This window comes from Falco rusticolus, chromosome 13, assembly GCF_015220075.1.
Source record: "Falco rusticolus isolate bFalRus1 chromosome 13, bFalRus1.pri, whole genome shotgun sequence".
NCBI lineage: Eukaryota > Metazoa > Chordata > Aves > Falconiformes > Falconidae > Falco > Falco rusticolus.
The window spans coordinates 15,781,838-16,051,317 of NC_051199.1; the positions used below are offsets into that span (position 1 = coordinate 15,781,838).

The 269,480-nt window shown below is 48.0% G+C and overlaps 8 protein-coding genes and 1 long non-coding RNA gene across 24 annotated transcripts; 6 read left to right on the plus strand and 3 right to left on the minus strand.

Moving 5' to 3' along the window:
• Nucleotides 1–544: 544 nt before the first annotated feature.
• BDH1 (3-hydroxybutyrate dehydrogenase 1) lies at nucleotides 545–17,893 on the minus strand. The gene is made up of 7 exons (XM_037406933.1): nucleotides 17,789–17,893; nucleotides 16,504–16,635; nucleotides 12,775–12,847; nucleotides 10,954–11,064; nucleotides 5,495–5,636; nucleotides 3,783–3,935; nucleotides 545–2,389 (listed from the first exon to the last, which is right to left on the minus strand). The coding sequence occupies exons 2-7, from the start codon at nucleotides 16,584–16,586 to the stop codon at nucleotides 1,920–1,922; spliced, it is 1,032 nt and encodes a 343-aa protein (XP_037262830.1). The 5' UTR covers nucleotides 16,587–16,635; nucleotides 17,789–17,893; the 3' UTR covers nucleotides 545–1,919.
• A 34-nt stretch (nucleotides 17,894–17,927) lies between these two features.
• Nucleotides 17,928–36,233, plus strand: LOC119156834 (D-beta-hydroxybutyrate dehydrogenase, mitochondrial-like). Of its 3 annotated transcripts, XM_037407211.1 has the most exons (6): nucleotides 17,928–18,047; nucleotides 21,832–21,942; nucleotides 28,324–28,465; nucleotides 32,110–32,262; nucleotides 33,955–34,481; nucleotides 36,066–36,233. In XM_037407211.1, the coding sequence occupies exons 1-5, from the start codon at nucleotides 17,928–17,930 to the stop codon at nucleotides 34,434–34,436; spliced, it is 1,008 nt and encodes a 335-aa protein (XP_037263108.1). In that variant the 3' UTR covers nucleotides 34,437–34,481; nucleotides 36,066–36,233. The 3 variants fall into 3 exon arrangements, with proteins under 3 accessions (XP_037263108.1, XP_037263107.1, XP_037263109.1); XM_037407210.1 differs by having other exon boundaries at nucleotides 33,955–36,233; XM_037407212.1 differs by lacking the exons at nucleotides 17,928–18,047; nucleotides 21,832–21,942 and adding an exon at nucleotides 26,841–27,038 and having other exon boundaries at nucleotides 33,955–36,233.
• An 11,813-nt stretch (nucleotides 36,234–48,046) lies between these two features.
• Nucleotides 48,047–53,531, plus strand: APOD (apolipoprotein D). Its single transcript, XM_037406102.1, has 5 exons — nucleotides 48,047–48,419; nucleotides 49,332–49,485; nucleotides 49,776–49,897; nucleotides 51,714–51,802; nucleotides 53,192–53,531. The coding sequence occupies exons 2-5, from the start codon at nucleotides 49,363–49,365 to the stop codon at nucleotides 53,425–53,427; spliced, it is 570 nt and encodes a 189-aa protein (XP_037261999.1). The 5' UTR covers nucleotides 48,047–48,419; nucleotides 49,332–49,362; the 3' UTR covers nucleotides 53,428–53,531.
• A 1,919-nt stretch (nucleotides 53,532–55,450) lies between these two features.
• On the plus strand, nucleotides 55,451–68,418 carry PPP1R2 (protein phosphatase 1 regulatory inhibitor subunit 2). Of its 6 annotated transcripts, none has more exons than XR_005107220.1 (8): nucleotides 55,451–55,631; nucleotides 60,166–60,273; nucleotides 60,775–60,855; nucleotides 61,159–61,262; nucleotides 62,506–62,685; nucleotides 63,897–64,105; nucleotides 65,623–65,673; nucleotides 66,642–68,418. XR_005107220.1 is itself a non-coding variant. In XM_037406559.1 (7 exons), exons 1-6 carry the CDS (start codon nucleotides 55,483–55,485, stop codon nucleotides 65,625–65,627), a joined length of 627 nt encoding a protein of 208 aa, XP_037262456.1. In that variant the 5' UTR covers nucleotides 55,452–55,482; the 3' UTR covers nucleotides 65,628–65,673; nucleotides 66,642–68,418. The 6 variants fall into 6 exon arrangements, 3 of the variants coding, with proteins under 3 accessions (XP_037262454.1, XP_037262456.1, XP_037262455.1); XR_005107221.1 differs by having other exon boundaries at nucleotides 66,952–68,418; XR_005107219.1 differs by having other exon boundaries at nucleotides 65,623–68,418.
• A 1,219-nt stretch (nucleotides 68,419–69,637) lies between these two features.
• On the minus strand, nucleotides 69,638–72,139 carry LOC119156592. The gene is made up of 2 exons (XR_005107222.1): nucleotides 71,752–72,139; nucleotides 69,638–71,483 (listed from the first exon to the last, which is right to left on the minus strand). It is a non-coding gene; the product is annotated as an uncharacterized LOC119156592 (long non-coding RNA).
• Nucleotides 72,140–72,625: 486 nt separating this feature from the next.
• ACAP2 (ArfGAP with coiled-coil, ankyrin repeat and PH domains 2) lies at nucleotides 72,626–140,869 on the plus strand. 8 transcript variants are annotated; one of them, XM_037406547.1, is made up of 26 exons: nucleotides 72,626–72,919; nucleotides 91,575–91,632; nucleotides 94,256–94,375; nucleotides 95,703–95,756; nucleotides 99,354–99,412; nucleotides 99,896–100,079; nucleotides 102,356–102,400; nucleotides 103,497–103,592; nucleotides 108,131–108,205; nucleotides 109,613–109,624; nucleotides 114,986–115,098; nucleotides 118,718–118,738; nucleotides 121,966–122,017; nucleotides 122,947–123,047; nucleotides 124,230–124,335; nucleotides 124,741–124,949; nucleotides 125,150–125,219; nucleotides 126,568–126,662; nucleotides 127,914–128,098; nucleotides 128,433–128,537; nucleotides 128,918–129,010; nucleotides 130,262–130,449; nucleotides 130,795–130,904; nucleotides 131,781–131,891; nucleotides 132,125–132,186; nucleotides 137,040–140,869. In XM_037406547.1, exons 1-26 carry the CDS (start codon nucleotides 72,867–72,869, stop codon nucleotides 137,141–137,143), a joined length of 2,481 nt encoding a protein of 826 aa, XP_037262444.1. In that variant the 5' UTR covers nucleotides 72,626–72,866; the 3' UTR covers nucleotides 137,144–140,869. The 8 variants fall into 8 exon arrangements, with proteins under 8 accessions (XP_037262444.1, XP_037262449.1, XP_037262446.1 ...); XM_037406552.1 differs by lacking the exon at nucleotides 128,433–128,537 and having other exon boundaries at nucleotides 72,627–72,919; nucleotides 127,914–128,080; XM_037406549.1 differs by lacking the exon at nucleotides 118,718–118,738 and having other exon boundaries at nucleotides 72,627–72,919.
• A 971-nt stretch (nucleotides 140,870–141,840) lies between these two features.
• Nucleotides 141,841–191,923, plus strand: XXYLT1 (xyloside xylosyltransferase 1). Of its 2 annotated transcripts, XR_005107218.1 has the most exons (5): nucleotides 141,841–142,302; nucleotides 147,863–148,010; nucleotides 163,843–163,975; nucleotides 178,103–178,637; nucleotides 191,913–191,923. XR_005107218.1 is itself a non-coding variant. In XM_037406555.1 (4 exons), exons 1-4 carry the CDS (start codon nucleotides 141,880–141,882, stop codon nucleotides 178,497–178,499), a joined length of 1,101 nt encoding a protein of 366 aa, XP_037262452.1. In that variant the 5' UTR covers nucleotides 141,841–141,879; the 3' UTR covers nucleotides 178,500–179,232. The 2 variants fall into 2 exon arrangements, 1 of the variants encoding a protein (XP_037262452.1); XM_037406555.1 differs by lacking the exon at nucleotides 191,913–191,923 and having other exon boundaries at nucleotides 178,103–179,232.
• Nucleotides 191,924–233,925: 42,002 nt separating this feature from the next.
• FAM43A (family with sequence similarity 43 member A) lies at nucleotides 233,926–235,972 on the minus strand. Its single transcript, XM_037407495.1, has one exon. The coding sequence runs from the start codon at nucleotides 235,704–235,706 to the stop codon at nucleotides 234,618–234,620; it is 1,089 nt and encodes a 362-aa protein (XP_037263392.1). The 5' UTR covers nucleotides 235,707–235,972; the 3' UTR covers nucleotides 233,926–234,617.
• Nucleotides 235,973–244,477: 8,505 nt separating this feature from the next.
• LSG1 (large 60S subunit nuclear export GTPase 1) lies at nucleotides 244,478–257,211 on the plus strand. Its single transcript, XM_037407049.1, has 14 exons — nucleotides 244,478–244,596; nucleotides 244,679–244,796; nucleotides 245,128–245,248; nucleotides 245,836–245,922; nucleotides 246,781–246,867; nucleotides 248,939–248,999; nucleotides 249,704–249,880; nucleotides 251,115–251,537; nucleotides 251,841–251,942; nucleotides 252,746–252,889; nucleotides 253,204–253,327; nucleotides 253,976–254,055; nucleotides 254,706–254,879; nucleotides 256,232–257,211. The coding sequence occupies exons 1-14, from the start codon at nucleotides 244,516–244,518 to the stop codon at nucleotides 256,409–256,411; spliced, it is 1,959 nt and encodes a 652-aa protein (XP_037262946.1). The 5' UTR covers nucleotides 244,478–244,515; the 3' UTR covers nucleotides 256,412–257,211.
• Nucleotides 257,212–269,480: the final 12,269 nt, after the last annotated feature.

The window sequence follows — 269,480 nt, forward strand, 5'->3', positions numbered from 1 at the left end:
CTCTTGTGGTTCATACTCTTTATGTTTTGTACCAGAGAGATGTCCATGTATTGGAAAACAAGGCGATACGCCCTGCACCACAAGATGCAGCTACCACTGCCAGGACTCTGAAGAAGATCACAAAAGTCTGTAAGCCAGCAAGTCTCTCCCAGGGTTTTATTTGGGGTCTGTCAGTGACCCGTTGTGTGCCTGCCCTACTGAATCACTGCCATCCCACTCCCCTCTTCAGAGCTCAGTTTCTCTTCGTGCTCCCTGGGAATAATCCATAACAATCCTTTGTAATCTGCGGGAGTCCAGTACGGATGCAGGTTTAAGAGCTGTGAATACGCAGAACCCAGTGGTTAGGCATATTTGTCACGAGAGGTACTCCTATAAAGTCCTCCACTATCCAACATGGGCATGTAAGACCCAAGACTGCAAATCAGAGTCTGAATGCATTGTGTATAAAATAGGCATGAACCTCACCAAATTAAAAAACTCACCACTAAAGAATAGGAGCTTTTCACGCTAAATATGTAAAAAATAAAGAAAGGGAGCCTCTGAATTTTGTTACCATTCACGTATACATTTATTAAGCCAAAGGAGTTTGATCACGTCACGGTATGTTACTAGAGCACATGAGATCCCTTCTTTTTAACTTCACTAACAATGGTTATTTTAATTACTTTTTATTTTTGCCTTTCAAGCTTAAAAAAAGTAACTCCTTCTGCATTCCCCATGAAAGGCTCTTTTTTTTTTTTTTTCCTTTTCTTTTCTTACAGTACAAAACAAATGTTTCTCAGACATGTAAACAACCATCACGGAAATTAAACTGCTCTTGAAGTTAACTTTATTGTTATGGACATTGTTAGATTTGTGTCATTAGATGCATTTCAGCTCAGTGAATCCTTCAATGAAAGTTACTATTGTTATCATCACCTGCACCACAATTCCGCCTAGAGACCCTGGTCAGGGTTAAGGCCCCTCTGTGCAAGATGCCGTACAAATACTTCAGTGTAACTGAGGTCCCTGGTAAAAATAACATTCACTGATGTGACTATAACCCTCTTTGCTTCCCTCTACTCAGCAGTGATCCTCACAAATTATAGGAGCTGGAGTGAAACTCTTCTCCAAACTAAGTCTGGAGTTGATGTGCAATTACTGTGGAAGAGAAATGTTACTACAGGCCAATCCTGACGCCTGCAGTCCTGTGCGTAAAGCTGCTCACACTCATGGGAATGCTCATATGAATAAGAAATTCCTGTGGGAAAGGTCTGCAGGATTGAGTCCCTGGATCATTGAACTCCTTTGCAAGAAAGCATGCAAAAAAAGCAGACTGGTTCCTTTTCTCTAAGGTTTCATCAGCATAGTTCAAAGAGACAAAGGGACAGGGTCAGTTGCTCAGTTTCAGCATCTCGAGCATTTTGAGTTCTGATCCCCAAATCAAAATAGTTTCTGCTCTGGCTTGGGCTACTGTAACCAGGCCTAGAAAAGCCTGTTGGACGCTCTGTCACGAGGAGGCAGCAGTTTGCTGCTACAGCATGGAGGGACTCTTATGGTGTGAAGGCTGCATCCTAGGCAGGAATTGTGAAGACTGTGCTCAGCCATCAGCAGAAATTATTCTGAAAACATTTCAGAGCAATTGTAGTTTAAATAATTATTATAACTGGTATTTGAGGTGAAAAAACCAAAAAGGATTACATGAAATAAATAGCAAAGAATCAACGTTCCTGCACAAACATAACGTATTCCTGCCCATGAAGCACCCCCTGCAGATTACTGCCCTTTAGGTTATGTCAGATGTTTAAATGAACCCTTTAGAGCTAAAATACAGTACTATGAATTGAGGTTAGAAAAATTTAAAAAGGACTAATGGGAAGTGTGTACGATGCTCTCTTTAAAACAAATTTCCCACCTGGGTAGCCTGGGAGTGTGAGGCCTCAATAAACATAGAGCCGATCTGAAATGGCAGCGGGCATGTGCGTCATGATCTGCATGCGCAGCCACCAGTAGTAATCCATGGGGTGGTAGCGGGTGTAGGGGGTCGTGGAGGTGAGCGCATGGGTGACACTTTCGATGACCGGCGAGGTATCTGTCGAGCCGCTGTTGCAGTACGTCTCCATCTTGCTGACCTGCTCATCAAAGTACTTCCTGCCATAGTCTTTGCGCACTATCTCAGGGAGCTCATCCCACATTTTGTCAGCTATGGCTTTGATTCGCTCGGGGCTGTACAAGTTGGTGGCAGCTATGAAGTTGCCAGGCTCCACGATGCTGACCATCACGCCCTGGGGCTGCATTTCATACCGCAGGCAGTCAGAGAAGGCTTCCACGCCAAACTTGGTGATGCAGTACGGTGACCGGGCAGGACTGCCCATCCGACCCATCATGCTGCTGATGTTCACCACACGACCTAGGCACAGGCCAGGCAAAGCACAGCTCAGCGGTGGCACCTCATCCAGAGCAGATACCTGACACGCACCACCCAACAGATTCCTGAACATGCAGCCGCCCGCCCACTGCACATCTGGAAGGGCTGCCTGGCAGATCTGCCCGCGGCTCACCTGAGCACCGCTGTCCTATGCAACGGCCTTCAGGTGGGAGAACAAGCCCATTGCTTGTGCTCCCCGGCTCATAATACCTGAAGGAACAGGCACATGGTGACACACAAAGCTCAGTGCTGCGGGAAACATGGAAGAGGCTGGACAGAGCCTGCATGGTGGGAAACAGGATTGCTCGGCAGCAATCAGGGCTGAGCCCAGACAAGAAGAAGCAGCAGCAAAGAAAGCCTCTAGCACCAAGGCTGAGCTTCTTTATTTGCAAGTCAAAGGCAGAAAATCCAGGAGCCCAATGGTGGCTTTTAGTGTCTGCCTCTTGAAAGGGAACAGATTGCTCCTGTACCACTAAGGGGCAGAGCAGTCTAAGTGCACTGCACGCTTTTCTGTGTGACAGCTGGATTATAGCTCCAGGGACAGAGCTGGGGTCTTTCTGCTCTCCAGAAGCCATACATATTGGCTGGGGAGAATGCTGGTAAGAGAGTGGGGATGCTGCAGCCTAATCACAGGTTGCAGCTCTCTGCACTTTCTATCAGTGCTCACTGCCAAGTTGCACTAGAAAGAGCAACTCTGGCCACAGAAGTGGCTACCCTTACATGGTGGAAGAAATGCTCTCTGGGCCACACACAGCACAGAACAACATTGTTATCTCTGTGGATGCCTCAACAGTAAAAACCACTCTCATTTAGTCAGGTAGTTGGCCCCAGTACAGGAAAGCTTTTGCTCCTTTATGCCAAGACCTGTGCAAGCTCGAGGTCTGCATTCCTTTGCTGTACAAACCCCACCTCCTGTAAGTTACAAACTCCCGAAGTAACACAACACACGGCTGACAACTTCCCTGGAAGAAATATGTCATAGTGCATGCTGCTGCCCACCCTGCCAGCACTGCCACAGCTGGTTTTTGTATAGAGGGAAAGATTGCTCCTGGCACTGGAATTTGTGGTGAGCTGCAGCTTCTGAACAGGTAAAAGAAGGCATGACAGATTAGATCTTCAGTGGGATGCTGCAGGAGAAGGCAGTACAGATGGGAAAGAGAAATAATAACCGGTTTTCAGGACTGCTGCCTTGCTGTGTAACCCAGAGCAGTTAGGAAATCTGTCATTTGTGTGTATGCTGTGGGTCACATCCCGTCTGCAAAGGTATGAAGGTGGCCAATGGTGAGGAGAGAAGCACAACAGACCTTTTGGCCTCTAACAGAACAAGACACAGGGACCTGCTCCAGGGAGTGCCAGTCAAGAGGAGATCACTCACCCTTTGACCTCCGGATGAGCGGGAGAAAAGCCTTGGTGGTTCGCACGGTCCCCCACAGGTTCACTTCAGCTACCTCCATGTAGGTGTCCATGCTGGTGAACTCTACTTCCCCAAATGTGGAGATCCCAGCATTGTTAACCAGCCCCCAGAGCCCTAGAAAACAAAATCAAGCAGAAAGCTTTCCCTCTGTGAGACTAATGAGAGCAGCTTGGAAAAGACCTTGCTAATACATTACTGAACCACACAACCTTTTCATTACAACTTGTAATGATGGAAGCCAGACAGAAGAGAGTCCAGAGTGAACTTCAGTCTCCTGAGCAAATATAACCGCCGTCAGGGTCTGCCTGTACTGCCCAACACTGCAACCACAAAATACCATGAATAAGGCTTCCCAGGATGTTCTGAGCCAGCAGAGAACTTCAGCCTTGTCTAAGCTGTTCTCCTTCCCATTTTCTTTTTGTCCGTTGTAATATTTTAAAAGAAGCGACATATAATCCCTAAATGCAAATAATAAGAATAGGAGAGGCACTGTAAGAAACAAAAGAGTAATTCTTTCAAAGTACAGTCCCTTGTGTCGCCACAAGAACTAGAATGTCTGCAATGCTGACAATCGGGATGTGGGCACGGGTAGACATGGCTGGGCATTCATGCCACGGCCTCTCCCTTTTATTCTGCTGCCACCAAGATGGCAACAAGCAAAGCTACCAACTCATTTGGAAATGAAAAAGATAAAAAAGGAATTTGGAATTAAATTAATTCACTTTATATAATATTCTAATTGCACAGGAAACAGACTAAAAAACATCTGGGATGGCTTCGCTCTGCTGTTTAGAAAAATTCACTCTTAATCTGTTGACTGACTTGTCCAGATCTGCATTCTCAGAAGCAGCCCAGAAAAGGCAACTTCATCCTGGCCTATGCTTGAGAATACAGGGCTAGAAAACTCAATTTATATAGAAGATCCTTACATAAAAATTATATATAAAGAAAAAGAAATAGGTTTATGCAAAATCCAAAATAAAACATTACTGATTGTTCTGCTTTTAAATAACCTTCATGTGCTGAAGTGTGGATGTTCTGAAGGGGAAAAATGTAGCTCACCAAAGGGTGGAAAAGTTTCAAGAGTGCACGAGCAACTGGGATTTTCACAGTACTGGAGCAGAATCTGCTGTCATCACCTCAGCAGCATGAGGTAGGCAGGCCAAGAAAGTCAGTTACAGCAACCCCCTGAACTCTGAAAGTTGTATGGTAATATCTGCAATGGCATTAACGACACGGCTGGCTTCGTGGGAAATCCTCTGGAAAACCTCTCCATTCCTTTGCCTTTTGAAAGCTTGGGGGAGACATTGCCATTGCTAATCCCCGATCCTCAGGGCAGGTTTTACAACATAAAGAGAGTCACTACCAACTTCAGGTCACAGGAATAAAGTGCTAATCCCAGGGCCTTGAACCACCCTGATTTCTGCTCATGTCCCTATAGCAGCTAGCAGAGAAAAAAGCAGTTTTCTTTGTAGATGCCATCTTAAGTGGGAAGCTGCCTTCTGATACTGCACAACATTTAACAGGCCATTTGCTCTGCACTGCTGCTTCTCAAAGCTTTGTGGCCTTCAATCACATGCTCAGCTTTTGAAATATGCCCTGAAAAGGCTCTCAGAGCCCAGCTGAGGGAGCTTCTGCCACCGAAGTCCTTAGAAACTTCTGCATGCACCTACCTTTCTCTGGGTCCTCCAGGCTGTTATTCACGTGCTCCACTGCTCGGTCCACTTCTTTGCTGTCACAGACATTAAGCTGGACAGTTCTCATTCGATCACTGTTCATGTTGTCCAGATCCTTGGAACCACCACCTCCCGTGTCCTGGAGGGAAGGAAAGCACTGGTTTGAATCCAGCCAAAGAACTTGTTTAGAATGTCAAATGCATAGCAACCATCAAATCAAGCAAAACAGAGTGCACAGGGCAGTCACAGAATAATCAGGACAGTCCTGCAGTTCTAAGAGGAAGAGGAACAGACAGGGCTGCTCCTGCAGAACACCATTCCTTGAGCATCTCCATCTGACTACGAGACCTGCCGCCGACTCAGCTGGTACAAACTGCTTCAGCCACCAAGAAAGCAGCCAAAGCTGGATCTGCCCCAGCGAGGCAACCCCTGCCCAGTACAAGCTCCTGAGATGAAGCTATGCCCCGCTGCCACAGTGGTGGGAATGTGCTGCCATCCTCACTTTGGCTTGCGTATGTGGCACAGCAAATAGCTTGGTGGAGGTACGGTATAGAACAGCCGGTGAGTGGCTGCACATGTATGTTGCACGTGTTTCTCAGTCACACTGCCAGCTCTGGGAGTGACGGTCCTAGAGGAGGGACTACTGCTCTCTCCCTTCAGCTTATCAATACACACAGCTCCCACTGCATTGAAACCTACCTTCTGCCTCCAAGGGACTCCTACAGAGTCCCATCATCAAGTGCCTGTCCACCTTGCCTGCTATCAATTCTGCCCAGCTTCTTTTCCAGCATCTTGCTCTCTTCTCTGCCTCGCCCCATGAGATTCTTCTCTCTCCCATTTTCTATCTCTTCTCCTTTTTTTCCACCTCAGAACAAGATTCCCCCAGTATATACACACCCACTCACATCCCATCCGGTTAACTGCAGCAAACCCCTGAGATACCTTTCACATGGGCCAGATGCTGTGAACAAGGCTGCCATGCCCAGAGCTAGTCCCATCACAGCCAGGGAGCCTGGCTATGGTGCTTCCGTGACACAGACATGGGACATTACCGTGAGTTTGGGATCACCCCTGAAGTGCTGCCATGGTTGTAAGCTACTGGACTGTGCTCGCCACTCCAGGGTACTTTTGTAGAGGACGGTGAGGTCTAGCTCTGAAAAATCACCTTTGGGGAACATTCTCTACTGTAAGAAACTTCCTCTGTCCCCTCAACATCATCCCTCACTGGAAGTCTTTTACCCCCCGTTAACAGGCTAGACACGGACCGTGTCCCACGGGATCATCTGACGGCTGCTCAGCTCTTCTCTCCCCACCACTCAACCCTCCAGGTAGCTCCACTTACTGTGTCAGCATCAGCTGGCAAAAACTGGAGTGCTCTTCACTCCTGGCAGATGAGGCTTTTTTGAACACACACACTTTTTTTCCTCTGACCTGGAACAGGCCAGTTCTTCACAGCAGGGCTGTTTCCTGACTGTTGAATGACATTAGATTGTCCTAAACACCTCAAGCCACAGGTGCTCCCCGTCAGAGACTGCCAGCAGTCAGTTGTCAACAAGATGATGTTCATCTCTGCAGTCTGAACCGAGGCTGCTCATTTGCCCCCCTGAGCAAGAATTCCCTTCAGACACCATGCTTTAGAGACCGCATGAGGGTACCCATACGTCCCCATCTTTGTGCCACTTGTCTTCCAAAAAACCCTCCTCCTGGCTCTTCTCATTCCTGGGCTTATCCACTGCACTTACAGACAGCTCACTAACTTAAGTACCTGATGCCTGCTCTGTCTTCTTTTCCACCCTTCCTTATTCCACCACAGACTGCTAATACCAGTTAGTGCCTGTCCTAAAGAGAAGGCATCTACTGCACTCTCTTCACACGGAAGCATGCTGCATACAAAATGGAGCAGTTAAAAGTCCCATGCATAGCTTAGTGGTGTTTGGTTTTATGGCGATTGAAAATAAAAGTTGTGTGCTAAGTTTCCCGCTCACTCAAAAGCGCTGTGGTGCCACAGGCAGTGTGCATGGCAAAGCACTGAATGCCAACAGGGAATCAGCAAATGCAAGCATGCAAGTCCCTTGAAAACAGCAGGTATAGCTAATGGGAAGAGGAAGAACAATAAAGCCAAGGAGCTTCCTTCCCTGACCCCAGGTCTGCAAGGTGCTAAAAAAAAAATCTCTGGGCCGCAGCAACACACCAGCCTCAGAGGCCCCATAAGCTCTACTGGGACCATCACAGCATCCACTTCTTCCTCCCTTACACGGTTGGCTCAGCAAGTCAACATCCCTCCTGGCCTCCCAGCCACGTGCAGCTAGCTGAGAGCTTGGACAGGGACCCTTGGGGCTGGGATCCTGGCCAAGTGTTGGACTCGAGGCATTCACCCGGACCTGCAGGGTCATTCCCTTGGCTCTTCAGAAAAGGCAGATGGGTGTACTTAAGTCAGGCACCTTAGGATTGTGTCATGCTCTCCTGGCACAGGACGCTGCCTGTCCCACAACCCCCAGGCCCATACGCAGCAATGGAAGGACCTTCTCAAGCTACACCCCAGGGTCCACTATCCCCACGGCAAGAGGATAAGAGGACCCAACTACTGCATACTGAAAAAGCACACCACTGCCTCATTTTCCGCTTTCCATGGTTGTCCTCTGGGGCTCATGTGCTTCAGCTTATATCTTTATCAGTGTGCCCCTGAAGTGCTACGTAACACCCTGTGGCTCTGAGCGCTCTTGTTAAGCAATCTGTACAGTATTAGCTTTGCATTGATGCCAAGCAGTCAGCCAAATTTGAGTCCAAAAACTGAAAGAAAATGCATTTCACTTAATTACGTATTTTTGGCTATTTAAATATCCAAAATAATTTTCACCAGTTAGACAGATTTGTTTTGTTCTCTACTACAAAAAAATCAAAATACAATTCATACAATTGAGGCCTACGGTAACTGACCTGCATGCTGGCTTGCTCAGATAACCTCTGCCTTCTCATCCCCCTGCCAACCACAACAGGCCTAAGCACACAAAGCAAAGCAAACAGGGGTTCCACGACACTCCTGACAGCCGTGACAAGCATCACATATGTCTGCTGGTAACGGATACTGATGGAAAAATACCTTCTTCATCTCGTGTCAGCTGGCTCCTCCAGCTATTAACCAGAGAGATAAAAATAAGACAGCTGCAGCGTGATCGTTCACCGGATCCAGTCTACTGCTGTCTTTTGGCAATGAAGCATCAACACAACTCTCACATGAATATATTTGCCAGTGAAAATGTTAGGATGAAACTGTGAAACAGCACACTGTTAGCACAGAACCATCCTTGGGCTCTCCTCAGCTGTGACTCTAAGCACCTCTCAGGTTTCCTTCAGTAAAAATACAATCAGGCGCTCAGGATCTGGCCACTCTAGGAAACTTTTCCTGATGAGGAGTCAGCACTGCACACACTTTTAATCTGCATTAAGGATGTAATGTTCCTAAGAACAGTGTATATCCTGAGGTCACAATGGCTCCCCAAGCTGGAGTATCCTTCCGATGTGCAGGTGTGCTGTGAAAAACAGTCGCATGAAAATAACACCCAAGTTTCATAGTCATTTCGTCTCTGTCAGGGCTAGGTCAAACATACCCAAGCTAAAGATGATACTTCTTATTTCTGCCTCCACTTCTACCTAGCATCTAAAAACACACCAGGCTTTTTCTGCCCCTAAAATCAGTACAGCAATAAGTACACTCTGAGCAGAATTCCGATTATGGTTTTGCTAGTGAAACCTGTGGCACAATGAAAAACCAGCTCAGTCTTCTGGACTTGTTTTAGTTCTACAAAGCAGTTCTACATAAAGTATATGGCCTGAAGACACATCAGCCAACCTGTTAACTAAGGAGCTTTGGCATTTTATGGTGGTTTTGTGATGACAACAGCTGTTACCAGTCTTGCCAGTGTCACACAGATTTGGGAACATGGGATGTGAGTTCAGCTAAAGAACCAGTATTTAATTACACAGTTATATAGCAAAGCTTTCTGCTGATTTTTTGGCAAGAAAATAAATATTGATGAAAGCCTAAAAGTCTTGGCATGTTGCTGCATGTCAGTTTATGCTAAAATTGTCAGAGGCCAAGATTTTGCACTAAGATGCATTCAGTAGAATGAGTACTGAAGACACCAAAATGGAAGGGAGGTTTCAGTGACAGTTAAAGACATGTTTACTGAAAATCAGGTCTTTCTGGCAGCTCAGAGAGAGGAAGTGAAACCCAGAAGTAACTTTGCAGCTCTGAAATTTTTTGTTCCTGTCAACACAGAGACAGGCTATTATTCTAAACAGTGGTTTTTAAGTCTGCAGCATTCTTATATTCTCTAATGTTGATCTTCAGTTACAAAAGCTGAGTAGAAACATCTGCCAAAAAAGTACTCATCTACCCTCTCTTGACACCTTCTGAAAAGCAGCAGTTTGTGTCTTGTTCTGCTGTGAAGCCTGTAGAGGGAGCCCAGGTTAACAAAAAAACCCTTGATCCAAAGCTGAAACCACAACGGACAGAGTTAGCGAAACACAAACTTCTCTCTTGAAAAAAAAAGCAGCAGAAAGAAACTAGTAATTTAAGCAAAACTTCATCATAATGGAAAAATTGATAGCAGAACGAGTATTGATAACATTAAAAAACACCTGGCAAATTCTCTTTAAATAATATATCTATTCAAGATGCATTTATGCATCTTGATGAGTGAGCTAAAAGATAAGGATCAAAATAACTGACCCATCCCAGGATATCCCAAGAAGTTTCTGTTGTTTCTGTTGGGAAATGGCCACGCAGTTAAGAAAACGCAATGCTTCATAAAGAGAGAGAAGCTAAAGCCCTCTCCTATTCTCCGTGGCCAGGCATCTCTGATTGCTGTACAGAACGCCCCTGGAGAGTGCACCAAGACTGCATCACTAAGCTATTTGTGGCCTGATTCTGCTCGTATTCACACTAGGGGAGCTCTTACCACCTTCACAGCAGTTTCAGAAGACCCTCAATACACACTGAGGCATGGCTATACTCATAAATATAGAAAAATACACTCCTACCACATGCTATAAATATCACTGGTAGCTTGCTGTATGTCACAATTAATCAAAATAAACCTTGCATAAATATGTACAGTCTAAGAGCAGGGCCAGAGGTCCAGACTCAACCTGATCCCAAAACTTGCTTATGAATAAGCACATAAAATTAGATTTGGGTTCCAGTCCATCAGATATGGAACAAACCTCAACATTATGATGCAGATAAGAACCTGCCTAGATACCATTTAGTGCCGGTTCTGGTCTAGACCAGGTTATGTTCTATAAAATTCAAGAACCCGTGTCTTTCCCTTTGGGCTACCAACCGCCTTCCCACTCCTCGGCAGAAAGGTGTGCAAAGTAAAGAAGGAAGACTGGATTTGCTACATGTCTGCACACGTGCCACAGGTGAAGAACAGAGTTTTTGTTTTCCCTACCTTTTGCAGGCAGCCAGCATAAACAACGAAGCCTTTGGCATGCAGGTGCTTGGCCAAGGCAAATCCAAACCCTGAGTCACAACCTGTTATAAGCACAGCTCTGCTGCCAATCTGCAAAACAAAACAGAACAAAATGCACTGAAATAGAGTATTTGAAATCAGTGATTTGCAGTGCACAGAACAAAACCATGTCCTTGGCCGGGAGCAGCCCGTTCCAGGGACGTTCTGTACACTCGTTGCCAGCTACTGCCACCCAGTGCCTCCTGAAGACAAGAAATGAAGGTTTCATACAGACTTCACTCCAGTGAGGCAGGAGCACTGTCCTCCCAGCACAAAGAGAAGTTCAGCACCTCAGGCAACAAGCTCCCAAGGAAAAGTGACCAATCAAACCACCATTATCCAGCAGTTCACAAAAATCCTAAAATCTGAAAATACATCAGAGAGTTCCCAAGACATTTTTTCCTTTCAGTAGGAACTGTTCCTACGTAAAGGAATGAAGGCAGTGGGTTGATTAGCATTGATAACATGCAGCTGTGGCCTCGCCTCAGAGGCAGTGGGTTGATTGACATGGATGATATGCAGCTGTAGCTCGTTCTGCTAAGTAGTTAAATAGCCCCAAGGGGGGGGGGGGGGGGGGGGTGGGCAGCGAGGCAAAGAGGAAGAGCAGGGTGGTCTGGTCTCTGGAGGAAGGTGGTCCAGCACAGACCGTAGCATCTGACCAACGGTAAAGCCTTATTGCAGCCTACTGGTGTTTGTGTTGCAACACTCCTACACGTTCAAAGCAGGCAGGAAAACATGATGAAGATCGTCTGATTGAAGAAAGGATATGGGACAACCTCACTGACTGCTTGCTCATCTTTCTCTCTAGCACATAAACCCTCCAGTAACGAGTTTTAAAAGCTAAGCAGAATTAAGTGGGCTTAATATTTGAAATTAAGACCAGTTGGTCATCAGTCTTTGTTTTTTGGTTGTCTTATTTTTCCAACTTACAACTTAAATAGAAGTATACCTACTTCCTTCTTCAGACCCCTTCTTCTAACCCAAACGCAGGCAGCAGTTAAGTGACATGTTTAAAAACTGCCTGGTGTATCAAACAGTCCGGCAGCAACAAGTACAGATGCAGCAGGGTGCTGCTGTGGGTGGGATTAGGTAATTACTTACAATTCATTCCAACTTATCTGACAAACTAGAAATTTGGTTTTTCTCCAGCATACACAGGGACTGATCAGGGTCACACTGGAAGCCCAGCAGGAATGCAAGGGCCATATCTAAATTACTCTGAGACGCTGTCCTAGGGTTACAGAGCTAGATATACATGCTCTAGTACTGTCACGGTGCTGAGTACTGTGCCACAAGACAGACAAGAGGGCAAAACATCCATCTTCCCTTTGCCTGGCACCTTTCCTGGCCAGCTAGCACCTTCAAGCAGAGGGCTGTTAAAGAGGACTACTCTCCAGATCAAGAGATGAGGACTTATGGTTTATTTACATCTCTTTACACAACCATACTCCACACAAGAGTGCTTTATTAAGATTTTGTCATGCAAATTCCCTCCACTCTAAGGTGGAAGATTTCATCTGCTGTGTGAGTTCCAAAAATAGAAAAAACCCAGTAGTCTGATTGTTTATTTCCATCCTTAGCAGCATGTACTGTGCTACGTCAATGGAAGCTCTATGCTAGGAAAGAATGTGGAGTATGTTCAAGAGGTCCAGCTCAGAGTCTTTCTGGCAAACTGGAAAGACAAATTTGGTCACCAGGCTTCATGGATTTTAAAACCCCAGCTTAGCAGAACTAGTTCCTGGAAGTCACAATCACACTCACCTGATCAACTTCACTTGCATAAGAGCGGCTGTCATATGGGGACAAGAGAGGGAAGCAAAATCTTTGCACTGGCCTGTTAAAAAAAAAAAAAAAAAAAAAAAAACAACCAGAAAAATCAGGCATGGAATAACTTATCCATATCCTGGTGCTGCAGCACACACATGAAAATTACACATCACTTAATGTAGTGTTGCCTATGTACATGATGTAGATTGTCAATTGAGATGACAGAATCCAGTCTACAGTTCTCCTAAGTCTGAGCCTATGTGTTTCCTACAGTATGAAACATTTGTTTCTCTGAAGACCTTAGTGCTATTGCCAGCTGCAGAAGCTGTCTGGATATTACCAAGAATTCTAAAATAGCTCCTGGTCTGGCACAGAGCTCCCGCCACCCACAAGTGGTGGTATACACTTGTACAGGCAGTATGGTGTTTCTATTTCCAACAGCAACAACACTCACTTAAGAGTCGCACATAGCTGGGGTATGGGAAGTTATTCTTTTGTCTGATGAAAGTATTCTGCTGTGGCATTGTCTCTGATATCCAGCCTCAGGTTGAATTTGCTTGGGTCTGTCTCAGTGCTTTTACACACAGCTCCACCTTTCCATCATCTTGGGTGACGCTTCTTACTCTGCAGTGTCTATCCACTAGATACTCATAGATTTTATATCCCCCCTTTGCAACTGTTTGAGACACTGTGTCTTTGAGCAATACCTGCCATGCACATCTGAAGCTCCTTGGCATAGTATGTCTGACTCCCAGGAAGGTAAACCTTGTGGTTTATGTAAACACTGATGTAAGTGCTTACAAAGACAGACCACAGCAAAGCAACAATGCCTTCCAGGGAGCGAGATTCTATTTAGAAAAGCTATGCTACCAGTAGCATCATGCTGTCTTAGGTCTTGTCATCATTCACAAAGACTGGGCCTAGACAACACACCAGTGCGACCTCAGGACCCTAGCCTCTGGCCTCGACAGCCACCTCTCTGGACTATATCAGCTTTTTCATTTTTGCTTTGGGCATTTTTTTTGCATTGCCCTCCCAGAGCCTTCTGGCCTTCCCCTACCCTTTGCCTCCTCTAACAACATCTATCCTTCAGCACAGCTAATCTTCCAGGCTGCTCTTCTAAGTAAATTTGCATAATCATTCACAATTATCTCCTGCTCAGACATCCCAGGCACTCCCAGGGTGACCTGTGCTACACTGAACAGCAATCTGCAGACACTCCGGCCTCTGAGTCTTGGGAAAACAAGGCTAAAAAAAGGGTCTGCTAGGGCAGAGGCTTTCAACCAGATGGGAAAGGAGCAGATTTATATTCAGCTAACAGTATCCACTCACCTTCCTGCAACAGTTTAGCTCTTTTTCTAACTTTGAGTGTCACAAGCCCAATCTGCTCCTGAAATAGCTGCTAATTTAACTGCTGCAAAAGTCAGTCCGCAGGAAAAGTCTGTGTTAACACCACTGACCTGCAACCCTGGCTTGGAACTTTTACCTCAACAATAAGCTTCTTAGTGTGCCGCACAGTGCCCAGAAATGTTCATAACATTTTTTAGCTGCAAGAACTTGGGTTTTATTTTTCAGTGTCATATCTGGTCATGTTATTTCACTGCAGAACAGATTTGCTGCACTCCATTCACAATAACCTCTACAGAATAAGTACTTGACATTCTACCTACCTTGACCTGAAGGCAAGGGCATAAAATAGATGCTGGCTGCTGATCAGCAGGAATGCCATCAGAGGAAACAGCTACGAAGCGTATGCGATGTTAGCCCCTGCCCAGTACACTAATGTACCACAAGCCACTTTTGTCATTCTGCATGACTGAATTCTAGAGACCGCAACTGAGACTTTTTAAATGCACAAATGGTCCTTGAACTGAATCTGTGCTTATAACCATGCATTTGGTTTTGTTCAGTTACACCAAAAAAGGCAGTCCTCAGCTTGAAGAACCAAGTATATAAATGCTACTTCAATGCATTCAGATACTGGTATAGTGACAACACTGTCTTTCAGATGAACAGTTGGATTTCCATTCAAGGTTTAGCAGCTTGTGGGTGCTTCAAAAAATACAACACATTCTTGCGCCGAGTACAAGATGCACAAAGCACAAACACACAAAACAAAAGAAGAAAAAAAAGAATATGTTGAATTTTTTTTTCTTAAGTTAATAAATAAATCATTTGTATACTTAAGGCCACAGCAGATTCCTGCCAGTGCAGCTCTGGTGTTCTCCTGGTTTTGGCAGGGATGGAGTTAATTTTCTTCCTAGTAGCTGGTACAGTGCTGTGGTTTTGGATTTACTGTGAGAATATGTTAATAGCAACAGCTAAAACATCAGTGCATTAAGTAGGGCTTACTTGAAGTCAAGGACTTTTCAGTTTCCCATGCTCTGCCAACAAGGAAGGTGCACAAGAAGCCAGGAGGGAGCACAGCCAGGACAGCTGACCTGAACTAGCCAGAGGGATATTCCATACCATAGAATGTCATGCTCAGCATATAAACCAGGGGGAGTTGGCTGGGAGGGGCTGATCGCTGCTCAGGGACTGGCTGGGCATCAGTCGGTGGTAAGCAAATGTATTGTGCATCACTTGGCTTTCTTGGGTTTTATTTCTCTCTTTGTTGTCTCCCTTTTCATTATGATTATGTTTTATTATTATTATTATTTCCATTATTAAACTGTTCTCATCTCAACCCACGGGGTTAACCTTTTTTCCTTTTTTCCAGCCCTCCTCCTCATCCCATCGGCAGGGCAGGGCAGGAACCAGGTGAGACAGAGGTACTTAGTGTGCATGGTACTTAGTTGCTGGTGTGTGTGGAGTAAACAGGAGATAAAAGGTCTACAGCTGTTTGCATAAGAAATCTTTAACAGCTTGGTTATCTTCAGTCTCTACAACTGCCTGTCATGGGAGCCATCCTTGATGGTGATGGACACCACTATCAACAGCAGTAGAACAACACTGGAGGTGGCAGTTCTCACTTAGCGGGCTCTAAGCCACTTTTAAACAGCTGTTCACGCACCACTGTTCGGGAACCCTGCTCTAAAGCAAAGCCAGTGAAAGCCCTCAACTGGTTCCAAGTTTGGGCTAGTAGGGTTCTCATCATATATCAATATAAAAGGTATTTTTTCAGAGCTAGGAATTTGAATTAGACAGGAAATTTTCTGTTCATGTTCAGCAAAAAAACCTAGCTTCATTACTCAGCCCACCTCCATTTCTCACTAAAACCCTCCCTCTCAACTTTCTCATTTCATGTGATTCATTGCCTCTTTAATGAAGTGATAGAAACATATGACAGTTTCTTGTACTGCAACGAAGTCTACTTGCTGATATTCAGGAATAAATCCTTGCTTGACACTGAATTAATGCTTTACTCAACCCCCTTTTGACTGGAGATAATTGTCCAAGTGTAAAAAAAAAAAAAAAAGTTGCCAACCCCTCCTTGCGCAGAGAGTCCATCTCCTCTGTGCTCAGCTCAATGACTGAGCACTGGCACAGACTGCCCAGGCAGGTTGTGGAGTCGCCATCCCTGGAGCTATTCAAAAGCTGTCTGGACAGAGTCCTGGGCAACCAGCTCTAGGAGGCTCTGCTTGAGCAGGGATGTTAGACCAGACGACCTCCAGAGGTCCCTTCCTACCTCAGCCATCTTGAGATTCTGTAAATAAACTGTCCCACTGAAATCAAATGAGCCCTCAGTGTAAGACCTCACTCCTTCTCCACCAAGTTACTTACCTGAAGCCATTCCGTGGGCCCTTGAAATTCAGGGCTTTCACAGAGAAGTTCAGGAGAGGCCGGGACAGCTTGGTAGCCAACATGCTTTCAATTAACACGCTCTACCAACAGCAAGACTGTTCTCCTTTAACTCTGCAATACAACATAGCACCTCTGTTTTAGTTGCTCAATTATTTCGTAAGTCATGCTGACTTGATGTATTTCAACAAGAAAATAAATTCCAAAGGAACTCATCTTTCCCCCTTGCAGTCCCTCACACTGGAGATAAAGAGCTCAACCTTCAACCATCCCAAAATGCTTTTAAATAAGGAAAAAGATTATAAGTAAACTGACAAGCTGGGAGGCATTTAAAGGAAATTTAAATCTCTCCTTCTTTAATGCATCTTTACCTATATTCTCTGCAACAGCTAAAAATTAAGGTACTTAGATGAAATACATTACTTGAAGTTCTGTTTTACTTTAAAATTATTTCACATAGTTCACTTGAAGTCATGGGTGATGTTATGCTACACGTTTCCAAAACAATCCCTGGGCTTTACAGCTCCTACAGGCCACGTGATTAAAAACATATTTATTTGTAATTAAGTGGCTGCCGACACCGGACTACGCACAGGGAATCACCATTAAACTCACTACGGGGTGAAAAAAGCTGAAGAACGAGAGTTAAGCTGAGAAAGTTAGCTTCGGTCGTATTTATCTTGGATAAAGGCAATCCAGCACACAAAAAACTAATGAGGCTTCAATTGCAGCCTTCTTAATAGCAGCGTAAAGCCGGTGTCTGTCCGCCAGGCTGTGTGCGCCAGGCCCGGGCGCGGCGGCGCCTGCGGGCGGGGAACAGGCCCCGGCTGAAACCGCCGGGATCACCGCACGGAGGGCGGCGGGGAGGCCCGAGCTGGCGGCCCGGGCTCCGCAGCGCTGGCCGCCGCCGGTACGCGCCAGGAATCCGGGGGGTTTCACCGACTCGGCGCGCCCGGCCGCTGCCCACGCCACGTTTTGCGGGTCACACCGCGGGGGGCGGCCCGGCCCTGCCCCAGGCGGGGGCGCGGCTGCCGCGGGCTCACGGCGCTCGGCGCGGTGAGCGGGGCGGGATGCAGGGGGAAGATGCCGGCGCCCCCCGCCGCGGCCAACCCTGCCCCATCGCGTGTCCCCCTCCCGGGCGGGCAAGGTCACCCGGCGGCCCGGCAGCCACAGCCCAGCCTGCCGCTGCCGCCGCGACCCTCCCCATCCGGCCGCCCCCCTCCCGCGGAGGCCCCGGGGCGGCGGAAGGGAGCCGCCCGCGCGTTACCTGGAGCCGCCGGGCCCGCCTGGCGCTGCCGCCGTTTGAATGAGGCTGGGCCGGTGCCCCGGCAGCCGGGGTGCGGCGGGGGGCGGGCCGGGGGCTGGGCCGGGGCGGGCGCGGGCGGCGGCGGCGATAGGCTGCGGCCATGCGGGGCGCCGCGCTGCTGCTGCTGGGCGCCGCGCTGCTGCTGGCGGGCGGCGGCCGGTGCCTGGGCCGCCGCCTCCTCCTGCTGCTGCTGCCGCGGCGGGCCCGCCGCGCCCTGCCCGTGAGTACCGCGGTGAGGGGCCGGGCTTCGGCCCCTGCTGGGGCTCGCCGGGGGGCGGCCGGCGGAGGCTGCCCCGGGGCCCAAGATGGCGCCGCGCCTCCCGGCCCGCCTGTGCCGCCGGCCGCAGGCTCAGCGGGCCGGGGCTGCGGCAGTAGCGGGCGGCGCTGCCCGGCGGGGCGGCCGGGCTGGTGGGTGCTCGCGCGGGCGCTGCCACGGAGGCCAAGTGCCGAGCCGGGCACGGCCCCGGTGTGGCAGCGGGCTGCCGGGCCCGCCGCCGCGGAACCCCGCTTTGCCTCACGGGATTCACGAGACAGTGGGTGCGTGGATTGTGTTCCAGCACTCTAAACCTGGAAATGTGCATAAGGGAGAAAAAAAAAAAAGTCCTGTGATTGGGGCAGAATTGCATAATCAATCTCTTTTATATGCTTTTAAGAAAGAACACAAAATAACACAAAATGTCCGGGGTTCTTTCACTGAATTGGAGCTAACACAGCTCTTGCTTACGCCCCAGACAGCTTTGCAGCAAGGGGGAAGAAGCTGCAAGTGAACATGATGTTGCTCCTGGGCCTCCAGCTCAGTCCAGCCCCTCTGAGACCGCAAGATAACAGCTTTGGCCTCTTTGCAACCCCCCACTTCAGTCTTTCTCCATCCACCCTGCCCCTCTGATGTTCCCCATCCCTGTCCCACCTGAGAAAATACCTTCCCGTTAGTGAATATTTTCAATTTCTTTTCCTGGGATTGAAAATCTCAACTTCCTGGCTCTAGCGAAGGGGATCAAGTGAAGTTTACTGCACATCTGCTCTCATCTGTGAATTAATCTGTTTGATAGCAAGCAGATGGTCAGGGGAGGGTATAAAATGGAGCGGGATCCAGAAAACAAGTGACACAGTAAAAGATACTGGGCAGGCAGGGCAGGTTCTGTGTTGTCCAGAGAGACAGGCAAAAAAGGTAGCTTCCCTTTCCTTAGCTTCTTTTGCAATAAATGTGTATAATTTTGATAGATCACCTGCATGAGTAAAATAAGTTCTGCTATTTGATAAAGCAATCATATCCTAGTAGAAAAAGCTAGTGAGGCTTGTGCAGCTGAGCTGGCAGCAGGTTAAAATCCAGCTGCCTCGCTGGGGCTAAGCTGTGAAGCGTGTGTTACGGTGCTGTGGGTCACACAGTGAGGATACAGGCAGCGCTGCCCTGCCGAGATGCCACAGCAGCACCTCCAGTACAAGAAGTTATTCTGCAGTCTTCGCAGGTCCCGGGTGCCCTGGCAGCACTGTACACGAGTGCCGTCTCCTGTGCAGTATTTCCTGAGAGCACTGTGTGACCGTTGGCACCTGAAGCTCCTCAGAATGCTGATTACGGGCACTGTGATGCCTGCTAGAGAGGTGATAGCTAGTCCTCGCCGCCTGTCTCAGCACTGTATCCAATGGTGAGCTGCAGACTGACCTTATCAAACTCTGGGAACGAGACCCATTAGGCCTTATCTGGGGACATTCAAACTATAAGGGTGACTGGGGTTTTCCATGTTCAGAGTTTTTTGGGGCATAGGATCTTTTTGGCTGGGCATGGGGTTGCCTTCCTGCTCTCATCCCTGGGAGCTGTCTGCCCATCAGGCATGGCACAAAGGGGAAGCTACAGATGTAAGATCTGTTACACCCCTGGGGTCTTTAAATGTTCATTAGTGCTGCTGGGGCCTCAGTCTATTATGAACCATGCTGCTGTAATCACACGTTTTGTTATAGAAATTAGGATAATGGCAAATAATTAACAAATAATCACAGGAACTTTCTTACATTGTAAGTTGTTCCTCACTTTTCTCCCTATTATAGACAGCTGAGAGGATTTGTAAACCTCCTCCTTACTGTCTACATCTTGGTGGTCTGATTTGTTGTTTCTGTTTTTTTCTTTTAACCAGAGAAAACAAAACAGCTGTTGAGAGCTAAAACTAGATGCACACATTAACGCAGCCCAGCAAATTGCTTTTTTTTTCTGGCAGCTGAGCTCTGTCCTTATCAGATCAGCAGATGAAGGAGCTAATGATGGTTGAAGGTTGGATTTTGGAATTGATTGCAGCTCCTTATTTCCTGCACAGCTTCTGCTCTTTTGGGAAGTTCTTTGTCTCCAGGATTCAGAGGCAAAGGGTCTAGGGAGGGGAGGCAGAGAAAAAAGTCAAATCCTTTCTTTTCTGTGGGCTAGCTTGCTGAATTATTGTGGGAGGTAACCTTGGCAAATTCTGTGATCTGACTTGATCATTATCCCTCTGGGAGTTGTATTGTTGTAAATTAAATTAGGATTGAGCATTGTATATTTAATTCTTGCTCATGTTTTGTCTAGCTGTAGCTACCTTCAGAGCCTTACCAGAGCTACCCTGTAGCTGGGTGCAATTTGAGTGAAGGAACTGGTGTTAATGTGGGTGATTGTAAGATAGACTTTTGATCAGTTCTCATTTCAACTTCAGATCATGATTCCCCTTTGAAAGCAATAAACTCAATACGAGTTATGGGATAGGGTGTAGCTTATTTGTATATTGCTCTCTGCTTAGGCTTATCTTGAGTTTGTGCAGTAATTCTCTGATTGCTATCACCCTGCAATTATTCCTTATTGCTACTTCACTACCATGAATGTCAGCAAAATGAGATCAGAGAACACTGGTGATTGCCCCATTTATGTCTGAAAAAGTGGCTGAATGAGCCAGTGCAATTCCTATGTAAGTAGAATAAAATACAGGTGTTCATATTCCAGCTGTTTTTAATATAGTAACAGGGTATATTGCAGACACCTCCACAGAGGTGGAAGTGATCTCACTTCCTTATTGCGTTCTCTGGATCTTTATTACCATATCATATTATTGCCTTATGGATGTGGTTTGGGTTTGGAGCAATGTGTAGCACTGCAGCTGAGTGCCTGCTAGTTGGGTGAAGCATTAGGAGTTCATTGCTTCACAGCTGTGGTGAGGAGATGGCTTTCAAACAAAGAAAAGAGGGTGAATGGGCAATGTTTTGCTACAGGCTTCTCTTCAGGATTTGTGATTCTGTTTTCAGATCTATCATAAGCCCATTGCGTCATACCAGATGGAGTGTCAAATCTTTTCTCTGAATTTATCCATCAGTCAAAATATAACAATAATGTAGGACAGAACTGTAGGATTTGATAAATTGTTCCTGTTAAGACTGCAGTGTTTCAGAAGGAAACCCTAACCTGTAGTCACATTCCCACATGCTAAAATACAGCATGGAAAGTACTGCATGGAGTGGGAGTAGGTGGGGAGCACAGTAGTCACTCTGCAGTTAAAGGAGCTGCTGTGCAGTTCAAGCAAGTGACATACTATCATTTGGATGTTTTTTATGCTGCTCTTACAATGCCTATGAGCTGGTAAATCACTAACTTCTGAAATGTTTCTGTTCTGCTTTGGTCGCTGATACTTGAAAGAAAGTTACTGTTCTACTCCAGGTATCAAGGCAACACAAATAGCTGCAGAGCAGCAACTGAATAAATTTAGTTTCACACTAGCTGGGAGCTGGTTGTGTTTCTAGGCAGGAATCTTGCCGCCTTGTTTACTTACACTGGTTGACCCAGCAGAAGCTCCGCTGGAATTGCTGGGTTTAGGCTGTGGCCAGGTTAGTGTGCAGCTAGGTACGTGGCCGCTGTGACTTGCAGCTGGAATTGTATCTCCTAAACACTGGGTGGCCCTGGCTGCAGGGCTGCAAGCTGCTCCTGTGCTATGTTGCTGGTGGTGCTTGCAGCATTGCAATATCTGATGATAACCATATTTCTGTCTTTCCCCACACAGGCTGAAGGGAAGGCGGTGCTCGTAACAGGTTGCGACAAAGGTTTTGGACATGCTTTGGCAAAACAGCTTCATGCGAAGGGATTTACTGTTTTTGCTGGATGCTTGCTCATGGTGAGTAGTAATATTGATCAAAATTCTTCTCTGATAGGAGAAAAATGCTTTTCAAGTGAAAGCATCTTCATCTGCAGCCACTGTACCCTTGTCCAAGACCTGAGAGAAATGCAGTGGGCAGGGATCGTTACATCTTCCATTGCTTCATCTGCCTGTTGCATCTTGCCATTCCTGTAATTTTGAGCTCTTTAGGGCAGGGGTTGTCTGTCAGCTGCGTGGCTGTCCAGTGGCTTGCACAGTAGGGCACTATTTACTGCTGGAAGCCTTTCAACAATATGGCAACACACTCAATAAATATGATAGTCCAAGATTGCAATGGAAGTATGGCTTTCTGTGTTCCCTGGCATCTCTGTTGCTGTTGTTTGTTCTGTAACTTTCCTTTGAGGATGCTCTTCTCAAACTCATCTCTCCAAGTAGATTCCCCTGCCTTGTTCAGGTTCTGTTTCCAAAATGTCTTCTAACTGTGCTTCTATAGCTTCTGTAGGAGCTATTCGGTTTCTGGATAGCTGAATAAACAAATTTCTCATACCTTTCTGGTGTCTGTAGGTCTCATCCTGTCACCTGTGTTTGGCAGATGGTATCACTTGTTGTAAGAGATCACTTTAGGTACACTGTATCAGAAGGGGTTGCAGACCCATCATCCCAGTCTTTTTTATAACTTGGGCAGCTTCACTTCCATCTCAGCTCGGGTTTTACACTTACTATGCTTTTTTGCTGTTATGATAGTCAAAGTTCATGTAATTTCTGACCCGAATTGTTCAAAATCAGTTCATACTCACTTCTTCTCCACTTGAAGATGGCCATTTCAGCACAGATGCTCAAGGAGTGATGACAACAGATTCTTGAGTAGTGTGGAGGGTGAGAACAAATGAAAAAGGTGGCCCTTGTTGCCTGTGTGATCTCAGCGGAGGTTACGTTCTTCCACCACACCAGAAGAGAAAGTTATTATCAGCTGACACATTGTGTAACTTGAGAACAAAAGAGTCCTGCTGGAAAATTGCCACTGTTTGGAAATTTCCATGTGGAGGCTCTGTAAATCCTTCAATAATCATGTCATACGCTGCTTTGGGATGCCTGTCTCTGTGGTGATAGCAAGTCATGCACTCACTTTGCAGAGCAGCAGGTGTAGGAAACAGAAAGGAGGGGGGAGATAGGGCGGTCTGAGAGAGCTGTTCAGAAGGCAGAATACTAGTGCAGAGCAGAGAGGGCCAGGCTTCATTTGAAGCCACATAAAAAACCTAAATGCTCCTGTTTTATTGATGGAATAAAAAATACTGCTTCTTGGTCACCTGTCCTCTGATCTGGCCTGGCAACTTCTTACTCAGCCAAAATTCTTGTGGTTCCATACCTGTTTTGTGTGGAAGTGGAAAATGCATCAGCAATCATAGTTGATCGGCCGGTGACTTTCTGCAAGTGACTGAGCACTTGACCCTGAAGGGGTAGAGAGTGGGAGCATGTGATTTTTCTTGTTCTATGTGTTAATAAATTTTCAGGAGACCTGGACTCATAGCCCCAGGGTTTCACTTGTGGCTTCCCCCTGCTTCCCTGGCAGGTTATTAGTGTTGTCATTTCTGCTGTTAGGTACATCTGAAAGACAGGGTCTGGTGGTAACACAGTTACCTGGATAGGTGTTGCAAAAATATAACAGCCACATGCTTTCTACGGTTCTTGGGAGAGCCAGCATCCTCATTTAACAGCCTTGTATTTTACATGGTTGAGGGAGATAATAGCCTAGTGATTTAAAATTTGATGAGCAGGAGCTTACTGAAAACCTAACGGTAGAATGCGCGTGGGATGAAAATGGTTCTAGATCTAGAGCTGACTACTCTAAGAAAAGGAAGCATGTAGTGACTACAGAAAAAGATGATGTTTCCTCCCTTTGGATCCATCAGTGAAGGCAGGGGAGCTGTTAGGTCAGATCACTTGTGAAGAACAAGGTATGAGTATATTAGTGATTATTGCTGGTAAGTGAAGGAGCGCACGTGTGGTGGGGCTAAGGATGCAGCTACCCTGTGGTAACTGGCATTGTGCATCTAACTGTGCATGACAAGTGCAAGGAAACTTCCCCTGTCATGAGAGAAGTGAGGGCTGCAGGGTCAAGAGCAGGTATGGGGACAGTTGTAGAGCAGATGCCAGGCTATTAGTTAACACGTAGTTAGTCTATCATCACTTACTTGTATGCTTTTATACAGGGAATTAAAGGATCCCTGATGTACTAACTGCCACAGAACACTCTTGTATTAAATATGTGGTGGTACACTGTCAGGTGTATCAAGAGCTTTTTAATGATCAGACAGTCAAAAATAAAGTTACAGAATAACAAGAATACTGGGCTAGAACTGGAGAGGATCAAGTGCAAAAGGGATTTAGTTTAGCAAGGACAAGTGAGTTCACAGAGAAGGTTTCAGTTTAATATATTAGGGATAAGATGGAAAACCACACAGAAATTGATTACAAAATAACCCAAAAAGTAGAAAGTACAGAAAAAGTTGAAATGGTCATTGTCTTATTTTCATTGATCTTACTGAAAAAATGAATAAGTTGTTTTCAGATGCCTACTGCCAGCAGTTTTCATGAGGACTGCAGGCAAGAAAAGGGAAAGAACAGGGAACGTTTACATAAATGGGTGTGTTCACATTCACCAAGCCTGACAAAATGTACTGAAAAGTATTTAAAGGATGAGCCGTTGTCATTTCTGCCCCATGGGTGATACTTTCAGGAGCACCTGGAGGACAGGGGATTTCCAGCAGGCGGGAAGAGGGCAGATACTGTACTTGTTTCCCAAAGGAGACAGACCTCTGGAAGGCAGCTCACCTTTGGTGCACTAGATGAGATTGCAACATGCCGATTTGTCAATTTTACAGGTATCTAGATCTTGGTGTGATACACGCTGTCTGTCTTAACTTCTCTGGGAACAGGCTGTGCTGTGTCATTCTGGCCAAGCAGCAGAGTGGTTAAAGGGGAAGTAATAAATGCATCCTGAGTAAGGGTTTTGACGCAGGCCCTCATGATAAGTCTCATGAGCAAACTTACTCTCTAAGCCTGTCACTGCTGTTAAATCCCAGGGAGACTTTCGTGGAAGTGCCCCCTGGAATAGGGAGTTCACTTGGAAAGAAATGGGCACGGTGCCAGGCAGGGAAGATTGCAGGCCCTTTGGGGAATAGGGTTCAGAATGATCCTGATGTATCGGGTGGAGTCTGAAATCAGTTAGGTGGAATCCAGTAACGACCAGTATGAGGTGTTCTGCTCAGGAAGTGCGGGGAGGGAGCGGGTGCGTAGGCAGCAGCAGGGTGTGGTGGAACTGACACAGATGGAGCAGGCAGACTGGATCCACGGCTGTTCAGCATTGTGCTCATGGCTTCCTGATTCCCGCTGACATCCCGCTGCGAGTGCCCAAGTGCTTGCCAGGACCTAATCCTGAATCCTACAAGCTTCACTGAGAAAAAGCCACAGCTTGGTCTGTTTCAGGACTATCCGCTAACAAGCCCCTCTGTGGTCTGCCTGCTCAGCACCAGCGTCGTTGGGATCCTCTGTCCCAGAGCAGGGGAGCAAAGAGTGAGGGGAAGAGGAGGCAGCTGAACGCTGGAGCGAGGCTCTGGCTGGGCGGAGAGGGCTTGTGTGTCTGTCTGCCTCCCCACCCAGGGGCAGCCCCGGCCAGGCAGCGGGTGGGGTGGGCAACCAGAGCCGTGCAGGGCTGCGAGGGCAGGATAACTGGGGGAAGCGAGATATCTGGCAGGAAACAGCCCAGTCCCACCAAAGGCCTCTCTGGAGAGTGCTTGGGCAACCCGCTGGGCTGGAGCAGGGCAGCTTTCAGCTCTTGAGGGAACCGGGAAGGGGAAGCTGGGAGATCCTCTAAGAGGACAAAAATCAGCTGGAAAAAAAGTGACAGCAAAGGGAGGAGAGAGAGGTTTTGCAGGAGCAGTTGAGTCACTGCTGCCAGCCCCCCCCCCTTGGCTCGTGCTGCTGTGTGGCTCCTGCTGATGAGTCCCAAGGCCATGAAAACCACCCCAGGGAGGACAGCCTGGCTGCTTCCGTGGGAGCCGCTCCAGATATTTTCCCACCTGGCAAATCTACTGTTTAAAAACCAAGGGGGAAGTGCCGTGCGGCTGTCCGAACAGGGAACGTGCTTACAGCCCCTGAAGCCCACAGAGCATAAGATGATGTTCACTTCTTTCCATGAAGGTACATGGGTGCTTCATTTGTAAAGAGGTTTTCTGGATATGAGAGTTAAGCAGTTTGTTTTACCGTTAAGTGGTGGCTGAGGTGGTGGCTGCAACTCTGAAAAGTGGTTCCAATTGATACTGTGTGTTGAAGTCAGTCTTCCAAAATCAATGTTATGTCAACAGTGAATATATTGTGGCTGGCAAGGTAACTTTGCAGATTGAGTTGTATTGGTGATACGGGAAAATTAATTTCAAGATGGTTAATACAAACCACTTATGCTGGATTTTTAAGTTGCTGGTCTATGACTTTGTTTCTAAAAACAGTGGAAATATTTCTTGTTTACTTTTTAAGGATTATGGAAGATAAAAATACATGTAGAGAAAGGTGTTTTCAGTGCTCTGAAATGACAATTGATATGTATACAGTTAAGTTTTTTGCTTCTGTAAAGATACAGTGAATCTCTCTCATTACAAGCTGAATTAGCTCCACTTTATTCACTGTTAAGTAGCTGCAAGTTGCTTTGTATAACTTGGTGAGATGCAAGAGCATCTTCCAGAAATATGGTGAGGCATCACACAACCCTTACCTGTCTCAAAGGGAATATAATATTTTGGGGACTATGTTATTAACTTCTTGTAATGCCACTTCCAGAGATTTTTTTCATGGCTAGATAAGGGGGCTGGACACGGCATGTCACCGTGTTTGGTGTGCGTTAGAAAAGCTTCAAGTCTCTATTTGCTGTTTTTCTGATACCTGGAAATAAGTCAGTTGTGAAATGATTTCAGCATCTCATTCCTACTGTTGTTGTAACGCCAGTGTAACTATATATTGATTTTTTTCAAGAGAGCTACCCTGTTTTACTCAAAGCAACGATGGGCATTTCAACTCTTTTCCTTCATTACATGTCATTGTTTACTGGACTGAAGGTGGAGGTGAGACGCTGTATACTATATTTATTAAATAGCCTGAGATAAGCATGGAAGAACTAAGTGGTTACAAGTTTTTTACGTCAGCTTGGCTGCAGAGGCAGCTGAGCAGGTGACTGTGGGAGCGTTGCTTGCCTTGTTTGCCCTTGTGCTGGGGGAGTTGGTGTCAAGTGCTAAAGGAAGAGTGGCAGCCAGGCATGGTGACTCACCAATTCATAACTTCTTCCTCCCTAATGAGGCAGAGCCTGTGGTTCAGGGAGTAGTTTGGTGAATTAAATCTTGAGCCTGCGGTGGACTGCGTGGCTAATTGTGCTTTTTTCACTTCTATTTGTTATATACCACCTGAGCAAGGCTGTAAGGCTTAGGCAGCAATCCTTTCTGGAGGTGACCAGGTAAAATTTGGAATTTGAAGTGTGTTTATGTTTGACTAAACAAAAAAACTCCCACAATAGTAACAGAATCTCTGATGATAGAGCAGCAGGGGCAGGGGGAAGAGGAAAGAAAGGAAAAGCATAGAAAGGAAAGCAGAGCCGGTCATGTGGGGGGAGTGGGGAAGACTTGTTCTTACCTCCTCAGCCAGAATCTCCTCCTTTCATGCCTTATGTCTGTAATCTTGTTGTTGTGTGGCAGATGTCCACTGTGCATGAATTTCTGTGCATCCTGTTCCGCTGTGTAGTAAGAGCAAAGTAGTATTATGACATAGTTCAGCTGTAAATGTTTCCTGCTGTATCCTGTAGCATCAGACTCTTTGCTGTTAGGCATGCCAAAGGTGTCCCTGCTGTCTTGTTTTCAAAGTGGTCTGACAATACTATTTCATTAGAAGCCAGGCAGTATTTTGGGATGACAGAAGGACAGTGCCTAATTAGCCTTTTGCTTTTAAGCCTAGAAAATCTGACTCTGATTTCTGTGCAAGTGTTTGCTATGTTACTTGCAGAGCATGGAGACTGAGGTGGTGGAGAGTCACCCACGGTTATCCCAGGCCAGCACAGTATTTCGTAGTGTTAAGGATGTGAAACCCATCATGCAAGGAGCTAACAGCAGGGGCTTTGTGGCCCTTTGGAGCAATGGGTCACGGATGCAGACGTAGGGGCTGTGCTGGAGAGAAGATGAAGATGGCTGTGACTTGCACGCTGGTTCATGTGGCTCGTGTACTTATTTGTGCACTGAGTTTACACCACTGTGTGCCATTTCAGTAGCTTCTGCTTCTTGTCCATGCGAACAAGCCTGGCCCCAAGCTGCGTAACTGCTCCTTGTCTGTCTTAGCAGGACATCTTTTTTTTCTCATGAACAGGATAAGAATGGAGATGGAGCCAGGGAGCTGAAGAACATGAAGTCAGATCGCATGAAAGTGCTACAGATGGATGTGTGCAGTGACCAGGAGGTGGCTCAGGCTGTGGATTTTGTGAAGAGGACCCTGAAGGAGCCAGAGGAAGGTACATAGGGATCTTTGTATTTCCAGCACAGCTGGCTCTTTGCTGTGCTCACAGCATCCTTCCTACAGAGCTGGCCATGCACTGGCCAGGTCATTCCCTCCCTGCGCCACCAAAAGAAGGTTAACAAGCCTGGAGGCCTGTGACAGTGTGTGGCTGGCAGTCAGGCAGTGCTGAACACATGTTGGTGAGGAGAGTTGTCTCGACGTTGACGTGGCAGCCACATGGAAAGAGCCCAAGACTGGCTGGAGGATTAGGCTGTAATTCTACATCCCGTAAAACCTGGTGAGTGGCAGTAAGTGTACAAGAGCCTGTCTCTTCCTCCTTGACTATCTGTGAAGGGCACAGGATGGCCAGAGCCTGGTCCTTCCCTGGTGCTGCTGCTGCATTCTGGCTCACACAGACCTTTCTCTAGTGACCCTGCTAGTGATGAGGTGACAGGCCCTGGCTGCTTACTGCTGTCCCCTCTGCTGTGCTGGTACAACCTGTTTGTGTAACTGAGTGCTGAGCTGGAGCACAAAACTGGCCTGCCCCCAGACTTGGATTGTTCTTCAGCCAGGTCAGTCCATGCTTTCAGTTTGCCATACAACATCCCAGAGGTGATGTGAGGCAGGATCCAAGGTGGGCTTGTCATAGACCACCTTAATCCACACGCCACCTTAAATGTAAGTCCAACGCTTTGTGTGCCTTTTTCCTTCTTGGAAGTGGTTTGGCAGTGAGATTTGAGTTCATAGTCAGAACCTGGTGTGACACCACCTAACCTCTTCCCATGTGGTGAGGTTGTGAAGCCTCTTGGCCTGCATAGGTTCCTCTGCAGCCTCTGTGCAAGCTGCAAGCTGGACAGCAGCTGTAGACACAGGCTAAGGGCGGACTGAGGTTTCACATCTGTGGCTCCAGGGCTTTTAAGGGTCCTGTGGCTGGAGGGTGGTTGCTTCTCCTGAGGCTTGGATGAAACTGCCATGGGCAGTATAAATACCTGCCATATATGGCAAGTATAAAGCTAGTAAACAATAATAGCTCTAATCTTCATGCAAATTACATGAGCACACCCTTCTTTCTAAAACAAGCATATGAAATGTAACCGAGTAACGTACAAGCTTTGATCCCACACATGTTCTCTCTGTGTGATTTTTCTTCCTACATAATCACGCAGCCCTCGTCACACACTGCACAGCTTCTCAAGCTTTTCCTGAAGAGCCCAGCAACAGCAGCGCTGCCACGGAGCCATTTCCCACTGAGTGAAAGCTTGTAAGGGAGCAGCTCTGTTGTGCCTATAAATGCAGCAGTGTTTGCAAAACCATGTGTGTAGCAGGGACAGAGAAGTCTTGCATCCTTGATCAGCAAGTTGGACTGGTTCCTCCTGCTCTTGAGAACCTTATCCTGTAGTTGTTTGCACAGTGTGCAAAGCAGCAAAGGCTTCTTTTTAGGCCCATCACTGACCGAGGTTTGGGGCTTGCCAATAAATAGCGCTCGATAGACTATTGAGACTGAGGTGCCTTGCGTGGAGGTGCTTGTTGCACAGAGTGTGGCACCAGGGGAGCTAGTGCAGAACATTCTTGTTCTTGTGCTGTACATTGATACCTCTCTTCCCTGTGCTGTGTACATAAGGCTAAACTCATTCTGATAGGAGTGCCCCTGTTTGTTTTCTATCTTACACCATTCCCACCGTATTGTTGACACTAAAGAAATAATAGTGATAAGACTCTGCTCAATAAACACACCGCTGTCCAGCAAACAGTGCTGTGACCGGGTACCTATCAGCGCTTTGTTCTGTATGAAATGTGACCTGATCCGTGAGCAATGAAATTCCAAGAATGAACAATTGTGAATGCTTTTGTGAATGTCCCTGAATCTTTGTAACCCAAGAAATGGGAAATCGTTGTACAGAAACTTAGAATCAGAAATACTCTGCAGGGGTCAGTTTGGGACTGACAGTTGAAGTCTTTTGTGGTCTTTGGTAAACCCCTGTCAAATTTGCTCTGTATAGCTTCATGTTACTGTTGAAATTACACCATCAGGTCCTCCTGCTAGTGATTACAGCCTGCTTTGCAGCAGTGCAGAGGACCCTGTTCAGGCTGATATGCTGTACTTGGCTGCCAGATGAGTGTGAATTTTCAGTTTTCTTGACCCATTAAAGCTGGCAGCTTCAGTAAGTGTAGCAGCCACAGGCAGGGGATCTTGGGCAGAGCAGGAGCAGAACTACTTGACTGCAGCATTTAGAAACTTGAATTTAAAAAAACCAGAAGTAAGAATAGGTGAGCAAGATGTTTTCTTGGCTTTTGCTGGAGGCCATGATTTCGCTGTTATCACAGATAGCCCCTGGGGCTGTTGTGGCCTGGTGGGGATTGGGAAAGGGTCCTTCTTGAGAAGGACGGAGCTGCAGGCCAGTGGACTGGAGCAATATCCATCATTGTCTGACAAAGACCGGTTTGCTGGACAAAAAGAGTGCCAGGATCACCATGTGAGTGCTGGGAGGTGCAGGAATGGTGGCAGCTGTAATAGGTAAATCCATTCTGGGACAGACCATGACAGAGTGGTTAATGCACTTTTCTTTCTGGGCAGGACGTGACCTTCTCTGATCTGTTATACCTGGCTGGTCAGCAGCCTCCAGGGAAAACAAACTTAGCTGGGAATGGGGCAGGGTTAGTAGGGCCAGTGTGAGGTAGAAAGTCAGTCTAGCAAGGGCATGTTGGTGTTTTTAAATGCACCAGGAGGATAAATTCCAGTTGTATTTATTGGGCCATGGTGTATGGCAGGACATCTAATGAGGAGCAACTCTGTTATCTTGTTCCAGCTCTTCTGTTTGTTCCTCCTGCAGTTTATGGCTGCATAGTCCTGCGCTTCAACAAATTCACCAAGTACGGACTCAGTCCTACAGATGTTTGCCACTGGGACTCCTGCAGTAGTCACTTTGAAGGGTCAAGTCCTCAGTGAGTTGCTAAGTCTTGGACATGTAAGGATGTAAAGGGCTCAGTGCAGAAGCTCTCGGTAAGTGCAGTCAATTTAATTGTCACAGGACTGCATGCACATTTTTAATTTCTAGTAATTTTAAGGGTTGCTTGTCAGTTTGCCATCTTCTGCTATAGTTAGGATTGAGGGAAACCCAGTACCTGGACTAAAATGCAGCAGCTGTTAACTGGGCCATGAAGTTGTAGATCAAACCATCCAGTCTCCAAAACAGTGAGTCAGAGTTGTGAAGGGGTTTAGAAATCCAAGATATTTGTTTCCCTTCCTTCTATTTTTTTTTTTTAATTGAGGGAAAGTCCATCCCCCTCCAAACTGTAAAAGCCATCATAAAGTCAGGGAGTGAAGACAAACCTGGGACCGACAGAAGGCATAAAAGAGGGTCAGCCAGATCCAGCCATACAAAGCCCCAGGACAGCATTTGACCTTAGAAGAGACATTCAGGGAGTCAGTGCTTGGTTGGCCCCATCACTCCCTGATGTTCCAAACAGGCCTCACTGGCTTCACTCCTGGTATACCAAGAGCGTATTTCATCTCCTTGCTGGGTTTTTCTCTACAACTTTTTTTTCTACAAAAGGTCTCAGTTCTTTGTCAGGCACTTGGGTTACTTTGAACAACAGGGAAAGCTTCTTCTCTGCAGCACTCTTCCTTGTTCTGCTTTTTAACCACGTGTTTGTTGGCAGGTCTGTGGGGTCTGGTGAACAACGCTGGTGTCTCGACCTTTAGAGAGGTGGAATTTGCAAGTTTAGACAACTACAAGAAGGTGGCAGAGATCAACCTGTGGGGCACTGTGAGAGTGACAAAGGCTTTCCTGCCCCTCATTCGTAGAGCTAAAGGTAATGCTGGGCAGCGTGGCAAGACTCAGAGAGAGCTTTTGCAGCAGAGCAAAGCGATGCAGCTAAAAATCGGGACTCAGTCTGTGCTAGAAGGAATGCCTGTGCAGTCCAAGGAGGGTGTCTAGGGCATGCAGGCAAACTAGACAGCAGTGTTCAACATGCTGTGTAATTATTTGGTAGTATAGGACACTCTTGGAGCAGTCCAGGCACCTACACAGCAGGTGCTGTCTTAAATATCTCAGGGTATCAGAGACCTTTGGCAGTGCTGGCAGATACAACACAGGACTCCAGGCCACCTTTAGAAAAACTGACTGGAGGCCAGACAAGATAATCCTGGCCCGCAGAGTCCACCAAATGCTTACGTTTGGGTAACTGAATCTTTTCCTTCATGTGATGTAATTCACAGGTGATTGCAAAGTGGTAGTGGTGGATTAAATGACAGTCAGTAACAGCCATTTTAGATATCTTACAAGACAACAGTATTAGCAAAAGTCTCTGGTTTATATTAAAAAAAAAAAAAAGATATGTATGAGCAGAACTCTGAAGAGCTGCTTTATTTAACACGTGTGGGAGAATGCTGGCACAGCTGTGTGTTCTGTGAGGACAAAAAGGGTTATGTTGAGAAGGTTGCTCAGATACTGTTTCCGGGAAGGAAGTACCACTAAATAAGCCCTGTCTCACTGCAAAAGGTAGCTTACCCATCAGGTCAGCAGGTGGTTCTCACAGCTCTTCCAAGTTGCATTTAGGTCTGGAATGAGAGAGCAGAGCCGCCCACTTGTTTCTCAGCTAAAATTTCAAGCTGCAGAAGAGTGTCATGCTCCACGGCTGTGAAAATCCTCTCTGTAAAAATAGCTGGTGAGATTTCAAGAGCCTGTTTGCATCTGAAACCATAATTGCACACATCTTGTCTTGAGGAAGGACAGAGCCACCCGCGGAGGAGTGACCGTTGCTGTTGCTGCCCCTAGGCAGTGCGTGATCTAACACAGCTGCCACAGCTCTGCAATCAGGCTGGCATGGGCTGCTGGTGGGAGTTAGGACAATTGCTCTTTGCCGCCCCATAGACAGCAGCATGTTAGGTCTCTCCATTTGTCCCAGGCAAGTAGTTCTCTAGGTACTCCTGGCTGGCCAGCTGGATGAGCAGGCTCTGCTGCTCATGCTGCAGGTTCAGAGAAACCTCTACTGGTTCTCTGCCTTCCAGCTCAGGTTTAGAGGCGTGTAGCTGTGTTGGGCAGAGTGGCTGCGGGTGAGCTGTCATACTTACAGGAAGAACCAGAACGCTTCTGTGGCATCACATTGTGTTGTGTGCTTTCCAGCTTGTAACACTGCTAGCCAGGAATGTGAACGCTTCTGTAGCAAGACGCAGGAGTGGGCACACTGATGTGAGAGCACACAGCTAGTAGCCTCGGAAGGTCTGGGTAGTTCCCTGCTTAGAAATTAGGAGGAGAATGTCTTGTATGCTTTGTAAACCCTTTTTAATACAGAGGCAGGCATGTGTATCATCCATGCAGGAGGTCAGAGCAGGTGCTAGCCTTGCTTGAGTCAGGAGAGAAGGGCTCCTTGACAAGGGATTTAGATGCCTCTTCAAGATTCAGATTTTAGAAATCAGCATCATCCAACGAAGCACCTTTTTATTGGGATATTCTGCCTGCTTCTTTGGCAGCCCATCATCTCTCCCTGCTCTTTTCTCTCTAGGCCGTGTGGTGAATATCACAAGCATGTTGGGACGGATGGCGAGTCCATCCCGCTCCTGCTATTGCGTTTCCAAGTTTGGGGTGGCAGCCTTCTCGGACTGCCTCCGGCAGGAGATGTACCGCTGGGGTGTCAGAGTCATCCTCATTGAGCCCAGTAACTTCGTGGCAGCTACAGGCATCCTGACGGCAGACAGCATCGATAAACAGGCTGAGGCACTGTGGAGCGGAGCCAGCCACACTGTGCAGGAGGACTACGGGTGGGAGTATTTCACTCATCACGTGGCCCTGATGAAGTCCTTCGTTAACAGTGGCCTGAAGGACATGTCTCTGGTCTTGAATGACATCACCGATGCACTTACTTCTCCGTGCCCAAACAACTGTTACAATCCCATGGAGACCTACTGGTGGGTGAGGCTGCAAGTCATGACTCACCTGCCCACCGCCATTGCTGACTGGCTTTACATCCCCGGAGCCACCCTGTAAATGGCTGTCCTTCAGCATCCTTCCAGCGCTCGTAGGTGTGCACAGGTTAGAGCTGGCTTAGGGCTGTTCTGCACCCGTTGCTGATGCATCTCCCCTGTAGATGCATGTGCTTTCACTTCAGGTTATGGCTTCAAGTCTAGTGTTGTGGGATGCTGAGAACAGCATGGCTTTTTTTTTTTTTTTCCCCTAATTCTTGCTCTTCGTATTCCCTGCTGTCCTGATTAAAGAGGAAAGGTGTTTTCCTTTTAATTGTGAAGGAGGCAGAGGAAGGTTAACATAATGGGTCAAATATGTGGCTAGTGTAATTAGGTCAGCAGAGTTCTCCCAGTGATAAATGTGGTTCATTAATGGGCTCCTGCTTTTCCTTACAAGGACAGGCTGCTAATAGCAGAGCAAAGTTGTTTCTATGAGGTGTCTCGAAGGGATAAACCAAAGTGGGAGACAAAAGCAGAGTTTTCCAATTGATTGAAAATGGGTCAGTCACAGCCTTCCGTTGTTTCCATGATACTGCTAGGAAGCTGTGCTGCACTGTGACTGCTCCCTCCAGGAAAACAGCAACAGTGCCTCTAAACAGCCTCATTACCTAGCTGGGGGTGTCAGATCACTGCAAAGACAGGTTCTTCCCTCCCAGCACTGTGGCCAAGAGGTGCCAGAGCCAGTAAGTGTAGACAGGCTGGGCAGGGAAAAGCCCTCCTAATAACGAGTGAGGTATGAGCTTTCCCTCTGTCAGTCCCTGTGAATGCTAGGACTTGCAGCCTCTCTCCACCCACTGTTGATAAACTTTGTGGAACAGGGTTAAATCTGATGTAGCAAACAAATTTGGCTGCTCAAACTGCTACCTTAGGTACCGGGTGCCTGAACTACTCAGCTGTGGTACCGACACTGTTCAGCCACCCCCTGCTTCCCTCAGGTCACTGCCCCATGCTAGGCTTCCTCTTGCTGGAGAGGGAGCTGCTCTTGCTTTCCCACATCAGTTTCTTGGTTTCATCCTCTCTGCACTTGAACAGTGACAGGACTCTATGTAGCCAGTGTGGCCTGATGAGCTCTGGAAGGGTGCTTTAAGTGACACGTTTCTTTTTTTTTTTTTTTTTTCCTAATATTTTGCAATGAAATTTCCATGTTGTACGTGATTTTCTCCTCAGAGAACCTCCTGATAACTGGTATGAGCTACTTTTGCGCAGTACCCCCAAGGGTATCTCCTGTTGGCCAGATACAGGATTTCAATTATTTTTCCAAGTGCTGGGGCTGCCTGGCTTCATGCCCTGTTCCCTCTGTCCCAGTGGTGACCGCTGGTGGAACAGCCTGGGTGCTGCTGGCCTGGCTGGGACCTTACCCTCTTACTCTAGGGACCAGCTTGGTTCTGTTTTGTCCTGTGTGAAATTAAGTGGCTATGAAAAGAACTTACCGTTTGCTCTTTCCTCATCTGTCTCTGCTAGCTCTGACTTGGAAACTGTGCCATAGACTTTTTATATACTGCTGGCTGTAAATGCTTGGAGTCTGCATGCAGCTGTGAATGCTGTGATGCCTGAGGAGGAAAGCAGGCTTCCCTTGGAGGTGCTGTGGAGGTAGCTTGTATTACAAGTAATAACTCGGGGAAATGCTGGCTGTGCAGTTCTTTATCTATTCCAGATCGTTGGCACGTGGAGATTGCCTGGGATCCAGGACCCAGAACGATCCCGCTGAACAGCAGCTTAAGCAGTGTTGTAATCACTTCTGCTCCCTGCACTGTGAAATGTGAGTAATGTTAAATAGCTCTGATTTGCACAGAGAGTAAAATAAACAGATTTGTAAAGCACATGTCTGTGTCTCTGGTGCTCATTTCTACATTGGTTTTCCCACCTTTTTTGAATCCGAGGTTGGGATTTAATTGGACTCGGTAATTAAGGAGGGTGGTGGTTCAGCAGGTAGTGGTACTGTGGGGGCTCTGTGAGAACTGCCTGGAGCAGAACAGGCGGCATGACCTATTTCATCAGCAGAAGGCAGCTGGAGAGGCCTCTCTGCAAACACACACCCCATCGGTGTTTGTATTTTACGTGGTGTCCCTCAAATGACAGCATTGAGAGAGTGGTGCTGCATATTATTCATCGCCTCAGTGCTCTCTGCATGTAACTCATCCAAGTGCTACAGCTGCCTGGTAATAAGGATTAGCCCTTCTCACAGACAGAAGGGAGACTTGGGAGCCAAGAAGTGTCAAAGGCCACGCAAGGACCTTGTGGCCAAGTTAGGGTTAGGATTTCACAGCCTGTGAGCCCCAGCCCCTTCCTCTGCCCCCTGAGAAGCGCTCAGGTGAGCTGTCAGTGCCTGCTCTGGTCTCTGCCTGGGTGTGGAGCTCTGGGTGGATGCTGGGGGAAAGAGGAGCAGAGCAGTGGTGCAGGAAGAGAAAGTGTCAAGTGTTTTTGGTACAGTGTAGATGATCGTGTGAACTCTGAGCCAGCCAAGCAAAGCTAAGGTGACCGAGCAGGTCCCTTTCCCATCTTGAGCTTCCAGCAGCTGTTCAGTGTCCAGTGGAAACTTGGTTCTGAACTCTGTTTTCTGAGGCAGCCAGACCCTTGTTTTGCACCATACTGTTGCATTAATGCAGGCATGATCATTGTCTTGTTGGTGAGTGACGGAGAGAAGAAATCTCAGTTCCATTTGTCTGAGCTTCAAAGCCAGAGGATGAAGGAGATGGAAGTTCCGTGAAAACCCCTGGGAATCCATGCTCGTTGCTGCTGTGGTATCCTAGGAGGAGCTGGACTGCCAAAGGTGCCTGGGGCTTTTTTTTTCCCCCAAGGGCCAGCTTCTGAGACTGTGGCACATCCTACTTTTTTGCACTTTTCTCACAATGCTTTGGAAGACAGCAATGGTCCAGCTCCTTGGTGCACCCTTTAGCCTTTGTAAAGTGCTTCTGTTTTCCCTTTTAGATCATAGTTCTTTATGATGACACTGGAAACCAAGAGGTGGTCTTCTGCTTGTCATGTTTGCTCTGGTTCAGCTGAACACAGCGAGAGGCCTCCTGGGGCCCCTTGGGACAAGCACTGTGAGTCTGAATACTCCAGATCTCTTCAGGTTCTTTCTGTCTTGACCAAAAAATCAAGTCCCAAACCAGTGGCAAGTCTCAGTGTGTCCCCCAGACCTCATGTTACCTGTGGTTCCTGGTTTAGCCCCAACATGAAACTTCCACTAGCAGCAAAAGGAGAGTTTAGAAGACAAAGTTTATTGCAAGTGAAGTGAATAAAGATCATCTCTAAAAGCCAAGAGAAACCTGAAGTCACATCTGAGTGGCAAGAGCTGCAGAGGAAGTGGTGAAGCAGCAAGTTGCTATGGAGATCCCTCATTGATAGTCCTGTGTGTGTTTATCTCTGCAGTGAGCTACACACAGGAGGGGGATGTACGCTGCTTCCTCTGGGCTTCAGAAGTCTTTACCACTGTCATGAGTGGCTGATGTCCTAGGTTTGCTGTTCTGATGCGGCTGAAGATCTCAAAGCAGTTGCAGAGCTGCCCAGGAGATGTGCTGCACAAACGTGAGCTGTGTAGTGTTCCTGGGAACTACGCGTGACACTACGCTGCGCTGATGGGCGACATGCAACATCTGGAGGAAAATTTGTAGGCGGTGGGATGTGATTTCTCTTAGGTAATGTTAACCTTCAGGATACTTCCATGTGCCACTTTGCGCCCAGGTGGTGACCCCATAGGTGCTGTCTGGTTACTGAGCACAGTGCTCAAGGGGTGCCAGAGTGTTAGCAAAGCAGCTGCTCTCCCCTGCCTGGTGGGCTCAAGCTGATGGGTATCCCTGTTCCCGGCCAGATGGTGCATGTGACTAATTTGTGGTCTGTTGGCATTGTCATGTAACCTGTTGCTTTGACACCTGGGATGGAGGTGATAGGTGTTAGGAAAAGTTTAGGATTTGAGAAGCGCTTCTTGCATGTCTGGCTTTGAACCTGCAGCTGAGGAACTGGCCCCTGCCAGATGTGTTATTGGTAAAAGGAGGCCAGCCATGGCAGCGCTTTCACACACAGCAATGGCCCTGAAAACAGGCTGGGAGATCGCCCGGGGCAGCTTTCCTCTGCCTGACAGGGCCTTACTTCTGCTTCCCCGCTGGTGCTTTCCCTGCTCCCAAAGGTCTCTGCGTGGGGACACAGCGCCTCCCAGGTGGGCTGCTTCCCCTGGGGCTCCTTGTCTTCCCTGAGAAAAAAAGTCAGGAAAAAATATCAGCACTATCACCTAGAAAAAAATTAAGCGTTCAACACGTCAAACAAAGGTTAGGAAGCTGTGCTAAAGATCTCCACCATGGCCACAACAGGTCAGGAAGGCTGCTTGAGGTCCTGCTTTGCGGAGAGGTGCTGTCAGCAGCCAGGGTAGGGCAGGGGAGCAGGGTGCCTGTGCAGGCTTGCGGCTGCTTCTGCTCAGCGGCACCCAGCTCTGCAACACTGCCACCCAGCGCAACCGGGAACAGGAGTCTCGCTTGGGATTTTAAAAACTTTAGGTCTTAGGAAACCCTGTGTGGCTTTATTTTTCTAGCTCGGAGACCTCCCCTCCCACCCCGGCCCCCGGAGTGTGATGGTGCTGTGTAAATAGCAACGGCAGCACCTGCCTTTCTGCTCGGGGTTTTGAAACATGAGTTTTCAGCTGCTTCTGCAACCACAATGCTGAGAAATGTCTTAGAAACAAACCAAAATCGATACCAGCAGGTTTCTCAGCCAGCAGCCTGCGCCCTGGGGTTTGGAGAGATGCTACAAATAGCACGAGCATTTGTAAGAGAGCCAGCTCCACCTCCGGAGCCTGGCCTGGAGCCAGATACAGTTAATTCATTCTCAGCAGTGCTGGAAGGGCCACAGGGATGCTACTGATACAGCCGTATCATCCTCTCCCCGGCAGTCTTTGAGGAAGAGAGCAGACCTGTGTCTTTACCTCAAAACGGTGATGTGACGTAATACCTGTGCCCTGACAGAAGCTTCTGGGGAGGCACAAGACAGCCGTGTGCCCAGGTCTCCTGCAGCATGCAGTGCCTTCTCTTGTGGCATCCTGGTAGAGGAGCAGGATGTAGGGAGAGGTGTGCGCGGAGCTGACGAGCTGTGCTGTGAGCACAGTCCTGCCCCAGGCGTGTGGGCGGTGGGGCTGACCGGTGGCACCAGCGTGCTGCTGCAGGAGGCAGCTCTGGGCACAGCGGCCGGCTGAGTCAGTGTTCAGGTGTGGTGGTCACCTACATGGTGCAGTGAAAATGCGGTAATTCACTTTCCTCAGGGTGGTTTAATTTGGTTCCCTGAGGGTGCTTTACCTTAGCACTTTTTGCCAACGGAGCAGTAACGGGTGGGTCTGCCCACCCCCTTGCCTGTGGATGTGTAGCATCGCTTTCCTCTGCCCTTAACAGAGAAGCTGTTTGTGCTTTGGTCCCCTAGGTATGGCCAGGGAGGCATTTTCTAGTCTCTTCTGACAAAATACACCATTATCAGGTTATCCTTCATGAAGAAACCCCCACCATCAAGCAGCTTTGAGCCCTAGGGAACTGATGTGGAGAAAGATCCTGAAGTTTTCTGGCTTTTTGGAAAAATCTGGTTTTTTAAAGAGTGAGGGTTTCTAAGATTCGATGCTACTGCTATGCCATTGCCAGCTACGCAGTTCCGTAGCCCTTGCATCATGAAATTAGCTCCGATACCATGAGTTTTATGGGTTTGCTTTGAAGAGCACATGGTGACATTTGGTCTGCCTATTACCAGTTTCTCGCTCTTGCCTTCCCCTGTGCCTGCCTGTTCCTAGCCAGCATGGCACAAGGTTGTCCACCCCCTGAGCATGGCCCCTTGTATGAAAGCTTTCTCATGCAGGACCTGGCAGATGATGTTGTGAAGAGCAGTGACGTCCCCCAGTCTTTGCCAGCTCCAGCGCACAGCCAGAGCAGCTCTGGTCACCTCTAAGTCTAGCAGATATTCCTTCACGGTGTTTGCCAAGACATTAATACAAGTAGAAATGGTAAAATGAAAGAAAGGATTTCTGCTTTGATTGTAGAGAGGGCATTCCGCAGAGTAACCAGGTAAGAGCTGGTCTGTTTTCATGATGTAACAGGAAGACTTCTGCCTAGAACTGTGATCCAGCACTTCTGGTCCTGGCACTGCCACTGCCTTGTTAAGTGTCCTGAACAAATCCTCTGCCTGCACCAAGCTCCCTTACCATTCCAGCCATCTTTGCCACAGCCCTTCCCATGCTGGAAAAGAGAAAACCAAAAAGTATACATTGTGATGCGATGCAGTACTGTTTCACTCATTTTGTTGTGTAACTGAAGCCAGAACAGGTGTTATCTCCCTTCCCACAGGCCAAATTACTTCTTGTGGCAGAATAAAAAATGTGGCATCTCCAGTCTTCTGCATGAAAGCTGCTATAAGTGACTTATAAAGTCCTCTGAACTTTTATAGCTCCAGGGAGGAAGGTGCCAGGGCTGAGGGCAGACATTAACACTTGTGCTGCTTTTAAATGGGCACCAAGGTTAACCATCACCCCACCGGCACCTTGCCCGGGGACCTTGAACTGCAGCTTGGGTGAAAGCTCTACATTGTCTCTTACTATGTAACTCCAGGGCCCCCCTGGCAGAGCAAAACTGCTCCCAGGGGTGCTGGTGGTACCTGTGACCTTGTGGGGTCAAGCGCTGTAGGAGTCGTTTTCCTGGTGGGACTGTAAGGAGGGTTCCTGTGATGGTCAGCCAGCAGGCTGCCACCACCCCAAGCCCTGGCGTTTCCTTCCCGGGGGTGTTGAAGCGTTTGGAGCACAGCCAAGCACCTTCCCTTTCCAGCTCTGATGAGATGCAACTGGTGCTCCAGGAAGCTTGACTAACAAGGGAGCTGGCAGGAGAGGGAATGCACTCTATCAAGGCCCGATGGCTCCACCATCAGCTGCAGGGAGGGATGTGGCAGTCCCTGTGTCCCACCGGAGACATCCAGTCGGTGGCTGGAGTATGACTATATGGGTTCTCTTCCTATAGAAGGCAGTGCACGAATGCTTGCACAGGTACTGACCCTGGCAGCCCTCCAGAGAAGATGGGGCTCAAGTCCTCCAGTACGGCCAAGGGGCACATTAGCAAAGTGCCTGCAGAAAATCTGCCTGGGGACTTGGGAAAGGCTTTGAGGTGGTGACAGCCACCTTTACAGAGGATGAGACAGTGCGGTGGCTTGCCTCTGGCACGAGGTGGCTTAGAGATGGTGCAGGACAGAGTCAGCGGGGGGGTGCAGTGGTCTGTCTATCATAACAAGGTACTCCAGCACTGAGTTTTCTTGGGGCCCGCACTGGGATGGGGATGGGGATGGTGCTTTTGCCAAGAACTGCTGCTGCGCCACATGCCCATGCAGGTAGCCCCTCTCCTCCCCATCTTCCTCACACGCTCTCAGCCTCCACACGAAGGCCCAGCCTCATCCCCTCCCTGCACACACTCTTCTGCCGCACACCTTTATCAGCAAGTGAGCCCCTAAGACTCTGTAATACCCAAAAGCACATCTGGACCTTCTTTTTCAACCACGGGCACTTTTCCACCCACCCCTGAGCCACGCGTAACCTGCCTGGTTCCCTCAAGCTTTGGGGACACCCGTGCCAGGTGGCCCCTGCCCACCTGCAGCACTAAGAGGAGCAGGAAGCCCCCACCTCGCTGGGGGCACGGCCGGCTCCGGCCCCTGGCTCAGGCAGCTCTCCCTCCTGCAGGCACGGGCAGGAGCCGGCTTCCAGCTCTGCCTGCGCACAGGCGCTCACAGACTCAGCCAGCCCCAGGTGGATCCATCGCATCCCAAGGAAGTTCCTACACTCCTGTAGGTGTGAGAAGCTTTTGCTCCGTTCCATGGATAACAACCGTTTTGCAAGAATGTCTGGGAATGCAAGGTTTTATGACGTCTGTTGGCATAAACATTCAAGGCAATTGGATAACGCATCCGCTGTCTCAGTCCAGTCTCTTTACACTGGAATACATGCCTGGCTAGTGTCTCTGGGGTGCAGCACAGATAAAAGAACTTTTAACACCGTCTAAACTAATCATTCCTAAAATCTCCCAACTTGGCGGAATGAAACTCACCATGAATGGTATCTCTGTGCAGCTTCATACTGTAACTACGTATTGAATCAAAGTCAGAGCACTGACCACTGCATTTATGTTGTTTATTTTCTGTGTAACATAAACTCTGGTCTAGCAAACACTTAGGCCTGTGTCTGAAGGCAAGGCATGCGCGGGCTCAGCGCCCTCAGTGCGGCTATTCATGGGCAGGGCCAAACACATATGCCAGTGTCTTCGCGCTCTGCAGCCTCTGCGGAGCGATGAACTCGCTCTTTCAGAAAGGGATTCTTAAAATTCTCCTCTGACCTGTGGTGTGAGACTGGGGGGCGGGCTCAGAGACAAGGGCTGGAAATGCTGTGCTGGCTGGTGAAGTCCATCAGGGCTAAAGTGCCACCCTCGGATCTTCCTGGTGTATATATAAAACTGCCTTTGTCCATAGGAGTGGGGGATATCTGAGGGTCTGAGGCCACCCTCAGAGTCTGTGCATGATTCCTGCACTCCTGGTAGCTGATGTGGGTTGCTGACTTGAAGCTGGCTCTGAAGTGCTCCCGCAGCAGGAGAGCCCACGTCTCTGCTGAGGGGCTCCTCGCTGGGCTGGCAGGATGGCATCATCTGCAGGAGATTTCTTAATAGTGTTTCTTAATGCAATAGAGCCTGTCCTTTCTTTCCGTGAGTGGAGCTGCAGTTACGCACACGTAAATCAATGTCAGGAGGAAGGTGTAGGTTGTATATAGGTCATAGAAAATATAATTGTGCAACTGCATTAACGCATTCCTGAGCTAAGGCGCTGAAATACGGTTTAGCTGCAGAGAATAGGGCTGTGGGTTTTAAATAGCCTTAGTCGGGCGTCTCTTGGATGGAGCTGGTGGTGCTGGGAACAGATCACCGTGCCTCCTCCGGGGGAACAGAAAGTCCCTTTGCAGAAGGCACTCTCAAAAAATGTTTAATGACATTCTTTGAAGTGGTTAAAATATGCATTAGTGTGCTGGGGGCTGCCGAGGAGGTCCAGAAAAAGGCATCACGAGTGTGTGGGGGAATGTGGGAGCTATCCCCCGCGAAATGGGGTGCCTGGCATCTGTGGGAATAACCCAGCAGCAACGTGCAACAACAACAGGTTTTTTACCCTGTTTAGCAGCGTAGAGGACCTTGGTGTGGGGCGCTTCTGGTGCTGAAAAGCCGGGATTAAGGGCACTGCCTGGACTCTGGTTTTCACGGCGAGCACAGGCAGGGGGGAGACGCCGCTGCACCAGATTTCAATCACTGCTCCGGTTCTGCAACGTAGTTCTGTTTGCAGGGATTTGCCTGCTTCTTTCTTATACCTCTTTGTCCTTGTTCTTCTTTCTCTCTGTTTTGTTTTTTTCTGCTCTCCTAAGAGTAGGGATCCCTCTGGCTCCTTTCTCCAGGAACTTGGGCCTCAGCAGCAGTGCCAAGCAGGTCAGGGAGCCTTTCTCAGAGCCCAGGCAGAACCACTGCCGGCCCTGCATGACAGGGTTTGTCCCTTAAATAGCAATATCTTTTTTAGTTTTCCAACTTCTTAAATCTCTCTCTTTTTGTTTTCTTGTGTTTTGAATACATAATTGGGTAATTCCCAAGGTGGTGAGCTACTCACTGATTGTATATACATGAATCACAACATCTTTCATGCCTTGTTGGACTGAGTTCCTGTATCCCATAGTCCAGTTCACACTTCCCAAGGTCTGTTTACTGCCTTTGGTGTCATAACTGTAATTTGAAATGTTACTCCATTTTACATAAACAGATTTCAAAGCACTTTCTGCCACTCCTAGAAACAGAGGAAAATTCCCACCTGCCTTCCATTTCTCTGTCTTGTTTCCTGCAAGTTCATTTCTGTTTTTATACACATGTCACAACTAGTCTGGCAAAGCCAAAGCCCCATTTCCTTTAGAGGAGGGAGAAAAACAACAAAAATGAACTCACAGGGGAAAAGACAGAGAAAGGGAGGGAAGACACCTCCTGAGTGGGGAACAGCTGTCATTGCAAACGACGTCGTCTCCGTGGTGGGAACCTCAGGATTCCCAGGATATCCTGGGTCCCAGTATATGGCACTCAGCACTGCAGGTCCCACAGAGAGGCTCCAGCAGCGAGGCTTCAAAGGCAGCAGAGCTGAAGACAATCTGTTCATGCATAATGGTGCAAAATGGCCATGCCCATGGCAGCTCTCCCTGTATTTGGGTTGCTCCGACACCATCTGGAGAAGAAAGAGCTTCCTCGTGGGGACAGGCAGGGAGCCCCGGGCTAGTGGCTTTCAGTGCTGGAGCTGGCGGTGTTGCACAAGCGAAGGGTATGCCCAGAGCTTCTGGCCCCTGCAGTGCCTCTGCCAGAGCCTTTTCCTCCTGTGAGAGCCACGGCAGCTTCTTGCCAGTCCTAAGTAATGTCAAGGATCTCACCACAGGGTTGGGAGGACAATATCACTCTGGCTGCTCTCCCATCCCATGGCAGGTGGAAAGCTGCAGGGGGCTTCTCTGCAGCTGCTGAACTCCCAGCTGGGGACACAGTGTGATAAGACAGCCTTTCCCTGGGGAGCCAGGTCCCCAGCAGGCCTGGCCAGCTAAAGCTTCTCTGTTACATAGGTGCCTGATTTCAGGGTGGCCTGGGGTGCGCAATGGGACAACGTCACTTCTGCACTAAGCCAGGTTGGCTGCTGGTAGAACTTCACAGGTGGTGTGGCACTGCCCTGTCCCAGCCCTCAGCTGGATGGGTTTTATCTGCAGCTCCAGCTTATTCTAACAAAGGGGTTTTCTTTGCTGGCAGCACTCAATGCCCTTGGCTCCTCTCCCTAGGGCCAGCCAAACTTTGCCTCTCAAATGGACAACCGAGTAACATGAGAAAATGCCGGCCAACATACCCCATCCATGTGTGACCCGAATGCAGTGCTGCCTTACCCCGTGCACGGAGTGCGACCAGCCTCAGCGTGTATGTGCCTGGCACAAAGGGCTGCCTCACCTGCCCACCCCTGGACATGCTGTGTAGCTCGTGCCACCTCACTCTGTGCGTGCCTTGCACCCGCTCCCACCTCCCAGTGTGCACACGCTGCCCGTACACCCATCCGCACCTCGCAGGCAGCGCTGCCCTGACCTCCAGCCCCCGCAGCACTTCACCCTCCATGAGCTGTGCATCCGCCCCATACGCCTGCCTTGCAGCTGCCTCATCACCCAGAAATGTGGGGGAGGCTTCATTCCTGCATGAAGTGTTTGGAGTGTGTCTGGTGCCCCTCTGCTTTGCTCTGGTTTCTCCCCAGCTCTCCTCCGTCCTGTCCTCCTACCCCTGCTCCAGCTTCCTGCCCTTTGATGTGTCTCCCCTCCTCTGCTCCAGGGTATGAACTGCTTACTAGGTGGAGATGACTTCTCCCCACCCCGCAATTAGGTGCAATTATAAGGTCATGCTTTTCCCCAAACCCTTGCTCTGGTGTGCACTGAAGGTGGGTGGGCTCAGGAGCAGAGCTCTGCTCCAGGCTAACAACAGGCAGGACACAGAGCAGGGCCCTGGACCGTGCGGGCGAGCAGTGCCAGTAAGTGTTGGAGGTGGGATGACAGGAGGGTCCTGGCAGTGCGGGGGATGTGGTGGCTGCTGAACATGTCCTGGCCTGGTGGCCCCTAGCAGGACGCAGCTGCAGCAGCCTGAGCCTGCTCCATTCCAACACAGGAGCAGCAGATGGCTGGGTTGCTTCCCGCTGTGGTCAGGCAGAGCCCAGAAATGTGCCCCTGGGGAAGGTGCAGCCAGTGTTTTCCTGGAGACAGGTCCCAGCAGCCAGCTGTCAGCTCTCCTCATCTGTGCTTCACAGCCTTGGCACCCATGGGAGTGCAGCCAGGGAAGGAGCAGGGCTCCATGGGGGCTCCATGGGCTGCAGCCCCTGGCCTTCTGAAGGTGCTGCCTTTGGCTGGAGGTGGGACCTCTGCATCTGCTTCCGAGGCGTAGGTTTGCTTCCACCGCTGTTGGTGCTGGCTGCGAGGGAGCTGATGGATACAGCAAAGCACACCCCACATGTCATTCTCGCTGGGGGGGTGTCAGCTCTTGGTGGCTCCTGGCTCCTCATCACCTCCTTGGCCATACCCCAGGGGAATGCACGCTCCTGCGGCAGGTTTTGTGGAGCATGGCCGGGTGAATGCCTCACTGCTCCAGGTTGACTTTGGCCGCAGGGTGCCAGGAGCCAAAACTGCAGTGCCCAGCCACCCAGGCATGTCTCTGGCAGGGCAGCCCTTGGGTGCTGGGCAGTGCCTGAAGGCCAGAGGGAGCATGAGCCCCTCCTGCTGCAGCAGGGCAAAAGGCAGGGCTTCATCAGAACTGCTCCTTCCAAGGGCAAAATGCTGCCACCGCAGTCACAGCGTCCTCGCTCCATCCCATAGGGGAGTGCTCCACATGCAGATGTAGATATGTACACAGGCACACCTCCACATGCTTGTCCTCATGCACACGTATCAAATGCTGTGCTGCCGCCAAGGCTGGCCATGCTGTGCTGCCGCCAAGGCTGGCCATGCTGCACTGCTTTCTCCTCTGGTTGCTCAGCAGGATGCAGGCAGCCAAGCTCAGGAGAAAAACTGAGCTTGCCGGCCTGCTGTGTGTGGGAATCCCACCTCCACAGTGCACTGCAGCATGGCAGCACTTGTACCGTTCGGGTCAGGGTGTCTGTCCAGGGTTTTTCTGATTTCTAACCTGTTTGTATAACAGAAATGCAGATGAACGTGAGGTTTGCAGAGGGTCTGCAGGACACCTCTGGCTTTGACCTAGGCAGCCAGAGAAAACCCGTCACGAACCACAGAACAGTGGCTGCCAAACCGCTGAGGGAGCAGTGTGCAGGCAGGGAGAGCCCCTGCGTGCTCCCCTGTCCCGTGCCACGCGCTGCTGGCAGGGCCATGAAGCAGGGACTCCCCTGAGCTATCACCCCTGGCCAATGCTTCTGGGTCTGCATTGGGTGAACCATGCTCAGCCACTGAGGTCCTGGGAGCACCTTGGCTGTGGCCAAGTTTCAGGGCACCCCTTGGCAGCACAGCCCCAGTAAGGGACAGGACTGAGCTACTTGTGGCTCTTGGTGGCATTTAGGCAGCCAGGAGCTCAAGAGTATGTGTGTGTGTGTGTGTGTGTGTATGGCACATGGAGCAGTGTGTAAAAACACACCTAGAGTGAAAGTCTCAACAGAGATTAGATTAAAAGAAAATGTAATTAAACACAGAGAGCATCCTGTCTATTACTCATCCTTCCTTGCATAACTCTTGGGACTGGCTGCCCTCACAGGTGGCTGCTCTGCTGTCAAAGTCATTTACTGGGCACCTGTTGGAAAAACCGCCAGGTCAGCACAGAACTAATTGCCCCGGCATCTTTCCTTGTAGCGAGATTTAAAAGTCTAGAGGAGAAATTGCTGAGAGTTCTTGCAGCTCCCCAGATGAGCCTGCAAAGCCTCCTGCTACTTAATTCTCCCCATGTACTCCTGTGAGTGACAGTGATGGGGACGAGGACACTGCGGTGGCCCGGAGGGTCTCCAGGGCTCAAGTGGCCCCTGGCAAAGGAGGTTGCACATCCCCTCCTGGGAGCGTGGTGATGACTGCTGCTGGGCCAAGGGGAGCAGGATGGAAGCTGCTGCTGTCCCCAACCCCTCTCAAAGGCTGCGGCACTTCTCCCCTTCCCCTGCTGTTTGCACCCAGGTCCGGGTGCTCTTGTGAGTGGCCAAACAGCAAAGAGCTCTGCAGCTGCGGATCGACACCCAGACACATGGGGTGCCTTTGTTCGCCTGGGTGAGCCGCCAAGTCACAGCCCATCTCCAGCTTCGTACCAGCTGCAGATCTAAAGCAGCTGACTGGCCTGCCAAAAAAAACAAAACACGTCGAGGACCAGGGAGTGGCTTGTGCTAGTGCTGAATAATGATGATCCCTGCACGCTTATAAAACGACGAGGCGGAGAGCTCACCACAGAGCTGTTCCTTGCAGCCCTGCTCCTCTGCAGAGCATCACTGCACCTCGTCAGCCAAGGTACGTTTCTGAATTAAGAGATTCAAAATGGGGACTGTGTTTGTGTCTGCAGCGGGGCCCATGCCGTGTGGCTGGAGACAGATAGGGCTTTTCCTTTAAGCCTGGCGAAAATGCTGCCACTGCTCCTGTGGAGGAGTTTCTGGCCAGGGAAGTAGAGCAGCCCCGTGCTGCAGGGTCTGTAGGTGCCGACCTGCCCCAAGCAGAACCTGGAGCGCATGGGCAGCATCCCGGCTCCAGGGGCTGCTTGGGGGTGAGCAACAGAGCTCCTGCCTCTGCTCCGCAGTTCAATGCGTCCTTTCCCTTCTTGCAGCATGCTTTTGGGGGTCAGTTCATGTTTTATTTGAGTTTGACCAACTTCCCCCACCCTGCAGTGCCATGTACATCCTGGCACACAGAGACGCCCCCGGAGGGAGCTGCACTGTCCCTCCCACCGCCTTGCAGTGCCAGCCAGCCCTGGCACACGTGGGGATGTCCCTCTTGCCTTGCAGGCTCCTGCATGCCCACACTGCTTGCTTCCACGTCCCAGGGCCCAGGCTCTGTCCCAGCTCTGGAGCATTTTCGTTGTGCTCCAGCATCTTATAGCTTCCCCTTCCTTCGGCTTTGGACAGATGACAATGCTCCTGTGTGTCCTTGGGCATATATCACCCCTGCATCTTGCTAGGTATCAGATGTGCGTGATGGGTACAAGTGCTCTCACCAGGCATTGCCTTGCTTCCTGTGTTGCTGCTGGGCACAGCCTGAGCACACACAGGGTTTCAGGCTGTTTTGGGCTGGGGACTTCTTTGGCACAGTGCCTTTGTGCTCTTCTCATGATCCTTTTCTCCTTGCTGTGCCCCCAGGGTGCCCTGCTGCACATGTCCTATCCTTCTTGTCATATTTCACACCCAGCTCAGCCATTTTCATTCTCCCCAGGTCCATTTCCCGCCTGCATCCCGGCACAGCCATGCTGGGCACAGCAGTGCAGCTCTCGGTCCTGCTCAGCCTCCTCGGCTTTGGGAAAGGCCAAATGTTTCACATGGGACCATGCCCAGATCCACCAGTGCAAGAAGACTTCGATATCAACAAGGTGTGAAAAACTTCTAAGAATCTCACAGCGGGTAGGGAGTTAGGCTAAGGGGGCACAGGAGGATGGCAAACTGCTGGGTGCCTGGGAGGGGTCGGCAGGTCTGGTCTCAGCACCCTGTGCCGGAGCTGCCAGTGTGGGTCTGTGGCCCCGCTGACCCCCCGCAGCCTCCTGCGCCACCGACATGGGTACTCAAACAAACTGAGCAGGCAAAACTGTGGCGGCAAATGAGCCAGGCCACTCTGCCTCAGCCCTCTTGTGCTAAAAGCGTCTCTTCGGATTTTTTCTATCAGTATTTGGGGAAATGGTACGAGATAGAGAAGCTGCCCTCAAGCTTCGAGAAAGGAAGCTGCATCCAGGCAAATTACTCGCTGAAGGAGAACGGGAAGTTCAAAGTGATCAACAAGGAGATGCTGTAAGTGTTTGTGCTCAGGCCATGTCCTCGTTGCAGCAGTGGCATTCCTGTCACCTCACTTGCCATCCGGGGGGTAATTTTTCTCTAAATTGCCTGTTTCTGGGTCCGGGGGTGCTGGGGGAGGCACCCTGTGGCCACAGTAGCTCTTCTGGGATAATGGGCTTTGCTGTGGTTACGGCAGAGGTGTGGGTCTCTGGTTTCTGCCAGCACTTCGCTGGGGGTCGTCACCAGCCCTCTCTCTCGTCTGAGGTGAGTAATGAGAAACAATTGCACATGGTTACTCCAGTGTGAAATAGCTTGGTTCTCCCCCGTGACTGGTTCAGGATCCCTGGTGATGGCTGAGAAGCTGGATGCCCTGGGTCCTGTCCCTGGGGAGTCACAGGGCTCGTTTATGGGGCGACAGCCACCACCTGATGCCCCTGCGTTCTGAGAGGTGCCGGTGCCCTGTGCTCCTCTCTGCTCTGGAGTAAAGGTACCCGATGAAAAGGGGCAGGGAGGGTGAAGCACATCGTTCATTCTTACTTAAGCAAGTATTTGTCAGCCTTTTTCTGGAGCATTTACCTTGCACCGGTAGTAACTACTGTGTAAGGGGATCGGCAATCATTGCCAGTTTAAATCAGTGAGCAAAGTGAATCCACTGATTGTTCCCTTTATTATACATGATATTTTGCAATTATCCTGAGCCCTCCTGGCCTTTCGCATGGACAGATGCATATATTAATTCATCTGTCTCTACCAGCAGCCCCGGCTGTCGTGGGCTGCTGCTGCAAGTGGCTGAATGAATGAGGGAGTGAGTGGTGAAGGCAGCGCTGTCCCCTGCGCTTCCTGGCATGGATGGGGACTTTGTTCTGGCTCACAATAACAACAACGTAGCAACACATCACTGGTGTCCGGCAGAGAGAAGCGTCCATGCCGCTCGCTGACTGCACAGCGCTGTCTCTGCAGCTCCACTGCTAGGGCAGCGCCTGGCAAACAGCTGGCCATTCACTTGTGCCTGCATTAAGCTGCAGGGGATTCATCTGACCACCGTGCCACCACGGCAGCAGCCGGGGACCCTGAAATGTCAGGAATATTTTGGGTCAGGTGTGCACTGTGCATGGCTCCAGCATTAGCCACCTGACCTCTGCTGCTGGCAGCATTAGCTTCTCCCTCCTTGGGTGTCCCTGTTCCACAGACAAGCGTGAAACTTTCCTGCCCTGCAGGCAGCATCCAGGTCTTGAGGCATCTGGGGGAAAATGCAATTATAGAACAGGCAGCCTGAGTCACAGGGCTTGCTTGCCAGTGGTCTGAACCAGCAGTGAAACAAACCCTGGCATACCAAGCAGGGGCAGGTAATTTGTGTGCAGAGGAATGTGCTGTGACCTGGAAAAAATGCAGGTGATTAAACAGACGTGAACACAGGTCTTCCACAAGCAGCAGAAGTCGAGCTGCTCCCTGGCACATCCGAGATCAGTGCTGGGATCCTCCCATTCTGTGCAGAGTGAACTTGCTCTCCCTCTTCTCGGTCACTGTCCCACGGCACTGAAGATACCCTGCTGCCAGGGGCACAGGGACAGAGGCACCCTGGGGTGCTGGAGTGGTTTAACCTGGGAGAGCATTTGCCCTGCTGTGCCTAGCCCAGGACCTGGTGTGCCCCGGGTGCTGCTGAAGCCGTCCCTAGGGGCGAGCTGTCCCTCCAGGGATGCTGTGGTTAGCTGGTACATGTTTCAGCCACCTCTTGGCAGGTGGATGCATCAGGAGGGATGATTTAGTGGAAGAAGGAAAAAAAAAAAGTTATTTCACATTCTCCTTATTTCTCACCTTGTTCTCCCCTTAGTTCCAATGGCAAAATCAATGAAGTCGAAGGAGAACTCATGCACATGGATGTAAAGGAGCCGGCCAAGCTGGGCGTCCGCTTTAACTGGTGTAAGTGTGCAGCTGGGAGGGTCGCAGCCCCCACCGTTTTCCCAGTACCCGCTGACCCCATCGTGGGAGGGCAGTGCCTGCACAGAGCACACACCACTGCCAGGTCATCAGGGGTGCAAAACTAGCAAAGCAAGAGGCAAAGCTCCCCTGGTGACTTCAGTGCAGCATGATGGGACAATGGCCAAGGGTTAGTACAGGTGTTGTGACCAGCAGGCAGGGGTTTGGTCATACTTGTACATTTACAGCAGCAGCGCCTGAAGTGGTGGAGCACTCAGCTGATCTCAAAGCAAGAAAGACCAGCAGCATCACTATCCCTCTAGGTTGTTTCACAGATGCGAACAGGGAGGGAGGAACGTGGGGGAGGTAGCCCCACAGCCGCTGCAAGGGCTAGGAATAGGCTTGTTTTTCTGAACACAGCGGTATAGCTACTAGCCCACCCTGCCTCTGCTTACAAGCACCTTTTAATAACCATTAATAATATGGGGATTTTTGCTTTTTCTTTCCTTGTCAATGTAATGCATGACAGGGCCCCGCTGAAGCACAGTGCATCTTACTCACTTTGTACAGCACTTTCCTCTGTCCACAGCCAAAAAAGAAGTAGAAAGTGAGCAGAAGTCTCCCCTTGGCTCCCTTTTTACTCTGCTCCCTCGCACCTTTTCCTTGGTTGTTTCATAACACTCACACAAATGGGTTATTTGGAGAAATGGGTGGAGCAAGAGTAGCTGCAAAGAAGATACAATTATTGTTCATGAGCACAGCCAGACTTAATTATGCACTTCTAAGGCATCACCTGCAGCCATTTCACCTGCAGTGCATGCAACCCCAACCGTCCTTGCCAAACATGGACCCCAAAGAACCGCACCTGGCACTCCTAATTGCACCAGAAATAAATCATGGGGCACTTACACCGGCCTACTGCACTCGATCCCACTTTCTGCCTGATGGTTTGATGCTGAAGTGGCTGTCCCTCATCAGATCAGATCAGATCAGATGCTTTGGTGCAGCAGCCTGATGGAGAACAGAATTTGGCCCGGGTGGCTGGTGCTGGTGGATGTGCTGAGCCATGCTGATTCCCAGCACCTGGGTTCTGGCTGGTTCCATGAGGCAGGGCACTCTGCAGCAGTGGGTGATGGGGAGCGAGATGGTGATATGTGCTCTTCAGATCGCCAGTGTCAGCTCTCAGCCATACAGCCCATCCCACCAGCGAGCACCCTCGCACAGGTAGGAGTCCTGATAGGCTTTTATAAATTATAGCTCCCTGTACTGACCACAATTACACAGTTCAGGAGCAGCAAAAGTGGGAACAGCACGAGGAGCCATGGCTCTGGTGCCACAGATCTGTGCAGAGTTGGTTGTACATCGCATACATGGTGCCCTTCTTTCTCCTAGTCATGCCTTCTGCCCCATACTGGGTCATCTCCACTGACTATGAAAACTACTCTCTGGTTTACTCCTGCACTAACATCCTCTGGCTCTTCCACATTGACTATGCCTGGATTATATCAAGAGCTCCTGAGATGCACCCAGAAACCGTGGAGCACCTGAAGAGTGTTCTGCAGTCCTACAAGATTGACACTGACAAAATGATGCCCACGGATCAAGATAACTGTCCCCCTGAGATGTAACTACTGGCACACAGCACCGGACCAGCAATGAACTTTGTTGCTTTATTACCCATTAGAATTTCTCTACATAGCAGAGAAATGTAATAATCCCTTCGCTAACACTAGTTTGCCAGTCCTGAGTTACTCCTTGCTGTCGTTCCCCCTATCGTTCTTCCCCCTTTTTAATCTCGCTCTGACTTTTGCAGAGTAACTGACTCATTCAAAACTAACGAGTGAAGAAAAGAAACCCTGAAGTGCAGACATGAAGCTCTGCTGTTGCTGTGAGTCCTCCAGTATGTCGATGGGAAAGGGTATGAGATGTGATGTGTGGGTATTAGTCCTGGGCAAAAACCTTCCATCACACCCCCCCCAGGTTTGTTTCCTTTTTTTGTCTTGATGCTTCTGGGCCTGCTAGGAGTTTACGGTGTCTGAGCTACATTGCGGGCATGGCCTTACCAGCGGCGACATCCAGACACAGTGGGTTGGTCCTGCAGCCTGGGAACTGAGAGAGGGGGTCTTGAGTGCTCTCTGGTGTGGGGCTGTAGGCGTATGTGGCTGCCAGGTCAGAAGGTCTCCTTGCTAGAAATCAGATCTGGCTCTTTGTATCTAAAGTCTAAAAATGTTTCATCATCGCTCCACCCCCAGTGTCTGTATGTGTCCTCTCTTGCCTCTAGTGAGGCTGGGCCTGCTCTCCCAAGGGTCAGCTCTGAGAGTGCCTTGAAGCAGACAGAAAGAGATGGGGATGCTCCCTTGTCCTCTCTTCTGGAGACTTTTCTCCAAACACTAAGAGATGGCAGGCTCTGCCTGACATCCAGCTTACTGCTTTTGTACGTGCCGAGAGCCTGCTGGGCACTGGACCTGCCCTGGCAGGTGCTCACCAGGCACTGCGACAACTGTGCTTGAATAGCATTGATGCAGCTCATTAAAAATGGAATCAAAATATCCGCTTCGGGCCTTTTGTACCTTCCTAGTTGCATGAGCTTTTCAAGCAGGTGTGGGGAGATCAGTGCACGGGGTCTGCCCCTCCTCTGAGGCCGTGGCACCTCCAGAGCAGGAATACGATGCAACATAAGCAACTGTGTCTGAAGTGGAACGGTTTGCTCCAGGAGCCTGGAAGTCTGTTCAGTTCTCTGGGATTGGATGTGTGGGCTTCCCCCATCCTCTGAACCATGCCAGCAAACCAATGTCGCAGCTTTGGCTGGCAGTGTACCCCCATGTCCTGCTTGCTTTTATTGACATGGAGAAACAAGGATGTGGATCTAGAACACCGTAAACCTGCAGGAATCATTCTACACTTACTGTGGTAGGAGCCTGCTCGGTGTGGGAGTGCAGCAAAGCACTTTCGTGCACTGGGAGGGCTCCAGGAGACTGAGCAGGGAGCTCTTTACCAGCCGGAGGAGGCTGTGCTGGAGGGAGGCCTGGTCAGGGGGCAGAACAACTGCCGTGTTCAGCTATTCTCCCTTTACACTTTCACACCTAATGCCACGGTTCCTGCGCCCCAACACCACAACGCTCCAGCCGCACCCTCAGGCTGTAGGGATGGTGGACGGACAGGTCAGGATGCTGACAGCTACACGGCGGCTCCCAGGTGTGTCACATATTTTTGGGCAGATATTTCATCGCTGGCTCATCAGATTCCTATTTTCTCCCTCGTGCGGCCGGCGGTGGCTGCAGCCCACCTCCCCTTGCAGCCGTGCGGGCAGCCCGTGGCGCGGTGGGCTGTGTGGGCGCTGAGCCCCAGGAGGGGACACGGGGTCCCCCGGATCGGGCCCGGCCCCGCAGCTCCGGCCGAGGGACGCCGGCCTTCCTCTGCGGCGGCAGAAGCCCGCGCTGCCGCTTCCCCGCGCCACGGGGAGGCCTGTGACGGGCCCGCACGGGCCGCTCTGCCCAACACGCCGGGCCAAGGGCCTTCGGGGCCGCCAGCCCAGCCGCCCGGGGTTGGCGGTCCGCCGGCCGCCAGGGGGCGCGGGGCGGCGGGCTGGGCGGGAGGCGGGCCCGCGCCCCTTCCGCGCCGCCGGTTCTGACGCGCGGCGGCGGCGGCGGCCGGAAGCGAGTGGGCGGGCGGGTGGCGCGGCGATGGAGGCGCCCTCGGTGCCGGCCGCCTCGGCGGCGGGGCGCGGGCCCATCAAGGGCATCCTGAAGAAGGGCGGCGGCAAGCTCTCGGCGGACGGAGCGGCTCCTGGGGCGCGGCGGGCCAGTCCGGCCCGCGACGAGGATGAGCACGGGTGAGGGCCGTGCCGAGCCCCGCGGGCGGCGGGGCCTCCCCTGCGGCCGTCGCGTTCGTCCGAGGTCCCGGGGGACGGAGGCTGCCAGGCTACGCTGGGGGTTTCCGGGCCCCGCCGTTTGTCAGGAGCAGGCGGGCGGGGGGCGGCCCGGGGGCGCGGGCCCGCGCCGCGGAGGTGTCGGCAGCAGCTCCTGGAGGGGGGCCGGTGTTGAGAAGGGGGTGCCGGGGCTGCCGGAGCGGGGAGAGCGCGGAGCTCCTGTGGCAGCCTTGCCAGGGACGCAGCGGGGCAGCCGAAGGAGCCGGTGTGGCTCGTTGCCGTTCCCGGGACGGCAGCAGAAGCGGTACGGTCCGTAAGTGCTCGCTCTTAAAGGCAAACAGAGGTTTTACAGTCGCGGCCAGGATGGTTACAGTTTGGGAAATACACGTTGCTATGGGAGATTTATTCTCGCTTTGCTCACTGGTAGCTCATTTCTCTGTAACCAGAAGCGTCTCCCTGGGGAGAGGCCCTCTCCTGGATTGAAACATAAGTAAGATGCCTTCTTGGTTGTGCAAGGTTCGTTGTGAAGGTGTCACACTGGAGGATGTGCACTGGCCTGCCCACGTGGTTTGTGTTTTTGAACGACAAGGTAGTCTTGGTTTAATTGTAACATTCAGAGTTAGTCCAGATTTGCAAGAAGCGGTCTTTAGCCAGCCAGCAGCTGTGCTGGACCGGTGAGAATTCTCACACTTCCCGTGCTGTTAGCACCTAGTAGGTGCTGCCAGACGTTGCTCTGAGACTCCACCACATTATGATAATCAGGGTTTGACCAGAGCTCTTGTGTTTGTAACATGGCTTCTGACAGTTTTCTGTGTTTGGGACCTCACTCGGTATTGCAAGGAGAGGAATAATGATAAAATAAAATGAACGTGCAGTTATTTTTTTAGTATTACAGTAATATTCCTTTTCTCTTTGCCAAGTTAAGTCACAAATATAGTCTAATGTCAACAAGGTAAGAATGAAAAGTTTTTGGTTTGCTCTGTTGCCTGTGTGAGCTGGTCCTGCTTTCTAGGGAGAAATTATTTCAACTGAAAGAACGAGATGATGGTTTTGAAGGATCTGAATGTAAGTAGCAATATGCTACACAAATGTGATTTTTTTTTTTTTTTACTATTCTTTAGTTTTAATATAATGTAGTATAAGGTGTTTACTACCACATCAGACATAAAGTAAAACTGGCTGTCCGTAGCCTCTATTTCACTTTCTGCAGTCTCTTTTGTACCATCTTCAAGAATGATCAGAAAATTAAGAGTACAAGCTGATGAGCTCTGTATATGGTGTATTGGTTATAGTATACAGTAATTTCTTGTGAAATAGTTGAGTGGGCAGGAGTCCAGCTTCTATTTCCCGTTTACCCATGTGAGTCAATAAAATCAATTAGATGAATTCTGAAATTGCCTTGCGAGTTAATGGATATTAGAAAATTTCCTGGAAAGATCCGTACAGGATATTTAAAGCTGGTTTGTGTGCAGGTATTATTTTTGATTGGCAATGCTTCATTAAATCAGTGTTATTTCTGGCTTCAGCAAAATAATTTTATACTTAAAAGAATGATAAATAGTACAGCTGTGATTATCCTTGAAGATTAAAAATTAGTGTATAAATACAGGTACCTGTTTTCTTCATGCACCTCTATCAGCAGCCTCTCTATTTCGAACATAGAAATTCACATCTGAATACCTTTAAAAATAGCTGCAAGATGAAAGAGCTTATTGTGTCAGTTGTCATCTTTTAAAGCACCATGTTCAGTAGAGCTCTCATGTATTTGCATCATTATTAACCTTGGACTGTTGTTAGTGATGGTAAAATTATTTGGAAAACGTCCTTAATGAAAATATGATACAAGAGGGAAGCTTGTGAAATTGGGACACCACTGGAACTGCATCCTGAGAGCTGAGATCATGGTTTAATGGTAGATACGTTCTTGGCATTTTTGGTATACGGTATTTTCTGCCTTAAGGCTCCTGTAAGAGCCTTTGAGCAGGCTGATGTGATATTTTATAAAGTAACTAAGCAACTGTGTGTGTGTGCACACAAGCACTTGTGTTGGAACAGGCAAGAGAAGAGTTTACCATGGCAGGAGCAAACGAAGAGTGAGAGGTGTTCCTTTACTGCTGCAGAAAGTTCTTGCCAGTCAAGGTGTGGCGTGAAAATAAATGATTACGTACATTTAAAGATGTGAGAGAATACAAATGAACACTTCTGAGATTTTTCAAATCTGATTTTTCTGGGGAAGAATAGATTTCCTATTTCTACATCTGAAGAGCTGTCAGGAAGCATTTTCCTGATGGTCCTGAGCTCTGTCGTTAATGTTATGCTGCCCTGGCATGCCTGAGCATGCTAAATTGGAGACAATCAAGGGAGGTGTGGGTTTTTAGAGCACTTAGTCACTCTCCTACGATGGTTTTTTACACAAAAGGGTTAAATTACATGTTTGTCTGCTTGCCTCTAATGATTATTTTTTTTCCTAGCTGAATTTTAAATTGTGCTTTGGGAGGTGTTCCACAGTTGAGATTCTTAGTGTTGGAATCAGAGTTTAAAGACATAAATGCAAAAAGTTCAACCACTAAAAGCTGCCTCAGTTTTGTATTTGTAAGTTACTGAATACCAAGCTGTAGGCTGTGTAATTTTGAGAGCAGTATATGCCAGAGATTCTTCTAAGGTTGCCAATATTACTATTAGGTATTGAGTTGTGAGCCCAGGCAACAAATCTTGATGCTCTCTGGGCAAGTGCGGTGAACATGAAACAGTTTCTCCCATCTATCATATTTCCTCTTCAACTAAGTTCTGTCTATAGGGGCTGCATACCATTGTGCAACTGCTATGGCTAGTAAAAATTCTCATGTGCTCACTATGTAACCATATGATCATCTTACGTTAGTCATAGATGAGCTTTAAGCAGGTGTTTAGCTGATATTTTCCGACTCCTAAATAGACAGGTTTGAATAACTGGCATTCCTAGGCTAGAGCTTTAGCTTTGTCATCATGAAGCTCATGACTCTCCACCCTGCCAGAGTAGGCAATCTGACTCACGTGTTGTCCGCTTAGGTTGCAATCCTTGTGTTTGAACAGAATGATAAAATAGATCTGAAGCCTCAAACATGAGAGTTTGGCATTGGTTACTATATGCTACTGGGATTAAGCTCACTTAATTTGTATTTTTTTTCTGGAGTGTAAATCTGTGGCATGTAGGATTCAGCATCAGCTCCTGCATCTATTCTTTTTATCCCTTTAGTGGTTTTTTTTTCCTGTTGTATTATGCAGTGCCCTCTGTAAATGTAAGATTTAGTTTGTGCTTGGACTTTAGCTTAATCAGTTTTGTTTTATGGATTACATTCTGCTCAAGAGCTGTGGTGTTACTGAAATTGAATGTGTTTTTCAAATTTGTTATTGGAACGGTCAGTGTTTAAATGAGTAGTTAAGTTAAAGTCTTCTAGCCAACTGCCCCCTGGTTGGGTCCTGTCTGCCCCCAAAAGGAAAAGAAACCAAAACCAAATACCAAACCCACAAAGCCCTGTAACATTTACTTCCTTAAATAATAACTCACAACAGGAATATGTTACTGCATAAGGTAATACTAAGTAGTGGAATTATTTTACTATTCTAAAGTTAAATTTATTGGTTTAGTCTAAGGGAAAGACCACCTTGTATGAAGCTTGCAATAACTGTTTTGGAGAAAATGGGGAACCTGGTAGTTTCTGTTGATTAAACATTTCTGTGGCTTTTAGATCAGTGGAGGGGTGACTTCTGGCTACAAGGCAGTTGCTTTCTTTGTGGCTTATGTATTTTTTCAGTCTGGGTGGGCTTTTGTTTTGGCAAATAATGTGCATGAAATGGTACATTCTCTGATTAATCAGGGCATTTCTAAATAATGTCACATCACTGGCGCCTGTCTGTTTAAAATGTGAAACTCTTGGCTTAAAACAGAACTGATTCACTGCTGTAATTATGATGCCAATTTGGGATGACAAATATTAACAACCAGCTTGTTCAGTGCTATTTATTTTACTGCAGGAAGTTTTGTTGGTTGGTATTGTTTATGTAACAGTTTTGCTAATAGTCATAGCAGCTCACTGAACAGAGGTGAAGTGGAAGTTCCTTGGTTTTGTTGAAGTGTTGTGGGTTATAATAGGAAGAAGAATGATTTTACAGTAACTTGTAACAAGAGCAGACAGTTAATGAGACAGTGATTGAACAAGACCGATATTTTTCTGAGTATATGAATAAGAATACATCTTCGTAGATCACTGAGTTTATTTATCTGTTGTGTATTGTTATGAAAATTAAGTTGCACTGCTAATTTGTCACGACTTCACTAAGGTATGTATAGAACAGTATTTGATATCCATACTTAGAAAATGCCTTTGTGTCATAACAATATTCTTTGTGCTTAGTAGGCAGTAGAGATCAAAAGAGGTTGCAAACATTCCTTCTGTGGCCAAACAGAACTAATTGTTCTTAGAATATAAGAAAACTTAACTTTGTTTTCTGATTTCAGTAAAAAATCCCAGAAGTGGGATGAGATGAACATCATAGCTACGTACCACCCAGCAGGCAAAGATTATGGCTTGATGAAAATAGATGAGCCAAGTACTCCTTATCACAGGTAGGCTTGCTAAACTGCTGTCCTAAGTGATGCCAAGTGACGTAGTAGTTTTACAGCAAAATTGACTTTGTGGGTGATATAGTATTTACTGTAGCTGATTGCCTGACAGACTGTGCAGGCCTACTGGTTATATGCAACGTGTTCAGATTTACAAAGCTTCTAAGTAAAGGCTTATAGCTATCATGGAGAACTGTCAAAAAGGACAAAGTCACTTTTTAGAAGGTTTATGTCTAGCAGGCTTTAGGCTTTGAATGGCATAAGTCTGACTTGTATTGATTTTATTTTTTTCAGTTAACATCTGTGTATTTCAGTTAACATCTGTGTACTAGAATATAAAGTTGCCGTATCAATATTTAAATTAGATTTGGGAAGTTTTTAAAGTATTAAAGGAGTCTTTTAATAGTGTTGTAAGATTTTGACTGTTCTGTTAAGCAAATCTTAAGCAGCAAATTATTGATAAAGGCTGTTGTGTGTTGTTTTTTTTTTTTTTTGCCTTCCAAGCATGGTAGGGGAAGATGATGAGGATGCAGTGAGTGATTCAGAGTCAAACGAGCCCTTAAAAGCAGATGTGTTAAGTAAAAAGTAAGTATTGTCATAGAAAATTGATTAAATGTTAAGATAATTTTCTCTTTCCTGGAGTAGTTTTTCTTTATGGAAAGGTGTTGCTGGTTTATTTAGAAATCAAGCTTTTACTGTTGCCAAATTAGGTAGTTTTCAGTGTTTGTGTGTGCATCTGGTGTTTCAGACCTCTTTCAGGTTGATAGTACACATGACTGTGGTGAAGCTAATGAACAAAGCTGGTTGTATGAGTGTTCTGAAATTTTGTGTATTTTAAATAATGCAGAAACAGCGAGTTTTTCACTTTGTATTGCATGATTTATGTAGACTGGCAGCTGCAGCTGAAGGTAAAGGACCCAAGATTATAGCAAAGCAAGAGGAAAGCAGTGAGGAGGAGGAAGAGGATGAAGAATTAACACCTGAGGAACGAGGTAGGCATAACTTGTTTGGTTTTGAGTTTTTTCTTTCTACAAATGGTTTCAGCAGATTTTCAGTAAGAAATATTTGGGAAGAACAAGTACTGTCAGAAGAATGTTGTGATCTGGAAATGGAGATAAATGTTCTTTGAAGGGTAAGTAAAAGATTGAGCAAATATGCTGTTTGTTTCTAATCAGATCTGTTTTGTTTGGGATCTACATATAAACAGGAATTTGTTGTTAATGGCTGCCCCCTTTATATACAAGCTTAAGATGCGGGAATGCCTCTTAAGAAACCTAGACTTCTCAAATAAGAAGCTCTTCTGGTTTTGGGGTGAGGGGGTCGTTTTTAATCTGAATGTATTTCAGGTAGACTTAATGATCCAATGAATATGGCTGCAATTAAGATGCTACTAATTGCTTGCAAACATATGGGTGATATTTCTATTGATTTCAAAGCAACTGATAGGTGGATCCAGCAGGAAGTATACATTTATTATGAAGCAAATTGGATCTTCAACAGATGTTTTGTGTTGGCTTGGGCTCGAACATTTTGTGGAAACCACCAAACAATGATACTTCTAAGATTTCGGGCTTGCATTAGCTAGCTATTGCTTCTCATCTTTCCTGGCCCCAACTTTGAGCATGTAACCTTACTATTCTAAGGGAAGAAAAAAAAAAAGTGTTGGGGCTGCCAATAAACAAAGTTTACTTTAATTACAATGCGTTGCTGCTAGACCTGCTAATGTTTAATATACGGAGCAAAGTTAGGCTGCAGGCCATGGGGAAAGTGGAAAATCTTTTCCTCTACATGTGGTAAATATATCTCTCATAACCGGCCTTTGGTAGCTAGCCAGATGCAAGTCAGACATCTGCAAAAATTTGTCTTCTGTCCCACCAGTGCATCTCAATTTGTCCTTAGGTTTACTTAGAAACAAGGCGTGTGAAAGTCTGGAATTTTGTATGCTGTTACTAGATGCTTCTCTTGGTTAAGATTTGCTCTTACTTGTAGACAGGTTCTTTTAAAAGAAGGGCTTCAGCTGTTCAGTCCATTAATTACTAGCCTTTTTGTCAGACTTATTTAAAAGAACACTCCACTTGAAGAAAATAATGTTAATTCAGTGATTTCTCGGTCATATAATCAGTGGACTTGCAAGGTAGGAATAAATTTGACTTGGGAAGCAGTTCATGCCTCTCTGAAGAGAGGAAATAAGTTGTTTTATAAAGGGAAGAAATAAATATTTGCGTTTGCCCACAGAGAAAAAGAAACAGTTCGAAATGAAGAGAAAAATGCACTACAATGAAGGACGAAACATCAAACTGGCAAGACAGCTTATTGCAAAAGAACTACATGGTGAAGAAGAGGATGATGATGAGGATGAAGAGATGCATGATGCTGCAGATGTAGAAACAATGAATACAGAAGCTACTGAACATGGTGAGCTACTGATTAATCAAAAAGCATGTTTGAGTACTGGTGGCCCTTTCAACTGTTGGGAAATTAGTACACTCAAGTATGAGTAATGCTCAGTGTGCACCTACTGCATGCTGTCTTGATAGGTAGCATGGTACCAAACCAACCGGTATTGCTAAATAGCATGTAGGCCTTTGTTTGTTGTGACAGCAGAAAAGCAAACACCTCTGCTTTGTACTGTTTCCCCCGCATAACTGATTCTTGGTAGTGAAGTTGCCATCATCCTTTCTAAGGGAAGAGTTGTCTTTGTGCAAAGCACTTAAAGCTGTGGCCATGCAGGAGAGCCTGAACTGATGTTGTGGTTCAGCTCCTGTTTTGCTCCCAAACCATCCTGTAGCCAGCAAAGGGGAACTAGCATGAATGCGTTCTCCCTGCTGAGAGAAATGTATCTAACTTCCCACGTAAGAACTTCTGCCTGTCTTACTGTAAAAAACTGCTGTTAGGACTTCAGTATGCACTTGTCCTTAAACAGTAATATTCATTTCTGTAGCGTGGGATAAGACCCTCAGCTCTGCTTTCAGTGCAGCTACTGGAAGAAAGCCTGGGACTTTTAGCTGGGAGCTGTTCCTGGAACCTGCTTCAGGGCTGTCTCTTGAAACTCATAAGACTATAAAGGCTGACACCTTCTCTTTCATCTTTAAGCTTCTCTATGGGTGAAAAGGGTAGACTATATAATAAGTCTTTGATTTTTGTGGTGGTCTTCTGGTGAATAATTAGAGCTGTTCACTGCCCATCTCTGTGTGTAACAGCACTTCAAACAAGTTTTTGGCAATAGAAAAAACTGACATCTGTTGCTCATGAGACTAGTGGCAATGAAGTCTGTAAGCCTCATTCATCCATTGCTTGGCAAAGCTATGAGACATACAGTCTGCAGACTTGGGAAGATGCTGCATGGGTTTAACTTGATTCACATTTGCTCTTCACAGCCATGTGAACTAGGAACTCTTCTAAAATGAGTTAAAATTCCACGCAATAAAAAGGTGATTTGCAAAGTTACATGTTTTTAAGTTCTGTGGATTGCACGTTTTAGTCCCATTATTTATTACAGGAGCACTAATACCTTTATAATGGCTCCGAAAGGGTCATTTGGTACATGTCTGAGACCCGTTAATGGACCGACTTCATAACTTAACATATGCCGTATAATGGCTATTTACTAGAACTTCACTCTCCAGGGGAAAGGAGGGCTCCAATAGGCAACCTTATGACCTTTCTCCATGGCTTGAAGCTGCCATCTGTCTGCACTTTGCTGTAAAACAGAGGCAACTCCGCTCCCCAGCTGCATTCGCCAGTGGAAAGAAGGCACACCTTTGCAGCATTTTTCAGTCTCTATTGTTGAAGTCCATTCCACCTTGCCTCATAACCAGCTTCAGAGCCACAACTGGTAATTATCAATTTTAGACTGCTCATGGCCAATGGATTACATAAATGTAACTGTTTGCCTGTTTATCAACCCATTAACTAACTGGTTCAACTCCACACTGTGGCATATAGAAATAATTTCCATTAACTTGATGTGATACTCAATTCTTCATTTCTGTTTTGTATCATTCTGCTTAAACCATAGTGTTTCGTTATCTCCTAATCTGTGTCAACTGTCATAGCTTTTGGTCTCTGTACTTAACCAATTCTTCTGAGGTTAAGTACTGGTCTCACTTCTGTAGCAGCTGGTGAATGGAATGCCCTCAGACCAATCACATGTGATTATTTGTGGCAGGGTTGGTCTAAGGATGATGGAATATGGACAAAAATTAATAAACCTGTCTTCTGCCACTGCCTGTGTTTTAAGAGATTCCTGCATTGAGATGATGCAGCAACATAGCTGTGTTAGTAATGCCAAAGTTTTACTGAAATAAAGAGATACCATCTCAAAAAAGTTATTACTTTTCTGAGAGCACAGAAGAATCTTATTCATAACTATTAATTAAATGGATGTTAGAGCTACAGAATGTTTCTCCAATAGCTGGTTTTAATACTTGCTACCTGGATTTTTTGCTAGTCTGTGCTTTTGGTCATGCTGTGGTTTTGGTCACATTAAGGAGCTGAGTATTTAAAACAGTGTTTCAGTTTGGTTGTTTCCTTCACGGAAGTGCATCAAAGTGCTATGGATTTTCTTGTACCTGAGATTTCCCTGTTAGGACTAAGCATGTGGAAAGACTATTCATCTGGATAGCTTTCGAAGAGCTCTTCAACTTCAAATCATTGTATTTTAAAGTGCTTTCTTGTAGAGCAGAGAAGGAGCGTTTTCTTTGCTTGGTGTATTGGGTGATGTAGCTGATTTTTGTGATGGCTTATTTTGGCTTCACAGTTGAACTGTCTAACAGCTCTAATACTTGCTTTGAACTGCAAAGGAAATGTCTTTTTCTGCATGTTGTATTGAGCTACTTTTTGACAATTTCTTCCATTCAACTTCAGCTCTTCTGAAGTTATGGAGATCCTCTGGTGATGTGGGTACTACTCACCTCTGTTATGTCTGAGACTGTCAATCTATGTAAGGGAGAGCTGACATGCAGTGTCATTTTATTCCAGTGGAATAATATGACTTCTATAGTACTGATGATCATTCCAGGTAAGGATGTGACATAAGAGGCATTTCTTAGTGGTCTGCTGTGACTCTAGGGCTCCACTGGGTCCTGGGTTGTTTTTCAGGCAATTTGAGACCCTCTTCTCACTTGGCATTATTTTTTGTCCATTAAGATGCCTTAAAAATTTTGTGCTTCTGTTATCCAGTGTTCTTTCTACCCTTTGATCCTGTCCATTTTGTATTTGAGTAAAATTAATAGTACTCTCTTAATCTCTACACTCCCCTTTTGAAGAAGGGGCTAAAGACTTAGGTTTTTAAGAAGGCTTCTGTCAGATACCACCAGATCCGCTAACGTAAGTTGCGCTTCTTGGTTACAGACTGAGATTTCTTGCTGATTGAAGTGAAGATGGCCAGTCCAGTCAGTAATGGTGAGAACTGTTTGTATATTTTTGCCCGTCTCTGTTGTGGGCTATCAAGCATTTTAAATGGATGAGTCATTCCTTTCTTGCCTCGAGTAGCTGTACCTTATCCCATGCATGTGGATTCTAGCAGCCAATCTTTTTGGTGGAAAAGAGAGTTAAAATTGTAGCAGACCGCACTGGGATTCAGCATTTCAGCCTCACTGGAATTTCTCTGGCTACTCCCTATTTATGACTCCACAAACAACGTAAAAAGACTTTGCCAGCGAAAGGGACCTTTGTTCCTCTTCAAAAATATTTTTCCTGTAGAAATTCTCTTTAAAATCACTGACGGAAAGATTTCTGATATAGGTGAATTCAAGCATGATTTCAGTGCAGACCTGTCTTCTGTTACACAAAGGCGTAAGATACAAGGGTGTGATCTATAGCAGTTAAATTGACAAGCAGTAAAGCTATTGTTCTTTCTCTCTGGCTCATTTAGCATTCATTGCTATGATAACCCTGCTCAGATACTGCTTATCAGTTTAGCTGTCAGCTGACTGGGTGTGCCCTCTTGGCCCTTGGTAGATACAGAATACATTGTGTTTTAACCATGGTGAGCATCACCCTAAAGATGAGTAAGGAGAAGGCTGGGAGCATACACAAATTGGTTCTGCTTGTTAGCTATACTATTTGCTTGTTAAACTGCCCTTGTTACAAAGTCTTAACTCATGCCAGAGCCTACCTGGCCTTTATTAAAGATTATAGTAATCTTGACGCGGTTTTATTTTATCTTTGCTTTATGTCACTAAACTTTCAGGTGCATGTATCCATACTATATAGTGGGCTTATTCATATGAAAAGCACTAATGACAAGGAGCTTTCTCTGATTTCTTGCTGTTAAACGTGAGTTTAAAACATGAGTGCTAAACATGTTGAAGTGTCTTGGCTGGAAATGAAATTTGACCTGAAAAGTACTATGCTTGCTTGTGTTTCAGGAACTTCATATGTTAGTTCTGCAAATTGATCTCTCTTAACTGCTCGGTTAAATCCTCCCAATTCCAGAGGTGGACAGTATTCCTGCTTGGTATGCTGAACAGTGGTGTTAGCTGTTCCTTCAAAACATGAGGGTGAATTAACTATTTTAGAAGCTTTTGCATTCTCAAACTAAAGGCTTGTACATTGCTGAGATGGGTTCGCAAGCATTGCCTTTGGAGAAGCGAAGATGGTTTCGGGAGGATATTTATGTTTTGAAAATACTTGGTGAGTGTGAAGCATTATCTGTTTTCTGTAATCTTTCTTATGCAGCACATGCTACTCGTGACCACCTGGAAGGTAGAACACACAGCATAGAAGAAATCTGTCCAGAACTGTAACTGCTTGTCAGACACAAATATAAACATCACTTTATAATTTTTGCAATTAAGGCTCTTAAATATTGAGAAGCATATCAGTTACAATGTTGTATTGCCAAGAATGTTAATTTTAGATTTGTCTGTTAGACAGAAAAAACTGTCTAATTGATTTATTCTTGTGCCTAGTATTTCATGGAGAATACCGCTTCATAATCTGTTCAACCAGAATGGCATTCCCTGTATATGTAATGCTGATTATCTTGCGTAATGTACTGTTACTCTTCACGCTTCAAAACAGACAGCATCTTTTGGGTTTCACTATTTATTTGACAGTGTTCTAGGTGTGGTATCTCCTATGGAAAGGTTTGGGATTCAAAAGCCAAATGGTACAGCATATATCAGATTGACATGCAAGATATTTATCAGATGTGTTAAGCAGTTTAAAAAGGGATTATTTAAGTCTTATAACTTTTTTTGTAAAGTGTTGACCTGTTAATCTATATTTCAGTACGTTATTACCTGTACTTTCCAAGTCTTTAGAAAAAGAGCTGTATTATTTTTTAAGAGTGGTGTATGGAATCAGTTGTTAGTTTCTGACTAGGCAGTACTAACATCTGGTGGAGGGAATGTTTTTACACTGGAAATGTGCTAACTTGAACATTGGAACTTCGCATTTAGCTGTTGTTATCTCTTCCATCGGGACTGGATGTTTTGTGGAGCTCTCTTTTGGCTTATAATGAGAATATGGAAGTTCCCTCCAACTTTTCTCTTAAAATCACATCCTCTGTCGCTCTTCTGGCTCTTGTTTCAAACTTTTGGTCCTTTGCAGTTGCATGAAGAGTGCTTGTGCTAGTAGCACCTGAGGAAAGACACCCAACCGTGAGCAAATCCACATCAGGACTCTGAAGATGAGCTGAGTTTAGGGTCTGGCTGTCCTTTATGTAAGGATAACTGCTGATGATCTCCTACTCATTCGGGGTTGGCAACCTGCATACTGAAAACCACTGGTCTAAATCTTCCTGTATCCATTGCAACTTACAGCAACTGCTTTCGTAAAATGAAGGCTGTTTGGAATAATAGAAGGGAAACTGCCTAATTCAGGTACTTGTTTACAGTGTGGTTGTGTAGCCCCTGTAAAGAGGGATTCTGAATCTCCAAATTGCTGTCAATGCCTTCCCAACTCAGTGGAATTTGACTGGTGAATGTTCCAGTATTCAGAGCAGTTCATGGGTTTTATTACAAAAATGAAGTATACACTTAAGCTTTAGCTTGGTTATGGAATACAGTGTATATCTTAATTTTGATCTGAATTTGATATGTTGCAAAAATCCATATAATTATATGGATCTATTTTAAAATGTCTTTTTGTCCACTGTATATGTGAAGTTTGAATAAAGGAATGAAAGTTATTTTACAGTTATATGCATTCTCAAGTGTGAGCTTTCATGAAATCCCAGAGAGACTGAGAGTGAATAAGGCAATAGAATGCTGTCCTTTGAAAGATTAATACAAGAATAATTAATTAGATTGGATGCATTGCTGAAGATACCTGTGAGTTGTGCTAACCAGGTGTTGTAGTGTGCCTTTTCCAACTATCTCCTTGCCTTAGTAGGTAACAGGTTTGCCAGTTGTGGGATATTTAGTCTTCTAAGGGCCTGAATCAGGATTAATAGCATCTTTTCACAAGGAAGCATTGACCTCTTGATTCAGTCCAGTGTGGTGATGCTAATTTTTCAGTATGGAGAATGCTGTTTCTTCTTGTATCAAACACAGCCACTTGTATAGAATAAACAGGGGCAAAGAATAAGCATGTGGATACTTCTGACTCGTAAGGTCACTTACTGGAGCTTTAAATTTGGCTCCCAAGGATAAGATTTCAGAACTTAGTTTGCACCCTTTATATACAGCTTCCAGTGTTCAGACTGTTGGAATGTCTGCACCAGCCTGTATTTCAAACCAAGCAGCTGATGGCCTGGTCTGCCCCAGTTAGGGCAGTGAAGTCCTACTGAGAGAGCGGCAGCACTCCACAGCCTGTGATGCTGTCAAACAGGATACTTGTACTTTGTGGTAAGTACAAGTGGTCAGAATCCATCAGAAGCAGCTCTTAGATGAGGTAATGTCCTGCCTTCCTTCCCCCAACACTTTCTATGTCCAAGACATCATTTTCATTTTGGTGCTCAGTAGGGGTACATTGTACCCTACTATGCCTACAAAGCATTTGGTTTAACAAACAAGAAAAACTTTGCTGACTTCCAGTGAAGACCTTTTATGTAATGGCTTCCAAAATCCTCAATGAAATAGGTACGTAGCTTTGAGGGAGGTACAGTATACATAAACGGATGAAGATGGGTTTTTAAATGAGCCTCAGAATATATAGTAGGTCTCTTTTATCAGTCAGATGATTTTGAGTTATCTGGGTGATTCTCCCTGCTTCCATGCCACCAAGCCCCCACTTTTGGTTAGATGCCATTTTGGAACTTGAACTGGTTTTAGTTATGGGTTTTATTAAAGGCTTTGTTTTCTTAATTTTCTTCAGCGCTAGCAAAAATTCTGTTTGTGCTTCATCTTGCTTACCTAGAGTGCAACCTGGTGTACCTGATGCTGCTTTTAACTGAAAGGCTGGTCTACTTGATTTTTTTCCAGGTTTACACCTACATGCATTTTAAAAGCTAAAATAGGCAAGCTTACTTTGCAGTTAACTACAGATACTCCATATAGCTTTTTTTACAAAGGGATGTCTGATTTCCTTCTGGAAATATCAATTATAGTTCTGTGCTGGATGGAGACAAGAAAATAAATGCCTTTTTCTCTTTTTACATTTGACGGGGACTTGGTTTGCATGCATGTTTTAATCCTGAGGTATATATGGTAAAGGCTTATTCACACAGTAAGGAGTGGTGTAAGGAGGAAACAAAAGACATACAGCCTCACTAATCCAGACATTGAGCTCCACAGCATCGCAATTGTGAAGCTTCTTGCACAGGTTTAATTCCTCGAGCTGCGTCTTGTCTAGAAAAGTATTTTTCAATATGCTTCCACTAGGAAGATCACTTGCAAATAAGAGCCTTAACTCCATCTTTAAAGCTTTTTTTCTGTCCTTAATGTTTCTCTCACACTGAGTTGTACACAGTTCATGGAAACCACAAATATTTTTTTCAACAGCTCGCTCTCTGATGTTAAACATGTATATCTTATCAGAACTATTTTTCTGTAACATATTTTTTGTGGTGTTTATTATGATACCACCTCACAAATGTAATTATTCTGTTTGAAATCAGTGTTAAGCGTCACAACACAAATAAAACCATTGTTTTCATTACATTATGGCACTAACACTAGATGTATTGGTTTGACTTCTTGGAGCTCTTCAGAAGAAACAAGCAACAACTGTAGAATTTGTAGATGTGTTCATAGATACTTTAACAAATATTGCCATTTTCTCATCACTGCAAACGAGAAAGTACTCTTTAGTGTGACATTGAAATATATCAGTTTGTACACATTTTCAGATTTTGTGGTTTCTTGGCTGCCTAAACGTGAGGGTAGATCTGGGAACCTGAATCATGAATTTAAGACAGCAGCACCAAGAAAAGGTTTTCAAGGCAATTTGCTTTGTGTGTGTAGGATTAAAGCAAGACTGGTCTGTCTTTGAGTAATCACTCAGTAGCATTAAATAATGGAGAGGGACTAACACCAACTACTCCTTAGGAAGTAAAACTTTTTTTTTTTTTTTAATACAAAGCCAGGCTGTCTTTTCAATTGCACGCTTTAGTTGAAAAGTGGATTTCCTAATATAACTGCAGCCTAAGTGATACAAAAATTTCTTAACTTCCTGCTTTTTCTAATGTGGGTGTGACAGTTGCACTGGACTCCTTAACCAAAGTAGTGATATTTTGATTAGTTTTGGTGAGGGGACAGCTCAAAAAAATATACAATCATTGCATCTGTGTAACTCATCATTTGGATTTGACATTTCATCTAGCTTTTTTTTTTTTTTTTTAAAAAAAAAAAAGCAACCCAGCCTAAAACCCTAAACCACAACTGACTGAACCATAAAGCTTCCCTTTGCTTTTGTGATAAGGACGCCTTAACTGAAGGAGGGACAGTAAAGGTACAGTAGGCATTCAACTTCTTAGAAAGGAAAGAAGTCTTATGTTCCCCTCAGTCCTTCCCTGTTGACTGTTTCTCCTTGCGAGACCATGAGGAAGTCAGGAGAGAGAAGGGGTAGGATAAATAAGAAGGGAAACGGATAAAAAAATAGAGGAAGCTTGGTGTAGGTTATGGGGCGCTGGAGGGATGGCGGGTGTGAAGACTGCAGGGGCACGGTGAGCAGGCTTACTGAGAGCAGGTATGGCAGTTCCTCAAACTCCTGGAGGAGTCGGGAGTGAATGTCAACTCATGACAGCTTCCCAGCACGGCATCCCTGTAGTGGCAGGATGGAGCCTGTGATGTGGTGTGACATTGCTTCATCTTTGCCAGGTTTAACTGGAAGAGAATAACAGTAACTTGTACTCTGTCACTGCCTTTGAGAATGAGTGTGGGTGGCTGGTGCTCCTTTACCATTTTTACGTCTGGGAACACCACGCAGCATGCAACTTGCTAAAGCTCTTTTTTTTCCTGTTACGGGATCAGAAATCTACAATGCTCTGCAGCCCTTCACTACAAAGTGGGAGAGTCAACACGGTTCTTTTCGCTCTGTTACACTGCCCTTCTGCAGTCTGAAAAGCCTGACAGCGTTCTCCAGCAAGCGTACCATGCCAAACCCAAGCGTGCTCAGCTGATTTTCTTCGCACAGCAAACCCCTGCTGTTTGCGTTTCTCCTTCGAAGACAGCTTTGACTCTCCCGCAGGTAACACAAATCTTTCCAAGATCTATGAACTGACGGTGGCTGAAGAGCATCCGGAGCTGTAACCTCTTCGCGGTGGCTCATAACCTGCCGCTGCACCTCGGCGGGCCCGGCCCCGGGCGGGAGCCTGTGACACCGCCCTCAGCGGCGGGCCCGTCTCCTGCGGCCCGGCCCGGCCCAGCCGGCCTCCTCCGGGCCTTCCCGCGCGCCTCACTCCCGAGGCAGGCGGTCCCCTGCCTAATTAATGGCTTTAATTGTAAAAAATCAAACGGTTACAAAAGGCCAGCGGGGCAGGGCCCGCCGGGCGCCTCACTAGCCCGCTCACCCCGGGGCGGCCGCCGCGTCCCGCCCTCTGGGAACGTCATCGCCCCGAGCGACGGGAGGACCAGCCTATCGCAGCGCTGGAGCCGCCCCCTCGGTGTTTATGAGCTCTGGGATTGGTCTTCCGGGTAGCCGTGGCAATGGAGCGTGCCAATTGGTGTGAGGCCAAGAGCTGTTTATCCATTGGCTCACCAGGCTGTCACTCTTTAGAGCGCCCGGCGAGAAGTAAACTCTGCGGCACCCGGCGGTTGGCTGCGTCCGCTGAGTGCCCCACTTATTGGGCGGTCTTTTTGTTGTGCCCGCCCCTCTCGCCTTGTGTGTGGCTCCTGCGACTGGATGAGCTAGCTGCTTCTCCGCCGCTCCACGCCTATTTTGGGGAAAACCCCGCCTATGCCGGCGTCTTATTGGCTGTTTCTGCTACTGCTTGTCGTCTATTGGCTGTCCATGCCGTCAGTCGCGGTTGGGCGCGGGAGGCGGGCAGAGGGGTTGCACGGCGCGGCGTTCCCGCAGCAGTCGCCCCGCCGCCGGGTCCCACCGTCCCTCCGCGCCGTCATGAGCGCCGCCCCCGCCTAGCTCCGCCCGGCGGCCGGCCTCCGGCGTCGGCTCGCCTCGCCTTGGGTTCGCCCCGCCGCCACCGCTACCACCACCACCACCAGCAGCAGCGGAGGCAGCGGCAGCGGCGCGCCCCGCGGTAGGGGAGGATGAAGGTGACCGTGGACTTCGAGGAGTGCCTGAAGGACTCGCCGCGCTTCAGGTGCCGCCTGGAAGGGGACGGGCCGCTGCGGGGGGACAGGCCGCGGGGGAGCGGGGCGGGCAGGAAGCAGGGCTGGGCGTCTGTAGGGGGACAGGCCGCGCAGCAGGGCGGGCGGCGGGTCGGGCTGGGAGCTGCGGGGGCCCTGGAGGGTGACAGGTGACGGCGAGCTGTGGGCAGCCGGCTCTGAGGAGAGTGGCGGCCGGGGCCGCTGTGGGGAGGCGGTGGTGTGGGACTGATGAGGGACAAGGTTTGGGGAGTGTAGGGTGGCAGGGCAGGGGCAGCGTGTGTGGAGAGGGTGGCAGTGAGGGGCTGTGAGGGAGGTCGGGAGGCCGCGTGTGGGGAAGGGGCTGTCGTGGGGCTCTGTGGGGGAGCGCTGAGGAGGAGAGGGAGGTGCGAAGCACAAGGAAGGGGTTTAACACACAAGCATATGTAGTAGGTGGGACTGAGTGGGCAATATGCGGTGTCTGGGGTTCATGTGGGGGTGGCGCAGCCTGCAGTGAACGCTGCCGGGGTCACCTGCCTTTAGAGCATATGTCGGTGGGTGAAAGCTGGCAGGCAGCTGGTGCAGGAAATGTTCAGCACCCAAAGCAACGCCTGCTCCGGCTCAACAGCCTGAACTTCCCACTGGGCCATCTCCGGTTCTTTAGAGGTGTACTTGCATTTTGGCTCCCAGTGCCTCCTGCCTGCGTCTGCTGCATGCAGCCATACTCAGTCTGCCCACTGTTGGGGTGCCAGTACTAAACACACTGTATAGTTTTACTTCCCATTGTCAGACGAAGGCATGTACTCTTCTGTTTTTCCCCACTCAAGTGACCATTCGTCTGTCATTACTGTAGGCTTACTTCTGCTTATGTTGGGCAACTTTCCCTATGCTTTTATCCACACTCTCTTTATATTTTTTTGCACTGTTGTATCTACTCACCATAGTTCTTTCTCTTTGTTGGATGCGTGGCTGGTCTCTGCACATAGGCCCACTTTCAGTGCCTGGTATCACCCTGCTAGCTAATGGAGAGGCTAATAGCTCCATGACTTGATGTGATGTGTCACTGCCGAGCCTGTGTTTGGAGTGCCCGTGGCTCTGTGGTTGGCACGAGCTGGGTGAGTTCTGGCTATTGAGGGAAATAGTCCTGTTCTTCCTCTGGTCTTTGGCTGTGTGTGCGCACCTTCTCTTTAGCAATTGCGTGGTTCTGGGATGTGGAGGAAATTGGAGAAGAAGGTTTGAATGGCTTACCCCTGTCAGAAGTTGAAGTTCTTGTTGTCCCCTCCTTTGCTTCTGTCTCTGCTGCCAGCTTGTCCCTGGCTGCTTCTGCCATCGGTTTTTCTGATGACTGACTTGTATTATTGGATCCTTCAATGAGCTAGCTGCCCGGGCAGAAGAGACTGGGTGGTTTTTTGCTAGGTTAGTGAGCTGAGTCAGGATTGCAAAGGGTGTGAAACCTGCTAAAGCTTATGGGGAGGAGGATGAGGAAACTTCACTGCCAGAAGCAAGGCTAGTGAAAGGCAGTGGGGAGTGAGACCTCTCCTGAGGCCGCAGGGAGCTTTTACATTGGCTTGGCTGTTCCACAGAGCTTTGCCCTCAGTTGGACGTACTTGTGGTACAACTGTGTTTAATGTGGGTCCATCCTATTTGGTGACAATGCGGTCAGAGGTTGGCTTAATTTAACCATAGAACTATACCATTAAATATAATTTTGGTTTTTTAATTACTGATACCTGCTGAAGTGGAGAATACACTTGAGAAAGCAAGGAAATTTGACTAAAATTTGTGAACAGAAGTGTGCAGCTGTCTCTTCAAATTAAGACATAGTAGTTCTTTGAACTCACTTGGTATCATTCTCCTTTTGCCCATCTTGATTCTTTTACTTTGAAGAGAAAAACTGCGGAAACCCCTTTGTCGGGGTCTTCTAGTGCATGGTGGTCTCTTTGACTATCTGAAGAAACTGCAGAGGACCTTATGATGTAATTACTTGATGCCACCAAAACATTCTTCCAACCTTTAACTGATAGGAGTGGTGAAAATCGTGAAACAAAACCCCTCTAGTATTTCTCTAGAAAGTTCCTATCTTTCGTTATTAGTCATTAGTAATTTTTTTTATAACTTTGGCCATTCTTAGGGTTCATATGAATCGCCTAAACCAAATACTAGAAACCTTCTAAATGAAGTTTACTGCAGTGGCTTTATTCAGGGAGGGTAGAGACAGTAATGTAGAGCAAGGTCATTACAAAGTCCTAGCATTCTTGCAGGGAGTAGTGTGGACATAAAAGTGCCTTCTTGTGCTGTGTTCCTTATCTTACAGCAAGCAGAGCTGCAACTTTCTTCTGACCTTGCTGAGTAGGTGGGTGTAGTCTCTGTCCTTCCCATGGGTATACCTGCTGAAGCAGTTAAATAAACCTGTTGGGAGGGATACAGTGTATAGAAATGTCGTAGTTTGCTTTCATAGAGTCGTGGAGAGAACTGGGAGGATGTGATCAGAGTTCTGAGTCACCAAATTTGTTTTCTTAGGGAGCTATTTAAATCTTTTAAAGCATGCTACTACACACAGCTTCAGACGTGGATTTCTTGCTTACCTGTTTCTTATGAAGTTCAAGTTGATCTCTTTTGCCTTTGAGGTGTAATTGGGAATATCGTAGTTATCCGAATCAAGGAAATAAAGATTTGTTTGCTTGCTGAAAATGCATATGAAGGGAGCATGTTGTATCATTGTAAACTTAGGACATACCAGATGAGTTCAGGGTTGGAAATCTGAGGTTTAGAAACTGATTTCAAAAAGGGTAATGGAAAAGGCTATGAATTCAGGCACACTTTTGCAAATTTGCAATTGTTTTTTTTAAACCTACTTTGAAAATAATCTCACTGGAATCACATGCTTTTCCTTCATGACTCCCTCTCTTGAAGTATGGACAGTCCAAAGATCTAGCAAGGAAATGCGTTTGCAGTTCTTTTGCAGTGTGTTGATGACTTCCCATGAAATGAAGAAGTTGCTTGGGGAGCGGCCTTGGAGTAGTCCTTGAGTAGTAAGAACTGAGCTGTGCTGACAAGTTCTATGAATATAATCAGGAATTCCTGGAGTGTTTTTTGATATGCAAGTAGTATTGTGAAATAATACTTCCTCCTTGTCTTTAAACAATGATAATTTCAGTTTCAGAGTTTAATGGAACAGGCTTTTCCATTGATGTGTCAATTTCTTTTTGTTCTTGTAACTAAATAATGTTTTCTTATAATGAGTGAGGTAGGCACTGTAGTAGCCATGTGAATCACTCTGAACCTAAACTTTTAGAAAGGAGAAGCAAGTTTAAGTGATGTGGAAATAAATCAGCTGTAAGTAACAGTAAACAGTCTTGATAAATGAGAAATAATAGAAAAAGTAAACTCTGTTGCTTGTGATGTGTGCAGTTGTAACAGTTCTCTAGAAAAACCTTCAGTCTGTTCCAGTGTTTAAAAATGCATCAGTGAAAAGCTGTGTATTTTTGAGATCACTTCTTTGTCCTTATCTGTCACTGTTGCTGAAGTTTAAATTTTTTTTAACTTAATTTTGTGTTCACTTCCTGATACCTCAGCTGCAGAACAGATGATGGATGAGTGAGGTAGATGAAAGAATATGAATGAAACTGTTGCCAATTACTTCCTAGTAAAAGTGTATTGTGGATAGTTTCTGGGTAGAACTGGTGGCTAGCATATATTCCCTTCAAAGGGACGTGTCTGAGGAGTCTTCTGTTGAGATTGAACTGCTTTGTGTAGGCAGGCCTGCAGTGTAAGTAAGGCTGGCTTGTTACTGAAGCTCCCTGGTGTGTGTGTTGGTTTTCTTCTGTGGTTTCGATTCTGGTCTGTCTAAATGGGGCCCGCTGAGATGCACCTCATGCTTATGTAGGAGATGCAGGCTGAATAGGTCACTCATGCCACTTTCTGGCTTTCTAGATTTATGAATATTTTTGTTTATTCTTTAGTACTGTGTGACCAAAGTTTAGCCACTAAGCATCTGTTTCCCAGGTAACAGGAAGGTTTTGTCACTTTAAAGTAATTTAAGTGACTTACATAACCTATTTGGAATAGGTCTTGCTCAGTAGTCAGGGAAAGTATCCGTATGTGCATAACCCATATACTTTGGTCTGCTCATTACTTTCTGAAGAAAATATACAAATCAGAACATAGGTAAACTTGTCCCTTCTGTGTTGACTTCCAGTGGGTACAGTGCTGCCTGCTTCATAACTTGCTGTGTTACAGTACTGTGAGTAGCAGCTAAAGCCCCTCTTACTCAGTATGGGTTTATAGTGTGGGTACTCTGAGTGTGGTTATGGTACTGTTGAAATTGTTGGGGCTGCTCATGTGGCTAGACTCAGCCACATTTAAGGTGCTGAGGTATGTGATCAAGAACTCTACATAGAAAAAATCTGTTTGTTTTTGCTTAGACTAACCTAGCTGTTGTAGGAGAAATTCCCAAAGAAATGTTTGGTCTGGGCTTTCTGCCCTTTGTGTTTGGGACTGAAAAGCAAGTTTGTAACCAACTCGGCAGGACAGGATGGAAAGTATCATAGAACAGAAAAAGAAAGATACAGTAAGTCAAAAGAGAAAACTGCCAAACATCTGCTTGTAAATTTGCATTTACCATTTTTCATACTTACGTGGTTATGTTTACGATTTCCAGTATGTGGTTGTAGAACAGCACTTCTCATAGGTGAAGTATAGTGATGTAAAAGACAATCTTAGCAGGATGCTGGTGAGTTTCATGTGTCCAACATCTGTATATTGCTGGGAGTCTGATGGAGTTAGTTTAACAGAGTGCTTCTAGATTTCTAATTCTTTGCTTTAGTGGAGATTACAGTGAATGTGTTGTTCTGCTCAGACTCTAGTCAGTGATTTATGTATTTTTTTCAAATCTGTGGCTCAGTCTTCCAAATATACATTAAGAAAATAATTTGCCTAAAGAAAGTGGGATATATTGGAAGATAGGGCCCAGTGTTAGAGCATTTTCTTCTAGGGTAATTGTACTAGAGTAAATAAGTTTCATAGAAGATCTCTCTTGATTACATTTTATCAAAATCTCTCACATGGAAATCTCTTAAAGCCTTTTGAAATTTAATAGGAAGTTGTTACTGTCCTTCCTAAAGGAGATTAGAGAAATGTGTCCTGAAATAAGGTTGTCTTGATTTGGTTAGTGTACCTAAATTATTTTATTAAAAAAATTAAGTTGGCTGTCATAATTATGAATTACAAGGGTCAGGGTTTTTTAATGGTGTTTCTGTTGCTTTGTTGTTTGATTATTATTGAAGTAAACTGAAATGTTAAGACGTTAAGAAAGCTGAAAAATCTTAACTATTTGCTAATAGGAACTTAAATTGTTAATTTCCTTAGTTTTGGTCTTTTTGAAGTTTTTATCTGGGGATGTTTGAAAAATGACACACTGAGAAGGGAACTTACAGTGGAAGTAGTAACAACATCTGCTAGCTATTGTAATGTTGCTGTAACAGAGCAGCAGGATCAATTGCTGAAGAAATTATATTAATTAAGCCTGTGCAACTGATCTTTAATGAGTACTTGCAGAATTAGAAGGACAGCTCATTTATGTGTGTGTGTGCAATGTAACTAATACAAGGTCTTACAGGCATTCAGGTTTAAATATAGATTTGAAGAGGTTTGATTCTTTAGCATGGAGTGTCTTATTTATGTTGGCTGAGCACATCTCATGTAATTACATTGAGAACTAAAGTTACGGAGATGATAGCTTGATATTCCTCCCCTCTCAAAATATAAGTGTTAAAATCTTTGGAAAACAGGGTTAGTTAATAAAACGTTCATTAGGAAGGTGGTGGCAATTAAAAAATAGAAATCTGTCTATTGTGGGCTTTGGGCAGCTTCATTTTTTCCTGTATGCATCTGTGAAATCATTGGACACCAAACAGTAAATGTGCTGATTTAGCGATGTTAGCAGTGTCCTGTGATCTTTTTCTCAGGCGTAGCTTCTTGACAACCTTGTACTCAGAACTGTATTATTTAGAGACAGCATTTTTCCTGTTCTTATGCCATACAGTGAACAATATGATTTAAGTTCTTGATAAATTTTTACTATAGCAAGTCATTCTAAAAACTCCCCAAAGCAAACTCCATTCTGATAACCTGCTTTGGGAGAAGAAGGAAAGGAAAGTATCTAATTTTCATGGATTACAGAAATGTTCCCGCTCAAATTATGGTTTACAGACCCTTGCATGGGTCTTGATGCAGGCCCTTCTGGCTAAATCAGTTTAGTATCTCAAGAAGATGCAAATGCAGAAGTGTCGTGAGGGAGTGCCAAAAAAAAAAAAACCTGACCAAAACCCTCATGTGGTTGCTTATGTTAGGTCTTACTGTGCCTTACATTTACGTGGGCAGGAAGTGGAAGAATACATTCTGACTAATTTAGTTACCTTTTTTTGCCTTTCACTTGAACATGCAGAATTCGGTTTAAAAACTCGTATAAAAGTTTCAACTGTGTAAATGCATTTGTGATCTTTTTGAGCAGATACTGTGCTGTTTGAGATTTAGATATACCTATGAGTTTAGGTAATAATTTAGGTGGTTTGATTTTTGATAGTGGCAGATTTGTAACACAAAAACCAGCTGAAGTAGCCGTCTGCAATAGAAGACCATTATGAGGAAATGCAGGTTAGCGTGTGGACTGTAACATTATTTTAATATATGCAGGAGTTTTCTATACTTCTCTGTGTGACAATATAAATCCTGCTTTTGTTGCCACTCTTTCAGATGACTAAATATTAGGTCAAGAACACGAGACAGTAAATGTTATCATTATGATCATAAACTAAGCAGTTTTAATTAGTCCAGTAAAATAAACTAAAATATTGTTTTGCCTTCCTGATTATCCCTTCAAAAATCCTTGTGTATGTGGCAAAATAATTACTTTACACTTTCCATGTACATTTTGAATATTAAAAGCAGCCAGGCCTCAGACCTAGGATAAACCAGATGATTGTTTTGGTGCACTGTGAATAATTTAAGCCTGTGTAAATGAGAGATACAATTTATGCAATGATGTCCTGTATACATTTTCAAACTGACAAGACACAAGGATAGATCAAGAAAACAAATTGCTGCAAAATAGTCCCTTCAAGTGTTTTATGAATGAGAGGAGGTTTTGAACAGAGAAAATGCCTGTCAGATGGTTGGCAAACTTACTCGCTTGGCATGAATCCTTCTGTGAATTAGGCTTTCTGTTTAATGTTCTAAATTTCTTGTTTGAAATTCTAAGACTCTACAATATGCAGGCGTGATGCTCTTGAATAACTTTTGGAGTTCATTTGTCAATAGTAATGGGGATTTAAATACTTGTATTGTGGCTTTGCATAATAAATAGTCTTAACAGTAGTTGGTGTACATGCACAAACTTTTTTCTTTTCACGATTTTATGATATGCCATCAGTAATAGTCATTCAAGGAAGACCACTGCTGATAATTTTGTATGAACAAACATAAAGCAGAGCTAGTGATCAGTTTGCATGATGTGATTTTGGAGTTTTAACATTCCAAAATGTATTTTAAGCTGGATATAGTACAGAGGGAAATTGGAGAAGCCATATGTAGTGAAATGTATTCAGTCTGACAAAATTTTAAGTTCTGTGCAAGAGAATTCCAGTTTTCCATCTTTCTGGATGCCAGATGTTAATTTAAGTAGGAACGCATGGATATCAAACACAGTCAACATCTCTGCATTTTAAATATCCTAGTCTTCAGTGATCTTGTAACTATTTTTTAAAAAGATGTGTAACTTATGTAATGCAGTAGATCGTCTAACAGATTTTTGTGTGTTGATGTTTAGAATGACATTTTGTGGACTGAAATTTGAATTGAATTCACTCCCTTGGTACAGAGGAAAGGCCTGTTGTATTCAGAGTCTGACTTCTGGCGGTGAACGTTAACCCTTCTGCCTGACAGAAGAGGTGTGGAATTTGAGCTGGTGCATGGGGTTTGGTTTTCTGCTCCATGGTCTCTACCCAGGGAGGTACTGAGCCTCTTCTGTCCCCTTCCTCACTGCTGCAGTGGTGCAAGCTGGGTTCAGGGCTCCCTCAGCTGCTTTGCACCGTGATGGTGGCTGGTGTGAGTTGGTGCCGGGGGACCTGTCCCACTCTGATGCCTTCCTAGACTCCAGCTCTCCAGTGACTCCCTTGCTGCTGTAGCTGCTTGTCAGTGGCCGGTAATGGGAGACTCAGTGTTGCTTATTGTTAAGGCAGAAAGGTGCAGCTTGTGTGTGCGTGGGGTTTTTTTGTTAGAGTACTTTGTGAAAATAATCAGACTCTGCATTTTACTGGGTTCTTCTAGTGAACTTTAGAGAACATGTGGTGTTATTACAGTATCATTGGTTTTGTGTAATGTGCTGTTGCTAATATACTTCAGGTTTAAGGCAACCTATGTAAGAACTGGGTGGGTGAAGAAGAAAAATAATGTAGGTAGAGCAGTGTTGAGCCTTGTGATTTGTACTAGTCTCAGTTAAAGGCATTAAAAAGACACACTGCTCAACTGGAAATGTAGGCTATATCTTGTCTTTACTAGACTTGTAGCATTCATGCAAGTTGGTTGGCATTCTTGTCTGTATAAAAAGTTCAGTAATTAATTAAATAGGCTCCTTCTTTCTTAACTTTCTTAAACAGGAAATGTAGAATTAATCTCATCTGCCATGTAACCATCTCTCTTGTTAAGGCAGATCTTAGGCTTCTTCAAATTGTTCGTGATGAAGATTAATAGTTGTATCCCAAGTATCTCTTGATTTGTTTTAGCCGTATATTTCCAGGGTGCAGTTTATCTTATCCTGACACAGTGTTTCTACTCGATCATTTCCAAAGGTGATTTAGATGACTAACTCTGGTATCTATGCATAGATACCTGTATTTGATCGGGTAAGGCACACTACAAGAACAGAAAATGTATTGCCTTTGCCAGTCAGGGTTGTTACTGAGGATTAAAACTGTTTACAATAACTGAAGAATCTTTGTTTCATTGAGGATGCAACTTCTGGCTGAATTTGTGTGTTGCTAAATTGAAGTCTGCTTAAAAAGTATAGGCACATGTGCATGTCTTCTCTATGGAATTATTTTCCAGAAGAATCTCCAGTTTGTGGAGAATGGTTTTTTTATTTATTTATTTTTTAAATATCGTTTAACTCCCTGGAGTGCTTTCTTTTGTCAAGTGTCTGATTTTGAAGAATATATCTGCCTGTTTATCCTACTTGATTTATCCCAAAATGAATGGTGAAAAAGACACGATGACATGTTAAATGTGCCTGTTGCAAAATATCCATTATAATGTAAATATCAATCTTGCAAGATTTTGTTTGAAAATATTTGCAGTTGATTTTAGATGAAAAACCTTTAGTATGTAATTAATAAAGGATATGTAAGCTGCCATTTGGTTGAGAAATAGCTTACCTGCAATTAGTGTTGGTAGATGAGTGAAAGCCCAGGGTCTTTAAAATCTCCTGATGACTAAAAGTAGTGGGAGCAAAGATACTAAATGTACCCAAAGAATATTTAAACCTTTTCCAAGGCTGTGGGTGTACCATATGCATTTTGCAGTTTTTATGTTGTAATATTCCAAAGGCTTATTTTTTCAATAGTTGACCCATTAGCATTTGAGAGGAATGAAGAAGAAAGGAGACTGCCTTTTCCAAATGTGAAAATAGTAAATTGGAGGAAAATGCCAGTACATTGTATTTTTGTATTCTCCTGCTCTAATGCTTGTGTACTGTGGTATCCTGAGATTGGACCATTTGACTGGCTGCTTCAGTGCAAAGGCATAAAGGGCAAACAAAGACTGTTTCTTTCCAGATGAGGAAACAGTAAAACTACACAATAAAACTATTAATACACATGTAAAATACACTTATGGTAACTGAGTGTGAGATACATATATGTGTATACCCCTAATAGCAGAGCAAAAACTTCAAGTTCAGAATTTGTCTATTGCAACAAAACTGCAACCTCCCCACTGACTATCAAATAGAGCATTCTGATTTTGTGGAAGTATTTTATCAAAATCAGCTTCTGAAAGGGACAAAAAGGGTAAATACTTGCTGAGGACTCAGTCTTTATAGCAAATCTGAAACTTTCATCTGGTTTTGGAAAAGAAGGTCCACCTTATAACTGGAATTTTAGACCTGATGGTCCTCAGCTCTTCTGAAACATGGTGAGCTTTGCCATCTTATGGTGGTTTGGACACAACAGTACTTTTCTAACTTGTAATATGTATAAGTTAGCAACTAAGGAAATTACGAAAAAGGGAAAGATATTGAAAGCAAACACAAGACCCATTAAGATTATTTGATATCTGGTTTTTCTTCTGCTTTATAGGAGGCTTTCTGTAGAGGTGGTTATGTCTTGATGTATCAGTTCTGAATGTATTGAAACTGAGAATACTACACTGGGAGAATATACTGATACTTACTCTTTCAGTTTTTCAGGCACTGCTACCCTGTCTTTTCGATCAGTTGCATTTGAGGTACATAAGGGGTATCTTTCTAAATCAGGGATTAATTTCTTCATTATTCCTTAGATGATTACTTACAGCTTTGAGAAGAAAAGTTGATGTGACTCAGCATCTGGCTGGTAACTCTGGATCTTGAGGCTGATACTTAGGGCATAGTGTTTAGATGGAGGGATGTCCTGTCTTGCATCCTTAGCAATTGGTTGCTTGATGGTTATGTTTCCACTTCCTGACCTTACTATATATTTGACATTTCAAGTGTTCAAATCCTTCATTCCTTCTGCTTCTGTGTTCAAGCTCCTGGGTAGCTGCTGAGATGGAAAAGACTGAAAACTGCACTGTGATGTTTGCAAGTTTTTGGCAATAAGAAGTTTCTACACAGCACCATCAGTTTCTTGAGCTTGTTTCTGCTGCTGCCCTTTTTTTGTTGCAACATCTTGATACTATAGTCCTACACTTCCTTATCTGATAGTAAGGCCTCCTAAAAAGCTTTTGAGTCATTCTTGAAATGTTGGAATTACTAGTTAAAGTTGTGCAGGACAGGTATTGTGATGTGTTAAATTCATATGTGAGTTTACATTTAGCAATGTAATCAGCTTCTTGTCTGTGAAGCTTTCATGGTCACAGTTGTGTCCTAGTCTTGTTAACAGCTGTCCCATAATAAACAAAACATTTAAGTTGAAAGATGAAGGAAATCCTGCTTATCAGAATCTTTGTGTAAGAAAAGGGTCGCTAAATTCCCACTTTAGCCATTAGGCTTACTAACCATCAGGCTCTCCTGGGGTAAAAAAGCTTAGGGAAAAACTATTGGGAAAAGAGCACTGTTGGGCAATTTACTGAAAAAGGGTAATGAGAGAAAAAGCTTGAGAATTTAGGGCCAGCAGGTAGCACAAATGTCCTAACTGTGTTTGATAGATTAAATGCTGCTGTAAGTTCAGTGATAATCAGTTTGACTTTAAGCCATGTATATTAAGTGCAATAGAACATCTTACTTTTTGAAGATGGATTTGTTGATAATGTTCATTATCTTTTGAGCCATGTGTTGTCTCACAGTAAAGAATAAATCAATTGAAGCATGCATCTTAAAGGGATTTGTCCTGTTTCTATGTTTGGTGTATCAAAGACCATATGAATTACAGAGGATGAGCTAAAATTCGTAGGTGAAGACAACCTTAAAAACTGGTACCTACAAGCAGACTTTTGCTTTAACGATTAAGTGAATTCAGTAAATACTCTTATCTTATTTCATTTTATTATTTTGTAAAAGGAGAAGTCTGACTTGGGAGGAACAAAAGAATGGCTCTTCTAATATTGAGGACTTGATTTTTGTTTGTTTTCTCTGGGGAAATTTGAACTGCGGCTAGTGCTTGCTACGGACCTGAGAACTTAACTTTTTCATCAGTGTGATAATCTTTGGTTCAGGAAATGCTTTCCCATATTTCAGTCTACCAGCCTCATAGAAAACGTCTGTGATTTGGGGAAGGAGTGAAGAGAATGTCACATTTCTGATTCACAGTCCTATTGTTCACATTGTGAAGCCTTTCCAAGTTATTGATAAAATGTTTTGTGACAATGACTGAAGAATTAATAATGTAAGGAGTACTAGCATGAATGAGGAAGTTTATCTCAGCATGTCATAGAGCATTCATCATTTGTTCCTTGGCATGGAGGGATTCTGTGCCAGCAGGGAAAAATCTCTGTGGTGCCAAACCAGGACTTCAATGGGCTCTGTGACAAGCTGGAACAACATTCTTTCTTCAGACCGTATTAATGGTTATGACACATCTCATAAGTTATAAAACTCTTTTTGTATGTATGTATGTGCAGTTATCCAAGGTTATTAGGCCTTATTGTTCAGTGTATGACTTCTTTGTCCCTCAATATGTCATGTTTCTTTTTTAATCTGTAGTTGTCTGATGCCATTATACGTGAACCAAATGAATTCCTTCTTAGCATGTTGGTTAAGATGACTCGATAACTTTTTATATCTAATTATAGATTAAGGAAATCAAATGAAGTACACAGTGATTGGAGGGAGCAGTTGATATGCTGGAGGGTAAGTCTGCCGTTCAGAAGGACCTCAGCAAGGGAAAGCACTGGTAGACATTTTGACATTCAACCTAAGCAAGTGTGAAAACTTCCTCAGAAAAGGAACAACCCCATGCAGCTGTGCTGGCAGAAAGGAACTTTTGCATCCTGGTGAGCAGCAGTGGACCATCAGTCAGCTGTGTGCCTGTGCAGTAGTGAAAACTGGCAGTGTGTTGAGCTGCATTAGCAAGAGCATGGCTGGCAAATTGAGGGAAGAGATGACTACCCTGTGTTTAACTGTCATAAGGCTAAGTCTGGAGTGTTATGACCATTTTAGGGTCCTACCAGTAAAAGGAAGGTATTAACAAAACGAAGAATGTGCAGACAAAGGCAACTGGAATGGACAATTGGAGTTCAAGGAGAAGATGAGGGCTGTGGCCTTTTTCAAGCTAGGAAGGCTTGTGGAGGATCTAGTTGCTGTCTTCAGTTACCCAGTACATTATAGAGTTCAGGTAACGGGTATAGGTTTAGGTGCATGGTAGAAAGAGGTGATGATTGAAAGATGCAGCAATGCAGTTGACATGCACTGAGGGTTAAGCATGGCAAAAGGTTGCCCAGAAAGGCTGTGTTACTTCAATCCTCTATTCTCATTCAAAGTGGAGAGGATCAGGATTATTGGTTATGAAGTAGTTACAACTTGTTTTGTGTGGAACAGTGTCATTAGATTATTCCTTTTTTAATGTTTTTGCTGTAGCTGTGTGTGTTACAGTCTCCTGTAGGTGAAATGTGTATTGATTCTTGGGTTTTTTAGCAGAGAGGGCAGATGGGGTACGGAGGCTTCAAATGTGTCTAATAGAACTGACTGTTTACTTGTTTGGTATGCTATTGCTATTTTGTCTTTTCTGTGATGCTCACAACAGATTTCTGTTTGGAGGACTTTGCTGTCAACACTGTATTTCTCTGTACAGTGGCATTAGTCATGGTGTTGTGTTTGTTCCCTGGCCTGATTTTACCCTCTGCAGTTAGTTTGTGGCTATTTCCAAACTAATCTTTGAAGTAGTTACTTAGCTTTTGAAGTGTGATACCAAGGTGCGACTTCCATAAGTGTGGAGAGAAAGAAAGCACACACCAACTAGGTGAGCAAGTATAGTATCTTGTGTAGAACATCTGCATTTTAATTTGGCTTTACTTCATACAGTTTGTAGTCCATCCTCTGATTAACGTCTACCGGCCTTTTTGCTGTCTGTTGCCTGATAGACTCTGGCATACAAGAGCATACATTCCTGTAAATCATCAGGTGTATATCCTTATCTTGCAGTTCTATATCTCATCCTATTTCCAGTTTTTCACACTCAGTAGTACTTTTTTTCAAGTTGTCTTTAAGGTGTTTTGAAGTGATCTTGCTTTGAAGTCTCTTGTGTCATTATAAGAAATTTAGTAACTAATTTACTCTGATTTTCCTCTGTCGCTGAGGATGTTGAATGCAGTCGCTGTCAGGAGTGGTCCGTGAGCAACTCCATTGCTGATATTTTGTTACAGTCTGGTAATTGGGATTAAAAGGATTAGAAATCACTGTCTTGCTGTCCTTTTCATCTGAATCTGGGCCGCACAAGTTGAAACCTGAGTTTGGTATCATGTAAATCTATAGCATGAGTGCTCGGTAATCTTGATGAAGTTTGATTTTTACACACATCTGGAACTGTGATACCACTGTGGTATGCACAGATAGCTTGCAGCTGATCTCCACTAGTGTCTGTATTTAGTTTGCATTTAACATGAGTTACAACGATGAATTGCTTTTACTTCAGCCAGTTACAAACCAACTTTATCCAGCTTTGGCCTTTGCAGTTAGTGAGCTGTACATATGTTTGTAACTGCTTGTCAATTTCCCTAATGTCTTTAAAGTTTGAAATGCAATTGAAGAGGACAAAGGGGAGTGAATCACAGTAACATTTGCTTTTTGGTTCATGTTCAGCATTCTCTGTCCCTCTGAGGCTCGGTTGTTCTCCACTGGTGGTGGAGCATGGCAATGCTTCTTTACTTACCCTTCTGATATATAGCCAGTCTCATGAAATTATACTGCAGTAAATGAAAGAAAATGTGAACCTAGCCATACTTGAATATGTGTACTCAAATACTTTAATTTAGTTATTGATAATTTGTGGCTAGTCTTGGACATAACTTTGTGCTGTTGAGCTGTAGTGGAAATTAGTTGAAAGGACATGTCGTCTGCAGTGAAGTCAAAGTTCTGCATTAAGGGGCTATTCTGCGTAGAATCTGTGCAAGTAGGAGAGCGCTGTGGCTTTCCAAGATTTGAAGGGTAATATTGCTGAAATTGTGATGGTGTGGATCTGTTATTCCCATTTTATGAGTCCAAATGCATGAATGTGTTCAGAAGTCCCAGTCTGAATAGCAGTTTATTTTTGTCTACTTGTTCCTATTTTCTGAAAGTATATTCAGGAAGTGACTCTAAGACTTAGGCTTTGAACTTTCATCAATTAAAATTAAAAAAACCTCATCCAAACTACGGGAGAATACTTTATTAATGGGCTTTTACGGTCTTGAATATTTTTTTTTAGTGGGAAGTATTAATTGTAGAATTAGCAATAATTAATTGTTAATTATCCATAGTACCTTTGACTTCTCCAATTTGTTGTTTATTAGCGTCTAGTGTATAATGACTACCCCCCATTTTCAGGAACGCAGTTTAAAAATGCAAGCTAGAGCATGATAAGTGAAAGACTAAAGGCAGGATGTGGCTTCAAGGCAGCTAGATACCATTTGAAGAATAGCTGGCTTTAGAAGCATTGGCCATTTTACACTGTATGAGTAAACAAGCCAAGCAGACACTTGTCTGTGCCACAGTGAGCTCGGTGTTAAGAGTCAGCAGGGTGTAGTGGTTTAGTCCAGACTAAGTTATTTCCTTAGCACGTGTCTGCAGCTCATGGCCTGAGAGTGACCAATTCTCTTTGTAGAGGAGAGTTTAGCTGTCATCTTTGTTTGGTTCCTGGGATTCTTGGAGTCCCGTAGTACCTTTATGTGGAATAAAGTCTTTCACTGGTTGCTTAAGGGGAGTGCTGTGATAGACAACAGGGTTCAGCTTTCCTTTGTCATGTGCTGGGCTAGGTAACTGGATGGATTATCCTAATTTAAGGAGGCTGCTAATTCAAGTCTTGAGTTTTCTTCCATCATACCCAATATTCCTCTTGTGTTGCAGCTGTGGCTGTGCAGGAAGCTGTATCTAGCAAACTGAACTGCTTCTAGGAAGGGTGGTGGAGGAGAGGAGCAACAGCAGAGAGAAACACATTCCTGAGAGTCCTTGTTAAGAAGCATGAAGAGTATGGGAGACTGCTCTTTTATAAAAGTTGTCCTCCACCCTTAAGCAGCTGTTCTGGTTTTGTGCGTTGCCAGGCAGTACTTGAACATCTCGGAAAGCCACAGATGTTTGACTGAATCATATACTGAGGCAGATTTGAGCCTTATTCCTAATGCCAGAGCCTTCTGGCTAAGATTACCCTGGCGCAAACCCTGCTCTCAGGTCCCACTTCTCTGAGGAGCAACATTTTTGCTACATGTCACGTCTGGCACTTGGTCCTCAGCTGTTTTATGGCTGCTTCCTGTGTTTATAGCTAGAGGTTGGGCCTTGGCTGCAGATATAAGATTTACTTGGAATTATGACAATTTTCTGTGAATTTTTTAGTAATTCCTGACACAGATGTTTTAGAGATAAGTGCACCTCTGTATTCTGTGGCTCCAAGAAGTATTAGATGAAGAAAAATAAGGATAGCATTAACATAGCACAGCTCAGATCAGCTGTTCTTAAGATGTTCCCTAACCCAGTATGAAAAGAATTTTTGTGACTAGGTGGTGTTAATACACTATTAGATATATGTATTCATATTTTTTTAGTCTGAGGGCATCCTCGCCATTATTCTTATAGTTGTAATCCAGTGTTGATCTAATACTGTATGTTTGCATGGGAATAACTTTTCTACTAGTATTTATATGATGGAAACGGTGAAAGTAGCCAGTTCTATGCGAAGAAGCAGGGGATTGAAATGAGGTTTGGCTGGAACCTAACAGCTGTTTGATCCATATCCAGCTGTAGGGCCCAGATGCGCCTTCCTTCCATCATGTGGTGTTGGTGGGAAATAGACCTGAGAAACTAGCCTGGTGCTTCAGGGTCCCGTGGTGGTGGAGGGGCTGTATGCCTCCTTTCTTCCATGGTATCTCTTTCTGCTTTGCTTTTATAGTTCTTCTTCCTTGACCTATCCCTCATGTTTTCAGTTTTTGGATGTTCTGTTGTTATTCCTCTTTCAGTTGAGCTTATTCTTTCTTAAGATTTTCCCCTTGGAATAGAGCTTTAATTACTGAGCAGATATGTTTTCATTATGCCTGCTCTAACTGACTTTATCTGTCATCTTCATCTTGCATCTTGGACTTTTTAGCTCATTAAGTCCTGTGGAGCTAAAACTCTCTGCTGGTTAAAGACACTAAAAAAAAATATTCTTATCAGATCTTGCTGCAGTCCTGTAAACAAGCTACTTAATCATGCTTTTATGTTAATACCAAAGAAACAAATAAAAATTGGCTGCTCTTTGATTATAAACAAACAAATACAAAATTGCAGTCTAAATACTGAGATACTTTTCCTTCCTTTTTTTTATTTTTTTCTCGTACTCCATAATGCTCTCTGAAACAAGATTTAACTCCAGAGACTTAAATGAAATTTAATAATTTATGGAAGAAAATAAAGTAAAAGAAATTTATGTTGCCTGAAATCCTTTGTGGTCTGAAGCTAGGGAAGAAGCAGAAGCCAAAATGTAACTGCACAGGAATGTGCCTGGATATAAAACCTAGGATGTAACTGTGGGAATACCCACAGATACAAAAACTGGAATGCAACTATGTGTAGTGAAATGTGCAAAAAGCTGGGAATGTCATGCTCAGTGTTTGAGAACTGCAGGCAATTGGCAGTGTTTTTCAGAACTATTCTTGTAAAAGCTGCTTTTCCTGAGTTTGGGGCCTGATCCAGTCTTTTTTTTTATTTTTTTGTTCTTGGCTTGAACTTGTGTGAACTAGAAAGGAATTAGCAAGAGACAGCAAAGCTGTGGTTCCACGTACTCTCACTTTGGTGGTAAAGCTGGCTTAAGAAATTCTTGCTCCAAATCATACTTCTCTGCCTGTCTCGCTTTTTCCAGGAAGAGTTGTTTGTAGGAGTGAAATGTCTGATCCGATTTTCCAAAAAGCATTACGGAAAACTTCCTATTACTTTTTTTCTGAGGCAGACTACTACTGGTGAACAGTGTGGCTCCATGAACAGTTATGCTGGAATGACTGCAAGAATGAGGCACCCTGTGATGGGAGCAAGGGTGTTCATTGCCAGAAATTAGTACATTCAAGCTCTCACAGCCATAGCCTGATGAAACAGCAATGTTTGTGGACTCTGAATGAAGTGTCATACTTTCTCAGTCTTCTATTATTTCAGGTAGCAATAAGCAAGGAAGGAGGTGTCAAAGGAAACATCACTCTCAAGCAAGAAAATGTTATGCTTCAGAAATGCTTCATGAAAGCAACTTTTCCTGGTCAGTGAAGTTTCACTGGCCTGAAAGTTGCTACCAGTCTAGACTAGAGGCAAGTGATATAAAAAGTGTGCCACTTCAACTTAGTATGTCAGTTGACTCATGGCAAATGGAATACTTTTCATAATCTCATTGTAAAGTCATTCATTAAGTAGCTGGAGACTTGCAGGTTTGAGCCGGGAGAGTTGCCAAAAGAATTACTTAAATTAAGAGTCTGAATGAAATTTCTTATTTCCTTTATTACCTTCAAACATATAGACTATTAGCTATATAAGAATAGAGGAAACTTATTTCACTGTGACAAACATTAGGATTAATGAAATTTAATCTCAAATCTTTATAACTAAGCTGTAAGTTTTATCAGTGATGTAGTTTTTCTTTTTTACTGTCAGATTTTCTGCAATTGTTGTAGCTCTCTAAAATCTGTGCTGTTACATAGTTGAAATCTAAGTTAAACTGTGATGGCAATAAATGGGCGAAATTAATGTGTCCTTGCCTGTTTGCCCCAGTTCCAGAATATTTGTCTGTAAAAATAAATAAATAAAAAAATTACAGGAAAATATTTTTTTTAATCATGCAGGGCAGCTTTAGAAGAAGTAGAAGGAGATGTGACAGAACTGGAACTGAAACTTGACAAGGTAAGCTTTTTAAATCAACAATATCTGCTCTGAAAACTATAAAAAGGTGTGTTTAGGTTTTGTTTTAAAGTTCACAGCTGGGAAGTGACTGACCAAGTGCTCTGCTCTTGCAGAGGAAACAGATCTGGATCGAGTGCACAGCTGGGCCTCAAGAGATTCAAGCTTGAGTAACAGCAACAACAGCCAGTGTGAACTGGCTTTCTCCCCCAGCTGAGGGTTTGGGTTGTGCAATACCCTCCTGACGCTATGGGCCCCCCTTGAACTCATGTGACAGCCCCACAGTGGGAGCTATGTGCAAACTTAATTCAGCTTTCATGTAAAAAGCCAGGGGCTGGCCATCCCTGCATTGAGAGCTTATGTTTTATGACAACTGCATACTGTGAGGACATCTGGATATTCTTTTGTTTTAGAGATTTAAAGTCAGTGCTTTCTGTCTCCAGTACTCTGCAGCACAGTCGCTGCAGGATAGGTATATATCCTTCGCTTTCGTCTGGAGGACTTAACTGCTGTAAAATTCATCTTGCTTTCTGTCATGCTTTGTGCATGTATAGGGAAGTTTTTATGTACATCTTTTCAGTATCTAACAATCCATTTATTAGTTTCCTAACCAGTAGTATTCAGAGGCTTTTGGTTTTTCTTTGTTAGTATTTTGAGGGTGGCTTATTTTTGGTTTATACCTGTAGAAAGTCTCCTTCACGCTTTATGCTAAATGTTTAAAAATACTTTTTGCCTGTGTTTTAACGTGGTAGGCAGATGTTATTTGTTCACCTTCTTAGCTACTTTTTGAATACAGACTTTTGTTCCTGCAGCTTCCAGTTGGCTGCAGAAAGAGGAGTTAAGTGTAGTGTTAAGTCTGAAGACTTATTGTTACTTCTTGTAATAATATTTCCAGTTTTCATAGTTAATAATGTAACCATTTGCTTTTTTCAAAACAAATTTAAGATACTTAATTTTTATTTTTTGTGAATTTTTATGAAACTGATGGGTATAAAACATTTTTACTGTAGGGGTGCTGAGTCTATTTTGGTACGTTAGACCATGTAAGTTTTTAAAGAATCTGAAAAACCTATTTTGGAAGCTTGTGTTTTCCACCAGTCTAAAAGGATCATTTATGGGGAAAAGATTTGTCAGATTCTTTAAGGGGCATTATTCAGGGCCTTGCCCCCAGTGTCCTGTAGGAGGCTAGTGCCAACTATACCATTCTATCATGTAAAAGCTGTAACTGTAATATTACTCTTTGCCCTGAGACAGTATCCTAGTACTCTTTAAAACAAAACCACCCAATCCCGTTTGTTCCCCTGACAAGAAAGCAAGTACACAAGGTAAATATTTAAGTAGTTTAATTGTAATGTGAAATATAACACTGAAGTTGAAAGCCAAGCTTCTTGTGTGAGCTGAAGTGATCTATGGCCTGAGGGTAATGATTTATCTAGACTTGCTTAAATTTTCTACTCAGTTACTCATATTAAACTTAGTTTTATTGTCCCACAACTGTGACTTTAAGCTACATTATCTGCATTTTTCCCCCTCTAGAAGAAAGGATGCTGGGTTCAGGATTGTGAACCATAAGCAAAAGTGAAGGGGGAAAAAGAAGATCGTGTTGGTAGTGATTTTTCTGTCCTTTGTTCAAGCAACTTGGCCATTCATCAGAATGTGGGAGACTATGCTCAGATTCTGCCTTGTCTTAAGAGGATCTGAATCAACATAAAATCACTGGGTAAATAAGGCAGGAAGGTCACTTGGATGGTTTCTTTGCCCCACCATAGGATGAAGTACTTCTATGTTGTTCTTCTTGAAAATTTGTCTAACATCCTTGAAAAATCCTTCAGAGACAAATGTTCAATCTTCTGATTTTATTCTCAGTTTGGTTTAGGATGGGAGAACTCGGTTATAATGTGCCTTCTCTCAAGAGAGTATCTTAGTGATTGCACTAATCACTCTTTCTTTCATTAATAGCTCAGTGCGTAAATGGTTCAAAAAGTGAGAAAACATCCATCACAATATACTGATGGCCTTCATATCAGACTGCAGTACCGTGATAGCTAAGGTGCTTTCCTAAGCAGTGAGTGGTAGGGATGGAAACCCATCAGAGAAAGACTGGTCTGTTCTACTGAGTGAAAACATGACTGGTTTTTGCCTTTTGAGATGTAACCATCTCCTGAGTTGTGCTTTGTGCACATAGCCTTTTGCTTTCCTGTCCCTGTACTTAGAGTGTCTCAAGATGAAACAACTGGTAGGTGTTTCTTTTGGGGTTTTTTGGCTCGAAACCAGAAAACACTTAACTGATTAGAATGCGAGCAAATTGTTTCAGTTACTGTGCTTTTTGCTGTCGTGTAGCTCTCAATGTGCAGAATCTTGGTGAACAATAAAAAACCCAAAAATAATTTAATAAAGATGAGTTACCTTCTCAATGGTGTATCCAGTTGACTTAGAGTAGTATTTTTATAGCTGTTACTATACAATAGAAAGCTTTTAATAGAATGTGGCGCTCTGCAAATATAGAATTTAACTTTTAAAATCTGTTTCTTAAAGTTAACTAAGCTCAGTATGTTTCATGTTTATATAGTAGTGTGGAAAAAAAAAACCAAGCTTCCACTTTGTCTTCGCCCCCCCCTCTTTTCAGCTGGTGAAGCTTTGCATTGCCATGATTGATACTGGGAAAGCATTCTGTACAGCCAACAAGCAGTTCATGAATGGAATTAGAGACCTTGCGCTATATTCCTGTAAAGATGCATTGGTTGAGGTAAGTCTATTTAAGAGATGAAAACAGAAGGAGAAAAGCATAACTTAAAAAGGGTAAAAGATAACAGGTGGCAAGAGAAGTAGCTGAAATTTATACTATTTGCCCTTTTGCTCCTTTTTCTTTGAGAAAGTCTTAAGAGTGAGCACAGCAAGTGTCTATGCTGTTTAGTTTCAGGTGTAACTTGCAATGACAGGGTTTTTCTAAATTCTAGAAAATATGTATTGGGTTAGGAATAGTCAACTTCGGAGGAGTGGAGAAAATCAGGTTGAAGCTGTGAGCAGCTGCCCTGTTTACTTGGCTAGATAAGGGGTAAATAGGGGGTTCTAGTCATGAGATCCTAAGAGCCAGTTCTCTGCAACTAAATTCCCAGAGTTGATCTCTTGGATCCTGGAATTGTCACTCTCCAGTACATAGAAATTCAAATTTTTAAGTGCACAGAGCCCACTTCGATGGAGTAGCCTCAGACTGATGCCCTTTTGGGCTAATTTGGAACACCTAATATTTCCTGCTTCTTAACTTTGAAATGAGGCATGAAATTGTGTAATATGCAGGTATAATTATGTGCACATCTCTGTATATTGTCTATATTTAATGCACGTTATGTAATTGAACATGAGTTGCATGTATGCATCTTTACACACTAGTTGAAATGAACAATAAACAGTGCCTGTGAGCTTCAGTGTAGTCTGTGTGCAACTGAAACTGTTGTTGTCTGGAAACTTGCTAGAAATGTAGTGTGATGGCAAACTAGTAGAACTTAGATTATTTGATTCCAAGTAGGTTTTTGTTATACTTGGGTAAGAAATAAGCAGTTATCCAAATACATTGAGAATTATTGTTTTCAAACTGTTTGCGACATTGATTCTACAGACTGATGTTGATGTTGCTAAGCATGTCAGCGGCAAGGCAGTAGTTCCTGCAATAAATGTGTGTGTACTGATGATTACGTGTTAACCAGGTTTCCAGTGTTAGTATAAAACATAAATCGATATTTAGTTTAATACTAAATATTGTAAGTTGATGTGCTAAATTATGTGAACTTCCCATAGTTCAGTCAACTTAATTTGATTTTTTTCCTGCTTCGCTTCAGATTGGTTCTTTATATATAGGTTGGTAGCAGTAACATTTTTAATAGATTTACTTCAACAGGTTTACTTGATATTACCCCTGTGTTCTCCTTCTAGAATAGTGGTTTCAGCTTAATAATCATGATAAGGAAAATCAATTCCAAAGGTCTTTATTGAAAAGCTGTAAACCTCTAAAATGTTGCTTTTGTGCTGTGATTCAGTAGGGCTTAACTTAAACCACTTTGTTTTTCTCTTTACAGACCAGCTTGACAAAGTTCTCTGACACTTTACAGGAAATGATCAATTATCACACTGTAAGTATTTCTAGGTGAAACATATAACTGGAGGTAAGCTTTCAGTGACATTTGATAACAGAATAATGCTAAAACTTTCTTATTGATTAGTATTTGCAAAGTCATGGTAAGTGGTAATAAATACCTCTCGTTTTATGCTTGTAGATACTATATTTGTATTTTGTTTATAAAGTATTTATATCCCCTTTTCTGCAGGTTTTTAATCTTGCTTTATTCTTTGTTTGGAATTTGTAAGTTTTGCTAAAATCCAGTGCTGTAAACCAGAGTAAATACTGGATTGTTTCATCATTTTTTTTTTTTTTTTTTAATCAAACTGATGGACAGCAGTGACAAATCATGAGCAGGTTGCTTTTCTGGACTGAAATAATGATTACTTTTTCCATAATTTCTACATTTTTCCCATCCTTTACAATGCACAAAATGAAGCATCTCTGATTTGTGTGTAGCTTTTCTTTTTGGAAGTATGACAGGTTTAGGCAGGTGTAGAAAAAAGGAGAAAATGTTAGGGTTTAAGACTAATAGTGATTTTAGCATGTCAGACTTCATCAGAAAGCTCAGTTTTGCCTGTACTGAAAATGATTTGAGTTTTTTCTTCTCTAAAGATTTTAGTCTTGTATCCTGAAAGCCTAAAGGATGTGTTTATTCTTCTATTTCTTCTTCCCTTGGACTCTACTGCTTTTCTTTCATTTTCCAGCAATTTGTGTCTCCAAAGTGCTGAAAATATGCAGGACACTTTAAATACACCTTAAATATATATTTTTTTTTTTTAATGCCGCTAGGAGGTCAGAATGTAATAAGATAGAATGCGATTCAAACAGCTTTAGCTGAAATTAAGTTAGCATTAATGTAACTTTCTAAAAATATCTTATTGGGCACTTTTTTGAAAATGCATGCTTTTATAAGGGAAGGGAAACTAAGGGAAACAGGTTAATACTTTTGAGTTGGATTTCCTTTCCATTATGAGGTGTATATATGTACACCTAATATAACGAAAACTGCAGTACTGTGATGATACAGGGAAGCTATTGCAAATGTTCAAAGCAGCAGTAGTGGGAGAAAGTCTTAACTTCCATGTCAGTGATTTCTGCAGATTAGATTGAGTGGGCAAATCCAGTTGGCTGTCCCTATTTTACTTCTTCACACTTCTTGCTACTGGTTACTCTCTTAACCATGTCGTTGCTATATGGTATGCTCTTTTTGGCACATCTGACCTAGGTCCTATGTTCTTGCTGCTGTTACTGTTCTGCATGATTGTAGCTTGCAGTGCTTTGGTAAAACTTGGCACAGCACAGCTCTCCCTTTAGGGCTGTTGGAAGGCAGAGTGTGAAGAACAAGCCATATTAAAAGAATTAGACTTATTTGCAGATCTAAGTAGGACTACTCTGTCCTGCTTCCTGCTCCCCCCCCCCATCGCCTTCCTTGCTGTGTTCAAGCACAGTGAGTAGAACAGGGGCTTTTACCAAAAGTCACAAACATAAGAAGTGAGGCATGTTGCAGGGTCCTGATGTAGAGCTTTGCCAGAGACGTTGTGGTCCTTTGTTGCTTTTTGTGAACCTGTTTAGTTCTCAGGACTTACTAGCTCAGTGTCAGCTCTGTTGTTGACCAGCATCAGGTGAGGAGGAGAGTCATCATGAGCGAGAAGCTGCTAGAGGAAGGAGGAGGAGAGGCAGGTTTGTTCCAGAGGGAAGGGGTAGGAGATGGTCTCACTGAGATCTGGATGACTGTCAGTTTTCTCATATGAGGCTTTGCTACAAATAAGGCTAGGAACCAGACTAATGCAGCACCTTCACTGATTCATTGGTGGGGGAGTAGCTTTGACAGCTTATGGCAAATAACAGCTTTCTTAAATTTGGTTGTGTGTCAAAGGTAATGTGTTGGAAAGGCTGTAAATCTAGTCAGACCATGATGGGGACGCTTTTTTTTTCTGTTCTTTTAGGAAAAAAATGTGTATGTATTTTTCTGCATTGCACTTTTTGTCTTCATTACTGTAAAGAGAATTGCAAGGCTCATATTTCTGGGAGTCCACTAATCAGTTGAGTTCCCATCTGGTTATACTCTTTCTGCATTGATCTTGATTGGTGCACTTCTCAGGCACTGGCAAACTTAAATGTCACCAGTGGGAGTAGTCCCAGCATGACTACCAGCTTGTCAAGAAGTTCTTTAGCTGTTCTAGTCTTTTTCTGGTTTCCCAAAGTGGGAATACAAACAGGATTTTCCATGTGTTACTGTTAGATACATGACAATTCAGGTTGGAAGAGGCCACATGAGGGTCAGCTCTGAGGTTACAGCAGATCGCTTAGGGTTTTACCCCATTTAGTCTTGAAAACCTCAAAAAAAATGGAGAGCTGATGGAAGATATAGTACCACTGTTAATGGGTGACTTAATCATGTTTGCTTTCTGTCACTCTTTTCTAGAAAGAGAAACAAGTTGATAAGGGTTTTGCTGTCAGTACTTGGCAGTGCATGGCTTTTCATTCCCAAATTTTGTGAATAGGGAAACTAAGACTGAGAACATCCAAAGAAAGTGTTTTTTGACTTGAACTTTGAGTTCTTGACTTGCTGTTTCAATAAAATTATTTAACGCCTAAAGATCTTTACCTTTTGGGAAAGATACTGTTCAGACGGGCCAACTACTATTTCCTTATATTTGTTCATCTCTTTTTTTTTTTTTTTTTTTGTGATTGTGGCCTGCACAGTAAGTGGCAAAAGGATTTGTCTCATAACCTGTTCCATTCTGTGCTAAAACTCAGAGGGCAGATGTGAAGCTGAAAGGAGTGTGCATTTTCATTCCTCGGTTGTATTTTCTCTTACCATCCAAGAAATTCTAAGTTGCCTAAAATTGAGGTATGCTGGGGCCTTGGAAACTCAATAAATTTCTCAAGCTTTACAATCTGAATGAATAGATTATGTTCTCTGCCCACCCCAACCACCCCCACCTCCACCTCCCCAAATCAGAAGAAATTTGAGAGGCCTGGCTTAATCTTAGAAAAAGAAGCAGCCATTCCTCTTAGCAGTTCAACAGTGGGTGTTTTTTTACAAATATATTATGTAAAGGAGATGGTAGTAATTACCTGTGTATGTTACATTTTCAGCATTAATTTCATTCTGTGTGGTTTTGCCGGAAGTTAAGGGCATGTTCTTTCTATGGTTTCATTTGTCTTTTTAGTTGTTGGTTAAATTGTGAAAGCAAGAATCAAAAGAAGCTGTTACTTAACATTCTAAGTTGTTTCTTTAAGGCTGTTTATACAGTGATACTCTTGACTGTATAATAATCGTAATAAACATGTTCTATGAAGGTGGGCATGTCTTATATTGTCAGGATGACAAAATAAGATAGCAGGAGCTCTTGTCTCTCCTTATAACCACAGTCTTTAAGAAAAGACCAGCAAAAGGTATTAGGTTTGTGTTACTTTCCCTATTTTATTCTTTCTTTATTTGCTTCAAAACTACTTTGAAGGGTTTAATATTTTTATTAGACACACATTGGTATAATAATAATTCTCATCTAATTCTGCATAATAACCATGTGTATGTCTAAAATGAAAAGTTACGAATACCCATGAGTTATTGACCTACATAATAATGCTTCTCTTTCAGATCCTGTTTGACCAAACCCAAAGATCAATTAAAGCACAACTTCAGACTTTTGTTAAAGAGTAAGTTAATTTGAACTTTTAATGGGAAAACTATAGGTAAAATAGAATCCAAAAACATGTAATCTGAGTAGGTTGGTGAAACATGTTTCCTGAAAATTGCAGTCATAAATTGAGAATTGTGTATTAAAACGGGACCAAAATCACCCCAAATCAGTGAGGCTTTAGATCCAGCTGCAGATATGTTGAAATAATATGAATTACAGATCTTAATTACATGTTGTCATTGTCTAAGCTTAGGGAAAAAAGTGCTTACCAGAGCTTTTCCCCAGTAAGTGTGAGATGCCTTTATTTAAATTTCAATCGTGTCCTTTTCTCAGAGGAAAGACAAACTTTATATATCCATTTGATCCAAGTTCATCTTGAAGAATATGAAACCAAAGAAACTAGCAGTGACAGTCATGAGCATGGTCTGTCTACTGTATATTTAAACAATTTTTTCATGCTTTGGAATTCATTTGTTAACCACTTTTCCTTTTTTTTTAGAGATATTAGGAAATTTAAAGATGCAAAGAAACAGTTTGAAAAAGTTAGTGAAGAAAAAGAGAATGCTCTAGTAAAAAATGCCCAAGTTCAAAGAAATAAGCAACATGAAGTAGAGGAAGCAACGAATATTTTGACTGCAACACGGAAATGTTTTCGACACATAGCTCTGGATTATGTTCTTCAGGTAAGTGCAGCAATAGAAGTTACTTTTCAAAACAGTCTGTTACATATAGTGAGATATCTGTCCTGTAGAAGTTCTTAGTGTAAGCTTCTCAGAAGCTGTGGTGATTCAGTAAAAAAGGAATAACTTGGTCTGCAAGTAATTTCTTCTTTAGTGAAATCTGAGCAACATTTATTTACTTGATGCATTCTTATTACTTAATGCATTGGTATTTAGTGCTGTTGTTGTAATGACAGAGTTTAATTTCCAACTTGAACATTAATTTTGGGAAAAAAAACAAACACCACCAGTATTTGCCTGATACTTAGAGTTGGCTGTGTTGTAGTTCCTTACGTACTTGAAGTAGAAAATGTAACCTAGCCTAGGAAATACAAATTACCTGGGTAATTCTGATACAGGATGTTGGCTACTACTACAATTTCAGCCGTTTGCTTTGAGTTTTATTTAACAAATCTGACTTGTCTGGAAGCCTCAGAGTTTGGCATTGTACCATAGGGGAAATGAAGAAGGTAATTATTCTTTTGCTTTTTAGTGTGGGTCTCAGAGTGGCAAGAGGTTGTTCTTTGTCCTACTACCTTGAATCTTGTGAAATAATAATAAAGTTTCTGTTAATACGTACAGTTCATCTGTTTCATAGTTACCCACAACTGCAGCAAAACAGGATGGTACAAGGGATTGGGGGCTCCTAAAATGGGTCTGGGGTTCTCTTATGATCAAACATAGAAAAATCCTTTTAAATTGTTTTTATATCAGACATAATCATACTGATTTGTGACAGTCCAGTCGCTTATTTAAACCTTAGTTAACTAACTATTCTTTAAATTGCATATGTCACCTATAAAGTGAAATGGAATCAATCTGATCAATGTACAGATGATGGTCAGTGGTCAACACTGAGCCTGCCTTTTGAACACTAAGGACAAAGTTCATTTTGATGTTTAAAAAGTCATGTGAATTATGTACTACTTGATTATTTATGCTAACATCAAGTAGTTGGGGGGTGGGGGTACGGGGGAAGCTGGCAGTCATTACTATAGTCAAATTCCTTGTGTGTGCATTGAACTGCAGATCCTTTGCCTTCTGGAACTCGGATGCTCAGAGTATGAGCAGTTCCTGTGATAAAGATGTGTTTAAAGTAACAGGGAAAAGTTTCAGCATCTCTTAGATAAAGAGGGCAAAACTGAATTCAGCTTTAGGAGCTCTTTCTACTTGGGTGACTCTTGTCACCTGGAAAAGTAGCTTCACAACTATGGTCTTTTTGTAGCTATATTGGCTTTAAACTGTATTTCTAAACATTTTCTTACCTTTTAATTTTTTTTGTCTCTCAAATTAAGGTTTTGTTCTGTACAAACGAATCTAATTATTTTTGCTGCAGTAGGTTTTCCAAAATACTGACTATTTAAGTACAGAAGTACAATCTGGTTTTGATTATAGCTTCAGTAAGTTTATTTCTTTTTCTGGAATTTTAAACTGACATAGAGGTGTTAAATTAAAAAAACATGCATGTTTTGGCTAAATGGGGCTTTTAAACTAAAATCTGTAGTTCTGGATGACAACCTTTAGAGATTAAAGGACCAAGAATAGAGGAACTAGGTGAATGTGAAAAATCAGTTATTTTTTTTCTAGGTAATGTGAAATTCTTCAAGTTATAGGGCAACACCATTTGTCAGTGACTACAGCTGGCTTAAAAGCACAAATATATATAGCTTAAATATAAATATGTATGAGAAGTTATTTATTGAAGTTATTTTGATCTTGCTTGTTTCAGAGGCTGGGGCTATATCCCAGTTTTGGGATGCTTTAGACAATGTCAGCCCAAGGGGAAGAATAAACTTTCTGCTGTCGGTTCCTTTCCCTGACAGGAGACAGCAGTGGTGCTGAGTGTAACTTCTTTATGAAGTTGGTGGTCTGGGTTAGCTCATACTGTCAGGAAGTGTATTTGAAACATGTTGAATTCAGTCTCTTGAAAATGGGTACCAATTTTCTTTCCTTGAATGATGTATTATATTACTTCTAGCTAACACATGATGTCTTGTATATTCCCTTCTAATCAGAGAAAGTTGTGTCAATCACTGAAATTCTAGTTCTGCAAGCTTTTTCTGATTGCATCACTTCAATATTGTGGCAATCTTGTTTTAAAAAAGTAGTGCTTTGTGAAATTTGATATTGTTATGTTCTTCCAGTGTTTTAATCTTTGATACGATTATTTGGAAGTAGTTTGAAGCTTACTTCTGTGGGGAAAATTTGCAAGTAGAATAATAGAAGTTGTTTTTTTCTAGATCAATGTTCTTCAGTCTAAAAGAAGAGCAGAAATCTTAAAATCGGTAAGATAGACATATTTTTCAGTATAGAAAACATTTAATTACATCTGAAATTAAAAATATGACTTTAAAGCAGTATATTAAAAATTTAGTCCTTTTAGCCATCAAAACATTATCAGTACATCTGGCACTTTGGTGACAGTTTGGCCTTTTACTATAGCTGGGCATAGATGCTTAACTGTTTGGCAATCCATTTGGTTCAGATTGGAACGCTCATTTTTAAGGTTTTCACTGCTGTTGACACTTCGGTATGTTAATGGTCAAAGTCAAACTTTGCCAAGAATTCTGCTGTTTAGGTCTGTTATATTCATTTATAAACAATAAGTACTACTTATAATCTATTCTAAGATGGATTCAGCTCTTTCCACAAAAATAATTTTTTTTTAAAATGTAAATAGCATATTGTAATAGCAGATATACGATATGCTTTATTATGGTATCTGCTAAACTAATATACAGCTATATCTGCATGCTAGTTTTCTTCTGATTGTATTCTCTGTTCTGCTTCACGTTATCTCTGTAAAAAGTTTCCTGTAGACTGCCAAATTAAATGGTGCTTTTCTTTCCAGTGTCTGAATTTGCACTCCCATAATTTCCTTAATTCTTTTAAATAGCAAAACCTTTAGTTGGATCACAGCTTTATAGCTGATTGCCATACTGCTCTGCATCTTTCCAACTTTTCTAAGACTGGACGGTCTTCTTGGCTATGTGTTCATAAAGGTTATAGTTTTGGATCATTAATAAATGTATTCTGTAGCTGCTCTAATTTATGTGTCCTGGTTAAACAGGAGATAAGTTTCAGGTGATGTGTATTAGAAGTAATTTTCTGCCCTTAAGCAGATTTGTTTTGTTAATGGGGTTAATCTTATTAACTAATGTCTGAGATCTTTGACTTGGTTCTTTGCTGCCTTTACCTTGCATGTTTATTTATGACATTGGAAGCTCTATGAGATATTGATGTAAAATTGGCAGCATATGAGAGCAGAGATGAACCCTGGAATTGTATTTCAAGTTTGTTCATGTGAATTAGTTAAGTAAAATATCAGATACCATGTAAATATTTCATCCTTTTAAAAATGTATTTTTTTTCCCCCTCCAGATGTTATCGTTTATGTATGCCCATCTGGCTTTTTTCCATCAAGGCTATGATCTTTTTAGTGAACTTGAGCCCTACATGAAAGATCTTGGTGCACAGGTAACAAATTACTTCAAAACGTCATCGCTATATGCTGGAATGAATGAAAACCTCATATATGCGTACACATTGGGTACATCATAGGTTTATTCAACAAAAAGGGAACTGCAGTGTGATAAAAACAAAACATAAAAATACACTGCAAGTGGTTTGAATGATAATAGTTACAAACTGTAAGTTGTCTGTTCACTAAAATTAATACTACCTTTAGGATTTATGTTCTTAAATATAGCCATATAGTGGCATTTGAGGTACTCTGTGGTATTCAGGACATTGGATTATTTTGTTTTTAAAATTTTTGTATATGACTTGTGCTATAAATATATTTTAATAATAAAAAGGAGATTAGGCTTTCTCCTTCTACTTGTATACTATATTTATGTATAAATTATGCAGTCTGCCAAAAATAGCATGAATGTTGGTAATTAAGATTAGTAAAATCAGATTTCTGTTTTAAGTAGTGCAAAACTGAATTCATACAGTGAATCAATCCTTCTTGCCTAGTTTTGTAGTTTAAGAACACACAATTACAAATTCTGCATTTTCAGTGACGGACTCATGAAAAGGTTAGGTGGACCACAGCCAACTGCACACAGCAGACATTGAAAATGGTTATACAAAATATATAAGAACATACAGTATTCAACTGAAGATCGGTCTGTGGTGCAGGGAGGAGACTCAGCAGTGTTTTGACTTGTTTTCAGTGCAAGTTGGATGGGCCTGGAAATACTTGTCCAACACTTTATTATTTTTTTTTTTCTTCTCTATTTAAGGATTTGCAACGACTGCACTGGTGCAGAACCCTCTATTACCACTTCCCAGCCTGATCCACAAAACAAAGCCAACCCAAATTCAAAGTGTCTGTCCAGACACAAAAGCAATTAAATGACAGCAGAAACTTGCATTCATCTCAAGTAGATCTGCTATTGAATGTCTAAGAAATGACATTGTCCTGAGCTGGTTATTCTTGCCACAGCGCTGTTGTCATCTGTGCCCTGCAACCTGCTTCTGTGTCTGTGCAGTGAAGCAGATAGGGAACGGTAGAAAATCACTCCAATAGTCAAATGTCTAAATAGTAATTTTCCTGCTAGACTAGTCCCCAGTCAGGTTACTGTGGGTCTTAATTACTTGTACAAACACATGTCAGGGAGGTGTGTGCTTGTGTGTGTGCATGCATATGGCAAGTGATGGAGCTGAGAGAGAAGCTGCTTGAGCTGGCACTGCCATCAAGAAGGGAAGTGACTGTACAGCAGCATCCCTGTCTGGTGTAATATTGGCACTTGAAAAGTTCAGGTGCATATAACTTTGTCCTTAGTTGTGCTTTTTGTTCTTTTATAGCTTTCCATTTTGGGTTGTAATTGTTGAAATGTAGTGTTTTGATAGTACAGAATGTATCCTGTACCTCTGCAGAAGAGGGGATGGGGAAAGAAAACAAAAGCTATGGAGTTGGTAATGTTTTGTGCTACCAGCCAGGCTTTAGTATTTCCATTTTATTGAGATTATTTGAATGAGGAACGCAAGATTACTTCTGAATGGCTGGTCATCCTTTTGCTTGATCTGTTAAGGAGTATTGTGTAACATTCATTTTGGTGCTGGTATCATAGCAACTGAAAGAGTTAAATTTAGAAAATCCGAAGCTGAGAGTGTTTAAAATACATTGTAATTAGAGCAAAGATAGACTGAAGACCCTTAAATTGTACAACTTGCTGAATTATTCTTTTGTGGCAGACTTTGGTGTATAAGTAATGGATGTTTTTTGTGACAGAAGCAGACTAATAAATAGCTTAAACTTGAACTTTTAGTGGCTTTGCAGTTTGTATTGGTTGAAGCTTCTGTCTTTTTAACAGGTCAGAGGGAAGGTATGTTGTGACATAAAACAGGGATTTGCTAGATTTTTCTGAAAATACTGTCAGATTCTTTGTCGGTGAATTTTGCTGGATAATTTTTTTGTGTATGATCTTAATTACATTTAACAGCACCTGAATTATTAAAATTGAAGTGATCTTAAATAGTATCATTATAATTTTATATTATTTTGTTTTGCATTTTCAAAATAACTGGTTTACGTGACAGTATAGAAATGAGCAGTTTTGCTTTCTGGATATTGTAGGTCAGGGTAGGATTACTTGTAAATCACATCATTGTAGGGGAATCTTCAATGGCACACAAGTGCAATATAAGCTTTTGTGTGGAAATTAGGGTATTTGGCACTTTTCATGTGAAATGTATTAGTTTAAAAAGAAAACCTACTTGAATTTTCATTCAGGCATGACTACTCAAAAAGCTAAACACTTTAGTCTGACATAGCTCTCTACAGAGTACCACTTATAGTACTATATGTTTATGAAAATACGTTTACCAGTAAGTGCAGTATTTTGAAAAACATTAATTATTTGAAGACTATTCAGTAGTGGTAGAATGACTGGGTTTTTGGTAGTTTAGTTGCGTGATTGACCACAGCTCTTGGTAGTCGTATGCTGTCTTTTTTATTTAAGACTGTTGAAGTGTTGCTCACCTGAATGAAAACAAGAAATTCTGGTCTGAGCTTGGAAACTGGAATAGTGCAGTGCTGTCTTGATAGTAAAAAAGTAAATGATGAAATGAGCTGCTGTTCAGAACTTTTTGTCATGCTGTGGTAAATGTATTCTCAAACACTTGTAGTTATGATAAATTAGAGGTAATTGCCCTAATCTGAATGCAACTACCTTCTGTTTCATCTAGCAGGGTAGGAAGAATAATTTCTGGGGGCCATGTGCAGATTCCTGAATCTGAGATTTTAGCAAGAAACTTGACTCCTATAAAGTCTTGCACAGCCCTTGGGCCAGTTCTGATCTTTATCGTAAAAGCATAGGTTTCACAGGGTTCTTGGTGCAAAACAGTCTTTGAGCATAATGGCAGCCCAGTCTCTGTTTTAGCGGCTCTTCTATCATTTTTTAAGTCATATAGCTACATAAATATGACATCTGGATGTTTCAGTCTTCCATGTCTTTATGTTCACAAATACCTGTAAAGTGTGAAAGTGCTGGTATAGCTATTCGATCCAGAGAGGAAATCAGGGAGACAAGAGTTAAGAGAGTATGGAATTGAGTTCAAATGTCCTGTCTGATGGCTCCTTCATCATTGGAGACTGTCTAGCACAAGGATGTAAGAGCCAGTTATTGTCCCTTTTTTCTTCCATTTGTATCATTTCAAGTAGGGAAAATACGGTGCTGGAGAAAATGACCAGAGTTGGCAGGGGTCCTCACTTGTGGTTGTGAGAGTGGGTGGAGGCAATCCTGTTTGTGTGTGAATTAAAGGTTGTTAGTCATACTGTGCCCTCTGCCAAGTGACTGACTTCAGCTGGAAATCTGGTGTTGTATACTGTTCCTGGTCTCCTCATTCTAGGTCAGGAGTAAAATGAGATCTGTCCCACAGATGTAAAGCTACAGGCTGTACCATTGTGTTCAGTATTGCATCTGCATTCTTATCCAGTAAGATGCACTGACTGGGGTTAATGGCATTCTTGTATTATAGGCTGTTTAAGGGAGGAATTAATCAGATTCCATAGCATGTCATATAAGTACCAAGCTAATTGGTCTTTCAGGCAGCATCTGCTCCTCTGCTTCACCGTATTTCTTATTTAAACAATAAAGTCTATTAAAACAAACATATGCGCATACCACCATGCCCCCCCCCCCCCAAAAAAAAACCAAAAACCCAAACCCACAATTCCCCCCCAAAATACCAGACTTGCTCTCTTACGGGATATCTTAAACTTCCTGCCATGGTTGTGGTTTTTTTTTTTTTTTCCTTCTGGCTTTAAAAGGAAAATAATTATGTGTTAGTGCTATGGGACATGTGAATAGCTAGATAGATATGGGACATGCTTGCAGCAAGTTTTTGGTAGTGGTTTTTTTATTATCACAGGCTTTGTAAGGATGCTAACTTGAAGTTTCTCTGTTTTGACAGTCTCTCTTCTTTGCAAAATCATATTGTTGTTATTTGTGAAACTAGTAACAGATTGAATGGTTCTGCATAAGATTTCAAGGCATCTTGCTCAAATATTCCTGGTGACCTCATCAAAACTATCAATACAAAAGCCTGGTTGAGGCAGTTCCCCTGCTTTGTGGAGGGGAAAAAATCACTAGCATTTGCTCCTTCTAGTTTTTGCTGCTAATGCCAGTGCTGCTGCATAGGCCAGTCAGCCAGCAAAGAGCAGCTAAAGCATGAGTCATTCTCTTCAGAGACTGAGCACCAATGCGGTATAGAGTCGCATATGCTTGGCACCATGCTGTTCTTTGAAACATTTCTTCTAAGGCTTACAAGAAATGTACACCTTTCGTAGAGGTTAATTTAGGATGGTAGTGCAGTGCTTTAAACGAGGCTTCAGTGGTTATTGAAGGTAAACACTTTGTGACCAGAGTAATTATGCTATGCGACTAAAACAAAAGCCATGCAGTGTCTAGACATAATGTGTTCTATTTTGTCAGCATTATGAAATCTACTGAGCCAAATTTCTCTTGATTTCTAAAGATCCAATTTTCTGTTTCTCTTTACAGCTGGATCAGTTGGCTGTAGATGCTGCAAAGGAGAAGAGAGATATGGAGCAAAAGCACTCCACTATTCAACAAAAGGTACTTGAGAGAATGTAAAAGGCAGATTGCACACACATATTTGTATCTCTAGCATCTCTCCCCAGCAGTGTGTCTCTGCATTGAACTGTGAGAGATTGTATCCTTAGTGCAGAGTAATAGGCTACACATATTATGTGTAGGGTTGGGCTGCAGATAGTAATTTTGTATTACAGAGCAGAACATTATGTTTAGCTTTGACTGAAACATGAATAGAACAATGTAATTTCTCTGAATGCTGGGACTCTAACATTTCATTAGAGCTCTTAATTCTTATTACATCTTTGATTCAGTATAGTTGTAGAAGTTGCTATTGTTCCTTCCTCTGCGTGTGTAGAATCGGTGTATATGCTGCACAGTTCTACAGTCGTATATATCATTTTCTGGACTGTGCCAAGTAAGAGTGCAGCACTTTGAGGCAGTAGGTAGCTGCTATTGCATATAAAGAGTGAAAGTAAACTTTTGTAAAGGCTGTCTAATGTATGGTGTTCAACTCTACACAAATACAACAGTGATAACATTAAATTGCTGTTTTGGGCTTACTTGTATGTGTAGTAATTATTTTTGCTTGTTGAGAAAAATGTAGATAATTCATGTTGTGGGGGGAATGACTTCAGTTTGGATGTTTCAGAAGCTCTAGATCAGTATTGGTTTTGCAGGTATAATGCTAGAAGTTAAAAATATTTCCACTGAACTCTCCGGTAGCGAGCTAATACTGCAGGTACTTTTGAAAGGGATTAGATACCAGTTTAAAGGTAATGCAACACTACTTACTCTCATTCAAATACATTCTGTATCTGTTCAGGTGGCATAAATTAAAAATAAATAAAAAAAAAAAAACCAAACCAAAACAGCCTAGTGTAAGTGAAATCTGATGAGTAAATTCAGAAATGAAAATATGCTAAGATTATAATTTAGGTAGCCTTAGTAGGAGTCAATATTAATACTGATGGGAAAAGGTAACGTTTTTGGTTGCTGAAAATGCTTTTGTCACTTTATCCTGTTGTTCCTACAGGAGTTGGTGGGAAGTGTTAGGATTGCTCTAACTGTGACATTGAGCAGATGCAATGATGAGTTTTAGGGTAGCGCTGATGTGCTGTGTTTGGAGGCAGACAGGAGATAACTGCTGGCAAGGAAGGGGAAGAAGGAGGGGAGATTAGAAAGAGATGGAACTGGAATTAACATTGATACTCAAATTCTAATTTGTTTGGGCTCAATAGGCCTAGTTTCAGGAGTGGGCAGTAGTTGAGGGTTTTACTGTTAGAGAACAGCAGTGCTTGGTGGAGAATGTAAGTTATGGGCAATTATCTTTTGGTTTGCCATAGAAATAATAACTTATTGCTGTGAATTGGTCATTGCTGTTGCCAATGGTCTTTACAGATTTTGTTTTTTCTTCAAATGCTGCTAAAGGCTGCTTTACAGGTAAACTGTTTCTAATAATATCAATGGTTATTGAAATGTAAGCTTCATGAAACTTAATAACCTGTATCAGTGTGTAATTTAAATATTCTTGGTTTCTAGTACAGGTGGCAATCATAATGAGGTTATTTATATATTGTTCCTTATTTAAATTGAATGATAACTTTATGCTGTCTCTAAAGTATAATCAGGGTAGTCAGATTGGATTGTATGTTCTCTAAAGTTCTGTGTTTCAAGTTGTGTATGTTGTCTCCTGTCCTTATCAGTCAAGTCACTGATGTATTTTTGTGATAATGCCTGGATTAATGCATCTAGGCTTTGGAGGGCATGCTTTGCTGGAGATTCTTCTTAACAGCTTGTCAAATTTTCTTGGTTTCGTATTCAAATAGTGTTGTCTGTTTTTTGTCTCCTCCTACTCGCTTTTCCCAACCTTCCCACCAAGATTGCTTCCAGCTCGTCAGGATTTCAGAATCTTGAACTGCCTTAGACCTTGGATCTTGTTCTTTATATCATTATTTGTCATCTAGTCAATCTGACCGGCATGGCAACCTTTTTCTTTATTCTCTTCTCATGGCTTGTCATGTTGCTTTTCACTGGGCTTCCTCTTAGGCATGTGTTCTAAAATCTTCCAGTGCCAAATCCTTCCATGTTGTATAACTACGAGACTTCGGCTTCTTGTATTTAATATTACATGAGGTATATATACATTTAATATACTGAAGTTTTAATCTAATGCTTCAGAACGATGCCTTTTCTTCATTGTGTGGATAAAGAACAGTTCCTTTTCTGAAATGTATAGGTAAGTGCACATGTGCACACACCTACGCACCCACTACCTGTGTTTGCATATATGTGCATATGCATGCAGAATAATTGCATTAATTCATCTCACTTTTCTTTGTAATCATCATCCTATTAAATTAGGCTGTTGTGAGAGACTAACACAAAAGTCATGGAAGGGCTTGGTCACCACTGTAGTTTGATTTCTATTTTAAGAGAACTGATGTCTGATGTTTTTTGTGTGTTTAATATACTCAGCAAATTTGTAGGAAACAAGTCTTTATTTTTTCTGTATATGGAAAAAACCCCTCTTACTATTCTGGAGCAACACATACTGTGGATTAATCTAGAAATGTCATGATTCTGGGAACTTTTTGCAATATATTTTTATAGGGAAAGATTCATATCAAGAATGGCATCAGTGTGAATATCACTTAAGACATAACTCTTGCTTTCTGAGCAGTTTGCAGCCCATTGCTGTAGTAACATAATGAATTAAGACATAATTTTAAAATCTATTGGACCTGTAAATAGCATTATGGCTTTTTGGTTTTGTGACAAAGGTAATATTTTGTTCTAAAATGAGGGAAATAATACAGGAAAAATGTTTGCATTGAACTTCAAATACTTTGTTGTATTCAAATCCATTTTTCCTTAAAAAAAAAAAAACAAAACCCACAAAAACCCGGAAAACCCTGCATCCGAAGAACTGCTCAGGAAACAGCTGGAGTGAGAATGATTTGAAAATTTTTAACATCATGAGTAAGCAAAGTGATAGGAAACCAGATGCTACCAGAATCATAAAGCAGGCGTAAACCAGAACTGCTGTTGTGTAGTAATGCTAACTAATTCATGTCTCTAAAAACAAAGATCTGATAGTATCTCAAGTGACCTGTATGCGCAATGGCTGTGTTGCCGCCTTTCACTTTGCCCTGGAATATAAACTTTGTTACTTGTTGGGGCTGTTGTTCTTTCTAAGCCTTTTCTCAAGGGACTTCAACTTAAGCATGACAAACATTTCTTTTGCCAATGGGAAGGGAATGGAAGCAACTTTCTAAACAAGGGGGGTTGCACTGTTAGTGTCTTCTGCTTGGTATATGCTGGATTAATTTTTCAGATTAGAGTTTTCTTTGGTACTTGTGTTCCCCCACTTACTGCTTTTTTAAAAACTTCAAAAAATTCTGCTTTTCTAAAGTAAAAAGCATATCAAATACATATTCGGTGTTAAAATGGTGATATTCACACTCCATGCAATCTACTGATAAAATGGCTTGAATAGCTTTCGTAACCTGCTAGCAGTCTTCATATTGAAAGTAAATGCTGCTGAAAAGTATGGGGGTTTATGTTTTGGTAAAAAGAAAATTATATGTAGAGAAACAGAAACCATGCAAGCTATGAAATAAATCCAGTATGTGTGATAAATCTGTAAGTTCACGTGAAAACGCATTCATTGAAACTTTGTCAAGTAAAATAGGTGTTCTGTGACCTGGCAGATGAGTTTTAATTGTGGAAATGTAAGTTTTTCAGTTGCTGGCTGGTTTGCTATCTCTTATGGACATTTAAAGAAAAAGAGGGGGATGGGGGGATAAAGGCATGTAAGCATGCTATACGCTTCACTTAAATAAACCACTTCTACATACTTATTTTCCAGTAGCTGACCAGCCTTGAAAAATAAGTATCAGAATAGAAGCCATAGATCATCTTCCCTTCGAACTGAATGGAATGTGCGATACAGCACTTCAGTGTAACTGTCATAATACTGGCTTCATTTTCTTAGTTCTGATTAGGTACTTTAGTCATAACTGACGCCTAATTAGCAGTTAACTTATGTTTAAAAGTCAGTCTTTATTAGCTGCCTGTTTGCTTAAGGAATACAAAATTCTGAATCACATAAAGCAGCTGGGTTTATTAACATGTGATTCTCTTATGCAGGACACTGGAAAGATATGGATGTATTTCTCTCCACCCCCTGATTATTTTTTGTGATTCACTAAACTTTTCCATGCACCAAGATAAAAATAAACTATAATGTGACTGCTTTTCTCCTATCCTTTAATTACAAAATAGCAGAGAGTATAAAATCAGACACAACTTGCCTAGTTCTTTTTTCTGCTTTTATCCTTTTAATTGAAATGAATTGTGAAGTTTCTTGCTTGTTTGTTCAATTTCTTTCCTGACCACAACTTTTATCAATGAAGTTTTATGGATAAAGCACTTAAAAGCTTTACTCCTTCCCTCCTCCCCGCAGCTGGTAGTCTGCTCTGTATAGTTAGGAAAATATTGAACACTTGTTTGTATACTCTTGCATCTTAATCTCCTCTATAAAGGTGGAAGTCAATCAGGGAAGCCATTAAAAATGATACTGGGGCACTTCATGAGGAAGGTTCAGTATTTTAGACAATTTGAGCTGAGTGTGTAGCATGATAAATGTTTGCAAGGAGTTTTGCTGTCATGCTTGTATATGTCTTGGAAGCGTGTATCTAGATTCATTGGAAAAAACAGTTGCATTTTCTGCAGCAGTTCTCCAAACCTGAAGGAAAATGTGATTACATAGTAGTTTGGACAGAAAAGACCAAGGGAATGTATGTTATCTTTCACTACACAAGGAGTTGCAGGCATCACTAGGAAGATGCAAATCTTTAGCAGGTTTCATTATGTTTGGGAGCTGGTAAGTTAGAGTAATTTATCAGTTTTTTGGGGAGGGAGGGGGTGTGACATCAGCATGCCTAAATCTGTGCTTTAGGGGTTTGCTCTCTCTTTTTTTTTTTTTTTTTTTAAATTTGGAGAGGATAAGAAAACAGAAGGGACTTTTAACACTCAATGTTTGTGTCATAAGTTGTGAAATACAAAGTTAAAATTGTACTGTGATATTTGGCTGCTTGTGCTTAATGGTCTTCAATGTTCAGCATGTTCTGATCTAGAAAACAGGCAGAAAATGGAGTTATTAAATGCTGAATAATAAATTGCAAGTTTGTGATTTTTGAGAAGCTTTTATTTGCAACCTATATGTTTATTCAGATCAATATATAGTAGTGATATGATAGTTCCATTTTCTTTTGGAATTCCTGCTTTTGCACTCATCTTCTGCCAGTGAATTAACAAAAATCTAGATTTAACATTTCAAATCTAGTTATTCTATTCAGATTGGTAATAGCTGAAAACACTCTGAGTAATTTTATGGATTTTGGTGCTGTGCTTGCCTGGGAGTATAGCGGGCCTGTTTGATATTTGTAACCACTTCACTGTCTTGTTTAATTAACCTTATGTTGAACCAAACCATCTGCATGTATAAGAGTAAACATTGTGCGTAGCAGAGAAGTTGTGTACAGGCTGGACTACTAGAAAGGGCTAATGGTATTGGTTTTGAAGCTGACTTTTTTTATATAGCCTCTTTTTCCCCTATGTATAGATAAATTCCTAAGGAGCAAAGTACAAAGCAGAGATTTTCTTTTCACACAAAGCTGATGTTTTCAATTTACAAAAAGTACTTGCTGAAGGTATGGGGGACTGACATTTCATAATGTCCTGCATTTTTAGTATTTGATCAGATTTTTTTTGTTCTGAAACTTAATTTTCAGTGGTGTGCGTCTTCTGCCCTAGTGAAGGGGAAGAAGTTGCTGGTCTGCTTTAAGGATATATTACACTAACAGTGAAATTAAATAATATGGATATTATTTAGATAACTGGACATAGCTTATCATAAGTGATATCTTCCCATGTGTGCTTTTTCATGCACCTCTAGTAGCTGTAGCCTCCCACTGACTGAATACCTGAGCTCCATACTGCGCTGGGAAGAGTCCATGCTGTTTCAGATGAGATTTAAAAGCAAATTATCACCACATGTATTACTATTTACCTTTGGAGATGCAAAGCAGTAACCTTTCTAAAATTTGTTAAGCTGTTATTAACTGTTATCACTTTTACTAGATTGATCGAAATGTATCTTCCCTTGTCCTACATCTAGCTTCATATTCTTGTCAAAGATCATAAAGAAAAAATTACTGCTAAGCTTGTCATCATTGCCAGCACCCTGACTGCTTTAATTTAGAGGTAACTGATAGAGTCATCTTTATTTGGTTACTTATCTTCTAAGTTTTGATCTGGCTCACTTGTCAAGATGACAAAGCTGAAGAAAATGCTAAAGGATGGCTGGCTCTTTACAGTTGTCTGCAACAAGCTGCAGTTGCTTCTCAGTTTTGACTCCAAACTCCCATTGCCCCTTTATTTTCCTCTGTCTTACTCTTCCATTTCTTTGGAATATATGTGAGACCATTTGAGCAGGCAGTTGAAGCATCAGATGCTCTATTGGTTATGTTTGTGTTTTACTTGGCCACAAAGGTCACCAATACCCGAGCAAGAATTTCGCCTGGTGTGTAGGTAAAGTAAAAGTCTTCAGCATTCTAATCTCCTAGAAACGATTTAAAAAAAAAAAATATAAAAATTAAGTCATGACTTCACTAATAAGTGTTGTAATTAAAACATTATTCCTAAATGTTTACTCTTTTTTGATGTTAATACTGCCCGTATTGGAAGTTTCATTTGAAACTGCAATGTGTTTTTTATTGTCTTGTTCCTTTGTACTAGGATTATTCCAGTGATGATACTAAACTAGAATACAATGTAGATGCAGCCAATGGTATTGTTATGGAAGGTTATCTATTTAAGCGAGCCAGCAATGCCTTCAAGACATGGAACAGGTAATGATTCAGAACTTCTATTTACTAGCTTATTAAGATACTGCTTGTTAAGCTAAACTCTGGTCTGACTTATAACCTATGCAACTCACAGATTCCACAGTTTTGACAGAACACTTGGATGACTCTTAATTAATGTAGAGATGACAGTCCAAAGCCATTTTTCCTTATTTTCTGTCTAGTTGTTTGCAAGCCTTTTTCTAAGAGTGTATATTAGTGTGGAGAAGTCCTGTGTATGGAAATCCTTTACTTAAGAATTGCTCTGTTTCAACCCTTCTGATTATGTACAGTAAGCCAGGTGAATGTATGTGCTGGGAAAATAAGTGTTACAAGGACAAAGTAAAATGGAAGTTGTGTAGCTATTGGAAGCAGGGCAACACAGTGAAGGACTGAAGTTTTGAGTTTTTTTTCCCGAAAGAAATGCATAACTGTTATCCTTTACAATTCCTGTCCTGTGCAATGACTTCTGTTTAGTGGTTTTGATGGTCCTGTTGGGAATTGAAAATATGTTGTTAGTCATGCTTCTTTAACAATGTATATTTTACTATTGTTTAAATATTTCTCTCCCTGAACAGGATTTATCTTGTATTTCCAAGGATGTATACATTTTTCAAGGAAATATTATATATTCGGGAGCATTTACAGTATAGTTGGATATGGTTCTTGAATTTTGAAGTTGGTTTGTTGTGATAGAGAGCTCTTTTTACTGGATTATGCTCTGCAATTTTTTCAGCAGTGCTTCTGCTAAGCTCTTTGCTTGTTTCAAAGGCCAGAATGTGCATTGAGATACGTGGTCCCTTCCAACCTTAATTCTTCTATCATTCCTTGAGCATCTTGGAACATTACAAGTCTATGACAAGTTGGGATTACTCCACTTAAATCCAGAGACTGATGAGGGGGCCACTGGCGTCAGTAAGACTATCTGGATTAGCAAATCATGTGCAACTAGTTCAAGGGATTTTGCTTTTGACTGCTTCTAGTCTGGTCCTGTGGTCTGATTATCCATCTGCAATTGTAATGTACATTCTGGCTTAGTTTCACCCAAGCAGAATTCTGAGTTCTCGGGGACAAACCTGCAAGGCATCAAAGGAGAGTGAAAGGAGAAAACTGGGAAATGTGCTTCAAAAGAGTGTTTCTGGTGTGATGTAAAATGTTAGTGTAAGCACTAACTGACAAAAATCTGCAGTAACAGTGCAGGAGATTGTCCTTTATTGGTTTCTCAACAGGCTGAAAGAGTCCTGTTTGCAAGGTAGTTTGCAGGATTGACTGCAGCCTACTGATAAGGCAAAACTGACTCACATCTGGGTGGTTCTTTTGGATAGCATGAAGCCCTTGCTCTGTGGGGAGGTGACAGGAGGGAGCAAAGCAGGAGTATGGGAAGGTAGCTGAGAAATATTTTTCTTCCGCATGGCTTCATACCTAGTGATGCTGGACATGTATCTTACCTTAAGGTGGTTACTTTTATTTAAATCCTACTCTCTAGTTTCTGTATGTTGGAAACTTAAATGGACACAAGATAAATAGAGGGAAGTTGTAATTAAATCAAGATACAAATGACATTCTTTCAGGTTAAGTTTTTGTTTGAGTATTTTTTTATTACATATGTTCAAATCTGTAAGTTATTTGAGAGCCAAGAGTTAGGTAACAAGTCAAAGCTACCTACTTTTACTATATAATTTATATTTGCCTATAGCTTTTTCTTCTGTTTGTTTGTCACAGGAGTATTTAATAAAGCTAAACCTTTAACCTTTTTTAGTCTTAGATTCTTGATAGTTTATCTCACTGTGATAGGCTAGCTGGATGCTTCAGAATTAAGCAGAGAATAGCATTGGATATGCTATCTATAAACAGTTTAGAAACTCAATCATTTGAATTTTGTACTTCACATTCACAAATCATAACTAGTTGTTGTGAAACTACTAGTAGTGTTATCATACATAAAAATACATATTTAAGACCACTTTAATGAAGACAACTATTACTTTCTGAACTAATTTTTCATGGTTTAATAAAAAGAGACTATTTTCTTATTTTTTGAATATATTTGTAATTGCTTGCTACATTAAATTGCTTGCTGATTAAAGTTTACCATATATTAGTGATGAGTGGTTTTCCAGTTGCTAGGTAGAATATAAGAAAGGACTGTCTCAGTGCATTAAACTGTTTTGTGCGTAAAAATGTACAATGAACTACCAAGGAGGAAACTTTTAGAGAATTACCTGTTTTGTATGAGGGAATTCAGAGCTGAAGTCAGAGACCTTAAGACAGAGAAGATACTTTCAGTGTTCCTATCAGATAGGGGTTTGCTGCTTCATTATATGCCCATCTTTGGGGGAGGTGGGTATAAGATCAACCAGCTGAAACGAAACCAGCAGAATTTGCCTAAAAGAAATACTGGAATTTCCTGATGTTCTGAACCTAGGGCAATGGCAACTGATCTTCCTTGCTAACTGTTACTTGCACTGTCAGTAACAATACGTATTTACAATGGTAGTTCCTCTTTTCCCCCCTCTGTTGGTATCAATTGATATTTTGATGATCCTTTTTAAGTAGTCCTTTAAGACTGAATTAAAGGCACCAGAAATCATTGCAATTACCACTATTAGTCTACACTTGCTATACTTGCTAAAACCATAAGAGAAAAGGAAATAGTACACTTGATTTTTGTCTGGGTGTGACACACATCAGCATGATTCTAGCTAACAGATTAGAGAATTGAGATGCTTCTGTGTGTACATCTTGGTCAGTGAATCCATGGACACCTTAGTGGATTATCCTCGGAAGTCTGGTTGCTGGGGGAGAAAAAAAATCAAAACCATATAATGCAACCCTTTGAAGGGCGACAACTCTGTTCTAACGAATTAAAACACATTTTGTTTCCAGTCCAAGCTAATTTCTTGCTAGGATGGTGTTTCTTCATTGGGCAGCTGACAGCTTGGATTTTGTTGTCTCAAGACGTCAGTTTTTTCAACCTTTTGCATCAATTTTCCTGTTCTTGGTATACTTCTGCAAGACACTGACTTGAGAAACAAGTAGTGTTTGAGCAGGTTAGGAAGTAAACCTCAAGCTATTTGTTATTCAGTGTTACTGTGTGAGATTGCTGGACATTTTGCAATCTCTTTTTATTGTGACTAAACGGATAGTGTTTAATGTACATGAGTATTTCAGGTAATATACTTCGGTGGAATCAAAATGATATCTTTATACTGGAAAGCCTTACGGTAGCAGGTATGGAGACCTATTAGTTTGAATGTATGTCTATCTGTAAATTATATCTTATTGTACGTGATTTTTCTTGGGACATCAGGAACTGAAATCAGGTGTGTTTATTGTGGAGCAGTAGGTGAAAGCTGTTATGGTTCCTAGAAATTCAAATGAAAAATAAGTCCATGTCATGAAGAAAGATACGTGTGAATAAATGTGTGTAGGGAGAAAAGCATTTATTAAACACTAGTATGTTCTGAATAGTTTTTAGGTTGGATGCATTAAATATTTTCCTCTTTAATTCTGCTGTATTTTCAGATCATGCTAATTCTTTGCTTATTTTGCTTATTTTGCATTTTTCATTCCTTCTGCTCCTTTCCCTTATGTTTTAATCCTACCCCATTTTTTCACATGACAGGAAAAAGCCAGATCACATCAGGTACCAACCAGCTTCTTTTATACCTTCCCAATGTTTCTTTGGCACGCAAAAAGCTCTTAATTAACCCTGCATTTAATTTTGATTACTTGCAATGGATGTACAAGTGGCTTAGTCTAAGAAAATAACAGAAGGATTCTGCCTCGGATGCCAGTGTATGTGCTACTCAACACTTCTAAAAGAATTGAAAAAGATCTAGTTTCAGCTAAAAAGGAATTAAAGCAAAGTTTCTGCACTCAAACTTCTGAGCGTACAAGATCAGTGTTTTGACTTTTTTCCAGTTGAAGTTGGTGAGATTTTTCTTGCCAACTGCACTGGAAGCAGAGATGTAACTTTTAAATGTTGTGCATTCTTAATCACTCTATTTTATTTGCATGCTAATAGCAACTACTGAAGAACACTGTTGCCTTTTGAGAATCAATAAGCATGATTCTTTTTTTTTATGTAAAATTCAAATTATTTAAATTTTCTATTTCTTTTGGGTATTGCTCTCGGTTCTCAGAAATCCGAAATGTTTTTAAATTAATTTTGTATGGCTTCTTATTTAATGAATACTCTTCTGAATTGTGTAGGTATAAATGATGGAAAAAATTCAGTTTCTAAACCCAAACACCTATACATAAGCAGTGCTGAATGAGGCAGTGCAAACTACTTTGAGACCCCAAGTATGTTTTCTCCTTCACCACACTTCTCAATTTTGACAGATTGATGCATTTAAAGAAACTTGGATAATGGTCGGTACTTATTGCACATCTGTTGCCTAAAAGTTTAAGAATTACTAATTCTTAGAACAGGATAGATGTAGTATACCCTATAACCACCTTCAGTACTTAAACTGTACCTCAGAAGTTCCTGGCTGTTATTGCTGTAGAGCCCCAGCAGTCTGTTTCCTACAGTAATGAGTGAAGTTTATTGATGGTACTCAGTTAAAATGAAATAATTCAAAGGTTTTGGCCTGAATAAAAGTGCTGTGGTGCTGACATGTTGGAGGTGAGCCTGCCACTTCTGGTTTTTTTTCAAGCATGCAATAAAATGCCTCAACTTGTTTTTTTCTGTTGACATATACTTCAAAAGTGTCATCTACAAGATGTACTATGTTCTAAATTGTTCATCTTGTTCAATAAAATTTTCTTTAAAAAAAACCCAAAACAACAAAACCCCCCAAAATCCCACAATAAACTAAAAACCCCCAAACTACTTTGCTGGACTGGAAAGTTCTTTTAAGCAGATTAAATTTCTTTACTAGGGAAAAAGGGGTTGGAATACTTTGAAAACTTCTAGATTAGGCTTTATAGATGACACAAATTTGTTTTATGATCTGTGTGCTCACTTATATCCAGTTGATCAGATTGGATCTTGTTTATTTTAGTAACTAGCTAAATATTTAGCTGTAGAACAAATGAAGCATGGCATTACATTAATGAAGTTAATTGCACTACCAAAGGCCATTATCACAGATTTGCTCCATTTACATGTTACCTTGGAGCAAAGCTGCATTTTTTTTCCTTTATCACTTAAACACTGATTTTTGTGGTTTTATGTTTGGCTTTATGTTCAAAAAAAGCACATTAAAAAAGCTGGAGTTCATTTTCCTTTTCTGGTCTGCTTTTTTGAGTGACCTATTTAAATATTAGCAATAAATAACCTGCCTTATGCTCCCATTTGAGGCTTCATTACTGCATATTGGGTTTTTTAAACAGAAGGTAAAGGTGACATCTTTTAAATAGCAGTGACCAAGACTACTGCTGTTAATAAATTGAAAAAGTAGTTTTTGCATTATTCTGTTCAGTTATCTTAACCCAAAAAGATGACCGTCATTATATTGGAAATCCAGCATTAAAAGAAGGTCCTGTTGTTGCTTTTTAAATCAAGTATATCTGCACAACATTTGAAAACATTAGTTGTTAAAAGGTAGAATCTCATCTGTCTGCTAAGTACTAACTTTTCTAACAAATACTAGATTTTCTGTTTTGAATCTAACTTTTTTTTTGTATATCTAGTTTTACTTAATCTTTGTGTGCTTCTTTTCATGAATGGCTTGTGGTGGTTGGATTAAGTATATGGAGCCCTCTTGTTACTAATTGTGGTAAACTGTAGCTTGAAGTTCAACAGCCTGTAGACAATAACAAGATAGATTGTGATCCAGTGTTTTGTATACTGTTACTGGTTAAACTAATAGGCAGTGCAGAAAGTGTGATGGGTCATTTAAGTGGGGTATTTGAGACAATTGAGGAATTGTGCTGTGATGATTAAAACCCTGAACAAACCAAACAAGTGTAAATTTCACTGCAGGGCTGAATTATTTTTTGCATTCCCTCCATTTTTGCCAGTTCAAAACCAGTGATGATTGATTAGCTTTCATTTTGTGCATCCCCAGAAGACCTAGAAATGATGATTATATTTGCAGCTTTTTTTTTATATCAAGTGGTCTGATACAACACTGTTGTTAAAGATCTGAGGTGCTCATTATTTTTTTTCCAGAACATGAATGGTCTTTCCATTCTCTGTGAATTCTATCCTATCTGAACAGTGTGTTTGACAAGGAAGGATGCAGCTCAGAGGAGTTTGTGTTATGTTATATTTCGAATTTTATAGGATGCCTTCATTAAGTCTTTTATTTGATGTTTTCCTACAAAGCTGAGGCTTCAGTTAGGATTCTGCTTAAAACATTTTCCTTGGTTTTGCTTTGGTTTTGTATGCACTCTTTTTATTCATTATCTAAAATCTTAAAAAATGCTAAGTATAGATAGACGTTAAACTTCTGTGGGACAGCAATATTGTAGTATTATTAGTGCCTGAGTAAGTTAGTTATTAGATTCACTCTCAAAAATATTTTAGGAGTGAGTAGTTTACATAGTTTAAGTGTCTTTGTTATTCAAACTACCTGAATTTGTTTATCAAACAATTACTTAAGATTGTAGCTTGCTGCTAAAATAAGGAAGTAAATGTTCTTTGAAATGAAAATGTGTTGTGTGGTAACTTAACTAATGTCATAACACGGATGTGTTTGTTTAGGACCTCAGTCATTTGAACCTTGCTTTCTTTTCTGTTTTGTCTCTGCTTTCCCTTTTTTCATTATTCTTGTGAAATACTTGCCAAAACTGACTGCAGCATTACTTTCGTGAATTCTTTTATGCAGTCTCTCTGCAGACTGTATGATAGCACATTTCAGTCAAGTAAGTACTGTAAGATCAGTTATGTATTCTCTGGATGTCTCTTCATTTGAATAGGCGCTGGTTCTCAATACAAAATAACCAACTTGTGTACCAGAAGAAATTTAAGGTAGGTATCAAAAACTGGCCTGGGATAGTCCGGGGTGTGGGTGATAGTTTTCCGGATTGATAAGGGGTTAGGGGAAGGGGAAACATTGCTGACACTGGCATCCTGTGTGGTCTCCAACAACCTACTGCATTTTCTAAATTAGTTTCTCCCTTTGTAAAGTGAGCCTGATCGCTACATTTAAGGTTTTGAGATTCCAGCACAGTGACTTGAAGCACATACTCTATTTGCTGTGGGTTCTGTTAGCTTGTGGCAGAGAAGGTTTATGAAGAGCCTTAAAAGTTATTGGTCCCAAAAGGCTTGCACACACTTGCTGGCAGTGAAATAGTCCACGATGTTCTTTGAGCAACTGTTTAACTCTTTCAGGATTTGCTCCCTCTAGTTATTTACAGTAACAGTTGAGTTTGTATGAGAACATTTGAGTTGAGCATTTTGTATTTGTGAATTCCAATTACTTTTTTAATGTGCTTTATTAAAAATGCATGATTTAAAATTCCATTAGTTTACAACAGAATTATTATGAATTGAATCAAATTTTCAAAACCACTGCATCCAGCTTGTGGGTTTTGTACTTGGCACTTAGATTATACCTAAATCAGCAGTATTATTTCTGATTGATTTGTGAGTTAATTGCATTCCTTAGAAAGTATCTTTGAACTCCTTTGAATGCTGTTGTTTAAATTTAAGGTCTTATTTAGTGGGTTGGATTGGAGGTACAAAGTTTCTATTAAATTTTCATTAAATATAATTAAACATTAACATTTTTACTAAGCATTTCCTGCTAAGTATCACTGATTCCACCTATTTAAAACTTTATTTTTGAAGGAGAAAATTGTATAAAGAAGCAAATAGAATTAAATTATATAAATAATTTGGGATTATTGGCAACTTTCTTTCCTCTCTGACTTTTTTTGTTATTTTTTCTCTCTTAGGATAACCCCACAGTAGTTGTTGAAGACTTGCGGCTTTGCACAGTTAAACACTGTGAAGACATAGAAAGACGTTTCTGTTTTGAGGTGGTTTCTCCAACAAAGTAAGGAGAAGTAACGAAACGGGTTTATTTAAAAATAAAAAGAAGTTACATTCAGTTTTCTTGAAATGCAAGATTAACATTTCTCATGGGGTAGATAAAACCAGGAAAACTTTCTGAACAATTCTGTTCCTTGAGATTTTGGCAAAGAGTAAGTGATGCTGTGAGAAGTGTTCCTAGTATTTAGTTTACTTTTGGCGTTAAAATAAACATGCTTTCTTGTGCTTTATACACAAATGGCTTGTGGTTGTGGAGCTCTTGTGGCTTACTAGCTGATGCTATCAAGCTGCTTAGTAACGTAGAAAATAGATCTCAGTTGCTCCAAATTTCTGATTGGTCTAATGAGAGAGAAAGATATTGTTCTCTCAGTGTTAAATTACATTTCACAATGCACTCAAACTATCAAATAAAAATATTTTTCAGCTCTAGCAGTGCAGTGTATTGGTTGTATTTGGAGAAATATGTTGGTCCTGCCACAGCAAGGGCAGGACATGTATTTCTCACTAATGATTTTGAGATGTGACCATATTTAAGGTTTTTTTTATATATAAGGTCAACCTGCTTTTAGGTGTGGATTTTATCTACACTCCCCACTCCTACTTAAATTTCTCTTCTTAACAGATTGCCATCCTAATGTTTGCATCTGTGGTGTGGTTCACTTTAACGTGCTTTTTGCTCCTGCTTGCCTATACTTTTTCAACCCTAAAGTGTTGAAACAGTTTTATACTTCCTGACCTGTTTCCTTTGACTGTTGGTGTGAAAAGTAGTTTGTTCATTGTCAAAGAGCTTTAAAATAATTTTTCTTTATCTCATTTAATGAAACTGTGTTTTCAAGGATTGATACCTGTATCTTGTGTAAATAGTCACGGAGGTAAATTGCATGTGAGGATATAAAAATGAAAAATTTGGAATAAGAAAGGGAATAAGAAGCTAAGCCATTCCCTGGGTTATTTGAAGAGTTATATGTTTTAGCATTATCTGCAAATAGTTCTGAAACAAAGAGCTTGCAAGTCAATAAATGGTCAGCTGCTTTTTGTCAAAATGAACGAGTTATTAGATGATGCCTACTAAACAATATGCTTGTGGTGATAGTAAGCAACTTTCTCAAGAGGCTGTATTTTATTGAAAAATGTGGTGTTTGATGTTAGCTGCTTGGTCAGTCTCTCTGAATCTAATTTGTCACAGAAGCTGCATGCTTCAGGCTGATTCAGAAAAGCTGCGGCAGGCGTGGATCAAGGCTGTTCAGACCAGTATTGCTACAGCATATAGAGAGAAAGGGGATGAATCTGAGGTGAGTTTAAACTAACCAAACCACCACCCCCCATTAGATCCTGAAAATGAAAAATTAAAAATCTCTTTTTGTGAGAGGGGAGGAGAAAAAAAGTATCTGTTGTCTGTCTTCCAGTGGAAATGTAATGAAATTTTGAAGGTTGTGATTTCTATCTGATGTATCTTTCACTCCATCTTACTAGTGTTACTTTGGCCTGTATGTTCTAATGAGATTTTTCTGTAGTGTGATTAAAATTCATAGGATGCTCCCATATTCAATTCTGTTTTTCTTCTAAGAAGCTAAACAGTTCTGTGGCTTTACTTCACCTTAAGTGCATAAGGTTCTAGTGCACAGTCAGTATCTGTGGGACTGTTTATTTCTTTAATTTAGTGTGTATGTGTGGTCTTTGTTTCTTTTCTTTTTTAGAAACAGGAAAAGAAATCATCTCCTTCTACTGGAAGCCTAGAATCTGGGAGTGAGACAAAAGAGAAGTTGTTAAAGGGAGAAAGTGCTCTACAGCGAGTTCAGTGTATTCCTGGTAATGCTGCCTGCTGTGACTGTGGTTTGGCAGATCCTCGCTGGGCCAGTATCAACCTAGGAATCACGCTGTGCATTGAGTGCTCTGGGATACACAGGTTGGGGAACTCTTCAGATCTTCAGAATTTGTGTGTTGACTTAATTAGGAAGGGTCGTGTTTGCCTCTTCAAATGTATACTGAAGCCAGGTTAGAAACCCCTCTTTGTAATCAGAATTAAGGTAATTGCTTTATTTGCATAAATTAATAGTAAAACTGTCTAAGACATAGCATGGTTAATATTTTTTTCATGCTGTTTAGGAGCTTGGGAGTCCATTTCTCAAAAGTAAGATCTTTAACGCTGGATTCATGGGAACCTGAACTTCTGAAGGTATGATAGCATTCTTGAAACAAGTTTCTGTTTGGTACTTTGTTGTTCTAAAGCCTCTGCATTAGAAAGTTCAAGGCAAGAAATGCTTGCGTCTTTACTCAGTGCAAGTCTTGCACTTTGAAGTAGGAAATAAGAGTTGTGTGTTGTTTTCTTCTAATTCATTCTTTCTTTTAATATATGCAGTAGTAGTAGTCATTTTTGTTAGAAACTTGCAAGTGAGAACAACTTATGACACCTCCAGGTTCGCAAATGCACTTTGAGTATTAAGTTTCATCTAATACTTTTAACATATTACAAGGGAAATCTGTTTAAAGACCAATAATATAGTGGGCTGAAAAATTTGGTAGTGCTGTATCAGCCTAAAGCGTGATTGTACTTGAAAATTCAAATACCAACTCATAAAGTGAGATCTTGACTTCCTGCTCCTGTTGGCTTATAGGAGAGTGCTGATGCAACTGCTCCTGTGTGCTGGTTCTGTGCCAAAATTCTATCTTGAAACATGGTTATGAAAATCATGTGACATTGAAATACCAAAACAGGAACTCACACATGGATGTGTTTATACAACTGGATAACTTATGCAAAGCATTTGTTTCCAGCTGTGATGTTCTGATGCTTAGGTATTGTTTCTCTATTCTGAACCATCAAAAGACAATGTGAGTAGGCATGTTTCTCTTGTTGTTTGACCTTAAATAATTTTGATATCACTGTATTCATGGTAAGGAAACCAACAACAACAACAACAACAAAAAACCAAACCCAAAACTACAGCCCTTATCGTGTTCATTTGAATACCGGAGCTGAATAATCTACCTGGTATTAGAAGCAAGAAGCCTGTTCATTGCCATCAGGAAGTTGTATTCATGGGCCAAATTCTCCTTGAAGTAGTATTTGCAGGCTGGTTTTTGTCTTTTGATCTTTTTCTGTAGACATAGCAAAAATGTCTATTGGAAAAGACTGAATAGAATTAATTGTCTCTTGCTGATGGGATAAGAATAGCTACCAGGAAAGCTGGTGGAAAAGAGTACCTTTGTTAATAAGGCCTGCATACATCATTCTGATCGCACAAAAGAGATTGTTGGATGACAGATGGTCATTTTTGCAGTCCTTATTCAAAGAGAATGGCACTTCAGAAGAGTGACTCTATTTTTTGCTATCTTACAGAGTTTGGTATCTCTATTCACTGATTATTTCACTAGCATGGTATAAATCCATGCTTATTTCTGTAAGTGTGCTTTTAGGTGACAATGCGAAGTTGTAAAAATAGGCTGAGTGAGGTTAAAACCAACTAAATAGGTAGATAAAGCCTTTTGACAACGTATTTAAATTTATTTATTTTTCTTCATAGCTTATGTGTGAATTGGGCAATGATATTATAAATAGAATATATGAAGCGAAGTTGGAAAAAGTGGGAGTAAAGAAGCCACAACCTGGAAGCCAAAGGTAGTAATCTACCAGCAGTGCCATGTACTTACTTTTCTTGTTGCTTCCTTCAGCCCCCAGCTGTAAAAGATGGTGCCAGTTAACTGTAACACTCCTTTGATATACGCTGTTTTCCCTTATCATCACTGTTTGCTCTCCCCCTTCTCTCACTCTGTTAGATATTTCTTCTGTTAGTCCCTTTTGGCTTCTTTTGTTAATTTCTTTTTCTGATTTCCTTCCCTTGATTTGATGACAACTCTATACCATCTTGCTCTGTCTCATCAATGTGGGCATGTTGATTTTGTTTCCTGTCTACTTGGTACCATCTGAGCCAGCTGTACTTGGTCTGTGAGTGCTCCTGGAGGGAGCCTGTGGCTGTGCCTTTTGTTTACAATGACTTTGCTCTTGAGTTTGACTCTTGTTCACTCATCTCCAGAACGTGCTTTCTTTCCTGCCACGTTATACTTAAGCTCTGCTGCTTTACAGTAACCCTCTAATGATTGTACTGCTGTCTTCCATTTCTCTGATGCTAATTTGTGTTTTAAGGTAGTTTCCTGATGTTTTCTTCTGCTGTATGTCTTTTAAAACTTTGTTTTTACCAGCTTTATAAAGTGTTGGCAATTTGGAGACAATAATGGTAGTATAAATAACGTAGGAGATTTGCTTGATATTCCCTCTAGGGGTAACTGCTTTTCAGCAGTTTCAATAGTAATACTTTGAGTGCCTTTCATCAGTTTGTCACAACTGGGGAGGGTGTGTCAAGATAACTTGAGGTTACAAGAAAAAAATATTTCAGTAAGCATTATGGAACTGGTGGTATGCCTACACGAGGCTTATTATTGTTATTGTTCTCTTGATGTTCCTTTAACATTTTGCAATTTATATTTACCTAGGAAGCTAAATGTATGCTATATTAATTGGTTATTAACAGTGTAAAATGTATAAAAGATTAATACCAAGAAGTAACATACAGTAACTAACACTTATTCTTCCACGTACCACTTTACAAAGTCTCTACCTCAAAGAAAATATACATTTATGAACTTAAGAAAATTACTTTCTTTTGAGTCTTATGCAAAGTTTAATCAAGAATCCAGAATGAGTTACACGGTGTACTGCTCATCTTTCTGAAAATGTGCTGTTAAGTGTGTTTTACAAGCAATGCCAAGCTACAAGTTTGGTTGCTGGCTTTAGTGTGAAATAGATTTTCTTTTAATACATGAAAATACTAAAATGTTAGTTTATTAACTCCAGGATTCTTTTATATGACAGGCAGGAGAAGGAGGCATACATCAGAGCAAAGTACGTTGAAAGAAAGTTTGTAGAGAAGCAGCCTGGGTCAGTATCTCTGCTTGAATCTGGAACAAAAGTTTTGCTTCAAAGTCAGGAAGAGAAAAGGCACAGTGGCCATGAAAAATCCCTTCTGGCAGGGGAACAAGGTGCGGCATCCCAAAAAGGTATTTACAGACTTCTGTCTAGCTATATCACACATGTTCTTTTTAAAATAACATATTTTTGTATTAATTAATTTCCGGCCTTGTGCAGAGAAGTTGGATCTGTCTTTTAATGGGTCATAGCCTAGTTCAGAAGTATGGGGAGAAAAGACTTTTTCAGAGATGTGCCTTTTCAGGTGGGCAAGAATTTGGAGTGGGGATGCTTATCATTCAGAAACATATTAACCACCTTCTTTCCTCCGTATTTTCATCCTTCTTAATTTTTCCAATAACGTTCTTTCCTGCCCTATCCCTTCCTTACTGCCTGCTTTGTGCTTTGCTAACTTGCATGTCCCAGCGGTTGCTGTAAGTAGCGACGAGGCGAGGCGGGAGTCTCTGTTCTGTCCTGATGAGCTAGATTCACTCTTCTCCTACTTTGATACCTCTTCAAAACTACGTAGTAGTAAGTACTACAGCTATGGCATGTTCAGTATTTGCACTAGTAATCCATTGTGTGTTGTGGCCATTTCCCTGCCTTTAATCTATTGTCTCCAGGCTACTGCATTGCTTAGTGTTTTCATGAAATAATTTAAGCTTTTTTACTTATCCTGATCTTTTCCTTTTTAGTTATCTTTGACATTTATAATTATTATTATAAATGTTACGGTTGCAATATGTGACCATATTTTTCTATGGATGCATTAAGAATATTGAATAATTACTAGTATTTTTTTAAAAACATGTGTTCAGGACCAAGTATAAGAGCTTGCTTTATTATCATGGTATCTGTGAAGAGTAAGTACTTATGGCCTGCATGCTAATTCCAGTTTCTCCCCAAAACAGTACGAAGCAGTGACAGTGGGATCCAGCAGAGTGCTGATGACAGCAGAGAACACCTTGCCTCTACTATATCAGCTAACAGTTTGTATGAACCAGGTGCGTTAGGCTTTACACTTTAAGATGAAAATTTAGTAAAAGAGATTAGTATGTGGTGATATAAATCATGTCTCTGTTATTGTGGTGGGCTGAAACATTTTTAACAAGGGTAAAAATTGCTTGAGTGACCTTCTTTCCCTCCAGACTTGGTAGCAAGAGTGACATTGGATCCTTCTAAATGAGTTCAGAGAACCATGTGTTTTCCAGTCAGATGATACTGAGCCAAACTTTGGGGTTTTGCGGATAAAGCAGTGCTGCATTTTGATATGGACAGGTCTCCACAGAAACACATAATCCTTTTATAAGTAGTTAAGTCCTTGGAGATAAAATTCCTATTAAGTCAGAGATAATAGGCTATTATGTGTTATTTGAGCATTCTTGCTTCAATTGTCAGGTTTCTACTTATGTGGAATTGACCACGTCTGTAAACACTACCCCCTCCTTACTCAGTTATATAAATTGATTGATGAAATTATTTGCTATCTAATATTACCATCCTGGTCTGACAGAAGTATTGAGTATGGCTTGTCAAAATATCAAAAACATTTATAAAGCAAACTTATTATTCTACATCAAAGCACTCTTCTGAGGTATGTTTTAAATGGAGCATTTCACAGCTGTGGTTTGTAGGCAAGCAGCATATGGCTTTGACTGCATTGTAGAAACACTTATGATGCTGTAACTCATGAAAGCTTATATTATAGCAGTGTCTTTATCTCCCAGACTTCACTCTGTATAATTCCTTGAGATGAAAAGAAAGATTATGTTTTAGTCCAAAAGATTATAGGCTACAGCAAATAATTGGTAAATGACAATGGGATTTTTTAAGGAAAATTAGGTCAGAACAGTGTTAGCTTCATATTCAGGTATATCAAGCTGTTGCAGATAAAGATACATTTGTATGACTACATCTTTGCAGGAAATTGGTTTTATTCCTATCTTGCAGTATAGGATAAAACACACTTTAAGCTAAAATAGTTTCTTAGAAATGACATGGAATATGTAGATTGAAGAATAGTCAGTAATGTGGAGAAAATGTTTTCTGGGCAGTAATAATTCTGTGATGTGGCCATGCCTGAATGCTGGAACAAGCTAAAGGCATCTGTGACTTCTGGCAGAACAGCGTGACAACACACAGCATTCTGCAAAACCTGAGCTACCTTATGCCAGAGAAATGATATTTTTGGTCAGAATTCCAGGGGGTACCTTTATAAAAACAGGGGTTAGAGAAGCAATTTTTTTTCTTTTCAGAAGGAGACAAGCAAGAGTCTGCTGTGTTCTGTGACTCCAAACAGTCTAGTCCAGGATTGCAGCTGTATCGAGCTGCCTTTGAGAAGAGTCTTCCTGATATGGCAGAAGCATTGGCGCATGGAGCTGAAGTAAACTGGGTCAATGTAGAAGAAAACAAAGCAACACCACTCATTCAGGCAGTGCGAGGGGTATGTGATATACAGCACTGACAGATGTGGGAGGAGGGGAAGGGGAATAATAGCAACATTTCTGTGTCACTGTTCCTTTTGAACTGCTTGCTTTGCTAATGAATGATAATGTGATGTTGCAGTTGTTTTTACAATGTTCTCTCAAAGTTGTTTCTGAACTATTTTTTTTTCTTTACTTTTTATGCTTTGTTTGGAATTATATAACGTAGTAGTGTTGAAATTTTATGTGGAAGCACATCCTTTCTGTTCCCTTTGCCACGTGACTCAGTGGTGAGAAGGCAGGACAAGTTTGGCTCGTGTTCTAGAAATCTGGTCCTGAATTGTTTCATTGCTTTTATTCTGTAGGGTTCGTTGGTTGCTTGTGAATTTTTGCTGCAGAATGGGGCCAATGTGAACATCAGGGACATGAAAGGAAGAGGACCCCTGCACCATGCCACAGTTCTAGGGCACACTGGGTAACTCGCTGCTCCAGAATTTGTAAATGGCCGTCCTTCACTATAGTTGTTAATGTGAAGCTTCTTCATTTCCCTGAATATTCTGGCATTTTAATGTGTTTCAGGTTATCTAGATTTTTCTTAGATTTTTGTGGTGAGAGGAAATAACATTTTGACTTAGCTAGCAAAACACACAACTGTAAACACACTTTGGTCCATTTTGTGAAAACATTTATTTAGTAATGCTTTGAGATATCATGAATGTCTGGTGAAGACTCATGAGACTTTCCTTTTTTCCTTAAGAAATGTGATACAAATAGGAGAAATAGTGGTATGTGAGGGCCAAGGCCTTTTCTGATTCATCCCACCTGTGTTACAGAGAATGCATGCATGCATTCTAGAGTGCAACAGCTTGGGGGAGTTTAAGGTGTAAGCTTATTCAGTATGCCCTGTTTATAAAGATGAAGATTTCTAATAGCAGAGAAAAATGAAATCCATTTTTATTGGGTAAATCAAGCACCTGTGAACTCTATTCCTTCCTGTATTGATTTATTGTGTTCAGTGGTTCTTTCTGTCATGGTAAAAGAGATGAGGGTTTTTGGTTCTACAACCAAAGATGATACAGGAAGGTGGAGTCACACTTTTGAAGGGTTAAACTCCTTGCTGCACTAGCATGATTAGGCTGTCCTTGTAGTGTGGCTTAATTAAAGGGTTTGTGTACTACTGCGTTAGCCTAACTACTGTTAGTTATTCTAGATGAGCAGCGCTGTTTTGATAAATTCAAGAGACTTCTGGTGACTTAAGCCAAATTAATCACATAAAGCCTGAACTTATTTGCTTTTTTCCTTTATTCCTTTATTGCTGTGAAAATTATTCTTAAATGCTTTTTTTAAACAGGCAAGTGTGTTTATTCCTAAAACGAGGAGCAAACCAGCATGCCACTGATGAAGATGGGAAAGATCCATTGAGTATAGCAGTAGAAGCTGCAAATGCAGATATTGTAACACTGTAAGTTATATGTTCTTTTTTTGGCTAGGTCACTAGGTTTTCCTTTTCTGTTTCAAGTTAAAAATATAAGAAATGTTAAAATTCCTTTATCTAAAAGCAGGGAGAGCAAAAGGAAAATCAGTGCACTGATGACCTCACTGGTGTGAGATTCAGGCGTGCATTGTAGGTCTTGAAGTGCAGTCTTTTTTAGAACTTTAAAGATGACATTGTTCTTTTTATTTTCTAAATCATAGGTTGCGTTTAGCAAGGATGAATGAAGAAATGCGTGAATCTGAAGGACTCTATGGACAGCCAGGTCAATACTCTACTAATAACCATACTGAAATGCAGTATAAGAAGTGTATTCAAGAATTTATCAGTTTACAATTAGATTCTTAGGATCTGAGGGAAGTTTAAGATAGCTTCATACAATAATGTTTTCTATAAGCAACCAACACATGTTAAAGCTTCATTGAAATTCACTAGTGTGACTGTCAGACTATTTAGGACACCTAAAAGGAGAGTGTTTGCAGTACATTATTGTAGTAGTTACATTAGTATTATGTTACTACAGCCATTACCAACCTGTTCTGCTGGTAGTTGTTCACAGTTTCCTCCTGTTGATGTTCCATTGAAATTTACATAACGTTAGGGTGTACCTGATGTTACTTAATAGCAGCTTTCTGACCCAGGTTGCTCAGAGACAGTTGAGGAGTTCATCTTATTACAGGATACCATTCTCCTTCCTGTGGAATGATCCTCTTTTTCTGTTTTTTAAGAAAAAATGCTTGCACAGCGATGTAAAAATGTACATCAAATATTTCAAAATAACTCCAGACAGAAATATAAATGTTATTTACTTATATTTTATTTTTAAATATTTTTATTTGATACAATAAGAAGCAAAACAGTCATTCTTAAGTATGTATTTTTGTATGCATAGTATCTTACCATTTGATTAAAAAAAGAAATTGGCAGACATTTGAGACATTTGAAGAAAGTAACAAATTTTATTTAATGAATATGTGCAACTTTATTCTCGGGCACTCAGTCCCAATCTACATTATGTTCTGATGTGATAGTTATGCAAGTTATGGTTTGCTTCCATAGGAATTGAACTTCATGCAAATGTCAATAACGAAGGTACACTTGATTGTCAAGTTAGACGGCTAAAAACATGCCGCTATACCTGGCAGCAGTGAAAAGCAAATCTTATTTTTAAGGTTGAGTGCTGAGCACTCTTGGCTCACTCCTATATAGCCCTTGTGAATTGGTGGAAAATACATAAGGATGGTGTGTGCTTATGTCTTTTACCAGACTGGGGCTGCAGCGTACTCAGGGGGCAACACTGAGTCTGATGTCAGTATCTCAGATGAACTCTATTAAATAAACCATATATATTTAGTTCCTCCTTAAGAATAGATGTTTTTCAAACTCCATTTTAAACAAGTCTTCTAGGAAATTCAAATTAAAAGTACTGTAGACACTCAGACATTCAAATGCTTTCTTTGACAGAGCAACAGATAATTTAAAAACATACACTTGATTATGACCTTTAATGAGGAAGAATTCCCCACTCAGAAAATGCAGCAGGCCATGTGTATGAAAAATGTCTATTGCCAGTTTGGCCGTTTTGAATGTGAAGCTGTTTTCTCCTATAATTGCATATTACTTCACTGGCAGGCTGAAGATAACAAATACTGAAGTATTTTTGAGTCTTCTCACTTTCATTTTAAGAGGTAAAAATAGTAACTGTTGGTGTCAAATGGTAAAATGCCGTTGTTTTAAGGGAGGGAGGTGTTTTGATTTGGAAACTTTTTGCTAAATCATAAATGAATATTTTAGATTAGAGGTGTTTAGAGGAGGTATTCAGATTCGGAAGCTCTGTGCTAAATTATAAATGAATATTTTAGATCACAAATCCAGAATTATTATAAACCAGAAAAATATGTTTCTATAATTTGCACAAAAAGCCTTTAGTTGGTTACTAAATGTTACAAATGTTTAGTGAAATGTTTCATTCATTCATAAAAAGGCAACACTTACATGAAAATATGAATGAGTGTAAACTGGAGATGAGGGAGACTATTTTCCTTGACATCTTGATTAAAATTTTTTTTTGGCAGATTCTTCAGTTAGGTAGATGAAATAAAAAGCTGGCTAAGTCTTTCATTGAAAATATCTTGACCTTTTTACCAGTTTGTATTACAGTAGAGCCTAGCGATTGCAGTTGATACTATCTGTAAAATATCTGTGTCTGATCCTTGTAAGTAGGTTAGATTGACAATGGAAAGTAGAGCTGCCACAACAGTTAGAGATTGCCAAAATCAAGGGGAGGGTATCTTCAGAATAATTTTTGAAATGCAGGCCACAAGCTGAAGCACAGTGTCCCAGACAAGAGATCTTGCTGTATCTTTGGATAGCATAGCTCTGCTCTCCTTGATTCTTTACTCGCTGAAGTCTTTTAACAGTTGAAGTCAATATTTGAGCATTTTAAATGTTAATGTCTGCTAGCCTGCTAGAAGGGTTGTGTAATAGTGTAAGTGTAAGCACAAAACCTGTCTCTGCTGTCATTATGTATGATGCCTTTACATACATGGTCGTAGAGGAGGCAGGTCTTTTTCACTGCATATACATGTTAAATTATCTGCACTGCTCTTATTTGAGAACTGCTCTTTTCTAATATTATGATTCTAGAAGAAAATAAGGATTTTCAAGACAGTTGTATGTTTGCTGGGAGCTATGTGAGGGTAAATATCGATATATGAGTTTGCTGTCATCAGAGTGAAGCCAACTGCCTATTTCCCTGCTTTAGTAATGCAACTGATAAACAATTACTAATGTAGCTAATGGCATCAACATTTCTAATTTAAATATACCTGGCTGGTTTGAGCTACTGAGAGAATGTATATATTGCTTTGCAAGGTACAGTTGGTCTTCCAAAATATTCCTAGAATGGGAACTAGCTGAAACTAGCTTGTTCCACAAAAATTTCGTTTCTGGTGGTAGAAGCCATATGCACCATTGTACTGTTTCTTGTATAATACTCGAGTGCTCATCTTCTGGTGCTACAGTATGTCTGCTAACTCTATGATATTAGTATTGCTACTTTTTCTTCCTATCTTTTCTTGAATGTATTATGTGTGCCTTTTGAGTTACTCTGGTGTTAAGTGGTAAAGCACTGTTATAGTATTTTTGTACATAAAACCTGCACTTTAGGGAGAACATTGCTTGGAAAGGGAATTTCCAGAATTCAATTTTAAAGTAGGATTTTGAAATCATTATAAGGTTTACAGTATTAAGTATCTTAATGCAGCATACAAACTAAAGGGGCACTTTATTTTAGTATATTTTTGTATGCAGTATTTTTGTTATGTAATAGAGCCAAACACAGAGCATATCTTGCAAAAATAGCTTTTTTTTTCTTTCAAATTGATTTGAAAGAACCAACTATGGCAGCTTGAACTACAGTACTAGTTCACCAGTGCAACCTACTTCTGTGTTAAAAGCATAATTGCTTTTATCATACAAGCTTGATTGCAATTTGTGTTCCTCATAGCTGTTCTTTTGGTGAATGTTACAACTCCCTTCATTCTGTGCTTATCCCCCAGTGCAAACAGTTATCAGAAACTGTTACAATACAATGTCCTGTGCCTGCTTCATATCTAGATGATGATACTTGAAACTAAATCTGAAAACCAAAAGGGAGTTTCACTAGAACTGACTTTTCCTAAGAGAGCAGTATTGAATGTATTTATCTTTTAAAGTCTGGGAAGAATTGTGTCATTAAATTTTTATATAAACCCACATGCCATGCATGTTAAATACTTTTGGAAGGTCAGTTACAATTTCTGAAAGTTCTTTCAAAGGAATGGAGTCTCATCTCCAAAAGATTAATAGTTCTAATATTGGAAATGTGCATTAAAAGATGGAAAACCAAAACAGTGTAACTCTTCACTGTAGTGCGAACTTCTAAACACGCATCCTTTTTAAAACTATCCTTTGGTTAAAAAAAAAATACTTTTCTTCCACAGTCATACTGGAAAAGAAAAATCTTCATTTTCAATGTACATTATGAGAGAGGTTTTGGGTTGATTTCTTTGTTGTGCTATTAATCAAGCTGTCAGCAAGGAACAGTAGTGCTGTGATCTTGTGTCCTGTGTGATCAGCTGTGTTGGGAATACAGTAAAATTTGGATGGCTGCATAGTTCCTGACCAGACCAAATGTTTCATGCATTTAATTCCCTTTGAAGGCAATAGGGTATGGTTAATGTTTTAAAATGAAACCTGGACTCAAGGCCCAAAATGCTGCAGCATATGAAAGAATGTGAAAGTGTCCATTTTTAAAGTGTTAGAAGAATGACTGGGCAATGATTCAAAATGTAATCATTTCTGAATGTGCTTTCTTTTGTAGGCAGGGAAGGAGAGGGAGACAGGCCTGGTGGAAATTGCTGCCATCCCTCATTTGGGAATATATACTAGTAGTCAGGTTGTGTTTAAGCACAAAGTGTGAGGATAAAAAAACCAAATGAAAGGTGTTTAAGGAAAGTATCATCACTCTTACAGATAAAACTAAAAGATGTAATGGATGTTCAGTAATGCATGTAAAAATTTATATTTGCTGAAGTAATAGACCGAAAGGACTTATGAACAATAATTTCTCTACTTAGGATTGCTGCTTTTTTATACTATTGCTTGCTGGTTGTTTCTTTCCTGGAGAGTTCTGTCTGGCTGTAAGACTTCTGACCTCTGTTGCCAAGTAAATCTTCATTTATGCCATAATTCTACTTTTTCTGAAGAGAATCTTGGTTAGCAATTCCTTGCAAAAACAAAGATTTCATTCTTTAATAGCTAATAAACATTTTTCTTTTTATGTTGCTTTAAAATGCTTTCATTTTTCCTTTCTAACTCTGAACTTTCTTCTGTGTGGCTGCGTGTGAGGTACTATTTCAGGTATAGTTTGGCTTTGTTTAATTTGCTTCTACAGAATGTGCATGCCAGTAAACAGTCCCAAAGACTTCACATAAGCATCATTCCACCTATAAGCAATCTTTATACGTGGATGAGTGTTATACAGTAATGGGTAGCACAGCAGGGCGTTTGTGTGATGGTGGGTGATGTTACCTATCACAAATGTTTAAAACTGTTTCCCTTTTCTTTCCTACCTAGGAGATGAAATTTATCAGGACATTTTTCGTGACTTTTCTCAAATGGCATCAAATAATCCAGAGAAGCTAAACCGTTTCCAGCAGTCAGATTCCCAGAAGTCTTAAGTGTCAAGAAGGAAAAGAACCTGATCCTGATAGTGCAAGTCTTTTTTTTTTTTTTTTTTTTTTACTGTAACAGAATGAATTATATGCGTTTTGTTAGATAGCTTGGATAAAATGACCACTCTAATGTAGCTTTAGATTGTGGTAGCTGGGGAAATGTATGAGGTTTTTTTTTATGTTCCACAGTATGTATACCTCAGCAGCTGAAGAAAATGTTTTAAAAAAATAAATAAATAAAAGGAATACCTGCTAGCTCAGTATAAAAATAGTACCTGTTAGCAAGAACAAAGCTGTCTGCTGTTCATACATAAAGGTGGCAGAGCATAGCTGTACATGTTGTAGACTCCTGATGGCAGGAGGATCAGACCAGCTTTTGCTATTTACTATTGCCTACTGTCATCTGTCTCCCTATTGCCATAAAGAATGTGCCTCTGACGAGAAGGTCTGTGTTGCATTTTCTGGGACTGTTTGGAAGGGAATCGGGGTCATGACTTGCTGAGTTGTCTTCCTGTTTGTGGGCCTATAACTTAACAGAGTCCCTTTTCCTGTGCTGACTCTTGTTAGAGGTAGGCTGTTAATAACAAGACAAGCTCCTGCTCTTCTGCAAGCTCTTCCACAGTGGAAGCTGTACCACCAGGCTGGCCTTCATGCTAGTGACTGCGGGTCAGTCACAATAGTTATATAACCTGGAGAACCAGACTTCTAAGAGCAGTTTATTTTCCTTTTTTTCCTGTTAAATTAAACTTTCTGTGCAGCAAGTATACTTTTACATGAGCATGTGGAACCTTTCACAGAAAATAAACTTAATCCTTCCGGACATGATGTGGGGTTTGTTTGTAGTATTTTGACATCAAAACTTGAAACTTGAGACATGGAAGTAAATACTGAGCCAATGGAGTTTGTGTAGAACAGTCATACAAAGGATGTCTGTTACCTTTTGTTTCTGCTGTTCTCACTGCTAGCCCTAAGATGAATATATAAAATTTCACATGTAATGCAACCACTCTAAATTCAGGGCAATCAATCCTTTGTATCAGGAAGCAGTATCCTTACATACACATCTTTGCAGATCATGTAATGTGTGTTGTCTAAACTAAGGTGTGCACAAGAAAACCTAGGAATTTAATTGCACATTTTTGCCAAGTAATGAATGAGCGTACTCTCCAGCTGTATTCTGAGGGCAGCAATACAATTTGCTTTATTCGTTGTGGATGCATAAATGGTGTCTGTAGATACTTGCTTATATGTCAGGTTAGTACCTAGGTAGTAATCACCTGAAGCCCCAAAGCAGCAGATAGTTATTTATGCTCTATTTGTCTGCCCTGTGGACAACTTAAGGAGAATTTTCAGGTAACATAGTATCAATGTGAATTTTTAATAATCCTAATAGCCATGGCATTATGCTAACTTGCTGTTTAAATGGATTTAGGAAATTAATTGGCTTTTCTCCAAGCTGGCTAAGATAAGCAAAATTGTGGGGGGAGAAAAATAATCTGTAAACTACGGTAAAATTGAACTTTCTGGCACATGAAATTTTAACAAAGTATTTCAAGTATTTATAATTTTGTATCAAATCTGGATGATTATTGCTGCAAAATTAACAGGGTTTTACAATTGTCCAATAGATTCTTTTTCCGAGCAAAAGAATCTTACAAAACAGTTTTTGCCTCATGTGGTCTAATTACGCTAGGAAAAGCGGATTCTGCCCATTTAAAGAGTGCATTTAGTCTGAATAGTAAGAAACTTAGGAGTATCAGCTATTAAGCAGTAATTTCTATTAAGTTGGTTTTTAAATAGCTGTTTATTTAAATGATAAATACTGCAGAATAGGAAGTATATTAACAGCAGTGGATGTTCTAGTATATCTTAAAGTAAAATTCCCAGTGTACAGATGGGAGAATGTAAGATATGACTATGTATAGTATACGCTTTAGGCATAGTTTTTTCTAAAGATTTGTCTTTTGCAGCCTACGTGACAGGCAGCATGTAGTGCGATTGGCTGTAATGTAAAGCTACCTAAAGCTTAAATGGCATAATCACTATCTCAGTCCATGCTGCTGGAAAAATGTCGGAGACACTTATTTCAAATCTCGTGCTGGTATATTCCTCCCTAGCCACAAAAATCTCTGTGACAGATTTTGCAGGATGACTTCCTGTAGTCAAAAAAGCTGCTTCTCTGTATCTCTGTAGATCCATATGCTGCATTCCCAGCTCTGATCTGTCTGGGAAAGCAGTATCAGTCTGTTTATGCTAAAGGACTAACAAAGCATACCTGATCCACAGGTTGTATTACTCTTGTCAGGAGCTCTTGAGTGTTAATGGGTCAGGAGGCAGGTATGTCACTTCTGATCCTGCAGCCTCCTTCCCAAATCCTTTTAGGTATGCGAGGGTGTCCAGTATAAGCTGCGTTCAGTTAAAACTTTTTTTCAGGCCAGGTGCAATGCATCCATTAATGTTTCTCATCAGCCAAAATGAATATGGCATCAGGTTACGTGAAATGTATTGACGGCTTAGTCCTACCAGAGGCAGGCAGGCTCAGTGCTCCAGGGCCTCTGTAACTCGTGAGGTTCGGCCTTCAGTTGTACAAAGCATGGTTGTCGCCAGGGCTCGGAGGATCTGGATTCACACAGAGTTCTGACTCACGTGCAGAGTCCTAATTTTATTGGACTAATATGAGTCTTAATATTATTCTGCTCAGTAATGTTAGGAAACTTTCATTTTTATTACAATATGAACCTCAGTATAACTAGAATCGTAGACAGTAAGGCTCCCTTTTGGGTTAGTGTCTTGTACTCCGCACCAAATAATAGAAATCTTCGATTCCAGTTCATGTTTCTCTGTAGGTGTGAAATATAGCAAGTCCTAATTGGTGAGCTACAAAGCAGTGAATTCCCAACACAGTTTAAAATCAGCTTTCACATGGATTTTTAATAATTTATTAGGTAGCCCATTGAAAGATTTTATAATATTTTCCCTAGCCAGAGTTAGATCATGTGTTCCAAAAGTCTCTTGGAAAGACAGTTGTCAAGGAGTCAAATATACCTTCTAATGCGTCTTGATTTCAAAGGTGTAACTTATTTACGTTGCATGTTGATTAAAATGGTGTCTGTGGTGTCTCCTTGGTGGTCTGTATTGTTTTCATTGTTCATAAGGTTTCCTATTTTATGTTAAGGTCAGTACAGTGCATATAACATGAAATTTCTGAATTATCATAGTGAGTTATGCCACTGAATTATATTAGACATCCTGGAATTTCTACCTAAATTTATAGGAAACGGTGGTAAGTGGTAGAAGTCTGTCTTTGCTTTCACAAGCTGCATATATTGCAGTCTGAACGCATGTTTTTGTTCACAAGTACTTTGTGGGCTTCAGCCTCCTTTACCAATTGGGACCTAATCCAAGCTGAAATCCACGGCAGTCTTTCCACTCGTTTCAGAAGCTTCAGGTTGTACTTTTTCATGGCATCTAATGTTACTGGGGTAAAGAACCATGTATTGATACTACATTTTTCACTCAGGGGGTTTTATATTTTACCTGGTTTTATACTGAGCTGAAAGTTTTAGAAAATGCAACCTGACCTTCCACCTGCTGGCAGCAAACCCCCATACTTGAGGAAGTTGTTCTTCTGTTTTGCAATATGACATCAGTACTCACCTTGTCCAGATCATTGGGGTTCTCCTCAACGGAGCAAAAACTTTGTAGCACTAAAGAAAAAAGGTGAAAACTCTAGGGTTGGCTGTGATGTTTCCAGGACGTGGTGCATCTCTGCAGCGATCTGTTTTACACTCTTTATGTTAACTCTGCTTCTTGGTCACGAGAATCTCAAATGACACAGTGACTATAAAAGGACCGTTTGATAAAATTACAAATAATAGGGTGTAGTATTTTTACACTGTCAAAAGGACCGAGCTCCTTCATCTTATTATTTAATATAATGAAAGTATTTTGAGTCCCAGTTTTGCAAACTACCCTTCACAGATGGACCCTTTTCCTTAAGTTGGAGTTTATGCCCCTTGTTCGTGCAGCCTGGTCCTGGAAATGCCTTGCTGCCTTGTTTGCGCAAAAGCACCTTGTAAAACAGGAACAACTCCCGAAAGGCAGTTCTGGGCGGGAGGACGTGTGTACCCCTTCCGCCTCTCCCCTTTCACAGGCTGCTTTACCTTTCCACGTGAGCTGTTTTCTTGTTTCTCTTCCCATGGAAGGAGATGACAGAGGAGGAAAAGAGTCCCGCTTACTTTTCCAGAATTTCCGGGCGCTGGTAGAAATTGCTGAGAAATCACCGTTTCCGCCGGCGGGACAGGCTACCCTGGATTAATGGACTTTTTGTTACGTTTCTTTACCCACGTGTCCCTCTGTACTTGGTTTTTAAGCGCTGCAGCAGTAAATGCCTGTATTTCCTTCCCCCCTTGCGGTGTAACCGTACCGCCTGCACACCGCGGCGGCGTTCCGCCAGGCTGCAGCGTGTCCCGGCAGCGGCGCGCGGCGCTCTGCGGGCTGTCCCCGCGGTCGGGCCCCGGCTGCACGTGCTGTAAGGCCTGTGGGCACCGGGCTCCGTTAAACCGTTGTACGGCGGGGCGGGGGCGCGCGGGGCGGGGGCGCGCGGGGCGGGGGCGCGCGGGGCGGGGGCGCGCGGGGCGGGGGCGCGCGGGGCGGGGGCGCCCGGGCGGGGGCGCGCGGGGCGGGGGCGCGCGGGGCGGGGGCGCGCGGGGCGGGGGCGCGCGGGTGGCCCCGCCCCCGGCATGGCGGCGATGGGCCGCGCGGCCCGGGGCTGGGCGCGCTCCCAGCCCTGCGCCCTGGCGCTGGCCGCCGCCCTGGCCGTCTGCGCCTTCTACTACCTGGGCGGCGGCGGCGAGACCTTCTCCAGCGCCACCCGCCGCCTCCGCGCCACGCCGCCCGCTCCGGCCCACCGCCACCCCCAGCGCGGCGCCGGGGAGGCGGCGGCGGGGGGCCGGGACCTGCACCTCCTGATGATGTTCACCAAGGCGGAGCGGAGCCCGGCGCTGCGCGCCAAGGGGCAGGCGGCGCTGCGCTCCCTGCTGCGGCACGGCCGGCTGGGCGGCGCGGACGCGCTGCACCTCCACCTCGTCACCGAGGGCGCTAGCCGGGACATCGGCCTGGGCCTGCTGCGGGACCTGCTGCGCGGCGCCGCCTTCCGGCACCAGGTGCGACGGGGCGGCGCGGCGGGCCGGGGACCGCGGGCGCTGCTGCTCCGGGGGCGGCCGGCCGCCCCCCGGCCGTGGGCTGCGCGGCGTTTGCGGGCGGCCCGGCGGCGCGTTAGCCCTCCGTACGGCGAAGGGCCGCGGCCTAGCGGAAAGAAACTTTCCCGGCCGGCGGCCCCGCCTGGCTGCCGCTGCCCGCCCAGCCCCGCGGGCCGGGTGAGGGGCCTGCCCGGCGGAGCCGTAGCCCGCCGCCCGCCGCGGGGCGACTGGCCGCACTCGGGGGCCGCGCCGCCGCCACGGCGCTTTCGCCGGGGAGAGCGGTGGCTGTGAGCGGTGCGGCCCCTCGGCAGAGCCCGGGGTGGGCCCGGCTCGGCCTGGGGGGGGGGGGGGCTGCCGGCGGCGCTTGGAAGAGGCGATGGAGGGCGGCAGGGGCCGGGGGGCTTCCACGGGCCGGTGTCGGCCCTGCGACCTGCTGGAGGAATATTTCCACCTCGCGGAAACGCCGTGCTGTCCGTGCGAAGTCAGGCTTTCCTTCGCGTTAAGCAGGTGTCTGGAAACGGGGAGTGTGGAGGTGAGGGACCCGTGGGCACCCTGACCGTCCCGTTCCCAGGTGCCGCTGCCGAGTGGCGGGCGGAAGCGTTCCCTGCTGCTCTGTAACTTTTCATTCCTCAGGTGCTTAATAGTAACTGAACCCTGAGACGTAGCTAGAGATGCAACCTTAACGTTGTTCATGCACATCATTTATTGGTAAATAATCCCACTTTTTCTTAAGCGGTGCTTTACTAGTGCAGGTGCTCAGCCAGGTCACATCCATGGTGGGTAAACTGCTCCGTGCCAGCAGTGCAGAGCTGTCGGGAGGGGTCCTGCCTCGGGAGGGGTCCTGCACGCCGCAGCAGGGTGGACTGGCAGTGCCCCGTGACAGTGCACTGCAGCTGTGCACTGTGACAGCCCAGTCCAGGTTTGTGATATTGTGTCCCCTGGAGTGGGAGGACCACCAGGCCACCATGGCATTCAGATCCTCTGTGTGTGTAGCTGCCTTATTGCCGTCTGTTCTTCTCAGAAACCAAACTCTTCTACGGGCAGCCTCGGCAGCATTGCTTCTCCAGGAGCACATGGGCTTGACAGTTGAATGTTGCGTGACGTGGGGACGTGCGAGTGATGTGCCTGTTGTGGGGTGGGTCTCTGTCTGTGGGTGCTTGTGGACTCACAGTAAAGCCTGGTTCACTGCTTGGTGAGTGTGTTTTGGACCTCGGTGAGTAGGTCTTGCACCAGAACTCATCTCTTGGATGTGAGCAAGCAGTGTGGTCTGGAGGGCTCAGGTGAGATCTCACTGGGATCTGCTTAGCAGGAAACATCATCCTAGCTTGGACCTTCGGTGCTGCTAAAATGTTGAAGGTGGTTGATCCTGATACTCAGGTAGGTCCAGGAGTAACCCATCTCCATCTTGATACCTTTTCTTTCCTGGTTCTCTTGGTGTGTCCCCAGAATGTTCTCCTGGTTTTTATGCTGTTTTCCTAGAGCAGGCTTGATAAAGGGCTGAGGGCAACTTGAGCTGCTGAGGCAGGATTGATAAAAGCCCTGAACTTTTTCTTCATGAGAACATGTTGCCCTCCCCTCCCAGCAGAGCTGGGATCAGTTGGATCTTCTGTTAAGAGTGAAGCCCAGGAACCAGGCCTGGATCCCAACACTTGGGGAAGGTCATGGGCCAGCTCTTGTCTCTCCCTGAGCAAATTCAGGAATTTTCAAAATCTGCTGGGGACTGACGCAGCCGGTTATCGGGGCAGCACATGGAGAGTGAGAGCGCGGGCCCTTCGGGATGCACCGCGGTGGGGTGCGTGGGAGCAGCTTAGGCACAGGACCCTCCCTGCTGGGCAGGGCAGGGCAGGCAGCTGTCCCAGTCGTGATGTGGTGTCATCGTTCCCACAGTGCCCGTACAGATGTGTCCCAGATGTGGAGCTGGGAGCGTAGTGTGCCAACGGCGAGCGGCAGGTGGAGCCCGTGCTCCACGAGGTGGTGGCTTTGTGGCGTGGCGTGGCGTGGCGTGGAGAGCGGCGGGGACGGAGGAAGCCGGCCGGGAAGCACCCGTGGGCAGCGGTGCTGCAGGGAGGACTTGCCGCACGCCAGCACCCAGCCAGGACGTGGCCTTCCTGCCTGTGCCTCGTCCTCTGAGCCCGGCTCGCAGAGGTTCTGCTGGGCTTTTTCCAGGGCTTTTATGCTCACAGTTGCAGAGAGCGCGTCCTGTCCTGTGGGTTGCAGGGTGATCTCTGCAACATTTCCTGCATCCCGGTGAGTGGTAAGTGCCCAGGAGCAAGCCTAGACATGTCTCAGCAGCCGATACTGTGCTTACAAAGAGCCCAGACTCACCCCGTTTCCTGCAACTCTGGGCTGCGTACTCAGACTCTCTGCGCTGATTCATATCACTTATTTATTCCGTTCCCCTCTGAAAATAAAATTAACCGTGAGCTCTGCTCGTTGCTCTTCCTGGTTGCTTGTTCAGAACAGCCCTGTGGAAGATGCTGCCAAACACCGACTCCTCCGTGGGTCTGGTGCTGTGTGAAGACATGCTGGGGTGAATGTAACTGAGCTTCTGTGACTCTATGCTTACAAGAGAGCTGAAAGATCCACAGCATGAGAAGAAGGGAAAGTTAAAGAGAAATGGAACGTGCGTTGTTTTTTCCTAGTGGATCAGTTGAAAGGGTCTTTCCTCGGTGCAGGACGTGAGTTTATAAAACTCTGCTTGCACAGGAAACCCCTAGAACTTAACGTTTCTTAATGTGCTCAGCAAACGTGGCTGGATTTAGCTATGGGGATTTACTGAAAGCTGCTACACAAATAAATAACAAAGTACAAAATTAGCAGCAGATCAGCAAGCTGTGCTAAAGTCAGCACTGGGGAGAGGAGAAGCCCTCACAGTCCTGGAGAGGCTGACCAGCCTGTGGCTGCGGAAGGAAAATTCAGCTGCTCGGGAGTTTGCTTTGCAGAAGTGCCTAACCAAAGGGTGGGCAAAAGACACAAATTTTCCTGTTTTCTTTGGCGGGGGAGGGAAGGCAGATGATGCTGTGTCTGGAGTTTCAGGAGTGCTTTTCCCATTATTTTTGTCCACTGGTGCTTGGCACTCTGCTCATTTCAGAGGTGACTGGAATTGGTTTGACTTTTTTTTTCCTCCTGTTCATCTTTTTCCTATGTGCTGTGCAGACTCCAGGCTGTCTTTGCTGGATGCAGAAGGGCAGTTACAGGTGCTGTATTTCTCCTCCATGCTTCTCCAGTCTGGCCAGACCCCAAAGCTGCCACTGCTGAGCTGGGCTGGAGCAGAGCATCACACATCCCAGTGATGGTGGTGCTCAGCTCTGTGCGCAGGTGGTCCGTGCCTTTGCACCTGGAGGGTAGTGGTGTTTTGCTGTGTTTGGTCACCTGGGATCACTGCCAGCAACAGCACTTGGCGCTGCTGATCTGCTCCCCGCAGCTCTGCCGCTCTCCTGCCTGTTCCTGCAGCACTGCCGGTGCTAACCACGATGGCAAAGCCAGCTGCGAAGCTTGGCAGGGCTGCGGCAAAATGCTGCCGTAATGTTAACCGGTAACAGAGTTTCCTCCCCTGTCCAAAGCCAGGTGTGGCTGCTGATGAGCTCTCCCAACGCACTTTCGTACGTGTTGTTCTGTGTTTTTCCTGCTGTCCTCCTGCAGGCGCTTGGCCCCAAGCCCAGCAGCTGGGACGCCAGCAGCCTGACCGCCCCACTGGGGGACACACTGGCCGCAGAGCCTGTCCGAGGGCTCTCATACAGCGCCCGGCTGACAGCAGAGGCCAGTGGCCAAGGGTGGGCGTTTGACGTGCCCTCCCCAGGAGGGTGGCTATGGGGACTCTGCTGTGACTGTCCTCCGGTGGTCCCCCACCATGGGCTCAGCCATCGTGCCCAGGGTCAGGTGGGCCTATCACATTGCCTTGTTCCGCATACTGCAGGTCCCATGAGTGGCTCCCGGCCTTGGTGAGCTGTGCTCTGATGCAGGAGCGCTTTGGTCTGGGTAACATTTTCTGCAAGAAGGTGCGGGAGGAAGAAGCCCCAGGCTGCTCGCTGCCTCCATCTCTGTGCCACATTTGTTGGCTGTCAGAGCAGCCCCCGGTGCATCACGTAGAGAGGATGGTCATTGCACCAGCTCAGGTTCCAAAGCTGCCTTTTCTTCTGAAGCACTCGGCTTGGTTTAGGTGATTTAAAAAAAAAAAAAGCAAGTGCTCTATCCTGCATGTATAAGTGTACACTGCAGGGCTCCTTACTCTTGAGCAGATGAAGTTTTAGTAGGTAAAAGGAGTGAAACCATAGGACTGTTGAATAGTTTAGTTTTGAATGGACCTTCCAGAAGTTGTGTGGGACTGACTCCCCTGCTGAAGGCAGGGCCAGCTTGGGGAAGTGTCTCAGTATCCTTCAAACAAGGGGTATAGGCTCCCCTTGCCAAAATTCAAGTACTGCTGCGAAGTCGTATCCTCACTGGCCTTCAGTTCCTGTGGGGCTTTTCCTGCTGTCCCTGGCCTGAAGAAGGCAGCGCGACCTCAAGTCTCCACATTTGAGGTCCTGCACTCCCTCTTATCTGCACCGGGGTTGTGTCCCTCGTCCCTCTTAATTACCCTGAAAATCTCTCTGGTTATCTTGCATGATTCAGTGACCTGCATCCTTCTGTGTGTATAACGAGTATCAGGCTGCATGGAAGTTCCTGTTCACCAGACTTTGGCCAGAAATAATTATAAACTTGTAAAATTGCAGTAGCTGACAAGGTACGTTTGCTCCGGTTTCTGGCCCATAGCTGCAACCCGCGCAGGCGCACCAGGGCCAGTGCTGGTGCATGGGCTGCAGCAGGACTGGGGAGTGCAGAGCATGGCTGGCTGAGCGCACGGAGAGCTCCAGCACGAGTGGGCTGAGATGCATCTAGAGAAGTTGCTCAGCTCTGCTGTAACTCCTGATGTTTGGATTTTCATCAGCGTGTTGTGGCCTGTCCTCCCTTTCCCCCTCCAGCCCCAGCGGGACGTGCTGCAGAGCTTGTCTCCGTGCTGGGCTGAGGTTCAGGAAATCCGGGCTGCGTCCCTGGCCCTGTCGCAGCCTGCCTCTGTAGCAAGGAGCAAATCTTGGTCCTCAGGGTAAGTGACGTGGTCTGGCTTGCCTCAAAATGGCAGGATGCCAGAGCCTGAAGCGAACCACCACCTCTTCTGATGGACTCCATATGGGAGACCAGATATGTGGTTGCATTAGGCAGTGGGAACAGACCAGAAAAAAACCCACAAAACATTGAACATGCTTGATTGTGTGAGTGGATTTGAGTCTCTGCTCATCTCACAGTTACAAAATGGCTGTAAAAATCCTTCCCTCCTTTCCCTGGCCTTGCTGGCTCTCATGGCAGGGCGACATGAGGGGGACAGGGCAGTTGGGCCCCTCTGTGCAGCTACAGTGCCACCAGCAGTATTTGTGCTTTGACAACCTCCCGTGCTTGCCCCATTCGGCTGCAGGCTGAACAAAGGCTGCCAGAGCTGCACCAGACCCCAGAGGCGGCAGCTGAGTGGTGTTTCTGGTGTCTCTCCCAGGTAATAGTCCATGATGTGAATGAGCTGACAGAAAAGCTGTTTCCAATCGTTGAAGCCATGCAGAAACACTTCAGTGCTGGATCAGGAACCTACTACAGCGACTCGATCTTCTTCTTGTCGGTTGCCATGCATCGCATCATGCCCAAAGGTAAGGCTCCGCTGAGCTGCCGCAGCAGCTGCCTCTGGCAATACAGGCTTTCTTTTTCTTCTGCATGGAGATACTATCCAGTGCTGTTTGAAACACAAAGTTAATAAACTTTTGGGGTGGGCTTCTGGGGTTCTCCACCTTCCTGCAGAGTGACGGACCCTTTGGTCCAAGACCATCCCCATCCAGGTCTCCACTGGTGTGAGTGGTGGGAGGTTATCCATGCTGCATGGCAGCAGGCCCTGCCCTTGTGCCCTGAGATGGTAGGAGAGGTTAGACAGGAGCAAGCGTGCTTGCCCTGTGTGTGTTTAGAGTCCCCCTTCCCCTTGGGGTGTCAGCAGAAAGGTGCCACGTGCTTGTGGTGCAGCTGGGGCACTAGCAAGCATCAGCAGAGAGCAGCTGTCGAGCCTTTCCTCTTGGCTTTGGTGAGTTCTTGGAAAGCTTTGCTGATTAGCAGCCACTGATCACTTAAGTTTCCTTATTGTGCCTTCACTCTGTTGTTACTGAGTGCAGGAACAATAAATCTGCAGGAAAACAAGGCAGCTGGCAGAAGGGGTTTGGCTCAGTTAATGCTGTGTTTTCCTTCCCTGGCTGCATATGGGTGCTTCTCCATGGACCAGCATTCTTGCTAGCCTTGGACCAGTTGCACGAGGAGGGTGTTGCTTTCCTGGGTTCCAGCCCCCTTCCCTGGAGCTCCCCCAGCCCTGCCTGTCCCTTCCTGGGGCTCGTCCCTGGGCTCTCCCTGCCAGCTCCCCGCTGGCTTGATGCACTGGTGATGGCAGCATCCCCTCCTGGGCTGGCCACGGGCCTTCCCTGTGCCGCAGCAGGGTGCAGGTAGCAGTGGCAGCAGGGAGCCCCGGGCTCCTGCCTGGCTCTGCATCTGTCCCAGGAGGAGGTGACCACCCTCTCAAAGCTGTTTGTGGATGGCATGCAGTGGTGGCCCATTCCCATATGTGCGTGCTGCTGAAGCAGCTGTTCCCATGGCTAGCACCGCAGGCACCGGCAGCTTCCTCGGCATCTGGAGCGTCTGCCCAGCCATAGTACTCTCTGCAGACTTGCCACCATGGATCTCAGGCGCAGTCTTGCTCTTGCTGGGATGTGAGTGGGTGCAATTCCCCTATGCCCCTGCTGAGCCCTGTCCCAGATTGGTTCTGCACAGTAGCTCCTGCCTCTGCACTGGTTCGGGAGGCTCTCTCTGGACTTGCCCTTATTCTCCTGGCTCAGCCACCCGTGCTAGCTCATTAAACAACGGGGCAGTGGTGTTTAATTTGTGCGGGCAGGTGTTAGGGAAGAGCAGGCAAGGAGGTGACCTGCTTCGTCCCCCTGGGTGCTGTGGGGTGAGGTGGTCCCAAGGGTCTCATCCAGCCCCCGCTGATGATTACTCTGGGCTCCAGCAAATGTGCTGTACTTAGCTCTCCATTTGACTTGGGTAATATTTTTTTGTGTCTGGTGATGTCTGCATTGCGAGCGCTTTGAAGTACGCTGAATACAAATGGCAGTATTAATGCTGGCTAATTCACTCCTCCCGATTCCCTACCCTGTCTTTACCGTGTGCTAAAGATAGCTGTGTCGTGCCGTCTGCCAGCAAGAAGCTGCTCAGTCTGAAATGCCTTTTCTCAGTTTGTCAACCCGTGAGTTGTCTTGTCCCTTGGAAAGCTTGTTTGCTCTCCCTGAGCCTGACAGGGCTTTCAGTGGTCTGTTTGGGACACAGGATGTTTAAAGAGGCATTTTTACGGTTTCATGAGCTACGTTTGTGCTTCAGAAGCTGCTAGTAAAGCTGATTTATATTTCCCTTGCAAGAGAGGTCAGGTTTACTGCGCTGGGTGCTTGGTGATTTATGGGGCTGGCAGGGCTCCCTGTCCCCATCCCTGCACAGCCGGCACGCAGCAGGGAAGGCTGCAGCTCTGCTGCCCGCTTGCAGGCTGTGGGTGGCATGGGAATGGCACTGGGCTCCTGCTGCTCTCCTGGTTCTGACAAACCAGCCTCTACTGGCATGAAGAAACCACTTTGCTAAGTTGGAGGAGAATGAACTAAACCTTCTTTTTCAGGCAGTTTTAGCATTTTACCTGGTGCATTTCTGTGCCGTTTCACCTGCTACGTCTTTTTGTGCACCTCTGTAGGCACATCTGGCTCCATAGTGTTAGCACCTTTTTTTGTGGAAGCCAGATTTGATGGGAAGCTTAAGCATCCTGCAGCAGAAATTAAGGCCTTGATCTGCATATTCAGCTCTCGTGTGTGTTTGTTTGTATTTGTATTAATCGGTATATAGTTTTTTTCCAATAGCTAATGACCTTTGCATTAAAGTTGCCTGGCTTTAGTTTCCAAAATTTATCATTTTTTGAGGGGAGACTTTTCCATAGTATCATGACTTAGTGATTTGTTTGGAGCCTTGGGATTGTGACGGGACACTGCCTTTGCAGACCAACGGCACTGAAAACTGAACACCAGGGATATTTATTTTTTTTAAAGACTTTTGTGGAACATGTGCTGGCTGCGTGCATATTGCGCTGAGAATAAATGGGTTTTGCCACTCAGCTGCTCTGTCTTTCACTGTTGCTTGGGATCCTTGCCCAAAAAACTTCAGATCTAAAACCCGTAGCTGCCAAACTATAATATAACAGCTTCTTAGCTGGTGTAAATCATGGAACACTCTTGCCTTAAATGTCTTACATCAGTGGAGTTAATCTGATTTAAACCAGCTGGGGACTTGGTATGCAGTGTGCAGAAGTGCAGACTGCATAACTCTTGTCTGTGCTTGAGGCTCATAAATCCTGTTTTAATGCAGTGTGGCCAGGCCCAAGGAGCTGGACGAGGGCTTAATGCATTGCAGTAGTTCTGCAAGGGAGGAGTGATGGGAAAAGTACACACAGAGAGGGTGGGCAGGGTTCAGGCTTAGGACAAGCTGCAGGATGACGACATGAAACGGTCTTGGGACTTGCAGAGCAGTGCTAGGAGGAGAAAGGACAAGGATTTAGACCTTTGTGCTTTCCTTTTCAGTATGCCCCTCCAGTGATGGCCTCTAACTTTTTACTGGCTTTGATCCCTCCGATCACTGGTCATTTTAGCCACGTAACTTAAGAGGCTCTGGCAAGGTTTTTATCACCCTCCCTACAAACATATGAAGGAGTAATGTCTGGGCAGGTCTGCCTGGCAGGCATCACAGGACAGATGCCTGGTGCCATGAGTGGCAGGAGGAGGAGTTGGGGTGGCAGAGGGGCAGCCTGGGGAAGTAGTGGGCTCCCCAGGGAATTTTTGGCCCCCATCCTTGGCCCAAGTCAGGTAGTTTTCAAGGAGAATTAGTTTAGCAACTGGATTTCCTCGGCAGCTGGTGGACTGAGGGAGAGATGTCAACATCCACCAGCTTGGGCAGAGCTTTGAAAGCTGCCATTTGGTGTTTGACTTCATTGGTTTTGCTGACCATGCTGCAGCAGGATGACCCTGTGGGAGAAGAGAAGGAGCAGAGGGAAAACAGGACAGGATGGAGAAGCAGCTTTGGGGTTTATCTCTGCCAACTTGGACAGAGAGGTGGAGTCTGTTAGCTAAGGGGAGTCTCTGAAACCTGACTGGAGGTACCATGCTTCACGTGGAGCGAGGGTATTTAGCAGAACTTGACTGAAGATGGTATTTGACAAATTGGAGGCAGCAGTTTCCTGTCCGGTGAGAACAGCTGGCAGTCTCCCTGAGGAGTAGCATCATCTCTGAATGTGGTCTCCTCCTCCCCTCCAGCAGCATGTGGGGGAGCTCTTGGGGTTTCTCTCTGACTGATGGGCCCATTCTGAAGGCAGAGGGCTGACAAAGGGTGGGAGATGAGCACGAGCTGCAAGGGGCCCTGGGCTCTGCTCTGTGTGAGGTTAGCCCTCGTGCAGCATGCTGCATCCTCCAGGTTTAATTCATTAATTAAATTAATAATTAATCCTGGCACAGCTCTGGGTGGGCAGGGGAAGGAATGTAGCTCTGCTCCCCGGTGGGATGCAGCTGAGCAGAGCTGTGGCTGGGATGTCTGCCTGGAGAGGGAATGCCAGCAAGGATGGGGCCTCTGCTCCTGCTAACAGGGCTCTGTGTCTTCACACAGGCAGTGGAGGGAAGAGTGCAGAGCAGGATGGGGTGTGGCTGCAATGTTTAATTCCACTAATGAGATCTCTTGCAAGCTTATATATAAAATTAGGCTTGGAGATCTCCAGGAAGGCAGCTCAACAGGATGGCTCGTTGTCGTGCCCAGCTTCTCTTCTGCTTTGATGCCTGCTGAATCCCAGAGATGACCCATGTGCCTGCAGAAGGCTCTGAGAGCAGACAGTGAGAGCCATCAGAAGGTGTCTAGCTAACAGCTGGGGAAAGAGGCAAATGCTGTTTGGCTCACCCTCAGCCTGTTTTAAATACTTTGAAAACATGGGACCAAGAAGGCAAAGAGCCAATTCCCCATCTGGTTTATTCTGATGTTAGGAAACTGGGTAAGAAAGTGGATGTGTTGCAAAATACTTGGGAGGAAATATTTGGTGAGGAAATAATTGACCTAATTATTACCTTTGAAATTAGTGAGGGGAGATTCAACTATATTATTAATATCACCGGTTGCAGCTTATAAGAGGCAATGGATAAGAGAAGCAGAATCCAATGTATGAAGATACACCTGGGGACTTGCTGACTGAAGACTCAGGAGCTTGGTCTGCAGGTGCATTTGGCAAGGTTATTTGTCGGGCTGGTAAGGGAACAAAGCAGCAGTGTGAGAAGTGGGTAAGCTTCCGTGTGACTAAACAAAGTTAAGGAGCTATGAGGGAGGAGAGCAGAGCAGGACCGAGCATTGAGTATTGCTGAAATTTATGGCCTGTCAGCGTGGTCTGTTGGAAAAAAACTGGAAGAGTTTCAGAGAAGTGACTTCTGTCAAGGCCAGACCTGGCTGACTGGGACCCTCTGGTCTGGGAGAGGGCTGGTTGAGGGGGTTATGGTGGAGTCGTGAGCCGTGCGAGGCAGATGTTGGTACGAGAACTGGAGAGCAGCACAGCTGGTGAGAGGTGGGTTTAAAACAGAGTGCTGTGATCCGTGGAGCTCCTTGCTGCAGGATGCTGTAGATGCTGGGCTGCCTCATGGAAGAGGAAATCGTTGCAAGCTGCTGTCAGAGAGACACCAAGCCTGGGACCTCCCTGAGCTGCAAGCTGTGCAGGAGCATGTTGGTGGGGACGTGGCTGTCTGGGGGCAGGGGGCGAAGCATGGCTGACTTTTGCAAGTCAGTAAGTGGCACCGTATCTGGGGAAGTGGCTGCTGGCAGGGAGCTGTGCCATTGGCTTGAAGGAGATGCCCGGACCTAACGTCCGTGACACACCGGCATCAAGTGGGAGGCCCAGTGGTCTCCCTGGCATCAAACTCTGAACGGGGCAATTTCTTTAGCTCATTATCAATGGCTGTACTGAATATTACTGATTATTAAGCATAGACCAGATGATAATGATGTTTGTTCATGTTGCCTGTTAATGGCCAAGCCCCAGCCTGCTTGGGATTTGGTGCTGCTTGCAGCAGGCTCCAGCTGCTGGCTCCAGCTTGGTCTCCCATGAAACTGATATCAGCCTTTGCCTGCTCTGGAACTCCTGGCCCAGAGACAGCGGCGTCTGTGAGCGTCAGCTTAGGCCTTTCCCACTGAGCAGAGCTGGAGGGAGGGCAAAGGCCAGGGAGGAGACGTGTTGGAGCAAGTGCTGAGCTGCACGCTGCCTTCTCAGGGCGCCTTGCCTGTGCCAAGGCTGGGCACCCGGAGCACTCCTGCTGCTGGCTGTGGAGAGCTGGGAGCCACGGGGAATGGGTTAAGCACTGAGGTAACAGGAGAATGATCTGCCTGTTGGAACAATGCCTTGACAAGTGACTGTGTTCTGCTAGTGCACTTCTGCGAAAGCAGGCAGGCAGCATCCTGAAAATGTTGTCTGTTGCGTTTGTAGGTGTCTGTGCATGAGGGTTTGCTGTTGCAGCAGCAACGTTTGAATCTATAATGCGGGATTGCCCACAGCGTGCCAGCGACTGCACGAGATGTTTCCCCTCAGCGGTGCCTGTGTGCAGTGAGTTACAGTGCGTTAATCCTGTGTCACATGATGAACAAAGAAACTTGCATCAGGGGTCCGTAAGGTGGAGCCCAGCAGAGGACGGGGAAGCATTACCTCCTCTTCTTCCTCCTGTCAGCTGCAGGGCAATTCCTGGTGCATGGTCCGGCTACCCACAAAACTCAGTGACTTACATTGTAATAAATGAGCATTTGGGGACTGTGTAACTCATCATCCTTTCGTGCTGGCTGAGCAATGCTGTCGTTGCTGAGCCCTACCACGCCGGGGGTGTGCAGAGATGCAGCAGGTTGGGAGAGTGCTGGGAGGAGACTCCTGTGTCCCCGATTCTCCAGGCTTGATTGTGTGTTATCAAAGTGGAGATGTTGTGAAAAGGCACAGAAAATTAAGGTCTCTGGTGGAGTCCTGGGAGACGGCCCTGGAGCCACATGCTCCCAAGCCACAGTTCCCACAGGATGCTGCAGTAGCTGAGGGTTGCATTTTTTTGGGGCGGAAATTTTTCCATCTTTACAGGGATGGAGGGAGTGTTAATAGTTTCTGGTGTGCTTTCATAACCTCCCTCCCTGCTTCACACCATGGCCATGTGAAAAACAGCCAGCTTCCTTCCCCAGCCTGTCTCTGGGCTGCACGCACTCATGTCAGATCCTGTGATGAGAAGAGAAGAGGCTGGGGTGACGGATTTGTGAGCAATAGGGAGAGTGGTGCCAGCCATTGTTCCTTGCTGGGACAAGCCTGTTGTGCCATGGAAATTGGTTTTGTGGTGCTGTTTAGGAGCAGGCAACAGCAGACCTCTAAATAAACCCATCCCAGCTAAACGCCAGAGGCTGTGGCCGTGGTAGGGGGGTCCTCGCCTGCCAAAATGAGATGCTAAGCCCCTCTGGCTGCCCGCAGGACATCCCTGTCCTGGGAGGAGAGCCCCTTGGCCCCAGCCCTGCTGCAAAGGAGCCGTCGGGAAGGGCTGCTGTGATGAGGGGATGTGGATGCTGCTCGGCAGGTGCCTGGCTGCCCTGCGGGTGTGTTGCACGGCAGAGGCCCCTTCCCTGCGGCAGCGCTGCAGCTGGGGGCTGGTGTGACCCGCAGCCCCTGGGGTTGGTGTCGCTTCTCATCATTTCTGCTGGCCGCCCCTTGCTGCAGTGCCACCAGTGATTATTTTTGGATGTCCTAGATCTGTCAGGCCGGGGCAGGCACGTGGGGCTGTTTCCACCCCTCGTAGAGCAGCAGGTCTCTGTGCCTGGTGCTGCAGGTGGGTGCTGCCTTCCTCCCTCCCCAGCCAGCCTCATTTCCCCCATCCCTGAAGGGTGGAAGCTGCTGGGGATCACCTGGCGTTGATGCCAGGGCTGCTCTCCCCCACGGCCTTGCTCCCTGCCCTGCCATAGCTCGTTAGAGCTTAGCAGGAAGAAACAAGGACAAAATCTGCCTTCAGCCCCTTCCCCCACCGTGTGCAGTTAATTGGGATGTGAGCTCATGTACCTTAATGCGTTTATTTTCCTGTATCTGTTTTTGGTTTCCCTTTCCATCTCACCCGCTCGTTACTTCACAACTTTCCATCTGCACTGCTTTCTAATTTATGGCAACGTGGAATTAAACCTTATTTTGTCTGATTAAAAGGTTTACTGCTGCTCTTCCTCCAGCTCCAAAAAGTGTCTTCACACTCTTCCCCCAACGGCACCATATATTAAATACATAGCAAGCAGCACGGCCAGCTCCATCCTGAAAGCTGTTGCATGCACAGCAATGTCTCTGCCTTGGAGTCTGGTTAGGAGCTGAGGTGTTGAGCACTGTTAAATAGTGCCTGAGACCTTGATGGACTGTGGGGAGACACTTGGATGCACAGGAAAAATTAATTTCCTGAAACAAAACACATCCATTTCCTGCTGAGTCTTCCCCATCCCTCTGGAGATGGTTGTGGGGTACGAGCAAGGCAAGCGGAATGATGCTGCCCTCAGTACCCAGGGTGCTGCTGCTGCACCAGACCCCTAAGCTCACCCAGGTGCCTGCCCTGTGTGGGTGGTAGCGATGATTTGTCATCTGTCTCTGGCAGGCAGCCTAATTTTTTAATTAGCTGTTAAGCTGGAATTGCTGTGCAGCAGCCACTGCTCTGCGCTGCTCTGCTTAGCAGCTGGGGCACTTACGCACATCCCGCCTTGCCTCCTGCCCTCCCCTGGCCTCTGTTTGCAGGGAGGGGAGCCTCTTCAGCTGTTTGAGGGAGAAGGGGGCTGCTAGGCTGCCCCAAGGAGCAGAGGGGACCCTTGGCTGCGCAGCAGAGGCAAGGACCTGTGTTTAAGTGGGCAGTGGAAGGTAAGCTTTCTGTACCGTGGCAAGCCCTGACAGTGCAGGGATTTGTAGGATCATCTTTCCTTGGGAGGGTGGGCTCTGGAGCAGCACTGTTTCCTGGGAAGGGGGACTGCAGCCCCCCCCAGTCGCCATCACACTGGCAGCAAGCTCCCTGGAGCGTGTTGTGCTTCATGCGTGCCCAGCCTTGGCTGCCTTCCTCTGGGTGAGGCTCTCCGGTGCTGTCGGGGTCAGCTGCAGGGGCAGCAGTGATTAATTCTGGAAGCAGAGGGGAGGGACTTTGCCTGTTGCAAAAATAAGGCCTGGAAGGGGGAGACGCAGCCAGAGAGGAAGCTGCTCACAGCCCTGCTGACAGCAGGAGAGAGAGTGGCTGGGGGCAGCCGGCACCTGGGGGTTGGGGGCAAGCCAAGCACAGGGAGTCTTTAATGAAGGGCAGGATGGAAAACCCAGCATGTTTGTGTAAATAAACTGTGTGTATCCATGCTGGGCTTGTGGCACTGGCATCACTGCCCAGCACTGCAGCTGCACTTGTGCCTTGCTCCCTGCTGCAGGTGAGGATTTTGGGGGTGGATGGCTGCTGCTGGGCAGCACCCTCCGGGCTGTACAGGGACCTTCCAGAGCCTGTTGCCAAGCCTGTGCCCGTGCCTGGCCTTGGTGCTGGCCGTGGGAGCCGTGTTTTTCTTGGCCACACATCTCTCTGAGCCGGCGAGGGCGGAGGATCCTGGTTTCGCAGCCAGCACAGGCAGTTTTGCAGAGCCACGCGTTGCTGCCGGCAGGCACGCTGCCCACTGGAGCAGGGTCTGCTGCATCCCTGCTCCAAGAGGTTTATTGCCCAGGGCAGTGATCTGAAAGCTGCTGCTAGTCCTTCACAGCTCCTGCTTTTTCCTTGGGATCTCACCCCGTCGTGATGGGAAGAGCTATAAAACCTGGTGGAAAAAAATCATTGGTAGACAGATCCAAACTCAAAGTGATGGAGAGAGGTGTAGGGGAGGCTGTCCAGTTGTACCCAGTGTTTGCAGACATGAGCCCTCCAGCCCTGCTGACCCCAAATCGGACAGCCTGGTCCTCCTGGCCTTCTTCCTTCTGGCGATTCAAATCAAGTGGCAAAAAGCACAGCCACCAGCTGGCCCTTCCCAAGACCCCGGCAGCAGCCCTGCAACACCCAGAGCTGCAGCCAGCAGGGGACACTCCCGTCCCTTCACCGTGCAGTGTCACCCGTGCTGGCTGCAGCTGCTGCTGTCCCTGAGGAAGGGTCTCTGAGCCACTCTACATCTGGCAGCCCATCGCCCTGCCCTTGCGAGGCCATTGCCCCCTGCACGGTCTCCAGAAGGATGGAGGGGGCTCCTGCCTCCTTGTGGTGCAGGACTTGCTGCTGCTGGCTCTGCGGGGAACGGTGAAGCAGTGTGCCTGGGCCATGCAGCATGTGAGGCATGGTCAGCAATCCCAGTGGTGTCCTCCTTGATCTCACCTCTTCTGCTCTGCATGGGATGGGTGCAAAGCGCCAGCCTCTGGCCGGAAAAAGTGGCTGCTGTCACGCAGGGGAGGTGCTGGGAGGTCGGGGAGCTCCTGTCTGATACATGCCAAGTGCTATGTTGATGATTGGACTCAATGATCTTAAAGGTCTTTTCCAACCTAAACAATTCTATGATTCTATGCCAGGGGGGTCCCTCCTCCTTGGCATGGTGCAGCAGGGTGTTTAGGTCCTTAAAAACAGGTTTGTGGAGACCCTGGTGCGGAGCATGGCAGGAGCAGGATCAGATCTCTGCCAGCATTGGTGACAGGCAACTGCCTCAAGAGAGTGTTTGAGATGTGGGCATAGAGCAGCTGGCAGGGCAGTGGCCTGTCCCCTCCAGCCATCCCACCACTGCCTGCAGCACCTCTGCTGCCAGACCAGCTGCAGGCAGGATTTTGTACCCTGAGGAGTGAGCTGAGCTTGTGCCAACACAGTGGGCTGGAGAGCTACACCACCTCCAGGAGGTTTTAATTCTTGCTGCTTCTACTGTAAAGCTGTTAAACCACTGCTTAGTTAACAGCAATTAAGACCAAACCATTTGCTGGACAGCTTCTGCCCTTTGCATTGTAATGGCAGCTCTCCATTTTGCTGTTTGTTCAAGGACACAAAGTTAATGTTTTCACTCTTTTCCCCTCTCCACAGAGTGATGGTGGCTGCCAGCGGTGGCATGCCTGTGCCTCAGATCTGGTGTGGTTTGTATGGAAGAAGAGGGTTTGGAGCTGAGGTACGCCCCAGCCCTGCACCTGCCATCTGGGCTCAGCTTTGCCATACAGGGAAAGTTGTTGGGACTAAGTGTAAGTGACCTCGCTGGCAGAGCAGCCTGTGCTGCATGCAGAGGCCAGGCTGTGGGGCTGCAGGGTCTTTTGCTTTTCTGCCTGTGTGTTAGAGCCCGATGCACGGTTGGTAAACCGCCCTGGGCTCCCCACACCTACTCAGGCATGCCTGGTGTCCAGGAGGTTTGTAGCTCATGTAGGAGCCTCTCAAATAGCACGTTGTACTCCAGAGATGAGTTTTGGCCATCACTAGGTGACCTGTGGATGCCCTGGCTGCCTGCAGTGCTGGGGAGGCAGTGACTTGCTGATGGCAAAAGCATCGGAGCAGGAGAATGCGAATAGCTGAGAAGGGCATCTCCTTTGCTCCCTACAGGTTTCTAGGTGGCAGCTGGCATTCCCAGAGCAGCCAAGGAGTTGTGCCCACAGGCTTGTGTGCTTGGCAGCTTCCACCAGGCTCCATGGAGGCTGCTGCCTTTGCATCTCCTCTTCTCCTGACCCTCCATCCATCATCCATGTACTTTCCTGTAGTTCTAAATCCACTATTTAAATCTCTTGCAGTACATCCCCTCAACTCAAGCTAGGGGAAAGTAGTCCCAGCCTACAGGCAGGCTCAAGGCTGCCCATCCACAGGCTGCTCCAAACAGTGGCTGCAGGTCAAGAAGGGCTGGAGGAGTAACAGTTGCTACAGGGTTGCTCGCTGCACAGCATCCCCAGAGCTCTGGCTGGGTCGGCTGAAGCAGTGCCCCTCCTCCCCGTGCCCCCGCTGCCACTCACGCTCCGTCCTGACTCTTCTGAGAAGAGCGATGGGCTCCTAAGGGTCGCACCACATGTTGGTGGGATGGTCTGGCTCGCTGCACACTTGCCTGCTCCTGTCCTGCTCTGTGCCCCCTGGGCCGGGGGGCAGGTTGTGGCATTGGTGCTTCCCGGGAAGGGCCATCAGACTTGCTACAGAAGCTGCCCCCTGCCAGAGGGGCTCCTGGGCACCTCTCAAGGCATCCAGACAACCCACTGGGCCCCTCGGCATGCAGTCGGGTGCTTGCCTGCATGCCAGCACAGCTCTGCTGTGGGCCCTGACAGAGGATGCTGGGCAGCACGGCACAGGGAAGTGACCTCTGCTTGCTGTGCCCCCCTGCTTGCTCTTGGAGGAAGGAGGGAGCACCTGCATGAGAGGGGGTCTGCACCAGCATCTCTCTGGAGTCCTGCTGTGGACTCTGATTCTCCCTCTCTTTGGCAGCTGAGCCCCAGTGCAAGGTGACTTGGGTACTGGTGGTGGCTTTCTCTCCTGTTTCCAGCGCCGCAGACTCCGCTGCGGGGTTGTACATCCCTGAAGCTGGTCTTCCTCCTCTGGACGTGGCTGGAGGGAGGGTTTGAGCCAAGCCCAGAGAACAGCCCTGCTGTGGCTACTGGTATGAGGCTGCAGTCAAACATTACAAGCTTTAAATAGGGCCGGCCTGTGCCATAAAGCTGTCACTGCTAATGGAGATCATCTCTGCTTTGAGTGGCATGACTCCCCTTTACGCACTGTGGCTGGGAGAGCCAGAGTTGAATGGAGCAGAGGGTAATATACAGTATGGCAAAGTTAGAAAATGCACTTGCTGAGCAAAACACTTTCAGCCTTTTCCCACATTTCCAGCTGGACCCCTCCAAGCAGTTTGTGCTTAAGAGAGCACGCGATTCCTCCGCCCCCGCATGGCAGTCAGGACAAAGCACTTGGTAAAAGGGCAAAAGAGCGTGATACATCATAAATATTAGTCCCTGGCCCCTTGCCAGTCCCAGGCAGAGAAATCTTCTTGGCCATTAATCTATCTGTGCAAGCTGCATCTGCAAAGTGGCGCTTAATGTAATGTCACCCATGCTCATTTTTGTCTCGGTGTTACAGTTCATGCTTGCTTATAAAAAAAAAAAAAAAAAAGGTACTTTGTGCTCTCTGGGTCTGATTCATTAGTGTATCCTGGGGGGCTCTGCCAGCACAGCATGGGACCAACACACAGGGGGGCAAGCCAAACACAGGGAGCCTCTAATGAGCCAGCGTGTTTGTGTAAATAAACCATGAGTATCCATGCTGGGCTTGTTGTGGCGCTGGCATCGCTGCTCAGCACTGGAGCTACACTCGTGCTCTGCTCCCTGCTGTGGTCAAGGCTTTCGGGGGTGGCTGGCTGCTGCTGCTGGGTAGCACCCTCCAGGCTGCACAGGGACCCTCCGGAGCCTGCCGCCCACTGCGGTGCTGGCGCAGGCAGAGCTGGCGTTGGAGCTTCCCCCACGCTCAGCTTTCATTCTCCGTTGTGATCGATTGCAGTTAACGTTCATTGGTAATTTTAGAGAACAATCGGATGACGTGGCTCGTGGTTGATTTAATTGAAACCTGATGAGGCGTCAGAAGACTGCTGTGCACTGGGGCGAGTGGTGCTGGGATCCTCCCGAGAACCCCATCTCCTCTCCCCATCCTTGGAAGAGCCTTGGAGGGCTCAGGCTCCCCCGTGTTTCCCTTGGGCTGAGCTTGTGCTGTAGATCTGAGGTCCCCTTGCCCTGGAGATCTGGGTCTCCTCACCCTGGAGCTTTGTGACCAGTCTGGATATTCCCATGTGCAGTAGTGTAAAGGGTCCGGGGTTTTGCACCACTGTGGTATGGACCACTGGGGAGGTTTGGGGTATTTGGAATACATCTTATTCCCTGTTACAGAAAACCTCCGCTCAGCCTATTCATCTGCTTGTGTGGCGCTAGCAATTTCTAAGGCAGTTAGGAGGGCTGAGGGAAATTGCTTTCAGGTCAAGACCTGCTTTACCCTGTAGTGAATTACTACGCCTAGGTTTTAAATCTTTGCAAACAGAGGATTATGGTGGTGGTAAATACTAGGTAGGCCTGGGGATTGCCGTACTGCCAGCTGAAGAGAGTGTGGCCTTTCCCTTTAGCAGATAGAGACTGATGGATATTAAAAAAATAAATTGAGATACAGCCTGGGTTGTGGCTTAGATACTGTTTCTCCTTGATTTATATTTCTGCTTGGATGCTTTGCAGAGTAAGCAGTATATTTCTTGCTTAACCTCACAGGGCTGTTTCCCTCTTAAATGAGGACAGCATGGTAGATATGACCAATTGCCAAGAGCCCTGGATTAGCGCAGGATCTGCAAAAAATTCAGAGCTGCTGTATAGCCCAGCATCTGCTTGAAACACAAACACCAAGGAATGAACGCATTTGACATGGCAAAGCTACATTCCTGTGCTGGAGGATAGCTGCCCATGCCTGGCTGCTCTCAGCATCTCTGGGTCTCTAGTCCCAACAGTGGCTTTGGGGGCTGCAAACAGAGCGATTGCCTCCTGCTCTCTCTCCCAGCAGACCAGGGGTAGCTGGGAGAGGAGGAGCTGGAAGCTGGGAGCTTCCCAGAGGGAGCAGTCATTGGGATTGCCAGGGAAATGCAGCCAGTATACAGGTACAGCCCCCTCCCCATGGGGAGCAGGGAGGTGGGCAGCAGGCAGCTGGTGCATCTTCCAGCTCTGACCAGTGGTGCCTAGCTCTTCTGGAAGAGTCTGAGGTTGGAAGCTGCACAACCACCCAGCCCATCTTCTTCCCTATCCTCATAACTTATATGTTCAAGTTTTTCTTGCTCTGTTTTAAACCTGTTCTTTCTTGACTCATCCACTGTGGAACCAGAGAGCAAATCCATCCTTTTCTCTTTACAGCAATCTTTCACATATTTGATACACATTACATTCCTGTCTGTACTGTGTACCCCACCTGTCGCAAGCATGGTGGGGTGAGGGGGTGAGGAACCGCAGTGGTGCAAAGGCTGGAGTGTGGGTAGCACCTTGAAGTGCCAGCCTGCTGGAAGCCCGGCCTGTAGCCGTGGTGGATGCAGGCAGCAGAGGGTGAGGGCAGGCTGGGCTTGTCCTCCTGCCTGCAGGTTCTGGGCAGGATGAAGGGTGAAGGCCTGGTTTGCTCACTGCTGTGAAAGCGGCGATGCACGTATCTAGCCTGCAGGAAGCTGTAATGGCACCTGTGCATGATGAGTGGGGCCAAAACAGGTTGACACAGTCTTTATAATCCAATTAGTGCCAAGTGCTAAGCAACCTGGCCTGTTTGCTCTTGGCTTTTGTGACATATAAATAGCGGCAGCATTATGTAACCCATGGGGGGTGTCTCCGCTCCTCTCACAGTCCCCGAGTATGGCTGAGCTTGGCTGGCCAGAAGGCGACCGTGGCTTTGCCCGGTGCTGGGGTAACCCATCTGATGGTCTGATCTCTCGTAGTGTTTGTGTTTGCTGCATTCCACTTGGCCTGCTGCAATCTGTACAACATCTCCAGATCCACCTGGCACCAGCAGTCTTGACAAGGCACTTCTCCTGCATCCTCTCCCAAGCAACATCTCCATCAGTTGGTCTCGTGTGCTGCAGAGGAGACTATGACAAATGCAGGCAGGGCCCTGACACTGTTAACAAGCTCAGGCCTGGCCTTGGTAATGGTGTCCTCCAGCCTCTCCTTGCTCTCAGCTTTCCCACTGCAAGTGGAAGATGCTTCCATGTCTGCATGACCCTCCTTGGCTCTGACAGAGTACCACTGGCCATAATAAAAGTTTTCTAGGCTGCCGCAGGCCACCAGCAGTTCTGTGCAGGCAGGGGGCTGTAATCTCTGCCCTCGAGGGACCCCCTGTCAGGCTGCTGGCAGCTAATGCGTTTGTGCAGGTGTTACTGAGGGTGTCGTGTGTCTGACTGAATTATTGATGTTGTCCATGATGGGAATTGCTCTGAAACTTTGAGACAGGGATGGATGCACTGGGGGCTGGAGCTGGGAGACGCTCGTGAAGCTGGTAGCTTTTCCCAGAAGTAGGTGGCAGAAGGTGAGCATGGGGTTTTGTGTGGCTGCTCCTGCAGAAACACTTCCAGGAAGGGAGAGGCTGGGTTGAAGTTACCTCTTGCGTTTTCAGTCGTATGAAAAACCAGTCTTCTGGAAGAAAGGAGCGAGTGGATAGAAGCAGGAGGTCACAAAAAATGGTTTCTGAAGTAAATCATGCCTAAAAAGCGCAGTGGTAAATGCTGTTGAGGTGTTTGCAGGTTGGTAGCTTTGTAGAGGTTGCAGCTGGATTGTGTTTGCCCTGAATTGGCTGAGTCTTGCCCACAAGGCTATTGCACTAAATCCTCATTGAATGTAATTCATTAAGTAGCCACTGGTAATCACCGGTTACAGTTTTGTCTTATGTAACTGACTTCTCTTCTTTGTGCTTTCAGAAGTAACCCAGATCATCCAGGTAGACTTGGACCTGAAGTACAAGACCAACATCCGAGACCTGTTTGATGAGTTTGACAACTTCCCAGAGGGAGCAGTCATTGGGATTGCCAGGGAAATGCAGCCAGTATACAGGTACAGCCCCCTCACCACGGGGAGCAGGGGGGTGGGCAGCAGGCAGCTGCTGCGTCTTCTCTTCAACTCAGGTTGGTCTTTGGAAGAATATCTAGTGGGAAGCAGTCCTTCTGCTTTAATACGTGCAGAGGGACTTAAACTTGTAGGTCAGTATGAATAAAGTGTAGTGTTGCTGGTTTCCTTGTTCTCAAGCATCATCATAAGGCTTCCAGAGCCAAGTTCCTGGTCATTGGTGCCAAAATCCATACCTAGATTATAGCACATCTGCTAGAGGTGTGTTTGCCCAGCCGTGCCTGCTGAGATGCTGTGATTGCTTTCAGTTCATATGTCAGGACTCAGAGGTTTTGGCTGTGAATACTGCAGAGAGTAGGGGTTGAGGCTGGGCAGCAGTGAGATCCTGGGTCCCTGGAGTGTCAGTGCACCTTCTGCTGAAGAAATATTCCCCCGGAGAAGACTGAGTGGGCAACTCTGCTGGTGTCCTGGGCTTGCAAGCATGAGGATTGCTCCATGGTCGCTTGCTCTTCAGACCCTTGGTCCAACAGCCAGTGGCGACTGTAGTGGCAGCTAGCAGTGGGAGCTGTGCACTGAGGGGTGGCCCAGCTCTTCCCACTCACAGGCCACTGGTGGGCTTCAGGGACACAGATATTTCCAGTCTGGTGCTTAAAAATACTGGTTTACTTCAGCCTGCGTTATTCCAAGGATAAACCTCAGATTTTGTTTTAATCCAGGGTGAATCAGATCATCAACTCAGGATGCTTTAATGGCTTCTCAGCTGAGCAGAATTTGAGCATCTGAGGGCTTGGCTAGATTTGCTAATCCTAATGGAAATGTTCTCGGAGAAAGATAAAAAAGTTTAAGAGCTCTGTATGTCTTTTCCTTCCCTACTGGCAGCCTTAGTAGTGAGATCAGTAACTGAACCTCCTAAGACATGTCCTGCAGCACTCTTGGGCAAAGGCTGAGCTGCCTTTGTGGTGGAGCAGCCATTCCTGCTGCATGTGCACCTGGGTGAGGTGAGGGTGGAGACAGAGAGAAGTTCACCAGCGGAGGATTGATGGTCATTAATCTCCACTGATTCTTTCCTAGAAGCCCAAGCTAGCTGAGCGCATGGTCACGGGAGCATTTCTGGTTGCCCAAAATGTGGAAGTCACCACTGTTCCCAGGCTGGAAAAAAACATCTCTGTGCCCATGGCAGAAGTGTCACCTTTCCTCCTGGCTTGTGCTCTCGGCAGGGTGAGCTGGGACCAGAGGAACATGAATGCTGAGGCCTCGTCTCCATAGGGTGGCACTGTGCTCAGAGCTTGGAGGGCTACTGTATCCGCTTTGGGTGTCCTGGCAGGATTTTGGTGCCCAGAATGGTAAATCCAGCCCCAGTTAATCATATCCAATTGTTAGAGCTTAAAGCAGGATGGAGGGAGCAGCGACAGCCAAGTGTGGCCGCAGGGCTGTGCCAGACTGTCAGCCTCAGTCAGTGCTGCCTAGCAGGGCAGATCCCGTGTGTTAGGGGTACGGCCTGTAACAGGATAAATTAAGCATTCGTTTGCCTGCAGTTAGTCCATGGTGGAATCGCTCCGTGTTTCTGTCTCTGCAGGGATCGGTTTTGCATGATTTCCACGCATAGCTAGGGAGCGGGGATGGCATTCCGCTGCCTGGATGTTGTTCTAGGATGAGGAGGGGACTGAGTTAAGCTTTGGGGTGCTCCGCTGGAAGGAGAGGTGTCCGGCACAGCAGGGGACAAGGCATGGGACCGCGGGGCTGAGTACTGGATATCTGACCCAAGCCAAAGCCGTGCTCTCCCCTCTCCTGCCACCCGCAGCGGGGACAAACAAGCCAAGCACTAACAGCCCTCACAGGCTGCATTTTTGGGCTGAACTTTCTGTTGTTGCAGTTTTAACATTCTGGGTCACTTTGGACTATGTTGTGCTTTTCTTCTTGTGCTGTTTTGATCTTCATGTGAAAACAAGTTCCTGATCTTTCTCGTCGCCAGATCACCCGCTGCACGGTGAGCTGTGCCAACGCCAGCCCGCCCTCCCGCCGAGCCCTCCGCCCCACAGGGCTCGCACCTCACTGCTAAAAAGGTTTCCAGACGAAAACATGAGCTGACAAAGCGTGAGTGTCTTTGTAAAAATAAATAACTCTTTGCTATTTTTATACTTTTAGCAAGATAAAACACATTGTAGGTGTGAAATAAGAGGTGCTAGCTCCAGCCGTGTGATTTGCCACGTGTGCAGGCTTGAAGCATCAGCTGAGAAACTGATTGCAGAGGAGGGTTACAGGGCGATGGTGAGGTCTCTCCATTGCCACTTACGTTTTCCTCCCCACTTCACGCAGCTCTCTGTGGCATCAGCTTTGCCCCAGCATGCGGCAAAACATCAGAGGGTTGGGGCAAGGCAGCAGAACTTTCCAGAGCTTGCTTACAGGACTGTGGACTGGCACCCTCAGGGCAGGGTAAGCCAGTGGCTGGGAAAGGTCTAGGTGCCATCTTCCCCTCTCTGTAGCAATGGAGAAGGTGGATGGAGATCAGTCCACTTGGCTGTGTTGAATCCTGCTTATCTACCTGGCCTGTCACATGGGTGCAGACCAGCATACTTTGTAGATGATGCACCTTTTTCTAGGAGGCGGTGCTGTTCCCAACAGCTGCCTGTTGGCTGTCCAGCTGTAGGCTGCACTTTCCAGGCACAGGCTGGGACTGCACAAGGCTCAGGCTGCTGCACTGAGCAGTGCTGGGCACAGACGCCTGCGGGAAATGGAGGAGTAAGAGAACAGCAAATAGGAAACGTCTTGGAGCCTGCTTGCACATCCTGAAGGTAGAGGGAAACCTCCAGACAGCAAAACAGGATGGCACAGGAGCGTTTCCACTTGTTTGACTCATGCTAAAACAATGCCCGGCTGCTGTTTGTCTTGGACAAACATTTCTCCAAGCAACAGGATCTCCTGGCCCTCCTGCAAGGCAAATGCTGAGGTTTAACTGTTGCACAGCCTGGGGCTGGCCTGCCTGTTGGGCTTGCTCAGGGTGGGTTGGAGCGGCCTGTGGGGAGCAGCAGCTCCTGCTGAAGCTGTTTGTGGATTGCCCTGCAGAGCTGCCTCCCTGTGGTGCCCTGCAGGTCGGTGTCTGGCAGGGGGTCCTGGGTGTGGAGGGGGAGGTTGCAGGAGCCCAAGTCAGGTGCAGGAGTCAGTCTGAGGCTGTTGGCATCGGGTTTGCTTCTCTGGAGCTGCAGGGAGGGGAGCAGCATTCTGTCTGTGAGTCAGGTGTGTTGTCCTGCCTGCAGCTTTTGGATGCGACGTGTGACGTGGGGTATGGTCAGTGCCGCTGTGGCTGGGCTCTCAGACAGAGCTTCGTCCCACAGAAGGCTGCCCCTACTGCCAGGGGACACTGGAACTGTGCACTAGGCTCGTAGGGGCTTGTGGGCTGTCCATGGCAGTACTGGATGCCTCCTGCCAGGTTGACACTGGCACACTGGCCTACAGGCAGAGCCTCTTCCCAGCACTGACATATGCCTGCTCATGTGTCTGCCTGCAGAGGATCCATGCCACAGCCAAGACCAGGAGCTCCCGCTTCAGCGAGGGTGATTTTGATGGAAAGATTAAAATCTGCACCTGAAGTTTAACTGGTCTAAAAGGCTTTCCATGCAAGGAAGAGTTTCTGCAGAGTCATAATCTTAATTAAAAATCCTGTTGTCCCCTGCAGCATTTCAGCTGTTCAGGCGTGCTGGCGGTGTCCTGCTCACCAGGCTACAGAAGATGAGCGATTTGTGTTGCACTGGGCCTTCCATGTCAGATCCTGGCCAAACTGAGAGGTCCAGGCCCTTCTGTGCTCTTTGCCCTGCTAGGAAACATGCAGGCAAGCATTGCAGATGCAGCCGGCGAGCCAGTTACCAGGCGAGCAGGCAGGTCACTGTCCTCGGGGTGTGTGCGGGGTGCGTGCCTGGCCCCGGGGGTGGCTTAGCTGTGGTCCTGGCTGCGGTGGGGCTGAGCGATGGCCAGATGAAGCACGGCTTGCTGCGGGACAGCCTCCTGACCAGGCATGAGCAGCAGGGGCTGCACCTGGGGTGCAGCGGAGGTCTGCACTGGGGCATGGTGAGGGTGCCCTCATGCAGATGCTGCTGCAGCCTAGACCTCCCCGGGGGCCTCCTTGCCAGCCTGGCTGAGCTCAGTGCCTCAGGTGCCCAAGGGAAAAGCCTCCCCATTTCCAAGCAGCCCTATGGCTGAGATGAATAGAGTGCAAAAATACTGTGGAACTCCCCAAAATGTCCTGAAAACTCCGAAGACAGAAGGCAGAGCTTAAACCCTATTCTTACAGTTTCCTGGTTATAGATCCCTCCGGTCACGCTAGTGGCATGTGAGAGGAAGCAGAGCAGCAGTATTGATTGCATAGCTGCTCTCAGCAGCCTCAGGCTGACCCCAGACCAGCATGCTGCACCATGCTCCCAGCTCCCGTCCCCATGGCCATCCCGTCCCCTTCACTTCCTATGTGGTGCTGGTGCTGTTTACTGGCACTGCCACGTGGCGGTGGGCTCTGAGTGCCCACCAGTGCTGGCACCGCCTGGGACCTTCCATGCTGCCCTCATGTTGCTCCCCTTGGAGGTCACGCTGGAGATGAATGATCTGCTGGCAACAGGGAGGAACTAACCCACAGGTCCTCAGACGGGTGCTTTTACCTCTTCGCTCCAGATGGGAGCAAGGTACCAGCTGTGGCGGTGGACCTCAGGAGAGGTCCCAAAAGCTCCTCAGGTCCAAGGACACACATAGCTGGGGCTGGAAGGGTGGCTGCTGCCTCCCTTCCTGCTTCTGGGTAAGATCTTCGCTGCTGTCCCCTATGACAAGAAGCTTAATAAAAGCTATTGGGAATCCACAGTGCTGGAAATGATAAAAGTTTGTCCTGCAGGAAAGGATATCTACATCAAAGAGACTGCTACAGACTACAAAGGACCGACACTTGGGTCCTTGTATGGCTGCAGGGCCATTTGCCTTTGCTTCTGCCTAAAACCTAGGGAGAGCTTGAACAGGGCATTATTTTGTGGAAAGGAAAAGCATCATTTCTGCTTGTGATCATGTGGGAGCTGCTGTAGGTGTGCTGTGTGCTCTGTCACATTAGTTTTGTTTGTTTGAGAGCTGGTAGAATAACCCTGAGAAGGCCAGTAATGAGGGGAAGCAAGCCTGTGCAGCCTCTGGACCTGGAGGCGCAGCGCTTGCGGTTCTTGATGTTCACTGGGAGCTCAGTGGCAGCAGTGCTAAGTTAGTTTGTCAGATGTTTGGAAGAGGAGCTGAGTTATCCTGGGCTGTGAGCAGGCTAATGCTGAATCCACAGCCAGGCAGGGCTGAGACAGTACGTCCTGTACCTTCTCTTGGGATCTAAAAAAGCCCTAAAGAACTGCTGACAGCTGCAAGCAAGGAGGAGCAGCTGGATTCCCTGGATGTCGGCTGATTGGTGGTGGTTGTCAGATATAGCAGTGCAGGTGGGCTGTCGCCTGGGATGGAGCTTTCCAGAGTTGGAGATAACCATCTCCAGCAGGCAGGTCCTCCTGCCTGAGTTCAGCTGGTTTTGAGGGCTGCTCATGCAGGCAGGTTCCCTGATCTGGAGACTTAGCAATTTTCCAAGTGTTTTTGCCCTGGGGGAGCCGGGAGCTGCCTGCAATGACGGGCTCTATGTTTCCCAAGCCCCTCAGTTGGCGAAGGCAGGAACATTTGCCATGCCTGTGCCCTGCCAGGCATGGTGATGCCAATGCTGCCTGCCCACAGTCCTGCAAGCCAGACCCTGCACACTTTGAATTTTAAACCATTTCAAGGCTTTGACTTGATCTGTAGCAAGTGCTGCTGCTTGATGCATGAGGGGGACTGTTGTAGGAATTCTTTCGCAATGGATGCCAAGAAGCAGCCAAAATTACAGAATAAGCAGAACTTGCAAGGAACTGGCAGCAGAATTGATTTCAGGAATTCAGCATTACTTTCTGATTAAAAAAAAAAAAAATTACCCAAGAAAGTAAGTGATTTTTTTGTTTACATCTGTGCACATCATTAATATGTAGGACCCATTGCACTTATTCTTATTACCAAGCAAACTTGAAATGTCATTTAGAAACAATGAATAAACTGGACAAGATCTGACAACCACAATTGTGCATTGATTAGCACAAATACTATCAATAATATTAATACTATTAACTCTCCCTTTTGAAGTATCGGGCGTTACAAACATGATTTTTTCCAACAACCAAGACACTTGTGTGTGTTTGCGTAGGCTCTCCCAAGCATGGGTTCAAGCTTTCCCTCCAAGGACTTTGCTGTCATGCAGAGAGTACACGTGGGTGGTGGGCCTCATTTCCAAAAGCTGCCTGAGAAGTTTGCTGTGACTTTGCTACAGGAGTTTTTTTGTTGACCATAGCACATAAGTTCAGGGTGCATCAGGTGAGCATGTATGAGTTACCATACCTGCACTTGTCTTCAGCTCTGCTGTTTCTCAGTTTCAGCTCCTGAACATTTTTGGTTTCGGTGTCCAGAGGCAGGTGTCACACCAGTGGCATCTTGGGGTTGCTGGGGTACCTGGCTGCAAGGGTAGATCCCGCACGCTAAGCATCATGAGCAGTTGGTTAGGTCCAGCTGGGTATTTGCACAACTGCTGTCATCTTCAGTGGTTGTTTTTGACATGAGAGCATGAACTGAAGAAAGAGCAGGTCCATGCTGGGCATTGATCCTTTTTGGAGGTCACAGCTTGTTTTGAGGCTAAGAAAAATGCTCTTCATGGGCAGCGGCAAGGCTCAAGCTGGCCTGTGCAGCACAGGTATTCGTGACTCTTTGCACCCCAGTGAAGGTTTTGCAGCAGAGTGGGGGGGAAGTCTGGGCTGTAGACACTACCAGAGGTGTCAAACCAGTCCAGCTTGGCTCTTGAATCTGCTCTGGAAAGTGGCTGCTGGGGCTGAGCATCTGGAGGTGGGCCAGGAGGAGCAGATGGGGCCGCTCAGCCGAGGGCTTCCTCACCAGCACTTGGTGGAGAAAGAGCTTCCAAGAGCTGAAGCCTTTTGATGGACAAACAAACAAACAGAAGGAAATTGAGAGGTTTTGCTGCATAGTTGGGGTGCTTCATGGAGTGATGTGTGCTGGGGCCGCATGAGGAAGCTCGTGGCAATCCTCTGGAGGGGTTCCCACGATGCCCTCCTGCTCTCTGAAGCTCAGTGGCAGTTCCCTCCGTGCCCAGACTCCCCTGTGGCAGCACAGTGTCCCATGGCTGGGACTCCCACATGGGGATGGAGGGAGACAGACCTTTCTATTTCTCCTCCCCTGAGCAGCAGGTGAGCATCTGTGAAGGGAGGGCATCTCCCCTGTTCCTGAGAGCCCCGTCAGTGGGCGAGGGCGGCCTGGGGCGGGCTGTCTGCGCCTCCAAGGCAGGCAGGAGAGCACGGCTGGAGCAGAGTCCATTCACAGTTGTTAACAGAAATCTGCCATTTTGGCAGTAATTGGGCCCGTGGTGTTTCAGAGTTCCCCTGTGAACAGGCTGTCCCCCATCCTTCCCTGGCGCTGAGCGAACGACTGATCTAACACACACAGCCCATCGCTCTGCACTGCCGCTAGCGCCACGGGCATTTATCTATAGAAGGAAGGAAGCTGACGCGACCCAGACAGGGATTTATGGTCCCACCTCCATTCGGAGGGTAATCTTAGCACTGGCATGGGGTGCAAAAATTTTAGTTGGTGAGGTGGGCACACCTTGAAAATCTGTGTCCCAAGGAAAGGTTTCATTTGTGAGCTGTGTTCACAAGTTGCTACTAATCATCTATTTAAGTGTGCCCAGTTTTGGACTGCTAAGTCCACACAGAAGTATAATGATCAGGAACGATTTTGCTGCTCCAGATGCAGGCCTTTTTAGTTTGGCATGCAGACTGTGCTGTAGTAGAGATCAGTGCTTTAGAGACATAATTTGTGCATACGTGAGAAGTTTATTAAGGAATCGCTGATGTCTTAATTGAAGAGCTCAGTCCATCAGTTCATCAGCATTTTCCACGGGAGGGCTGGAGGTCCTACCTGAGCTGGACCCTTGCCCTGAACCCATGGGAGGAGGGTAGGGTGGTCCCGGTGTGCACAGCGATGCATCCTGCCCTTTGTCGATGCATCCTGCCCTTTGTCGCAGGCTGGGAGCCGGGCTTGCTTTGCCCCAGGGTGATGTTTACCCCTCCAGAGCAGGGGGTACTGTCCTGTTGGGGATGCCATTGCTCGTCGCTGGGTGCAGTGTGCTCCCAAGAAGCGCAGAGCTGGGATTTCCTGGGTTACACAAGCTGCTCAGCCTCAGCTAAGGCGCACTGGACCAGGCTGGTACTGAACCTGCCGCCCCGGCTCCTTAAGGGGTTTAGCATTTGCACATGGGAAATAAGCATTTAGCAACAAGAGCCACTTTGTTGGAAAGCCTCTGTCTGCGGCAGGGCTGAGCTTACCCACCCCGATCCAGCAGTGCCGGGTGGGAAGGGGGAGCCTGGGTCGGATACTGTGCGGGGTGCAGCCCCAGGGCAGCAGAAACTTGGAAGGGCCCATCTCCACTGCAGCGGTGCCTTTGGGGTGGGGGGAGCCGGAGGAAGGGAAGACATCCTTTTCCTGAGGGGTTAATCTCAGTCAGAGTGGTGGTAAGGGGCGGGCAGCTGCCTGCCACAGTGAGATTTAGCTAAGGGAAAGGAGAAGGGTGCAGGGAGGTTTCTTGGCTGTGCTCTTAGTTCTGGCTGTGGATTAGCGGGGAAAGCCACTGTCATCGCCATGCCATCACTCTTCTTTCCCTACCACCCACATCCTCTCCTCTGGGTGGGACAGAAGCTGCTGTCAGGGGGTCTTTCAGGCTGCTGTGGGAGCCAGCTTGCTTTTAAGCCTGTATCTGTTGTCCCCAGAAGCCCTTACAACTATTTGCCACCTCTGTTTGCTCTCTCCCCCTCCATTTCAGACATGTCCCCCTGTCCCCATCGGGACACTGCGTACTTACCACTGGGGCTCCCATCCCACCCAGCTCCTCAGCCAGCTCCCTGGGGCCCTGCAGGAACTGGGCACCAGCAGGTAGGCAGCTCAGCTGGGCATCGCTCGGCAGGACCGCAGCCACGTGCCGCATCCTCCTGCCCGCCCCAGGGGAACGCTGGCAGCAGCGTGGAGCAAGGAGTGCGGCGCGCTCACGCCTCATTGCTTACTGCACAGGAATAGCGGTGTTTGCCAGCAGCTGCAGCTGGGGATAACGCTGCCAGCTGTCTGTTTTCTGGCTCAGAAACTGAAAAGCGTATTTAGAGGTAGCAAGACCCTGCGCTTGTTGGTTTAGTTGGTGTTTGGGCTGGCAGGGCTGCTGTCAGGGTGGTGCAGAGAGGGATAGCTGGCAGCCCGTGCTTCCCTTCTGTGCCAGGAGCCCCATGCCTGGCTGGCTGGGGCTCAGGGTCCCCCAGCCCCTGACCCCTGTGAGAGGCTTGGTGACAAAGTGTGTTCTCAATGTGCTGGCTCACTGCTGCTTCCCATCTTGCCCTCCTCAGCAGCTGGCACAAACTCTGCCAGCGCTTGCAAGAGATAGGAGCAAAGTAGTGAGCTCCAGCAAGGAGTTCACTGGTCCAGGATGTTTATTGCATCCAGAATCTTGCAGACCCCTCATTTTTGTGGCTTTATCCCATGGCTGTTGGCTTTGCTTCCCCTTTGGGTGGGGGAGAGGCTGTGCAGCCTTCCTCCCTGGGTATTGCACTGCTCAGGCTCATACAGTGCACGGTGCACAGCAGTGTTCAGAGACCCCACAGGCTTCCAGGAGCTTCCTCTGACCGCAGCCACCTTGGGTCTGGCCTAGCATCTGGTTTCACTTCATGCCTTTTTGACCCAGCTCCTTGGTTCCCCAGCTGCATGGGTGGGATCCTGCAGGTTGTCCACTTTTCTGGAGACAAGTCTGCATGGAGAGGATCCACATCCTCATCAGCAAGGCCAGTGGTGGCTGCGCACCTGGTGTGGCAGGGTTGCAGCCTCTTGGAACATCCTGGGTGGGTACAGGCACCCAAGCCCAGTCTGCTGCCTGTGAGGCTGGTGCTTTGGGCTTTCTGTTGGTCCCCCAGCTGCCAATAACTCCCCCGCCCTGCCTTTCCTGCCAGCAAGGGCACCCTGCTGCCTTACCAGAAGTTTCCAGCTCATCGCACGAGGTTGTCCCATAACCCAGAGCTGAAGTAAACAAGTGGAAGTTTGCGGGTTTGGACAAAGTCTTCCCCCACCCAGCATTTGCCCCTTGCTGTGCACTAAAGCAAGAGAAGGACTTGCAAAATACAGCTGATAGGTGGAGAGGTGCCTTCTGCTCCTGGCAGCTATCCCCAGCGAGGCATTTTAAAGGGTGCGATGGCAGCTCTGCGAGCTGGGGCTCAGGACCACCAGCCTGGGGGGCCGGGGAGGTGTGGCCGGAGCGCCCTGTGCTGGGCCAGCAAGGGAAGTCCTGGTGGAAGCAGGGTTTTTTATCTGGGCTGCCTGGGCCTGACATTTGAATGCTTGGAAATGCTCTTCTCCAGATGTTTCCTAGCACACGCCGGCTCTGTTTATAAACAGCTCCTCAAAGCAAAGCCCGTTGGGGCTGCAGGCAGGCGCTCACAGCAGCAGCCCTGCGTGGCTCCCCCGCACCGTGCTTCAGGGTCTGGGGCCCGGGGTCACCTCTTTCCCCTCCTGTCTAGAGGGATCAGGGCAGTTAACAAAAGCTCGGAATGCCTCCTCTTCCTTTCTCCTCCCCTCCTCCCGGCCGGCAGCTTCCTGCCCTGTTGCATCCCGGTGGTGGCCAGCATCTCCAGGCTGCCTTCCTGCCCTGGTTTTCACTGCTGGGGGATGGAGGGTGGGGGCGGACAGAGAGGGAGGAGGGTACCCCGGAGCCAGGGCTGGTGGCATGCTGCCCTGCCTGAGCTGCCTGTCCCAAGGGAGATCCTGGCTGCTCCGGGGGCTTGGGGCAGGGAGATGTTTCCGTTGCATCCAATTGGGGTTCGGTTCCTTAATGGTTGTGTCAGGCCAGGGAGGCTGCACCCCCTCCCTGCATCCTGACAGCATGCTCGTCAAGTCCCCCGTGTTTTTCTAAAATCTGAGGTGAGTGCCCAGGGGAGGCAGGACAAAGCAGCACGGGGCACAGGCTGGGTTAACTGGCTGGCTGGTTGTTGTGCTTCCCCAGCACCATCTCCTCCAAAGAAAATTATGCTCTCGTACCCACCACTCCTTCCACTTCCAGATGGGTAGAGGTGCCCTTCAGCCATGCTCTTCTCTGTCCTGGGCCCTGCAGAAGGACAGCACCAAACCCTTCCATTAGAGGGACAAAAGCCAAGTGAAATCCGGGCTGAACAGATGCTGCCAGCAGCCCTGCCAGAATACCTTTCCCTCGGCTGGCCTGAGCCTGGCGCTGGAAGGGCTGCGGTGCGGTGCTACAAGCAGGTTCCCAAGCTTCGGCACTGCGGAGCCGCCTGCAGCTCATCGCATCCTGGATCTTGCCCTGGCATCGCTCCCTGGGGATGGTCCTGTCTTCCCCCCCCCAGCCCCACTTTCCTGTGGTCCCCACGTGTGGCTGGGGGAGGATGGCCCCATCACGCCGTGCTGGTGCCGGGAGGAAGGGCTGAACAATTGCTGCTTGTCGGTCTGTCGCCTCTCCCTGCTGAAAAGGGCACATCGCTGCCTTCTCGTTATCAGCCGTCGCCAAGTAATCCGCTGGGGAACAACGTTGCTGAAAAATGGCATAATTTGATACAGATCTGCTTTCACCCCACTGCAGCCTGGCAGTGCCAAGGGCTTGGGCACTTGCATTTTTCCTATTCTAGTTGCTTGCAGGAGCTGTAATCTCATCCCTCGGCCTGGGCAGTGTGTTTTTGGAGGTCAGAACATGAAAGGACTTGGCTCCGCTGCTGTGGAGCTGGAAAGGTGCTTTCCTCCATGGTACTGGTCTCCCTCCTGCCAGCTTCCAGCATCATTTTTTGGGCACGGGGATGGCTTTCCTGGCACTGCTAGGGAGAAGCAGTGAGAGCAGAGTATGCTGACGTGGGCTGGAGCCAGTCTCTGCTCAGACCCCTGGCCCTGAGCACCTCAGGAGGCTGATCGGTGCACGGCTGGGTCTGGTCTGGTTGAGCTTTCCTCTAATGCTGTGTGGAGAGTGCTTTGCCTTCCTTTTCTCATGAGCATCCACGAGTTGTCTTTGTGGTGACCTGGTGCCTGTCCCCAAGACATAAGTGCTCTTTGCGGAGGCAGAGAGCCCTTTTATCCCTTCCCTTTAGATCAAATGAGCACTGCTGCCCGTGGGCTCCAATAAGGCGGTCAGTCCTCCGCTCCCTCTCCCCAGGAGGCGTGGAGACGCCTGCTCAAAAACTGAGCCCTCCTTCCATGGAAAACTGGCACTTGGAAAAACCCTTTCCATCCGGTATAGGCGAAAGGAAGCAGCATAAAGATCCTTAATTAAATGAGAAATACCAGAGGTTTGAATCTAAAGCATCTAAATGGAAAGTTGTAAGGAAGCGATGCATGTGAAAGATGTGAGGAAGTGGTGGTTGTGGTTCTCCAGATCAGGAAATAAAAAAGGTGCTCACAGTTGACATCATTAATAGATCCACATTTTCTGCTGGGATAATTCTGCTGGTGGCTGTCAAATCCTGGCTCTCACCTTGGCCAGTCTTGCAGTGCTGTACTGGGGATCCAGAGGACAGGATGGAAGGATGGGTTTAATAGTCTGATCCTTGTACAAACTGTAGGATTCCCTGAGCAGGTACCTGTTGGAGCTGAACCCAGCTTCTTACAAGAAAACTTTCAATGTAAATGTTTGCAGTGGGGGAGTACCCACCATGACTCTGGAGCTGGCCCACTGACTAATGTCCCTGCATCTTCTTACATCTGAATTAGCCCAGCTTCAGCTTCCAAGCGTGGGACCACTTTAAACCTTTGGATGGTAAATCCACACTGTCTACCAATGCCTTCTTGTTTCCTGGAGGTGCATGGAGACTTTGGTCAGTGTCTGACGGATTCAGACAGGAACCAGCAGCAGGCTTGGCTTATTCTTTCTAACAGTGTTTCTTCCTGACATCTCCACAGCAAGGTGCAAGAAAACCCTGCTGTAGCTTCAGGGTAAGTGTTAGGGCTGGAAGGAGACCATAGTGCTGGCAGCCTTGGGCTGTCAGATGGTGGCATGGGGGCCACGGATCCCTCCTGTCCTCCTCCAAACTGCAGGCTTGGCCAGCTCTCAGCTGCCCAGCTTTGCAGCAGAGGATGCTGCTTGGGGGCAGAAGACTTTCAGATTCAAGCCCAGCTGCTTGGGTAATAGCATGGGATTAATTCAATTTGCGCAAGTGGGAGCAGCCAATGTGGGTATGGTGGGGTGTGCTCACTGCCCCAGGGCTGAGGAAAGAGCCAAAGACATTTTTGGGCTGCTTGCTTAGGTAGTCTACATTTTTTCCCATTTGAATCACCCTCTGGAGTTAGTTTTGTGTATTGCTAGACTTGCACTTGCTCCCTTCTCCTTGGCAGCTGCAAATTAGCTGGTGAAGACTGCATCTGCCAGAGCTGCTACAGCTGAGCCTTCCTTGGGCTGCACATGCTGAAGGCAGTGCTTGTTTGCTAATGAGATGTTGCCGTTGGCTTTCTTTTTTTATTTTTATTTTGAAAAAACATTTCTGCCACTCAGATTTATTTCAAGCCTTTTTGCGCAGCCTCAAACTAGGGCCCATCTTTGATCTGGAGTTTCCCCTTAATCAAATAATAATAACGATGTGAGCACTGCTGCCGAGATCCTGTTAACTGCAGGACATTTTCCTGGTATGTACCAGCTGTGGGGGCACTTCTGGTGGTTCACCCTACGCACTGGGGATGTGCTTTCATTTCCCTGCATAGCCAGGGACGAGCAGTCGTGCAATCCTGTATCCAGTTGCCTCACCACAGCCATGCTGGTAGAAACAAAAGCGTCTTTAGGAGAGAGCAAGAAGAGTGGTTTGAGGTCTGAGCAATATCCTGTGCAGGGGGATGGAGGGAGATGCAGCCCGTGAAACACTGGGCTGCTCTGGGAGGCTGGGTACCTCCAGCCAGCAGAAGACAAGCACTGCCTGTTCCCTTTGGTGGGTGGTAGATCCTCTGCTGTGATCCAGACCTGCCCAGGCTTTGGGTTGCACTGCCTGATTCCCCTGTTCCTGTTTTTCCTCTCTGCAGGCACACATTCTGGCAGTATCGCCGTGAGAACCCCCAAACCAAAGTGGGGGACCCCCCTCCTGATGGACTGCCCGGCTTTAACAGTGGTGTCCTGCTGCTGAACCTGGAAGCCATGAGGCAGTCCAAGCTCTACAACCAGCTGCTGGAGCCCACCATGGTGCAGAAGCTGACAGAGAAGTACCACTTCAAGGGCCACCTTGGGGACCAGGATTTCTTCACCATGGTGGGGATGGAGCACCCAGAGCTCTTCCACGTGCTTGACTGCACGTGGAACCGGCAGCTTTGCACATGGTGGAGGGACCATGGATACAGCGATGTGTTCGACCAGTACTTCCAGTGCGAGGGTGAGGTCAAAATTTACCACGGGAACTGCAACACCCCAATACCTGAAGACTAGGGCACCCACCGCCCTTGGGAGCAGCTCTGACTGCAGCAGGCGCTGCAAAGCCATAGTGGCTGCACCGGCAGTCCCTCAGGAAGGGTGGCCAGACCTGATCTGTTGCAAACCTGGGGGATCCCTAGGGATCCAAAGAGCGTTTAGTATCCCACTGCCGGTACCTCACCCCTCCAGGAGGAAGTGCAGTCTGGTAGTTGGAGCAGAACATCCACAGTCACCATGCCCGGGGCTCAGCTCCTGGCTCTGCTTGGGGCAAGTCCGTGGTGCCAGTCTGTGCCACAGCTGCTGGGGCACAGGGACAGCAGAGGGGCCATCGAGTGCCTGCTGCTTTTGCACATGGCAGGGTGCTGCTCCCTGGGTGCTGTGCAGCCTTGCCTTGTCTAATGACCAGCAGGAGCCCACAGCCAGGCAGTTGGCTTTTGTTTTGGCATTCCCCGGTGGCCCATTTCTGCACTTCACGCAGGCACCGTCCTCAGGTCATTTTCTGTTTGAAGCATTCCAGAGAGGCGAGAGGGTTTTAAAGACTGAAAAGCTGCTTTAAATTGGGTTACTTACAAACAAAAATTGAATGCTAGATGAGCTTTAAAGCCTTCCATTGGTTCTTCTTAGCAATAAAAGCTTTACTGCCCTATCTTGTCTTAGAAGCATTCAGCGAGTGTGTACCAATAGGTTCATTTTTCTAGCTTTGCCTTTAACTTTTTGTACGAGAATAAAGCTGCAGATGTAAAATGCACTTGGCTGTTTTTCTGCGGCACAACTGAAGTCCTGTGTGATTGGAGGTTTCATGCTTTTACCGTCATGATTAAAAGGTACGTGATGTATATCTGTTGGGCAGTTGAATGTGGTGCCCCACATAGCTTATCACTGTGATTATCCCATGTCTGTCCCAAGCGAGTGATGCAAATAAACGGGCCGGCACATAAACCAGATTTCAAAAAAAGATCATGATCATTGCCGTAGCTGGGGTTGGTTTGGAAGGAGCCGGGAGCTGCCTGTGCTGTGAATGAGCAGCCTTCAGGCAGGAGCACTCTGTTCCTACATAAATCCTGTCTCGGCTGGCCCGGCTGGCGGGTGTGAGCTGCTCCTGCACAGGTCTCTGTCAGAAGAGGTGCACAAGCACATTAACCCGCTTCCAGCCCTGCTTTCTTTACACCAAGCCAGCATGTGCCTGCGTGTGTGTTTGTGCGTGCATCCGTGTGATGTGCATGTGCAAGAGGGTTGGGGACCTAATTACGGCTTAACCTAATAATGGCACGCATGGTGTGTGGCAGGAGATCCCTGGGAGCCTTCCCGTGCCCGTGGATGAATGAATGAATGAACGTTGTCTTTGCTGAAGGAGAGGCTCTCCTCCCTCTAACCGATGGAAGGGGAACAGCAGGCTGCAATGCAGGCTGCATCCGTAAGCTACCTGCTTTGATTTGCTGAACTGATCCATTTCGAAATAGCACAAAAGCTCAGCTTTTAAGTATTTTTACATCCCCAGGGAAGGAACAGCAAAGAGGCGATTAAAGGTGAGTGAACGAAGCAGTAGTCTGCTGTATTAGACTCACATTCTCCCCAAAAAGCAAGGTGATCAGGCCTCGCTGTGCGAGGCGAGGCAGTCAGCCAGGGCGCCCGAGGCTGCGGCAGGGCCAGATGCAACGTGGTGTTGCTCCCCGGAGGGTTTGCAGCGAGGGGGGTCGATGCTCCCCGGAGGGTTTGCAGCGAGGGGGTTTGCAGTGGCGCAGCTGGCTGGAGCTGTGGCTGTGCCCGGAGAGCACATGCCCTCCCTGGGATGCCGGAGGCTGGGTGCAGTCGGTGCTGCTCTCTTAGGTGTGAGCTGGGTGGGGATGTGCGGCTGGGAGCAGCTCCGGCAGCCAGCCACCTCGCCCCAGCCCCTGCTTTCTCAGGCTTGCTGGGCAAAACAGGGAGAGGGGCAGGGCTTCCTGGTGCAGCGTCACCGTCCCGTGGTTGGCATCAGTGCTTCGTCACCACCCTGGCCTGTCCTGAGGCCCCTGCACTTGGCCTGAGCAGCTCCCGAGGCTGCCCCATGCACGCTGCCCCGGCCGTGCCTGGGGTACTGCTGCGAGGACTCAGCCCTGCGCTCACCAGTCGAGGCACGCCGGTGGCACCAGTGACACACAGGGCCTCACGTGCCAGGGCAGGACCTTGCCACTGGTTTGGAATGGCCATGCTGGAAAGGCAGGCCAGGCAGCTCATGTCACTGGTTTTGGGGAGCAGTGGGGCAATGAGCAAACATGGCTTTTTCCCAGGGCTGAGCAGCTCTGGGGTGGCTCCCGGTGTCAGGGCTGGCCCGAGGGCACCATGATGGGTTTGGGATGGCATTGCCACAGGGTGACACCAAGGCTGCTGGTCTCAGGAGCCAGGTCTGCATGGGGCTGGGTGCACCCCTGCCCCACAGGGGCCCCTGGAGCCGGGCCAGGCACTGAGCCACCTCCACCTGTGGCTGGGGAATGCTCTCCACAGGGCTGGGAGCACCTTCCCCCTCTCTGTGGGGTCCTGGGGGCTACGAAGGGGGTTATGTCCTCATGCGGCCACTGTGGCCCTAGGCTGAACCCTTTTGCTTAGGTATTTTCCAAAAAAGGAAAATCCTTTTTTTTTTTAATGTTTCTGTTCCAAATGGCGGTCCACTGGGAAACTCACTGACTTCTTCAGCTGGAAAAGACATGGTAAGTGAAACATTCAATTCAGCTTGGGGTGGTTTTCCCCAGGCACCACAGACGGCCCAGCGGTGCAGCTCCCCGTGCAGCAGTGCCTGCCCCATCCTGACCCACATGGTCCCCAGGGCCGTGACTAAGCACCGCAGGCAGCACAGACCCGCACAGCACTATATATAGACACTGCACGCAGCCGTGGCTGTGCTGCCTGTGTAATTATCTCCCCTTCATGCCCTGCTGATTGCAGGCACTAATGAGCTCAGCTGCAGAAGCCACTGTGGCAGCCTGGGGCTGGCGGGCATGGGCTGCCAGCTCAGCCTTTTCGAAGGGTGCTGCCACCGGGATTGCTCTGGGGCAGAAGCAGAGCTTGTGGTGCTTGGCCAGGGCAGCAGCATCCTCGCGGGCACTGCTGGCCCAGGGACCCTTCGCTCCCCGCAGGCAGTTCCTGTGCTCGGTGCCCAGCCAGCTGGCAACTGCTGGGCTATCCTATGTCCTTCCTTCGGTGGTAATTCCTGGAAGAATGGGGACTTTCCACCCCCATCCCTCCTTGCCCCCTGACACCCTCCTGCTGCGCAGCCCAGCCTTGGGCAGACGCTGCTCCAGGTGCACAAAGTCAAACCTGAGCTTCCTCACCTGGTCCCTGTGACATTGGCCTGGGACCATCACAACCAGCGTTACAACTGCTAGCACAAGCATGGTAGGAGATGCTCAGAAAGCATTAAGCAGCACCGGTTTGCCACTGGGCACCAGGGCTTTGCTAAGGTGACCCTGTGGCAGCAGCTCTGGGGCTGTCCCCAGCGGCTCATGCCATGTCCTTGAGCCAGCACCATTCCCCTGCCTAGCAGAGGAGACCTGTAGGCTCCAGAGCCCAGTTTTGGGTGGGTTGAGGCTCCCCTGGAGACATGGCAGGCAAAAGGCAGCCCTGGGCAAGCGGCAGGTGAGGACACGGTGCTGTGGCACACGGTGATGGGGGACACAGATGTGGGGAGCAGAGGACTGGCCCTGCCAGCACAGGCTGGCTGCGAAGGATGGGGCTCTGCCCTGCGGGGTGCGGGCATCGCACCCACAGCAGAGCTGCAGTGGCTGTGGCCGGGCCCCCTGTAAAGGGACGGTGGGTTTTACACTAAGGTGTCTCCGTCCACAGCTCCTCCAGCGTGCCTGTTGGCTTCCAGCTCCTTGTCTTCTCACCCCCTTGCTCACAGCAAAGTGCTGCTCATGCCGACAGTCCCGTGTTTCTCCAGGACAGAGGAAGAGACAGGATTGCAGAGTGGGCTCCTTGGACTCTTCGTAAAAGATCAACAAAAGTGGCAAGTGGAAAAGTACCTCTGTATCTTGAGCTGAAGGAGAAAATTAAATTTCTTTTCTTGTATCGTTCAGCATTCATGAGAAATTGCATGTAGAGCAAACAGTATCCCCCGTTTCCCGGCCAGCTTTGCTTCCCATGTTTCCCCATGTTTGAGCTACACGGGATTTTTGCTCTCCTCTCCCGTGTTTCATAACACTGTCAGTGTTTATTCTCTTACTCATTTGTACTTCTTTCCCATTTGAAACGATCGATTGTTGGCATAAACTCACCTAGGGAGCAATTACTGTAAGCCTAACCCAAACAGGCGCTGGGGGTGCTCCATTAAGCAATCCCGCCGCCCCCCCCCCTCCGCTGCTCCCAGAGGATACGATATTTACTTTTCAGCTCTCCGCTATTCATACCGAGCGCACTTCAGTCAGCGTGCCAAGAATAACACAAACCATAACAACGGGCTTCAGCGCTAAGATGGAGTTCCTGACTTTGCAAAACAAAACAAAAAGCCAACCTGTTATTTCGCCTTTGCGAAGAAATGCCGGGCTGCAGCAGAGCGAGCGGGCACCGAACCGCCCCTCTGCCTCCCGCAGAGCCACAGGCAGCGTGGAACCTGTCCCAAGGGAAGGCAGAAAGAGGCAAAAAAAGAGCAATAAGCCTGGGACATGTGGCAACTGCCAGTTCTTCCTTTCCATGCGTTTTTTTATTAGTTACTGCATTGTTCTATGAGCTTTTCCTCAAAAGCTTTGCAGAGCCGTGGAGGGACGCATTCCTTAGCATCTGTGAGTATTTCAGCCAGATTTTTAGTAGCTCCATCTCCGACTATCATAAGCTTCGTGGCTTTAATTACTAATTGCAAAGAAATTGCTGCCCGGTCCTGCTAGTTTTTCTCGTGGTGTCAGGGTTCAGTTTGTGCAGTTCTCCTCTGGAAACTGTTTATTCACTAACCAGCCGCTAATGGGGGGAGCACTTGGAGCAAATTACCTTACTAAGATATTTCACAGGAATTAGCTACATTGTACCTAAAGTCTCGATGTTAATTCAGGCCATTTGCCTATTGGAAGACCAAGCTGAAACAAAGCAGAGTCTGGAGCTGCCAGAACGGGCCGCAGGTCTGGCCCTGGCAGGAGGCTTTGGCATTGCTCACCTGGGGAAGGGGATGCTCAGCAGCTTGAGGGGCATTCCTCAGAGCCAGATGTGTCTTTCCTGGGACAGATGTTGCTTGAACTGCTGTTGTGGCAGGCAGGAACTCATGCCCTGGGGCTCCAGCTCCCCTCTGTGCAGACAGGCACCTTAGAGCTCTTTCTCCCAGCTCGCTCTGGATGGATTTGGCACCCTGCAGCCCTGGCAGGGTGCTTGTCCCTAGTGCCAGCCTTCACCAGTGCAGCCCCAGTACTAGCTTCTACTCCCACTCAACCACCGTTTAGCAGCAATTTGTGACCCTGCTGATGACGATCCCAAAGCCATGCAAGCCACAGGCTGCATGCAGAGCCCTGTTCACAGAAGGCATTGCACGAAGTGTCTCCATTTATTGCCTATACAGAACGCTTGCTCTAAGTGTGTTTTGCAGCTGTTGAAAGGTTTGGGGCCTTTGTCATGATGCATCCCCTCCTTGCAGCTGGGCAGGATAAATCAACCCTTTCAAGTACTAAGGACAGTTTCAGTTTAGGGAACAAAATGCTTGCAGATGCCCTGTGGCACATGAGGCTCTAGGCAGTGTGTTAGAAAGAAAAGGTGTATTGCTTTTTCTGCACGCATTTTACTTTCAAAATCATCTTTTTCTATGCTGGAGGACTTTGGCTACCTGGGGAACACAGCAAAGGCATACCCTTCCAGCAAGATCTGCCAAGCTTAAGAGAGAGGGAAGTTTTATACGGAGTGCTTAAAAACACCAGCAGCAGTACGGAAAAACTGAATGGGCATGTGAGATCAAGCCCCTGGGCCATGGAACGGGTGCATGGAGCGCTGGCCAGGTAAACGATGCTCAGCTGAACCGACAGGCCTGATGGTCCTGCGGCAAAACTAGTCAAAAGCCATTATCTGGAAAATGGGGGATCATGGTGACACAGAAGAACCTGCCACTGATGCTGAGCTGTTCAGGAGAGGGAAACATAGAGCTGACGTGAAGAACTGCAGAAAATGTGGGTGATATGGAGAAATAGATAACAAAACGGGAATAAAATTCATCATCGACAGATGCTGGGTAGTGCAGATGCAGAAGGACATAACCCAAGGGTACAAGGATGAGCTGTGGGGAGCAGGAATGTGATCTGGGAGGTGGCACGGGCAGCTGCCTGTTGGCATGTCCCCTGGTTCCTCGCCTTGCTGAAGCCAAGAACCTACGTGTAGGGGGTGACGAGGGTGGGATTTCTCTCCGTTTGCTGCCCACGCCAAGCGGTGCCCTGGCAGGCTCAGAAGGGGCACAGCAGCTGTCCCCTGGGCACAGGGCAGGAGAGCCACAAGTGCAGAGCAGGCAGGTGGGCTACACGGCCAACACTGCCGGTCTGTGCTCTGCCTGCCCATGCGTGTCCCTGCAGGCTGCATTTACAGGGTTCCAGCTCCAACCTTGAAAACACCCTTGGTCTCTGCTCCGTTAGCCCACCAGAGCTGGCGCAGAGGCTGTTTTCTGGGCAGAGTGGTGAGCATCAGCTGTGGGTGGCTCCTCATGTCACACCGACCACGGTCCCCTCGGCAGCAGTCATCGAATGATTCTGCCAGTGAGAAAATCTCCTTTTGTGGGGGAAACTCTTGGGCTTTCAGTACCATCTCAGGGAAAAAACGACCAGGATTGCTCATGATACGTCTGTGAGTCCCCTGGCAGGGACCCCACGGGGTGCTGCAGAGCCAAGGTTGGGTTGGAGAGTGGCAGTGCACCTCTCCAGGGATTAAAAGAGCCTTCAGGTTATGGACAAGGATGGTGCGATTGAGGGGAATCAGCAACATTTGCACCCTCTCCTGGGAAAAAATGAAATGTTGCAATTATGTAGGATCTCTGCTCAGTGGTTTGGGAAACTCCTAGCACTATAGAAAAGACAGAGGTGTCCAGCAGTAATTTTTGTCTGGTAATTGGAAAAAACGTCCTGGCACTGTAAACCACTGCACACAGCAGAAGGGAAACAGCAGTGCCTACAGTCCGGTAGGGCTGGGGCATATTCCAATTAAATAACAGAAATAAACCATAATGCCTATGCAGAAGGCAAGGAGCATGCTAGTCCTGTGCCGGTGTTCAAAGGAGAAGGCTGCCAACTCCAAGGTAGCAGCTTGACTCCTAGATTGGGCAAAAGGTTGGAAAACTGATGTAAGATTCACCACATAGTGAATTTTCCAGGTCAAAAAGTTGCGACCTGGAGCAAGACAGCAGTAATCTGTTTTTTAATGATGCAGTAACTAATCTAGAACTAAATACCATACAGTGGGAGAGAAACCGGAGGCCAGCACACTGTGCCTGTGCTGACACACCAGTGTTTTGCATTTTCAAAGCAGCAGACGTTGCAAAAATAGGAAATACAAGAAGTCAGCACTATTAAACCAAATGTAATGAAATATCCTATCATGAGTCATTTACTTGTAAACCTCAAAAAATTTTCAGCAGATGCCACTAGATTTCTTTTGCCAGTCATTGCTCCAGTGAAGTTTTTCCAGCAAAGAACAAGGAGGATATAAACACACAGGGTGTTTCATCTTCTCCTTCCCTCAAGAGCTGTGTGTAGTAGGATGCATTATCAAAAAATAATAATAGAGGAAGCATTTAAATAATGCTGGGCTGAGCAGGGAGTGCCAAGGCAGTCATATACTTGTCATAAAAATGGAGTACCAGGTTCATAATGAATGAATGTGTCAGCTGAATTTAGGCAGGAGCATCAGGCAGGCTGAGTGGGTGCCGGTAGCATCACATACAGATGCTGAAAAATGATTCTGTGGTCTCCAGTACAAACCTACCAGCATGTGAAGTTCTGCAGCTCCGTCTGCCCGTGGGCTTCTGCAGCCTGTGCTCAGCCAAGCCTCCCTGCAAAGGGACCATATTGTCCTGGGTTTAGAGGGGATAAAGAAGGAGAGGCTGAGAAACCACTGTCTGACGTGGAGCCAGGGGGGAATTTCTAGATTCTCTGACTGTCTTTGCAGCTGTCAGTCCCAAATGTCCCAGACTAGGACGCTGATCTGGGAACCAGGTGTCCTGGGGTGATGTGGCTTCTTTTCCCTGTTTCATTTTCATATCCCTCACAGGGGAGCGATGCCCACCCTGCTGTGGTGGGCTAGTTCAGCAGGTACCCAGAGCATTGCACGCACACTGGAAAGGACGTGGCACAGGGTGCTGGGGACATGCCTGTAAAAGCACCAGGTAGGGTGCACACAGGCACCCAGAGTGGCATGGAAGGGTGGCAGGGCATGCTATGGGGAGACCTTCTGCAGGCAGAAGTCCTCGCGGAGAAGCAGCAACACTAGAAAGTGAAGTCCCCCTACCCCCAAAGTCACATCTGGGACAGGACATGGAGTTGAAGTGCCACCGCACTTAGCAGAGCAGGAATGCTGTGGGCAGACATGAATTATATGTAACGGTCTCGGCCACGTTTATCTTTCTTGAAATAACTTCGCTTTTTGTGGATCAGTTGTCTGAAAACCATAATTGACACTCTCCAAGCCCTTTATAGTTGCTTGTAGAATAGTGACCTTCTGGTAATGCAAGAGCAGGCATGGACCTGACCAAAGCTAAATCGGTGCTGAGGCCAGCAGCAGGGACAGGGCTGAGGGAGAGGACATTTGTGGCTGTCCCACACCTGCCCGGGGACGGCATTTGTCCCATGGGGCCCACTCTGCTTGCACCCTCAGCAGCTGTGAGCCGCAGGGAGGGCACCGGGATGTTAGCGACAACCTGGGGGTCCCGGCATCGCTGCAGGGGCTGCCGGCCTGCCCACGTGGGCATGCATCGGGGTCTAAGGGTTCCTCCTACAGACCTTCCAGGTTCACTCTGCTGTCAAATTTCAACGCAGTTAAAATGTGGGTTGGTGCCTCCAGATTCCAGGTGTGGGGAGCGTATGGGTGAGCTCGTTCATTTTGCTTGCAGAAGCCAGAGACCTGGGAGCTCCATGGTGCCATTACAGGAGGTCCCCTGGCAGAGCAGCGTGCCCCACTGCTGTCTGGTCTTAGTTAAGAGCCAAGTTTGTATTTTTTTCTAATTTCCCCCTCAGAGAACAGATGTCACAGTCTTTTGCATTCAGAAGATCTAACTGTGTTATTTTTAACCAGCCTTGTGGAAAAAAACATACGGTGCATTGTGGAAGAAGTTAAGAGTCACGTAAAGCTCAACGGAGAGTAAAGAGGCTCAGCTTGGCGGGGGAGGGGGCAGATGCCTGCCCCAGGAGAAGGGAGGCTTCCTCCGGGCCACCTGCCTGGGGGGGTACAAACAGAGCTGCAACGTTAGGTGCAATGCATTCATGCTGAAATGATAAATTATGCTGAAAAAGATAAATGGGTGGATTCTGAGGTTTGTAGCATAGTAGCAATTCATTGCCGAGGTTGCATACGCAGCGCTTCAGCAGCAGCGGGGCAGGGGCAGCCGTAACGTCGGGGGGGATGCTGCCCTTGCGCCTGAGCTGCTCCGAACCGGGGTGCAGGGGGCTGCGCCAGGCTCGGTTTCGTTGGAGTTGTGTTCAGCTCCAGCTGGTGAATGGGTGTCCTGGGCTAAGGGCGATGCCAACGGCTGCTTTGCTTCCCGCTGCCCGGCCTTTGCAAGTGTGCCCATGGCAGGGGGCTGCAGCGCAGCACGGCCTGGGCGGCGGCACCGGGTGCCCAGTTCCCACCATCCCTCCCCTGAATGGTGCAGCTCAGCAGCCCTGGCTTCACGCACGAGGGGCTGGCTGAGCTGGGAAACATCCCAAGATAGGCACAGATGGCAAAGCACAAAGATAACTGGCTTGTCAGGGCACGCCTCTGCATTTCCATGTACTCAGAGCCGAAAAAAATGAAATCTCCCCTGTAATCCCAAAATTCTTTTGATGATGAGAAAATGCAATTGAAAAGTTTTGTTGCACAACCTTCAAGATCAAATGATGATTTGTTTAGAATGCACTTTGTGGTATTACATGGCATACAGGCTCACCAATTAGCTGGAAGCAAATATTCCTCCTCATTTTCCGTGAGTGTGTCATTAGGATAGTGTCTCACCAGTTGAACATTATCATTATCAGCTGCAAATACTGTTGAAGTTCAAAGCATTTGCTTGTAGTTTACATTTTATATTTTCAAATATTGTTAATTCAGTTTCATTGCTGCCTTGGAAATAATCAGATGATGATCTCTTCTGCTTTCAAACTGCCATAACAAACAACTGTTGGAAATATTCTGATATTTCTACAGCTGGAAGTATCAATGGCAATCACAGAAAATGCCCCTTTCAAGTAAATCTTTCATAGTTTATTTTCCGGAGGAAGGAAGAACTAAGGTATTGTATTCAATGCACGTAACTTCTGTCTGCTGCTCGTCGCTGGTGTCTCCTCCAACCTTCACAGCAGCTCCGAGCCACCAGCACCCATGCCCAACACTGCTACACAACCTGGCTTGCCATTGCCCTCCAGCCCTTTGACAAACCTCTGCAACCAAATGGGGGGCATTTGGTGGGACATATATATGCTTTTTCCATAGTTATGAATGAATACAAATCTTAGCCGTGCCATTTCCCTGTCTGGATCGGCAGCGTGAAGAGCAGAAGCCTGGTGGAACCTCACTGGGCATGCCCCATCCCAAGCATGCCGCCTCGGCATGGGGTGTCCCTGCGCAGAGTGCCTGGGGGGGCTGTCAGGGCAAGGCAGAAGGAAAACTGCCACCAGGGTTTGTGCTGGGCTTGTGTGCAGGGGTTTGGGTTTTCCAGCCTGACTCCCACGCCGAGCGCCCCGTGTCCCTGGGGCTGTCCAGGATTGCTCTTCAGTGGTTCCTCTGCTTGCACCAGTTTTCTCCTTGTTCAAACAAAGCAAATTATAGAAAAGGAGTATTTTTAGGAAAGCTCCCCCACCACCCTCAGCCTGTTGCCTGTGGCCGGTTTGGTGTGGGGAAGGCTGTGGGGCTGCTTCCCCTCCCTTGCATCGCGCTGTGGGGCAGAGACGCATCCCTAGTGAACAGGTAGTGGGTGTTTTACTGTTTTAGGAGAAAATTTGATCTCAGAACTGTAGCTCCTTCCCAGCCCGCCAGTGACAGTGCCAAGCCAGGTTCCCAGGAGCATCTCATGGGAAGGTCCATGATGCCCTCCTGGCCTGTGGGGTGGCTCTTGCTAGGGAGTGCTGCAAACCCAGACTGGGAGCATGCTGGGGAGGTCCCCAGGCCTGGGACCCCTTCTCCTGGCACCGGGCTCCTCCGGGCTCTGCAGAGGAGGATGGAGGCACCACCCCTCACTGCCCCCACCTTCTCCCCTTGTTTCAGCCTCCCCTGTGGGAACAACTTGTCATGCCCCACACTGTATACTGGACCGGCAAAACTCCTTGACCAGTTGATCTGCAGACTGTAATTTTCTAGCAGTATGAAATTTTTATGCATGGGAGAGCATTGCATGATCTGTGCTTGATGGGAGAGAAATGTTTTCAGATAGGGCAAAGATCTTCGGTCACAGGCATTCGATAGAAATAAAGATTGAGAAGAGCTGTACGAACAGTGATAAATGCTTCTCACAGAAAGGGCAGTTAATCCCAGAGGCCCCAGCTATTTTTCTTCTTTCAGAATGATGCTAGGCAAAAATACCTGCTAACAGTGTCATCTTTAAAGCCTTGAGAGCTTCAGAGGAAACTAAAAACCTGCTGCTGATGGTATTAAGTTCAGTAAAAAATTTCAGCCCTGAAGAAACACTTCCATGTGTGTTGCATGGGAGGCTTTGCATCACGAGTCTTTGGCTATAAATCAAAAAGCAAAATAAATCAAGATGTGGGGCTTTATTCTGCCTCATCAGGTGAAAGCCCCAAACATTGGCTGTTCCTTGCTCCCAGGCCATGCCACCACCGGGCATGTTCTGTTCTGCGCCATATATTCTGCATTAGCTAGGCTCTCTGCATGGATTTATGTTCACATTTATGTTCACACCTTGCCAACCTATGCCTCCAGAGGGAAAAATGATAGCATGAAAGGCAATATCTGCTGGCAGCTTTTGCACCCACCAGGAGGAGGCATGAATTATCTCCAGTCGCTATCGGTCATGCTTATAACGCAAGAGGCTTCTTTCAAGATGCAGTGGCACACAGGCTTTTTGCACATTAAATGTTAAAAGGTAGTGTCAACTTTCACAGTAATTTAAGGCTGGCATTCCTCCCTGCCTTCTTCTTGCTTCCAAAGTGCACCAAAGGGCATCTTTCATATTTTTAGGAGGCTTATCATTATTAGTCATCATAAGCAAAAGGCTTTAAACACTCTTATTGTGTCTCGTAGACTGGCTTCATTTGACACCTGGCCCAAAATGCAGGGTGTCCCTTTTGTCTGCACTACCGGGACATTTGGCCAAGGGGAACGAGTGTCTGAGGGAGGGTGAGGGCATGTGGTGTGCATTTGTACATGGGCATTTGTGTATATGAGATTCTTCATCTCGTCCTCCCCAGCCTTTGAAGCAGAGGCAGTGGCCCACAGGAGGGTGGGACGGTGCTTTTCCTGGCACAGGGACACACACGGCTGCATTGCAGAACAGGAGCATGAGTGTTTGCACATGGGCACAGGCGTTTTGCTGGGGGAAGCTGAATCAAGAGACCCAGGGCAGAGCTGCAGGTGATTTGGGGGGGAAAAAAAAAAAAATTATAGCTGAGGAGGGATGTGCACGCCAGTCAGTGTTAAACACGGGCAAGCAGCAGCTCACTGCGTGGTTGTAGCCCTGCTGTCTCAATGCACCTTGGAGGAACTTCATTGAAATTGTCTTTATTTTGCTCTGTGTGAGATGCAGATGGCAGGTGAGACACAGATGGAAATTCGAAATTTGGTTGTGATTTTTCAAAACCAGTGTTAATCCATGGAGTTTAAAAGGGAACCACTCTCCAGCAGCAGGGTTTATCCAGCCCTGGCACTGGTGGGACCCCTTCTCCCTAAGCAGGGCCTGAGCTGGTTCTGTGCAGAAGCTGTCTGACCTCCCTCTTCCCAAAGAACGGCTGCCCTGACCTCGGCGCCAGGCCCTTCCTGGCAATTAGCAGCCAGCCAGGCTAAGCAACACCTCCCAGCAGAGCAGCGCAACCAGGAAAATGGACCCTGTGCTTGATCCAGTGCTGGGAAGCACCACGAGCTCCAGCCAAGTGAGCACTTGGCAGACCAGGCCATGCCCCAGGTGTCCCGAGAGCCAGAGCCGCGGGGAGGAAAGCCCTCATGGTTTGCAGCACACGTGGTTTGCAGCAGGTTATGCTCTGGGGTGCAGGGAGCAGGGTTGCCATGTGGCTTCTGAGAAGTGACAAGCAGCCATGTACAGATCTTGCACAATGTCACAGTCTGATTTCCAGAGCTGCTGAGCTGCTCTGTTGGGAAGAAGAGCCACCGAAACTGGGCTGTGGGCCAGTCTGCACCCTGTTGCTTGTGGAGCGCAAAATCTTCCGCCCTTCAAGTTGCAACATACACACAGCACCTCCTGTCCCCCTGGGATCTCCCACACTGTCACGCCTGTTAGTGCTGCTCTTGGTTTGTGCTGCAGCAGGGATGAGCAGAGCTGCGCCGGGTCCCCTTGCCCCTCCTTCCCCATCCCTCTGACTTCCTGGTGCGGGCAAAGCCCCAGCACCAGCCGCTGTGGGCAGGAGAGAAATGTCCCTTCCAGCCACCGTGTCCCCCATGCTGCTGGTGGTCAGAGCCGCCAGCTGCCCAGTGCCCTCTGCAAAACGTGCTTGTCAGCTAATGTTCCCAAGGTGGCACATAAGTGTCCTCATGTCCCCTTGGCCAGCACATGGCTTCACCTGCGATTCTGTGCCAGGGGGCAGGGGCTGTGGCCCTTGGCCCAGCTGCTGGCCAGGCATGGAGGCAGGGGATGCTGCAGGCTCACTGCACCTGTGGAGCTTGTCTGGGGACTGGTCACCACTGGGAACCCCAGGGCAGTAGCCCATGGACCGATATCTGGGATTGCCATAATGAGCATGCCATGGCAGGCTCATTATGCCCTCGTTAAAATGAGTGGGCATCACCGCACCACTGAAGGATGCTTTGCCACTGACCGGCAGCCGCATCTCCAAGCCGTAGGGAAAAGGCAGCTGGTGGCAGAGGGATGTGCCGAGGCTGGAGCAAAGGGAAACAAGCAGGAAGGGCAGCTGCCTGCTGGAAGGGATTAGATGCAGCTCTGAATGTGGAGCAGGGATTACCCGCAGCCCAGCCTGCCAAGCAGTGCTGATGTGGAGGATTGAGGGGAAAGGAGGAGCATGAATTAAATGATTGCCAGGCAATTAATTTCTGGGCACTACCTCTGCTGCCAAGTGCACTGGGCTGAGGGACTCCTGCTCTGTTCTCACCAGCTAGGTAAGGGGCTGGCAGAGCCCTGCTCAGCTGTGGCCCCCGTGCATGATGATGGTGGCACGGAGCTGCCCTGCCCATGGCCAGCTCCTTTGGCATCACACTTGGGCACTTCAGAGTGGTTTACAAGGAGCTGCCACATCACTAGAGAGAGAAACAACCTGACACAATGTTCCACCATGTTCTTTAGGGTAAGCTCTAAATAATTACTCTAATTACACGCCGAATTACAGAGAAGCTAGTGGCCTTCACACAAGTACAGATTGCAGGATCCATCTTTAATTGTGGCTCAGGTGTTGTGCTCTGCTGCCTCCAATTTGAAGTACATGTTCATTTCCCCTTGTGGGTCTCTAATCATGCTTCTCATCATCACCTTTTTATCTCCACTCCTCTATTTCTGGCATGCATGTCAAAGATGACAGTATATTAATCAGCCAAGTTTTCTTTATTGCTTCTTGTCAGCAGCAAACTATCTTCTAAAATGGAGCAACCAGGTGTCTTCACCTGGATTTGCCTAGGAGAGGCATCTGTCAAAACCCAGTAAGCGACAAGACCATGGGGACCATGATTTGTTGCTCCATGTGAATGATAAAGGATGGGGCTCAGCCAGGCAGGGAGAGGCCAGCCATAAATCAAGATCCTTCCCTGAGGTGTCTTTATGCCAATACTTACAAAAGCCCATCAATAGCTTCTCCATCTGCCTGCAGCCCTGGTGCCCCCCACCGAGCAGGGCTGGCACGGGGGTGAGCCCATGGCAGGGGGCCGGTCTGTAAGCATGGGCTTTGTCCAGAGTGGAGCTGCAGGGCTGTGTCACACTCCTTGCCCCACCTGAAACATGTTCATCCCAGTTTAACCGAAGCTCAGACCGACGAGGGTGGTCCTCCTGGGAGCCACCACCGTGCAGGGATGGGGGACCCATGTCTCCTGTGAGCTCATCACTGTGTGCACCTGGCTGCTTCACCACGACCTTCCCAGGGTGTGTGGGTGTTGGTGGCTGCACCCACTTCAGCCGCGGTCCTGCCCTCCAGCCGCATGCCCTCCATCACCCAGCACGCGGAGGTGGTGTCCACATCTGTAAGGGAACAGCTGCATCCCTGGTGGGACAACAACAGGCCAGAGTTTCCGTGCAGTGCTCCAGTGGCCGAATGGGACATCCCTTGGGGGGTGGGGCTGCTCGGGCACCACAAGCTCCCCCCGGGGTGGAAACAGACCCACCCCTGATTTCTCCATAACACATTGCTGATGAAGACCTGTATCACACAGAGGGACCTCACACAGCTTCAGAAACAAGCCGGCAGGACAGCTGGGTCAGGGCACACAGGCTGAGCCTACTCAGACCTCAGTTACAGCATTGCCAGGGATGGGGAACTCACCGCAGGCTTTGACAGAGAATTTCAGGGGCCAGATACCCTTGTACATTGAAATCCATGCCTTATTTCCAACCACAGCCTTCTTTCATCCTTGTCTGCCAAACAGAGGCACTGCCACAGATTTACTCACATCAGAAAGTCCCTTAATAAGCTGGGGTCGTTAGCCCTTTAACCTTGTTTCTGGCCTGCACGGATGGTGTCCCGGAAATTTCTTTCCATGAAAAGTCTGTCTTCCCATCCCTCTGTCGCTCCTTGGCTTCCTCTTTGGACTTTGTCCAGCTTCCCTGCCTCCTCCTGAAATGCTGACCCTACACTGGGCAGGGCTCTGCAGGGGGGCTGCACCCCCCCCCCGGGCAGCTGTGTTCAGCCCCTGCCCTAGGGAGGGCTCTTTTCTGGGGAGGGGGTCCCCAGCATCCCGAGGGTGCCGGCCGCTGTGCCAGCCATACAGCCTTGCTCCTGGGGCTGTGACTGTGCCAGGATTGCTGCGCCAGAGCCTGGGCATCTTCTGTCCTTGCTGAGAAACTGAGAAGGTGTTAAATAATGGAGGGATGCGAATGAATTCCCACCGGAGGCCCCTGGAAACATGCCGGCTGAGCAGCGGCGCTGCCTTTGCAGCAAGGCTCTGGGATGTCTGGAGCATCTGGATCTCCAGTGCACTAACTCCCCGCGTTTGCTCCACGCAGCTGGACTTGCCAAATGCCTGACGCAAGCTTCTTACATCAGCACGGTCACAAGTGTGACTGGTAGGGACAATGTCAAGCACATAAGATACGCCAAGATCTCTTTTCCATAAAATGGTGCTAATTGAAACTAATGATAATTCCCCGCCTCAAACCTTTATGGATCGAACCCGGTCATGGCCATTTCACCCCTCAGCACAGGACTGATGTCAGCTGGACCGGCCCGGGACATCCTGTTTATTTCATAGAGATACGGGCAGGGCGCCAGCGCTGGGACCCTGGGGGAAGTCCCAAGGACCCGCAGGAGCTAATTAGATGGCTCCTCACCCGGCTCCTTTACACTCACCGATGTGTCAGACCAGCTGATTTAAAAATCTAACCTCAGTAGCTATTGTTTAACATCTTCCTGAAGCCTTTATAGGATGGAAAATGTTTTATAATGATTATATTTTATTTTGTAACATGCTTATTGTTTGGCTCTTGCCTCCCAAATGCTGAACAGAAATATTTGTCAAATTCCTTTCGCTTTCTGGGTCGCTGCCTACAATATTTGTCACCTCTGCCTTTTCGGTCCAGGTAGAGATTTCTCCTTGCGCTTGCTGCTTCTTTCATCAATCTTGTGGGCTCCTGATGTACATGCAGTTTGTAATAAACTTATTTTTTTTATTCTGGTCTTTCTTTTTGCAGCTGCCTTTACCTCTTGAGAAGCTTGAGATGTGCAGACCTGCACCTTCTCCTGGTTGCAGCTTTGGGGAGCCAGCTGACACATGCTGGAGCAGCTCTCAGCCACCGCTCTGGGGTCGCTATTTGAGCACCCCCTTTCTGGCCGATCATGTCCAGATTTCACAGTGTGGGGTTTTTCAACCCACTGACTGCTCCGCTGTGCTGTGGCACCTGCAGCGCAATCCTGCTCCCCATCTCCTCTGCGCGGGCACAAACCTGTGGGTGCTGCTCCCCTTGGGCTCTCCAGCCATCGCACCAAGGCAGCGCCCAGCAGGCTGGAGGTGGACTGGGCAGTTGGGCAGGTTCCTGCTGGGTGGGTGTGATGGCTGCCTTTCATCCCCAGGAGAGGCAGATAAGCCTTCGTGCTACCCCCACACGTGCTTAAAAGTGCAGCAGCCAACACCCAAAACCTGCCTGCATGCAAAGCACAGGGAGCGGGCTCCTCTGGGAGTGGCAACGTGGGTGATGCTCCAAAGCAGCAGCCCCATGGAGGGGGGTGAGTGGCTCCTCACTGCTGTGGTGTGTAGGGATGGGGGCCCTGCATGTACCCCTCCCCAGGCAGCACATCCACTGGGTTACTAGGACTTTGCACAGAAAACTCGTTTTGGTTCCGGTAGAAATAAGGAAATACAAAGAAACCTGCTTTCCAAGGTGTATCATGGCAGCCTGAAGAGCCAAGACCTTGGTGTGGTCTCAAGCTGGGACCCATTCCAGCTCCCTCCTGCCCTGAAAGAGAGCATGGCCGGAGCAGGCTGGCAGTGGCCCCGAAGGGTCTGTGGCGGGGGGGGATGGAGTGTGTGTGTCTCCCACGTTGAGCATCTAGGAAGGGTCCTAGCCCCGCCGCAGGGAATGGGTGCTGTAACCGGAATAACTCTGGCGCGCCCAGTGCACACGTGTGCATGGCCATGGCTGAGGCTGCAGGGTGAGCGGCATCTCTCATCACTGTGCTGGGCTCCTGTGGCTCCTTCCCTCGCTAATTACCCTGCCCCGGGAGCTCCTGAACCAGCATGTGTGCCAGTCATCACAGCAGGCAGACCCAGCCAAGACACAGGTAGCAAGTAATTTCTTCTCTACGAATTCTCAAATTGCAAACTTGCCTCTTAATTGTACACTCTTTGAAGGAGGCCACCGCGTGGCTGGGACATATTTCTGCCTGTGGATCACCAAAGAGCTGCGTGGCAGCTATCTTTGGTGGTTGGGGAATGGCGAGCTCTGAGCCAGGCTAAATGGCAGTACCCCCAGGCTGCCACCCAGCTTCTGCCCCTCGCTCCTGCCTTGGCCACCTTCACTCCAGCAAACACATGGGTTGCCCTGCAGCCCAAATGCCTCCTTCCACCTCTCCAAGCAGAGCTCCACGCGGAAGCAGGCACAGCCTGGTGCAACCCATGGGCCGCCCATTCACAGACTGGGGACCAGATTGTGTGGCAGCCCCTGGGCTGTGCATCCAGCATCACTTGTTTCCCAGTTCGCTCCCCTGCACCCTAAAAAGGCTTGCCAGCCATCCCAGCCCCAAGGCGCTTCCCACAGGGCTGCAGGCCCCATGCAAGAGCTCATGTGTGTGCCTGCTTCGCTGTCATCATGCCGGGCTTGTGCTGGGACTGACTCAGTCGTAAGAAGGGGGAAGGAAATAGGAAAATGCCCATGGGAAGGGCAGCATCCCAGAGCACAAGGCGGTGCTCCTCAGCCACTGCCCCGCACACCCACACCCTAGGAAGCTGCGATGACAGATGTCTGTAGGTATGAACAGGACAAAATGGCTAACAGAGGTATGATGGAAGGCTGATTTAGCTGGTACAGGGGCTTCTCACAGCTACATGTCAGCAGCTGCCTTGGGAGGGCTCCGACAGCTGAGTAAGATCAGCAGCTCTCCTGGCACCCGACCCCACAGCACAACACACCTGTGCATTGTCCTCAGTTGCTTTTCTTATTGGCCATCCACTGGCTCTGTGCATCCCAGATGGTCCTGATCAGGCTATTTAGGTGATGCAAGCAGGTGCAGGTACCTTTCTGCTTGTGGAGGAGGGCTTGTTCTTCCTCGTGCTCAAGACCTGTTGTGGCAGTCAGTCCTCCAGCTCCTGGTACGATGGTCAGTGTTTGATTTATCACGCTATAGAAAAAATGCTAGTAATTTTGAGGTGGCTTTTTTGAGTGTCATGTTTTAGCCCTGAGGTGCTCTTTGGTCAGTGATGGAGGACTCAGCTCCCTTTCCCCTGTGTATGTGTCCAACTGTACCTGCAATGTCTTACCCTTCATAGCATTCACGTTGAAGGCTTGTTTTGCTGGTCAGGCAGCGTTCCCCCATCTCTTTGTGCCAGGGGGCTGGTGTGGGGTTGGGCCAGCTCACTAGAGAAGCAGCTGTGATACGTCTGGGTTCTTGGAGGTCTCCAAAGCTCAAATGTCTTGATCTGGTGTTTGCAACAGTCCTGCTGAGAGCAGGAGGTTGGACTAGAGACCTCCAGGGGTCCTTTCTAATCTGTATTTTATTTCTCTCTGGGTGCTGTGTCCAGCACAGGACAGTGATTTATCAATCACACAACCACAGGGCAGCCTGGCTGCTTTCATCAGCTGTGGCCCCTAGGTCATGTACTCAGCCGTTGCTTCCCTGTATTGAGTCTTTCCATCCTTTGTAGCACTTGTGTGCCCTCAGGTCCCAGCCTGACCTTGTGCTTGCTGTTTCGAGGTGTATTTGGGGTTGTGGCTGTTCCCTGGGTGATTCAGATCACTGGCACTAGCAGTATGTGCTCCTTGCTGTTTATGGCACCATCAGCCTGTGTCATCTGCTTGTCTTACCAGGAAAGATTTTTCTAGTCATTTAGTTAATTGGTTAAAGTATTAAATTATGCAACACCAGGAGCTGATCCCCTAGGAGCTGCTCGTAGCAACCAAATGGCATCTCTAATTCTTTCTTGCACTTCAAACTTGGTCAGAGCATCTGTTTGCATGTGATGGTTTTGCTCAGAATGTCAGGTGGCATTAAAAACCCTGGAGGAGACCGGATTACAAGGCAGCAGCCCAGCTTGTCAGGCAGGGCAGTAGTCTTCTCCAAAATAAAAAAAAGGAACAACTCTGTTCTGCAAATCTCAAGAGCTGTGCTGGCAAAGAGCGTAAGTTCACTGTGAGAGCTTAACTGTGTTTGGACCCTACCTGGTACCTTGGCTGTTTGGCTATGGAGGGGAGCTGGTAGCACTGGAGTGTTCCTTGCTCCATCCTTCTCTGAGCAGACGTCCCAGGCTCTGCCTGGTGCTGGGTTTGCAGCCGTCCTTCCTGCTTTTCCTGGGTACCATGCTGCATCAGCTCCTCCGTTGTACAGGCTTCAACACAGCAAAAATCACTGGCAATCAATTAAAAATATTAATGGGAGGAACAAGCTCCCTCTGGGGACAGCAAGGACTGTTTGCTCTCTGCTATCAGTTCCTGGTGGTACCTTGCTCAGCATCCCTGCCTTGTGAGGAGGTCTGGGGGTAGGCAGTGGTTACAAGGCTGTGCTGGGGCTCAGTGATGGTGCATGCACACAGGGTCACTGCCGTGATGTGGGGAGAAATGACACGAGCAGTGACAGTCTGCAGCGCAGTGCCTCTGCCTTAGGTATGGCTGGGTTTTTCTCTTCCTGATGGGTAGGTCCCATAGCTGGACATGCTTTGCTTGGGTGAAGGCTGGATGCTCTGGAGCTCATGTGGTGTTTTCATTCCTGAGGCTGAGAGTCTCATTTTGAGGTTAAATAGCTGAGTGGGTTCACGTGGGAAGTCCTGCTGTGCCTGCAAAACTCATCACGCCAGCGGGCTGGGGGACCCCAGCCAGGGTGAGGACGCGGGCTGGAGCTGGCCATCCTGCCACTGGTGGGATGAGAGTGGCAGCTCACGGGACAAGCAGAGTTGTTGGAGCCCAATGAAACTCCATGTGCCATGGACAGGGAGCTGCGGCTGGGACTGCAGGGGGTGGGCAGGGCAGGGCTCCAGGCAGGGGCCGAGCCAGGACCAGGCAGCATGTGTCCCGGGACAGGCTGAGCCCATCCTCCTGGCGGGTGGAGGAGACGGAAACGGCGCACGTGCAGCTGGTCCCAAGGGAGGTGCAAAGGCACCGTGGGGGGTGCTGGCACCTGGAGCCCCAGCTTGTGTTAGCACCTTCTGGGAAATGAGTCTTTGCACCGTAATTCCTGCTGCTCTGCACAGATGGTTTTCTGGCCAGTTTCATCTGGCTGTGGCTGTGAGCGTGTAACCCTCCTCTGGGAGGATGCTGGTCCAGCGAATGCTGGCTGGCTTGGCACCGCAGGTGGGGCAGACGGACATGGGGAGGGTTTTATCCATTCCTGGCTGCCCCTTTCTTGCGTCCTTAGTTGGCATGTAAGGCAACACTGGAAAAGCAGAAGGTTGCTTGGGGAAGCTTCTGCTGATGTACTGGGGTCCCTTCTGGCACCCCGTGGTTGGAGCAGCGTGCCAAGGAGCTGTGCAAGGTTTGGCACATGCATGGTGCAGGTGGGGGATGCCATCTCTGCACCCCCGTGCCAGACTAAGGTCCGCTCTGAGCTTGGACTTTGGTCTCTGCGCAACTCATTTTGCCTGCATGCTGTGGGACAGCGTCTCTCAGGCTCCGTTCTGAAGTCCAGAAGCTTTTCCTAAAGTCATGGCTGTTGTGGGGCTGCAGCACGAGGCCTCCTAATATCAATCCCCCACTGGAGAAAACCCCTTGCAAGCACTTCTTACCTGCCCTTCCTGGCAGCTCCAGCACCCAGAGGTATAAGCTGTGCAAGGACAGCCCCAGTCTCAGTGTAACATGATAAATTATATAACGCAATGGCACAATTATGCATTTCTGAACACGTGAAGTAGGGCAGGGAGCTGCCAGGGACGGCTCTGCTCTCTGGGTGAGCTACACCCACGGGCCGCTGCTGAATGAACTGTAATCTGGTGGAGTCACCTCCCTCCACATCCTTCATGCCATAGTTCACTGCAGAATTGGTGGGAGCTTTCAAGACTTTTCTTTTTTTAACCCTTCAGAGATTGGCAGTGGGGAGGGGGAACCCTAACAAAGGGTTATTTCTGCATTATATATATTGCATATATTCTGCAGGTAATTTCTGCAGCCAGCAGCAGGCTGCCTTACATGATGCTTGCCCAGCCCCTTGGCAGCCCTTGGTAAATGGTTTAACCAGAGCCCTGCGCAGGGTGAGGTCAGAGCCTTTCTGGATCCTCTGACCATCGTGTTGGCAGAGCCTCTCTTTGCCATTTCTGCAACAATACACTGAGCGCTCACGTTTCTTCTTCCTCACTGCACCAGGAGAAGAGTAAATACATCGTGATCTTTGCAGAGCTTGTCAGAAGTGAGCAAAGAAAGGCAGAGACTGAGCTGAGTTGACTGGTTTGGGCGATTCGGAGCCTGCAGGAAGAGTCAGCAGCCTGTGTTTCATCTCCGCTTCCTCTGCTGCAAACACAGATGGGAAAAACAGGAGGGGGAGGGAGGAGAGGCAAAGGGAGAGTGAGAGACAGGAGGAGTGAGATCTGGTACAAAACTAACACTGTTATTGGAGCAAGCTAAATATTTTAGAGCAAAAGAGTGATTTGGAGTAAGGCAGAATCAGGGAAACATTTTTTGTATTTGCTGTTCTGACTGTCTTGATCTGAGGGACTGGAGTCGATTGCAAAGTAAATCATTCAAATAATTTTTTCTTCCTCGAAGAATAAAGAATAAGCTCTCTGGCTGGTGCTGTCTCTGGCAGTGGGCTGGCAAGGATGCTGTGCTTCTGTGGGTGGGTGCCTGGCTGTGTACAGATGTAGAGCTGCCAGGGAGCTATGTGAAGGTGTTGGGAAGCAAGTGAACCCCAGGTGCCTGCAGCTGCTTGGTGCCCCTTTAGGCAGTGATGTTCCCCATGATGTGCTTTGGGATAGGCATGTGGGTTATGAACCACAGAAACTTGCATTGCACAGAAGTGAGACATCCGAGGTGAGAAAAACCAGTACCTGCACTGGGAGAAACTGGGGAACTGAATTTAGACTCCTTATTCCCAAGAGCTGAGAAAACGTTTTTCCCAGCAGCTCTGCCCTGTGCTTTTCTTTTGAGCTCATCCAGGCCATTCACATCCCTGCCACTGTCCGTGGGAGCTGTGGTCTGGGCTGTGCATACGTGCATGGGACTGGGGGAGTAGGGCTGAGCACAGCACACGTACACACACCATCCCACACCTCCCCCATGGCCCTCTGCATGCACAGAGAGGAGGAAATCCTGCCAGAGCCTGACAAACACAGAGGGGACTGACCCAGATCCCCAGCAGACGTGACCCGCTCCCATCCTGCAGAGATGCACAGGGCTGTGCCGGGCACCGGAGCGCTTGTGTGATGCCAGTGGAAGAGCAGAGGCACTCGTGCGTGGGTATGTCTGCTCAGGTCCTGAGAGCATTTGTTCAGGGTGGAGGAGCCTGAGCCATGCTGCTACTTTTTCGACTCCTCCAAAGGCTGTTAAAGTCCTCCAGGTAAAGCAGGGCGGTCGAGATGTGGCAGCTCTAATGTAAAACTGCAGCAGGAGGAGACAGCTGCTTTCAAAAACAACCTTTGCAAGGTCATTTCTGAGCAAGGCAAAGCAGCAGCAGAGGGCTTGAGCACTTTTCTGCAATTCAGCTCAAAAATACTGATCTTGCCCTTTCTTTATGGGAAGGAAAGCATGTGATGACAGGTCCCCAGAGCTTTTATTTTGAAGCCAAATGCTTAGAGTGCATGAAGACAGCAAAAGCATTTTCCTTCAGGCGATACAAATCAAATAAATGGAGACAGTGCACTGCAATTCAGTGCAACAGCCAACACGAGCTGCACTTGTACCTCTGTGTCGCGAAAGCATCGATGACAGGAGGTGCCTGGGACTGCCAGCATCAGCAGCCCTCCTGCCCCAGACATTTCCTACCCACTTGGCTCTGCATCTCTGCCCTGGTGTAACTTCGTGCTGGAGCTTTTGCAGAGGGGTTTTCCTGCCTCCTTGTTCAAGATGGGGGTGTGAAACTGTCAGTAGAGTTTAATTATACTGTACGGAATAAGCTCCAGGAGAAGCTGTCTGATTTAATTGACTCTCCATTCAATGTGCAAAGCTGAGTGGTGTTCCTGTGGGAATAGATGTATTTGTTGTTGTCCTTCTGGGAGGGGGACTAGGATGAGGATGGAGCACTGCCCCAGTCTTCCTACCCCCTGTGCTGTCATACCATAGTCCAGGCTGCTGCCCCATACAAGAGAGGAGCTGCAGAGAAAAGACCTGCCCTCATGGGCCGGTGACTGCAAGGTGCTCTGAGCACTGTGGAGACAGGGGAGTAAAGCCCAAAAGATGATGCTGGGACTCTGCAGAACTTTCCCTGGCTCCCTGGGTGGAGGAGGTGGGCTGTGGAAGGACAGCTGCCTGGTGTGACCCAGGGGAGCTGTCAAGAGACCAGCAAGCAGCGGCTGGGACCACATGCCCCCATGTTTGTGGTGGGGAGAGGCTGTGTGCTGGCCCCATTCTGGCAGGGGGTTGCAGTTGTGTCCTGTGGGTCATGTAGATGGGATTTTGGGAGCGTGAGGCTGTGCCTTGGGAGTGAAGGAGGTCTGGATACGGTTAACTCACCTTTGCTCTACTAATGTCTGCTAAACAGATGATTCTGAGCACAAATTTAATTGTAAGCAGCACTAAAGGCAAGAAATGAGCCAGTGGATTTCATAACAGCTCTAGAGCTCTTATCCTCCCATTATGGGGTTTTACAGCTGTCATAAGTGAGCCATCTCCCTGGAAATAAAACATTTTCTTTACAAACAGCCCTTTAAGTGTTGCAGGCTATTTAATAGATGAGGCTTGTTTCTAATTAAAAGAATCATTCCTTTAAACTTGCATGGTTTGTGGCTAGACTACCTGCCGCAGCTGCAAGCTGGAGCAGTCCAGTGGAGGCCACCACGTCTTTGGGTGGGTGAGGGGGGGGACAAGAACTCCCCTCCCATGCTGGTTTGCAGTAGCTCATCCTAACCTATTCCCTGTTTCACAGAAGGTGGTGTGCAGCACGGATGCTCAGTGCTGCTTTCCCCATCCCTCTGGCCATGAGTTGGTGCTTTGTTTACCAGCATCGCAAACAGTGCAGGGAAGAAGCTTTTATTTAAAGCCCCTGGAAATGAGAGAGAGATGAAGCAAGGGTCCATGGCACTGGCATAATATCAGCAAGAAATCCATTTAATCCCACTGTGATGGGTTTATTACATCTCCCCATGTAATTTATAGGGCCAGTGCAATGTAGACTTCAAAACAACCAGCAGCTCGGCTCTCCATCCTTGCCAGCTCCTGTCGCAGCTCTTGGAGCTTCTGCCAGAGGCTGTAAACCAGCTCCCCATGTCTCCTGGCCCAGCTGGCTTTGCTGGAAGGGTCTGTCTCCTGCTGGCCTCTGCTCCCCCTCGTGCAAGGGCAAGGATGTGGCTGTCCCACAGGTGGCTGTGTCCCTGCCACGCTGCCTGGCACAGCCTTCAGGTGTAAAGACAAGGGGCAACATGCTCTAGGGTGGCCCCCACCCAAGCTGAGGTCCTGCAAGCCCATCTCAGCACCTTGGGACAGAGAGTGGTGGGTTTGTTTGTGAACCACTCTCTTAATGTGTCTCCCTTCACACTGGGTTGGACTGTGTCCAGGCAAATGCTTATCTTCCTTCCCACTGGAAGCTATGCAGGCTGTTGTCTGAGGAACTGGTCTCCATTTCAAAAGAAACCAAGCCAGCTTTGTTTCCAAGCCTCTATTAATCACTTTTTCCTAACTCTTCTTGTCTTCTAGCAGCAGGCTTTGCTTGGCCGTTGGAGCTGGAGGAGCTGGGAACCTTGGCTGGGCTTAGCTTTTGGTCTAGTCCTGCTCCTTAAGCTCCCTCCTCCTGACCCTAGTCCTTAGCAGGAAACCCTGCCTGGCAGGATGGGTGGCACCAGTCTGGGCAGTTTGCTGGTGGTAGGAGTGGGCTCTGGTCATTTGCCCTGCTTGGCATGTGCTTCTAGGTCAACAGATTTCCCATGTACATGAGCCTGCCAAATGAATCATCATCACAAAAGGACCTGGGGTCTCTCCAAATCATTCCCAATGTGAGTTTAAAGGCTCCAGTCAACCTCAAATCTATACCTGGCTACCTGCCACAGCTGTTATGCCTCACCATGGGTGGGATCTTCTCCCACGTGGGGATTGGAAGTCTTCTAAAAAGCAGAAGTGACCATCCTTACCCTGTCAAGCAGGCATGGTCTCCACAGCTGCCAGCGCTCACAGCAAAAGCTCATGTGGCACCTCTGGTACAGGTACGTCCACAGTGACCAAGCAGGAGTGCTCTAGACTCAGAAAAGTCGCTGGTCCTCCCTCAGGTTCTGATGCACCAGAAAGGTTGACATAGCTGTAAGAAACTGATATTAATTACCGAAAGCACTTGTGGCTCAGCTGTACCTTGGGAAGATGAGATTTGTTCAGCCCCCACAAGCTTGTTGGTTGCAGAACAACCCTGCCATGTCCCATTCTGTAGGAACACCTGCAATATTTCTGGTCTGCTTGAAAAATAGCCTTGGTCTCTGCACAGCCCTGTGGCTCTACCCTTTGAATACTCTTCCCTCATGCTGACAGATGTCCTGCCCTGCTCCAGGCTGCGACAGCAGCGTTTCTGGTCTCACTGCCGTGTGTCCTGGGACTACCTGCAGCACCCTGCGTGCCAATGGCATCCATGTGCTGCTTTGTGCATTGGCTGCCATGGTGCAGTGGAGCACATACCTGCACAAAACCACATCCCGAGTGCTGCGAGCAGTCCCAAGGATGGTGAACTGCAGTCAGGGAGGACCCAGCAAAGGGTCACTAAAATGAGCATCTCCTAGAAGCTGTAGTCTTGGCACACTATGTGCTATGGAGCTGAGAGGGTAGGTGTCCTTCAAAAGGGCCTGGCCCTGGATATGAAGGGTTAAATCACCGTTGACATCCAGTCCTGCTGTGATTTGTCAGCCTGGACACATGTAGTCTATGGAGACAAACAGGCAGGGTAATTTCCTGATTTAAATGAATTTCAGAGACCACCGCAGGAAGGAACTTGGGATGTGTCCAAAGGGTAATCAGGCCATGGAAAAATACCAGTCAGGGGAAGGGGCCAGGGGAGTCGGGACTTGAATTTTCCCCTTTGTCACTACAGAGGTAATAGCCACCATTGCATTGCCAGTTATGAGTCCAGTTTAAGGAATTTGGGACACTTCAAAAGTCAGATTGTTGAAGCATCAGCTCTTCCTAAGGGGAAACTTCCCTGGGAGCATGAGTCCTTCCCAGGTGGCATTTCATTTTATTTACCAAATTGCTTATTGTACCTGTGTCCTCAGTATAAATCAGAAAAGTTCTTTGCTACTGCTCGTCTTGTCCATAGACAAGACACAGTATTTATGTGAGGCTTTGTTCGAGTCACATCTGCATTCCTGCAGCAGTGCCAGGGACCAGTCTACCCTGTTCCTCCTCTCCATGGCATGCCACAGATGGAGGACAGTGGCTCTCTGCTTCTCCTCACCTGTTATCTCCTGTGGCCCTGGTCTTTCAAGGCATTGCTGCTGAGGCAATTCTCAATCCCTGCATTGGCTCTGCTTGGTGGAGATGAGCTAGAGATGAGACTTCGGCTTCTTTTCCTAATCAGATCATTTCCCAGATCGGCATGTGGGGTTGCAGAAGCATCCTGGGAACAGACTGCTGCTGTGGTCTGTGCTGTGGGAAAGGAACTGGCCTGCTTGGGGCAGGGGGGTCTGTGCTGTGCTCGGCTCCCATCCAGAGCTCATCCAAAAGCACGTCTGCCTGCCTTCCTCAGCCTCTCAGTGCCTCACCGCAGTGTCGCCTGCTTACGTGGGGGGAACTTGCAATTTGCAAAAGACACTTTGTGAGCAAAAGGACCTTGGTTGATGTCTCTCACTGAGGCTGAACGCCAGAGGCAGGTAGCTGACACTGCTGTCCACTGGAGGTTATAAAGAGAAGGTATCAGCTAGTTCCGGAAGTCCCACGGCCACGAAGTCTTGACGACTGGTGGCACATCCTGGGACATACCATTAAACTTATCCTCTTCTCGCACCCTTCTTTGGGAGTCTGCTGTGTGCCACAGCAGGAGATGGGGTGGTGGGCAAGATGGGATCCTGAGCAGCTGCTCCTCTGCTAAGAATTTTTTATTTCATTGTAGCTCACAACAGTAAGTCATCTGCTCTTTTTTCTTTTCCCCATAGTAGCTTTTAAGGATCCCAGACAGAGGAGGGCCCTAGAATGCTGATGGTTGTGCAATGAAGCAAGGTCTTGTGGTGCCTGCTCTTAGTGGCCTCACTTGTCAGCATCTATCCTTGTCACCCTTGCAGCAATCCTGGCACAAACTTGGTGACAGACCAGGTGTGGGATATAAATGATAGTTCAGACCAGGGTCAAGATATTCCTAAAAAAAATGTCAGGGGGTCTGAACCTAGAGAGAAAAAATGAAACTGAATGAGGCTGCAGAGATCAGAGGGCTAGGGTTATGAATGTGCTGGTCCATGTCCTGGGGACTCTGGTGGTATTTCTATACAAAAAAGAACTGGCAAAGCACACAGTAGTGAGCTAGAAAGGCATGTCCAATTTATTTTCATCTCAGGAACCAGAACTTCCCCGGCAGCAAAGCTTCTCAGTCATTAAAAGTCAGTTGAATGGAAAGGTTTTTTGCAAGTGCTCTCGGCACCAGCACAGGCTGTATTGCGGAGACGGTATCTGCAGCAAACCAAAGCTGTAAGAAGTAGTGCTAATTGACCACTACGGAGTGAATTTATCATCCTGCTCAAGGTGCAGGAGTTAATAGAATAAAAGCCTTGTAGACAGTATGGAGGTTATTATTTCAGGCTATCATCAACCTTAATTCAAATTTCTCATTCCAAGGATGCCTGAGTGAACACTTGTGCTACATTAAAAGCTGAGTAAGCCTGGAGTTTCATTTAATAAATTCTCTCAGTATTTTCCTGTCTCTCATGATGTAATTGCATGATTATAGTGTCATAATCGATTGCTTAGGTTTTAGTGTGATTTTTAGCACTAAATCTTAGGATTTAGTGTGAATTTTAGAAATTAGTGTGATATTTAGCACCATGATAAAGAATTCAATTTGCTGGCCTGGGCTTGGGTTTTGTGTGAAAGAAACTGAAATACATGTGAGAACCATTCAGCACAAAATGTAGCTCAGCCTTAGGGAACTGTGTCTCCCAGTCTGTGCTGTGCTGGGGTCCCAGGGTCCCTCAGACTGTGACTGAGTTAGGGAGCGGTGCTGCATGTAGGGGAAGAGGAGAAATAGAGGTGGTGTTAGGAGCAGTATGCTGCAGATGCCTTGTTCCTATTCCAGGAGTGGAAGTCATGGGAAGCAGCGCCTTTTGGGATGAGACCTGCAGGTGTGTCCCCATCCTCAGGGTCCAAGTCTCGTGGCAGCAGTGCAGGAGTATCCTAGCATGCTGCTGCAGGCTTCTTCTGGAAAGGCCTGAGCCCCTCTGGCAGTGTGGTACCAAGCTGGGACATGCAAGCATTTGTCCTGCATGCAAAATAAATCTGCATTTGCAAAGTGTGGAAATGGGTGTTTATAGGCTCTCCTACCAAGTCCATATTCATGAGTGCTTTTCATGTTAGCATCGTGCTGCACTCTCCCTATTTCTTCCCAAGTCAATTCCTGCTTTCATATGGAAATCCTTCCTTCCCTCCAGATTTTCACCCGTGCCAGGTTCCTGGGGCTGGAGCAGGGGTTTTCTCAGAGATCTGGGCCCTTAGCTAGAAGAAGCAAATGTCCTCTGGTGACCTGGGGAGTCTGAGGTGGCCGGCTGAATGCTGGGAACTCTCAGTGCTGATCCACATCAAAGTGCTTGGCTGCCTTTTCCACTTTTCTTTATGGCTCTGTGTAGAGATAAAAACCTATGAAAGACCCAACAGTAGATTCTCATGCCTGTCACAGGGCTAAAAATGGTGATCCATCATGTGCCAGCCATTCCTCCCTCCCACAGTGCAGCGCTGGGGATGTGCTGGGGCAGTTTCAGGCTGAACTTCAGAGAGACCAGTGTGTTATGGGTAACACTGGTCACAACTGGTTGTTGTGTCATTCCCCTCACAAAATCTGAGAAGGTCACAAGAGGTCTTTTATGGGGTGATTTTAGGCTGAAACCAGACTGGCTGCAGGAGTGGCTGTGCACTGGATGGGGTGCTGTGGTGGGAAGGCAGCTTGGGTTGGGGAGGGTGTTGAAAAGGACGCGTGCAGGTGTCAGATCGCTTACCTTCGTCAAAATAAACCGTTAATTTGCTTTGCTTCGACATTGCAATGCATGTGTGCTTCAGGTGGTGTGTATCCCAGCAAAGTTAAATAGCAAACTGAAGGTTCATGCTGTAGGAATAAATATTCCTAAAAGTAAAGAGGGAGTCTAAAAGCAAGCCCTGCTCTGAGACAGGCAGCTCTGGGAAGGGACAGGGTGTTCCTGCCCCGTGGGAGTACGCTGAAGCACTGCACTGCTGTCACTGAGTTAGCAGAGTCTGGGGAGGGAAGGGACTGCCGGCACAGGGCTGAAGTTCAGCTGCTGAGCATCCCACACCCAGGGCCCTCTCTGGGGTAGATGTGTGGCTTGAACTGGAGAGCTCAGTTTGTTCCCACACTGAAAATAAACATGTAGGAACACAAGACCTGAGAGGGAGACGGGCAGCAAGGCTTTTCTCATGGTACCTCAGAGGAAAGAAGAGCAGATACCTGCAATAACTTGCAGTATTAAGCTTAAGGGCAGCTTCAGCATCTTGGAAGCAAGTAAAGTAATTTGTGGTATCCCGTTACTGTAAATATGGTTCTTTGCAACCAGAAGGAACGAGTCATTAGTGACACTGAGAAACCACTTGAGGAAAATCTGCGTGGATTGATCTGCTGTTGTGGCCAAGATATATTCTGCTGTCTCTTAGCAAGAGGACGTGTTTGTGACAGACTCCTATATAGTGTGTATTAAAGATCCCACTGCAACCTCCAGATTTATTTATGAAAACACTCCTGAGGCACCAACTGTGCTCTGTGCAATTTCATTCAGGCTTTTCAGTGGGTAGAGTTTGAATTAAGCGTGTAACTGCCCACAAAAAAACATTCGTTTTATTGCTCTCCTGATGAGAGAGAGCAGAAGACACGGCTGGGGTTTGGAGGGCTGCATATCAAATCCACCAGTGTCTAGACAGAAAACAAATACAGTGCTGAGAGAGATGTGGCAGCCAGACCCTTTGCCATGCGGATGCGGTCTGGGGAGGATGGTGAGGACAGAGGGATGGGGAGCGGGGGAGAAACACTGCTGATGATGTGGGGGCTTGATGGCCTGGAGGGCTGCTCTGCCAGAGCAGAGTGACCACGAAGGGATGGCTTTGTGCTGGGGACTTCCCTCTGCCCGGCTGTGATGCTGTGAGGGCTTAGAGCAGTTTAAACATTTACCTGCCTTAAGCGTTTAAGACCTGTTTGATGGCCTCAAGTGCTCATCTGCATGAGGAGCTTAGGGTGTTCTAAGCAGCCTTACCTCCTTTGGGAGGCTCAGTGCTTGGAGCTGCCTTTAATGGGATTTGTGCTTGGTGGCATGGCTCTGCTGCCTCCCTGCCCAGCCTGGGAGGGGAGGATGGAGCATGTTCTCCCGATGACACCCCTGGCATGGCATCCTGGTTTTTGCTGGGATAGAGCTAATTTTCTCCTCAGGAGCTGGTACAGTGCTGTGTTTCGGATTTAGTATGAGAATAATGTTGACAACAACAACTAAAACATCAGTGTGTTAAGCAGTGCTTGCTCTAAGTCAAGAACTTTTCAGTTTCTCAGGCCCTGCCAGCAGCAAGGCTGGAGGGGCACAAGACACTGGGAAAGAGCACAGCCAGCACAGCTGACCTGAACTAGCCAAGGGGATGTTCCATACCATAAAGTATCATTCTCCGTATATAAACTGGAGGGGTTGGCCAGGAGGGGCCAGTCACTGCTTGGGGACCGACTGGACATTGGTCAGCAGGTGGTGAGCAATTGTTTTATGCATCACTTCTTTTTCTTTTGGTTTTTATTCCTCTCTTCCTCTCTCTTATTACAATTACTACTGTTGTGGTTATTTTATTTCAACTGTTAAGTTCTTCTTAAATCAACACACAAGTTTTGCCTCTCTCTGATTCTCCTCCCTGTCACACTGGGGGTGGGGGTGAGTGAGTGGCTGCGTGGTACTTAGTCGCTAGCTGGGGTTAAACCACAACACATGGCCACTCAGCTGGAGAGCAAAAGGGTGGATGACGACAAGCCTGTCATCAATTTCACAACAGCTTGCCTTTTGGGTACATGAAGGTCCCCAAAAAGAGCTGTGTACCACCAGGAGCAAGGGCCAAGGGTGCTCCTGAAGTTTTGCATTGGCCTGATGTGGCTGGTCTGGCTGGGGTGCAGCAGGGACCCAGCCTGGAGACTGCACAACCCCCAGCATCCCTGACTCAGCCTTTGCTGCCCACAGCTCTAGCAGTGCCCTTGCTAATGCTGCATTCTGGCTGCCAGTGAAATAATTAAGTAGCTGATAGGAAACAGATGGAGCTATGGCTGAACTTACACATCAAAAAGCCTCTCAAGCAGCTTGCTCAAGCAGCAAGGTGGATGTGCATCGATCACCTGAGCAGGCATGACTGGAAGTGAGCAGGCTTCTGCCGCAAGTTTCACAGAAACCACAGCATTTCATGACAAGCATCTTAGAAATTCACCACTGCCAGCCTCAGCTGCAGCCTCCCCAGCTCAGTCGATGGTTCCTGGCAGCCCAGGCGTGTGTGGCAGGGCTGTGTGCTGGCAGCAGGATGGAGAAACCTGCTGTCCCTCCTGTCCTTTGCTCATCAGAGGTGTAAAACTGGCCGGTGGGCACATACTGTGCTTAGCACTTCCAGTTACCGCCTGCTGCAGCCACCAGCAGCATGCTGGGGATGGGTAAATGAGCAGCGGAGCTGTCAGCACAACCCAGGGTTTACAGCTCTGGCTGCTTTTGGGAAGAGGTGCAAGCCCCCTCCTTGCAGGCAGGGGTTGTGGTGCAGCACAACCATGCCCAGCCATGCTTGCAGGGGCTGAGCCTGGCTAGTGCAAGGCTGCAGAGCATGGCTCCACTGCCGCAGGCATTGCAGGGCTGTCCTCTCCCAGCGGGACTGGACAACTGCCCCCAGCACTGCTCCCCACCTCCTTCGGCAAGCCCCATCCCTACTTTCATCTGTTCAGGCAGAAATAAGGCTGCTGTTGTCCTGGTTTCCTAAGGAAACAAGGGTTGTGCAACAGTGGGTGCCTGCCTGGTCGTCATCTTGCGTTCCAGGGATGTCTAATGGCATGTTTCATTTTGGGACCCTGGAGGTGAGCCCATGCAGGCACTGTGTGAGGGTCCCTGTGCCTGGCAGGGCTGCAGCGGGAGCCTGGCACTCACCCACCGTGCACGGGCTGCCCAGGGCACCAGCAGCCCCCCGCCCAGCCAGTGGTTTGAAGGGGCAGGAGGCAGCTATGGGCAATGTGAGACGGGGCTTTTGCAGGCGTTGCAGCAGTGGGAGGTCTTGGGGGAAGAGATGTATGTGGTTGTTGCAGGGGCGTAAGGTGTTTGCCACATTCATGGGATGCGCTTGGGGGCAGAACAAGCAAAACCATCCTCAGTTCTGCATGGAGGCACACTGGTGGCTGGCTGATCCCCTGCTTCATGAGGCTGCAGTGGTCCAGGGACCCTGGGGATTTTGGCAGTAAAATAAGAGAAGCAGGGCACAGCCTGCTTGTCCTGGAGGTGGTACTCACGCAGCCTGCAGAGCCAGGAATGTTTGTGTGGGAGCTTCACGTGTCATGGGGATAACAAGCACAGCTAGTGGACAATTTATGGCTGCAAAGAGTCAAGATTCTGCTCCCAGCATACATTATCCACTCAGGGCTTTTTGCTTCACTGCAAGGGGTATGTTTTCTCCACAAGTACTCCTGCTCGGCCACATACAAGCTGGACATCTGCTTTGTGTGCAGTCGGCACATTTCTGGGAAGCTTTTAACTCCCAAATTTAGTTTAATAATTGATTAATGGACAGAATTAAATCCTATGGTTCATGTGAAGGTTTTCTGGGGGTCTCAGAAATGCAGTAACATGGGAGTGCAGGCAGGACTAGGAAAAACATGTTCATTGCTGTGTCTCTTACCCCATGTTTCCCTGTCCCAGCCTGGGCAGGGTGGGTGCTGCTGGGAGGGGAGCATGTCTGAGCTTTCCCCTTCCCATCTTCACATGCATTCCATGAGGGAAGGAGACCTATGGCACGGTACATCATCGGGGCCCTTTTCCCCTTCCCTGCTGCAGCCAGCACAGATTGCCTTCCCAGCTTGGCACTGATGTCTTTGAGGATGTGAAGCCCCCATTGCCCCGGACCAGCTGACTGGTGACTGCTGAGTACACCCAATGCAGTGAACTCCCCACTCCTCCCTCCACCACTGTCTTGTTCCCAAGGCTGTCTGATGGTCTTTCAGACCAGGCTGACCTACGGAGACCAGGCTACCTGCCTTGGCTCTAATGGGACACTCTGCTGATCAGCACTAACTAAACACCCCAGGGGAAAAATCCCTCCCTATAATTAGAAGTAGCCACCTGCATCTTGCTCTTGCCACCCTGCATAAAAGGGACTTATGGTTCGGCTCTTGAGCAACAACAAGTCCTTGGCTGTGCTAGAGCAGGCTGGCTTGGAAATCCCACTCCAGAGGGTGAAGACGCCAGTGTATTAATAGACACGGCTCCATCTTTAGCCCTCAGGCTGAATGTTATTAGCATTTCTTTTTAACAGTAAGGCTAAACCTAATTTAACATGTCTGAGTATCTTGGACAAAACTAGAAAGGCCCCAAAACAGCCCTGGATGACAGCGATGTGCCAGCTGTTATCAGGGTTATTTAGGTGCCCCCATGCTGACAGCCTGTGCCAGCACCGCATGGTGGGAGAGCCTGACAGCGGGGACTGAGGGGACACGCTGGGGCTTTATGGGACTAGCTTGTCCCTCTTTGCTGTCGGAGGAAGTCACTGCCAGGGCTTTTCAAACTTGCAGTGCAGCAGCCAGGGTCAGCGGTGTTGCTGCTGCTTGAAAATTAAGATAATCTGGTTAAACATAGTGACTCCTGTGTCCCTTCCCAAGGCCAGTGCCCTGCCAGCTGTCCTCCCTGCACCAGGGCATCCTCCAGGTGAAACCCAGGCTGGCTGCCCCTGTGCCTCCTCTTCCTCCCTTCCTAGCACTGGTCCTGGTATTGCTCTGCCTTAGCCTTGCAGCTCTTCCAGCTATGGCACGCGATGCCTGGCATAAGCACTGGGGATCTGCTGCCTTGCCAGCACTGCCATGGATCCTGAAGGCACAACCCCTTGCCTCGTTAGCAGCTGCAGGTATGAAGCCAGTCTTGCCTGCCCAGATTGCCTGCCCGCTTGGCAGGATAAGACAACTTCTGGCAGAAGCACAGAGGAGAAATCACATCCCTGTGCTGGAAGTCAAAAACATTAATTAAACCTGCGGTATCATTGATTGCTATCTCAGGGGAGAGGCAGAGGGTGAGAAAAAGCTTGGGGGATGGAAACAGGGGAGGATTTGCTAGGAGCCTTCCTAACCTTTAAAAATGGACTGATTATTTCTGGGATGTCAATGGCTTCCTAGGGGGAGGCCCTTAGAGCAAACTAAGCCCATCCTGTGGGTGTACAGAGAGCACAGCCCCCTTAGGGCAGGGGGGACACATGGCCCAGTATCCCGGGACCCCTTCCAGCTATACATTTGATGCTGCCCAGGTAGGAGCCTTGCCTATGCTAGAGGACTTGGCTGGTACTCCTGTGGCGGGCACCCTAGCAGGCACAGTCAGATCCTGGGGGGAAATCAGCATCCTGGGGAAATCATCCCTTTTTGTCTGGGGATGGAACCTGGGCCCCGAGAGCTGGGCCAGGAGCACTGTCACAGAGCTCTCTGCTCCCCATATAATGGGATAGCACAAACCCATTTAGGCTGTCTGTGTTATCAGGCAAAGCTGCAATTACTCCAGAAGTATTCATCCAGCTAAACTCCCTCATTATGAGCCATTTGCACCTAGTAGCTTTATCTAAGCACAATTGCTTCAGCTGGATTAAGCTGTGCCAGAGGCTTTCCTCTTATACTGCAAATATCTAGCCCTCAAATGGCTCCTGAGCTCTGCAGCTTGTGAGCCTCCAGCAGCCTCTCCTTCCCCATGGATCCTGCCATCTCCCTGCTCATGTGCCCATGCAGAGGGTAGCTGTGTGGGGACAAAGTCCCTTTTTTCCCCAGTGCCCTGTGTGTGCCTGGTGCAAGGCTGTGGGCACAGCCCTGCCTACCTGCCCGTGCCCAGGACAGTGTCCTGCTTTACCAGCTGGAACCAGCTAACCTGCTTTACCAGCTAACCTGCTCTACTGACACCAGCTAACAGCTCTGGCCACACCGGGTGTCCCTGTGGTGTCATGCCTTTGGGTAGGGGATGCTAACGTGCCTCAGCACTCTCTTGGGGGTACCCAGAGGGGTGCTGGGCACTCCCACACTGGGGAGTGGTGGCCATGGTCCCCATCCCTTCCCCTGGGGACAGGCAGTGAGTAGCCTGGTGTTTGTGACTGCTGCTTGGCATGCTCTGTGCCCTCCCATGCCAGCTCTTTCGCAGGTAGTACTGCTCCTGCTGTCTCTCTCCTTCCCGTTGCCCTCTGTGCTGCCCTGCTGCCCGCATGGGCAGGGGACCAACAGCCCCTGGCCCCTCTCCCATGACCTGACACGTTTTCCAGCTACTCGTGCTCGTTCATCTGGTGTGGGATGCAATGAACTACTCAGCTGGCTTTGCTTTTAGCGGCAATAGAGATGCAGAGCAGTATGAGGAGGCAGGACTGAGCATGAGGCTGTGGGGCGGGATTAGGTGTTGGGCAATGGGTTGGGTGGCTGCTGGGCACAGGGTTGCACAGCGCTTGGGCGATGCCTGCAGCCGCCGAGCCGGCCATGCAGCATGCTGGCATCTGCTGCAGGAAGTGCTGCCGCTAATGGGAATCTGCTCTGGTGGCACTGACAGATCAGGCAGCTGGGCAGGTGAAGGGGAAGGCAGGTTATCTTCCAGGGCCAGCACGAGAGGAGCCCCGACTCACTCCAACCCTGTGTCTGCATGAGCACGATCAGCACAGGAACAGCAAAAACGTGGTGGCATTTGTAGGCAGCCGTTCCTGCCAGCCGGTCCTTTCATCCCAGCTTGTCTGACATGAAATCCTGTGAACAAACCTCCCTGCCTGTTTGACTGCTTCCCAGGGATTCCTCCATTTGCATTATAATGAGGTCTTATTTTGCTGTATAAATAAACCTGAAAGTCGACATAGAAAGGACTTATCGGCTCTAAAGGTATTTGCACGCTCCCCAGGAGGAGTGAAAGAGCCACACAGGGATTAAGTAGGGACAAACTTGAAGTGCTGGTGAGGACAGTGAAGACTTGCAGCAAGATGCTCTCCTGGCACTTAATAAGAGAAGTTGTGCCCAGGGCTGTCACGGAGCAGCAAGATTTGGGTTGCTGCTGGGGTAAATGTCTTAAAAACTGGCCTGAGCCAACCCTTTTAGTAGTAGTGCTCCTCTGGCTGGTTCTGTTCCTGTCTGAACCCAAGGGTGGGATAAGGCAGTGAAAAACATGGCATATACTGTGTGTATATATATGAGCGTATATACTCTTGGCACAGTCTCCAAGTTTCCCACTGACAACCCAGCTAGGTTTAGAGAGGGAACATGAGCAAAGCACTGATCGTGCCGGTGCCCTTTGCCACAGGTCGTGATATGGTTTGGATGCTCTGGGCAGGCAGGTACCCATGTTTCTGCTTTTATTACCTGAGCTCTCTGCTTTCCACCAGCACTAAGGAGAGCAGAGGAGTCAGATGGGGGGTCAGGTCAAGCTGTTGTTGCCTGGCACAGAGCGGGGGGCAACCCCACCCCTTGCCTTGCAGATGTGTGCATTTACCCCTCCTGTGTCTCCTAGTGCAGGTCAGGTTGGTGTTCAATGGATGGGACAGTCATGCCAGCCTGCTTTGCACCCCTTTCAGGACCCTTGCTTGACTCCCACTGAGGCCCACTGACACCAGTGGGTTTGTGGTTGGGTTAAGTCATGGTGGCACATCAGAAAACATAAATACCTGAGTGGATGGCACTTGCCTGTGCTGAGCCATGTCTGCGAGTGGTTTCTGAGTTTCTCTGAAGGAAAGCAGAGTGCTGGGCTTGATCTCTTGCAGGCACGTAGCTCCAAGCTCTGGCCGGTCTCTGCAAAAGCTGTTTCCCTGACCTGCTTACTCTGCAACTGTACATCTCACCAGAGACCAGCTCCTGCTAGTGCCAACAGACCCGTGTTTAATCCACAAAAAGTAAACACCAGGTTTTGCTAAAACACTTGGCAGGATCATGGTATCGGAACGTAACCTGCAAGCCAAGCAGCAATGCATGGCAGCACACCAGCTGCAAAATCAGGCACATTGACAGCCCTCTGGGTGAGGACATAAGCATGGCTGCCCTGGCACGGCCCTTCATCCAGCCCGCCTGGCTCCTGCCAATGCCATGCTGGCTGCTGGAGAGTGGTCAATGCTCTTTCCCTTCTTAATCTCACGGTTTCATAGACAAGCATTAGGATAAAATGTCCCTGTGCAGAGCAAGGCACAGTGGGGAGCGAGTGTCTCCTCTCCTGGACAGTGGTGAGGCTGCTTCTGGCCAGCTTTGGCCTCTCTGGCTCAGGGGAACTGGAGAGCATCCAGAGGAGAGCTGGTATACTGGTCGCAGCTGGTGTGGGGAGGAGAGGCTGTGAGAGCAGGGCTGCTCCAGGGAAGGGCAGGCTGGCTGGCCACAGGCACAGGCATGGGTTCTCACTGCAGGCAGGCAGCAGAGGATGGAGCCGGATGCTCCCAGGAGTTGGACAGAAAAGGGGCAGCAGCCCTAGAGTGGGCCTTGGGGTGTGTGTGTCCTACTGGGTGTTAGGACAGTGGCTGGGACACACCTTCTCTCCTCTGGGGACCGCTGCCGCCTGGCCCCGTGTTGGGCTCTGCCCAGGTGACCCACATCCCTGCAGCAGCCCCACCACCCCCAGGAGAGCCAGCCCATGCTGGCTGGTACCATTACACAACCCTGCTGCAGCCTGCTGCCTGCACGCTACAATAGGCACTATTTTTATTCCCTTTATGGTTGTCACAGGCAGCACAAAAGTCCTTGGGGTGGAGGCTTCCCTCCCCCGCAGTGTTATGTAGGACATTTCAGCCACTTGTCCTGGTGCCCTGCTTGTGCCTGTCCCTGCCAGCCCAGCACGCTGGGACCAGCAGGGACAGGACATGGGGTCGGTGTCCTTCAGAGAGCAAAGCCCCAGGCTTGGGCACTGCTCAGCCTGCCGTCACCAGCTGAAGGAGGCATGCATTTCTGGGGAGACAGCGCTTTTGCCCCTACCCCACCTCTGCAATGGCATTGGTCCCCGAGATGAGGTTTCCCCACCAGTCCCTCAGAGAGGCAGGGAGCAGTTGAACACCCAGGTGCTGTGGCTGCCTGGCCACGGGCCCCGCTGATCCAGACCTGCATGTGGGCTGCCACCTTGACCTCAGCCGTGAGGTGGGCTGGGGCTGCCCCCAAGTGCCCTGCTCTGGGTGGTGGGACAGGCCCACTGGGAGGTCCTGCCCTGCTGCCCCGGGGGTAAGGCCCCCGCAGCACCCTTACACTGCCTGATGTTCCCAGGAAGCTGCTGTCGGTGGGGGGTCTGGCTGCTGGTGACAGCCAGTTACTCGGAGCAGAAATTCCTCATGGGCATGAAGTGGATGGAGTGATTTTCTGCACAATTACTCCAGTTTATTCAGGGTGATAAACCAGTATTAAAGAAGGAGGAGATGAGGCATGGGAGTGATGTATCTTCCTTCTGAACCTATTCCTTGCCATATAACACAGCCTGGACATTTCCTAATGGGGCTGAAAGAAGGGGGGGACCTGCAGCATAGGGATTAGATCAAACTAGAAATAAAATTCCTGCGCTTCCTATGCTAGAGATACATGTACTGTGGTTTCAGACTTCTTAGGCTTAACAAAATTATCTCTTTCTATGTGCTTCATGCAAGTAACAGGTGAGGGAAAAGCAAAAGGTGCTGCCACGCAAAGTTTTGTTAAGGAGGAGGATGGGGAAAATGAACGTCTCCTGACAGACAGCAGTGATGCTGTGCAGTAAGTGGGAGAAGGTGCTGGGGGATGAAGGTGCAGCATGAGCAGGGATGGCAGTGCATGCAGTGCAGTGCAGCCCCTGGCAGCATCAATGCGGTGCCCTCCTGTCGCAAAGCCCCCTCCCAGTGCCGCAGATCTCCCCCCAAAGGACAGCAGACAAGGCTGTAATTCCAGCTGGCTGACACGACATCGAAGTGCTTCTCCCCGCTGCCTGCCAAGTCATGTTTTGCACGGCATGATCCTGCATCACCACATTCACATGTTCTGGTGGATTCTGAGGTGCTTCATGCATCCCTTGACATGCTGCCAGGCATGTCCCCTTGGCAGTGCAACTTCCAAGACCTGGGGCTTGCAGCACCCCTTGGAATAGTCCTGCTCCCCTCAGGGCTTCCCCGCTCCCTGTGGAGTCTCATGGCTGAAGGTATCGGGCAGGCAGTTTCATGGGGGGAGCCTGGGGTAAGATGCATAGCAGGGTGTGCTGAGGGAGAAATGTGGCTACGATTTCATCACCAACTGGATGGACACCTTGTTGGTGAGGGAGCCAAGATAAGGATGAGGAGAAGGGCTGTTAAAGACGAACCCCAGTGGCTTAGTGCTTTTGTGGCTCCAGAAGCACAAGGCATGCTCTCGGAGGCACACTGCCAGCCTCCTGCCTGGCTTTCCCACCGCTGCCTCCTCTCCCCTCCCTGGACTCTATTCGCTTTTTATTTCTCCTTCAGCCTGGATCTGCCCTGCAGCTCCTCAGAGCCTGCTCAGAGCCTCCCCTCCCTGGGGCAGCAGCTCCCTGCGCCTTGCCCTTCCCAGGAGCCTGTTGCAGTCTCTGGTGGCATGGAGCCTTGCTGCGCTCAGCAGGAGTTATTCCTCTTTGCCCTTTGATGCACTGCACTCCATCGCTTGGGACCGCTGATGGGGACAAGCCCTGGCTGATGATCAAAGTCTCCCCGCCAAAATCTGCCGCTGCAGCCTGGCTCAGTCCCTGGGATTTCCAGGTGGGAAATCCCTAGGTATTGCTCAGGGTGGTGGTACAAAGCATGGCGTGGTGACCAGTGGGAGCTGCCTGTGTGCTACTGGGACCAAAGCCAGCATGGCACAACACCCAGCTGCTGCAAACTGGGTGCAGAACAGAAAAAGCGTTGCTCAGAAAAATCAGAAGCCACTGCAGCCAAACCCAGCCACTGGACAAACTCCAAATATGTCAATATGTTACTGGTGTCTACCAGGCGAACTGGCCAGGAACAGCGCGCTTGGCACTTGGTTGTTTGCGGGCACGGGCCGCTTGCCGAGGCTGGCTGCCTCTGTGCAAACCTGGCCGTGCTGCAGGCGGTTGCAGGGGCATCGGCGCTGTGCAGTTCACAGCCTTCTCCATGAAGGCCAAGTTAAACAACGACCCTGCAAAACTGTTCCACTCCCAGCACTACGTTCTAGAGCAGAGTGAGCTGCTCTAGAAACTCAATCCTTCCATATTTTTAGGAAAAGCAACCCCTTCACCCGCCTTCATGGCTGGTGCTGGGCTGGCAGAGGCCGATGCTGTAGTGCGGGTGCTGGCCCTGGCTTGCAGGCTCTGGAGCTCCTGAGCAGCAAGCACGGGGGGCAGGTGGTCCCTGTGCTTCCCAGGGAGAGGGCTCCCCAAGGCTGTCATAGGGAGCAGCACATGGTGGCTCTAGGCCAGTGGCAGAGCTGGTGGGACCCGTGGATTTGCTCACACCCTGCTCAGTATCTCATGCTTCTCCAAGGGGAGAAGCCACCTGCCTAATTAAACAGCAGTAACGAGCTTGGCATCACCAGCCATGCCTAAGCATGCTGCAAACTTCAGTGGCACTCAGAAGAGGAAATGTGCTGCCTTCTGGGTCTCTTTGCTAATATTTAGAAGGCTGACAGCTGTGCCCTGAGCCCAGTCAGTACAAGGTATAATTAGAAAAGCTGCTTGAATAGTGTTGTTGTAAAAGTGATGTTAAAATAATGGTGTGGAAGGAAAAGCTGGGGCCGTATGTTTCTGAGGTGTGCATGCTACACTAGGCACTGTGCCCAGTATGCTGCAGTGATACATTTAAGGCAGCCTCTGCTGAGAGAAATTAGCATCTTTGTGCTGTATGCAAGGTACACTCTGTTCTTTGGATGCAAGTTGAGAGTCACATTTAAAACCATCCAATAGAACATTTTCCAATTTTTATTTATCAACAAGCGTCTATGCTTATTCCTGGAGAATGAAATATTTATCTATAGGCACACGCGTGCAGAATGTGAGAGTGCCAATGTATTATTTATCACTGCTTCCCTCCTGTAGGTTATAAATAACTCACGAAGCCTGGTTGCCCAGCACAGCCTATGACCAGCTACCTAAAGCAGCGCTGGCTGCCACTGCGTGCCAGCTCCAGGCTCCTCACCCCAGGCAGAGCATCCCCTGCCTCAAGGCCCTGCCAAGGAGAGGGCTGGCAGAGGCTGGCAGTGCAGGGTGGCAATGGCCTTGCTGTCAGATGCCTCCACGCAAGTCCCGCTGGCTCTCCCCGTGGTGGCTGGTGTGGGTCATGGCTCCCTGCCCGCAGAGTGGGTGACGGGACCCAGAAGCCAAAGGGAAAGCGCATGAGTGGAAGGGTCTTTGCTGTGCTCCCGTGGAGGGAGAACAGAGGGATGGGGGTGCTGGCTCTTGGATCAGCTACCAAGAAGGGAAACTGAGACAGCACCAGCCATGAGCCAAACACGGTATGCTGGGTTCTACAGAAACGGTCATCTCACTGCAGATGTCAGACAACGAGAGCTGTTGTGTTAGTAACATCCCCTCCCGATGTGAGATACATCATTTGTAATGAAGCTGAGAGCTGCAACGGAGCAAGACACGCTGTCTGGGAGGGGGGGATCGGAGCGGCAGCTGCGGGGCTGGGGCTTGGCCCAGAAGCCAGGCTGCTCCCTTTGCCTCCCCAGCCTCCGGGAGCAATGCAGTAGGCCTCATGGACACCACAGGGAGGGGGGAATCACCCAGAGCCTGTTCTGTGGTCTCCCAGGATCTGTGGGTGCAAATTGCGACCCCATGGTGCTGATCTGGGACCCTATATTTGAAAGATACTGTGTGTGAACGAGAGCAGACAGGCGTCAGACACATATAACTCTAGTTTTAATCACATTAAAAAAAATAAATTACCCTTCTGCTGAGCTTGAATAACACCTTTCTCAAGTGCTTAAGATGGACACAGATAAAACAGACGCCAGGGAGCTTTTTGCTTCCCCTGTAGAGTGACTGCAGATAAATCAGTGCTGCTGCAGGAGCCCGGCGCCCTGAGCCGGGGCAGGTTACGGAGGCTGTTCCTGTGACACTGCAGGGGACAGGTCTGGGTCTGGTGCTGAAGGAAGAAGGGGAGAGGGTCCCCTCGGCAAAGCCAGGCAGTGGCTAAGGAGCTCACGCGTCTCACAAGTGGTGCTAAAGCAGTGCACAGCTCTGACTCTGGGACAGCATGAATGAGAGCAGGGGAGAGATTACACAAGACCTAAAAAAATAGAAAGCACAGTATTAATAACTAAGAATTGCACTAAATGACTTGATAAGTGAATTATCCTCCCTGCATTACCTGCTGACAGCAGGAGCATCCCTGCCTTCTCTGCAGAGAGAGGATGGACGGATGGGAACATGGCTTTCTTGACTTGGCCCCTCCAGCACTGCAGGTCGTTTGCTCCATGCAGAAACACTTGCAAATGGTGCTCACATGGGTGAGGACTCACTTCGTTCATGGATAAATAGCAGCTGCTTGGGGAATGAGGTGCTGCAGCCACCTGGCTTCGCACAGCAACCCTCTGCAGCAGCTGCGGGCGTGGGTCTGGCTGGGGTGGCAGGAACTCCCTCAGCAGATTGTAATGGCCTTCACTGTCCTCCATCCAGGGCCAAGCAGGCAGCCCACTCCTGGCCAGGGTCAGGGCTTCTCCAGCAGCCACTGAGCACCGGGTGCAGGAGGAGCTGGGGAGGGGGGCTCGGGGGACAGCCACCCCACAGCCAGCTCAGGGAAGTGGCAGCAGTAAAAGGGCTGTGTGGAAGGCTGGGGAGGGGGCTGGAGTGGCCTCGGATCTCATTGCTGGAGCATCCCTGGCCCCACAGAGTCCAGATGGCTGTGCAGCGCAAGGCTGAGCAGGACTCGGTGACACTGAGAGGGCACCTGGTACTGCTGAGATGCTCCTGCTGTGTACTGGCATTTTCCCATCTGGAGTTGCTGCTGGAGCTCTGTCCCCTCCCAGGGCCACATCTCCAAAGAGAAATGGAAACGCTACCCTGGCAGCCCTGCATGCTGGACCTGCTCGTGGGGGCAGAGCTCCCGGGGAGGCCAAAGTGCCTGCAATGTTTGCAGGACCAGAGGTGTTTTCCTTCCATGCCAGGAGCAGAGCTGCTCGCCTGGCCAGCTGAGCAAAGCCCAACACTCATCAGACACGGGTGCTGCAGGTCCTCAAGCCAGACCCTCGGTGCCGGTGAGCCGAGGGTTGGTGTGGCCAGGTGGGAGACAGCTGCAGGGCTGCTGCAGAAAGTCAGCAGCATCCATCAGCCTCCTAAGAGCATCATCTAGCACCCAGGTATTTCTAGGCCACGGTGGTTATTGGGAAGGTATTGCAGGGCTGTGATGTACAGCATGTCTCTCAGCTGGAGGTGTACTCATCAGCTTGGGAGCAGCACACGCCAGCTGTCCTTTGGGGGCTCGCTGGCTTTTGACTTCACTCCACATCCAACCCCGGGCTCCTTCTGTGCGTTTTAGCGACGTTCACACAATTCAGGTTTCTAGGGCAAGCGAGAGCTTTCATTCCATGCTGCACTCAGCAGCTCTGCGTGAAGGTAGCCTGCAGTTAAGTAAGGTGAGAGGCTGAAAGTGGTTCAATTTTGCAACAATAGCTGAGAACAAAGTACAGATTTTACCATTTAAAACTGGGACAAAACAGAGCTGGAAAGTTTTTGTGGGGTTATTTTTTTCCATTTTCCTTTTAACACCCAATAGCCTTTTTTGAGTTGAATACAGTGTCCGTGGCCTTTGCCTCGTGATGGAGCATTCCCATTCACATCTGAATGGCAAAGCCAGGACAGGGCAGCAGCACCTGGGGAAGGAAGGAAGCAGAAGGGGAGGAGAGGGACCTCAGCGCAAGCTTGCTGTCCTGCCAGAGCTCATTCTCGTCTCTGCTGCCACATCCTCTCAGCACTATTATTTTTTTCTTCTTTTTTTGTTCTGCGCCTAGCTCATCCAGCTCACATCTGGGCCTGGAGTACATAGGAGTGACACCAAGACAAGCAGTTAATATTAATAGAGTTGGCCTGGTGGCTTTTGTTTTCCTTTCACCCAGGGATGACCTGTAGAGCATCTCTTTACCTTGCCAAAGAGTATTTTTATGTTAAACAGCTAAAAGTCATCATCACCGTAACGGTTCTTATAGCAACCCAGCACACTGAGCTCTTAAAATTTCCTCTTGCTTAATGCATCTCTTGTATGGGGGCCGTTACACTTACCTTACCCCTGGGAATACGGGAAAGCCCTGGAGCTGAGCCAGCTCCTCTCTTAGCTGCCCCCCACACACACAATGGGAGAAGAGGGCTCACCCATGCCTGCCGAGGGCACCTGGAGAGCAAAGCAGGTGCGATCACCCTCATCTCAATACCCACTACTACGTTCCTTATGGATGCCATACGGTTCATAACAGCCTTGGAATCATTTCCCTCCTTACAGTCTGAATTTCAAATCACCCCACAGCCTCCTCCTGAAAACCTGCCAAGCTGAAGCCGCTGCAGGTCACGTTGTGCAATTTGCTGTTGCAAGACAAAGAAGACAAGTTCTTCTTTTTCACAATTACCAAACCACTTCATCAAGCAATTTCCCTGCTTCTGCGCTTCAGTTTCAGTTAACAGTATTCCTCGGGGAGGGAAAGTCTAACTGCACCTCCGAGTGCTGGTTCTGCTGTTCCAGAGATTGTGAAAAGTTGCTTAAGTGCCGTAACTTCCAGCAGCAGCTTCTCCGTGCCTTGCACTCACTAGAGCCGAGCCCGGGCCCCTGCTGGGACTGCAGGTAGACACTGGCCGGGGGGGCCACACAGCCTCACCCCCAGCCCTCCAGCTTTTATTTGCCTTTCCACAGGGTTCAACCCCATCTGCCTGTCTCAGTGTGGCTCTTGTCGGGGTCTCTGCTCTTGCATGCGAAAGTCCTGGTGCTGATGAAATGGCTGCTGCCAGGGGTCCCAGCGCAGCCCCAGGGGCTTGGCACCAGCCCGGGAGGGGGAATGTCACTCCTCTTCAGGGCGGGGGGGCTGTCCCTGTGGCACACAGCCGTTACCGGGGGGAACCACAAGCCTCCGTATGAAGCAACTCTCTGCAGCGGCTACTCACGTCCTGGGGCATCCCCACCACCCCGTGCACGGCTCCCCACACTGCAGCAGGCACCGATGCCGGTGGTGAAGCTCAGCCGCACCAAACCAGGGGACGCTGGTGTCCTCCCCATCGCCCCACAGCAGGAGCTGGCACTGGGGCTGTTGAGGCTGGCAGGTGCTCCCAGGAGGGCCGCGGCTGTCCCAGGAGCAGGCGGGCCAGCCCACCACCACCAGCTTGTAGGACCGAGCCATGCCGAGCTGCGGGATCTGTGTCTCCGCTGCTGCCTTTCCCACGCTTCAGGACTGCCCCGCTGGTGCTTCCCCAGGGATGGGGCCAGCATCGGGGCCAGGCATGGGGACTGAGGGCCAGGACCCCCCATATCAGCTCCTCTGCAGTGCAAGGGCAGCACCCCCATTCTGCGGAGGGCAGGACCCTGGCTCTGGGCTGGCTGCAGCTCACTGCCAGCCCCTTGAAGCCCCCGCAGCCCCCAGGAGCCCCCAGGGGTGCTTTGCTCCGATGCCTCCAAACTTCCTGCGTTTGTTTCACTTGAGTTATTTGGGGGACATAGGGTGGTGTTATGTCTTCAGCTCAGCCTCTATTTAGAGAGGGATAATGCCGTTGTGGGGGAGGACAATGAGAATATTACATGCCTAAAATTCTGTCTCTCACTGTTTTGACTAATTTCTTCTTTTTTTTTTTTTTTTCTTCTTTTTTTACAAACGGGTATTTCCTTGGAAAACTACAGTGAGATGTGATGGGCCCCGGGGGAGAGGGGTAAAGTGTGAGTCCAGCCCACCGAGATGAGCCCAAAAGGATCCCTGCTTTAGTCCCACTGCAGGTGGGTGAATCCTGCCCGCTGGCTGTGCAGGGGCAGAGCAGAGGAACGGCAGGTTAGGGCAGAGCATCAGTGGCCAGCGCAGGGGCAGACCTGCCCAGGGGACCTTGCTGCAGAGGACAACACCCCCACCCCATCCCCCGCCACTTTCCCAAGGCTATGTTTAGCTTCTGGCTTGCTCAGGGAACCCATATGAGCACCTGGGACGTCTTAATGTCATTGTCCCACCACAGCTGGCTTTAAGGGACATTTTCCCCCTGCAGGATATAACTAATTGGACCTGACACCAGGGAGAGCCATGCTGGCTCCTGAAATAGCTTTCTGCACAGCGTTACTCACAAGGTGCCGTGGGGAAACGTGGGTGTAAGTGCCCACAGAGCTGCTTCCACAGGCGCTGGAATGCTGCGAGGTCACGGAGTGTACCTGAGCTCAGGTCATGTCTCCACTCCTGGCAGCCCAAACTGTGGAGCAGAACTACCGACCGCCTATGGCCTGGCTGAGGAACCCTGGTCTGGGTTAACCTAGGGGTGCAGTAAGGACTCTCGGTCTTTCTAGCACTGTGCAGAGGTCCTTGCAAAACCCTTGTCCACAGCAGTCCTTGCTTTTCTGCCTCGCTTGCCAGGAGTAGCCTGGAGGGTCTTGTTTCCTTGGCGTTTCTCCCTTCACTAACAGCAGTGAAAGCCGGGCACAAGCAGTGGGTTCAGCTCCCTTCAAAGCAGCAGTAACTGAAAGGTCTCTGTGGGGTTGGGCTGGGAGTCCACAAAGGGAGAAGGCAGATCTTCCTGTGGCCTTTCAGGAAGGTCCTGCCAGGTCCAGCAGATCCTGGTGGACCTTAGGGTCTCCTGCACAGCTCTACCAGTGCTGCATGCTCTGCTAGAAATCTGCTGAGACCTCGCTCCAGCCAGCGCTAGAGCCAGAGTTATTTTACAGCGAAGTCACGTGTGTGGGATAACTGCTGTACTGGTGTGTATGGAGTAACCACTGTACTGGTGTCAGGGGTATAACTGCTGTACTGGTGCAGGGACTCTCCTCCTTGCCATGCAGAGCCTTTGCATTACAAGGCACTCTAAAGCCTGGACATTGCTTAAGAAAGTAAAATTAGATCAGAGCAGCGCTAAAGATAAGCAGCTCAGTTCTCATCCTGCAACTTGCCAGAGCAGTGTGGCAGGTGGGAGGCAGGATGGGACACAGTGTCACTTGCAGGGACAGTGGCAGACTGCCCCAGGTGAGCCTGAGCTCATAGACCTGCCCCAGCCTTGCACTGATCAGGGCTGGATGTGCGGAGGTATTGGGGATGCTGGGGGCATGCAGGACATGGACACAGGATGTTGCTGCTGCTGAGCCAGGGCAGAGCAGGGCAGGGACCTGTGTGTCATTCCTGTACTGGGGATCCCTCCAGGTGCGTCAGGCTACATCCCACATGAAAACAGATGGTAGGACAGAGAAGGGCTTCCCAACACCCTGGCCACTCTTCATGCGTCTGTGCATGATGGAGATGCAGCACATACCCTGCTCGCTGGCTGCATGCTCCCCTTGCTCATTTGCCTCCTGGCCACAGTGCCTGTTGCTGCTGGGGCCCTGGCAAGCTGCCTTCCATGCAGGCTCTCCTGGGACCCCAGAGAAGGTGGTGGGCAGGGCACTGACCCTAAGACCTGCCCCTGCTGCTGGGAAGCCTCCATTTCCTTCCAGGTGGGCAAAGGCAGAAGCAGGCTGCAGAGCAAACACCGTCCCGTCCGTATTCAGAAGTCATCATTGCTAACGCTCAGCTTTACTTTGCTATTGCCAATGAATGTTCCTGGCAGTAGCTGCCTGGGGCTGGCTCTCCGCTTGCACTGGTTTCATCTCCTGGGCCACTGCAGACATGGATGGAGCCACCCTGGGTGTCAGCAACCACAGTGTACACAGGCAGAGAGAGCGCAGGTCTCCCCGCTCAGAAGCAAGTATTTCTAGACTACTCTCCTCCACTTTCAGGAGAAGAGAAGATGTTTTTGTGCCAAAGCAGGCTGCTCTCGGACAATCCCATTGCTGATACTGGAGCTGAAGTTAAAATCCCTGTGCCAGGCAGAGGGGAATGAGGCTTCCCAATGCCCAGAACAAGGCTCTGGGGAAATACCACATCCTTACCTACTGGCTGCCTCGCCATCTCCGTGGAACTGTTTCAAACAGCAGAATGAGAAGTTGCTGGTAGGGAAAGCAGGCAGCTGCATTCACGTTTGGCTCTATTGTTTCATAATTATTAGTGGAGAGACTGAAAATGTAATTATGATAATTAAGCTAAATCGCAATCTTCCTACAGGAGCTACGGAATTATTTATATCAACTTTTCATCCTAATTCCCTTAACTGTTCCCTGCCCAGAGGAGGAGGAGCCCTCACTACTCCAGGCTGCCCACACTGTGTGCCAGCACAGGCAATCCTCGCCGGCACTTGCTGAAACAGCAGTGAGTGGCAGCTCTTACTCAGCATGAAACTGGGGTGGGAAAAGAGCCTGTGAGAGACAGAGGCCCTGAGGGCTGGAGCGCTCCAGGGGCCAGGAACCACAGCAAGAGCAGGGAGCTAGAAGGGAGCATGCAGAGCTGGGAAAGGCAGCACCCAGCTCCCTGCAGAGCTGGCTGGAAAGGGCAGAGCAATGCTGGGCAGATGCTTAGCAGGAGGTGGCTGCAAGGGCTGGATTCAGGCACTGCATCTCGCCTCCTGTCCCTTGGGGCTGAGCATGTACCTGCCACCATGATTTTGGAGCTGGAGTGAGCACAGAGCTCAGTGCAGCAGGACTCAAGGGCTAAGGCATGCCCAGGCCAGCCTGCTGCAGAGCCCGGCTCTGCGCACAGACCAAGCAGCAGCGGCTTCGGTGCTGTCACTCAGCCAGCTCCCTCCAGGAACGCTGTCAGCTCTAATTAATGTCACAGTTTAGCTTGCTCATGCATCTGAGCAGACTGTGCAACTTCACAGTGCCGTGGGAAGAGTGATGAATCCAATCCCAGAGCCTTTTCCTTGCATCCCTTGGGGTCTGCAGAGCGCCTGCGCTAGAGCAGCAGGGATTTCCAGACCTGGATGTGACGCCCAGTGTGTCACCCCTCTATGTGGGGTGGCAGCAGGACCAGCTGCAAGACGCAGGCTGCCCAGCTGCCCCCCATTTCGGAGCAGTGGAGCATGGGAGGACTCCATAGGCACAGCCCTTTGCTGGGGCCAGTTATGCAGGGGAGAGCTCATGTCCTTCCCACGGAACTGAGGACATGTTTGGGGCATGGGGATGGACGATGGGGCAGAGCTGAAGGCTAATAGCATGAAAGCCCAGGTGCCTGCAGCAAGCAGCCCCTGCCCTTCAGCAGTCCTGGGCTATCCTGTCCCAGACCTTGCCCAGCTCCTGCCAACAACGGGGCTTGGTTTAAGCCCACAGATGGGAGCTGGGCTCTGGCTTACTGAGGCTGAGCACGCAGAGCGTCTCCCAGCTTGAGAAAAAGCATTTTGCAGCCTTTCGCCTGCCTCCACCCCTCAGCAGCAGCATGGAGCGCAGTGACCAAGGCCGGATCCTGGAGGGTGCTGGGCAGCTGCAGCCTGGAGCTCAGCTCCTTGCAGAGCCACCATGTCGTGCCGAGGGCAGAATTGGGCCTATGCCCTTCATTATATAACTGTTTCTCTGAGTGTTTTCATAGCACTCAGCCCTCCCACTGGGCAGAGCCCCCACCGGCAAGGGGAATGTCATGTTTTCTTGAATGCACAGCTTTGATTTCATGCCGGGTCTTAGCAGTGGCCAATTCCACCGCCCCCAGCTCATGCACCTTGCAGGGCATTAACCAAGATGCAGCCCCCCATGACCCACCAGCCCACGAGCTGGAGGTGTCACCTTGCCTGGCGTCGGTGATGGAGCTGTGGGGAGAAGCAGAACCCCAGAGGCCAGGCCAGGCCAGTTCATCTGCAGACCTCAAAGAGCCCCACAGATGAACTGACCTGGCCTGGCCTCTGGGACCCCACGCTGTCTGTGCCCTGCCCTGGCTGCCTGCCCTCGCATTCCTGTCCCTGCACATCATCTCCCTCCAACTGCTGGGGAAAATAGCCCCCGCTGCTACCAGCAGCTGGGATGAGGAGGGGGAGCTGCCTTCATGGCACGTGAGCTCTGCAGGAGCTGGGGCTGTTGCTGGCTTTGGAAGTGCAGGGGTTTTTCCTCTTGGCTCCAGGAGAAGCAGGAGGTGAGGCACTGCTTGCAGCACTGTAGGTTTTTTCCATCACCAATGGGACCCTAGCCACCCTTGCCCAAGAAAACCAGGGGCTGTGCAGCGCTGTCACCCACACGCCCTTGAGTAGTTTGAAGGAAGGAGACCTGCCCTGTGCTTCCTTTGCAGGCTGAAAGTTGGGGATTTTCCCCTCTAAGTAATGGAGGGTTTAGTGTGATGGCAAAGTGACTGGGTAATGGGACAGTTGTGGTGTCTTAGGGATGACTAAGCAGTGGGACAGGTCAGCTGCTCTTCTCCAACACACAGCCAAGGAGGAAATCCTGATGCCTTCCTGCTTCCCCGTGACAGTCGCAGCATTTGTGCTGAAGGTGACTCAGAGTGGCCCCAGGGGCTGGAGCTGTACTTGATACTGGGTATTGCCTGTAGACCCCAAAAAGCAAGAGGTTTTCACCACTGACCTGGTGACATGCAACCAGACCTCGCACCTGGGAGTCCAGAGCAGCCCCTCGGCCAGCAGTTCTTGCAGCATCACCCCTAGCCAGGGAAACTGGATTTGCCTCATGCAGGGCATGTCACCAAACTGAACTGCAAATAATTCAGGATCTAAATCAGTACTGCAGTCTGGGACAAAAGTAATGTCATGACCTGGCTCACTCCACTTGACCACTGGATAATTTTTTCTCATTGAAGACGATTATTTTTTCCTGTTGTGGATGAGGAGGATGTGAGGATGGGAGAAGGGCATGCTAAGGGCAGAGAAAAACAAGCTGCATATGGGATCCTGCAGACACTTCCACATTTGTGTGGCCCCCCTTAGCCTTATCACTTATGTGCAGGAGCAAGTCTGTAGTACACCAGCAAATACACAAAGTTAACAAAGAGTGTTAGCAACAAGTGCTCTTTTTCCCTTAATCTCTTCATGTTCTGGGAATCATTGTTGTTGCCTGAAATAGCCACATGCTCTGTTTAGATGTAACACGTTCTGGAAATCTCAGGCACCTGGTGCAGTACCTAAGTTGACTTGCCAAAGCATCAGCCTCATGTGCCGAATTCAGAGCAGCAGCCAAAGCCTGCAGAGCAGGATCATTGCCTTTCCTGCTGTTGTATCATTTGCTGTGGGTACTTTCTGGCCGTTTCATCACATGCTGTCTGCTAGGTCAAAGCTGTGTGGAGCTCAGTGTTGAACCTTGCCATGCTGGAAACCTCCAAGGGCTGCCTGAGCCCAGGCGGGAGCATGGCCCACCGAGCCCCTGCTGATATGTCAGTGAGCAGGGCAGTGATCTGTACCGGGGGCAGATAGCAATGCTTAACTTCTAATTCTGCAAACATCTGTTCCCACATTTGACTTCTACCCACACAGTCCAAGCCTAGCTGGCCAGCAATCAGATTGCCTTTGCTCTCCCTTTGCAGGTCCATCCCTGGGAAAGCGGGGGTGGGATGGGGCTGCTGGCTGGTGGGGAACAGAGTTTCAGAGGCTGCGCTGCTCTTCGTGCATCCCACATACCTCAGCTGCGCCCGGGGCTGATTCACCATTCCCAGCCGTACAGCTGATTTAGTGCTGATGGATGGAGCCTGATCAATGGGGCAACGTGCATCTCTGAGCAGGGGCTGTGCCTTGCTCGGTGGGACACTGCACCTCATCTGTGGCGAGCAGCCCTGGCACAGGGGCTGGCATCAGCCCCAGTGCTGAGCAGAGACCATGGAACAGTTTGTCCTCTACTGATGGGAGCAGTGCCTGGGACAGGAATGGTTTCACAGTGATCGGCAGAACCTGCATCTCCCACAGAGGCCTTCCCGAAAACCCTGAGTTTCTCCTGGGCTGCCTCCCCATCAGCCGGCAGCAGGTTTTTCAGCTTGCCAAGAAGCTACTTGTTCCAAAGGAAAATCATTAGCAGCTCAGCCCTTTACTCAAACCTATTGCAGAGAAGGTCTCACTGTCCTCTCCTTTTCCTAGGGAGATGCTCCTTCAGACTTGCTGTGTAGAAAATATAATGGCTTTTTTCTCCTCACCTGCACTTGTTCTCATTTGCAGGCCCATGCATGCTGCTACAGGGAGGGCACAGCAGCTGATTTCTACCCCACCCCCACCCCCCACCCCCCGTGGTCCTGGTACCAAAATATCCCAGGTACAAAGGGATGTGGACCCTACATTTACAGCTGATGATCTGTACAAGCCTCTAAGAAAACTACACAGTAGCCCTGCTAATGGCTTCAAGGGAAAATGCTTCAGGCCCTGGCTGCTGCTAGTGCAGCTCAGGGAATTGGGCTTTCAGTTCTGGCATGCGATAAAAACCTTTCTTTACTGTTGCAGGCACGATGGCCCTTCTGGAGAGAGGAAAGGCACTGACTGAGCTAATGCCTTTAACCACCCTTAGGCACACACAGAGGATGCAAAGCAAGCACCGCTTTGTCATTCAGGAGCTGGGGTTAGCTCAAACCGGGCTGTGAACTCCCCAGTGCGCCCCGCTCTCGGGGTACTGCATCACTGCCCTGCTCCAGGCGCTACCTGCTCCCTCCACCCCAGGAGAGAGCAAGCAGTGGCAGAGCCCTGGGCGCAGACCTGGAGCACTTGTGATCTCCAGGGCACTGAAGGCCCCCGGCTGCAGGCAAGGCAGCCTTGCAACTCCCACCCTGGGGAAAGCACTGCGGGATAAGCTTTCCCTGGTGTCTCCCTTCCCCCCGCTCATCACCTACCCCTTCCCTCCCTGGGAAAGGCAAAGGGAGCCTGGCCAGAAAAAGAGCAGCAGGGCCGGCTTTTTTCTTTTGAGAGGTGTGTCTGAGCAGTGCCAGCCTAAGCGTGCTGAAATCCAGCTGCAGCCACTGTCACCTGCTGCATCTCGCTACCCATCACAGGCTGAGCGTGACCTGGACAAGAGGGTGCCCGTCCTGAAGGGACTCCCCCCTCTCACCATTTTCTTTCCCGTGCAAACCATCCTCCCTCCTCAGACTGACTCACTGAGGCAATGGTAAAAGCTTCTTGTCGGTGTGGTGGAAGATTTTGCAATCTGTTTTAATGAGGTATTTACAAGTTTGGAGGCTGCCTCCTTGCACAAGGAGCGTGGCCTGCCCCAGCAGCTGGTTGGGCTTTTCATTGACATTCTTGCAACTCACCCAATTGCAGCACAGGCACAGTGGAAAACATTTAGACATCAGAAATGCCAGATTAATTATCTCTTAATTGATACCTCCACTTGGGGACAAATGAAACCGGAACATCTCTACTGCCCTGGGAGCCTGCCACTTACAGATTTACAGCTAAAAATACCACGGCAGTCCCATGGCTAATCAACTGCGCTGCTTACCCTGGGTGAGGTTATGAAAGTGTCTCAGGCTGGCACTGTAAGCTGCAGCGGGACCAGCGGCAGCACCCAAATACAAACGCTGCGAGGGCTGCGCGGTGCTGCCAGCACCCACAAGCTTGCTGCCAGGCAAGGGGCAGCGAGCCCCACAGCAGCCTCCGAGCTGCGCAGCCAGGTTCCTGGAGCCTAGGACCCAGCCAGGAGAGCCTCGACACGAGGCTTCGCACACGTTCCTGCCCGTCAGTAGACTGCAGAAAGAAAACCTCACCCCTGCGTCTCAGGGGACCTTAATTGCCCGGTGCATTTCCCTACAGCATAAGATTTCCAGCTGGCTCAGGAATCACGCTCAGTGCTTGGAAGGGCCTTTCTGTGCGGTGCCCTCCTGCAGCTACACCACATCCCAAGGGATCTCTCTCCAATTGCCCCCCCCCCCCCCCCCCATCTCCTTACAGGAATGCACACACAGAGAGGCCAAATCGCCACAGTGACCCATTTCTTTTAAATTACTGTCATCTTTATTTTCTTCACGTATGTGCAAACAGAGGAGATCGCAATGGTGGTGTTCTTAAAAATAACAAAATGTATTTGCATACATTTCCCTATGTACAGGTGAACAGCCACAAGTAAAGTCTTCTTTTGCACAGCAAAAGACCTAGAGCATTGAGACTGGGAACAGGACCGGGGCCCAAAAAAAGGGTCTAACTTAAAAATAATAATAATAAAAAAAAAGAATTTCACAACAGTGCAAACCTCTCGGACACGACAGCACGATGGAGTGACTTTAATGGAGAATACGGCGCTGGGGGGGGGGGGGGCCCTCTCGGATGTGAGATTTCTGACTGTAAACAAGGCGCACACCTCCCTCCCGCTGCCCTCCCCGGGGAAAGCTATTCCAGGAATTTGGCAGATCTTCAAGGGCTGAGCCGGAGGTAAACAGCCGGCGGCCGCCTCCCCTCCTCGGACCACGGTGGGCTGGGGCCCGGCTCCGGCCGCCACCGGCACCGGGAGGGGCGGTCGCTCCCCGGGATGCTGCGGGACGCGTGGGTGCGCAGGGAACCAGGGCGCCCGGGGGGGCCGTGCGATCCCGGCGGGGCCCCGGCGCGCTCCCGGAGGGGACCGTGCGATCCCGGCGGGGCCCCGGCGGCTCCGTTCGGGCCCCGCGCCCCCCCGGCGCGGCCGAGCGCTCAGCCGGTCTCGGGGTCGCCGGGGGGCGGCTGCTCGGCGCCGTTGCAGGGCGGGGCGGCGCCGTCCGGGCCGTTGCTCTCCAGGGAGGACTCGCTGCCCGTGCTCTCGCCGGAGAGCAGCCGGCGGACGCGGAGGTCGGCGCGCAGCGAGCGCAGGTCGTTGCCCAGGCTGAGCTCGCCCAGATCGCGGAGGAGCTGGCCCAGCTCCGGGCCCTCGCCGCGGCCGGCGCCGGCGCGCAGCAGCTCGCCCTCGGGCTCGCCCAGCGCCTCCAGGATGTCCTCGCAGTCGCAGTGCATGGCCCGCTCCTCCTGCTCCTCGCCCAGCAGGTCCTCCGTGATGGAGCCCAGCTTGGGCGCGCTGCGGCTCCGCTCCACCGGCGGCTTGTAGCAGCACTGCCCGTTGAGCAGCTTGCGCAGCGGCACCAGCGGGATGCTCTGCTCGCCCACCAGCTGCTGCTGCTGGTGCCGCGCGTCGTCCCGCTTCTTCAGCCGACGGAACTCGGCCAGCGCCGTGGCCGAGGTCTGGTAGAGCAGCAGGGCCATGGCCTTCGCTTTCTCGGGCTTGGAGACCAGCACGGCGTGGCAGCGCAGCATCACCGCCTTGTGCTTCAGCTCGTGGCGGTAGATCCAGGCGAAGACGCGCGGCAGGCGCGGGTCGGCCACGCAGTAGGTGACCCGGTGCAGCAGGTAGAGGTGGCCAGGCCGGCGCAGCCCCTTGTCCTCGGCGTGGGCCATGCGGATGCCCTGCGCGCTGATGGTCAGCTTCATCTTGGTGCCCTGCCGGCCCGCCTCGCTCTTGCTCCAAATCTTGCAGACGGCCAGGTCGGTGCAACCCTCGCCCTTGGACTGGATGGTGGTGGCGTTGCCCAGGTAGAGCACGGTGTACGTGGGGTCCTCGCTGGTGACGCGGAATTTCCGCCGCTTGGAGCGGAACATGCTGCCCACGCGGTGCAGGGCGCTCTCGGGGCAGGCGCGGGCCAGCGAGGTGAGCGCCGAGTAGTGCACGCTCACCGCGTACCCCTTGGGCTTGCTCTGCCGCCGCGCCTCGCCCGCCACCAGCTCCACCTTGCTCCGCTTCCAGGGCAGCATCGCCCCGCGGAGCCGCGGCTAGGCGCCGCGCCGACGGCTCCGGGCGCGGGGGGGCATGCCACGGCGGCGGCGGCTGGGCTGCCCGCCCGCCTCACATCCTTGCGGGCGGCGGGCCGCCGCGGCCGTAGATATAGGCGGGCGCCGGCGCTCCGCGGGTGCGGAGAGGGGAGGCTCCGCGCACCGAGGGCGGAGCGCCCGCTGCCCGCGGCCCGCCGAGCCGGCGGCGCGCTGCTCGCCGCCCGCCCGCCGCCGCCGCTCTGCGCCGCCCGCCGCGGCGCCCCGGCCCCGGCCCCGCCGCGCCGTGGGGCGGGCAGGGGGCGGGCAGGGGGCGGTGCCAGCCCGCCCCCCTCCTCGCTGGCTCCGGCCCCCAGCGGGGGCACCGGCCGCTGCCGCCCCGGCCGGGGGCGCGGGGGAGCGGGGCCCGGGCCGCGGTGCGCCCCCCGCCCCGCCGGCTCCCCACGGCGCGGCCCCCGGGGGCTCACGCGGGAGCCGTCCCCACCGCCAGGCGCGGCGCCGGGGTGCCACAGCGCTCGCATGCAGCAGGGGCGGGGAGAGCGGAGGGGGCAGCCGGGGGCGGGGGGAGACACACTCTGGCAGCTCGAACCCTCCCAAACTGATAAAAATTTCGGGGCCGATGCGGGAGCCCCCCCCGGGAGAGCCCAAGCCCCCGCAGCCTGCCCGGCCAGGGCGTGCCGTGGAGGCGTCCCACTCTTGCAACATCATCCTCCCTTTGATTCGGTTCGGCCGGCTCTGAGAGCCGAAGGGCCTGCGGCGCATAGAAGCTATTATGTATGAGTAATGCTTCACCCTTTATTTATATGCAGCAACCGGGTAACAAGAAGCTGTCTTGTAATTTCTTGCTGGGGTTGCTCGAGTACAGTCACGGACGTAATGAGAAAGTTGGTCTCGGTGTCGCTGCTGTAGCTTCCCGTGCCATGTATCATAGCCTCTGCCGGAAAGAACTGAAATTCCGGGGTCGCAGGGGATGGCGCTTCATCAGAGGTTGAATAAACCCTCGACAAAAGGGGAGCCGTACGTACTCGTGCGGTAAAATCTGTAAACGCCTGCTTAAATTATTTGACAAATCATTTCTAGTGTTTGGATCGATTAAACCCGGGTGTCGTTATTACCGTTACTATTATTACATTATGCCATCTAGCAGATTGCTCAGGAACTGCAAGTAACCACAGTGCGTCTAATTACTAAAAACACTTGGCCGTTTGCTTACATGTCAAAATCCCCCCTCACTGGAGGGCAGCGGCGGCAGCGCCGTCCCCTGAGGCCGCTCAGCCACCGCGGGTACCAGGGGACGCCTGCCCGCACCTGTGGCTTCCAGGGGCTGCTGGTGGGTGTGGAGCTGTAACGCGCTGCGTTTCCTGTCTTCGTCGGCTCCAGCGCAGCGCTTTCGCAGCACTAGGAAGGCCGTCACTGGCCCTGAGAAGGGAATGCATTAATGCTCCCATTTTCCTATGGGAAAAATGCAGCCAGAGAGCTGCATGGGGCGGGCGTGCATGGGTCAGCGCACACGAGCTGTTGCGTGGCTGGGGCGAGCTGGCCAGGCCCCTTGCTGTAAAGCCCAGCACCCACTGAGATGCCCCTTTGGGCTCAGTGAGCCGAGCCCCCTGCCTCTTGGGCCCAGTCCTGCTGGGAGTGCGCAGGGGGGCAGGCGAGGGGCTGAGGTCTGCCCCGGCCGGCAGTGCCCGGCAGCAGCCCGCTGCAGCTGGGGAGGGGCTGCTTTCGGCCCTGCCTGGCCTGATGCAGGCTGAGTGCTGGGCACCCATTGAGACCCCCGTGGTGCTGTCACTGCAGAGGGCAGGGGGACTATGTGCCATGCTGCAGCCCGTTGCAGATAGCTCCTGCCAGCCTGTGGGACCATCCAGGGAGAGACAGACTTTGGATTGTACAGTAATTCATTTCACCTCCAAAAGCACCCAGTGTGCTTTTCCTTTGTCTCCTCTTGTCTTGCAAGGTGAAAACATGCCGCTGCTGCGCACATGAAATAAATCCAACAGCTTAGGGTAACATGTGACACCCGCACATGGTGTGGCCCTCCCACGGTGCCCACGGAGCTACCTCTCCCCTCCAGGTGTCCTGCTGAACCACTGTGCTGAGAGCCCGCAGCTCCCAGCTGGTGTCCCCAGACCCACACCTGCCCCGTGCGCGGTGGCTGCTACCTCCCTGAACAGTGCCTGGGAGCTGCAAGGCTGACAGCAACTGCGGCTGCTCCTCCGAGACGCGTGGGCACGGCAGCCTCTCCGTGGGAGAGGGAGTTGCCTTGCCAAAGCCCTGCCTGCCTCCAGCAGTGGGCAGAGGCGGCTGTCCTGGGGCTGGGGCTGGTGGCTCTGCAGGCAGGTGTTTGCTCCAGGGGGGATGGAGCAGGCAAGGACACACACACACCTCCCTGCAGCGCTGCCTCCAGAGGGAGGTTGATGCCAGGGGGCTGGCACTGGGACACAGACACTTCTGATCATGACTCCCACATTGCTGTTTGCAGAGCCACGCCGGGGTCTGCCAGCCCCATGAAAGTGACCCATGTTCAGGAAAGAAGACCTTAAATTTTCACTGCACAGCTCCCACAGGCTGCTGAGCCCTGTGTCTCTCCAACAGCCCTTGGGCTGTCTGCTACCCCAGCGGTGTATAAGGTGAGGAGCAGCTCGGACACCCTTGCCATCTCCAGCCCCCAGGTCAGCAGCGCTTCCATTTCTGCGTTGCCTCCTTGGGGCAGAAGTTACCTTATCAGCCACCCAGAGACCCGCTGGGGTCTCCAGGCGGTGACCAGGGAGCAGCAGCACCGCTGACATATCTGCCTCCAGGCCAGCCTGGAAGTAAAGCTGCAGGGAAGGTGTGTTGTGGTTACATCCTTGCTGAAGGATGGAAACTGTCTCAGCTCAGTTCCTCACCACGCTTGCTCCCCAGTTGGTGTGCCAAACTGTCACAGACTTCCCTGCTTCATTAAGGGGCTTCAGGACCATCTCTTTCTTGCAGCGTGGTGGCTGCTTCAGTTCTGAAGTTCAGTTCACGCACTTCAGCAACAGAAGAGCACACTGCAAATCCTGGTGGCTTGTGATGGCGATTCCCAGGCAAAATGCTGACCCCTCCTAGTCCCATGCTGGGCTGCAGTGTTTGTGTGAAGTCTGTCAGCAGGGAGCAGCCCAGTTAAGCTTGGGGCACCTGCTTAACTGCTTGAGGCTATTCCTGTGGCATTGGATGTCTGTATTTCACTGCCAGGAGAAGCTGAGGCACAATGAGAGGGGGGTCTGCCCTGTGGGGGCCAGGCATGCTGCCTGGTTCCCAGTGAACACAAGGCTCCCTCCCTGCCCGTGAGGCCAGCAGCACCCGTGCTGTGTAGGACAGGCACACTGGGGGCTTATCTGCACGGTCCTGTAGCCTGGGGGAAGCACAGCAGCCTGCTCTCCATTTATGCAATGCCCCAGCAGCTACCGAGCATCACCTGCCTGTGTGCATGCACCTGGAAAGCCTGTACGAGGCATGGGAAAGTCTGTAAGATACCATCTCTCCCCGCGGCCCAGCCTGCCGAGTGCTGGCAGCGCAGTGAGCGCTGCACTTGGCCCTTGGCAGACCCCTCCTCACTGCCTTGCTCCATCCTCCTCCTCCCCTAGCTGCTCCGGTCTGTGCTGGAGCCCGCGGTTGCACCCCACCGGGAGCCCATAGGCTGTGGGGTGTGCACTGCCCTGCTGGGGCGCAGGCAGGCGGGCAGCTGCCCACCACCCCTGCTGGAGGGGGGTGCCTGGCTGCCCCTGCAGGATGCCCTGCTGCAGTGTGGGGAGATGCAGGGGCCTGCCCCATGGGAGAGGGTGAAACCCTGCAGAGAGAGCAGCCCTGCTGTGGGGGTGACTGTTGTGCCCAGCAGCTGGAGCTGGAGCTGATGCAGGTCTCTGGTTGGGGAGAGTAACGAGAAAAGGTGCTGGGAAAAGTTGGTATGACGAGACCAAAATACTTAATGGGATTGTATTGATTTTGTCAGTGTATGAAGACATCTCAGGCTTTCAGATAGCAACAGAGCTTGTGCCACAGCAGTCGAAGTGACACAGTCAAAGCGAAACGTTTCAAACCGGCATTTCAGTATTTTCCAAAACACAGTACTTCAGAGGCTCTGTAACTTTGCTAAATGTCAAAGTTTCAACTCTTTGTACCAAACCAGGACAAAGGAAATGCTGAACTGTCAGGATTTTCCATGAAACGGAAAGGCTGAGTGGCACCCAGACCCTGTGGGCCATTGATGGGGACAGGTGGGGCTCCACGGCCCCAGCCCTGCCAGCTGTCTGGGTCTCTCTGGCAGTGGCTGCAGATGGCTGCCTGCATCTTGCAAGACAAGTTGGTGGGGCAGGGGACAGTGTCTCCTGCTTGGGGACAAGGGTCCTTAACAGCTCTTAATGGATGCCTCATGCGCCCCTGCTGCCCTCCTGCCTCTCCAGAGGGAAGCAGCCCCTAGTCCTGCTGGCCACCCTGCCCTGGCAGGGCTTGGGGGTTGAGGCTGGGGGCACAGGTGATGCTGGGACAGTGTGAGGACTGCAGGGGGTCCACGCGGTGATGACCCTGGGTGCACCCAGGGTGATGCCAGTGCAGCTTGGGGTGCTGCAGCCCAGGGGCAGCCCTGGGGCCGGGGCTGTGCTGCTCAGCAGGGCTATGGCAGTGGTGGCACACCTCTGCCACCGTTGTTTTTCAGTCACCAAGGGCGGCACACCCTGCTTCCTGCACAGGCGGCCCCGGTGCTTCCTGCACCCATAGCTATAATTAGAAGGGCAGCCGGCAGCCAGGGGTGCATATCCCTCCCCTGGGGGTCATGGCACCCTTGGCGGGGCTCACCAGGCCAGTGGGGCTGTGCCAGCCACCTTTCTGCCTGCCATGCTGCCAGGCAAGGGACAGGGAGATGGTGTTGGGGTGGCATTCTCTGCTCGACACCCTATCCTGGGAGCTGCCACCACAGGGCCATCAGTGCCTGTGTGGAGGGGGAGCTGCTGCAGGCAGCAGCGGGCAGCAGGGATGAGCCTGCCCAGGCAGAGCCGGCACATGGGGAGCTGGAGAAATCCCCTGCCGGCTCCCTGCTCAGCGCTTTGCACCTTCAAAGAGGCAGGCAGCTCTCTCTAATTAACCTTCCCCCACCCGGCCAGGCAGGGAAGCGATTTTATCTTCATAGAGCTGGTGGAAGAAGCAGAGTCTAAAAAACTCGCCCGAGGGCCCCGGCAGGGTCTGTGCCTTCTCAGGGCTCAGCCTTAGCCAGGCAGCCCTGCTTCAGAGCCTCCCCAGGGTGCAGCTCTTCTTAGAGGGGACTGAGACCTTCACCAAAAGATGGGGGAGCTTGTGGAGCAGGCTCCCCTTTTCCTTCGGTGTCAGCATGCTTCTGAGTACGGCTGGAAAGAAGGGGGTTCGAGCAGCTGCAGTTGTGCACAGAGCAAAATTGTCTTGGTGTTCTTGCAGGGGTGCTGTGGCAGGGTTTCTTAATGGGTCTGCTTGTCAGGCTGAGGCTGGCAGTACCGCTGAATCGAGCATTATGAGCCTACATGAATAATGAATAGCTGTCACATGAATATTTTAGAGACACAGTCCTGAGATCTCCCAGTGCTGCCTTAGAGGAAAATGGAGGAAAAGTTGTCCAGAAAGAACAATGTTTCCTTTAGGCAAAAATGCACGGGTGTCGTTGGCTTTTGAAAAAGAGCTGCTGCTGCTAAATAATTCTCAGGATTTGCATCAAAAACTGGAACAGTGGTTTGGCTCCAAGGCAGAAGAAGTTGGGAGGGAAGCCAGCCCTTTTGACACAAGTCAATGATTACAGTGTGCTAGAAGGACAGCAGACTTTGCTTCATCTTATGCAATGGTTTTGCAAGAAGTCGCAAAGACACAGCCACTCTCCAAATAGCTGGCAGTGCTGGACACTCAGTTAACGCACTTCAAAGGAGCAGCGGGAGATTTGGGGATGCACAGGAGGTGCTTGCTGTCTCGTGACAGCATTGCACTCCAGCTTGAGCACTGCTGTCAAGGAGCTGAGTTGAAAAAAAAGGCCCAGCTGTGAGACATGCTCATTCTACATGCCGTGGTAGCTGCTGCATCATATGGGAGTGGGCTGCAAATCAACAGGTTTATTGGACTTTGCAGCAGCATGCCCCTCTCCTCCACGCTCTCTGCACTCTTGGCATGCAGACACAGGTGCCAAATCACCCCTGTACAGCTCTTGTGACAACATCTCTTCCTCTGTGGCCCTTTTCACAGCATGTGATTAGTCCACTCGTAAATGTCTTTTAGGGGAAGCAGTTATCGTGTTCAGGTAAAACCATATGAAGCCCATCTCAGTCAGGTGGGCGCAGCAGAGCCGTAAGAGTGGGCTGAGAAACACGGCAATCAGGAGTAGGTAGTTAAGACTAGCTGAGACTCTGATGTCTCTGCTTGGATCACCCAGTCTGTATCTCCTTCAGCATTGCTCTGCTCAAGGCGATCCTTGCTGTGCTGCTGGCGTCAGCAGACAGAAGTAATTCCTTAGTGTTTATGAAGTGCCCAGAAGTGTAGCAGTTGCAAGAATGAGGGCAACTTGGGCATTTCTTTGGGAGCTCCCACAGAGGGGGCGGAAGATATCTGCAGTGACTGTCCCCGGAGTGCTTCTGTCTGGAAGTGGGAAATAGTGTGGGGAAAAAAGAGCAACGTATGGGAAAAACATCCCAGTCAAAATGCATAGATCTTTGCTCTTCAGGCTACCCCCAAACCTCACCTCCCCCAGGATGCACAGAGGGTTGCAGGCAGCAGGAGCAAGCCTGAGCCAGCCAGCCTGAGTGCCAGCACTTCTGCCCGTCCCCAAGTGTCTCTGTTTCCAGCTCACACCGCCGGCCACAGCTGCCCATGTCCCATGGAGGTCCATCAAGCTCTACGCTCTGTACTGGTGGCTGTGTCACTGGCCAAGGACCCTGGCGGTGCCGAGGCCAGGCTGCTGGGGCTGCGCCAGTGGGGTTATTAAAACATTTTGCTTCTGGTGGGGCAGCCTGGGAACAGCATTGCACGTGCCTCAGCTGTGGGGTTAGAAGTGCTGCCAGACCCAGGGCATGCAGAAAGGCTGGGCTGGCTGGCTGCTCTGGCTGATGATTATGCAGTGTAGAAGGAAGGTAATTTTTAACTGAAGTACAAAAGAAATGTAATAATGAGCACTTACATTACTGCCTCGGTGCCCACATAAAGACCTGAGATGTTTTTATTAAAGATGACTTGAGTAAAAATGAATTTACTAAATCGCTGCATGCAGTCTGCAGCCCACCAGCCTTCCACAGAAGCACCTTGCGTAAATGAAAAGGTGAACGCTGAGTCCCCTTTCATCTGTCTTATTTGCCTTTAGGAAGCAAAGGAAGGGCCGGGCCGGGCTGGCAGTGGTGGCAGAGCCTGGGATGGGCATGGCAAGGGTTCAGACGTACTTGGGAAATTTATGCCGTACGGTTGCCGGCTTTGAAAAGGAGAAGAAAGACAGAATTGCGTCTTCCTAATGAGTGTTTATCATGGGCAGGCATCACGTAGTGCTGAGCATGAGAAAAGACCACTCCTGCCCATGGGGTTTTGCATGCTGCCAGTGCTGCTGGCCACCAGCACCTCAAGTTAAGCTTTGCCTGCCTGTGTAGGCAGTACCTGTGTTTTCCAGGGATTAGCCAGGTTATTCTCTGATTACAACTGATACACATTACAGAGTTATAGTCAAAAATGTCTGGCCTCGACTCAACACCCATAAAGGATAAATGGTTCATAAATCAGTTCGCTGTGCAAGAACAGGTCGGGTTGTTTATTAATTTAACCTTCTCTCCCATCTTGACCTGGACCGGCTGCAGTGGCTGCTGCCAAAACCCGTTGGATGGTTCCCTGGCTGGGTGCTCAGCGTCCTCCATCCTGCAGGGATGCCTGGACCCTGGCTAGATTTTGGCAGCTGCCTCATAGCACACCTTCCACCGCCGCATCCAAGATCCCTCTGTCGCTGTCATTCCTCGCATGCAGCACTCGCTCTGTCGGGATGATGGAGACCGGGGACGGGGATCCCGCGCTCGGCGGGGTTTGTTGCAGGGCACGGGGCAACCACAGCCCTGAGAGCCCGTGGCTTTCCCTGGAGGGACACACAAACCCCTGCCCCCATCACCAGCTGCCGGGACAGGGTTTCGCACGCCTCGCTGCCGGGGTTGGCTGTGTCCCGGAGATAGCATCTGTGCCAGGCCGAGCCGAGCGAAACCGGCCCCACCACCAGCACCACCGTGGGCTCCGTCGGGCCCGGCCGCTGCCCCTCTGCCAGGCCGCCTGCGCAGCCTGGGCCTGGGGCGCTGGCCGACGTGCCCTGGGCTTGGCTAGGGCCTGGTGGCGGGGCTGGCGGGGCTGCGGGACTGAGGGTTAGAGCTGGGCTTGGGGAGGTCAGAGGGGCTGTGTCTGTGCTGAGCACCACGGGGAGGGATGGAGGGACAGACGGGGCAGCGTGGGGAGGGATGGAGGGACAGGCAGGGCAGCGTGGGGAAGGATGGAAGGACAGACGGGGCAGCGTGGGGACGGAGGTGGGATGTACGTGGGTGCTGGCGGACGGGAGGCCGGGCCGGGCAGCGTGTGGGTGAATGCCGGCCGGGCGGGCCGCGGGCGCACGACGGAGGGACGGAGCGGAGGGACGGAGCGGGGGCACGGAGCCTCAGGGCGCCGCCCGGCGGCGGGCGCGGGGAGCGCGGAGCCGCGGCGGAACCCGCCGGCCCGGAACGCTGCTCCGCGGCAGGCGGGGCGCGGCGGAGGAGCCCGGCGGGGCGCCGGAAGCGGGGCGGCAGCCTGAACCACTTCCGGCTCCGGCGGCGGCATGGGCAAGAAGCGCGGCGCGGGGCTGGGCCGCAGCCTGCAGCGGCAGCGCGGGTTGGAGCGCCGCGGCGCCTCCTCATGGGTAGGACGAGGGGACCGGGGCGGCCGGGCCGCGGTGAGGGGCCGGGACGGCCCGGGCTGACGGCGGCGTCTTGTCCCGGCAGCTGCACGCCTGCGAGGTGGGCGACGAGCGCGGCCCGGAGCTGCGGTCGGCGCCCGAGCAGAGCCCGCTGGAGGAGTTCCTGGCTACGGCCGAGCTGGCCGGGACCCGCTTCGTGGCCGGTGAGGGGCCGGGTCCTGGGCGGCGGCTGGGCCCGGGAGCGCCGTGGGGCCACGGGGCGGGGGGTCCCGGGGCTGGGGCGGGGGGTCCCGGGGCTGGGGCGGGGGGTCCCGGGGCTGGGGAGTGCCAGGACCGGTTCTGGGACGCGGGCGTGGGAGTAAGTCTGGGGCTGGCGATGGGGTTGGCCAGGTGGGCGTCCAGGGGATGGCGGCTGGGGTCCTGAGCTGGGGCTGGGGGCCGGCAGGATGGGCTGGGGCGGCAGGGGCCTGCAGGGCTGGGCGCAGGCAGGCATGGGGCAGCTGGCTTTGGACGGCTGTTTCTCTCTTCCCGCAGAGCGTCTGAACATCCAGATCGTGTCTGCCCAGAGCCGCACGGGCCTGCTCACAGCCCAGGAGACCCAGCGTGTCCGGCAGCTGCATGAGGAGAACCAGCAGTTCCTGCGCATCCCACGGCGGTGAGTCCTGTAGGGCCGGGCCAGGATCCCGCTCTGGTGAGTGGGCTCAGCCCTTCGGTGGTTGCAAGCCTGGGGACAGCCCTCAGCTTCGTCAATACCCTGTTTTGGGGAAGCTGACGCCTATCCTGCATGGGCCTGCTGTAAGGTGCAGCACAGGTGCCTGTCTGCCATGTGGGCGCTGCCAGCACGCATCTGTCCTGATTGTGTGGGTTTCCTGCTCAAAGCCTGGCACTGCTGGAGCTGGTGCACCCAGGCCACCTAGTAAGCCTTTCCAGAGCTCTCTGTGTAGTGGACAGAGGAATGAGTACCCCATCTTAAATGCCCTACAAATCTCAGCTCCAGGAAACAGTTTTGTGAGATCTAGTGTGTGTGTAGGATAGTGCTTTGTCAGCTAGTGGAGTTCAAAAGGAACAAGTAAAAAAGGTGTACTTAAAGCTGCTGAAAGTAAGTGCATGCACGTCTGAACTATAAGCATCTCTGTGTAGCTGAATGTGTGGTGCCTGTGTGCTTTATGGGTGTTTTTTGCAGTAACGTAGGTGGTCTAACTGCTACACCTGACCACTTACTCCAAAATGTGCTTGTTTCAGGCCCCGTTGGGATAGGACAACCAGTGCGGAGGACTTGAAGCAAGCTGAGAGGGAGAGCTTTCTTGAATGGAGGCGACAGCTTGCCCAGTGAGTATGCCAGTTGTGTAGGGGTAAGTAGATGGTAGCATTTGGAGACAGAGGAAGCAGTGGGTTGTATTTATCCTTGCTGGACCAATAAGATTAACATCAGTAGCTCCCTGTATGCATTCCGGAAGGCTGGACGTCCAAGTCATATCCTTGTGGTGAGCTCAGCAAAGCTGTCTTGTGCGTGTGTGTTCTTGTAGTGGTTACAGTTAACATTCTTCAGGATGGAGTGTGATGTTCTGCTTTTGCCTGTCAAGTGGAGGAGTGGTGAATGTGTTCTCTAAGAGCAACAGTGCTGCTCTGAATAGAATGTGGTGCTGCTGGCCTGCATACAGCAGCTTGTGCAGGTCTGGCACTGCATCTGCTCGCCTGGAGAGTAGGTGGTATTTGTTCATACCCTGCAAACTCACGCTTGCCCTGAGTAAAGTTGTTCAAGCAGTGGTAACAGCAGGTCAAGGGTTGTATAGTCATTTCAAGTACCATCCCCAAATTAGTTATTTTTTCCAGGTGGTACTTGATTGAGTAATAACTTCTGGCATTTGAGATAACTTCTGTGATCTATTATTGTGGCTCTGAAATGTAACGGGCATACTTTTGATGAGTTTTTGCTCTTCCCGTCATTTACCATTTCTTCATTGGCATGATCAGGAGCCATTAAGTCAGTGCTGAACCAGTACCACTAATACCAGTTTACCCACGTGCTTGATCTGTTTGCCAAAGCAGCAGAAATAGTACCTACGTATGAGTCGGACTTGATCGTTTTCTCTGAAACTGAAGCCTCCTGGATGTAAGGAAGAACTGGTGGTGTGCTTATTGCCTGACGTGGGCCAAGTATGACGTCTTTTTTCTGTTTTGCCTTAGCCTTGAGGAAGAAAAAAAGTTAATTCTAACCCCATTTGAACGAAACTTGGAATTTTGGCGTCAGCTTTGGAGAGTCATTGAAAGAAGGTAAAGTTTATCACCATCCACTTTTAGAAAGTAACGTTTAATGTGTTTTCCCAAATTGAAGCTTTTGAGTCAAGCTTCAAGTGTTTGAGCATGGGAAAAACAGTTAGTAATGCTCTGTTATCAGCACCAAAGTGATCTTGTTTTCAAGTGATCAGAATGTGATGAGAAGAAGGGCAGCTGCTTAGTGGTACACTCTAGCTCTCAGTATGATTCTGCAGGTTCACTTGAGTCTCTGATGGTTCTTCAGATGCTGTTGCTCTTGGCCTCTTTTGAGAATGTATCTTTGAAGTCTTTTGCCAAAATTAACCCTTTCCCCTCTTTCTCAACCCCGGCTACAGCCTGACGTTCAGGAGCAGGAGGCAAGGGACATCAACTAAATAATCTTGGGAAAGAAAGAGCCTCTTGGTCCTTGGCCGCTTGCCATGCAGAGAGATTGCAGCAGTGCATAAAAGACAACAGCATGTCATCACAGAAATAGCTTTGTTTGCTCTGCCGAGCTGTAATACAATAGGAGTACTGTCTGCTATGTTAATCTAACTGGGGCATTTAATTTCACTAGTAATTAAGTTTGAGATCATCTCGTCTGATTGTCCTAAAATTGAAAAATACTTCACCAGTGAGGTCATGGGGAGCTGGTCCTTTCACAGAAGTGGCTTTGTACTGGGTGCTGCTGGGCCTTTGGCCAGGAGAGAGCTAGGTCAGGAGCATCCACTATAGGGTATCAGGATGTGTAGCGTGAGTGTATTGTGTGTTTTGATGTGGCTGGAATGTGTTATTAATGCCTTTCTGCTCTTGGAGCTTTTTATTTCATGTAGGGTGAGGATGCTGTCTCAGAATCAAACGGAAAAGTCATCCAGTCCCTTACCTTACCAGATAATATGATCTGTTGTCAGCTTTTTCTTGCATTTGCTTCAGACTAGCTCCCAGCAGTGTGATTCAGTAACTTCTCTGTATCCCCTCCCAGTACCATGGTGTCAGCTTTCATACCGATATTTGAGTTTCTGTAATCGTTCAGTACCTCTTTCTACCCATGTGGCTTATTAAATGACTCCCTTGGGGAGTTTATTGATTTTTATTATATTTTTTTTTTAAAAAACGTGTAACCAACTGCCTGGCGAGGCTTGAAATTCTTCCATTCAACCTGTGGTGTTCTGAAGCTGTCCTGAGTTAACAGAAATTCTCGTCAAACACAGTCAGTACATGGCAACCAGTATTTTAAATTACCTCCCTGGAGAAATTCTAGTGAAAGAGGCTGTAGTTAAATTTCCTGCTGCCCGCCCCCCTCTTGAAAAAGAAGCATGGATGCCTCTGGTATCCGAAGCCAGTGCTTTTAATTTGCCTGTAGAACTGATGAGACTTGCTCATATACGTGGTGGCGACCTGGTATCTGGATTTGGAAGCGTTTTCTAAAAGCACGCTTGCAAGGCCTTGCTTGCATCGTGGAGCAACGTGTTTTACTAGAATGTAAGACTATTCTTTCACTGATTTATGATTTGTGTGACAAGAAGAGCACAAAGGAAATTCTGAAAACGCCTGATAGCAAATGCTTTGAATCTGAAGCCTCCTCCATTTGTGGGAGGCTTTGTACATCTTGCTCTGTGCGAAGAGGACAACAGTTTCCAGAAGCAAAACCACCTCTTCTTCCTCACTGCAGTCTGGGGATGAGAATAGACAAAGTTGTGTTATCACAGGTTTTTTAGTAACATTGTAAAGGATAGAATACCACTACTTTGGTTCTTGCCTGTTGAGCATTTCTGGAGGGTAGATGAATTGGCAAAACTCACCTGCTTCCTTTCCCCTAAAAGGGGTGCTGGCTGTACAGGAGAATTGGCCAAGTGGGACAGAAATAACTGTCCAGCAATACTGGCTTGTAGCATACGCATGGCTCTGTTGGGGCACGTGAGACACAGAGACGCTTTGTTTATTCAGTAAAGGTACTTAGTAGAATAATACAGTTAAAACCATTACAAATCCAAGCAAAACCTAAAGATGAGTAATGTGCTGTGCCTTGGTGCTTTCTTTGAGGCAAGGTAAGAAACAGTACTTTACAGGCTTTCTTTTATTTTTGCAGTGATATCGTAGTCCAGATAGTAGATGCTAGAAACCCCCTTCTGTTTAGATGCCCAGATCTGGTAAGTAAACCACTTTTTTGAATCTTGTTTTAATTTTATTTCTTAGTTTACATGATTTATTTTTTAACACATTCAGCCACCTTGAAGCTGTGCTACTGTTGTGTCTAACTGAATATCTTATTTATTTATGCAAGTATTCTGCCATCAAATTATTTTTCTTCGATTTTTTTTGATATTTCACACAGTGTCATGGATTTAGAGGCAGTTCTGCAGACGCTGTATTGCAGATACTATATTAATACTCATTACTCACTAGAAGTGTCCGTACTTAAAGGAATTGTTCTATTTAAAAGCACAGTGGGATAAAAATGGGTGAGAATTACAGCACTGAAAGCAAAGGATCAAAAATTATTGACGATAGCTTTGTAATGGTAAACTATAGAGCATTGTGTGCAAGAGAGATGAAATTGCTCAAATAGATCTTGAGTTCCTTCCCTGAGGTGCTGATTAATACTTCGTAGCTCTGAGCAGGCAAGGTGTTAGTGCATGTGGCCAGAAACAACCTGTATTGCAGTAGTTGTATGCTCCAATCTGTTCTTGTAGCTGTCTGCTAAACACCAGTTCCATCTAGCCCAGGGGACAGTAAGCTTTACACTCATGTGGAGCTGGATGGCGTAACTTGTCTTGCCGCTCTTATATCACCTTGGAGGGAGGAGTCGTCCAAGCTGGAGTAGGAACTGATCCTTCTCTTGGTTTTTCTTCAGGAAAGTTATGTTAAGGAAGTCAGCAATGACAAGGAGAACATGATCCTGATAAACAAAGCAGACTTGCTGAGTGAGGAGCAGCGGGCTGCCTGGGCACAGTTCTTTGAGAAAGCGGGCATTAAGGTGGTATTCTGGTCAGCTCTGGCAGAGTGCAAGCGGCTGTCTGGAGAAGGAAAGGTACTGTAGATGAACCGTTCAAACTGGGTATGTGCTGGCTGCCTTTGAGAGCTTGCTTTGCAGTTGTGCTTGTGATTTCTAGGAAAGGCACAATCCTTGTTTCAGGGAAGGATTATTCTAAGGACCTGTGTGGCTATAAAACATTTTATTGACCAATTCAGAGACAATAGTGAGGAGAATAAAATGGTGAACAAAGTGGTACACCCTTCAGTCACTGTAGTGCTTGTAATTTCTCTTTCAAGGCTAATGACTTGATAAATAATACTGAGCTAGAATGTAACTTTGTTCCTTGAGGCTGCTGCTGAATAGCTGTAGAAACAGCCCTTGTAGATCTGGTTGTAAACTTAACTCGCTGAAAGAACTGCAATCCTTTCCAACAGGGATGCTGTGAGGGACGTGGTTATCCGTACTGAGTATTTTTCTCTCCCAGGCAGGGGAGGTGTTTCTTAAAGAACCTAAAATATCCGAGAGCCTTTCTTTGTCCAGTGGAACAAACTGTGCTGCTGCCCCAAGTTACATGTTAACAATAGATGCCGCTTGCAAATTTTACTGGGTTCACCTGTTACAGCTATTTAGCTATGGAATATCCCGTATCTCCTTCCAAGAATACCTGGTCTGTCCAGCTGGTTTGCAGTCCTTGGATAAAGTGTTTTTACAGGTTAATTTGGAAGCGAGGCTGAGAGCGTTCTGTTTTCTTTTTTGGAAAGAAAGGTCAAAATACTATTGTTACGAAAAGATCTTTCTCTTTGAATGTGAACTGTTTGCAGGGAAGAAATGTAGAGACTTGGACGGAAGACAAGACATCTTGACGTTATTTTAATGAAATATTTAAACATGAAGCAAAATGGCTTTGTTTTGAACACTTTGAAAAATTTACTTTCACTCCTATTACTAGGAATACTTGATAATTAAAAATAATGAGCTCTGCTACTGCTTGTGTAAGGATGCTGGGGGTGCGTGTGCATTCAGGGTTGTGCTTCTGGGGAGAAACCTGTAACGACTTTACAATGAAGTTAATAATCCTGCTTGGAATGCTTTTTTCATTCTCCTAAAGCAGGCTAGTTATTTCTACATCCTACTTAAGACCTCTTAAAAAGTCTGTGTGATGTAAGCAGTGAATTATCAGTCCTTGGCATCTGGCTGATGGAAACAGTTGACTGTGCTGCAGCAACTGCAGTCAACAGCAAGACTTAGTGTTGTCTTTGCATTTCACCCTGAAATACTGTTCACACAGGTCCTAGACACTGAAGAAGTAGCAGAGGATCTGAGTGATTCTGAAGATGAAATCTCCAGTCAAGAAGATGACACGGCACAAGACAGTGCAGAAAGCACATCCACAGGCAGTGCTTTGCGAACTGTAAACCAAGTTCTGGTTAGTGGTGGTGAAAGTAGTGATGAATATGAAGACTGTGAAGATGATGAAGAGGAGGCCTGGCAAACCTGTTCTGAAGATGAAGGCGGGGACAAAGTAAATGTTATTGCTCCAGAGAGGATGGAAAGCAGGGCTGATGGTGCTGCAGTGCAGCATGTAGCGCAGGAGCAGAACAGGAACATCAGGAACTTCAGCCATCTGGTGCAGAGAAATGAGCTGCTGGAGATATTCAAAACCATGCACAATGGACCAAGGGTGAAGGATGGGGAAGTAAATGTTGGGCTGGTGAGTTGGACTTTGTGCTTAAAGGAACTTGCTTAATCTGAATTTTAATTCCATATGCCTTCCATGGGAAAAATTTTCTCCTGTAGACTGGCTTCCTATAAGGGTAAAAAAACTAGCAAGCACAAATGACTGAGGATTTTGTGCAAAGATTAATTCTAAAGTTCCTGGAGCTCAGTGTTCCCTGCTGCTTGCCTTATTTTTTTTTAGTATACGTTTATATACTTTTAGTATACAAACTAAACTTTTGTCAGAGTTCTGCTGCCCTGTCTGATACCACTGTCACCATTCCATTTTGTCATCTAGGTGGGTTACCCTAATGTTGGCAAAAGTTCAACCATCAACACAATCCTTGGAAATAAGAAGGTGTCAGTGTCTGCTACACCAGGCCACACAAAACACTTTCAGGTATTACTAACAGAGTATTGATCTCTTTACTATTTTTTTTTCCCAGTGGACAAGACCTTCATTATGAACTAGTTGCAGCCATGTGGACTTACTGAGAACTGTTTTACCAACCTGAACTCTGCCTGGCAGAGTAGGATGGAGAGGGGTGGGCTTGATAGTTATAATTTTAGAACTTCAGTTCTTGCTTCCAAATGCTTGCTCCAGTTTGAGAGTCACTCATGAGAGCTGCTTTGCAATGGGAGATATTTTTCACCTCCTGATTTTATTTACATAGCTTGGCCCTTCTTTTCAGCACCAGTCATGAGGAGAGAGCCTCTGAAAAGTGAGTGCTCCCCTGCATAATTCATGTCAAGCTGTCAAACTGTCCTTCTTGTCCACAGTCATTGCTGTGAATAAGTCCAGTTACGCTGCCATTTTCGTATTGATCAAGCTTTTAATTTTGAAGTAGCAACTCCAGTGCTATCATGAGCATTGTGGGACTTGTACAATCTGCTATCTGTTTCAAAAGGTCCAACACAGGTTTCTGGAGTGTGTGCTTCTCTCCCATCAGATTGGAGAGCTGAAGATCTTGTTGCCCCCATCTGGATACCTTATTTATGAGCTTTGGAAGTGCTGCTGTCTTCCACAACAGATTTCCTTAATTCATTGGCTGGGACCAGCAGGGCAGATGTCTCTTAGTAGAATTTCTGCTTATTCACATTTGCATCTATGTTTCATCTGTGCATTTGATTTGATTTTTTTTTTCCTGTTCCTTTTTCCTCCATGGACACTGACTTGCCTTGGTGAACCAATTTATTGCGTAGACCCTGTATGTGGAGCCTGGCCTGTGCCTTTGTGATTGCCCTGGTTTGGTGATGCCATCTTTCGTCTCTACCAAGGCAGAAATGATTTGTTCTGGAATTCTGCCCATAGACCAGATGAGGGACCATGTCCCACCTATTTCTCTAATATCCTTTGCACGGGGTTTATGAGAGTGATTGCAAACATTGGATCTGGAATATGCAATGTAGCATGTTCCAGCCCTGCTAGGGGCACACGTGCTCATGTGCTGAGGGCAGTGGGGGCGCATGTTGGATAAGACGGCCCTCCTGTGTTGGTCTTAACCCACCTCGTTTCCAGCTTGGCGTATTGTCAGACTTTGATTATTTTTCTGATTTGCGACAAAATCCAAAAGTCATTCTGAATGTGTGCTCTTGGAGTTTTTAGGGCAAGATTACTTGTGTAGCTGAAAATCACCAGGTGGTTTCCTTCACTAGCTTACGTTTGCCAGCATATCCCACGAAACATTTTGGAAGCAACTTATGGAATAAGTATCATAAGGCCAAGGGAAGATGAGGATCCAGATCGAAAGCCCACAGCTGAAGAGCTGCTGACAGCGTATGGATGTGAGTGATGATTCCTTTAAGACCTATTGCCTCTGCTGTGTGCGTGGTCCTGAACACAGCCTTAGGAAAAGTTTTGTAAAGTTGGACCCTAGTTAGGTTTGTCATGCGTTGAAGTTCCCCATTAGGACTTGCCCTCCTCTCAGGAAGGGCCTTTGTTAACAGCTAATCTTGCATGTCTGTTACAGTGGTACTTTTCCAGTTTTGTCTGACAGATGTAGTGATTGTGTTGAGGATGTTGATGAAATGACCTGCCAGTCTGTGTAGTGTTGTGCTGTTGTCCTTTTAGATACTTCCCATAGACTTTGAAGAGCGCAGTGAAAGTTTAATTCAAGACATAGTTGATTTCCCTTGTCTGATTCTGTGATGCAGTTAATCTTCTCTGGCCTTAAAACAACAAAAAAAACCAAAACAGCAGGTTTTCCGGTGGCAGGGAGATGTCAGCTCTCATCATTATTTTTGGGTTAGGATGTTTCTGCAGTACCTCTGCAGTCAGCAGTGTTCCCTTTTTCCCCTGCTCTCCCCAACAGAAGCCTCTTTCTAAGGGAGTTGTTTTGAGAAAGGATACAAATGTGCAGTTGGGCAGCACAGAAGAATGTATGAACTCTCTTGTTGTACTGATACAGAATGTGCTTTGGATTTGTCTTTCAGATATGAGAGGCTTTATGACAGCTCATGGACAGCCAGACCAGCCGAGATCAGCTCGATATGTGTTAAAAGACTATGTCAGTGTAAGTGCTTCCTACATCTGGGTTTTATTTCCTGCTAGGAGGTGAATTGAAGGTTTCATGGGAGCATGAAGTAGCACAAGAAAGTGAATTCTTTCTCTGGATACAATCACTGTATATCAAAATGCTTTTTATATTGGGCTCTTTTTGTGTTTTAAAAGAATTAATGGGATTTCTCAAGCTGCTTAATCTTAAAAAGATGATTGCTTAAATATGGTGCTAGCTAAATAAATTATATCCCTAAAACAGGCAGCAGATATTCAGGAAATGAACTCATGTTGTATGGTTGGACCAGTATTTGGCACTAAGGACTATAGTTCTGAGTGTTGTAATACTGCATGCTTCTACAACACCTCTCGGCAACTTATTGTTGAGTATTAATAGGATCCTCCAGTATTCCGGAGAGTTTTTTGCTGTCTTGCATGCAGCTGCGCATTGCAGCTGGAAATGGCTTTGAAGTAGAGGTGGAACAGTACTTTAGCTTAGAAGTCAAGCCAGTTGTTGCATGGGAGGAGAAATAAAGTGTACTGATAGTCTGCCAGTGTAAGCCCCTGGACTTTCAGGGCCCTTCTTAGGTTTGGAGTTGTTTTCTTTCCTCTCTTGAGTCTGTCTCTGAGGTTTTTGGTAATAACTGTATCCCATTACTTTCACAGGGGAAGCTTTTATATTGCCATCCACCCCCTGGCATCAACCCAGATGATTTTCAGCACCAGCGTCAGAGATGCCCAGAGAGCAGAACAGTGCAGGCCAGTGAACAGGCGAAGCCTGAGAAGCATACCAAAGCCAAACAAATTGAAAATGTGGTGGACAAAACATTTTTCCACCAGGTAAGTTCTGGAAGAGATTTATTCTAGGAGTTTTTACTGCAATGCTGTTGTGTCATAGTTACTGGAAAAAATAGCTTTGAGGATGGAGGAGTACTGGGTTGAGTTAATGGTGTTAGATGCTACAGGATCCGCATGTAATTCCTACCCAACAGTTCTCTGTTCTTTTTATTATCTCCTAAATCACTGGGAATGTGCTAGGTGACTGAAAGATAGTTAATAAGTTGCACATAGCTGACTCTGTAAAAGGTCAGTGGGGTGACTCTTGTCATTATGGGCCTAACATCAATCTTGAGTAAACAGGAGAGTGACTGGGAAGAAAGACAAGGAGGAGGGTGACGTGACGTAGCAGCTGTCCAGGAACATGGTTTTGGATTAACAGGTCTTTCAAACTAACTTTCCTGTCTTGAGACATCATATCTAGGGGATGTGATAAGCTTATTTTTAAGACAGCTGATTTAGTTACATGGTTGTTTTGACTCAGAACCTGAAGTCAGATGAAAAGAACACAAACCGATTTAAAATCTAATGGAGAAATCTCAAAATGAAGTGGAAAGTGGGACTCTTTCTTAAACTTGTATGCTTCTTGGTAGGTCCCACAGGTATCTGTTTTGCCCCTACGCTACTGAAGAAATTTAATAGACTTGTAATGAAATGTCAAATCCATAACTGATTAAGTCTGCATACCTGACAAAGATCAGAACAGGGTGTTTAGCAGCGAAGAGAATGGGTCATAGATAGCATGATCCATTCTTTTGGTTAGCTGGGTATGAACAGTATTTATTTCAGCACAGCTAAAGGTAGTCACACATTTTGAAACCAAAAACTCAGGCTCTTTTCAAAAAAAAAAGTGAGCTGTTTCAGAAAACTATGACCTGAAAAGAATTTTTGGGATTACCAGACTCTCTCTCTGGCTGCCCAAAGTGCTGGCACGGGCTGTGAGCCCCAGCAGTACTACCCACGCTCCAGACTTAAGCAAGTTATTTTAGTCTCTGGCTTTCACAGATGTCAGATTTATTTGCAAAGACAATTTGTTGTATGCAAAGCAGAGACTGTGAGAATCAATCCTAGTGCCATAGCTCATGTCTGTCGGAGCTCAGTGTCTCGTCAACGCTCTGCCTATGCTTGCAGTGATAGACGCTGAGGACCTGGCACAGCAAGGCATGGCTGTAGACAGAACTGGAGCGTGCTGGCAGGCTTTGACTCGCCTGTGTGGCATGACCTTTCCTGCAGCTCTGGAGCTGGGGGCTGAGCAGGTCTTGATGGGTTTGAGCTTGCCTGTGTCTGGTTTTATTGAAGTATCGCAGTACCTTGTTAAATATCTTCTCATCAGTGATTATGTCTCGTTTTTCCAGGAGAACGTTCGTGCGCTGATGAAAGGGGTCCGGGCTGCAATGGGATACCGGCCTGGCAGTGGCCTCGTGCCTGTGACTACACCCAATCCTGGGAATGTGGTAGGAAAGCCATGGAAAAAACATGGAAACAGGAACAGGAAGGAGAAAATTCGCAGGATCACTAAGCACCTGGAAGCTTAGCTGTGGCACTGGTATCTGGCCTTTCCAGGGCAGGGACTGCACTGTCACGCAGGCCTGAACTGAGTGTGGGGGGAAAGGATAAGTGAGCATTGCTAGCTCACCTGGGAGCAACATGCTATGGATTGGCCTGGGCAGCGCGTAAGAGTGGGGTCTGATAGTTGGAGCTCATCCTTTCTGAGAACAAAAGAGGCCTGGCCATTTGTGTTATATCTGGAAGCCAGCCCAGACGTTTGACTGCTGCTGAAACATCCTTTCAGTGGGAGCAGATGGAGCTGTATGGGAATGTTTTGGGTTGGTTTTTTTTTTCCTTCCATAAAGGATGTTTTTTATTGCTGTTAGGATCAAAGCAAGCCCTGTAAAACTGACTTAAAATCTTTATAAACAGTTGAGTTTCAATGAGTGACATTTGTTACATTTTGAGACACTATTGCTTATCTGGGTTTTTTTTGTGTTTTGTTTTTTTTTCTTAAGCTTGTTTGTTGATTTGACAGAACACTTCAGTGTATTGAAAAATGAGGTGAAAGGATCTTTATTGCCCTCTTCCTTCTCTGCTATACCAGCCCTATTCTGTAGAATCTGGTACTGAAACCACTCCCTCCCTATTTCCCAGCTTAAGGCAGAGCAGAGCACGGCAAACTGTGCAAGGAAAATGCTGCTTTTACATCCTTCACACTGAGCTGGTATCAGTTGTTTTTCTGTGTGACTTCCCATTGGATTTTTAAAACATTAGCTCTGTATGACTGGCCAAAAGTCATACTGATCATAATTTGTCCTTAAATATATTTGAGATTTTTACTTCCTGTGTAGTGTCATGTTTTGCCTCGTTGACCTGTCAGGCATTGACCTAGCCACAGAAGTATCATAATAGCAGATTTTAATTGGGTATATTAGTATTTGATGCTGAAAAGAGTTTCCTTACTTCGGGTCAGACGTAAGTGAGATTTACTCCTTGGTTGCCCTGCTGAGAAAACGTTTGTGCACTTGGCCAGTGCTCTTCATTCCTAGTCCAACACAGGGAGTAATGATAGGACTGGAAAGGCTTGCAAAGACAAGTTGTGCTTTGTCTTTAGGTGGCAAAGCAGAGTTACAGATGACGCTGGTCTCCGATACTAAAAAAGGGATTACTGTCTTCTAATTTGTACTTTCCAGGGCTTAAGTGTGGATGGAGAGATGAAAGCAACTGCTGAGCAAAGCCACAGCAGATGCAAGGCATGCAACCGAGCTGGTTTTGGCTTTGTGACCCTTTGTGTGCTTGTCCTGTACAGCCAGTTTGCACTGTGTATGTGGAGGGTCCCCTGACAGCAGAGCTCTCGCCTCAGCTCCTGCTTCCCCTGGAGTCCCTGGTCACAAGTTCTTAATTACATCACTGGAGGGAGGGCATTTCCCTGCCACCTGTAAAACTAAAGCATAATTATACTGAATTAATATGGTCAGTGGTATTTTAAGTCAGCGTACCGTAGCAGAAAGTAGATTCTTAGGAGAGACTATTTAATCTGTTTCCCTTGGAGGTAATTTTTGCCTTTGTTGCTTGAAGACGTCATGCCCTAGCCAAATCGGTCTCTGATCAGGCTTCCCCACCTTCCTTGAAGGGATGGTTTCTGCTTTTGTCCCTTATAATACTTTAGGGACCTGATTGCTCAGAAACGCCTATCTATTTTTGTGGTGTTTTGTGGGAATCTGTCACATTACCTGTCAAACTCAAGTTGGGGTATCGTTTATTGAAGTTTTAAAATACTTTTCTATTCTGTTTTTCTCCTTTCAAAGCATTTTGAATTCTTAGCTCACGTTGAACATACCTGGTTTTTCTTCTTTTGCGTTCTCTCTCCTTTCCTGCCAGCTGTGTGCTGGACAGGCTGTGTCCTGGGGTACACTTCCAAATCCAGTGAGTAACAGAAATCCCCAGGGCCCGAGACCTGGAGTGACTTGCCTGTTACTCACGGAAACCTTTGGCCACAAGACCTGCCAGATCACTTGCAGTGTTTCCATGAGTGAATGGAGGATAATGTAAATACAACTGAGCAAACATTATGCTCAGGTTTGTTAAATGCAGACTGCTCCTTGCTGTGCTGAAGGACTCTTGCCGATAGAAGAAAGACCATAAACAGCAGTTTTGGACCTAAAGGCTTGTTAATATTTTATGTTGCTATTGAGCAGTGGGCAAACTAGGTAGTAGGCGAGGACCGCAGTTAAATTAATGCTTTCCTGTGGTGGTTTGGTCTGTTGCTGAAGTGCATCTGCCCTACCCTACCCTTGCTGGGTAGTGCCGGCAGGGCCGTGTTGACAGCTCAATACAGCGCATACAAGCAGCTGGCAGGCGTGAGGCAATGTGGGGACTGCTGTGTTGTCAGGAGCCTGCACAAAGGAGACGTTGTTCTTGGCTCTGGCCACCTGCTGAGCGAGCCTCTCTGCTGCTCCTGTGGCTTTCTGCAGAAGCCAAGTTTCCATTTTTGAGTTCTGTTTTCCTGAAGTGCTTTGTGCATGTAAGAGGGAGCATGCAGGCTGCAGCCACGTCCAGTCTGTTCTTTGGGATCTGCAGCGCTTTCAGCACCCCCTGCCTGTCTCCCGCTCCTGGCCCTGTGTGCTGGGCTCTCCTTATCCAGCTCCTCCAACACTGCCTCCATCAACCTTGAACTTGAGGTCAGTGCCTGCTCCTGGCTCTTCAGATGCCGTTTATTCTCCCCTGGGGCTCTGCCCTGCTGCAGCATGTACGTTAAGGCAGTGACGCCCATATGGTGAAAGCGCTGGTGCTGGGGGCAGGTCTACAGCCCTGTTCAGACAAGTGCTTCCCAGAGCAGTGCCCAGGATGCTGCTGAGGTGCCCAGGATGCTCTGCAGAGCAGAGCTCAGAAAAGGAGTGTGGAGACTGGTTTGTTCTGTCAAGGTGTGGGTGAACCACCACAGCATCCCTGCATCCCTGTGCGCAAGCGTGTCAGCCCTGCTTGCAGCATCGCCTGCCTGCCTGGGGAGTACCTGTCGGTGGCTGCTCCTGGAAAGGCTGGAGCCAGGGTGAGCTCCAGGCTGTCCCAGGCTCACTCAAAGGCCTTTTTACTCTGATCTGTAGCTGACATGGTCCTGCAGAGAAGCTGCTGTGAAATGAGGGAATTTCATAGGGCTCCTCTTGCTGGGGTTACATTGGCCCTTCTCTTTTTTTGTCTGTCTACTAGTTAGTGATTTTATTATCAGGAGTGAGGCAAGACTTGTACCTTTTCAGAGCTTCCCTGCTACCTTCTACTAGTCTTGCTTAGTTTCTCCTAAGGGCTTTTTCTCCTCAGGCTGCTGCTCTTGGCTCTAAGAGGGTTTCAGTGCAGGTCACCCTGGTGCCCCGGTTCTGTCCTGGAGCTCCAGAAAGCTGGGGCTGTCCTTCACCCACAGGACTTGCTGATACACATCAGAGCTTCTGCCAGGGCCATCCATCTACTACAAAACTGCTTTGCAGACTGTTTTGAGGGAGTGCAATATTTTTTTTTATTCTGTCCCTGAAAATAGAAGCACTGTAGGTGAGCAAGTGGGGGGGGGGGATGCCAGGATGTGTTCACTGACTGCAAATTCCTGAGCAGCTCGGCTGTGGGATGCTGTGGCTCTGCTAACGCTGCAGTCCACGGCAGCTGATGTGCAAGCCTCGCTCCCCTCAGCCTGGCAGAGCCAGCACTACACAAAATAGCTCTTTGCCTGTCACCCCGCTGCAGACCACGCATGGTGTGTGGCTGTCAGGGCCAGGCGTCTCTGTCTTCCTGATGTCGAAGCTCAAGGATGGGTGGGATGATGACTTTTGCCCCAGGGAGTCCTGTAGCAAGGGGCTGCCACGTGTGCATCTCGCCAGCTTTCTGCAGTCACTGCCTGGTCCAGAAATACTTGGTGACTTCTCTGGAGGATGCTGAAATCCCGCTTCCCTGCCGTTAGGGGCCAGCCTTTCCCAGGCAGAGGGAGAGCAGCGCTGGCTGTGCAGGCGGCACCCCCAGCCCAGCGGTGCTGGGTCCTGTGCCAGTCAGGGATCCCGGCAGAGGCTCGGGTCCCTAGCGCCTCCCCCCCACGCACCCCTGCGGAGTGGCACACGAACCAGCTGTTCCCAGCCATCTGCGCAAGAAGGTGGTCAAGGGTGGTGGGAAAAGCAGCGCTTGCCCTAGCAAGGGAAGAGCCGGGTGCAGGGCCTCTTGGCCTGTTTCTACAAAAGCTCAGCAGCTCTTTCCTGGTTGTCCTGAAACAGTGTTGCTTTAAAGTAAGAAGCAGCCTTTTTTTTTTTTTTTTTTCTTCTTTTTTTCCCCTCCTCTGGTCGCAGCTCCTTCCCTGCTCCCATAAACTTTATGCCATTGCCTGGCCGTAGTCATGGGGACCCCACATGTCTGCAAGGAGCAGCATTGTGCTCTGTCACTCCCCCTGCATGGTGGCTCTAGTTCCCGAGGTTTGATTTTTTTCTTTTTTTTTTTTTTTTTTCCTTTTTGCAGCAAAGTTATTAGGGAAAAAATATAACTGGGCTGCTCGGAGAGAGGCAGGGAGCAGCTCTCAGGGCTAAATGCCTGGGGTGCCCAAGACATCTTGGGACATAAAGAGAGGTCATGGTGAGGACAAGAGGAAAAGAAACTGCTCCTGAGTCAGAGGAACTCTGCCCCAGTGGCTTTTTTTCTTGCTGCGGCTATGGGAAAGGGGCCTGTCCCATGGGTGGTGTCGGGGTGGGAGGGCTGCACTCACTGGGTGGAGCAGACTTGGGTTTACCCTCCTGGAAATGTCCCATTCTGATTCCCAGCCCCTTGTCACCTGGGAGTCATAGCAGTTGAGGCAAAGAAACAGAACCATCGTCGTGTCCCTGGCAGGGAGTTCCTGCAGTCCAGCCAGCCTGCTGCTGCCTGTGTAGAGCAGAGGGAAGGTGGAAGCCTCTGCAGAGCCCTTTTGTGTTGGTGAACCACCCCAAGCTTCATCTGGGGCTTCATAGGCTTCTCGGCAAGAGTTATCTTTGCTTGGCTCTCAGAACTGGCTATGCTTGTGACAGGGCAGGAGCACACTCAAGAACCTTTGCTGTGGGGGTCCCAGGGAAAAGGGATTCTCCCTCTCCTGACACACTCCACATCTCACTCTGCCACCACCCTGTCTGCTTCTGCTGTTCCCTGGGCAGGGAGGGAAGCGCGTGAGAAAAATGGAAACTAGCATTCTTCTGCTTTGTGTTTTGCTTCTGTTGTCATGGAGAAAGAAGAACCAAATACTTTCTAGTTTCAATCATAGCCAATTCCCCTTTCTGGAAAGAGGTGGTGAGGAACCAGTGCTGCCTGGTGCTCCCTTGCACCCAGCTGTGGCACCACCTGCTCCTTTCTCTTCACAGTGGGACTTTAAAGACATGATGGTGTGGTGGAGCTGGCCTAGCCCTGTTCTGCAGCACAGCTCCATGCTGTGCCCAGACACATTTGAACAACCTGCAGGCCCTTTGAGATGCCCTGAGCACCCATCTCGCTGGCTGAGCAAGCAGTAAACAGTAGAAGGTGCTTCCTCAGGGCTCCCCTGGGAGAAGTGATAAACTCTGGGGTGCTATCACAGACTGCCATGCCATGCTGTGCCCGGAGCACTGTCTGGGTGGAGCAGTGACAGCTTCCAGCATCTCCTTTGACCCTTGTCCTGCTGCAAAGAGGTGTGGGGGTCCCCCTTCCTGGCCACTGTTAGCTGCGCTCCCTTGACTGGGGCTGCAGGAGAGGTGCAGCCTCCTGGCTGGGTTTAAACCCAGCAGTCTCCTCTCCTGGTTGGGCTGGTGTTTTCCCCAGCAGTAGGGGAGACAATTCTGGCCAAGTCATGCTCTGCAGGTCCTGGAATTGAAGCCTGCTGATCTCCCAGCAAAGCAAGGGATAGGGACGGTCCCCACTGCTGCTTCCTGCTTCCCAGTCATCCCGGACTGCTGAACACTAACACCATGAGCCACGGACCAGCAAGACAAAAACCCACCTGGAAAGTTATATACATGTCTTAAGTGCTGTATGTGGGGGACTGACCTATTGCTCGTGGCCTGACTGATAGGTGTCAGCTGACGTAAAGGAGAACGCTGCCAGCTCCTGTGCTGCGAGGTGAATTTTTTGCCCTGGGATGATTTTGTGCCTCAAATGTGTGTGGTGCAGACCAGAGGAAGCTGTAGCAATGCAGAAGCCCCCGCGAAGGTCAGGAGGGATCAGCCAGCTGGCGTCCACAGCGCTGGGTGCGTTCACGTGCCTGGGGCCATGTGTGCGCTGGTGAGGCTGCAGCTGCAGCGTGGGGATCCCCAGCACCCTGCAGCTCACACTGATGGACTCGTTGTACATGAAGTGTTGCTTTGTCTCAAACCTTGCCTGTGTCTTCCAAGTCTGTGGGCCGTGCCCTGCTGCCTCAGCACCAGGGTGCTGGTGAGGGGGAGCCTAGGGTGTCCTGGACACTCATCTAGAGCAAGAGGACCCAGGGTGGGGACTTGGGGACTGCCTGGCTGCTCTCATTCTCCTCTCTGTTACAGGGCATGGGAAGAGAAGAGCTTCCCGCATGGGAGAGCAGTTTGCTCCCTGTGGCTGGAGCTTAGCTTTTTGCCCCGGGATGGGTGGTGGCTCCTACAGGGAGCACATCAGGGAAAGAGCCTTTGCTATACCACTGGGCTGACCGTGTCTCCCATGGTCTTTTCTAAGGTGATGGTGACTTGTAGCTGTCCCTTCTTCCCAATGGCACACATTCTGCCCTGGCCTCTGGGCTTTGCTCCACTCAGTAAAGCGGAAGGAAGAATGAAATGCAAGACTATGGGTTTTCAAACTCATGGTCAAATCTCAAGCCATGCTGCCTGGTACTGCCATCCCTCCAGGTGAATGGCTGAGCTGGCACCTGCGTCAGGCAGTGGAAAACGCACTCATTATGGCTCATAAATGGCTTATTAGCAGCATGGGGATGGGGCCCTGGGGTGGCCAGACCCCGCCTGGTTTGCCTGCCCCAGCAAAAGGAGCCTTTGCAGAGCTCCTGCTGATAAGAAGTGCCTGCATTCATGTTTCCAAAGGCGAATTGCTGAGTGGCAAGGCTCAGAAATCCAGACGCCAGACAATGGAAAGGCTGGAAATATAAAGGAAAGGAAATTCTTCTGCTGTATTGCCTTTCCTATGGCGATAAGATAACCCAAAGTGAAACAAAAGTCTCCGCTGCAGACGGTGGGGTGGGCACCTCAGCTGCTTTCTAAAGTGCAGGAGGATGTATATCTGCATGGGCCAGGATCTCCTGAGCCAGCACGGTGCAGCTGGTGTGCATGGCTGTTACACTGGCGCACAGCGGCCGGCGCTGTTTGCAGTGCTTTGCAATGACTCCTGAAGCAACAGGTAACCTGGCCTGCTCCTGCTCCATCCTACGGGAACATCCATGTCCTTCATTTATGTGCTGACAAGAGAAATCTTACTTTAAATGCTGTGGAAGAGCTGAGAAAAGTGAGGCCGCATTTGTTAGTGATTCATAATTACTGGGTGTATGAACATTGCAAAACAGGTGGCAGAATGTCGTGAAAGGGTCTAGCACTGCTGAGTGGCTGGGGGACAGAGCGACAGGTTATATTACATGTCAGAGTGGTGGGGACAGGGACAGACAGTGTGTCCACAAGGAGAGGGTTGGGAGCAGGATTAGCTGCTGCCGTAGGGGAGGCAGGTCCTGGGAGTGCAGTGCTGCGTGGGAGCTGCTGAAGCAAGGGCTGCAGTGAACCTGTGCCGTGCCAGCGTGTACAGTGCTGGGCATCCCCTAGAGCACCTGGAGCTACGCAGGCCATGAGAGGAGGAGCAAAGGGCATGGATGGCATTTGCGTAAGGATGGAGGTGAGCCTCTGAAGAGGTGTTGCGTCCAAAAAGAGGGCATGTGATAGGCTGGGTTCCATTGGGGAAGCAGAGGAAAGGAAAGGATGAGTGCCTCTGCTGTGTCTTGGAGCACAGGGACAGGGAGGTCTGAAATGAAGCTGGCCAGAGACAAGTTCAGATTACAGCCTGCAGGCTCAGAGCAGGCCCAAATTAACTGCGGAAATCATTGTGGGCTATTTTGGGCAGTGAGACTGGGATGAATGATGAGAGGAGTTCAGGGAGGCAGGCTGGGGCTGCCCCTCTGGCTCAGGAAGCCCCCGGGGCTGCGGCCACTGGGAGTGGCAGGGTGGGCTGCAGGAGGTCACCCTGCGCTGCCCTGCTCTGCTCTGGCCCCAGAGGTGAGCCTCTGGTGCGCTCGAAGGGCTGCCTTGGTGCTCCGTCGTGAACAGTTCAGCGTCAGAACCAGCGGGTTGGGTGCTGTGCCTGGCAGGGCAGCGCCTGCTCCTTTCTCTTGGGGGGTCCTGGGGTGGGATCTGTGAAGGCGCATGATGGCATTTCTCTGGGCTGTGGGAAGGGATGCTACAGGCTGCAAGGACCCAGGTGAAAGGAGGAGCTGCGCGGGAGGGGGCTGGGGCTGGGGCAAATCACACATTACTATGGCTTGCAGCTCCCCAGCGGCTGCGCTTCTGCCCTGGGGCACAGCTAGGGTAGATCAGCAATCTCAGCCCTTTCAGGTCTTGTATTTGGTCCACTTGGGGGGGTTTCTGCTTTGGTTTTACGCTGATGGCTCAGCTCTGGCAAATGAAGGGCTGAGCTGTAGGCATAGGGAAACAGGCAGGAACCAGGACAGCAGCTTCAGTCAGACGGTTGTGACACTTGCAGCACCTGGAAGTCTGTCCCGTTGTCCTGCCCTTGGGAAGCAAGACGCAGTGGCAGTGCAAAAAAGGGCACAAAGCACCACAGCATTTGGCAGGTGTTGCACATCCATGCAGCGCTGCTTGCTGTAACCTCTCTGCCCATTCCCTATAGCCCTCGGTGGCTGCTTCTGCTGGGGTATTTGGGAAGCTACCGCTGGCACTAGCACCTCTTTCAGAGATCACCCCACCAGCAACCACGGCCATGCCGGGGGCGATGAGGGGCTCTTCCCAGTGCAGAGTGCACTGGAGCTTGCCCAGCACTGCTGCCAGGCCGGCCCTGCTGCAGCCATGCGTTGCACAGGCAGTTGCACAAGGAGGGTGGCTGCATGCACTCGGCATGGCCCCCCTGCTGTCACCCTCCCCGGCAGCTGCACTGAGGCGGCCAGGCAGCCATCCAGGGTGTCACTGCGGGCTGGTGCTGGCTGTCCTGGTGGCCACTGCAGTTGCCTTTTGGGTCTTTTCCTGCCCTGTGGCTTGGAGTAGAGATGAGCCAAGGACCTGCTCTGCCAGAGGCCATGGCTTGCAGGGTATCTGCACCTTTCAGACCCCCCAGCCCTGCCGGGGAGGGTCCCTGGGTGGCCTTGCAGCAGCGGGGAGCGGAGAGATGGCAGGAGTGACCTGCTCCCCTCCTAGCAGAGGTGCTCCGCAGGTGGAGATGGGCTCATGGGCTGCTCTTGATGAGATGCCATAAGCTTTTCAGGCAATGATCCTTTTTGCCCTGGGACCGGGAACAATGCATCTCCTGTTGCAGATGGTGTTTCAGACCGAGCTGTCCCTGGGGTCACCCTGAGTCCCAGGGGTAGGGTGGCCACTGTGTCCCGTGCCAAGGCAGCGCAAAGCTGAGTGCCTTTGAAGTGCCCTGCACTGTGCTCTGCACGGCTGTTGGACAGGATCTGAGCAGCCATTGTGCAAAGCACAACAAACCCTTCCTATCGTGTCAGAGTCTCGGAGCGTGGCTCTGCTTCCAGCTGCGGGGCTGAAGAGTGAGTGCAGCCCTGCCAGAGCCCGTTGATAACCATCTCCCCTTGCAAAAGAGTTCAAGTCCCTGCTCCCAGCAGGGTGATGTCACCTTATCAGCGCTTGAAGGCTCCTGATAAAGGGATCAATCTAACTTCAGCTGCATCCCCACCTGCAAACACAATGTACGGGAGGCAGCCAAAGTGAGCGTGGCCAGGGCCCGTGTGCTCTTTTGCTTTCGGGGTGGTGGGGGGGGGTGTCGTGGCTGCCTGGACCCCGCACGGCACAGCACTGGGAACAATAGTGGCTGTGGCAGTGCTTCGGCCAGGGTGGGTGATTACTGAAAATCATGTGCTTACCCCGGCTGTGACAGAGGCAATTTGTCAAAGTCCCATTTTCCTTTCCCTGATAAGATAGGGCTTTTGGAGTACAATAATGCTTTCCTGAGATACAATTGTGGCTCTTCTACCCAGCACACACTCAGGGGAGGCTAATTTTGGCCTTGCTGGGCTGGCAGGGAGTGAGCAGAGGACTCTGTGCCAGAGCCACAGTCCAAGGGGCAGAGTGGCTCTCTGAGCCCTGAGGACCAGGACAGCCCTGGGGGCAGCGAGGTCACCCTGCCTGTCGTGGGCTGGCATGCTCCCTCCTGGCACGCCTGGAAGGTGCCACAGCTGGAGAAGGAGCTGTGGTTTTTGGCTTCATGCTACGGAGCCAATAAAACGTGGCACAATGCTGCCAATACTCTGTAAGCCTTGCCTGAGGCTGGGGCAGCTGGGATCATCAGTGCTCCCCCTTACCCTTGAAGGCACCCAACGCACCCTCTTCCCTCCTGTGCTTTGAACGTCTCCTGATCCTAAAGGTGGCACCGTGATGTGAGGCTGGTATTCATGCCCTGGTTGAGGAAAGCTGCCTGTGCAACGCATGGCTGCACCGTGGCTGCTGGCCGAGTATGGGTGGGAGGGTGACCTCGGCTGCCTGCTGCGAGCCTGTCCCTCCGCAGGCAGCTCCTGTGCCACCACGATCTCAAGAAGAAAGCAGTAAACGGCACCACTGACAAAGCTGGTCCTTATGAAACCCCCAGCCTCCCTGGGAACCAGACCTTTTTAATAATATATATAATATTTGTAGGTGCTGGATCTGGCCTTCCTTGGAAGGGTAATGAGCAGCACACCCCTCCGGCGGAGCCAGTGTTTCCATTTTGGCATATTGCTTGGGATGCACTTTCCGCACAGTTTGAAATCTAAGTATAATACTATCTTCATGAACCACATTCACCAGTCTGATAATGTGACCTGACAAAAGGTCAATGGAAAAGTTAATATAATTTATTGGCCGATTTAAAAAAAAAATCTAATCATCTGTTTTTCCTTTTTCCTGACCCCCCACCCGCACCCAGCGCCCTGCTGACATTTTCCAGCCATTCCCAAAACAATGGCCAGGGTGGGAATGCTCTGAGTGGGAGCAGCTTTGGAGGAGGCTTTTCCTGAGGGGCTGCAGCCACATCTGTCTCCTCAGCTCCCCTTTCCTGAGAGGTGTGCAGGGGATGCTGTGCTCAGCTGAGGTCACCAGCCTGGCCAGGGACAGGGCTGGTACCAGGTCAGGTCAGTGGTTCCACTACATTTGCTGGGTGTCTTCTGCTCCATGGGGTGACTTGAGCTCACCTGCTGTGGGCTTGAAGGGGGACATTCATCTCTGCTGGTTGTATAGCTGTGGATAGGAGGGAAGGAGGGTCCAGCCACCTCCCTGGGTGTCAGGCACATCTGCTGGAGCAGTGTGGCCACATGTCTTGGATGAATCCCTCAAGGGCTCCAAGAACATCCTCTCCATGGACACAGCCCTTTGGGGGAGGTCTCCATCAGCACGTGCACGTGGGAAGGCTGCAGGAAGCCCCAGTGTGGTCCATAGGTGCGTGCACATGGATGCATTTCTTTGCACACGTGTGTGAGCAGGTGGAACACGCTGCCAGGCAAGCACCCCTCTTCCTTGCACAGTCCTGCCTTCGGGTTTCCCAGCCAGCAAGAGCCAGCAGGCTGCTGCTTGCTTAGCCAGGGGCTGGGGCTTGCAAGCTCTTCACCCCATAGCTGCTCAGCAGCCACTTGGTCTCCTGATGCCCGGGAGCCTGAGCTGTCTGCAGAGCCCCAAAAGGTGAGGTGTCTGGAGCAATCAAACAGCCAGGTGGTTGTCAGGGCATGACCTGTCCTGAGGAGGCAGATGAGCTTGCTTGTTAGGGTGGAGCTGCAAAAGTAATTAGTCATTTCTTATGCTAACATCTTACAGATGCAAAAGAAAGGACCCCAGAGGGCAAGGGATGGTGGAATGGATCCAGCAGCTTTTCGTTCAACATTAGCTGCTGTTTAGAAGTGGTGGCTTTGGAGCTGTCACCCTGTTGAGCCATGGGAGGGAGAGCATGGAGAACCCATCTTCTGCTGTGGCTGGGGGAAGGAGAAAGCTCCGAGCTGCCTGTTTCTGTCAGGCTGCAGCACTGCTGGGCCCTGTCGGGGTGCTACTATGGCCAGGCATGGAAAACCCTGGCCTCTGTCAGCAAGTGACTGTCCTTCCCCGACTTCTTTGCAGCACAGTCTGCAGGTCTGGCTGTTGCTGAGGAAAGGCTGGAGAGATGGAGGGGGTCTGAGCAGCGTAGCTTGGAAAGCAGGGGGCAAAGGAAAAGCAGGTAACTTCTAAAGCGTGTCGCTTCAGGAAAGCAAAATGAGCCTCAAACACAATCTCCTCTTGTGTTTTGTAAAGCTGGTTTGTGCACCTTGTTGTGTGGGACTGGCTGTAGCCTGGGGGCTCCCTTGCCGTGCAGCTCTGCCTGCTGCCCACCCTGCCTGGAGTTCTGGGGTGCTGCTGCCCACCAACAAACCCAGTCTCCCTGACGTATGGAAACTGGGCTGCTATGCTGGGGACACTCCCCTGCCTCGCTTGGGGAGCTCAGGAAGGGAGGAGAGCTGGAGGCCTGGGCTCCGTGGCAGGTAGCCCTGGGCTTCTCCAAGCCAAGCCTTTGGATGCTGCTGTGCCCAGCAGCCCAGCGTGCAGGTACCCCTAGCCAAGGCCAACAGCGGGCGTCCCTTGTGCAGAGCTGCCTGCCCCTGGTTGCTCTGTGGTTACCAGGCTGTGCTGCTTGCGTTCCGGAGGCTTTCTGCCCAGCCTAGAAACTGCTTTTCAATGTCTTGCGGGTGAGCTGATCTTCTCTGGCTCTTGCACAAGATGTTCTTTGCACATTTAGCTCCCACTCTGTTCCAGCTGGTGCTGGGCCACACTGGCTGGGCACGCCGGTCTGCGGGGCAAATGGGGAGGCAGAGGGCATTGCAGAAGCATAGCTTCTCAGACCGTAATAAACTTGTGGACTTTGCTTGTTTAGTTGAAATAACAGAGATGAAAAAGTTATTAATGAGGATGACTGATGGTGGGCCAAATGACCAGACAATGTAACCTGCCT

Bases quoted from the DNA above. Each gene is read 5' to 3' on its own strand.
- BDH1 (XM_037406933.1), bottom strand. From the start codon at position 16,586: ATGTTGGCTACCAAGCTGTCCCGGCCTCTCCTGAACTTCTCTGTGAAA. The intron at 3,936-5,494 runs GTAGGTGCATGC...TTTGTTTTCTAG, and splicing joins CCTGGAGGACCCAGAGAAAG to GGCTCTGGGGGCTGGTTAAC. The intron at 2,390-3,782 runs GTGAGTGATCTC...GCCTGTGCCTAG, and splicing joins GCTCATCCGGAGGTCAAAGG to GTCGTGTGGTGAACATCAGC.
- LOC119156834 (XM_037407210.1), top strand. From the start codon at position 17,928: ATGCGGGGCGCCGCGCTGCTGCTGCTGGGCGCCGCGCTGCTGCTGGCG. The intron at 28,466-32,109 runs GTACATAGGGAT...GTTTGTTGGCAG, and splicing joins CCTGAAGGAGCCAGAGGAAG to GTCTGTGGGGTCTGGTGAAC. The intron at 32,263-33,954 runs GTAATGCTGGGC...TTTTCTCTCTAG, and splicing joins CCTCATTCGTAGAGCTAAAG to GCCGTGTGGTGAATATCACA.
- APOD (XM_037406102.1), top strand. From the start codon at position 49,363: ATGCTGGGCACAGCAGTGCAGCTCTCGGTCCTGCTCAGCCTCCTCGGC. The intron at 49,898-51,713 runs GTAAGTGTTTGT...TTCTCCCCTTAG, and splicing joins GTGATCAACAAGGAGATGCT to TTCCAATGGCAAAATCAATG. The intron at 51,803-53,191 runs GTAAGTGTGCAG...TCTTTCTCCTAG, and splicing joins GGGCGTCCGCTTTAACTGGT to TCATGCCTTCTGCCCCATAC.
- PPP1R2 (XM_037406557.1), top strand. From the start codon at position 55,483: ATGGAGGCGCCCTCGGTGCCGGCCGCCTCGGCGGCGGGGCGCGGGCCC. The intron at 60,856-61,158 runs GTAAGTATTGTC...TGATTTATGTAG, and splicing joins GCAGATGTGTTAAGTAAAAA to ACTGGCAGCTGCAGCTGAAG. The intron at 61,263-62,505 runs GTAGGCATAACT...GTTTGCCCACAG, and splicing joins ATTAACACCTGAGGAACGAG to AGAAAAAGAAACAGTTCGAA.
- ACAP2 (XM_037406547.1), top strand. From the start codon at position 72,867: ATGAAGGTGACCGTGGACTTCGAGGAGTGCCTGAAGGACTCGCCGCGC. The intron at 125,220-126,567 runs GTATGATAGCAT...TTTTCTTCATAG, and splicing joins GGGAACCTGAACTTCTGAAG to CTTATGTGTGAATTGGGCAA. The intron at 130,905-131,780 runs GTAACTCGCTGC...TTTTTTAAACAG, and splicing joins ACAGTTCTAGGGCACACTGG to GCAAGTGTGTTTATTCCTAA.
- XXYLT1 (XM_037406555.1), top strand. From the start codon at position 141,880: ATGGCGGCGATGGGCCGCGCGGCCCGGGGCTGGGCGCGCTCCCAGCCC. The intron at 148,011-163,842 runs GTAAGGCTCCGC...TTGTGCTTTCAG, and splicing joins GCATCGCATCATGCCCAAAG to AAGTAACCCAGATCATCCAG. The intron at 163,976-178,102 runs GTACAGCCCCCT...TCCTCTCTGCAG, and splicing joins GAAATGCAGCCAGTATACAG to GCACACATTCTGGCAGTATC.
- FAM43A (XM_037407495.1), bottom strand. From the start codon at position 235,706: ATGCTGCCCTGGAAGCGGAGCAAGGTGGAGCTGGTGGCGGGCGAGGCG.
- LSG1 (XM_037407049.1), top strand. From the start codon at position 244,516: ATGGGCAAGAAGCGCGGCGCGGGGCTGGGCCGCAGCCTGCAGCGGCAG. The intron at 251,538-251,840 runs GTGAGTTGGACT...TTTGTCATCTAG, and splicing joins GGGAAGTAAATGTTGGGCTG to GTGGGTTACCCTAATGTTGG. The intron at 253,328-253,975 runs GTGAGTGATGAT...TTTGTCTTTCAG, and splicing joins GCTGCTGACAGCGTATGGAT to ATATGAGAGGCTTTATGACA.